Source organism: Papio anubis, chromosome 11, assembly GCF_008728515.1.
Source record: "Papio anubis isolate 15944 chromosome 11, Panubis1.0, whole genome shotgun sequence".
Taxonomy (NCBI): Eukaryota; Metazoa; Chordata; class Mammalia; order Primates; family Cercopithecidae; genus Papio; species Papio anubis.
In genome coordinates, this window is record NC_044986.1 from 116,171,212 (window position 1) to 116,408,258 (window position 237,047).

General features: G+C 36.4%; 1 long non-coding RNA gene and 2 pseudogenes across 1 annotated transcript; all 3 read left to right on the forward strand.

Annotated features, from left to right (window-relative positions):
• Positions 1 to 95,858: 95,858 nt before the first annotated feature.
• On the forward strand, positions 95,859 to 236,794 carry LOC116269502. Its single transcript, XR_004177096.1, has 3 exons — positions 95,859 to 96,322; positions 100,678 to 100,771; positions 234,835 to 236,794. It is a non-coding gene; the product is annotated as an uncharacterized LOC116269502 (long non-coding RNA).
• On the forward strand, positions 163,566 to 165,705 carry LOC116268576 (annotated as a pseudogene).
• LOC101013966 lies at positions 165,790 to 169,673 on the forward strand (annotated as a pseudogene).
• Positions 236,795 to 237,047: the final 253 nt, after the last annotated feature.

The window sequence follows — 237,047 nt, forward strand, 5'->3', positions numbered from 1 at the left end:
ATGTGAGCCAATCATGGAATGAATATTTGAAAAGTTTTGGGAAAAATAATCTCACCAGTTTCCTCTTCCATGATTGAAACTTCTGCCCTCTGTAGCTGAGTATACTTAGACAAATATGCTACCGGCAAGATATATTCTCTGAAAGTCTATGGATCGAAGGGCTGCAAACAGCTAAAAAAAGTATTTGAAAAAATGGGACTGGGAACCCAGTAGCTTGGGCACAGTTTCAAAAATAATTGTTTCATGCTGTTAAACATCAGAATCACTCAAACACCCACAGTAACTTGGATAATTATCTCATGATGATCTGAGAGGTCATATCTGAGGGGTTAAGCAAACATATCTGTGAATCTCTGCCTCTGCTTCAGCACTAAAAGAAGCCTGGGGTCTTCTATCAAATGGTATTTTAATGATGTTAGGGATTGAATGTCTGTATTTCCTTCAAATATATATGTTGAAGTCCTGACCCCTAATATGGTATTTGGAAATGGGAATATTGAGATGATTAGGATTAAAGTCATGAGGATGGGGCACTCATGATAGGATTAGTGCCCTTAAAAGAAGCGACTTTAAAAGAAGAGCTTTTTATTCTTTCTCTCCATTCACACATACCAAGGAAAGACCATGTGAGGACAGAGCAAGAAGGCCACCATCCACAAGCCAGAAAGAGAGCCCTCCTTGGGAGCCCAAATGATTGATTGGCACTTTGATCCTGTGCTTCCCAGTCTCCAGAACTATGAGAAATAAATTTCTGCTTAAACCACTCAGTCTATGGTATTTTGTTATGGCAGCCCCAGCTAACTAACATAAACGCTTTTTTTCCCCTTTGGTTCACCAGTGTATTATTTTTATTATTTAAATTAAAAAAGAAAATTATATAAGCTCCATATTTATATTAACTTTTACTGAAGTAAAACCTAAAATAATAACCAATCTGATTTTAGGGGTTTGACAGAACTTTGATTAACGTAAGCCTTTTTCTAAGAAGGAGCAGAGAATAGAGGAAAGACCAGAAAGAGTGATCATGTATATTAGTGTACAAATAATCTAGATTAGTGTCAATGGCATGAAGGATATTTTAGCCAGCTCTCCCTCACAAGCAAGGGCTACTTCCTGGAAGGCCTCCTGACTCTAACAGTCAATAATATATGTGCTTGTCCACAAGCCTACTCCACTGGTTATGTCTCTGTTATTTGCTATTCACACGCTAATGTTCCTTTGACTTCTGTTCTTACCAGAGCCTATTGCTATTTGTAGCCCCACGTAAAATGCATAAAATGCTTAAGCAGGTCGGGGGGATGTGGAACATTCAGGGATAATATATGCTAGAGAAACCTGAAATAAGGGACTTCTACGCAAGGTGAAGGGACACTTTTCCCTATCATTATCAATCTGGAAAATATTTGTACTTTTATTTATTTATCTGTTCATATTTTTCTTGTCAAAGCCTAAGTTGAGTATTTTATTTAAGATTCTTCATATAAAAGAGAGTCAATATAATCAGAACTGGCTGAAGAAAGAGACGATTGATAGTTTCACGTGCTGAGTACATTTGGGGTTGGGTAGGTTCACACATAATTGAACTCATGGCTTAAATGAGGTATTCAGAACTCTGCTTCTTTCTTCCGTGGTAGCTTCAAACTCATGCTCCATGATCTAGCAAGATGGCAGCAGTAGTGCTTAGTTTCACTTGTGAGCTTCCCATTCATACAGAGATGCAATTTGCCACTGTTTCAGAGCATTCAGCAAAATTCTCATGATGACTTTTAATCTCTGAAACGATAATGTATGCAGCTGTGAACCAATCACTGTGTCCTGGGGGCTAGGGGGAATCTAATTCACCAAGCTTGAGTGACTTGCTTTCCTCAGGTTCACCGCAATCATATTGACTGAGGGTGGCGGGGGGGGCCTTCTAAATGAAAACCATCTATTAGCAAAGCCCAGTAAGTGGATTCCTGTTGATTCATACACAAACATCTCCCATAGCCCAATGATCCTGGCTCCCTTTTAACACATATATTTCTTCCTTCATATTCCATAGAAACAAATATTTTATCTTCTGAGATTCACCCATTTCCTCCAAAAATGAGATGAGGTGGTTTCCCAGTTCTAAGTTTAGAATCTTTGAGTAATATGCAATTCTTTCCATCAAGTATAGATGTAGCCCAAGACACTTCATGAAAGAGAGAAGGGAGAAAATGCACCATTTCCTATGTGAGATGGAGAGAAGGAGTTTTGGACCGTCTTGCCTCTTGAATCCTCTGGACACAGAGTGAGAACCCACTGGCAGTGGAGGGTGTTTGTTAGGTGAGCCCAAGACTTGGCCTAGGTGCTCTCTTTCAGGGGACAGCTTCCTGATTTATTATCTTTCCTTCTCATATCTAAGATAGAATGTGGTGATAAGGTATTTTGACATACAATAGAAAACCTAAAAATTACTTTGGTGGCATTAAAACATTCATTGATATGGTGGACAAACAAATCTGTGATGCAGGAAAACAAACTTGAGGATAGAATACTGAAGATGGTAAACAAATACTACAGAGCTATAACACTGTGAGAGAAAAAGGAGAGAGGAAACATTCAGTCTGGGAATTGTACAGTTTCTATGAAACTCTTGGAATGAAAAATATTAAAAACCAATTGATAAAATCAATTACCAATTAAATAATTAAAGAAAACTTTTTTAGGTTGAAAAAGATTAATATGTAAAGACAATCTTTTGTGAATTGGGCAAAAATGATGAAAAAATAAAAGATACATCTATCCATTCATACTGGTAAAATGTTGAATAACAGGGATTAAGAATTGTATACCTAGGAATTAAACAAATACATATGTTTTTATGTATATACAAATTAAACATTAAAAACAGATAATCTGTTCTTCCTAAAAAATTGAAAACTATACATTAAGCTGCCTCAAACATCATCTCTGAAATATAAAGTATGAAGCTATACTATGGAGCAGGTTCTCTTTCTTTCTTTCTTTCTTTCTTTCTTTCTTTCTTTCTTCTTTCTTCTTCTGTCTGTCTCTCTCTCTCTCTTTCTCTTTCTTTTTATGGAGGCTCATCCAGTCACCCAGGTTGGAGTGCAATGGCATGATCTTGGCTCACTGTAACCTCTGCCTCCCATGTTCAAGTGATTCTCCCACCTCAGCCTCCCGAGGGAGGACTACAGGTGCATGCCACCATGCCCGGCTAATTTTTGTATTTTTAGTAGAGACAGGGTTTCATTATGGCGGCCAGGCTGGTCTCAAAGGGCTGACCTTGTGATCCGCCCACCTCAGGCTACCAAAGTGTTGGGATTACAGGCGTGAGCCACCGCGCCCAACTGGTTCAGTTTCAATGGTGGAGAAATAGATCGTGATCAGAGGCTTTTACTCTATGCTAAAGGGTCATGCATGCTTAAAACTAACTAAAAGTAATAAAACAAGAGCTATAATCATCATAATGCAAAAACAAAAACCAATACTTAGAGCTCAGTATACATTAGTCTCTGTTCTAAAACGTTTACATGTATCATTGACTTGTTTAATACTACATGTAAGTATTATTTTTATACTAATTTAACCAATGAGTTCAATTCCAAGAAAAGCTAGAGAACCAAGGTCACACTGCTAATGTATGAAGGGACTGACACTTAATACAAGCTTTCTGGCTCCAGAATGCTATGTATGCTAAAATAAGGAGTTCAAATGTTGGTTTTGGAAAAAACACCTAAAGATGCACTCTACACGAATGGAAGTTGAATTGAATTTAGTAACTTAATACTGTAAATTTTGGAAATACTAAAGGACTTCTACATCTGGCCTAACCATTAACAATGGATTTTGTGGCCCAGGGGTAATATACGTACAGTGAAAAATAGAAAGAGTGAAAAATCTGGAAAGAATTACAACCAAGTATTAACATAGATTGCCATTGAGTATAGAAATGATTATCTTCCTCTCTTAATTTTCTGTATTTTTCTTTTTTTATTGGTTAGCCATGAGTGCCTTTATAACAGCAAGAAGAAACTATTTTATAACTTTCATAACATGATAGTTAAACTCTTTCGATGTGCTTCACTATTTGTGTGATTTGTCTTGTACAGTTGTCTTTTGCACTGTAATCATAGGATATGTTTGATGATTAGCTGTAAGCCTATGCCAGAGAACCACTGGTTGGTCCCATTGTACCATTGTCTTGGGTTATCTATGTTAAGGAAATGTAGCCATATTTCCTCTGCTGAACAGATATTAAGGGAATAAAAAGCCCAGCATAGGTGGATATGTGTGGAAGAACAAATATCTTGGTTTGTGTTTGCTTCTCTGATGTTTCATTTAATTGCTTATTTTATTTTGACTTGCCTTTGATATATCCAATGAAGAGCAAAGTCTCCCTGAAGGGCAAAATAGAGTTTTTGTTTTTGTTTTTTGTTTTTTTTCACAGAGGTAGATACATTGATCTTTTTGATATTGTCTCTCTCTTCAGAAAATTAATAGACGTTTCTAAAATAAGCCTACACTCATTTTCTTTACAAAAGTAATAATGTAAGATCACATATGAAAATATATGAAATCACAGCATGGTTTATAGTCTGGCCCATTCTAGTGAGAATCTTATCATTAGCCTCAAAAGATTTCTACAGAAATTAGGCCTTGTTTCTTGATACTTTCCTAAAACAAATTGCTATAGGGTCCCAACATGGTAAAATTCCATTCAAAGACCTATTCACGGGTGAAAAGGGGTTCCTGGGAAATCCACTGTTTCTAGAATTATTGACTGGTGGAGAAGGACAGCTTCTACGTAACACATTCTATCTTAACAGGATTGTGCTTTTAGTTAGAGATTCTGTTTAAAATAATAAATATCTAGAGTGCCAAATTTAGTAATTTTATGTGGATTAGTAAGAGAACAAGAAAATATATCAGGTGATGAAAGGTTAAAGCTTGCATTAGTACATCAGGTCTCAACTGAACCTTTCCAATATACGTAGAAGCAAGATAAAATGGAGATCTTGCATTTCTTTGTGCATGAATGATTCATTCCTGATCTTCAACTCTGCTTATTTTACTGCTTGAAGTGGCTTCCTTTGCTGTTTCCTTTTTGGAAATCCTAGTTCAGCTAGAATAGAACAATGAGGAACATCTTTTCTGATGAGATTGTTTTTCCCCAAATCTAAAATATGGTAATAGTGCATATGTGAATTGGATTGTCATTGCACTATAAGTAAATTTGCTTGCAACCTTTTGTCAAAGTCTAGAGAGGAATTTAAATATGTCTTTATATATTTCTATATATAACTCTATGGAGTATTGTGTCATTTTAAACAAAATTTCATGGAGGATATAAAAACTTTAGATAATGTACATAATAAAAAATTACATATACATTTCTATATATATATATGATTAATCTCCTCTGAACTATAATACTACATTACAGAAAAAAGACATATTCTGCAACAGCACAAAAAGAAGTCGCCCCACTAACAAGAAACTATCTTGGTACTTAAGAAGCTTACTAATGCCAAGGTGTATTGTGCTAATTAGAGACAGGAGCATATTATATAGACAGGATAAGAAAATTTCAGGTAGACACCTAATGACATCATATCTAAATAGAATGCATGTTTTTGCCTTATGCCTTGCACTGCATAGGTGGGGAATATAATCATGTGGTTTTAATACATGAAAACAAACATCAATGGTCAGGAAACTAACCATACATAACCTCAGTCTAAGAAGTTGGGAGATGGTGGACAGAAAGCATCCTCCCCAGAGAGGCACAAATAATATGAAAACAAAGCAAAACAAAACATTTTTGAAGAGCAGGTAGAAGACTGGTTGCAACTGGAGCCCAAATAAAACACACGCATTGTTGCACTGCAGAGCTGGGAGGAAGAAGTGGAGCTCTCTAAGGTTCTAAAATGCAAACAAAACAACAGCACAGGAAAGAAAAATAAAATAAAATTCATGAAATAAAACAAGAACAAAATCCAACAATATGTTATTTAAAAGAAAGAGAACTAAAATATAATATGTAAGGATTCAATTTAAAAGACCAAAACAAATAAAACAAAACTACAGTCATGCCAACCTAAAGCAAGCTGATATAATGATATTACTAGGAAACGAAAATTAAATTTAACTACAAAATCCATTATTAGGGACAAAAGCTCATGTTGACCATATGAACTACTGCAAGTTTCATGCATCTAAAACATTTTAAAAATAAATAAAGCAAAACTGATACAAATATAAGAAAAAAAGGACAAAACTATCATCGTGGTGGGATGTTTCAACATTCTTTGAATAATTATTTGTAAGTAAAGCAAACAAAAAGTTAGTGAAGCTGTAGAGGATTTATTTGAACACCATAACTAACATGAGTGATCATATGCACACACTTATAAGCCTGTATGAAATGATACATACTTGCATACATCAATTCGTTGCATGTCACTTTACTATGCTTTGCAGGTACTGCTTTTTTCACAAGTTGAAGGTTTGTGGCAATCCTGCACTGAGCAATTCTATCAGCACCATTTTTCCAACAGTATGTGCTCAGTTTGCGTAGAATTCTGGTGATTCTCACAATATTCAAACTCTTTCATTATTATTATATATGCTACGATGATCTGTGATCAGTGATCTTTGATGTTACTATTGTAATTATTTTGGGGCTCCAGGGACTGCACCCACATGAGCAGTAATCTTAATTAATAAATATTATGTGTGTTCTGACTGCCCCAATGACCTAAAATTCTTCCAACTCTTACCCTCTCCTTGGGCCTCCCTATTTCCTGAAGCATACTAATATTGAAATTAGGCCAATTCGGGGGGTGGGGGAGCTAGGGGAGGGGTGGCATTAGGAGAAATACCTAATGTAGATGATGGGTTGATGAGTGCAGCAAACCACCATGGCACGTGTATACCTATGTAACAAACCTGCCCATTCTGCACACGTACCCCAGAACTTAAAGTAAAATTTTAAAAAATAAATTTGATCCTTTTTCATATATAAAAAAAGAAATTAGGCCAATTCATAACCCTACAGTGGCCTCTAGGTGTTCAAGTGAAGCGGAGTTATATATTTCTCACTTTAAATAAAAAAGCTAGAAAGAAGTAAGTATACTGAGGAAAGTATGTTAAAAGCTGAGATAGGCTGAAAGTTACACCTCTTGCACCAAACATTTAGCCAAGTTATGATGCAAAGAAAAAGTTGCTGAAGAAAATTGAAAGTGCCGCTCTGCTGAACACATGAATGATACCAAAGTGAAATAGGCTTATTGCTGATACGGAGAAAGTTTAAGTGGTCTGGATAGAAGATCAAACCAGCCACAGCCATTTCCTTAGATCAAAGCCTCATCCAGAGCAATGCTCTAACTCTCTTCAATTCTATGAAGGCTGATGGAGGTGAGGAAGTTGCAGAACAGAAATGGGAAGTTAGAAGAGGTTGATTTATGAGGTTTTTTTTAAAGCCATCTCTATAACATAAAAGTGCAAGGTGAAGCAGTGAGTGCTGATGGAGAAGCTGCAGTTGGACAGAAGATCTAGCTAAGGTAATTGAAGGTGGTTACACCAAACGGCAGATTCTACTCAGTTTAGACAACAGAGCCTTCTATTGTTAGAAGATGTCACCTAGGACTTCTGTAGCTAGAGAGGGGAAGCCAAAGCCTGGCTTCAAAGTTTCAAAGAACAAGGTAACTTTTTATTAGGGGCTAATGCAGCTGGTGACTTTAAGTTGAAACCAATGCTCATTTACCATTCTGAAAATTTTATGGCCCTTAAGAATTATGCTAAATTTACTCTACCTGTGCTCTATAAATAGAAGACAGGACAACTGCTTAAATCATGATTTACTGAATATTTTAAGCTGACTGTTGACAACAATATTCCATTCAAAAATTACTATTTATTGACAATGCACCTGGTCATTCAAGAGCTCTGATGGAGATATGCGAAGAGATAAATATTGTTTTCATGTCTGCTAACAATGAAGTCCTTGGATCAAGGGGTCATTTTGACTTTTAAGTCTCATTATGTAAGAAATATATTTTATAAGGCCATGGCTGCCTTAGATAGCACTTCTTCTGATGTATTTGGACAAAATAAATTAAAAATCTTCTGAAAAGGATTCACCATTCTAGATGCCATTAAACACATTCATGATTCATGGGACTCCTCCCATGGTCAAACACCAACATTAACAGGAGTTTGAACAAAGTGGATGCCCATCCTCATGTATGATTTTGAGGGGCTCAATACTTCAATGGAGGAAGTAAATAGAGTTTCAGAAATAGCAGGAGAACTAGAATTTGAAGTGGAGCCTGAAGATGTGACTGAATTGCTATAATTCCAGAATAAAACTTAAGCAGCTGAGGAGTTACGTTTTATGGATGAGCAAAGAAAGCCGTTTCTTAAGATGGATCGTATGCTTGGTGAAGACGCTGGGCACATTGTTGAAATGACAGCAAAGGATTTTGAATATTCCATAAACTTAGTTGATAAAGCAGCCCCAGGGTTTGAGAGGATTAACTCTCAATTTTGAAAGAGGTTCTACTGTGCGTAAAATGCTATGAAGCACCATCTCATGCTACAGAGAAATTCTTCAAGAAAAAAAGTCAGTCAATGCAGCAAAATTCATTGCTGTCTTATTTTTAAAAATTGCCACAGCTACCTCAACCTTCAGTAATCACCACCCTGATCAGTCATAACTCCAGCAGCAAAAAGGTAATGACTCACCAAAGGCTCAGATTACTTTTCGCATTTTTCAGCCATAACACATTTTTAAATTCAGTTATGTATTTTGTTTTTTGGACATAATGCTATTGCACATTTCATGGACTAGAATACAGTGTAAACATAACTTTGATATGCACTAAGAAATGAAAAAACATTGTATATTTGCTTTACTGAGGTAGTCTGAAACTGAACCCACATCTCTGATGTATGCCTGTGTTCTTCTCAAGCACAGATGGATATTTTTTCAAATGACCGTTGACATAGAATAAGTCAATATATTTTTACAAATGTGTATACAATGACCATATTGCAATTTAAGTAAAAATTAGTACCAAATGTAACATTTAAAAAATCATAAGTTGATAATTTGGAATACACAAATAAATAACTTGTGGTAGGAAAAATTATATCAATTTTAAAATACTTTCATCTTTATTAACAAAAATAGTTTAGATTAAATTTGTGAAATAAAGACAGAAAAGGATTCCTATCACTATGTGTATAGTGAGTGTTAATGATAGCTCAAAATGAATTAGCTGTGAAATTAGTATTTTCTACAGAATAAATTCAAAGAAGTGGAAAGGCGGAGAAAATAAACATAAGCACGGGAATTAAAGAATAGAAAACAAACTCACAATAGAGAAACAGAGTAAACAGTTGGTATTTTATGAAGCCTAATATGATAGACAAGCCTCTGTTGAGATTGATAAAGAAAAAAGAAGAAAGGGATGAGTAAACAGTATTCAGCATGGAAAGAGAGGCTGTGACTAGTTATACACCAGGGTTTGGAAAGATATCCAAGGTATTTCCAGGTTCTTGATAAAGGATTATTAAGTAGTAGTACAAGTGACTCTCTTGCGACAAGCAACAACAACAAGAACCTGGAGGGAACAGAAAATAAAAACTACTCTATAGTGTTCATGGCCGAACAAAATATTGACAGATTCCTACGCAGGAATTTATAAAAGAGCCCGGACAGGTGATACTGAGAGGTTTCAGTCCTAGGAGTACATAGGCCAGGCAAAGCAGTTAAGTGTCACAGACCTTTCTTGTTAATGACTTGATGCAATGGGGCAGGTGTCAGAGTCCAGGGTTGTTAGGAGATAGGAACCTGTAAACCTGATATGGCTCTTCTCTGAATGGTATGCTTCATTCACCTTACATGCAACCAAGATTTGCAGTTTTTCACAACAGGACATATATTTATCACAGGAGACATCTAAAAGGTTAATCCACTTGGTGGATAACATGTGCTGAAAGAGTTGGGTTAGAGTTTTCCACCCTCTCAAAGCACAAACCCTAGAATACAATCCCCACTCCATGTCAGGACTTACATGGCTCTCCAGGCTGTACTCAGCATTATTTTGTCAACATAGAAAAAAATCCAGCCTTGGTCCTGGCAGAAGGAAACAAAAAAATTATTTCTGTAGGAGACTAATATTATCTGACATCTCAAATTATATATAAAAGTAATTTAAGATGTATTTTCTGTTAGCTGCTGTTTTACAGAAACTCTCTTATTTATATGTGTGTGTGTGTGTGTACTAATCTTACACCAACCATTTTCTAAGAACTGCCATTAATTCTAAAATTTTCTGTATATAATTTGGAGTTTTTCAAATATAAAATATTATATTCAAATAATAGTTGATATATTTGTTCTTTTCAAATTCTTACACATGTATTTATTTTTCTTGCCTTATTACATTTGCTGAAGCTTCAAGTAAAAGATTGAATAGAAGTAGTAGTCTCTTTTTTATATCAAATGAAACCCTTCGTGTACCTTTTAAAATACATAGTCTGTGGGTTTTTTTTGAGGGATATGCTTTACAAGATAAAGAAATGTCCCTTAACTCCTAACTTTTATTATTATTAGTTGCATCTATTGAGATGAACATACATACTTTACTCCTTTACTTTGAAAATGAGGTGAGTTATTTTACAAAGCCATGTTCTTATCCACCATGCTCCACTGCCTATACATCCTGAAAAGGACGTATAATACGTTTACAAGGTGGGGTTTGGCATAACTATTTTTTACTTAGATTCAATCAGGGAATTAACCCTTCTAGCAAAATATATGATATGTAAAATCTCCCCTCCCATTGTATCAGCAGAATCACAGCATACTCAGGCTTTACATGGAGATATTACAGACCACAAAAGGCAGAACACAAATCATTCAGAATAAAGTGCACAGAAAGAGAGTGGATCTATAGTGCCACTCACACATCCAGAGAAACTATTTATGTGTAATAGTAATTAGAGGAAAACTATTGACATCGCATAATCAGAGAGAGAGAGAGAGAGAGAGAGAGAGAGAGAGAGAGATCCTCCCCTAGCTATAAAATAAAGCAGGATATAGTGTTACATTTTAGAAATTCTTTACTCATTAACATAATATATGAACTTATTGCCTTACAGAGACTTTTGTAACAACACTAGTACATTCTAGTCTCCTCTCAGAGGTTATCAATGATGTTAGCTTTGTATATGTCCTTAGATAAATCTTATGTATAATGACAAACATATATGAATGTAAAAAGGTATTATATTTGTGGATTTCAAAAATATGGATATAATATTGTACTTGGTTTACATTTGAAACTTAAGAATATGTTTGGAGACCTCCAGGTATTTTTACAGCTGCATAGTAACCTACAATATGTGTATTCTGTAGTTTATTAAATTGTTCTTTCAGTGATGGTCTCATTGAGGTTGTTTTCAAGTTTCCACTATTGTAATGGTCAATGAATTTTTTTGGACATACCTCTGTGTTCATGAACAATTCTTTTAGGGTAGATACCTGAAAGTAGACTTGTTGGACTATGGAATTAGGACACTTAACATTTAATAGATAATCCCAAATTCACAGTAACATAAGATAATCCACTTATGTACATTCTCACCTACAGTTGATATTATTTGATTTTTAAAATTCGGTATAACTCTCATCTCATTGTTTTGATTTGTACTTTCTTGATTACTGTAAGGTTGAGCATATGGTGTTTATGGTTATTTTTCTTTTATTTTCTCTGAATTGTCTGAACATGTCAAATATTTGTTATGACTTTTACATTTTATATTATATCTTATGGGTTTTTCCTATCCCAAGTTTGTAAACATTGGTGGTGAGCATAGCTGCCTTCCAGGTTTGTAAACATAATTTTGTTAACACAATTTTAATTGTTTTAAAGACTTTTTTGAAGCACGTTTTTAAAAATATGCTTTAAAATATTAATATAATATTTTAGAGTATTTTAAAATAACAATTGAACTTTGTTTTATTTTTCCAACAGTCACTTCGGCTAATGCCATTAATTCAGTTATCCGTCCCATCACCAGGGACTTGAAAGTGCTATTTCTATCACACACTAAATTATCTCACATACACCAAACATACACATAAAACATGTTGGTCTATGTTGTAGACTCTACTCAGTTCCATTGGTCAATTACTATATTTGTGTCCTAATACCAAATTATTTTAGTTACAATTGTTTTATAATATGTTTTTCCCACAGAATGTTTATAAAATCTGGTGAATATCCATAATATCGTCAAGGAAATCAGATAGATGATAGCCAGATAGACAGATAGGTATGCAGACAGACAGACATGGACAGACAGATAGATAAATGGACAGACGGATAGAAAGGTAGAAAGACAGACAGATAGATACATAGATAAACAGACACATAGATAGGGGGATAGACAGACCAACAGACAGATACATAGATAGATACATACAGAGAGATGGAAAGATAGATACATACATACATGGATACATAGACAGACAGATGGATAGTTAGATAGACAGGCAGACACAGATACATAGACACACACAGTCAGATAGATAAATTGATAGGCAGACAGACAGACAGATAAACAGAAAGACAGGTAGATAGACTGATAGGCAGGCAGACAGATAAATAGATAGGTAGATAGCAAGCTAACAGACAGATAGACATATAGATAGACAGAAAGCTGTATAATTAGATAGATGGACAGATAGGTAGATAGATGGACAGACAGAGAGACATAATCAGACAGACTGATAGATAAAAAAAAAGAAAGGTAGATAACAGAAAGATGAATGTATAAATGGACAGATAGATGTATAATTAGGTCGATAGATGGACAGATAGGTAGATAGATGGATGAACGAATAGACAGATACATATACAGATAGATGAATAGTTACGTAGATATATGGACAGATAAATAGAGAGATGGATAGATAGATAGATAGATAGATAGATAGATAGATAGATAGAATGTTCCTCAATTTTAATGGCTTCATGGTTACAGTGTAGCAGGGAAAGTGGCTCATTTGTTATTCTTTTCAAAAATTGTTTTGGGCTGAGGTAGGAGAATTGCTTGAACCCGGGAGGCGGAGGTTACAGTGAGCAGAGATCGCACCACTGCACTCCAGCCTGGGCAACAGAGCGAAACACTGTCTCAAAAAAATATTGTTTTGGATATTTTTTACATTTATAATTCCACGTGGTTTTAAAATTTAAAGTTCTTGATATTTTCTATTTTTTATAAGATGGCCAGTCAGGTGTGGGTACAAGAAGAGACAGATGAGAGGCTCAGGAAAACAAATTTTATTATACTCACCGTTCCTAGGGACAGGAGGTATGTTGCATTCACATGGAAAAACTCCAGGATTGTCAGGAGGCACAAGACAGGAGCCCAGGGAAGGTTAAAGCCAAAACCTTTATTGGAGTTTCCACTGGAAAGGCAAGGCAGGGCAGTGTAAACCATTTAGGATTGGCCACTTTGATCAATTTCAGCAGGCTCTAATCAATAGGGGTGATCCCTAGTTGTCTGTTTCCTGACCCTGGGGTGATTAAGGCGAGGAACATTGCCTCCTGGGGTGTAGGGGCCAGAGAGAGGAGGTATAGATAGCTCTGGACTGCTTAGTTTGTAGACCAAAGGTGTATTCCTCCCTGAGACCTTCCTATCTCTAAATATTAAACAGCCCTGGGAGGGACATTGTCTCCCCAGCCAGAAAGGTCTTGTAAGATGTCAAAACATCAGTATAGACAAAAAATAAAAGTATATGTATACAGTGTATATAGAATGCACTTGAAAATTTCTGCAGCAAATGTATTGGACTTTCACTGAAATTACACAGTACTGTAGACTGAGAATCAACATGATTTTCATCTTCTTCAGTCAAAAATTACGCACTATTTTATTTAAACTAGTCTTATTTTAATGATGAAATTATATATTGCACATTTACGGTTTTGCTTATTCCTACTGGCTAATTGTATTGTGAAAGAAACCTACTTTCTCCTTAAAATTTGTGTTTAATTATACAGATGTGCTACTTAGCTACTGATGCTTTCCTCCCGCTTTAATGAGAAATGAATTACATACAATAAAACTCAGTTGTTTAGATTTGCCATTGTTTAGTCATGTGACAGATACAGCAGCGATTACAAAGATATTAAATACATATCTGTTTTTTAAAATGAAGTATTTTTGGACTAACTCATACCATGGCCAGCAAAAATAAATACATACATAAATAAAAATTTGAAAGAAATAAAAGCACTAAATGGTATTCGTTGTAGATTAATAAGATTTAAAAATACTAGGATTATTCTGGATAAGAACACTGTCAGTTACATGTGTTGCAAATACAGCAGGTCGTTGAATTAATGTTGTTTCATTCCATGTCATTTTGTTATAATGCTGCCGCGGCTGGGGCCACAATGTGGAGTTAGAACGTTCTCCCACGCCGCCACGGGTTTTCTCAGGCCCTCTGCTATGCCCCACATCCCAGAGATGTGCACATTAGGTGAACTGGCCAGGCTGAACAGTCCCAGTCTGAGTGAGTGTGGGTGTGTGGGCGGTGGCAGAGTTCTGAGTTACCCCATTACTGGTATGCATCCGTAGCAACTTCAGTCCTTGTCTCCTCAGAAGAAAGAATTGGGCGGAGGGGCATAAGTCACAGTGAAAGCGGCAAGTTTCAGAGTAGGAGTGGAAGTTTACTAAAAAGCCTTTAGAACAGGAAGGAAAGGAAAGACCGCTTGGAAGGGATCCAAGTGGGCGGTTGAAGGTGAAGGAGAGAAAAGAGAGGAAAGACGGGGTCTTTAACCTTGATCCTGAGACTTTATAAACTCGCCTCTTTCCCAAGACGGTACCCTTAAGATGGGCTTTCCGCATGCGCGGGGCCCACCTCGCCCCTGGGAACTGAGCATGCGCAGTGTTTTTAGGGCAATTACACGGACGCCCATCTGAGGCTTTTTCCCGCTATTCCGACGGAATGTGTCCCCGGAAGCTGATCCTTCGCCATTTTTTTGTGTGTGTGTGTCTTAACAGAAGGGCTGAGGAAGTTGCCTCTCCCTGGCGCCTGCATTCAATGAACGTTTGTAATGTTAGCAGGTGTGGACCATCAGGAGATTATCTCTCCCTGGCTGCCCAATTATCATTTTTAGAGAGGCAATGCGATAATTGCTGAACGATGTCACCTGACATTCCTAGCGGGCGGGAGAGAGTCCTCTCCTGCCCCACTCATTGCCTAACTACCTGTAACAGGTGTATGGGTGCGTGCTCCCTGTAATGGAACGGTGTCCTCTTCAGGACTGGGTCCCATCTGGCACTTTGAGCTACCAGGACCGGCTTTGGCTACTCGCGATCGTAAACTAGAATAAATGGGTAAATATCTTACTTGATTTTTAAAATCTTTCTTTAATATATGAATACCTCATATTTATTTCAGTGTTTAATATCAGAAGTGTTTTGGGTCTTTATTTAAAAGTTTGGTGATGTTTTTGCAACCAGAAATATGCTGTAGGAACTAACTCTTGTTGATAGCGATTAGCCTATGGGCAAATGGTTTGTTTTTATTTTTGGAGACGGAGTCTCGCTCTGTCGCCCAGGCTGGGGTGAGTGGCGCGATCTCGGCTCACTGCAAGCTCTGCCTCCCGGGTTCCCCCCATTCTCCTGCCTCAGCCTCCCGAGTAGCTGGGACTACGGGCGCCCGCCACCTCGCCCGGCTAGTTTTTTGCATTTTTAGTAGAGACGGGGTTTCACCGTGTTAGCCAGGAAGGTCTCGATCTCCTGAGCTCGTGATCTGCCCGCCTCGGCCTCCCAAAGTGCTGGGATTACAGGCGTGAGCCGCCGCGCCCGGCCAAATGGTTTCTTTATACCTAGTTTCACTTAAAATTCCAGTTACCAAGAACCTGGTACCTAAGTGAGGGCTTACTGTATCGTCTTCCATTCTGCAGCTTATTATTATTATTATTACTGAGACGAAGTCTCACTCTGTCGCCCGGGCTGGAGTGCAGTGGCGCGATCTCGGCTCACTGCAACTTCCACTTCCCGGGTTCCCGCCATTCTCCTGCCTCAGCCTCCTGAGTAGCTGGGACTACAGGCGCCGCCACCACACCCGGCTAATTTTTGTATTTTTAGTAGAGAGGGGGTTTAGCCATATTGGCCAGGCTGGTCTAGAACCCCTGACCACAGGTGATACACCCGCCTCGGCCTCCCAAAGTGCTGGGATTACAGGAGTGAGCCACTGCGCCCGGCCTTTGTTTACTTTTTTAGTGGTGTCATTTGATAAATGGACATTCTTGCTTTTTGTTGTTCAATTTATAAATGTTTTTATGACTATTGCATTTTGTACCTTATTTAGCAATTATTTTCTTACTGGATATAGAAATTTTCTGTATTCTAATTCTAGAAAATTTGTTATTTTGCCTCAGCTTTTGATTTAGAAATCACTTGTAATTAATTTCTGTATATGGTGTGATGTGAGAATTAAGGTCCATTTTTCCCCCTCACTGGACCAACCTCATTTATTAAAAGTTGTTCAACGGCGCCCTCTTGATCAAAAATTAAATGATTTATGTATGCTTGGAACTGGTGTTTTATCTTATAGGTGTATTTATGTATTTTTAAAAATACCATATGATTTTAATAAGTTTAACTTTAAAACAAATTTTGATATTTATGCTTTTCCCCCTACATTTTTGGCTTTTTCACCTTTTTTAGGATTATTTCATAGATTTACACACATACGTCAACATACACACTTGGATTTTGATTGAAATCACATTCAAAATGTATATTGATTTGGCAAAAATGGGCATGTCTTGCATTATTGAGTTCTCCAATATATAAATATGATACGTACTATTATTGATTTAGGTCTTCTTTGATAACCCTCAATAATGTTGTGTAAATTGTAATGTAAATTGCTGTGTCTAAGTCTTCTATATATTTTATTGTATTTTATCTTACATATTTGATTTTTTGGATGCAATGATAAATATCTTTAAAATTTTTCATAGCCTATATATTTCTGAAATATGAAATACAAATGATTTTTATACTACCTTTGTATTTAGCAAAACTGCTAAACTAACATTTTTAATGAGTAGTCGACTGATTATTTTTGATACAATCATATCAATCTGCAGATATGAATATTTTAATATCGTACTTTCAAATCTCTATAACTTTGATTTGTCGTCATTGACTTATTGCAGTGGCAACAGTGATAGCTAAATGTTGAAAAGAATGCTTATACAACCCCTCTAGGTTTTTTTCTAGATCCAAGTGAAGAAATTTAATCTTAATTGTAGTTTTTCTTTTAAATCGATAACTGATATTGAATTTTATCAAAGGCCTTTTCAGCAGTTGAGATAATAAAATTATTATTCCTCCTTAACCTGTAAATGTGGTGAATTATCTTGAGATTACAGTGAACTTGAAACTTCCCATTCTTTGATAAATCTGTTGATTATATATTACGTGTTGTTACTGCTTTAATTTGGTAATCTTTTAAAGGATATTTAAATCCATATTCAATATTAGGATTAAACTTTACCTTCCTTTTCTCATTTGTCCTTATATTTTTATACCACAGACTGATAGTGATGGTTGACTTGGGGTGTAAACTCGAGTGAATTAGGAGACACTCAGATAGCTAGTAAAGTACTATTTATTGGTGGGTTTCTCTTTCACTAAAAAGGAAACCCAGGTGGTTTGACATTTGATTAGAATAAGTGGGCTGCCCCAGGTGTGTGTGAGAGACTGTTTCCAGAGTAGATTGGCATTAAGTCCCGGGAGTGAATTAGGGAAGATCTGCTGTCAATGTGGGCAGACCCCAACCAATCTGTGCACAGAGTGAGTGAAAAATCCGCCCTCGGTACGGGCAGTCACCTTCCAATTGGCTGACAGAGTTAGGGAAAATCTGCCTTCAACGTAGGCAGGTGCCATCCAATCAGCTGTGGCTTAGATGGAAGGACAAGGCAGAGGAGGGTGAGTTCTCTCTCTCCTGGTGCCAGGCTATACTTCTTCTGCTCTTGAACCCCAGAGCTCCAGTTCCTTCTGCCTTTGATCTGAGGGAATGGGCACCGTGACCCTGGGCTCTAGGGCCTGAGGCCTGGAGATGAGAACCATACCATTGGCTTAGAGGTTGCCTGAGGCCTTGGACCTAGCCTGAACCCGCTCCCTTGAGTATTCAGTTAGCGGAATGGCTATGCCGAGCTTTCTTGGCTTATGCTGAGATTTGTCGGCATACAGAAGCCAGTGAGCCACTTCTTAACAATCCTGTCTCATCATTCTCTGTATCCTAGTGGTCCTGTCTCTCTGGAGAGCCATCACTGAAACGCTGAAGTTTTCTTTTATGAAATGTTGTAGTTAGAGGTATAATGCATTTAATATTAATACTTATAGCAGTGTTTAGGTTTTCTAATTACTTTTGCCAGTTTTAGTAAGTCGTGTTTCCTAGAAGTTTTATGATTTGAAATAATTTTCAAGTTTATTGGTATCGTGTGTTCTTATATCCATTGATAATTATTTAAATTTCTGTCTCCTAGTGACTGGCCTTTATTAATTTCCTTTTTTTGGTAACTTCTCACCATCTTAATCAACTTTTCAGATAATTAAAGATGTTATCAGGCATTTCTGTAAACCATTTTAAACTTTGTTCATCTTTATTGTGTGTGCTTTATAGTTTATTCATTTTCGATTTTTGTATTTTCCTCCACAATTTAATTTTAAATTTGTCATTCATCTGTACCTTCCTAATTTAAGAGTGTTGGATAAATAATAACAGCATTCTTTCCTTCTTAATACAGACATTTAAGGTTGTGTATTTCCCTCACAGCAAAGCTTTGTTGCACACAAAATCTTTTTATTAACGTCAATTATATTCATTTGAAAACCTTGTTTGATTTTTATTTCTTCCTGAACCATGAGTAATTCAGAAGTTTGATTTTTGTTTTTCTGTTTCTAAATATGGGGGGGGGCATTTTAAAGTGATCTTTTTGTGGTTAAATTCTATTTTAATTGTACAATACCTAGAAGATGTACTCTAAATATTTTTAATCATTTGAAATTTGCTGCCCTGAGCTTTGTGACCTAGCATATAGTCAGCTACTTTAAAAATGTTGTATGTACACTTGAATAGAACTTGTATTCTATGGATGATGGATGTAGCGCTCTACGTTTTCCAGTGAGTTAAACTTGTTCACTGTGTTGCTGAAGGATTCTACATCATGTCTGATTTATTTTGTCTGTCCTGTCTGTACAAAGAGGAGTGTATTAAAACCCTTCATTATCATATTGAATTAGTCTGAGTCTCCTAGGCATTAATCTTTACTTTATATTTTATGCCATATTGCTAGGTATATGAAAATCTAGACTTATAACTTGTTGACAAAACTTTAATGTTTGTGAAGTATCTCTTTCTCTAGAGTAATGATTTCTGCCTCAAATCTAGTTTGTCTGATATTAATATACTTCTACCAATATCTATCATTTTTTTCATGTTTTTGCTTGGTCTCTGTTGTTACTTGTAGCTGTTTTACTTCCAAAACATATATGATGGGTTTTGATTTTTTTTTTAATCCAGCCTGACAATCTTTATCTTTTCATTATTGCAGTCCTTCATTGAGAGATATGTAAGTCCTGATATATTTGGGCTTAAATCTGCAATAGCACTGTTTTATTTGTGTTTGCCCTACTTGTTTTCTCTTATCTTTTCTTCCTAATAATTAACTATGTATTTCTTTTAATATTCATTTTTCCCTCATATTAGGTTGGTAGACATATTTTACTATTTATTTAGTGATTACCCTAAAATAGTAACTATTCATCTTTTACTTGTCAAAGTTTAATGTAAACATCCTTTCACCTTTTGCCAGGTAATGCAAGAATATTAGAACACTTTACCTTCCATACTCTTACAAATTCCTATTTTTGTTTCACATTTAATTTGTATTTTTGATATTTGAAAACCTCATTACTATTATTGCTTGCTATGCTCAATATGCATTTAGGTTCACCTACGTATGCAATTTGTTGTTGCTCTTTATTGTTTCTTACATCTCTGAACATCTATCTGGGATCATTTCTTTCTCTCTGAAGAATCCTCTTCAGTAAAGGTTTACTGGTGGAAAATTCTCTCAGTTTTGGTTTGTCTAAATATTTCTTTATTTTACCCTGATTTACTTTTGGATATCTTTTTCATGGTATAGACTTCTTATTTGGCAGTAGTTTTATTTCAGGGTTATTGTTCTGCTGTCTTTTGACTTCCATCTTTTCATTTGAGAAATTAGTTATCAATGTTTGTGTTGTTCTTTGAAGGTGATGTGTAGCCATATTCCTGGTTGCTCTGAGATGCTCAGTTTGTCTAGTTCTCAGAAATTTAAATATGCATATATATAATTTTTAAAATTTTGCTAGCTATATACACACTTCCTGAATCTGTGGCTTGATACCTTTTGTCAGTTTTGGAAAAGTTAACAACATAATTTCTGAATACATTGTTTCTCCTCATTCTCTTTCTTTGGGAATTCGAATTATCAATTGTTAGATATTCTCTGTTGCTGTATCTCTGATACTTCTTTGTTTTCCCTCCATAAGTTTCTCTGTGCTCTATCTTTAGATATTTTATTTAACTTATCTTAACTAATTAATTCTTTAGTTATTTCTAAGTGTTACTAAATCTACGCTTAAACTCTTAATATTGGTTATTTTGTTCTTTAAATTCCCTTTTAGTTATTTTTTTTTCTTTTCCAGTTCTCTGCTAGAAGTGTTAATCCTATGCCTTATTTTCTTGAATATATGTTATATATAGTTCTTTCAAAGTATAATCTTTTCAGGGAACTGTTTTTAGTGCCCATGAGTTTTTTCTTGCTTTTCTGTCACAATGTCTTTTTTTCACGTGCACTCTTAGTTTTGGTTGGGTACTAGATATAGCGTATGAGTAACTGAAGAAACATTTTTGGTCCTAGAATGATATATTTCTCTGTAGATACAGATGTATATTTATGCTTCTGGCAGGCATTTGGGGACATTGGTTATCCTATATCAACTTAATTCTATGTTTGGGACTAAAATTACTCAAAGGTTTCAGTGCCTCTCCAGGGTTTATATATTTCTGGATTATTTTTATTTCTATTACATAGCCTTTTGCTATGCCACTCCAGGTCACTACAGGCCTACGCACAAATTCCTGTGCTCTTCTTTCAGTTTTGCTTGTGGCGTGTCTGTTCCAGTTACTGTAGTGGTGGGTTCTTCTTGGAACCCATGTTCATATGGTTTGGAAGCTGATCCTGGTTGCATATATACCTCCAAACCGATTCTCATGCCTTCCCTGAGATATGTACCACCTGATATCATTAATGAATTCTTTTTCCATTTATATTTGTCAGAGTTATGTTTCATGGCTTGTAACTACCTGTTTCTTAATGTCAAAACATCTTCCATTTCTAGAAAACTCTATTTGGTCATGATATGTTGATATATTTGGTAAATTCATTTGTTCAAATTTTATTTAGAAGTTTCATATTTATATTAATGAAATTATTTTTTGTATATATTTGATATGGCTAGAATTTAGGAACATGAACATTTTGAAAAAGGAGTTGGAATGCTGTCATATTTTTGTAGCCACACAACCAAAAATATATTGAAAAATAAATAGAATTATCTGACATTGTCATTCATTTTGTTCAAATTATTCTGTAAAATTCTCACTTACATTCTAATGTGTAAACTTTAAAATCATTCTGTTCAGTTAAATCACAATTTGAGTTTCTGACTGAAATTGTTAATTTGTGTAGGATTGGCATTTTTAATGAAAGTTGTTCTCCTTTTCAGCAAGATGTTTCTCTGTAATTACTCAGCCTTTTCTCATTCTTTATTAAAGTGTGATGATTATCTTCATATTAGATCTTATACCTTTCTTTTCTTTTATTTCTTTTTTATTTTTGGTTTTGATCTTACTGAGTTAAGTGCTTTTTTTTCCATTTACATTTCAAAGTGCTACTTGCTGCTACAGAAAGTGTATAGACTTTTACATATTTATTATGTATGTAGATACTTTTTCAAAATGTCTTAGAATTCTAAAAGGTGACTGTTAATTTTTAATTATGTATCTTGTAATTTCTAGGTCTTCTCTTTTTCATTACTAATTTGAACAGAAATAGTCAAGTATGTGCTATTTTATATGGTAATTTACACATTTTTAAAAAAGCCATTGTCATATAGAGAAATAGCCATTTCCGTCTTATTTTACTTGGAAAACCTAAGAGAATGGTAGCTAAGTTTTACATTTTTTGTAACATATTCTCTTTATTTTGATATAATAATTTAATAAACTATAACTGAAAACATAACTTAGAAACATCTTTCATTTCTAGAAAACTCTACTTGATCATGGTATATTGATTTATTAAACTTGATTTGTTAAAATCTTATGAGAAATATTTTATTTATAATTGCACTTATAAATATGTATATTTAAAATAGCTAGAATTTAGACATGTGAAAGTTTTTAAAAATGAGTTTGGAATCTACTATATTTTAATATCTTCCAGTAGTTTAAAAGACATAGATAGATTAATGTTATTTAAATTGAAATAGGAATAACCCGCACAACTTAATGCTGGACCTCTCTATTTTTGTTAGATATTTAAAGAAAATTTTCCAATTTCTGCCATCACTGCCTTATTAGATTTTCTGACATTTTTTGGGTCAAATTTGCAAATAAAATTTTTCAATAAAATTTAGCATTTCTTCTGGATTTTCAAACTTAATGCCATCAAATTGCATGGAATATTCTTCTCTGATACTTGGAACACTTTCTGGGTTTACATATCTATATTCCTAAAGCTGTTTATTTGGATTTTTCTTTTTGCTATATCAGGCTAGTCAGAGATTTTTTTTTCGCTAAAAAGCTAGGATTTGTTTTACTTATTTTTGGACGACATTTTTATTCTTTTCCATTTCATCTGAAAACACTTTCCTAATTTTCTGTTTCTTCTTTTGTTTATCTTTACATAATAATGTTCTCATGTTACATACATAATTCCTTATCAGTCTTTCTTTTTGAATAAAATAATGTCTGGCTTTAAAGTTCTTTTTTATACATCTTTCTTTGTATACCATATAATTTGATGTGGTTTAGGTTTTTAGTTAATTGTTGAATGATTTATAGTTGTGTTTTTATTTTCCCTGTGCTTCAAGAATTATTATGAAGCAAAGCTAATGTTGGTTTTTGGGACCAAGCCAAAGCCACCAAAATTAATATTACTTCAATCTTTTTCTAGTAACTCTACTGAAAAAAGGTTGTGAGAATTGAAATCTCCCTTCCAGTTTTGGCTCCCAGGTCCCAGGCCTCTCTGGTTAAAGGAGTGGGGGTGTGGGGTGGACCGTGAAGGGCGGACTTCTCTTGTGGAGACTGGCAGGGCACTCTTCCTCTGAGACCACAGGTGCCAGCAAGCCCAAGCTGCTCCCTTGTTCTCTAACAGGCGTCCAGAATCAGAAGGTTTTTCCTGTTCTCTCCTTTCAAGAATTTAAGGCCTCAGAAATGCTCTCACTTATTTCTGGGTCTAACATTAAGTTTCTGTTCTTCAAGCTGTTCTAGCATGGAGTTGGGAGGAAAAAAAGTGTCATGGAAAGCATTCAGCGAGCTGTCCTCAGTCATCCATATTTTTCTCTTAAAATATTTTTGGAAACTCAGCTAATTATCATCTCTTTCACTACCGTTGTCTTAACTGAAGCCCTTATTAGCCCTATCTTGTCCTACTGAAATTATTTCACCGCCGAAGTGTCTCCTGCTTGTGTCACCTTAAAACCCATCTGTCCCCCATACTGTCAGTGTTATTTTTTAAAACAAAAAAGTTATGTTAAAAACTTCCTTCACCACAACTTTCAGGAGTTTTTACTGCTTATGCAATCAGAATAAAGTCCAAATTCCTCAGGATGGCATGCAAGCCCCTTCAAGCTTGGGTGGCCTCTCATAAAAATATGATCTGATACTCCCCCATGTCACTTCCTCCTCTAGGGCGTGTGTCTGCACCGCTTTCTCTAGCTGGTGCACTCACTCCATCACAGCCCACATGTGAAAAACTCCAGATTAGTTACTCTTTTCTTGGGCTAACATTTCGGATTTTTATAACTGGTTTATTCTAACATGAGGTTCAGCTATGGCCATCAGGTATTTTTGGTAATAATGTGTTTCTACATTCTTTCTTTTTAAAACTAGCCTGGATGATCTTTCATGTAAAAGACAGTGTCTGTCCTTCACACCAAAAAGTATGGAAGTTTAGATGAGTACATTAATTTTGAAATAAATTAATAACAGATGTCCATTTCGTTACACATTTTCTCTACTTTGTATTTAATTCATTACTTCGAAAGCATGGCAAAAATTAAGGGGCACATATACAATAAAAAACTAGGGTATAAAATGGATAAAGCACTAGGATTATTCAACAAAATAAATCTTTCCAATTAAAATCAATCTGCAAGAAGCCCATCGTCAAAAATAATCAGAAGTGATAATCAGCCGTTTAGCACAAACGTAAGTTTGTGGCTGCGACAAAATACAGCAACTGTGGCTAGTGAGAAGCTTGACTTGTTTGTAGCCAAGAAATTAGGCGCTTGTTTCCATATTGCTCTTGTTGGAAAAAAAGATAAACGTGAGAGCCCAGCATCTGTGGTTCAGAGTTGCCAAGCACATCCACTGAGTGACCATTCTCTTGGCTTAAATAATTAAACATATTGAAAGGGGGTGCAGAAGTAGACCAACTCCTGCATTGCCAGCAGGAGGAGAGGTGTGGGCCAAGCATGTATCACACTGCAATATAACAGCCAATTAGTTGTGTAATTGCATTTTGCCAATAAAAAGGCAACATTGTGTTCGGAATTCTGCAAATTTCATGTGTCTCCAACAGCATTGATTACAGTATATAAAAAGGTGAGAATATCAACTTTTTGTTGTTTTGTTAATAAATAATTGATGACTTTAGAAGATAACAATTTAGACATAAAACAGAATGAACCACTATGATTAGCTTTAGTACAAGGAAATGAAATGGCAAAAAACTTTTTGCTGGTCGATAGGATGTTAGGAAGTTAGGAGAAGGGTGGTCTTGTGACTCTTGTAAGTAAAATATATTGCTTCATTTATGAGGAGGAGAGGAGTGATCTTTTCTGTAAAAGAATAATTACACCTGTACACCACATAAGTATCCAGGATAAAGTAAGGCAGCATATTTATTTTCAAGCAGAATTACCTCCACTTCTCTTGTCTCACTCGAGAATCATTAAGGCCAAAGAAGAATGTGGAAAAAAGGGAGAAAGGTGACAAGAAGTGTAACATGTGGAGACTCACACCAGAAGAGCAATCTCTCTAAATTTTGAGCTGTTTTGAGTTGTCTTTGTAATTGTAACTGAATTATTAGGCCAGAAATAAAATTGAACAGTAATTTACAGAAACATTTGCATATCATCTAGTGAGAAAATTTTGACACTAGACACGTTAAAAAATCTTAAGTTATTTTTCAGATGATCTGGATGGTGGCATATCTGATTTATAGCCCTTTATTCCCTTAGGCCATCATTTCTTAAGTGTAGCCTTCAGAACACTGGTTTACATGATGTTAATATACCCCAGGCATAAATAGTTCTTTGCACAAATAGATTTTTTAAATTTCAAGATGGACAAAGGTCGATAAAGTTATTAATGTAATACAGCTAACGTTATGCTCAATGGTGAAAAATGGAAGGCCTTCCCTCTGAGATCTAAAACAAGACAAGGATGCCCACTCCTGCCACATCTATCCAATATAGTACTAGAAGTCCTTGGCAGAGCAATTAGGTAAGAGAAAGAAAGAAAAGGCATTTATTTAGGAGAGGAGGAATTGCAACTGTCAGTTTGCTGATGGCAAGTTCTTATTTACAGAAAACCTTAAAGAGATCACAAAAAACTATTAGAATTAATAAATAAATACAGTAAAGTTGCAGGCTACAGAATGAACACACATGTTTGTAGTTTTTATACAGTATCAAAATATACAAAAGAAATAAAGACATTAATCCCATTTACAATAGCTACAAATACAACTTAGGAATAAATTTACCCAACGAGGTAAAATACCTGGACACTGAAATTGAAAACACAGCTAAGTAGAAAGATAATTCATGTTGATGGATTGAAAGAATTCACATTGTTAAAAATTCCATTCTACCCAAAGAGACCTACAGATTCAGTGCATCCTTATCAAAATTCCATGTCATGTAATAGAACTAGAAAGAAAACCCTAAAATGTAGCTAGAACTACAAAAGACCCCAAATAGCTAATGTAGTCATGAGAAAAAGAGCAAAGCTGGAGGCATTATATTCCCTGATTTCAAAATATACTACAAAGCTGTAGCAACTAAATGTGACAGCAGTGGCATAAAAATTGACCAATGGAATAGAAAATAGAGCTCAGAAGTGAGCCACACATGACAGTCAGTTGATTTTTTTTTTAGAAAAATGGCCAAGCACATAGAATAGGCAGACCGTCTCTTCAATTTTTTTTCCATCTTCACAGCCACCACTATATCCAAAGCTATAATCAGCTGTCACTAGATTACAGCAAAAGTTTCCTTACTGTTTTCTGTTCCGTTTGAAACACAAATGTGACTCCTGTTGTGCAATGGCTTGTCTTTGCCCTGAGGATAGAACAAAATTCTCATCTCAGTTACAAGTCGTGCGTGGCTTTGCTCCTCCCTTTCTTTCCTTAGTCTGTCTCTTTCCTCCCATGCTTCCTTGCATCCAGCTATGATGGCACCCTTTCAGGACTTTCTCAAATTCACTATGCTCTCTCCTTCCCTGGGCTTTTTATACTTGTGATTACCTCTATCTAGAATGTGCTCCCTGTTAGCTCTCTTTTCCTATTTAACAGTTACTCATACCTCCAAGCTCAGGTGGTAGCCTTTTGTTGGAGAAGCTTTGCTTGATCTCTAGACTAGTTTAGTGTCTTCTGTAATCTTAAAGAACCAGATTCCTTTCTATTATGATACATAGGTCACATATTACAAAAAAATCTCTGTTTTTTTTTTTTTTTTTTAAATATTCATCTCATGCAATAAATTGCAACCTCCATGAGAAGAGTCTCACTGGACATTGCATTCTAGGAACCTAGCCCTAGGGCTGAAAAATGATGGGTTTACAACAGATATATTTAGATAAAACAATATGTAAATATATGGATAACTTTAATGTGAAAGCAGAGATACCTGATAGATTGAAATCTTTATACAGTTGACATTAGAGCAACACAGGTCTGAGCTGTGGGGATCCACTTTCTTGGATACGAAAATCCACACGTGCTCAAGTTTCTTGTTTTAAGTGGCATAGTATTTATGTGTAGCCTGTGCTTATCTTGTATACATTAAATCCTCTCTAGATTACTAATAGTATTCAATATAATGTAAATGCTGTGTCCATAGTTGTTATACTGTATTGTTTAAGGGATAATGACAAGAAAAAGTTTGTACATGTTTAGTGCAGACACAGTTACCTATTTTTTCCAAGTATTTTTGATGCTCAGTTGGTGGAGTTGATGGATGTAGAACCCATGAATATGGAGGGCTGACTGTATTGTTGGTGGTGAAGTTATATTAGATGACCAGTTCCTTACAATTGCTATGCAGATATATATTGATATAAAAATCTGATACTTTTAAGTAGGATTCTGATCAATAAAAATATATTAAAATAGCTATCTCCATAGCTGACCATCTTGCAAACATTTGACTACAAATTATAATATTTTATCATTGCAAGTTTTCTTATTTTCATTATATAAACTGTCATGCCATTTATATATGTAGGCATACACATACATAATGCACATTGTCCTATTAGCCGGAAGTTTGAGTTCAAATTTAGTGAATAATTTAATTTATCTTATATTTTAGTGATAATCTGAAATGTTGGCAATATTCAATTCTTTCATGGTAGAAAAAACAAACACATTTTATATATAAAAACAGACAGTAAACAAAATTCTCAATTATGTTTATTACTCTTCATAAAGAAATACATGAAAAATTCATCAAATAATTTAAAAGATATTAGATCATTAGTTTTATATTAGATTCAAAATATGTCTCCCCTATGATCTCTTTTCCATCTTGAAGGAGAAAGAGAGAGAGAGAGAGAGAGAAAGAGAAAGAGACAAATATGTCTTTACACAGTAAAAAACTAAGAAACTTTTATAAATATGGTTTAAAATTACTTGAAAATATGGAATTAGTATGTATAAGAATTAAAGAATTTCAATAATATATAATAATTTTGAGGGAACATAACTTGGATATATAATACTTTCAGTCAATATTTTTAAGTTATTTTATAATTATATTGTTATGTGGAATATTAAACCAATTTTGGTAAGCTAAGAGAATGTATATTTTAATGGTTTCCCCATGCAATATGTAGTAAATCAGATTTTGTACTATTTTTTTTGCTCTTTTTGCAATGTTTTCTTTTTTGAAGGAAATCTTAGATTTTTCCCTCCTTTATTCGCACCTATTATCCTTATGGAATATTTCAGATATTATGGTGAGAGACAACTACACTGCTGAGACACTAGTATAGTTAACACAGACCAAAGAGGTTTTTTTTTTTTTTTTTTTTTTTTGAGACGGAGTCTCGCTCTGTTGCCCAGGCTGGAGTGCAGTGGCCGGATCTCAGCTCACTGCAAGCTCCGCCTCCCGGGTTCACGCCATTCTCCGGCCTCAGCCTCCCGAGTAGCTGGGACTACAGGCGCCGCCACCTCGCCCGGCTAGTTTTTTTTTTTTGTATTTCTTAATAGAGACGGGGTTTCACCGTGTTAGCCAGGATGGTCTCGATCTCCTGACCTCGTGATCCGCCCGCCTCGGCCTCCCAAAGTGCTGGGATTACAGGCTTGAGCCACCGCGCCCGGCCCAAAGAGGTTTTTGTAATTCCAAAATAAAGGGTAGAAATTATTCACACTTTTGGAGTGACCAGAATAGCTTTTGAATATCTTTGTGAAGAATGACTTGTTGAAAGATATCATAGCAGAAAAGGAGAAAAATTGAGCTGCTGAGGACACTTCAAGACCTTTGGTTGGATCTATACAAGGAAGAGACTTCTCTTTAAAGAGTTTCACAAAAGGTCTTGAGCATTAGTAATGTCAGTTTTGAAGGGGATGCCACGGGAGCTTTCCCTTTGCACTTGAAAAACCTGTCTCTAGGCCTATTGTCATATCCTATAACTGTATTTCATAATTTGTAAGGTTATGGGAATAAATGTTATAATTATTTAATGTTTATTAGACATCTAGATAGAATATACTAAACTTCACCCCTTTCCAAATCTCATACTGTAACTTGAATACAGTGGACCCACGTCAGAGAAAGAATGAGCTTTTGACTTGGAAAAAGATCTAGAGGAAGGCTTTCTAACAGTTTTCAAGTTGTCAAGTTTCTGCTTTTTTCCTGCCTGGAATGTGCTTTGCTAGCTACAGCTTCAACAGCTACCTTGAGATCTTGGGATGAAAAGTTCACCTTGAACATGAAAATCAATTAGTAGGGACAGTGAAAGCAGAAAAGATGAAAGAGCTTGGTCTCAAGCCACGAGGCTAGCCCCAAACTACTATACCAGCTTCTGGAATGCAAGTTATGTGAGTGGGAAATAATGTGTGTGGTGTGTTCCTTTGCTAGGACGGCCAACAAAGTACCACAGACTTGGTGGCTTAAACAACAGAAATTTATTGACTGACAGTTCTGGAGGCTGGGAGTTGAAGACCAGGGGGCCAGCAGGGTTGGGTTCATCTGAAGCCTCTCTCCTTGGCTTGCAGGCGGCCACCCTCCTGCTGCCTCTTCACATCGTCTTTCCTCTGTGCGTGCGCAGCTCTCGTGTCCCTCTCCACGTCTTAATCGCTTCTCAAAAGGACACCAGTCATACCTCACTTTACCTTAGTCACCTCACCTTATCTCCAAGTACAGTCACATTCTCAGGTCCTGGGAGTGAGGATTTCAGCATGTAAATTTTGTGGAGACACAAGTCAGCTCATAACGCTGAGTATAGATGCTACAGGTTTTTGGGGGTTTTGGAGGCTTTTTTTGAGACAGAGTCGTGTTCTGTTGTTGCCCAGTGGAGGCTGGAGTGCAGTGGTGCAATCTCAGCCCAATGCAACCTCTGCCTCCTGGGTCAAGCAATTCTCCTGCCTCAGCCTCCCAACAAGCAGGTGTGTGCTACCATGCCCGGCTGGTTTTTGAATTTTTAGTAAACATGGGGTTTCACCATGTTGGAAAGGCTAGTCTCGAATGCTTGACCTCCAGTCATCTGCCTGCCTTGGCCTCCCAAACTGCTGGGATTATAGGCATAAGCCATTGTGCCTGGCCCACATTTCTCAGTTGTTTAAGTTACTGTTGTTTTGGTGTTTGGTTCTTAGCAGTCACGTATAATTACCAACCCACACAAAGAATACATCTAGACATTTATTTATAGATGGGAAGGTAATCAACCCCAGAGAGTCTTCAAACAGATACAGCAGAGGTTTCTTCTGGGGATTAGGCTTTTTGCTTGCAGTACAAAACTTGGTATTTTATTTGTTTAAAACCAGATGTATGTATTATTTTGATTTAAAATCTAAAGCAAATTTAAAAATAACTGACTAAAACTTATCCATAAAATCAGTGAAACTGTTATGTTCTGTTTCAACAGCTTATTTTTAGGAAACACAGTTGAGTAGGCATGATGTCATGATAAGGGACGTGACAGTCATGATACTGTTGTCCTTGCTGATAAGACCAGCGTACCATTTTAGTATCCCGAAGAAAAAACAAACCCATGTCACTTATATCTGATTTTAATATAGTGCCAATGAGTAAATAAACAGCTTGTGAAGGACCAGATTATACAATTAAACCAAACTGTAAAAAGAGTGCAAATATCATAATTTATCAGGAGTAATGCTAAAAGCAAACATAAATATATAATAGTGTATAATTAATATAATATACCATTGGTAATTATATACTATTAATTATATACTATTAATTATAGACTAAAATGTTGGCAAATAGTATATTAATTTTTTTCCACTGACGTGATCAATCTATGAATTATCTAGTGATCAAGTTATATTATTTATAGCTTTTTTGTTTTTAATTTTTGCCTTGATTAAATTTGATATATCTTTTTTCCTTTACGAATCAAAAATTGAATCCATCCATATTATTTTTATATTTTCTTTTTTTTATTAAAAAAACTTGTTTCTTCTATTTTGCTGAATTAAAAAGTTAAAAGTCTACAAAAGTACTTAGGTTAGATAACGTGTCTTTGATGAAAGATATAGAAATGTTACTACACAGGGTACACCTAAACTTTTCCCTTCACTCTCTCTCCTGCCCCTACACATTCGACATTCATGGGTTAAAAAGCCCATTTGGAAATTACTTTTATTAAAACAAAGAGCCCTCATACTCTCTGTGATTGGTCATTTCCTCTTGTTTCCAAATTTTATCCTCATTTCTCTACCATTTCTACAGATAAGAAAACTGTGGTTCAGAGAGATTAAGAAGTTTTAGGTCATATAATTTGCAGATAATGGGAATCAAGATTCAGAATCTGAGGTTTTGGTTCCAAAACACAAAAAATAATAGAAACCCTCAAAGAATTTGCAATCTAATGAAGGAGACAGGAAAGTATAATCAATTGTGGTAAACATCAGTATGATAAAAGTAGTAGGAGTAGACAGAGAGCAGGTGATCTGAGTTGATTTGGTAGGTGAAAGAAATTGCAAGGAAAAAATTCCTGAGGGTGTAGGGGTGGGTGACAGGGAAGTGATTTGAGTTAAGGGCAGCCACATGAACAGATTAAAGGTAGGAAAGTAAATGCCATTTTGGACAAAAGCCAATAATTCGGCACAGCTGAGGCATCCTGTTGAGAGGGAAGAGGAAGAGAAGCTGCTGAGGTGAGAGCCATAGGTTGAAGTTCTATCATGAGGAATCATACATGCTGTACTAAGGAAATGGAACTTTCTTATTTAAACAAGAAACAGCATATGAGCATTCTTTTCTTAAAAAAAAATGTGACTTGATTAGATCTGAATTACAAAGAGATTCATATTATAGCATTATGGAATATAGATTCCAGAGGGGAGAAAATAATGCAGCCAAGGAGTCCAGGTAGTAGAATGTAGTAAGACTCAATATGAGATACTGAAGTCATAAACTGGGACACTGATTAGGAGAGATGGAGGAGACTGGAAACATTTTAGGGTTAAAATGGACAGGACTTTCTGATTAATGAAGAGAGAGGAAAAAGCTATATGTGATCTACAGTGAAGCCATCAGGTCTTTAATGGCAGCAGGTTTGGGCTATGTTGAATTTGGATGCCCTCATGATCCTTAGGCTGCAAAGTCCAGTACGAAGGAGAAAGTTGCAGAAGGTAACTGAGCTTTGGGACTAATCTTCTTATTTAAAAATTGCGAACTCACGAAAGTCCTTGACTGCATTTTTAATCCATTGTAATGTATTTCATTCATTTTAAGCTATACTTTTTCACATGTGAGCAGCTCTGAAATTGAGATGTGCCTTACAGTCTATAGAATATTGCAGTTTAATTGTTCATAAGATGCATAAAACTGTGATGTATCTAATAGCTAATGGGATCTTATCTTTGATGAAATGCCCCATATCCTCTCCTTTCCTTATTTATTTATTTTTAACTTCCTTCACTAGAATGTAACCTCCATGAGGGCAGCCTTTATGTTTTGCTTTCTTTTCTTTTCTTCTTCCATTTTGTTTTGTTCTCTATCTCCGGTGCCTAGAACAGCCCTGATACATAGTAGGTGTTCAAGAAATATCTGTGGAGTGAATGAATGTCTTGGGCTATTTTCCTTGGTTGAAAGTGGGTGATTTCATCAAGGGAGAGATTAAATACATGTAGGAAAATGGAGAGAACCAAATAGAAGTAACTTTTGACAAATTCAGGAATTAGAAGAACTTGTCTATGTCACGAAGATTTGCACAAGATGATTTGGGTTGGGGAGCATCCCCCCTCAGAAAGTTGATGAAGAGTCAGGTGCTTAGGTCAGGAGAGCGGCATATCACACGCCTCAGTCATTTTGAGTTTAAGAATCGCTAAGCAACAGTTTAAGGAGTTTCCTTTTTTATTGTTTGAGAGATTTGTGAGACAAATTTTAGCGTCGACTTAAGCAAGAAGTTATCCTAATCACAGTTTTAGATAAATTGTAACAGACTAGGTAGTAATTTCATTCAACACTGCTTTATATCCAACCTAAAGCTATGAAACACATTCAAAAGACACAGACACACACACATACACAGAGAAGTTAACACATGTGAGAAAGAAGTTCAACTCAAATAATCAAACCTTTCTTAAGAGAAAAGGATGGTGTATTTTGTGCTACTGCAGAGGATGTACTTAAAACCAACAGTCATGTGGGAAACATTTTGGCTCAAAAGAGCCCTGATAGCTAGAGTTGTTGATCATTGGCAAGGGCTCACGAAAATGGTTGTGAAATGTTTAAGCAGAGGCTGAAGAGTACTTGTAAGGGATGCTATAGGGCTCTCTATGTACCCTTATTGCCTATAATATGTTTAATACAAGTTAGGACAGTACATGCTCAATTCCCCCTTAATTTCAGGGAAATGGTGTCATTACGTATAAAAACTGAATGACTCACATGTGATTTTTCCAAGGATGTTAATTGGTGTTGCCTCCAAGCAGTGAAAAACACACCTGAGACAGTGAACCCATAGGCCACAGAAGAATGCAGCACTGTCCAGGTCAGCTGTTTCCCCGTGGCCTTTCCCTTATATCACTGGCTTCATGTTCTTCTGCTTTTGTCTTCCTGATCTTTGTAGATTTTTCCCTGTCTCCATTACTCAGCAGCCTCTGCCTTATTTGGGTTCGAGCAGTCTCTCTAGCCCCTTTTTACCCCAATACTATTTTAATGTGTGCTTTTGCAGAACAGAAGGTTTTGGGGAACGTGTCTGTCACATTTACAGCATTGGGTAGGAGGCTGGAGAGATGGACTCTAATGTTATCTCCAACTTGGAGCTTCCACGATTATAAAAGTGTCTGCCTAACCAGACTGAATGAACACCAATCATTAATTTGTGAAGAATAGAAATCAGGGCTGACTGATATTCATTTTTCATCCGTAAACATCTGAAAGTTAATAGTAAGTTAATAATAACTGGTTTGAAGTTTGCTACATTTTATCATTAAGACCATTTATAAATGAAATCTATCAGCATTCATTAATAATAAAGTTTGCCAAACAAGCTAGGGACATCTCTAGGATTTTGGGCTGTCAGACAGACATTGGTACATCTGGAAATGAGCTCAAGTATGTGGGTTTGTTCTGTAAGATATTGAGCATGGTTCTTTTAATTCTCTGAGAAAAACTGCCGTTTTACTGAGAACGTTGGGAAGAGAGCACATACACTTCACTGTAAGAATGTATTCATTTTAAGAACTTCAGTGTTCCACTATCGGTCCCTTTCATGTCCCTCTAGTAATGCAGGTATGTACATTGTCTTCACCTATAATATTATTACGAGAAAAGAAAAATGACTGGAACCTAACTGCAAATCAAATTCTCTAAATTAGCATTCAGGTACTACTTTATTAGTAGATTGTAACAGTTAATTTGTCCTGTGAGCCACAAGCCAGGATAATTACTCTTCTGGTGAGTCTGCAAATGCTGGCAGCCTTAGTACTCAATGACTTCTTTATAGACTCAAGAATTACTGTATTTCTTCAGCACGTGCTTGTTTTCCTATCTTAAAGCAACATGGGGAATTTCTGTCCTGCTCTTTCCATTTACTGATTTCTTCTAATACTGTTTATGGCAGAATATTTTCCTACTTGTGTTATTTTTGCCAGATGAGAAATAACTACAGTATCAAACAAGCAAACATCATGGAAAAGGCTGCATGTGTAGGTCCACTTCTGAGCTTTAGGGTCAGAGTCTCTAGGGTTGGGGCCTGGTCATATGTATTTTTGTTATGCTCCCTGGGTTCTGCTGATAGGCAATGCTTACTAAGAAACCTAATTATTTTCAGAGGGCTTTTCTAGCATTATCATTGTGTGATTCTATATATTGTACATTAACATTAGAATAAAGTATCAAATGAATTTAATAATTAACTTTTTAACAGGTGTAATAGGATTTTAAAATCCAATTGTGTCTGAGTAATATGATAGCACCAATGTGATAGATACCAGTTACTAAAAGGAGCAGATGAAGGTTGAATTCACTGTTTGCATGACTGCTTGAGCTGAGACTTACACCATCGATGGTTTCTGGTTCTCAGGCCTTCAGACTTGAACTGAATTACATCACTGACTTTCTGGGCTTCCATATGCAGATAGTAGACTATGGGACTTCCCAGCCTCCATAATCACATGAACAAATTCCTTGCAATAGATTTCATTACACACACACATACACACACACACAAATATATAATTATATATATACACACACATGCATGAACGCACACATATGTGTCTTCTTCATATAATACAATTACTTTTAAATGGCAAAAACCACAGTTACTATTGCACCAACCTACATGTGTGTAGACATATATATAATCTCCATATATATAATATATATACATACATATATGTACATACATTTATGTATGTATGTATATCTCCATATATTTACATATATATTTATGTATGCATATCTCCATATATATATATATAGAGAGACTATATAGAGACTATATATGGAGAACCTACATATATACTATGTGTATATCTATATATACTATATATACAGAGAACCTATATGTATCTATATACTATATATATGGAGAACCTACATATATATCTATATACTATATATATATATATATATATATATAGAGAGAGAGAGAGAGAGAATCTATCTATCTATCTATCTCTCCCTCCTATTGGTTCTATTTATCTGGAGAGCCCTGCCTAACACAGCAGGCAGCCACCCAGAGCTGCCTCAGCCTGGGGAGAGGACTACCCTTAACATTTGTGGAACCAAGGCAAGACAAGAAAGACCTACTTGTCATAGGCCAAAATATTTAAAAGTTATTATACGTCAAGTTAACTGTGAAATGAAATGTTTTCTTCTTCTACTTTGACGAATTCCACATGATGATTATACTTAACAAATGTGCTTAAATCTGTGATTTTATTTATCTAGAAGATGGCACAAGATCAAAGAAGATAGAATTAACTACTGTTATTCATGATTGGATGCTCAGAAGCTGGTCTAGCAATGTTAGGGTGAATAATTAAAAATAAAAACACTATCTGCATATTACTTATATTTTTATATAATATAATTTATTTCCTCTATTTTGGTAAAATTGTTAATTTTTTTTGCCATATTTAAGATTTATCACAGGCTGGGTACAATGACTCATGCCTGTAATCCTAGCACTTTGGGAGGTCGAGGTGGGTGAATAACTTGAGGTCAAGACCAGCCTGGCCAACATAGTGAAACCCCACCTTTACTAAAAATTCAAAAAAAAAAAAAATAGCAGGGCGTGGTGGGGGGCACCTGTAGTCCCAGCTACTCAGGAAGCTGAGGCAGGAGAATTGCTTGAACCCAGGAGGTGGAGGTTGCAGTGAACTGAGATTTGACTCTGCACTCCAGTCTAGGTGACAGTGAGACTCCATTCCAAAAAAAAAAAAAAAAAAAAAAAGTATTACATAAAACAGTGTATTCACAGTAATGTCAAATTAGACAACCTTTCTGGAATTATAATGGACAGATTTTTTGTGTATTCAAATTATTACTTCAATTCAGGGAAACTTCACTTGGCTGACTGTAGCAACTTTAAGGTAATAAAATTATTAAAACAATATTTAAATAGGAATGAAATTATGATAATATGTCATGTTAAATACTGTAATGGGCCTAATGTAATATATTGTCATTATAGTGGAAAATTTATAAAATATTTTTAGATTTTTTTTCTCAAATATCCAGAGGTATACAATATTGTGAAGGGTTGGCATTACATTTCACAAATGCTAGATCCATTTTTATCTGTTCATTTCTTTATCATCTATCCATCAGTCAAACATTTAAGACTATTCTGAACTGTTTATTACTACAAAACACTCCTCATTCACTATGCATAACTGGCTTTTGTAGATGCCATTTAAATTCATGAATACTTCAACCAGCATTGATTGGAACATGAAGGAAGGCAAGAAAATAGAAATTTGGCACTACTGGAAAACAATACCTCATTATGTTAAAAAAAAATCAATTATGTTAATAGTTTCTTGAGAGAAATATTTGACAAATTAATTGTATTTTCTCTTACTGGAAAAGAAGGGGTTAAGTGGTTGGCCTGAAATTTATTTCTTTCCCATTTTCAGATCTGAGGGTGGCTTTGGAGTAGAAAAGGTAAGTGACCCAAATATAATCTCCTGTAAATATGTAAATAACAGATGTATGGTCACCAAATGAATAGTATTTGCTAGTAGGAGAAACTTTGTCTATCCAATGCTTCCAGGAAGATGTTTCTCATCTATGGTATCTATGGTATTAGTTGACTCAGGCATTTCTTTTTTCTTTTTTTTCGAGACAGAGTCTTGCTCCGTTGCCCAGGCTGGAGTGCAGTGGTGCAATCTTGGCTCACTGCAACCTCCACCTCCCTGGTTCAAGTAATTCCCCTGCCTCAGCCTCCTGGGTAGCTGGGATTACAGGCGCACACCACCAAGCCTGGCTACTTTTTTTGTATTTTTAGTAGAGATGGGGTTTCACCATGTTGGCTAGACTGGTCTCGAATTTCTGACCTGAGATAATCCACCCGCCTCAGCCTCCCAAAGTGCTGGGTTTACAGGCATGAGCCACCATGACCAGCAACTCAAGCATTTCTATTGTGTAAACATTCCCTGCAATCCCAGGTAGTGTTCATCTCTGACATCAGTAATGGTATAACTCTTAAATTGTCCTGACGTTTGGATACAGTTTCTTTTGTTTGGAGAACATAAGAGAGTTGAAAAAATACTTCACTGGACCTGAATGGTATTAATCACAAGAGTGGATGTTTAGGGCTATGGATCAAACTTTACCAGCACTGAGTGACAGATTGCATGACAGAGGCACACATACATTCTTTAATAAATGCATGAGGTCGTATGGTTTGGGGTGTGTGAGGCCCAGTATCCAGGCAGGGGTCTCTCTTGTCTACATCTGAATGTAGCACCGGGACAGAGGAAGAAGTATGAACGTTGAATGAAGACTGAAATGTGTGTGAATGCACTAACTGGTCTCATTCTCATTAGTAGGTCATGCTACATTTTGTGATATTTTGTGATATAAAATTGCTATATGATATCTATTATTTAATAGTAAAAAGAAAAACTAAGGATTTTACCCAATTTAACATTCAGAGGCAAATAAATTGTTGACTTAATTTAAATTTTTTATAAACTAGTGAGAGTAATAAGCAATAAAATTGCATTTATCGTATTTCATGGATTATGTGTTCAACATACCAGTTATGAAAACGTAGGTTTTTCCTATCAAGACCTATTATCTAAGAGAAGAGGGTATTCATTGAGGAATGAGTGAACAATGCAAAGGCCAATCGCCTCTGAGAGTTCAATGCTTCACAGGACTTAGCTGCATTCCCACATCCAGGAAGTCCTTATGCTACTAGCAGAATAACTTTGAAGACTGTTTTACAATTTTGTGATATATATAAAATTAAAGGGAAACAGCTTCATGAGCCTGGCCACCATCTTGTGAAGGCCTACTTCCAATCAATCACTTTTGAGAAATAAATGGAAAAACAGAATCACATTTCTGTATGTATCGAGTGTTTACTATGTGCCCAGCGTTCTTCTAGGGATTGGGATAAGTCAGTGAACAAAAGAGATCCTATACTTGCATGGTGCTTTTACTGTTCAAAAAATAAATAAATAAATGCCAAAAAACTAAAAACTAAAGATGTTGGTAAAAGTAATGATTTTTTTTTTTTTTTTGCAGTAAAACTTTCCTATGTCTCATCATCTTTTGGATATAAAATAGGTTATATTGCCAGTAAAAACTAAAGTTTCTGAGATATGAAATCTGAAACTCAAGAGCTTTAACACTTCTTCTTTTGAGATGTCATATACATTATTTATTTCTGAAAATCCCTAGAGTTGCTTTTCCAAATTTCATAGACAGAGGATCTCAGGTTTTCTACAACAAAACAATAATCGTAAGAACTTACATCAACTAAAATTAATTACATCAACTTAAATTAATTGTATATATTTCAATTCTAATGTGCAAGCCACAAACTTCTTTTGCCTAAATAGAAGAAAGAAGATGCTGAGGAGAACAATCATGTAAATCTGGGGCCAAAAATAAGCTCATCCTATTGTGAAATCTGGACATACGAGCAAAAATTAAATGAGAATTCTATTTTCACCTTCTTACAAATTCATTGTGAAAAGATTCTTTCAAACCATCAGATGGAATTTATTTAAGAGTTGTTTTATGGATATTTTTTAACCTTTTCAGTGTTTTGAAATTAGATGCATTTAAATATTGCAAGGGAGATTAGGCAGGATATTTCCAACACCCCCTTTGCTGTTCTAGAAATGATTAAGGAGTGAGCCTGCTGAAATGGAAAATAGCCAGTGCATTTCTGGCCAGATCAGTGGGAAGCAGTAGCAGCTGGTGAACAGACTGCATTTGGGGACCCAGCTGGACTCCGGGAGATATGGAAAAGGTTTCTGAGGGGTGGCAGTGGCATGCCTTTCCTGGAGGCCTCTAAAAATCAGATGGACACCCTTCTGTGTGAGTTGGGACGTCTGTTCTACTGGCTGATAGATAGAAGATAGTAGGAAGGCATTCCTGCCAGTCATTGAAATTTGTTGAAAATCTGCTATGCACCAGCCGATGGAGACACCCAATGGAAAAAATAGACATGACTGTCTGAGTGCTTATAATTCTCTGAAATTGACACTCAGTAAATAAATGGGTCTTTGGTAACAAGGACATCCCTCGGTAAAACACTGCTCTTCATTTTAGTGAGTAGTGGAGTGCTGAGTGCAGCTTGTGGTCTACTGTTTGCTTCTGTGAGTATCCCAAATCAAATTTCTGAAGTAATGAAGCTTGTTAATGGTGAGGAACCCCTTAAGAAAACGATTTGATGTAGACTTGGTTCTCAGTTAAGGGTATTGGGAGAAAAGTTTTACTCCATTAAGTTGCAGATCCTAAACTGTTATAAATCATTCTGTTGAAGTTATATGCCTAGGGCTGGCATATCTTTCTCTGGACATAAAGAGATTTGCTACACAGTGTTAAATGAACCTCACAGAGAACCAGTGGAACAGCAAATACCTTTCCAGCAGGGAGAAGGCAATCTTGTACAGGCATCACACTCAACTCCCACAGCGAATGTGAATGTTTTGTGGGGTTTTTTAACATGTTTTTAAGAGAAACAGAAATTGGAACCAGTGCACAGAACCAAGATGTATAGTCATTAATCCCACTTCTGTTTGGGGATGAAGGTAAAATATTGGATAACCTCAGCCACTTACACTCTCATAGGGGTTTAAGAATATCTGGATTGCTGATTACAAGTTTCATTTAAAATGTAACACACTGAGGTCAGTGCAGGTTTGCTGCGACTCATTTTGTTCTCTAAATGATATCTGAAGTTACCTAAATTTTTTAAATTACCTGAAAGTAGCCAATGTATTTGCTTACTGGGATAAGATGAAAAAAATCATCCCAGTATTCAAGTTTTTGCTAAATACAGTTTTTAATATCTGACAGTTTATATACCATAACCTGGCACCCAAGAAGACCAACAGCAAGAACAAAAAATGGCAAAACTAACAGAAAATAGAAATACATCTTCCAGATTTCTAAGTATAGAGTAGAGACTCAGACTTTAAATGATTATTCTACTGTGGTCAAAATGATACTAAGATCTTTTTCTTTCCATAGGAAAGGTAAAAATTATTTTAAAAATGACAAAATTATAAATGAGTAATTAAATGAAGTATCAGTGGTTAGATAGTAACATTAGAAAATGTCAAAGAGAAAATAAGAAATTAAAAGATAGTTTAGAAAAACTAATCAGAATAGAACATAAAGAGATAAAATGGTAAAAAAAAAATGTAGAATTGGAGATAAAAAGAATATTGTGAGAAGCTCTAATATTTGTATAATTTGAGTTCTGTGGTTAAGGGAAAATTATAAAAGTAATATTTACCAAAATCAAGGCTATCAACTTTCCACAAATGATGAAATATACTATATTACGAATTAAAGATGTTCTATGAGTTAAAATATGTTTACAAAAGGAAGGAAAGATGGAAGTAAGAATATTAGGAAGGAAGAGAGGAAGAGAGAACAAAGTTTACAAGGAAGTATATCATAGAAATTGCCCAGAGGTATAGACAAAGAAACTATCTTAAAAGCAGCCTGAAAACGATAGATTACTTTCAAATGAGCAACAAGTTTGGTTAACAGCTGACTTCTCAACAGAAATAATGAAAGGCATAGACAATGGAAATAAAGCAAATAACTTCCAAAGAATAATTCTCAGTAATAATTTCTGCAAGAATAAAGATGAAATAGGAAACTTTAGACAAAAAGTAAAGAGCTCATAAGCAGCAGACATTCAGTAAACATAATACAAAAGGTGGGGGTTTAAAGTATAGAAAAAATAGTGTGACATTTCAGAGATACTAGAAGCAATAAAGAGCAACAAAAATGCTACGTATGTTCATACATCTAAGTGAATTTAACTAACGTATCATTATTTTTTGGTATTTAAAATACACAATTAAAACACAGGAATACAGTAGTATAAAATCAAAGTGGGGAACAGGATGGTAGTAAATGGAGTTAAAGTGTTCTAAATTTTTAGATTTTCCGGTGATAGGATAAATGGCAGATTAAATTTAGATTTTGATAAGTGACAAATGAATATTGTATGTTTTTAGGTAGCCACTAATATGGTTAAAATGTGTAATTTCCAAGTAAGTAGAGGAAAGAAAAGGGAAATAAAAATGCCTAATTATATAGAAGACCAGAAACAAGAGAAAAAATAATGTAGAACTTACGAGACAAATCAAGATCAAATCGGAAAAGAGAAAGTTTAAGCACTATATTCTGGTTACTATATGATAAGTAAAGGGGATAAATGGTACCTTTATTTATATCAGTATGTGATAAGATATGAAAGATATAGACCATCAGGATGATTGCTTTCAAAGCTAACTTTATGGTATTTGCAAGTTACACATCTAAACATGAAGAATACATAAATTCGAATATAAGAAGATAGAGGACATAACATGCAAACAAAAATTAAAAGTAAACCACAAATAAATGTATAAGGAAGAAATAATGCTGTTATTACACAAAGTATACATGCTTGTTGAGTTTTGATGGGGTTACTTCCTGTTAAACCGATTGTAACGTTGAAAAATCATATGTAGAACTAGTAGAAGTTGGAGACTGTATTTTAGATAGCAGAAAACCAGGAACATCCCCCAACTCATAAAGTAATACAAGTTTGTCTCTATCTCATATAAAAATCTGCACTCAAAAATTCTAAGCAAATATTATCAAATTATCTAGCAATATATAACTACTATAATGTGGTGGTTTGCAGAAATGACCACAGTACTTTTCAGCAGCTCCTGTCAAGAGGCGAAACCCATTTTCCATGTCACAAATCTATGTTGATCATGCAACTTGCAACAATAACAAATACAATGTAAGCAGAAACTTAGAAGCACTCTCAAATGTTGGAGCTCGCTACTCTTGGAAGTACTGCTGTTTTGTGAACAAACCTGTCTTTGCTACTGTATAATGAGCCACACATAGCCAAGTCACCTCTATTGCTGCAGTTGTCACCCTGCCAACTGCCAGATATGGAAGGTTATGCAAGGACCTTGAGACCCCAGCCAAACTGAAAATTGCCTGCAGATACACAAAATAGCCAAGCTCAGATCAGTCAAACCAATTCCAGATCAGAGCTACTCAGAAAATCATGGCCTAAGTAAATGACTTTTGTTTTAAGCCACTATTGCTATCTTTCTGAAATTATATCACAACCAAGTTGGTTTCATCTCAGAGATGCAAAGGAGTTTTAACTGAACCTCTATTAGACTTACTCTGTTGGCAAGAGTCAATTCAAACAAGCATCACAACCACTGATTAGATTAATAAAACACTGAGGACTCATTTCTTAAATTTGTAAAAATATCTTAGGAAAAAGAGATTAAAGAGGTGCCTACCAAATGGGAATCTGGGTGACTATCTAAAATAGAGTTGAGAGGTGTGTGTCTAAAATAGTCACCTGGGGATTAAAAAACCAAAACAAATGATGACAAATCTAAGAAATATGCCTAAAAAAGGACTACGTAGCTATTAACATATGGAGTTGACTGGAATCAAATATAGAGTATTATTGAGACAATCATATTGCTAAAGAAATTCCCAGCTTAAAGCATATGTAGTTATTTAAAACTTGAAGCAACTTTTGGGATTTCCCCAAGCTCTTATGAGCAGAAAGTTAGCTAAGAAAGCCACAGAGCAAACAAGGCATTTTCTACAAAGGTCTATTCAGATAAAGCCAAAGACCATGATAAAAAAAATTAAGGGCCTCCAGCAGGGAGGTTACAAGGCCCATGTAAGATTATAGAGAAGAAATCCAAAACCAGAGACCAGAATCAGAGTCTATTCAAAGGATATTACCCATTCTGAATACAGGGACAATTTCAGTGCCTGCCTAGAGAAATCTAATAATTGTTATGGACTAATGGCTGATATGTATGTTCTATTCTTCCCTTATACAAATGGAGAATTTATTACTAGTATCTTATTTATATTTATGTTCCACAGAACTTTTTAGTTCTCTGGATCTAAATTCTCAGGTTGGAATCTCATGTTCTAAATTCTCAGGTTAGAATCTCAGGATTCTCAGGTTAGAATCACATCCTAACCTGACACAGAGATTAACTCACATTAACTCACATTAGGTCTTTGAGTTCAAAATGGGAACCTTTTGGAACTTTTGAATTTTCTCCCTTAGTGTGAGGATGAATATGTTCTGGTTATGTGAGGCTGAACAAACCAAGTATTTGGAGAAATGAAGGACAATCTCTGCTAAACTGTATTACTTTTCTCCAATATCCAGTTGACCTCTTTTCAGGAAGATTTTACTTTCGTTGTTCTTTGAAGTCATGCAAGGCCACGTGGCAGTTTTTGGTCAGTGGAATGTGATTAGAAATGACATGTCTCTTCTATGTAGCAGCTTTAATAGCTAGCATATGCTTTGCCAGCTTCATCTCCATTCCTCCCTACCACTGGCCACATCAGTCAACATTCCAGACAGTAGCTGCTCTGCCCAAATCACCTTGGAGCAAGGATGACATCGCAAGGGTGAGTCACCAACCAACCTACAGTGGACAAGCATTTATTGGTTTAGACGACTGAGACTTGGGGAATTTTGTTACTTTGGTGTAACCCAACCAATCATGACTGATACAAATCCAAATGTTTATTATTGGTGAAAGAGTAAATAAGTTGTGCTTCTTGCGGAAGACCAGGAACATTCCCCAGCTCATAAAGTAATACAAGTCTATATCTCTACCTCCTATAAAAACTTATACTCAAAAATCCTAAGAAAACATTGTCAAAGTAGCAGTATATAAATACAATAATGTGGTGGTTTGCAAAAATGACCACAGTACTTTGCAGCAACTCTTATTAAAAGGTGAAGCCCATCTTCCATGTCATGAATCTATGTTGATCATGCAACTTGCTTTGGCCATTAAGATAGTAACAAATATGATGTAAGCAGAAGCTTAAAAGCACTCTGTAATAGAATACTACACCACTTGTAAAATGAACACATTTTCCAACAGCAAGAATACTTTTCATGAATACAATATTGAGACAAAAATCTGAATTGAATACATTCTATATAATTCAATTTCTGTGAAGTTTGAACAGGCAAAACTGGCGTATAGTGTTTTAACATGTAAGTTCACTTGGCCAGGCCATAAAGTCAAGTGAGACACATGGTAGTCATCTTTACCCAGGGAATGTTAGGTAATAAGGAAGGGTGTGAAGAACTTCCGAGATTCTATTCCTTGATGTGGGTGTTGGTTTCAAAACATATTTGTTTAGTGACATTTTGTTGAGCTGTGCATTTAGAAATAATTTGGAAAAGTAATTCCACAAACATAGAAGGTAAAGTCATTATATCAGTCACATTCTTATAATGTAAAATCTTATTGTTCTGGTAAATTCCATTGATACATGTAGGACCAAAGATGGATTAATCTCTGGTTTTAACTTATAGACACATAAAGAAAAGGAATGCCAGGTCCTTACCTGATTGTAAAATTACCATTGCTTTTCAAATATGTTTTGACCCTTTAATGATTGCTTTGAAGTTCTAAAACATATTATAAATAAGATTAATAGAAAACTCACATTTCCAGTCAGATTCTTTTAATATACAGCCAATTGTTTTGAGCTGTTAAATAGAAAAAAAGGTCACCATTTGTTTTACACTATTGACTAAGAGAAATCAATGGTATAATAACTGTTATTGTTACTATTTTGAAAACAACCAGTCATCCCTCAGGAAAACTCTCAGGACATTATTTAAGTCTTAATGCTATTTATATCTCTTAGTCAATGAAAAATTTTTTCATTGACAATTGTGACTGTTGACAGGTTTCTGTTAAACTAACCTTAAATAAATATTTTCTAGTGAACTAAAATCAAATAAATGAACTATGATAACACCTTGATCAGGTCTTGTTACACATTGAAAGTCAAATTATATTTCCAAAATGAGTCCTATCATTTTGACACATATTCAGAGCTACTACAATTCTGAATACAACATATACTCCTCTTTTTAGCTTCTGGCATGAACCTGAACATACTTTGTTTATCCAATAAGACTTATTTCACTATTAACTCATGAATGTACTCTAAATACTCGCCCTATATATTCCCATTTCTATGTCTTTGCTTATGTACATCATATAAAACTACTTATCCATCATTTCCTTGTTAAAAATGACAATAGAAGTAATTTTTTCTCATTCACATTAGAAAATTGGAGTATTTCAGTGCAAATTAAATGAATTTTTATAATGATGTTTATAAAAGCCATGAAATGGTTTATTAAAATAGAGTATGGAGTATAAAAGTAAATCCTATGACAAACATTAAAGAGCATCATCCATTCCTCATTCATCCCTGAGTGTCTACTGCATTTCAGGCATGTTTCTAGCTGCTAGCAATAGAGAAGGGTGCAAAGAACATAGAAAGTCCTGTCCTCATGACATTTACTTTTTAGTGAAAAATAAAATAAATAAATGAAGAAACACATGAACAAAATATAGTTAAATGTTGGGAAATTTATGAAATAAAGCAGAGAAAAGTTTAAGGAGTGTTGAAGGAAAGGTTTCAGATTTAACTTGTAAATTGGGGAAAGCCTCACTAAGAAGCTGATACCTGAGTCAAGTCCTAAAGCATCAGATAGATGACAGTGTGAGCCTTGTGGACAAGTCAGGGAAGAATTTTCTAGGAAGAGGTAGAAGGAACACCAGTGTGAAGGCCTTGAGGTGGGAGTGTGGCTGTGGTGTTTAGGACAGAGCTGGTGATACAGGAGCTAGAAAGAAATTATTTAGGCAGATAGTGAGGGTAAAAGAGTCCTTGCTAAGGCTTCCCTTCTACCAAAAAGCAGCCCTCCATATCATTTCTTTTCTAATAAAGAACAGCCTGAAAAATCAAGCTGCACAGATAAGCAAGCTGGAAGTTTGCACAGGTGAATACTGACAGCTGTGCCAATAGAAAAGAGCTACCTGGGGGCCAGGCATGTCCAACATGGAGGCTCCATCTTCCCTTTTGTTGTTGTCACATGCACAGTAAAAGAATGGGCAGTGTGACACCAGCCTGGCAAAGAACCCATCTGCATAAGAAAAAATTAGGGTAGGTGGGCGCAAGAAATTCACACTCTATGTGAATGGCCCATCTAGTCCTAACCAGTTGTTTGTGCCTTATGCAAATGGCATACCTGGTCCAACCAATCTTTTGCTCCCTATGTAAATCATATACCGCCTCCTCAAGCTCATCTGTAAAACCCCCTGCATTTCACTGTGGAACCAGAAGCCCATTCAGGACCCCTCTCTCTGCAGCAGAGAGAGGGCTATTCTCTTTCTTTTGCCTATTAAACTTCCACTGTCAACCTCACTTCTTGTGTGTCAGTATCCTAGTTTTCCATGGCCATGAGACAACAAATCTCGGGTATCACCCCAATGAGGTCACTGGGGAATAGACTAACTGAAAAAGAAAGTGCAATGTGGTGACTGATAGAGGAAGAAATCAGAGAGGTTAGTTAATCTGAAGTCTTGTACATTTTGGTTAGGACTTGGGCTTTTGCTCTGTGTGATATGAGATGGCTACTATGGACTGAATGTTCTTACACCTCCCAAATTCATGTTGAAACCCTAATCCTCAGTGTGGTATTCTTTGGAGGTGAAAACTTTGGAAGATATTTAGGTTTAGATGTGGTCATGAGGGTGGGACTTCATGATGAGCTTAGAGCTCTTAGAAGAAGAGCAAGAGACCAGAGACCTCTTCTCCCCACCATGTGAGGATACAGGGAGAAGGCAACCTCTGCAAGCCTGGAAGAGTCCTCCTCTATCACAGAATCTGCCGGCACCTTGATCTGAGACTTCCCAGACACAAACAAATTACTGTGGCATAAGCCACCCAATCTGTGATGTTTGGTTATGGCAGCCCAAACTTCTAAGACAGTGGAATTGGAGTGTTTTGAGCAGAAAAGTGACCTCACCTGACTGAGTTGTAATCGCATTGTTTTTGCTCTTTGTTGAGAATAGACCTGAGATGCCAAGTGCAGGGAGACCATGTGGGACATTATGGTGATTTGGAGCAGTTTAGCAAGAGTGGAGGTGGTGAACAGTGAGTGGTTGGATCTTGAACATAACTTTAGGATGTTGCTGGCAGGATTTGCTGGAGATGTGCTGTAGAATATAAGAGAAGGAAAGGAATATAAAATAACTCCAAGTTTGTTTGTTTGCCAGAGTCATTGGAAGGATAGAATTGAAGTGAGGACACACATGGATGTTTGGAGAGTAGAATTCCTGATTGTTAAAAAAAAAAAAAAAGCACATTTTTGCAATTACAAGGACAACATATAACCATGACAATGAGTGGCCTGGTTGAGATGGAAAACAAGATTATTGAAGGTCAGTAGGTTAAAGAGCTGACAAACAGAGTGATTGGAAGGATGATCTACATAACAATAGAAAGTTTGAAAAATTAGAAAGGAATTGCAGAAAAATGAGAGTATACAAGGAGGTAAAGTCTTTAAAGAAAAGGGAATTTTCCATGGGCTGGAAAAGCATTGTAACAAAGTGACATAGTAAGTAGTATAATACGATGACATAAATTTCAAACCTGGCATTATCAGGAGAAGGAAGGCAGGAAAGAGATAAAAAGGAAAGAGGAAGTCAACTCCTCTCCAGGTCTGACATAACAGGCATGTAGGAGAAAGAATACATTCACTACTAGAAAGTGCTGTAGCAAAGTACTGGAGAAAGTGAAGGGGACATTCAAAGAAGAAGTTAGGGCATCTTCAGTCTTTCTAATCACTGGCCATCAGTGACAGAAGGTACCATGGGAGGTATCATTACCTAAGAGGTGGATAATGAGCCAGAAAAGGGATGGAACATAGTTTTACAGAACTTAGAGTCTAAATGATTACGGTGATCTAGGATACTGCTAGAAACGTAAAATGCTTGTTCCCCAGTGCCACAAAGTAATAGCACTTGGACATAAATTTAATTCTCTCAACAAGGCAATTTTTACTTTCTGCAGAAAGGGTGCCCGTCACAGATGGAACAGTATCAAGAGCACACCTGGATGGGGAGGGGCAGGAAATCTTATTCCTGACACTGGTAGCCCCTACTGCTGTGTCATTCCCCTGTTGGCTAGGGTTGGACCACACAGTCTAAGCTAATTCCAATTGGCTATTTTAAAGAGGGCAGGGTATGAGCCAGAGTTGTGGGGGTGAGTAATTTGGCTGGAAGGACGGCTAGGAATAGGTAACTAAAGGTGACTTAGGTCACAGCAGATGACCAAAGGTGACTCAGGTCAAAGCAGGTGACCAAGATAAGCAGATGTGAACTACTGACTAGGTCCAGCAGGAAAGTTGCTTACTGAAACTAGAAGCAAGCGGGAGAAAGAACCAGGAAGTTAAACTTTAAAATGGAGAATCAAATAATAAGAGAGCTGAACATGATTCTTTGAAGAGAAACTTGGGGTTCACTATATTTAATAATACCCTGGTCTCATGGAATGACTGTTATGAGTGAGATTAATTTGAAAGTTCTCTAAACATATAACTGTCTGAGGGTGTACATTTTGATGCAGGGGAATGGGGGCATCCTACCAATTACAAAATTGTGGTTCTCCTATTTGACTTCTGCTGGGATTTATAAATTGACAAAGACTCTCATTTGCCAAATATGGGTTTTCTGTTGGTTTCTGAGAGTGTGTGTGTGTGTGTGTTCCAGGGGCTGAGAGTAGACTGGCAAGCAAAAAGAAAAAAAAAAAAATCCCCGCTATTAATGAAAGATGTTATATTCCAATTGGAGTGGTAGTAGTGATAGTGTTAACATAAATAATCATGCAGGCATTAGGGGAGCTCACCCCTGTGTGGTTGAATATCTGCATATAACTTTTGATTCCTCAAAACACAACTACTAATAGTCTACTGTTGATTGAAAGCCTTACCAATAAACAGTTAACACGTATTTTGTATGTTATATGCACTATAAACTATATTCTTACAATAAAGTAAGCTAAAGAAAAGAAAATGTTATTAAAAAAAATCATAAGGGACCAGTCATGGTGGCTCCTGCCTGTAATCCCAGCACTTTGGGAGGCTGAGGCAGGCAGATCACCTAATGTCAGGAGTTCAAGACCAGCCTGGTCAACATGTTGAAACCCCACCTCCACCTCCACTAAAAATACAAAAATTAGCCAGGCATGGTGGCCTGTGCCTGTAGTCTCAGCTACTTGGGAGGCTGAGGCAGGAGACTTGCTTGAACCTAGGTGGCAGAGGTTATAGTGAGTGGAGATCATGCCACTGCACTCACGACTGGGCAACAGAGCGAGACTCCATCTCAAAAAAAAAAAAAAAAAAAAAAGGAACCAAACAAACAAACAAACAAAAAAAGAGAATCATGAAAGAAAATATATTTCTACTTATTAAGTGGTAGGAAACCATCATAAAGGTCTTCATCCCAGTCATCCTCATGTAGAGTAGGTGAGGAGGAGGAGGAAGAGGAGGGGCTTGTCTTACTGTCTCAGGAATGGCAGAGATAGAAGAAAATCCATATATAAGTGGACCCATGCAGTTCAAACTTGTGTTTGTTCAAGGATCAACTGTCCTGAAAGGAAAATACTGGATAACAATGGATGAATCTAAAGCAGAATGAGTTATAGGCTGTCATGGATGTGCTATTTTAGATGGAGAAGTCAAGGAGGCCTTTTAGAAGAGGTGACTTTTAACAGAAATTGAATGAAATGAAGGATGACCTCTGTGAAATCTAAGAGTTACAGCAGCAGGGCCAGTAAGAGCAAGAGACCTGCAGCAGGTCTGTGTATGGCATGTTTGAGCAAGAGTGAATGAAAACATAGCTAGCAAGGAGTGAGCCCAGGAGAAAGTGAAGGCCTGTGAGTCAGAGAGGAGCCAGATCATGTAGCACAGGGTTTCCCAGCCTCAGAACTGTTGACATTTTGGACGTTTTTATGCTATGTAAGATGTTCATATTCTTGGCCTCTACTCACTAGATGCCCGCTGCTCCCCCATCTCATATTGTGACATCCAAAAGTATCTCCAGACGTTGTGAAATGTTTCTAGGGGGCTAGGGAAGAAGTGGGATAAAAAATACCCCCAGATGAAAATCACTGCTTCAGCGTATTACAAGCTTTGCTATACAGTTTAATGAAAAAACATTGATGGATTTTGTGCTGAAAAAGAAAAAAATGTCTTGAATTTTTAAAAGATAACTACAGTTGTTGTGTGGAAAATCAGTCACAGGGGCAAACGGTGGAAGATAGTATTCTGTCTGTTTTTTTAGTTGTCCAAGTGAAGGAAATGGCTTGTGGACTAGAGTGCTGTTGAGTTGTAGTGGCAGAGGCGATGGCAGTGGTGGAACTGTGAGAAGGGGTTGAGGTGAGAATAATTTTGGGAGTTACAGCCAGAAAAGCCTGTGGTTTTGGATATGAGCACTCAGGGCAAGCATGCCTCTGAGGGTTCTTACCTTAGCCTAACCTAGGTATTGTTTACTAAGACGCTAATAACCTGGGAGAAGCAGGATTGTGGTGGGGAGGGAGGAATCAGGAGATCAATTTTTAATGCTAATTAGGAATCTAAGTGGATGGTTACATATACTAGACTGCATTTCAGCGGTCAGACTGAAGCTGCCCAATTAAAGTACAGAAATGCCTCAAAGATACTGCAAATTTGGCTCTAGACCATCACGATAAAGAGAGTGACACGAATTTTTTGGTTTCCTAGTGCATATAAAAATTATGTTTATACCATACTGTAGTCTATTAAGTGTGCAATGGCATGTCTAAAATAAATGTATATACCTTAATTAAACATACTTTGTTGATTATAAAATGCTAATGTTTATCTGCACCCTCAACAAGTCCTAATCTTTTAGCCAGTGGAGAGTGTATGGCATAGATGTTGATGGCTGTTGATCAGGTTAGTTGTTGCTGAAGGTTAGGGTGGAAAAAGTACATTTATTGATTAATTTGTTGTCTAATATGAGATGAGTTTGTGGTGGCCCCGATTACAATAGTAACGGCAAAGATTGCTAATCATAGAACACCATTACAGATACAATAATAATGAAAAAGTTTGAAATATTATGAGAATTATCAAAATATGACACACAGACATGGTGTAAGCACATGCTGTTGGAAAAATGATGCCAGTAGACTTGCTTGATGCAGGATTTCCACAAACCTTTCATTTATAAAAATTTGTCTGTAAAATGCGATAAAGTGAAGCATAATAATATGGGGTATGCCAGTACCACAAACTAACTGGCCTAACCGACAGAAATGTATTGTCTCTCATAATTCTGGAGGCTAGAAGTCTGCAATCAAGGTGTGGGCAGGGTTGTTTGTTTCTGAGGGTTAAGAGGAGGACATGCTTTTTATCTTTCCCCTGAATTTTGATGGTTTTCTGGCCATCTTTGGGGTTCCATAGCTCAGAGAAGCATTGCCTCCATCTGTATGTGTCTTCACAAAGCGTTCTCTTGTGTTTGTGTCTTAATTTCAATTTTTTAAGGGCATTAGTCATATTGTATTAGAGGCCCATCCTACCCCAATCAAAATATAACTCATCAAAACGTAACTAGTTATATCTGCAATGACCCACACATTTTAACAAATACTTGTACAAACAGTGTGTGTCTTCATACAATTAGCAACTGTGAAGGGAAAAAAAAAAAAAGACAAAGTGGAGACAGGTTTGAGAATTGAGCCCTGAGGCCCACTAATATGTGTAGATCAGGAAGGTAGTGACTAGAAATAGGCAAATCATACAGAGTTCTTCAGGAGTCTGGAAAGAGTGAACAGTGTTTCAGAACAAAGGGAGTAGTCAATTGTGAGAAACACAATAAGAATAAAAGAAGGCTTGAGAGTTGCCTATTGCGTTTACCAGGATAGAGGACTTAGATGAGGTAGATAAAAGCTTTGAGATGGAAGTCTTATTGAAGAGTTTAGAAGAGAAAAATGACATGAGGTGTCCAACAAAGTAAATATAAAAAACTTTGGAGGAGATATTCTAAACAGGAGCACAGAGTTATAGGAATCAGTAGATTATCAAGTTCTCCTAGGTAATGTCTCTGTGGATATACCATCATGTGCCATGTAATGATGTTTTGGTCGAGGACAGATCACATATACAATGGTAGTCCCATAAGATTTAATATATTTTTATTGTACTTTTTTATGTCTATACATGGTTAGGTACACAAATACCTACCATTTTGTTATAATTGCCTAGAGTATAATAGAGTTAAATTCCATACGGGTTTGTAGACTAGGAGCAATAGGCTCTATCGTATAACCTACGTGGGCATTAGGCTCTAGTATCTAGGTTTATTCAAGTATACTCTGTAATGTTCATATAACAAAAAATTGCCGAATGATGCATTTCTGAGACTGTATCCCTGTGGTTAAGTGACTCATGATTATACTAATTATGTTCTAAAAATCAGATTATTGCACTTTTATTTTTGCTTCCAGGTCATTAAATATTTTATATTGGTCTGTATTTATACCAAATTCCTATTTTATCAGTAAGGCAAATATTAAGTTAGTAATATATTATCCATTGTGATAATTCAATGTAATACATTATAATATATGAAAATATTTATATAATTTTAAGAAATAGCTACAAGTCAAAGCTCTGAAATTTTATACTCAACATATTATTATTTTATTTTATTTTTTTTTGATACAGAGTTTTGCTCTGTCACCTAGGCTGGAGTGCAGTGGCACAATCAGAGCTCACTGCTGCTTTAATCTCCTGGGCTCAAACAATTCTCCTGCCTCAGCCTCCCAAGTACCTAGAAGTACAGGTGTGCATCACCATGCCTGGCTAATTTTTGAAATCTTTTGTAGAGGCAGGTTCTTGCCATGTTGTCCAGGCTAGTAAACTCCCAGCCTCAAGCAGTCTTCCCGCCTCAGCCTCCAAAGAGCTGGGATTATTATCCTAAGCTACCGAACTCAGCCCATATTCTTAATTATTCAGCTCTTATATTAATCACCTTGCATGAGGCAGCCAGGTTAAAAATGTTGAGAGTTTTATTCCCATATGTAAAATTTTAAGAGTACATAAAAATATGCAGTTATAAGTAATCACCTAACTATATAATCAAACATTTAAAAATTATTTTATAGTATATATATTTACATTTTACTTCAGAGATATATGGCAACCTCATTTCATAAAGAGTTGACATGTAATACAAAGAAGATAAACAATGAACATTTCCAGCATAATTGTAAAAGTGACACACTGAGTAAAGCCCAAGTACAAAGTCTCACAAATACATTTAAAAATAGCATGTGTCTGGCTCCAGAAAAATAGCATCTGGCTTAAGGGGTAGAAAGAATTAACCTACATATCCTATACTTATAAGCATAAGTAAAAGCTGGTTTATGTCTGTTAATTCCTAACATCTATTATCTCAAGGTATTTCTACAATCATTAGAGATTGTTTTGCTTCTCTAGCTCACACCTGTCTTCTTGAACATTAATGGAACTGAAAAAGTTATACTCTGTTATTTTCTTGTTTAATTGAAAAAAGACACACTTGGGACATCTTGATGCCAAGTTAATAAATCCTGAGGAAAATATTTAATATTGGAAACACAGATATAAGCTTGGAATGGCCTGAACTGGCTCTACTCTAATGAACTGTGACATTTGATTCATAATAGCAGAAACTGCAGCTTAAGTCCTCGTTAATCAGAATGGCGCTAAATCACAAATCACTAATCATGACTTTCTCATTCCCAAGAAAGATTTAAAAACAAAATACAAAGAAACTCACAGTAGGACACACTGTTTTGACATATCTCACATGCTTTTATTTAGCAGGGAAGGGAAGGAAAGAAGAGAAGAAAAATTAATCCCAAGCGAACTTTAAGTCCCTATTCTTACCTAAGTGGCACTTGACTTTTTATGTGTACTTGTGCATGTATGGGAGTGTGAGTAATCAATGCTTTTTAAAAAGACTCTATCAGAGAAAGCACTTCCTGGCATGAAGTACTGCTGAGGACAATGCACAAACTCCAGGAAACTATTGTTTCCCACCCTTCTTTCCTGGTCTCCACTTACTGACTCAGCATGAAGAGGTTTCTAAGGCTACTGACAGAAGAGAGGAGGATAGCATTTCAAACACACAGGCGTTTGTGTGAGCACCAACATCCCTGCAGTGTGCCCTGAACAGCAGCTGTCTGTCTGCAGCAATTAGTCACTATACACACAGGTAAAAAGGACACACTATGAAATCAAGTTCTCTGCCCCCACCCAGCATGAAGAACAGATAAAGTCATCCTGCTCCTAATTCAAGGCTCTTTCCAGCAGTTAGTGCCTTTCTTGCATGTTCTTGTAAGGGTTGTTAGTGATTTTAAATTTTCTAAATTAACTAAAGGACAGTTAGTAAAACAAGATAGAATTCCAAAGCAGTCCTAAAGTTCCATTTAGATGGACAGTTCTGAGAGGACAAATGTGTAGAGGCCAGAATCCGCGGTTATTTAATCTGGGGGAGGATGCTTGAACTGCCAGTGGGCTGGAAGAAAGTACTTGGGGTGATGGACATGTTTTAAAACTGAATTTTGAAGATGGTTTCACAAGTCTATAAATTTACTACAAAGCATTGCACTATACCCTTACAATGAGTGGGTTTTATGGTATATAAATATAACTCAATAAAGTGGAAAAAATATAGGTATTGTCATAGTTACAGATTTTTTTAGTTTGCTAAATTGTATATGTATTTAAATGCCTGTCTTTCCACATTAATTTATCTGTCTCTCTTTTTTTTTTTTTTTTTTTTTGAGATGGAGTACTTGATCTGTCACCCAGACTGGAGTGCAATGGCACCATCTCAGCTCACTGAAACCTCTGCCTCCCAGCTTCAAGCTATTCTCTTGCCTCAGCCTCCTGAGTAGCTGGGACCACAGGCGTGTACGACCACACCTGGCTAATTTTTGTATTTTCAGTAGCGACAAGGTTTTGCCATGTTGGCCAGGCTGGTCTCAAACTCCTGACCTCAAGTGATCCTCCTGCCTTGGCTTCCCAAAGTACCGGGATTACAGGCTTGAGCCACCGCACCCGGCCACACATTAATTTCTTTTAAAACATTTATTGTGTGTTTAATAAGAAGAAGATATTGTCTTACTGGTAGGAACAAGTAGCACTAATGCATAAACCTGAATTTAAAATTTTACCCAAATTAATGCTAACTGTGTTCTTCATCTTGGAAGTGCATATATGTATGTAGTTTTTCAGTGGTTGAGACTCATTGGAAAATGTGGTAATAATATGTTTTAGAACATGATATAGCCAGCTCAGGAGTAAAATGTAGGTACCTTATGCTTTCCTGAATATTCTAGTCATAAGCTTGCCTCACCTAATATAATACCACTTCTTATCAATTTTAGGCAAAATTAAAATTTTCATCTCTACATTCCAATAGCAATGAGCACGTGGTTTTGCTACAATATTTGTTACTCTGCCTTGTTTGTGTTCACTTCTTCACTAGCCTCTATGCTTCTTAGGACAGGATTTATGTCTAATATTTATGTGTGGTTCCAGAGATTCTTGCACAATATCTGACATCAAGTAGTTAAGGAATAAATGTCCATTCAGTATGTGATTTTATTAACAGTGGCTTTATTTTCTCAATGGTATAGAAAGAAATTACATTGCTACCTCTTTTCCTATTTTCTGTAGTTGAGTACCTAATAAAGCTCAATGGAAAACATCTCTTGGAATACTCATTGGTTTCATATGAGACACATTGAAATAAGGTTTAATCTAGATCTTTGCTGTCTTATGGGAAACCACATGTAACTAAATCTAAATTAATTGAAATTTTAAAATTCAGTCACACTAGCCATATTGAAAAATTATCAGTAGTCATATGTTGCTTGTGATGACTTCATTGGAGAATGTAAAGATATAAAATCTTTCTGCTATTACAAAGTATTCATCCTATTGGATAGAATTTGTCTGGATGCTTATCAATATTGTTAAACTAATCTGGATTAAAATTAATTGACTTTAAGCCAGATAGCACTATCATCCTTGGACATACTGGTGTATACTCCATGGTCCCAGATCAACAGGAGATATTAAAAGAATGACATGCCAAATCCCATCTTCTTTCATACTCCCTTCTGTCTTCACCATGTGTTATCAAAAATGATATATAAAAAGTACAGAACACTTTCAAAACTATTTTTAAAATTTCTATTTACTTATTAGTGAAGTTGTTATCTTAGTAAAGTAAAAGGAAAATCAGGTTAAATACTTTATATATCACTGTTTTTAAAGAAATATATCACTGTTTTTAAAGAAAATGTAAAGACATGGCCCATATAAATATTGTATGGATAGAATAAATATGATTGACACATTGTGAAAGACATCTTAAGAATGCATTTGGCAGGTTGGGCACGGTGGCTCATGCCTGTAATCCCAGCACTTTGGGAGGCTGAGGCTTGTGGATCACCTGAGGTCAGGAGTTCGAGACCAGCCTGACCAACATGGAGAAAGCCCATCTCTATTAAAAATATAAAATTAGCCAGGCATGGTGGGGCATGCCTGTAATCCCAGCTACTTGAGAGGCTGAGGTGGGAGAATCGCTTGAACTGGGAGGCAGAGATTGTGGTGAGCCAAGATCGCGCCATTGCACTCCAGCCTGGGCAACAAGAGCCAAACTCCATCTCAAAAAGAAAAAAAAAATAAAAATAAAAGAATGCATTTTGCCTCATGCTCTCAGATAAGGATAAGCATTATGAAAACAAGAAAGGGAAAACTGGCAAAAAAAAAAAAATTTTTTTTTTTTTTTCAAAACCTCAATGACTCGATGTCATTGAGGTTTTGAAAAGGTTTTTAAAAATAAAACTTGGTAATTATATGGCCACTTATTTTTTGTAGCTCTTCATGCTAAGGCTGTGAAAAAGAGTAATAAAATCCCAGCGGTACTGTGGCAAGCTGATACCTTCACAGGGGGAATGCGTGTTCTCGCTTTCTTTGTTCTCATTCTGTCTGACGAGTCATTACATGTATTTCTGTATCTGAACAGAAATATCAGGTCATGACCACCATTGGCTGCAGGGAACAAAATGTTAAGACACACAGGTAGATGTACTCTTTGCACACAAGGAGTGTATTTGGAGCACAAACTCTCTATTGCTGGAAAGAGTAAGATCTATGCAACATGTTCCAATTTAAAGTCAGTAAGGTTTTTATTCTAAGTACTGTAATCATTTATCTCTAATCTTTTTAATAACCTTGTAAATAAGGTTTTATCAGCTCCATTTTGTAGATAAGTAAAACTAAGGAACAGAGAGGATAAATAACTTGCTCACAGTTTTGCTAACAAGTAGTGGTATTAGGACTAGAATTTAGGTCTACCTGATTCAAAAAACCGAGATCTCTCTTTTCCCCTTTGAGAGACAGCCAAGATGTGTATATGTTTCCATTTAGAAATAAATATTTTATTCAAAGCAATTTGTAACAATTTACATATGATTGTTTGAAACCAGAGACATTCAAAGAGGACCGATTATAGCACTTAGTACATTATTTAGGATCAATGCCTCTGTCTCCTTGAAGTGTTTCACAGAGATCCCCAGAGATTTAGAGCCAACCATGAGGGATGTTGGGAAGGGTGACTAACGACCTCTAAATATTAGTCTCGCATACTACAACTGAAAGTAGCCATTACTCAATTCATCTGTTTATTTCTTTCCTCCTTTACAGAAATCTATTTAACGTGTACTTTGTGCCAGACACTATGCTAGGTACTGCGGATACAATCCTGAAAAACAAAACAACCACCACAAAAAAACATCTTTCCTCCCCTGAGACTGTGTTTAGGCACCAGCCCAGGTGAGGTACTTTGTCCAGCTGAAGAAAGTGGAAGGAAGTTTAAGCAGTGATCTGTATGGGGATTTGTTCCCTTGACAGGAAGACTGGCTTAGAATATTTGTTTTAACAAAAGACCTGCTCAGATTTTAGTATTAGCCTGGCCTCTCGTACATGTCAGAAGAGACCAGAAAAACAACATCCTCACTAAACTATGTTAATCGAACTGTGCCTGTTAGATTTGATTCTCAGAAATGTCAGGAAATTAAACACAGAGTTCCCATTGCAGCTCTCCAATAAAGCATTTTGCTTGTAAGCGGAGTCAAAGTGCGATTAAGAACCATGCCTTTCCATTACCTTCTTTTTTCTACCCCACCCCATTCCTTTCAGACTCTCCACACTCCTGTATGCTTCTTTGAGAGCAGGCTTCTGGCAGTATCTAAAACGGAATTAGGAAAAAGAAATTACAGAGAAAGTAAAAGAATAATACTTGTCATAAGAATCAAGTCCACCTGTACGTTTATTTGGCTATTACACTTTTTCAAGCCCATGGATGTATTAAATTTATATATTTTAAGAAAAGTTTATTATATAAACCTTTGTTCCTGAGCCTTAAAAATATCTGTCCTATGACATCGAAGATTTTCCATGTTTTCCATCACCTTCCATCAACTGCCTTTGAGTTTTAAACTTATCTGACAAAGAGTTGGGATATTGGACTATACAGCTCCAGTTAGGATGTTCTGTTACCTAAAATCTCTAACACACAAGAACATAAATCTTATCAAAGTGGTTTTTTGCCCTCCAATGACATTCAACCCCACCATATCTTTGTGAGAGTTAGAATTTAAAAAGTCCCTCTTGATTTTAATTTTTGTATGTTTATTGAGGTATTATTTATTGTTATTTATATTTATTGAGGTATTTATTATTTCATTATTATTGAGGTACAGCAAAATATATTCTTTTTAGTGTGTACAGTTATATAAATTTTACAAAAACAAAATAATGCGACCATGACCATCATAAAAATAGAAAAGAGTTGCATCACTCCCGAAAATCTATTTATGGCCCTTGGTAGGATTTTAATATATACCTTTAATTAATCACAGTTTGCCTTTAAATACTATTATACTGCCTCAGATACAGTTTAAAACCCTTAGAACCATTTAACCTCAGTTTTTCCTTTAAATCTTTTGTGACATTGTTGTCATTCTCACATGCTACTAATAAACAACACATTGGTGTATTGCCTCTGTTTTTGCTTTAGACAGCTCAATTATTTATTTTTTTGAAACAGAGTCTCATTCTGTTGCCCAGGTTGGAGTGCAGTGGTGTGATCTCAGCTCACTGCAACCTCTGCCTCCCAGGTTCAAGCAATTTTCCTGCCTCAGCCTCCCAAGTAGTGGGTGCACACCACCACACCCAGCTAATTTTTTATTGTGTAGTAGAGACGGGGTTTCACCATGTTGGCCAAGCTGGTCTTGAACTCCTGACCTCAGGTGATCCACCCACCTCAGCTTCCCAAAGTGCTAGGATTACAGGTGTGAGCCACCACGCCTGGCCAGGTCAATTATTTTTGAAAAGAATTACAATAAGTAAAAATGTGTCATATTTACCTTCATTTTAACAATTTTCATATTTAGTCATCTCTTAGTGTAGATGCAAATGTCTATTTCATCTACTCTTTCTTCCATAAAAATTTCTTTTAACATTACTCGTACTGTGGTTCTACTGTTAATGAATTCTGTCACTTTTCGTCTGCCTAAAACTGTCTCTATTTTTCCATTTTTTGAAAGATATTTTTACTAAATATAAAATTCTAGATTAACAGATGTTTTTCTTTCAGCGTTTAACTTTTGGCTCCCATGGTTCTGATAAATTTGCTATAATTATTTTTTGTTATTTATTTGTACGTTTCTTTCTTTTTTTTTTTTTTAACTGCTTTCAAGATTTCCTCTCTAATTTTGGTTTTCAGCAGTTTGAATATTATGTGTCCAGGGGCGTGTGTGTGTGTGTATTTATCCTGCTGTGGTTTTTTGAGCTTTTGGGCCTGGGATTTTATGTCATTATTAGTTTCTGAAAATTATTCATTGTAACCTCTTCACATATTTCTTTTGCTTCAATCTCTTTCTTCTTACTGGATCTCAGTTACCTGTGTGTTAGACCATTTGATAGTTTCTGCCATTCTTCTGTTCTCTGTGCCGTTTATTTTTTTGTGACTTTTTCAGTGATATTGTCATTCTCCCAACCATTGGAGACTTCTACTGGTCTAAGCAAATGAAGATTGTTTGCATCTCCTCCAGTGATAGTGTGTCTGTTTTCTTTTCCCTTCCTGAAGCCACAGTCAACCTTTACCTTTGCTCCATGGGTCAGAGGATTTTCTGCCATTTTTGGAGTGAATGAAGACTCTTGTTTCATAGGAGATACAGACATGGCTGTGGGTTTAAGCTTTTTCCACTGTGGTCTTTTCTCCCTTTCTTGAAGCCTGCAATACCAGGCAAAGGTTTCTTTTGTGTCCAATTTTATACAACCACTTTTTCTCAGCACCACTTGGTGAGTTCTGTGGAGGAAAATAACCTGTAAATGGTTATAAATTACCCTTATGTCTACAGCTTCCAGGTGTTCCATACTTTCATGCCAGACTTTAACAATTCACTCGCCACTTCACCTGAATTCTGCTTAGCAGTTTCTATGGCAGCTGCACACTTCTCTTCTGCTCTACAAAAGGTGATTTAGGGTCCAAATTCCATTTCTCCTTGCTAATACCTACTTTTCCTGACATTTCAGGATAGTTGGCTCCCATGTGACCTGGGGTCTTTGATTGTTTTCTGGAAAATGTATGATTTCTGTATTATCTTTGTTTTTTCTTGTTATATTGGAAGTAATAGTCTTTCTAACTTTCTACATCTTAAGTGAAAGCCAATAAATATTAATACCTCTTGACATTGTGTTTAAGTATTTACTTATCAGAGTTAGAGGATTTATGCAGAAATACAACCATAAAAGTTGTTAAGATCCAGACAGTTTTGGGATTTTTTTTCAGAATCCGTTAGATAGCACTTAATATCTGCAGTGTGATATTCTGTCAGACATAAAGAATATGGAAAACATACAGAATTTCACTAACTCTAAATATTAAACATGCAATTATTTTGAGAGCCACAGTGCTACAGTCTTGCCAATGCACCACCAAGTCGCAGTTTCTCATTGCCTGACGTAGTAATCCAGAGTTATTTGTCTCATGACCAAGAAAGTTAAGGAGTGTGAACACGAAGGGTGAGGTTGGAGTGAAAGTTTAATAAGTTAAAGAAGCAAGCTGTCCGCTGTGGAGAGGAGAACTGGGAGAGGGTTGCCATTTTTACAGTTGAATGCAAAGGCTTTTATGGGAAACCAATGAGGGCTGGGCATCTCATTTGCATAAGGCCCAAGTTTCTGGTAGCGCCACCTTGTCTTTCTAATGCACATGCGGACCCTTAGCTTGAGCTACTCCGTAATAGCTTTGTTCCCTTTACCACGCTTGTGTCAGGGGATGGAATTTCCCAGTGTGAGCTATCTGAGCAAGTTGCCTGTGTAGCCTTTCTTATCAGTGCAGCCGTGGGCATGTCTTAGGCAAGCCCCCTTGTGCGTGTTCCCTTATCTGTGCCTGCAGACTGTTCTTTGTTCTAAAGGTTTCAACCAAGGACCCACCCTAACTGCCTGCCTGATCAGTTTTTTCCTTTCTCCTCTCTCAAAGGTAGTTTCAATAAATGCAAGCGCTATTGTAGCCATGTAGTTTGCAACTTCCATGCCTAGACCGGGAACATGGGCTATGTGAGTTTCAGAATGCCCAAGAGTAACTTTTTGAGCTGTAAAGTTCCTGTTATAGAGAGTAATGATATAGGAGTTAAGAAGAAATCATTTAGGCCGATAGCAAGGGTACAAGAGTCCTCTGCAAGGTTTTCCTTTTAATAAAAAGCAGCCCCCAAATTATTTTCTTTTCTTATAAGGAGCAGCCTGTAAAATTGAGCTGCAAATATAGACAAGAAAGCTGGAAGCTTGCACAGGAGACTGTTGGCAGTTGTGCCAATAGGAAAAGGCTGCCTGGGACTAGGCATGTTTAAATGGTGACCCCATATTCCCTTCTCTTTGCCAGCCATGTGTGCAGTAAGGAGCAGACAAGAAAGGCGAGGGCCCAGTGGAAAGTCCATTTGCATAATAAGATTAGGGTGGGGTAGCCAGCCTTCCCTGTGCTATGTAAACGTCACACCTGTTCCAGCCAATCTGTGGGCCCTACATAACTCAGACACCGCTTCCTCAACTCAAGACTGCCTATAAAAGCTGGTGCTCTCCACCACAGGCCGTATTTTGCTTGTGGAAGCTCCTCTTTCTCACAAGGGAGAGAGCTATTCCACTTTCTCTTTCTTCTGCCAATTAAACTTTGACTCATTAACCCACCCACATGTGTCCGTGTCCTTAATCTTCTTGGTGCCAGACGACAAACCTCAGGTATTTCCCCAGACAACAAAACCGCTTCATTAATGGCAGTTTAACATGTTCCAGTAAGTTGGATGAAAGGAATCTAGTCACAGTCAGTATAAAAAAAATTGTTTAATAAGTAATCCCCATTAGGCAAGAGGAAATGTCTTCATAGAAATTAAACATCCATTAACCCCAAGAAGATTTAAAGTTCAGTCCACAAGTATTCAGGAGAATTAAACATTCTTTAATTCACACTTTAATATAAAACTAAGTGCTCATTTTGTATTTTGTTTACTTGTAAAGTTTAAGAGAGTTCAGCTTACTAGCATTATAGGGAGCCTTTGATTCCAATTTAAACTTGTTTAGAAAATAATTGATCTAGTTTTATGATTTTAAGTAAAAATCTTATTAAGTTGAAATACACTATTGAATATGTAATAGAACTAGGTTTCTATACTTGTATGTTTAATTTTACAGAGCTAAAAGAATTACTAAGTATTTGGGAAATTTTATCACTTAGACCATTGGAACACTTGTTTAAAATGAAAGTGACAATATTTAATTGGTAAATGAGATTTAATTTTTAATGGCATATAATTAATTAAGGTTTTTAATGGAACCGAATTTAATAAATGGCCTCTTAAAAGTGTTAAACTTTTCTAGTGAATAAACAGCAAGATTTGTAACCAGAATTAACATTTTTAAAGAAGAATAAGACTTCTGAATGTATGACTTAAATAAATTGTATATTAATTATTAAAACTGATCTTTTCTGCACAGGAATAGGTTACATTATTAAACACCAAAAGTCATACATTTCTCAGTTTTAGAAGGAAGGAGAATGTTAATACAATTCATCAAATATGTCATGAATTTGGGAGAACTATATATGAATGAATATGAGTAAGTACAAGTTTTGTAACTGATGATAAAAGGAAAAAAAGTAACACAACATTGCTATTTTGAATAAGTCTGATGTCATAGTATCTTTTTTTTCCCCCCTTAGTAAGTCAAGAAATACTAGCTCCTAAATATTTCACTGAGTAATCCAATGAATGCAGCTAAACTTATTTTAGGTACAGATGGTTAAAAATACATTCCTTCTATACTTACTGGCATTATTAAATTTGCTATAAAACCTGTTTTTCCACCAGCTACAGATCATGTAAAGGTAAGTGTTTATACAAAACTTAGCACAATATTGTGCAAAGTGCATGGGTTTTAGGGTTGAACCTGAGGTTTAAACTTTGACCTGCTCCTTATTTAGAGTTGAACCTGAAGTTTGAACTTTGACCTGCTCTTTATCACTTGAGTTAGTTCACTTCTCTAAATCTCAGTTGCTTCCCTACAAAGATGATTACCCCTACTTCAGATATGTGTTGGGAGGGGCAAATCATAGAATACACAAAACATCATGTTCAGCAGATGGCATAGAATTGGTATTTAACTAAATAGTAACATTTGTTCCTATTAATTTTATGGTATTGAAAATTTTTTTACATAGCTTGAGTTACACTTATGGGATGTTCCTCTGGTCAAATTTCTTAATATCTGTAAGTCTAAATTTTCTCAAGAACAAGACTGATATTATAATAATTGCTGTATGAATAAAATGATTTAACTACATAATAAAAGTTTTAGTGCTGTGCCTCAATATTGTAAGTATACAGATATTTATTATCATTAATTTTAATATAGAATCTTTTTAGTACTGTGCCTCAATATTGTAAGTATACAAATATTATTTATTATCATTATTAATTTTAATATAGAATATTACAGTTTCTTAAAGTCTTCTGTACTTTGGCGTGTCATGGTGGCTCACACCTGTAATCCCAGCACTTTGGGAGGCCGAGGCAGGTGGATCACTTGAGGTCAGGAGTTCGAGACCAGCCTGACCAACATGGAGAAGCCCCATCTCTACTAAAAATACAAAATTCACCAGGCGTAGTGGTGCATGCCTGTAATCCCAGCTACTGGGTACTCCAGAGGCTGAGGCAGGAGAATCTCTTGAACCGGGAGGCGGAGGTTGCAGTGAGCTGAGATGATGTCATTGCACTACAGCCTGGGCAACAAGAGCAAAACTAAACTCTGTCTCAAAAAAAAAAAAAAAAAAAGAAAGAAAGGAAAGAAAAAAAAAAAAGGCTCCCTTACTTTTAAACACCTTGTTTCACCCTTAGCATGTAAATCTCCAGCAGGAATCTAGTTACATAATGTATTTAAAAGTATGAGCTCTTGTAAATAATCAACCCTCAAATTTTTTAGTGGGTTCTGATAACACAGGTTTAATTTTTGCTCATGCTACATAACCAGTAAAAATCAACAGAAGCCTCTTTGCTCCATTAGGGACCCAGGCTGATAGAAATTGTACTATTTGAAATGTTGTCAGTTTCTCTGTCAAGGGAAAAAGAACCGCTGAATCTAAAAGTGGTTCCTTTCCTTCTACATCTTACAAGTTCTATTCTCTGGGCCAGAGAAAACTGCATGTCCATACCCAACTTTAAATAGGGGGGCTAGTACAAACCTTCCGTGGACCTAGGATATGTGTGAACACACTTAATGACTATGACACCTTGTTTCAGGTATAGCGAATATCTTTTATGCCATATTATAAATTAAAGAGATATATTTATAAAATTTCGTAGCTTCAATAAAGCTGTTCTGACAGTAAGCATGTCAGATTTTGTCATTTGAATCTTGGGCCCTTATGCAAAATATCAAAAATAAAGTTTAAAAAGATCATTATTAGTAGTTAAATTACAGATGAAAAAAGAGATAATTATGCTGTAGTTCAACCCATATAATAATAACCAATTTAATAATTTGTAGCTTATCTTTGCAGATTATGAATAAGTAAATAGAGTTGCATCTGTGTGCATATATGTTTATAGTTTTACAATAAATGGGATCATAATGTATACAAACTATTTTTATTATTCCACATTAGTAATATTGTAGAAAAGATTTTTTTTTCCTGTAAATAGACACACTTCTTATAAGTACCATGCACTAACCAATTGTACCACTACAGCCAAAAGTAAACACACTGCTATTAATCAATATCGTATATACCTTTTACATGGGCTGCGTATTTTAAATGTTTTTAACTCTTATACAGAACTTTACAATAAACATTTTGGTATCTGAATGTTTTTACATAATCAAAATTGTTCATTACATTTATAGACATATAACTTCTGGATAAAATGAAAATACATATTGAGAAACAGGAAAATTTTTTATCACTTTCTAACCTTGACTCAATTTTCTCTATTCAGTCTTAAGACTGAGCTAGTAAGTCCTAAACTAGAGATAAAAATGTGATTATTAAATTTTGATTTAAATAATTTATTCTGTTAAAACCAATTTCCTGATATCCTGCCTCATTATACCTAAACAAGGGCCATCAGGAAAGGGATTGTGAAAACAGGCAAGAATTGTTCTCAGAGATTAATTCAACATTAACACATTGAAAGAGAAAACATGATGATTGGCTTGTTCTTCCTTTACCCTGGCAGCTATTACAACCCCATAAGTCAGGTACAGTTGGGGCAGAGGGCAGCATATGAGGAAAGGCTAAGATTGTGAGAGTTGTTTATTTGAATTGAATGACTTACTACCCAGCTGCATGACTTACCTAGCTCAATGAAAGCTAGTGTGAAGAGATAAAGAATACACAATTCTATAAGTCCTATAATCTCTATATAAGACCATTGTACTTCTTCACATTTCTGTAAAGTCATGCCATGCCTGAAGAAGGATGCTAGGATTAGAGCCAAGATAGTTGACTAGATGTAGCCAGGAAGCTCATCTCCTGTCCGTCAGTTCCTGTATCATTTTATTGTGATTTTTAACTTCCTTGGATTGGATATCATCACACTCCTGAATCTCAGTCATCTTCATTCCTATCCACATTCCAAATCCGATTTCTGTGCGTGCAGCCATCTCAGCCTGGTTCGGAACCATTGCTGGAGAGGCAGGGGAGTCATTTGGAGGATACAAAGGCCCTCTGGCTTTTGGAGTTGTCAGAGTTTTTAAGCTGGTTCTTTCTCATCTTTGTGGGATAATGTTTCTTCAGTCTTTGAAGTTGCTGACCTTTAGATTTTTTTTTTCTTTTATCCTATTTGATGACCTTTAGAGTTTGATTGTATAAGGTGAATTCAACCAACTGGCTTTGTTTCTAGAAGATTTTCAGGGGCCAGTGCTCAGCTCCTAACTCCTGAACTGCCTGCTGTAACTCTTGGGGACTTGTATTGAGCCCTGACTTTGTTCTCTGGCACCTCAAGGGGTTTGGAATCCACTGCACTGAGGGGACTGAGGTGCTCCCAGATTGCCAGTCGCTACACTTCCATGGGTGGTTCCAGCCCAATCTTTCATAGTGAGGTGGCAGCGGGATCCATCCTGGTTTGCATGTGTCAGCAGTACCGTGATGGTGTCCATACTTATTGGCTGCAGCAGGGAACTGGTGAGTGCCACGGTGCCTGCCTCTGTGTGGGTGTTCACCACAGTGGCAGGGGCAGCACTGCTCAGGGTGTGAGGGCCCCAACTGGCAGCCATGCATGTGGTTGCACTGATGGTGTTGTTAGCATGGGGGCAGGGTGCTGGCGGGTACAAGTCTATGTATACTCTCTGCACTGCAGGCAGGGGTTGTCTCTCAGGGCAGAGGAAGGTCTGCCATTCTCTGTGCCTAACTTCATTCCCATGACAGAGTTGGCACAAGGGTGGGATGCTGATGGGAGTTGGGCTGCTTGGCTCTGTGCCCACCCAGGCTCTGACTGCATGGCAGTTTGGCAGAGGGAGGAGGGGCAAAGTGCATTCCCACTGCAGCAGTGTCAGGGCAAGGTGCACCCACACAAGTATGCTGACAGGGCAAGGAAGCAAAGCCTGCGCATACACAGAGATGCTGGTAACGTGGTGTGCCTAGGGGCAGTTTGTGGAGGGAGTGGGCAATTAGTGTATGGCCACGGGGGCTGCCCACTGGAGCTCTCCATCAGTCAGGCATGGTCCAACGGTGCAGGAGCTGTGATGCAGTCCCCTAGAGAAGGAGTCCCTAAACCCCAGGCCCCAGACTGGTGCCGGTCTGGGGTCACACAACAGGAGGTGAGCAGCAGGCAAGAGAGTATGACTGCCTGAGCTCTGCCTCCTTTCAGATCACTGGTAGCATTAGATTATCCCAGGAGAGTGAATCCTATTGTGAACTGTGCATGCAAGAGATCTAGGTCGCATGCCCCTTATGAGAATCTAATGCCTGATGATCCAAGGTGGAACAGTTCTATTGTAGTTCTATCCCAAAACCGTTCCCCACCATCCCCAGTTCACAGAAAAATTGTCTTCCATGAAACTGGTCCCTGGTGTCAAAAAGGTTGGGGTATACTGCCCTAGGGCACCTGAGGCTGCCCTGCAAGCAGGCACGACCAGGCTGGGGCTACAGAATTGGCCAGGAGACCAAGGGATGCTCAGGTTGGACTGTCCCCATCTGATGGGCAAGACCACCCTGAAGAGTTCAGGTCCACCAGTTCCCCTAGGGCTAAAGCCTCCTCTTGGAGTAAGTCAAGCCTAGGGAGATGGGTAACCCTGTCCATGTTCCACTACAGATGCTCCTGCAGCAAACCCTCTGGGCTCTGCATCAGCTGATGTGATGTCCCCTACCACTTCTCTAAGCAGCTCTCCTTGCCAAATCGAGTGTTCTTGGTGATTAAGGGGTCACCTCCTGCCAGGATTTCTGAGGTCCCTTGACAAGAGCAGGTTGCTCCATGCCGGTTCAACTCACCCATTACCCTGGAGTCATTGGGGATCAGGAATGAGTTCTAGTACATGGTGTCCTTGTGCAGGGTTCCAGGCTTTCTTCCCCCATTAGCCAGCTTCTGTGTCTTCACTCTGAAGATCTGTTAGGAAGCACGCCAGTCATTTTGGTTCCTCAATGGGAGCTGTTCCACTTGGCTGTATCTAGTTGGCTATCTTGCCCTCTCCCAGAAATAGCTACAATCCAATGAAATTGAGATACGAAAATCCATTAAAAACATCAATGAAACAAAAAATTGGTTATTTGAAAGAATAAATAAGACTAATAGATGGCTAGCTAGACTCACAGAAAAAAGAGGGAGAAGATACAAATACACACAATCAGAAATGGCAAAGGTGACATTGCCACTGACACCACAGAAATACAAAAACCCTTAGAGACTATTATAAATGCTTCTATGCACACAAACTAGAAACCCTAGAAGAAATGATAAATTCCTGGAAACATACGACCTAACGATGGAACCAGGAAGAAATTGAATACCCGAATGAACCAATAATGAGTTCCGAAGTTGAATTAGTAGTAAGAAACCCACCAACCAGAAAAAGGCCTGAATCAGACAGATTCACAAGTGAATTCTACCAGACATATAGAGAAGAGTTGGAACCAATTCTGCTGAAACTATTCTAAAGAATTTATGAAGAGGGACTCATCCCTAACTCATTCTATAAGTCCAGCCTCATTCTGATGCCAAATTCTAGCAGAGAAAGAACAAAAAAAGAAATCTTCAGGCCGGTATCCCTGATGAATCTATACACAAAAATCCTGAACAAAATACTAGGAAATAGAGTTCAGCAGCACATCTAAAATGTAATCCACCATGATCAAGTAGGCTTTATTCCTGGCATGCAAAGTTGGTTCAAAGCATATGCAAGCCAATAAATATGATAAACAGAACTAAAAACAGAACTAAAAAAAATCATATTATTTCAATAGACACTGAAGAAATTTTTGATAAATTTAATATCCCTTCATATTAAAAGTCCTCAACAAACTAGCCATCAAAGGAACATACCTCAAAATAATAAGAGTCACCTATGACAAACTCATAGCCAACATTATATTGAATGGGAAAAACTGAAAGCATTTCCCTTACGAACTGGAAAAAGACAAAGCTGCTCACTCTCACCACTCCTATTCAACATAGTACCGGAAGTCCTAGCCAGAGTAATCAGGCAAGAGAAAGACAAAAGCCTTCAAAATAGGAAGAGAGAAAGTCACATTATCTCTCAACACAGACATATGCCAAAAGCAATATACAGAGTCGATGCTATTCTTATCAAACTACCAATGCCATTTTTCAGAGAATTAAAAAACACTAATCTAAAATTCATATGGTTCCAGGAAAAAAAAAAAAAAAAGAGCGTGAATAGCCCGAATCACCAAAGCAATCCTAAGGAAAAAGAATAAAGCTGGAGGCATCATACTACCTGACTTCAAACTATGCTACAAGGCTAGAGTAACCAAAATAGCATAGTAGTGGTACAAAAACAGACACACAGAGCAATGGGACAGAGCAGGGAGCTCATAAATAAATCCCCACACCTACAACCTTCTTTCTGATCTTTGACAAATTGACAGTAGCAAGCAATGGGGAAAGGACTCCCTATTCAATAAATGGTGCTGGGATAACAGGCTAGCGATATGCAGGAGATTGAAAATAGACCCTTCCTTACCCCATATATAAAAATCAACTCAAGCTGGATTACAGACTTAAACATAAAACATAAAAATAGAAAAACTGTAGGAGAAAACTTATGAAATACCATTCTGGACGTAGATCTTGGCAAAGATTTCATGATGAAGATTCCAAAAGCAATTGCAACAAAACCAAAATTTGACAAATGGGACCTAATTAAATTAAGACCTTCTGCAAAGCGAAAGAAACTATTAACAGAGTAAACAGCCTACAAAATGGGAGAAAATATTTGCAAATTATGCATCTGACAAAGGTCTAACATCTAGAACCAATGAGAAACTTCAACAAGTCATCAAACAAATCTCAAAAAGCCTCATTAAGAAATGGGAAAAAGACATGAACAGACATTTCTCAAAAGAAGACATACATGTGGCCAACAAGCATATGAAAAAATGCTCAACATCACTAGTCATGAGTGAAATTCAAATCAAAATGACAATGATATACCATCTCACACTAGTCAGAATGACTCTTAAGTCAAAAAATAACAGTTGCTGGTGAGGTTGTGAAGAAAAAGGAACACTTTATACAGTGCTGGTGGGAATGTAAATCAGTTCATCCACTGTGGAAAGCAGTTTGGAGATTCTTCAAATAACTTCAAACAGAACTACCATCGATCCAGCAATTCCATTACTGGGTATATACCCAGAAGAATATTAATTGTTTTCCCGTAAAGACACATGCACGCATGTGATTATCACAACACTATTCACAATAGCAAAGACATGGAATCAACCTAAATGCCCATCAACAGGGGACTGAATAAAGAAAATGTACATATACACCATGGAATACTATGCAGCCATGAAAAGAATGAGATCATGTCCTTTGCAGTAACATGGATGTAGCTGGAGGCCATTATCCTAATCAAATTAATGCAGGAATAGAAAATCAAATACCTCATGTCCTCACAGGTGGAAGCTAATTTTCGAATACATATGGACACAAAGAAAGGAACAATAGATACCATGGCCTACTTGAAGTTGGAGGGTGGAAGAAGAATGAGGATTGACAAACTACCTTTTGGATAATATACTTACTACTTGGGTGATGAAATAACAGGTCCACCAAACCTCCACGACACACAATTTACACCTGTAACAAACCTACCCATGTAGTCCCTGAACCTAAAATAACAATTGGAAAGACAAAGAAAATAGAACGATACCTTCTGCTTTAATGCGAGAATGTAAATATTATACCAAGAAATAATGATGAAGAATTAAAATGACTCCAGGGGTGTGGTATGACGTTACCACAGAGTTACAGCTTAATGGAACTGTTTGAAATTTTTTGTTTATTCTCATGTTGGTGCTTAAAATAAATGTTCACTTGATCACAATTTGAGATGTAGAAACAGTGGGGAAGTTGGAGTGGATATATGGGAAGGGAATCTAGATGACACCAGCATAAAAATGACCAATTCTCTTTAAAACACTTAACTGAATAAACAGTCATTTTCACACAGATGATTGGATTTTTATGGTATTCAGTGTTTCTAAGCACACATAGCATAAGTGTGCTATAAGTCAAGAACATGGTTAATTCTTATCACTGAGTTCTTAGCCAGAACTAACATTTTCTTTTCTACCAACTCTAAAATTTTATATAATTTGTTATGCTCTGTCATACATCTACTGTTTCCCAAAGTTTTCTGAATGGATGGAAAGTATATGGGATAAATGGATATATTAAATTTCAGAAACTAGATGGTGTGGGTGTTGGTGACATTTTCTGCCAGGGCAAGTGGATTTTTTTACTATCAAGACTGAAATAAGCAGGGTCCTAGTAATTATACTCTCTCTCACACACACACGTACATATGTACATATGTTTATATGCAGGAGTATATATGTGTGTGTGTGTGTGTGTGTGTGATATATGTATTTTATACATCTGTAAGGGGAAATAATTCATTAATTTAATGCATAAGTCTGAAGGGGAGACTATCAGAAAAATTATGGAATTAAATTAATTGTGTGTGTGTGTGATGTATGTGTGTGTATATATATATTGCATACATCTGTAAGGGGAAATATTTCATTAATTTAATACATAAATCTGAAAGGGAGAATATCAGAAAAATTATGGAATAAAAATGTGTTTGAAAATGGTCAAAGTCTGTAAAACTGGGTTCTGGATTTCACATACTTCTATTATGTGCAAATAAACTTTTGGAATCTGTTGCTAGTAAATCTTTTAAGTGCATCAGTTCTTAACATTTCAACCTAATTCTAAATACATAATTTTCAAGTGGTATAGGAAGGCTCCAAACTGCTTTTGCTTCCATATTACGAAAAGGATATATACACATCTAGTTCAAGATGGTTGACAAGAACATGCTATTTTTGTCTGCCATAAACAAATTTAGTTATGACGATAGAAACAATGTATATAAAGAAAGTGCATTTAAAATATAGATAAGAATGAAAGAAAGTGCATCAACGAAACAGCTATTCTGGAAATTTTCTGGATAACAGACAATAAATGGAATTGTAGTGTTTAAATATATAAAGAAATAAAAACCTTAGAAATGAAGCCATGACTCAGAACAGACACAAGAAGAGGTCAGAGTTGAAGTGAAGACGTTTCTGTATGAGGTGGAGCTATGGACATGCTCTAAACTTGGAGTTCCCAGGCAAGATTATTTCCATCATCCATAATCTTGTAAAATGCCTTCTTCACCATCATAATACTGCACATAACATTGACTTTAAAAAATTTTTTTATTTTTAAAGAAAATTAAATCCTGCAGTGAGCTTATGCTTGTGGAATTTACTGGTCTCACTAGGATGCTCCATCATCCTGAAATAACTGCCCTGATAGGATGATGCAATGACCTTTTGAGGACACATCTGTGGTGCTGTCTTGGTGACAACATCTTACAGATCTGGAACAAGTTCGTATGTCTGGGAAATCAGGACATGGTAATAGAAGTGTCTCCTCTGTTCCTCCAGGTAATCATTTATACATTTTTTGTTGCTTCCTATCTCTACAAATATATGTTCATATGGCCTAAAAGTCTGAATTCCCAAGGAAGGAAGGACATTACCAAGGGCACATCATTCCATGTAACTGGAAGCAGTGGGATATGAAATGTGCAACCTGCCTGCATTGGAGTCCTCGTGCCAGTAAAACCACAAGGAAAAAGGAGGATTACTTTAATCACTGGGGGACTGATCCTGACTATAAGGAAGAAATTGAATTGCTAAGACACAACAGAGATGAGAAACAGTACATCTCAAATGCAAAAGATTCCCTGGGGCACAACTTGACACTTCCATGTGGTGTGATAAAAGTTAATGAAAAGTATAATAATCCAATGCAAGAAGGATTGTAACTATACAGAGTCTTCAGGAATGAAGTTTTTTTTTTTTTTTTTTTTGAGATGGAGTCTCACTCTGTTGCCCAGGCTGGAGTGCAATGGCGCAATCTCGGCTCACTACAAGCTCTGGCTCCCAGGTTCAAGTGATTCTTCTGCTTCAGCCTCCCAAGTAGCTGAAATTACAGGCGTGTGCCACCACGCCTGGCTAGTTTTTGTATTTATAGTAGAGACAGGGTTCCACCATGTTGGTCAGGCTGGTCTTGAACTCTTGACCTTGTGATCTGCCTGCCTTGGCCTCCCAAAGTGCTGGGATTACAGGCGTGAGCCACCATGCCCAGCCAGGAATGAATACTGTAAATACTTTACCAGGAAAGGCACCTCAGCCTCTTGTTTGCTTCCAAGAGGTAAAGAGAATATGAATGGACCGTGGAAGTATTAAATACCAGCTCTGACTTCATAATCAGTTCCAGAAATGAGGACCATAATAATTAGATTTATTACTTTTCTTATTTTGATATAAAACATACGAGTACATTTAATCAAAAATTTTTTTTAAATTTTTCAATATTCTATTTCCCTACCACCTAATAACCTTATGTCTCAGGATTTATGTTGCAAGGTACCAAAAGGAGAATGTGACTCTTGATAAAAGAGAAATCTCTCAAAGGTGGGTAAAGTTAGGCTTGGGAGTTTGTAGATCATTCTGGGAAGAGGTTAGTGTGTTTGCATTTGTATGAAGGCTTGTTGAATCATATGATACAAAATCATGGTTTTACTCCCGTATTATGAAGTTAGGGATTGTTAAATGAAGAGTGAAGAGATACTTGACATTTTGACAGGGATGTACTACTGTATCTTTGTACCGGGTCAGTTTAAGCTAAAGTTATATATTCCAGGTTTCTTTTTACTGTGTGGTTCTGATTTAGGATGGCCACAAGAAAAATCTGTGGAAGAATTACAAGCGTGAAGTGAAGCCGCAGCCATTCTGCTTTGAAGGCATTATGAAATCCACTTATGTTGGGATTTGTCTGTTGCACACCTTAGCCTGGGGCCACAGCCCGGTCTGCAGCTCCTCTAACACTTGCATTTCATCTCCCTTATACTCCTTGAGTCCTAGGACAGGCACACATGTAGCTTTGTGGCTAAGGAAACAGCTTCTTTTGCTGGGTACTTGCATCTCTTGGATTTGGAGGTAGTAGGAAACAGATGAGGGTTTCAGTTGTCCTCGGGGTTCCGACTAGGTTTCATGAGTTCCATGTACACTTTTGTTTGTTATTGTCCACAAATGCATCTCTACTCTTCCTCCCTAGCACCAGCGCTGCTGTATCAGAGCAACATTATGATTCCTACAGATGCTGAACAATCAGCTCTCTATTGATCCCAACCTGTTCCCAGGATTTTGTAAGCCTGATTCCCTAAGCTAGATGGAATATTCCCCATCATTCTTAGTGAATTTGCTTCTCTATCAAACTGTAATTGATATAAACAGTATGGATAAAAAACTGCCTAGTTTCCAAAGGGAGTGATAAAGATTTACAAACCTGGAATGCTGGGACCTAAACATTTAAAGAGGAAATATTGAAAGACATCAAGAGAAGAGTTTGAAAAGTTCTATGCAAAAAGTTTAAAAATCTATATGACATGGATAATTTTCTAGAAAAATACAATGTATTCACTCAAATAGCTTACTGAAAACAATTTCCATAAAATAAATGATAAAGTTCACAGAAAGTTACCTGGATCTTCTTGAAAAAGCACCAGAGTAAGATCGTTTTTCAGGAAAAATATATCAAACCTTTAAAAGGAAGATAATTTTAATGATATTTAGCTTTTGAGAGTGAGAGTTTGCAAGTTTTTCGTGGTGATAAGGGAGATAATAAATAACATAGGCACTGCAGCCCACATAGTGGTGTCTATCACAGATTTTTCTCTTATTTGTTTTTTTACTTCCAATTTTTTAACAATGTAAAAATAATTCTCATCCTGAGACTTACAAAAACAGCCCACACTCTGGACCCAGCCCAAGGGCCACAGTTTTCAACCCTTTGTTTTAGCGCATATAGAAAGAAAAACGACATATGCACAGACCACATTCTCTTTACTCCGTCGTTGACAGATGTTTGGATCGGTTCCCTGTTTTGGCTGTTGTGAATAACACTGCAGTGAACAAAAGAGTGCCAGTGAATCTTCCAAATCCTGATTTCAATTCTTTTGGACATTTTTCCGTATGTGGAATTGCAGATCATGTGGTAGTTCTATTTTTAATGTTTTGAGGAAACTTGAGACTGCTATCCACAGTGGCTACACTGTTTTACATCCCCACCGGTAGCATATAGGCTTCCAGTTTCTCTACATCCTCTCCAACGCTTGTTGTCATTAAAAAACAAAACAAAACAAAACAAAAAAACTGTATGTATATATGTGTGTGTATATATATATATACACACACATATACACATACACACACACACACACACATATATATAAAATAGCCATTCATCGAAGAAGAAGGAAATCCTACCATTTGCAATAATATGAATGAACTTGGAGGTCAGTATGCTAAGTGAAATAAGCAAGACACAGAAGGACTAGTACTAATACTGCATGATCCCACTCATAGGAGGAGTGTAGAATAGTCAAGCTCATAGATGGAAAGAAAATTCAATCAAACCTTTAAAAAGAAGATAATTTCAATGAAATTTATCTCCCCTATGAATAATAATTTAAAAATCCCAAATAGGAGATTAGAATCCTGAAACTTGAAGCACATTTAAAGATTAATATAACAATTTAACCAGACACAGTGACTCAAAGGCACAGCACTTTGGCAGGCTGAGGCAGGAGGATCACTGGAGGCCAGGAGTTGGAGGCCAGCTTAAGCAACATAACAAGATGTCATCTCTACAAAAAATTTAAAAAAATCAACCAGGTGTGGTGGGGCATGCCTGTAGTCCCAGCTATTCAGAAGGCTGAGGCAGGAGGACTACTTGAGCCAAGAGTTCAAGGCTACCGTGAGCTATAATCACCCCACTGCATTCCAGCCTGGGTGATAGAGGAAGACCCTGTCTCTTAAAACAAGCAAATAAAAAACAAAGATGAATGTAACATGAAATCAGAAGTATTTTCCTCCCAAGAATGTTGGGAGGGTTTGGTTTTAGAAAATATGTTGTATAATACAATTTGTTATAATTATTTACTGAAAAAGTGTTCATCTTCAAAAAAAGTTAAAATCATTTGATAAAATTGAACTCTCATTCTTGATTTAAAACAATATGACTATGCTGAAAATCCAAGAAAAATTACTGAAAGAAACCTTCAAACAATAGAAGTTTTCAGTAGATAATAAAATATAAAATTAATATAATGCTTTATAATGCAAAGATTAATAAATTTTGCTGCATAATTAAAAATAAAGTTATAAAATTAAAAAATCACCCTGAGCAGACTTAAAAATTAGTAAAATTATGCAATTTATATAGTCAAAAAAGGGCTAATTGCACTAATATGTAAAGAGGTTCTATAATTTGGTAGGTAAAAGACTAACCATCCAGTGGAAATAAGGACAAAAGACACAAAAAAGAGTTAATAGTAATAGTAAAACAGAAATAGTCCTTAAATATAGAAAACATAGTCAATTTCAGTCCTAATTGGAGAAATGCACAATAAAACTTCACTAAGTGGTATTTTTTACTTGTCTGATTGGGATAATTCTTAAAAGTTTGACCATATAATGGCAGTGGGGCTCTGAAAATACACATCCCTTATTACATAACTGCTAGGAATATAAAACTGTACAATACCTACAGAAATCAATTTGGCAGAATATAAGATTGTCTCATTGCCCTTTGACCCTGTGATCCCAGTTGTGGAAATTTATTCTATGTGTATACGTGCACCCAGATGAAATAACATATATTCAGGATATTATTTAGAGGTGACTCAACAAATGGTAGCCTCAATCTTAGCTATTGTGTTGAATTTTGAATCTTTGTTGGAACAGATCAGTGTAGCTCATGGAACCCTGTATGGGTTATTCTTTTCAATACCTTTCACGCAAAAGGATCAAGTCTTACTTTGAACAGACAGGAGCATGCATTCATACTAGTGCTTCAAGGTGATTGAATTTCAGAGAAATTACTGTGTTTCTTTCTGACACAATACAATGTGAAGGGAGCTTGATTATTTGGATGTTCTGCGAACGTTGCACTCACCTGCCATGTTGATGCTATGATGTTAATTATACCTATGAGAAGGAAGTAATGGATCCTTTAAGTAACCTGATTAAGTCCATTAGTGCCAAGGACCCAGTAAATGACCTAGTAAAATATCTGCCTTATTGATAAAGGTTTTAGGGGCCAGCTGTTCTGGGACATACTGAGATATTGCCTCCCAGGTAAGGAAAATTCTATTTCATCATTAAAATCCTACCACTACAAAAAGATACAGTACTTATTAGGCTCTTTCAGGATAGGAGAACATCACATACCCAGAAAGCTACTGGGGAGAAAATAGTTAAGGGAATTCAGTTCACAGTAGAAATGGCCTTGCTGTTTAGGATCTAGAAAGTGATATATCCAATATTGCTAGAGGAGATAAGGGAACTGTGTGGAATTTTTGAGAAACACCAATAGGACAGTGACAGAGCAGCTCTCTAAGACTCTAGAGCGAAGTTATGACTTCTGCATAAGATGGTTCTTCAGCTTTAGAAAGTCACTGTCAAATATGCTACTGTAGGGCCTTGCAGAGACAGCCTATAAAAGGCCATCAAATGACTAAGCAACCAGAGATGCCTATGATGAACTGGGTTTGTCAGTTCCACAAGTTGAGCATGCTCAGCAGTATTGCATCCTATGGTCACAATGCTACTTTTTAGATCATCTCAGAGGAGATTTGGAGGACATAAGAAAATTATGCATATGAGTGGCCCAGAAGAGATGGAGGATAGAAAAACCTGAACCTGATTCATGAATGAGTGAATCTTTGTCTCTTATATTAATACCTATCAGACAGATTCACTGCAGGGAAAGTATTGAGTGGTATCTGTTCCCAGCTGCCATAGTACTTGCACCCAGGTCTGGGAATAGAATATACCAGGGGTCAAAGATGGAGGATATGCAAACATTGAAACACATGAGTCCTCATTATGGCTGATCCAGCTATTGAATTTACTGAATATCTAACTTGTCTGCAGTACAGACTGAAACTATTCTTTTTCTTAATATAGTCCCTTTAGGAGAGCAGTCACCCACTCTGCCGAAAGGTACATTGGACTTTATCTCCCCTGAAGATGAAGGGATTATTGCTTAAAGTAAGACATATTCTGAGATTATATATAATGTATTAATATATTATGCTCTTTCTGAGAGCAGGGCAAGTTGAAATGTATCTCTGTACAGGTCTTTCCCTTGTTGGCTGAACTTTTAAAGTTCTTTAATTTTTTTATTATTGATTAAAGGAAGATATTTTGATGAAGATTGAATCCTAACAAATTTTACAATGAAAACTGTCTATCTTTCTGAGCCAAATTTTACTCTTGGAGCTTCTAGGGCAAAAGAAACAAATAATACCAAGTCTTCATAACTGGCATCCCCCTTTGTTTTATGGCCTTCTTCTGGATGTCCATAGCTGCCTCCCTTGCAGGGTCACTCCGAGGTTAACTGCAAAAATGTGCTTTAGAATTCCATGAACACCTTGGGCGAGGGCAAAGGAGATGATGGTGATTACTTCACTTCAAAGTATTACTGATATTAAAACCTATATATCTTGTGCCATACTAGAGGATAGTACCTACAAATACAATTGATAGCATCATCTTAGCAGCAATTAAACCCTAAAAAGCACAAAGTGAGCATTTCTATTTTAAACCCAAGTGTATTTTCTATCGTCTATCTCCCTCAATTCCACACATGAATGGCCTGTTCTCAGTTATTATACACCATAGGGATCCTCTGGTCCCAGAGTTCAGAGTCTGCTGGTGTACTGGAGAAAACAGATCAAGCATTAATGTGTGACTATGGCTCGGCTTTGCAGGAATATTGAGTTCCACAAATAGAAGAACATTTTTGAAAAGACATCTAAGAAATTATCAATGACTACATTGCTTCTCAGCCTTTTGGTTAAGATCAAGTGAAGAAATTATCAGTGACTTAAGCCAACAACCAATAATAAAGAAGTCAGTGTTTGCCTATACCTCATGTGTTTTTCTTTATGTATGTTAGTTTTTGTAAGATGTTATGTGACATATGATAATGTACATCATAGACATTTTTAATTTAGAGAGAGACGCCAAAGCTGCTCAAAATAAAGGAGGGTTAACATCTTTTATTTCAAGTTCCCTGTGCTGTAGCCAACTTCTGTGTAGAACAGAATTCTGGTTCCTCATGTGCTTGTTAACTTAGATATGGGATTATCTTTGGCACTTCAGCATTTGTTTAGCATGTGGAGGATCCCCTAATGTTTAGGACAGTCATTAATACTTCAGAAATTTGTATCTGCTTTAACAGGTTTCCATTTTTAAAAACTGGACCCAGGTTCATCAAAGAAAAACTCTGGCCAGAATTGCCCAGTTCTTGACCTTCTGATTTCTTTTAGTAAAATAATGTATTTTTGTACTAATACAAAAGAGTACAAAGTCTGTTATTTTTAGGTAAGGTTTTTAGGATAAAGTTTAGCTTACTCTACTTTTCATATCATCTTTTTTCCAAGTTATTAAAATTAGGGACATAAAGTAATATTTCTTAAAAGTGATGATATATTTCCCTTTCTGTCAAGTAAATAACAAAGCAATTATTATTAACCTTAATCATCATTTCCAGTGTTAGTTTTTACTTTTTGACAGGCTGTACCACAGAATTCTTTTAAATAGCAAATATTCATCATAAAGAATTTTGCAAGATGACTTACTTTACAGAAAGTCATCAGGAATTAAGTCACAATGTGCACTGGGTTTTTTTGTTTTTGTTTTTTTTCCTGAAACCATCTTCATCTGACCTAGCCACACTGATCTTATCTTTCTTGACCGACATCACTCATCTGTGTAGCATCCAATGAGAACTGGAGCTGCATTCATGCTAATAAAAAAATAAAAAGTAAGAAAATCCACCTCAGTCCAATCCATGCACATGGCCCCAGTCTTGATTCCTTAGGCAGTAGGCATAAGCTAGAATCGCAGGATGTTTTCCTTAATCTTCCTGTGGTCTTTATTCTGCTCTGAGTCGGTCAGATTTTCTTGTCATTTGAATAAAACCCTTATCTCCTTCCTTCTGATGGCTTTCCACAACAAATGCATTTTCTCATGTGACATTCATTTATTGTTACACTTTATAAAAATGTGGATATTAATGTTTTCTCAAAAATATTATAAGCTCTTCTATGATACAGGCTATTTTAAATTCTTCTATTGTATTTTTCAAAATTTTAATGGACAGAAGTATTCAGAACACACAATTGATACTTTTATATTTAATTGTATGAAGTGTATGTAAAGGAAAGAGTACACCTGTGTTGATTTGTAACATACTGCTCTTAGTGAGACAAGTTTATTTTGGCAAATGTAGTTTTTACTTAGAAACTTAGACTTTTGTCATAAAAATCTGTAGAAAAAAAGAAGTTAATGATACTAATTGCACATTTCTGGTCACAAATCTGTTGGCTGTGAGTGTTCTTTAGAGTTACTTTTACCATTTTTTAATGTGTTCACTATTTTTGTATTTATGTCCCTGAAAATTCTGTATTTTTTTCTATAAACTTTTCATGTGACTTCATTACTTTTAAATTTTAATTTATCATTGATTTTAGCCTTCATGACTCATGTTTTGTATTTGATTTAATGATTAGCAATATTCAAGTCGTTATCCTTTTTAGGTTTGAGACAAAATGAGAGGAGTAGTATTTGCTTGTATTTAACTCCCACTTAGAAGTCTTTAAGAGTTTTACATTTTTACATATGTGTAAGGTTTGAGGAAAGAAGTCTGTGTCTACCCAGGTGTCCTTTTTTAGTTGTAAAAATATTAGTTTAAAATTATTTTTCTATGTTTTTTATCCCTTAACTATAAAAATATAAAGAGCCCAAATATTTCATCCCATAATCAGTTTGCACGTCAGTCTTTTCTATTCCAATTGAGTCTCTCTTAAAACCATTTCTTGTTATCTATAAGCCACAAAATCAACAGCTTTTACTCTGTGAATTCCAGATAACCAACTTAACTCTGCAGCCTTGTGCAGCTGAGAGTTCCAGTCTGCATATTACTATGTGCTTGGGGAATTCTCCTTGACAGGTCAGTTTCTTGACAACATATGCTAAAACTTCAGATCTTTTTCTTCTACAACGTAGCGGTATCGCAAAGCCCTTACCTGTCTCTCCTGAGAATCTAATGCTACTTCTTAACTTGCCCTGTACATGCTGTCATATCAAACTGCTATAATACTATGTTTTTTTATTAATGCAATGTTTGGATAATCCTACATTCTCATTAAGAGGTGTGCTTTAGCAGACATCAGATCTCGAGTACCTACGTCCTCTTCATCAAATACTTTTCTACTTGCCATTTACAATATAACTAACATACAACCTTGTCTCTGGGCTCCTGTAACACCATTTGCTTACCTCTCTCATAAGAGAAAATATATTACACTGACATTATCTGCTTCTGTACCTATCTCAACTTTTTGAAAGTAGGTTCTTCAGTAATAGAGACTGGACTTATTAATTTCTATATTCCAAGCACTAAGCAAATAGTTGTTCAATATACATTTGCTGAATTGAATTATACATGTGAATCTTGGCTTCAAATGGAGTAAAACTTCAAATAAATCATCACTTAGATGGGTAGGAGACACTGCAGACTGTGCAGCAATTCAAGGTGATAATATGACACAATAGTTCTCAGGATTATTTGAAAGAAAATATACTTGAAACTCAATGCTTTTTGCGAAACCCTGTAAAAATGACTACACCTGCCTTCGAATTTATTGCTAAGTTCTACATTGTTTAAATGAAGCAATGAGGACATCAATACGTTCAAGAATACACATGTATGGATTTGGGGATAAAATGACTTGAACTTGTCACCAGAATATTTTTAGATCTTATGTGGGCAACATGTTTCAGGAAAGTTGTTGTTTGCCCAGATATATTCAGTGTACCATTACTGTAAGCATAATGCTTGGAAGTAGGCTGTAGATACTCCCTTTTTTTCTTTTTTCTTTTTTTTTTAGTTTTCCTTAAGATATTCTTTCATGATGCTCTGTGAATTAATGTGGTCTATAAGCTTTGTTTGAAATCCTTAAATGAAATTGTGATAGATATTGTGACATTGAGTATAGGGAAGGATAGATTATGTGACCAAGTAGACAAAGTTATTATACATTGAATATAAAAAAAAAATCAGTTCACTTCAGTAAAACCCAGACATAATATTGAGGAAAAGTCAAAGTAGAGAAAGTCTTATGTTCAGAGCATTACTACATAACACTTAGATATTTTATGCAAGAATTTCTATATTAATGAAGATAAATAAGTTAGATGCATTTTTAGTATTCATTCTTCTATTCCTAATTTGTACAACTTTAATATTTATATCAATGTAAGTCATAAAAAAGTATATAACCACATTTTCATACAAACCCTGATTTTAACTTGCTATTCTTAGAAATTTGATTTTGAAATGATGACTTTTAAGTAAGATCCCAGTTTGGGGGATCAAGCAATCATATAAAAAAAATCAAGATTTTTTAATCAATCAGAAATTGATAGGTTTGCATATGGTAATAGTAAAACTTAGAAATGGCAATAAAGATGACTTCCACTTCTGGCAAAGTTAGAGAAAGAGGGGTCTAGATGATTTATTATCTGACACGAAACAGCTAAAATACCAGACAAAAAATATTAAATGATGATTTTCAGACATTGGACATCAGAAGCTGCTGGGTGGTAATCTTTAAGAAAGGGAAACTAAATAAGGTGAGCTTAATGACTGCCCAAACTTACTACCCCCAAGAGAAGCTCTAGGCTCTATGCAGTGCATGGTAGATTTTCTTGGTTGTGTGGATGAATCAGGATATCTGGGGAGGTCAAGAGAGCTAGAGTTACAAGGAGGAACACCAGAAAGAAGAGAGATGCATATAGAGAGTGAGAGAGAGATTGGAAAAGAGTGCCTTTCTAGTCTTCCGCTCAGTACTGATCTGCTCATACATATAAGAAAACTATTGGGAGGCCAAGGTGGGCGGATCATTTGAGGTCAGGAGTTTGAGACCAGCCTGGCCAATACGGCGAAATGCCATCTCTACTAAAAGTACAAAAATTAGCTGGATGTGGTGGCACATGCCTGTAATCGCAGCTACTCAGGAGGCTGAGGCAGGGTAATGCCTTGAACCTGGGAGGCTGAGGCTACAGTGAGCCGAGATTGGGCCACTACACTCCAGCTTGGTCAACAGAGTGTGACTCTGTTTCAAAAAAAAAAAAGAAGAAAAAAGAAAACTGTTGGAAGCTAAGGCCACCAGAAAAAGAGAATACATAATCATTACTGGGACCTACAAAAGGACAGGAATAGTTCATGATTCTACAAGTTAGTGTGAAAACTATTGTAATTCAAGGGACATTGTTCAGAGTATTCAGAAAGGTACTGACTCAGTAGTAGAATAAAGTTAGACTAAACACATGTCATTGTTGTCCCTGAAATAGCGTAGAGAGGGGGTAAAATAAAACTTATGAAGAAATGATGACTGATAATTTTCCAAATTTGATGTAAACTATCAACTCACCTCTCCAAGAAATTCAGTTATCCTGAAGCATGAGGAAAATACAGGAATATGAACTGAAAAGTTTCATATTGAGCTACTTAAAACAAATAATACAGTTTCAAAAGCAGCCAGTGGGAACAGAACCATAACATACAGAGGACAAACATTAAAATGAGAGAAGACTTCTCATCATAAACAGTACTGTCCAGAGTACAGTAAAGCAATGTCTTTAAAGAACTGAAAGAAAAAAAATCTGTTGACTTAATATTCAATACCCAATGAATATATCTTTTTAAAGCAAAGGCAAAATACAGACTTTTTTAGACATACGAAAGTTGAATGAAGTGTGTGTGTGTGTGTGTGTGTGTGTGTGTGTGTGGTGGAGGTGGGGAGATATGAAACTGAAACATTGTGTATACAATGAAATTATTTTGTTTAAAATAGACTATTATACCTGGAAGGTGTTTTCTATAATCCTCATGATAACCACAAAACAAAACAAAAACAAAACGAAACAAAACTTCTACTAGATATACAAAAGGTAAAGGGAAAGGAATCAAAGAATACTGCTACAAAAGTAAAAATAATCAAATCACAAAGAAAGACATGAAGAGAGGAGGAACAGAAATAAAGACCAAAAACATCAGGAAACGATCAAGAAAATGGCTATAGTACATTTTACCTATTGACAATCTCTTTAAATGTAAGTGGATTGAATTCTCCTATCAAAAGACATAGAGTGGCCAAATGGGTAAACAAAACAAAACAAGATCCAACAATATGACACCTATCTATAGGAGATTCGCTTTGGTTTAAGGATATTCCTAGGCTGAAAGTGAAGGAATGGGTAAAGAGATTCCATGCCAATAGGATACAAAAGAGATCAGTAGTGACTCTACTTAGACAAAACAGACTTTAAGTTAAAAACTGTCGCAAGAGACAAGGAAGGTCATTATAGAATAATAAATGAGTCAATTCTTTAAGAGGATATAACAATTGTAAATATATGTGCACCCATCATCAGATCACCTAAATATAAAAAGCAAATATTAACAGATCTGCAGAAGGAAATTGACAGCAATTCAGTAACAGTTGGGGATTTCAATATCCCACTTTCAACAGTGGATACATCATCCAGACAGAAAATCAATAAGAAAACCACAGACTTGAATAACACTATATACCAAATAGATCTAACAGATGTATATGGGACATTCCATCAAACAGCAGCAGAATACAGATTCTTCTCAAATGCATAAGGAGCATTCTACGGGATAGATCATATGTTGGACCACAAAGCAAGTGTTCATTAACGTAAAATGATGGAAATGATATCCAGTATCTTTTCTGATCATAATTTTATGAAACTAGAAGTCAGTTACAGAAAGAAAATTGGAAAATTCACAAATAAGTGGAAATTAAACAACACATGATTGAACAACCAATCAAAGAAGAAATAAAAAAGATTTTAAAAACCCTCAAAACCAATGAAAATAGAGACACAACATGTAAAAACTTATGAGGTGTTGCAAAGAAGTTCTAAGGGGGAGTTTATAGTGGTGAATACATACATCAAAAAAGAAGACAGATCTCAAAAGAGAAACCTAATTTTAAACCACAAGAACAAGAAAAGAACAAACTAAACCCAAAGTTAGCACAAGGAAGGAAATAATAAAAATTAGAGCAGAAATAAATAGGGAATAAAAAAAAAATTAAGAAAACCTGAGAGTTGGTTTTTTGTAAAGATAACTACACTCAACAAACCTTTTTCTAGACCAAAATAAATAAATAAATAAATAAATAAGAAAAGAAATAAATAAAATGAAATGAAAGAGAAGATGCCTCAGAGATTTTTTTAGATAAAGGGTTAACAAGAGACCATTATGAACAATTCTATGCCAATGAATTGGATAGCTTAGAAGACATTGATAAATTCCTGGAAACATAGTAACCTACCAAGACTGAATCATGAAGAAATAGAAAATCTAAACAGACCAATAGCAAATGAGATTGAATCAGTAAACAAAAACCTCCCAACAAAGAAAAGCCGTAAGACAAGTTATTAGTATACCTAAAAACAGATTGATGTGACACTCACTAAAAAACCAAAAGAAAGTAGAAATGGTTTTACTAAATTCAAGTGCAGAGCATTAATGAATTCGAGGAGGTAATAGATATGTTACTCAAACAGACAAAGGGTAAAGTTAAGGAATAACAAATCCATTCACGCTTAATAACCTTTTCATCACTCCTAGAAAAAAGACCAAATTCATTCATGGACTCATAATGCCCTACTTGCTCTAACTCCTGCCTAACTTTTAAGCATCAGCTTTTCCCCTGATCTTTCCTATCTGGTCTCTAGCTTCACTGGCTTTGTTTCCTGAATGCAATATACTGCCTCTAAAGTTTGAGCCTTAGCAAAAATTTTCTTTTTACCCATAATGTTTTCTCCTCCTCATTTTCTAGTAAACTCTAAATGGTTAAATCTCAACTTAAAAGTTACTTGCGGCCAGGCACAGTGGCTCCGGCCTGTCTTCCCAGCACTTTGGGAGGCCTCGGCAGGCGGATCACTTGAGGTCAGGAGTTTGAGAGCAGCCTGGCCAATGTGGTGAGACCTCGTCTCTACTAAAAAGACAAAAATTAACTGGGTGTGGTAGCTCACACTTGTAATCCCAGCTACTCAGGTGGCTGAGGCATGAGAATCGCTTGAGCCCGGGAGGCAAAGGTTGCAGTGAGCTGAGACTGCGCCACTGCATTCCACCCTGGGTGACAAAGCAAGACTCTGTCTCAAAAAAAAAAAAAAAAAAAAAAAAGGAAAAAGTTACTTGCTTCACCTAGAATGACTTACTTCTGATATTTAATCTTGTCACTTTGTGACTTTTTGTGACTTTTCCTGATAGGACTTACAGTAGTTTGTAATTATAAAGTTTTACAAGTACAGTTGACCCTTGAACAATATAGGTTTGAACTGCATGGGTCCACTTATACATGGATATTTTCAATAAAAGTCATCCAAGTGTGCCTGATCCTTGTGCCTCTCTTCCACCTTCTCTACCTCTTCGGTCTCTGCCACCGCTGAGCTGAGATCATTACAGGCATGAGCCACCGGGCCTGGCCTCGTGTTTCCTTTAAGACTTTCAGGCTGGGCATGGTGGCTCACACCTGTAATCCCTGTATTTTGGGAGGCCGAGGCAGGCAGATCACTTGAGGTCAGGAGTTCAAGACCAGCCTGGCCAACATGGTGAAACCCCCCCGCCCACTCCCACCGTCTCTACTAGAAAGCTGGGCATGGTGGTGGGTGCCTGCAATCCCAGCTACTCGGGAGGCTGCGGCAGGAGAATCGCTTGAACCCGGGAGGCAGAGGTTGCAGTCAGCCGAGATCTCGCCACGGCATTCCAGCCTGGGCAACAGAGCAAGACTCCGTCTCAAAAAAAAAAAAAAAAGACTTTCAGCCATAGTTGGTCATTAGTAGTTACCTTCTGGAGGAGTCAAAATTTATATGCAGATTTTCAACTGCATTGGAGTCAGCACCCTGAATCCCTGCTTTATTCAAGAGGCAACTATATGTAATTCATACCTGCCTCCTCTATTAAACTGGAAACAACTTGTATGTGGGGACTGTCTTTCTGCATTGTGTCTCTACTATTGACACAAAGTAGGAACCAAAAAAATTTGTATCTCAATAATAAAGAGAAGGGGGAGACCAGCTCAAAATAGAACAATGAAACCAGAATGAATAAAATAAACACAAAAATGGAACGTTAAAGTCCAACATAGACTGAGACAGTAAGAAAACATCTATAATTCTTGTCCTCTTGCTTGAAAAACATCTTAAGATATTGAAGAAGTTGTCTGAGAGGCAATGTAGTGTGATGAAAAGATCTGCTCTTGCCTCCACATAACTTGTGCATCATGGCCTGGCTTGCTTTTGTCTGCTGTATGCTACTGTTATTATTCTTTACTTTTGCAATGTCCTTTTCCTTCACTTTGATTTAGCTAGGACATGGCTTGCAGACACTCAATGGAAAATAACATCACGAGGGAATAAATCAATGAATGACAATGGTAGAAGTTCTCATCATGGCCATGAATGCTCCTCAATCTAAGAAAGAGAGTTTTTAGTGAAATAATGATGCCGTCAAGGTACCCAGTGCTCCATGAATCTAAAGTGCAACTCAAGACTTTTGTTGACATCATTTACTTTCTTCAGTGGCATGGTGTGTGTCCTCCTGGCAATAGCGAAACTACTGGCTTAGGAAAAAACCACAGTCCCTGTAACCACAATCATTCTCCGAGTCACAGGGAACACGGATAATGCAAACCTTGCTGCTTCAGGAATCATTAGAGGCCTTTTTATAGTTTGTTTAGGTCCAAAACTTAAAGAAAAAATGAAATTCTTAGTCTTGTTTCATTAAGTCTCTGATTTAATTTTATTGGCTAAAAAGCCCTGTGACCCAAGCAGTCACATTTATAATAGTTTAAATAATTGACTATATATTTATATATAATTTAAAATGCTTTTCATCTTCCTTATATAAATTTGTTAGAAAAGAGGTGGATTTCATTTTCTATTTCTGTTTTAGAGTCAGTATTGCTTTGGGGAAGAAAAAAAAAACAACTGTAGGCTCACAGAAACAATAACATATTAAGAAATATGCATGTGTGTGTATATATGTTATATATATTTTATGTGTGTGACTGTGTGTGTATATGTATATATGTGTATATATGTTATATATTGTTTATATGTGTATGAATATGTGTGTGTATATATGTTATATATTCTTTATATGTGTGTGACTATGTGTGTATATGTGTATATGTTGTATATTCTTTATATGTGTATGAATATGTGTGTGTATACATGTATGTGTATATATGTTATATATATTTTATATGTATGTGAATATGTGTGTGTATGCCATATTGTGCTATTCCAGAAAGTGTATTGGCTTCTTTTACACATGTCCACTTTCATGTAACCATTTCTTCCTTTTTAGTAGAAAGCCCACATTTTCAGATGCTACTCTTTATTTTCCTCGACCAAATAATGGATCATCTTAAACACAAGAACAATAGATAGAAAGACTGCATGAGAGATTCGTATGTCATAGGTGAATAAAATTCCCTTCCTTCTGGCTTTCATTTTGGCTGGCAAAAGCACCTAGGATGATAGGTTCTGCGTAGAGATATGATAGTGCAGCACAGAGGTACTTTTTATTACCCGCTTATTCATCCTATGTAATAGGGATGCAAAGTCAACACTTCATGGAAACACCAACAACTCATGCTGACATATACCACAGTGACTCGCACAAAAGCAGCTCATGCCCAGATGAACTGCTCTTGAATACAGAAAACAGATTTCGGTTCTGGACAGTCAGGGTGGGAATTGTATCTGTGATAATAATGGCACAAGGCAGACAGAAGCTATTTTTAAAAGAACTGCCTGGAGGCCAGAGGGTTACTCCCAAGGGGAGAAAAAAAATCAGCATTTCTATCTTCACTTCTAAGTGTGGAGCTTTGACTTTCCCAGTCCTGCAAACGGTAAAAGTTAACCAAATGTGAATTAGTAAAATATGCCACAGAGAATAACAGGGAAAACATGGCCATACTATTCTGCATAGTGCATTCCCTGTAAATCTGTGATTAATATCTCTGCTGCTTCATGTGGCAAAAAGCAATCTCCATGGGTAGAAAGAGAAAATGTACTTAGTTACCTTCAATCTCTTATGTTGTTATCAGTTAGTGCCTTTGAATAATATATGCCCCTGACAACTATGGGAGTCATAAACGATGCATAATAGATTGGAAAATATATTCACAAACTAATGATATTAAGTCCTCAACTCAAAATACAAACCTTTGGCTCATTCATATCTCTGTACAGTTGACATTTGAATTCTAATTTTGTTCGTTTGAAAATATGGGCTTATCTTTTGGTTTATATTCTTTAAAAGTTTTGTCTCCCGGTAACTGGATTTAAACAAAAAAAAGAAAACAAAAAATTCAGCCCCAACTAGATTACTCTTCTTCCAAATAAGTTTAATTTTATGTAGTCTAATTATTTAATTACTTTTTCTTCTGAGTGCTCACATCAAATATCAAGAAACACCTGTGGGCAGGGAAGACCGTAATCAGGGATCTAGAGAGAATTTCATAAACACAATATACTTCTCAACATATTTATCTCAGAGGATTCCAGAACTGCTCATTTAATAGAGTAACATCTTTAATACTGGGCCATCCTTCCCACTCTTCATGGAGAAATCATTGCTGTTAAAATGTTTAATCTCAGAGAAAAGGAAGTTGAGATAGAGACATTTAAACTACTATAAGAATTAAAAGCGGCCAGGTGCGGTGGCTCATGCCTGTAATCCCAGCGCTTTGGGAGGCCGAGGTGGGCGGATCATGAGGTCAGGAGTTTGAGACCAGCCTGACCAAACATGGTGACACCCCGTCTCTACTAAAAATACAAAAATTAGCCAGGCATGATGGTGTGCCCCTGTAATCCCAGCTACTCAGGAGGTTGAGGCAGGAGAATCACTTGAACAGGGGAGGTGGAGGTTGCAATGTTGCAGTGAGCTGAAATCACACCACTGCACTCCAGCCTGGGCGACAGAGAGAGACTCCATTAAAAAAAAAAAAAAAATTAAAAGCAAAGGTTGATAATGCCTGTCAGAAAAACCTGAGCTATTTAAAATCAGGCGTTAAAGTTACTTTGTGTAGGAATCTGTTGTTCCTGAGAGCGGGATGCAGTGGAATGAGAAAGGAAGGACACCACCCCCTCATCTCACTTCTGCTATTTTCCAATGCTTGGTTTTCATTTGTTTTAATAAAAAAGAATTATTGCATTGTTTAAGTCACAGCGTGTAATAATAAGCATTTATTGAATACTTACATTTTCAGCTTAAAACCCAAGCTAAACAAACACACATCAAACTTATAATGATTTGCTTTAAAAAAGCAACGCTATCTACTAATTGCTGCCCTTGTTGGTCACTATTGCCTTTGCAGATCAACCTCTTGAGAGAGTGTCTCCATTCATTTTCTCCAATTAGTTGCTTCTGCGTTCTTCAAACTACCGCAAGTGAGCTTCTGAGTTCGAAACGAAAATCCAATGATCAGTTTGCCAAATATAATTGATGTTTTTATTTGCTGAGATGTAAAAAATTACGTAAATGCTGCATAATTCATCCCTTCATTTTCTTGCCATCTCCCAGTTAAAAGCTGCCAGTCACTGACTGCATCTTCTGATTCCTTTTGCTATGCGTTTATAGGTGTATATACGGGATATAGGTGGATTAAACTGCTTTTCATTCCTTGCTCTTTAATCACTTAAATCCCACAGGTCTCTCCCTGGTGGCACATCAGTGTGGGTGGGCCTCCTTCATTCTATTTAATGGCTATGCTGTGGATGCCCCTTGCTGTATATATGTAGCCTCTTTGCTGATGATGAACGTTTATGGTATTAACACTTTTGTTTTTGAACAATATTTCAATGAGTATTTTTAATAGGGTTGATGAGTCATAGGCAAGTGCACTCAAAAATTTATAAATATTTCCAAGTAATTACCAAAATCATTCATCTTTTCTCATCAACAGTAAATGAGAGGCTGGGTGTGGAGGCTCACGCCTGTAATCCCAGAACTTTGGGAGGCCGGGGCGGGCGGATCATGAGGTCAGGAGATTGAGACCATCCTGGCTAACATGGTGAAACCCTGTCTCTACTAAAAAAAATACAAAAAATTAGGTGGGCATGATGGTGGGCGCCTGTAGTCCCAGCTACTCGGAGGCTGAGGCAGGAGATTGGCGTGAGCCTGGGAGGTGGAGCTTGCAGTGAGCTGAGATCCTGCCACTGCACTCCAGCCTGGGTGACAGAGCGAGACACCATCTCAAAAAACAAACAAACAAACAAAAAAACAAACAAAAAACACTAACAGTAAATGAGAATTCACATCTAGTATCTTACATCTGGGCCACACTTATTTGGTGTTGACTATCTCGTTGTGAAAAATATCTTATTTCACCGATTATCAGTGAAGTCAATCCCCTTTCCATGTATTCACTGACCATATGATACTGTTGCTTTCTCCTTTATAATCTTTGTTAATATATTATAGCATGGTTTGCCTATATATATTGGTTTCTAGGAGATATTTGGCTTAAAGGAATTGAATCCTTTATGTGTTTCAAATCTCTCTGCCATTATGTTGATTTTAAATAATTTTAATGGTATATTGTGTTGAACATGTTTTTTAAAAATTTTATATAATCTGTCAATGCTTTTATGATATTAAGACTATGTGACTTGTTTCTGAAGGTCATAAAACGTTACTTTATAGTTTGTTCTGCTATTCTGCATCTTTAATCTATTAGGACATTACTTTTCATTATATAGAAATACATGCATATATATACATGAATATGTGTGTGTGCATGTGTGCATGTATTGCTAATCAGGGTTCTAATATTTTTCTCCTAATGGAAATACAATGTCCTAAGCCATTTATTGAGTTGTTTATAATTGCTTAATTATTTTAGTACTATCTGTGTTATAAAAATGAGCATATTTCATAGGTCTGTTTTTAGACTTTCCATTCTTTTGTTCTAACAACTTGTCTATGTCTGTAGTAATACTGCATTGATTTTATTCCTTAATTATCTTGATAATTTTGATAACTGGAGGGCATGTTTGTCTATATTACTATTATTTTCCAGTATTTCTTTGTTACTTTAATTTTTGTCTTCAGTTTAATCTTTGAATTAGCATATCAAAGTCTCATGAAAATCTCCAATTGGACATTGTGGTATAGGTGGGATGTGATTACTTTTAATCATTTATTAATATGATTCCACTTATTTATATCATCAAAAATTTCTCAAAACTTTGTGATGTGTGGTCACATTTTCCTTTTAATTATATACTTCCTATTGTTTTTTGGCAATTTGTTTTATGAAATGAGAGTTAAAGAGTATGACCAGCCCTCCTCTTTCATCTAATTCTCTTACTTCACTTTATGCATTAGATATAGCTGACCACATCTTCCAAGGACCCCAGAACCTCCCTGATTTCCTCTTACATCTCGGACACTGTTCTCCGTTTCTTCTCAGATATTCACTTAATTTAATCAAAATCCTACTCTGATATCTCTACTGAGAATAGGATTTTGTTTATCTACTGGAAACTGCTACTAAAGTATCATCTCCAGTTTAACACATCTGATGTTACAATCTTCTCAAGAGATACACCATCTTAAACCTGTCTTACCTCCTCTCTTCCTTAAGTATCTTAGTGAAAGATACCAGGAAATGTTCCCTTAATTCTTTCTCACATATGATTGTCCTTTCTGCTAAACTTACACAGTAACTTCTTTAGCTCATCAACTCCCCATTGTCCTCAAAATTGTCTTGTCCATCAAGATTCTTTCACCCACTGCCATAGCTTGAGTCACTTAAAATGCACATCTGTCAATATAATTTCACTGTTTTTATAAAAAATATCCTTAGTTCCCCATCACCAACACTAAACTATGAGTTTCTTGACCTTGAAGTCATTTGACCATCATCTGATCCTTGCCCATTTCTCCAGGGCAAGAAATGCTCTGGAGAAATTTCTTGAGCATTTCTTGCTGCTCCATCCATGCTTCCCATTCCATATAGTTTGATTATATAAATACACTTGCAGATTCCCAATATACAAAACTCTACACATGTCTCCACCTTTTTCTTGTTGATCTCTGTGATTGAAATGCTTAGATTCCTTCTTCTCAAGACTACTTCCTATGCATGCTCCAAGGCTTACTTGTGGCTAAGTCTTTCATTAATCCTACTCCTCAGTATGGGGTCGTTGTGCCTCTGTTAAGCACCCTGTAGTTACTCCACTATAGCACTTGTCATTTTCTAATCGTTAGGTTATTTTCCTTTCTCCTCTAGATTCTGAGGTTTCTGAAAACAGAACTGAACCTTTTATCTCAACTTCTCAGACACATATCACAGTTCCTATCCCTTTTGTGATATTTAGTAAATGTCTAGCCAATAGCTACATAAAACTGAATGGAAGTGACCAGCATAGTTGAATGTAAGTGAAATAAAATAACCACTCAAGGAGGCCTCTCAGTATTAAAACTGTAATAGGATATGGAAGTGTTTCTGAAAAATCAGTGCCGCTACCATCAGTATTGTGGGGTAGCTCTGCCCTGCTTAGATTTCTTGGGTTTTGCCTCTGATTATCGAAAGAGTGTCTCAAACATTTAAGACCACAGGGAATCATGGAAAAATGTTACTTCACTTCAGAGATAGTGAAGTCTGCATCTAAAGTGCTAAGGGTGGAAAACCAGGTTGCCCTTTCCCTGTTTAATGTCTGAGTGTTTTCAGAAGTTATTGTAACCAGTGTGGATTCAAAAGAGAGTATCTACTCTCATTGCTACCCTACCAACATTCAGAGCCATAAACCCAGTTTGCTATGTGTTTCTTTTTCCAACTTGGGGGAAGAATATTGACTAACAGGATTGAAGACCTTGCTTAAGATACAAACTGGTGCTGGGCATGTTGGCTCATGCCTGTAATCCCGGTACTTTGGGAGAATGAGGCGGGCAGATCACTTGAGGTCAGGAGTTTGAGACCAGCCTGGCCAGTATGACGAAATCCCATCTCTACTAAAAATACAAAAATCAACTGGGTGTGGTGGCACACGCCTGTAATTGCAGCTACTTGGGAAGCTGGGGCATGAAAATTGTTTGAACCTGGGAGGCAGAGAGGTTGCAGTGAGCCATGATTGTACCATTGCACTCCAGCCTGGATGACAGAGTGAGACCCTGTCTTGAAAAAAAAAAAAAGACAAAAGGTGGGCTTTTATTTTCCAACTACCTTTATCACCTCTGTGTGTCAGTAAGGAATATCAGTAGGATACTAAAAAGTGGCTGGGCCCAGAGAGGACATTTGTTCTATATAATAAACTGAAGAAAAAGTCAATGCAAGAAATAAAGATAAATGTAGTGCAGAATAAAAACATATGTTAGTTGTAGTTACATTTATTTATAAAGATAAATTTAGTGTAGAATAAAAATATGTTATAGTTAGTTACATGGAATATTCTCCTATACCATTTTTAAAGAATAGCAGTAATTTACCTCATTGTATTAGTCATTTGATTGATTGATTTTACTTAGTTAATCCACTGATTTGCCAAATAAATAGTACAGCTACCTACTTATTCAGAGAAGGCTCTGGAAAGTGGGAGCAGCTGTTCCTGTCTGTTTACTTTTTGTCCACAAATTCCCAACCTGCTTCTCCTGGTGATATGGTTTCTATACACAGTGACTTTAGTATGACTTTGACTTCCGTTTCAGCAGTGCGTGTGAGAGTTTCATTCAAAGAAATGGATATACTACTCTCTTCTTTATTTTTTGTAGAAATGTGCAGTGGTCTGGCTCACAGGGATATCCACAAGCCAGACCCAGAAAGCCTTTGCTACCACTGATGAAGATGCGAAGTCCACAGCCCTCCAGCCAGAAGGCCCTTGGTCTAGTAAGTGTCACACTGTAATTCTGTGATCTCAGAGCTCCCAGGAGATGAGACTGGTGAAGAAGCAAGGCTTCTATGGGTCCCTAGTATAATCTTGGCTGAGGGAGAAGGGTCCAATAATTCCTGAAATACATTTAAAGGAAGCTGTAAAATTTCCTGCCAGAAAAGTTGCTCTGTCAGCTTCCATTCCCATAATATTACTGGCTGCACGATTAGAGCTTAAACGCTTATACAGTCCTTCAATTTTGTCAGTTTTCCCTAAACACTTCTCAGCTTATGTCACATATCCACATGTGATGGGAATATACAGTTCCTCATCTACTACTTCAGTTTCCTGCATAATCTGCATCCACACCGAATAGGGAATGAGCAGAACTCACTAAATGGATACGGAAGACTTCTGGAAAGATTTTTCAAGGCACTAGGTGAAATTATTTAAAAGCCGACAGATTCTGCAGACAAGCATGTCAGCTCCTCTGACACCCCTGAGGATTCACACCCTGAAGAAATTTGTAAATGTGAAACAGAAGCCCAACAATTGTACCGTGCAGTGACAAAAACGTCGCTCTGTCCAAAAACCTGAGTAGGCGAAGGAAGTTTATTTTGCGTCCTCTGATACAAGTCGCCTTGCCAAGTAAAGAATGAGAGCAAAAAGTGCTATTTAGTTTCATTATCTTGTTTTGCCTTTGATTACAGGATTCCATGCACTGGATTTTTATAGACGAAGAATGGGGGTGTGTTGAGAAGGGATGGGATGGTGATGAAATTAGAAACTGAATGGTGGTTGTATTGGTTCCTGAACCTTGTTATTCCTCCTACCCCTAAGTTCCATTTCAGAAGGGGTCCCAGGAGGTGGGGACTCTGGCTGTCAGAAAACACAATTAGTCTTCTTACCTGTCACCACTGTGCTCTAATTCTGAAGAATTAGGTAGCAAAACAAGCTCTGCCCTGAGAGTCTATAGGCAAGCTGAACTGTTCAAGTTGAAGACCCGGCAGACAAGTCCCAAAAGAGATCATTTTACCTTTCATCAGCAGGATGGGAAAGATTTATTGCAATATTAAAATAAAATGTTGAAAATGTGTTTTTTAGGAAGTCTACAGTGATTTTTGTCAATCTGACTTCTATCTGTTCAAAGAATGCAAAATTTCCATAAGGAACTTACTATTAATAGAACAAACAAAACTTGTTTTTTAAATTCTCCTTTAGTTTAACCTTTGTTAAAGCACAATTGGGCTATTCGTCTCCGAGGACTGAGAAAATAAGCCACTGTCTTTCTTTCACACAAGTCTTAGAAAGGTTTTCAATAGTGCTTAACTTTCTAGTATGCCACTAATTAAAATTAACTCTTCAGGGAGACTTTAGAAAAAGTATTCTTAAATTATAGAGGTGCTACCACACGTTAGGTTTTGTTTGTTTATTTAGGTCTTAAATCTCTATGAAACATCACTCTTGGAAAATGTCAGTGTATTGATTATGTTCCAAAAATGATGCCATACCCTTTTATTAGACCATATCCAGGAGGCAATGAAAATTTATCTTATCTGATGTGACATTCAAAACAACAGTCTAGAAAACTAGGAGAAAAAAAATCCAAGAGCTATTTAAAGTAATGGTGTGTGACCTTCATAATCACTTACATCAGTTCTGTGGCTGTATGTTTTTTATTGGTCCTAAACTTTTGCTTTAGTTAGTAAAATCATTGATATCATATTTTTGTACTATTTGGTACAGCACGTTTTGAATACTGGACCATCAGTAAATGTTAGCTTACGTTAGTTGTGGAAGCTCAAATGGAAAGCAAAATAATAATAAAAATAATAATTACATTGCAAAATGAAAGAATGTTAAGGTTGTAAGCATAATATAAGTGATCCAAGTGACAAGGTCTTTGCCTTTGGGTGCCTAATTTAACAATGAGGACCTATTTGATGGCATTGACCATAACAATGGAGAGGGACACAATCATGAACAGGAGTGAAGTGCACCTGCTAAGCTGTGAGAAAGCAGAACTAAAACCAGCAAATTTAAGACAGAGCACAGCCCTCCTACCCATATCCTAATACTGATATGCCTACAGCTTGGAAGAGAGGCCAAGTACAATCGAGGAAATCCTTTTCTCCACAGTTCCCACTTCCTTAGCTTACCTACTTAGTTTTTTTTTTTTTTCCCTGTTTATTTCTTTTATTTTTATTAAACATCAAATTGGACAATAATTGTACATGATAGGCTCCTGAAATAGGCTGAATTGTGTCTCCCCAAAATTCATATGTTGAATCCTAGTCTACAACCCCTTAGAATGTAATCTCATTTGGGAACAGGGTGGCTGCAGATGTAATTACTTAAGACGAAAGTGTAGTTCATGGAACAGAGGGAGCCTCTAATACAGTATGATCGCTATCCTTATAAAAAGGGGAAATTTGGACCCAGACATACATGCAGAGCACCAGAGGCCAGGGAAAAGGCAAGGAAGCAACGCTTCCTCACAGCCCTCAAGGACAACCAACCATGCTAACACCTTGATCTTAGACTTCAGCCTTCAGAACTGTGAGGCACTAAATTTCTGTTGTTTCAGCCACCCAATTTATGACACTGTTTTATGGCAGCCTGAGCAGACTAATACTACTCCCTTTGTGTAGACTCCCTAAGTCACCTTTTCCAAAGTGATCTGATCATCAGAATTGTTTGTGCAGCTTTTAAAAATATAGATTTTAATGGAAGTTCTCACAACAGATTCTGATTTAGAAAGTTTGGGGTGGATCTGGGAATCTTTATTAAAACAAAACCATAACAACAAAACTAAACAAAAAGTCTGGTCTATGATTCTGATGCAGAGTTGGATTTAAGAACCGCTACTCAAGGGAAAAAATACAGAGGTAATTTTTCCAACGTCAAGTAAGCTGGTTCTTTGGTTGTAGTGTTTTTCTCTGATTTAGTTGGTGAGCTTAAAATGTGTCTTCCTCTTCTGGGTTTCATTTTCTCTTAGGCGAAATGAGGAGGTTGGACCTTATTGTAAAGCACCAAAATCTGTAGCGAAAGTTACTCTTGCCAATATTCCTTCCCTATTTATGTCAGTGATGAGAACATATAGAATGTTTCCTTCATTGTTGTGCACGTGGCAGTCAGTAACAATTCTACTTCCCTGTGTAGGTCAAGCTCCCCATCCCCAGGAAATGGAATCCAAATTAAAGACGTGTGTGCAGGTGGCTTATTGGAAGGCGAAGCAAGCAGGGTGAGCGGAGGGAGAACTTGTACTGCCATAGAGTCTCAACAGGGGCTCAAACAGTTCCCCCGCTGACATGTGAGCTGAACTAAACTTCAGATATTTCCCAAATTGAGGTTAGGGGGCTGGACTTTGGATACCACATTGATTAGCCACTCACTACATGCAGGTTACTTTCAGAGAAGGTGAGGAGCCTGTGGGAGAAAGCATCCTTCAGTTGAGGACAGCTCCTAAGGAGGAGTCAGGCTGAGAGAGGTGACAGGAGTGCCTCAGTTCTAAAGATGGCTGGTCTCCTGGAGGCCACCAAAGCACCTCCTGCAGCTCATCTCCTGCACATTGGATTCTACTTGTTTGGGATATTCACCCCATCTCAGAACAGCTTCCCCAAGATTATGGCTGACCTCTCTTCCTGGGCAACTTAAAGAGAGGAATGTTAGTTGGATAAACTATAGTTCTTATTGCTTGCTGCTTACAAGCCAACACTTATCTCCTCCCTTACTCTCCTGCCTATTTTAAATTCTCATCACCCTCAGCTGCCCCATCTGTTGGTCTATGTGACTTGCCTGGTGGAATGAGCCACTATCATCAACTGAGCTTTCTCTGAGCATGACTGCTGCTATAATCAATTTACCACCACAACTGGACAAAGGAGTATCAAGGAGTCTCCTCTGTGAATCACCTCAATTCCTGAGTGATTCACTGTAATTCTTGCTACTCATTGTTATAAGATTATATTCCTGGAAGAGGTGTGTACATTTAACCTATAATTTGTATACTCTTTACTGTTTTTTAATAATGGACATGGGAAAGACACTAACGTTACTTTATATGGAGCCTTCATAGCTGTGATGATTAATTTTATGTGTCAATATGACTAGATCATGGACTGCCCAGAGACTTGACTAAATATGATTTCAGGATATGCCTGTGAGGGTGTTTCTGGATGACATTGGCATTTGAATTGGTGCACTCAGTAACACCGATGGCATTATCCATCAGTTGAGGGCCTGAATAAAACAAGACGTGGAAGAAGGAGGAATTCACCCTTTTTGCTTCCTGTCTGACTACTTGAGCTGGGCGTTAGCCTTTTCTTATCTTTGGACTGAGACTCACACCATTGGCTTCTCTGCTTTTCAGGCCCTTGGATTCAGACTGAATTGACATCGCCAGGTTTCCTGTATTTTCAGCTTGCAGGCAGCTGACTGTGGGACTTCTCAGCCTCCTTAATCATGTGAGCAAATTTCACTTAATATTGTAAAGATTGCTTTAGTCAGCTGGCCAGGTTCTTAAATTCTTGAAAGTAAAAGTGATGGCAGGAGTTGACACTGAAGTGCTATATAACCTGTGACATGAGAGAAGGACTTTCTCTTTTTTCCATATAATCTTCATCCAGAATTACTTTTGGAATTGGCTAGAAGAATTTCAAGCACTATCTTTTATTGTGAGAAATACAATAATATTAATTTAAAAATCATATATTTTGTATGCTAGATTGTTGTCTAAAGATATCCCAGGACCCCAAAAAGACATAGTTACTGAACATCGTGTTCAAATACAGGTTATAATTATCAACATTAAGGTCCTTTAATTCCATATTCTGTGTATTTAGAATCCTTTATTAGGGAACCAGTATCACTCATGATAAGGGAAACAAAAGGCAGTTCAAAATGCATGTATTTATTTATGTTTTATATGCTTCAGATTTGAGAAGTGTATTCTGTCTTATAAACCCACAAAGCCTTAGACGATAGCTCCGTGATTGGTTCATCAGTCTATCATGTTAGGCAAAGCTTATTTCCAAATGTAACAACAAAACACATGATTAAATGTTACAATAAATAGGAAATATGGTTTCTAGTGAAAATGAAACATCCTTGTGTGTACTATCCTAATAATTTATCTCAAGGCTCTTTACAGCATCTTCCCAATCTCAAATTTCCAATCAATGATGAATCCAGATCTTGGGCCTTGCGTGTCATCATACAGTTTCCTTTTTATAAGGAAGAGCTGCTTTCTTGTGTTACATTACCTCATGCAAATTACACATCAGGTATGCACCAAACAAATTGGTAAAGTAAATTTTGTTGTGATCTAATTCCTGTAATAGTGTTTCCTAGGGAAAATATATTTGAGTTTCAAGTGTCATAGTCATAAAGGAAATACTTTCCCTGCCTTCCTTACCTCCCTTCCTTGATTTTCCCCACTCCTTTCATTGTACTTCTTCCTTCTCTTTCATCCTTTCTTAAATATTTATTGAACATAAATTATGTGCCAGGACCTGTGATGGGCTCCAGGGGTACAGAAATGAAATACACTACCATTCCTTTAAAGAGTTCATCGTGGGCAAGGCAGGAAAAGAAAAACATAAGCACATACGTACACACATAGATAAATGAGTAACTGCAATACAGTGCAATAAGTAAAATAGCAGAGAAATATGCAGAAAAAAAGAGGGAAATCTTAGTCCTGAGAAACTTTGCAAAAAAGATAATGTCCTAACCCAACGAGGATGAGGAATTTCTTCCATGTGAGGAAATAGGAACATAGTATTACAGACAGAAGAAAAGGCAGGTCAAAGATCATAATGTTAGTAAAGCATGACATATTTGGGAATTGCAAATTCCTCAATATCACTTGAACTTAGCCTACAGTAGGAGAGAGGTAAGAGATCAAGCTTCAGAGACAAATGAGGAAGATCAAACAGGTTGGAATGCAATACCAGGGTTCCCAGATTTGAATCTATTGGGAAAAAGCATCAGCAGACTCATTATGTGAGCATCAAGAATGGTGTGTGTTAAATCAAGTTTAGTCTAAAGCTGCCTCCTCGCGTATGTTAAGTTTGGTGTAAAGGTTTCTGTGTACATTGTGACTATAACCTAAATGGATCTGTATACAGACTGTAGCCTATTCTTTTGCCAGTCACTGAGTTTTTTGCCAATCAAAGGTTGCCAACTTTTCAAACAATGTTCAAATAAGGCAAACAGCCAATTTGGCTGTTTCTGTACCTGACTTCTGTTTTCTGTGTATCATTTTCCTTTTTCTGTCCGTAAATTTTCTTCTACCATGTGGTTGCACTGGAGTCTCTGAGCCTACCCTGGTTCTGGAGACTGTCTGATTCATGAATCGTTCTTTACTCAATTAACCTCTTTTAAATTTAGTTTGGCTAAAGTTTTTGTTTTAACAATGTGCAAGTGCACACATGTGTGGGCCAGTAGAATTCTGGTAATGGTTATTAGGCTGAGTTGTAGAGTTGGGGGGTATGATAGTTAATGGTGTGTCAATGGTGAGTGGGACACAGGGAACCCAGATTAAACCTTGCCTGTTGGTACATCTGTGAGAGTGTTTCTAGACAAGAATAACATTTATGTTGGTAAACTCCGTGAGATAGATGGCCCTCCCCTGCATGGTCAGGTATCATCTCTTCTGTTAAAAATCTAAAGAAAACAAAAGGTGGAATAAAGAAAAATGTGTGTGTGTTTTCTTTTTTTTTCCTGTATCACTGCTTGAGCTGGGACATCTCATCTTTTTATTTTAACTTTTATTTTAGGTTGAAGGGTACATGTGCAGTTTTGTCATATAGGTAAACTCAAGTCCATGGGTATTTGCTATACAGATTATTTCATCACCCACATCAAATCTACACATATCAATACTAACCTTTAATGTAAATGAGCTAAATGCCCCCATTTAAGAGGCTCAGAGTAGCGTGCTGGATAAAAAATTAAGGCTCAATAGTATGTTGTTTTCAAGAGACCTGCTACACATGCATTGACACCCATAGGACATCTTATCTTTTCTCCTCTGGTTCTTCAGCTGGGATTTACGTCATGGTCTGCCCTGCTTCTCAGGCTCTCACACTCAGACTGAATGGCACTTCTGGCTTTCTGGTCCTCCTGATAGCAGACTTGTCAGCCTCTATGACTACGTGAGCCAGCTCCTCATAATGTACCTTTTACGTGCATTTATATTCTATTAGATCTCTTTTCTCTGGAGAACCCTGACTAATACAGATGATTAAACAAGGTTAAAGGCAAAGATGCCAGTTAGAAAATAATTATGGAGTTGTTAGAAATTGTAAAAGAGTATAGCAATATCTCTTATGAAGACTTAGAGGGAAACATGTCAGGATTTAGTGGCTGATAGGTCAAAGCAAGAAAAAGGAGTCATGGCTTAGTCTTTCATTCTAATTTGGAAGACTGAATGGTTGAGTGCAGTCATTACTGAAGATATGAACCTTAGAGAACAAGCAAAAACTGCATTAGACCCATTAAATTTGCAGTACCTGTAGGAAACTTTAACTTGTGTTTTTCTTTGTTGCTTTTGTAATGGGAAGTTTATATTACCCTGCATATTTTTTTTCTCTCAGTTGTCTTAGCTAGATCAACATAGCAGCATAGCCTTGTGTATGTTCCTCCCTGAGACTGTTGCCATTTTGAAAGAGTGACTTAAAAGGTGTTTAGCGTGCTTTGTACAATACTCAACATGCTACTTTGTGCAAATAGATTCACATACCTTTGGGTGAAGATTTTACCATGAGCCACCCTGAAGTTATCCATAAATGGACAATGACAGATTTTTCAGCAAGTTGTCACCTATTTTCTTTGTACTTTCTCACTATCTTTAAGTATAGCACCTCTGACATTGAAGTGTTTTACAAATGGTAACTCACTTATCTTCACACCCTTGCTGTGAAATACAATTGTGATGAGAAAACCTGTGATATTTTGAGAGGCAGGTGAGGAGAAAGTCAAACACAGACTATTGATTATCTCTTTCCTGAATATCAGAGGGGGAAATTATTGCAGGAGTATTCATTTCATTTTTAAGTATTTCAGAAGCTTGTTTCTCCACAATTTTAATGCCTTGCAATGATCACTTTGCTGCTAATATCCCTAAATCTCATTAAATTACCAATTAAAAAATTAACCCAAATAATTCTTCACACCTGAAGATAGATGATTTCTAAATGTCATATCTGGTATTTCTTTCTATTCTACCTGAAACAAAGCCAAAGAAACTATACTTCTTCTAAATGCATCTCAAGTCCTATTCTAACAGAAGTTTATGAAATAGGGTTTTGAGGGAAACCATAGGAAAGATTTCTAAAATAATGTATTTGCAAATTATTTGTGACATATACATACCAGCATGAGCTTTTTCCATTTTTCTCATTTGTGAATAGTTGGAACTCTGATGGGCTTGTGTAACTTTGGATCTAAGACTGCATTGTTCTTAATGTTCTCATTCCAATAATTGTTGCTGCTTAATGTGTTTATCGACTCAGATACAATACGATTTTCTCAATTCATATACACCTGGAGAAACACACGTTAATTAAGCGGACTTCTGATTTTTAGATGCTCATAGAACTGATTGTGCTGATGAACACTGGTTATTATTTCACGAATGACTCTCAAAACAACACTGTGCTCCACGTTAGTGCTCTGAGCCTCAGAGATTCAGAGTGACTCACTTAGCAACAGGAGTGCAGCTGGGAAACTGCCAGAACTGAAGAAAATAAAAGATTTGAAAATTTGTGATCACAAGCAATAGTCCCTATCACTGCACATTTTGAGCCTAGTCTGGCTTGTATAGCCACTCACACGGCCTATATAGCCACTGCATAGCCAGTGTCTCAAAGAAACTGTCAATTCCAATCCCAGTTCTCTCTCGTTCTCACTGTAGCTTTAGGTATCAATGAAAATCTCTGATATTGTTTCCTCCTTTGCAAATATTGAGTTTTTAGTTCAGCAAATTCTTGTAACAAAATTATTCCTTTATCAGGGTGTCTCTTACCTGTGCACTTTCAGAGTTCTGAATGCTTGTAACAGCTTTATGTATGTTTACTAAAAATTGGAAACAATCGTGATAGCCTTCACCCAGTGAATGGATAGACAAACTATGCATGCATGCAATGGAATCCTACTGAGCAATCAAAAAGAGAACAAATTATTGATTTATGCAAAATATCATGAGTATTAAATGCATATTTCTAAGTGAAAAAAAGCCATAAACAAGGTCTACATTCTGTATGATTCAATTTATATGGCATTGTGGAAAAGGCAAAGCTATAGGATGGAAAACGGTAAGAAGCATCAGCGATATTCACAAATTGCAGTGCATGGGGGATTCAGCATAAAGGGACAGCACAAGAGAATTTACTGGGTTGATCCAGCTGTTCTGAATCATGACTGTGATAGTAGATACACCACGCTGTGCATTTGTTGAAACCAGTAGAATTATATATCACAAAGAGTGATTTTACTCTATTCAGAAAATGGAACACAAACCAAACCAAATGAACTAACTATATTAATGAGAATAATAAATGAAGAGGTATGTAGGGAAATAAAAGAACCTACTTAACACTGGAAAAAAGGATTTTGATTGGGTGATTTAAGACTAAGGTCAAAATGTACAATACATAGATTTTCTATTCAAGTTAGAAAATAGTTCACAGGTGTATGAGTTAGCAATTCTAAAACTAGCAGGCCCTGGGTAGAACAACTAAGTAAATATATTGTAGCAATTACAGCCAAAATTGTTGCTCTTGGAGAAAGCTCCAACATCCTTGAAAAGGCTAGAATTAACTCTTGATGTTTGATTTGAAGTGGAGGCATCAGAATTATCTTGATTTATTTTTAATAAGTAGATAGATAGATAGATAGATAGATAGATAGATAGATGATGGATGGATGGAAAATAGAAGACAGATGGGTAGATAAATAGATAGATAGGAAATACATATGGGTGTATATGTAAGCCTGAATTACTATACAGACATCTATTTCCTAAGCTTTATCAACTAAGAGAGCCTAGAAATAATGACACTCTGCAGCACTGAGCATAGCATATTCCAAGATCTCTGTTTCTAAGTCTCAAATACCAATAAAAGCAATCTTGAAGAAGTGGTATATTCCAGAGGTGGGGTAGAAAAAAATAGCAGGTGGGCCTGGAGCATCTTGTGGTACCGGAAAGTAAGGATATGCTCCAAAAAAAGATAGGTGGCATGTCAAAAGGTCAAGGAAGAAAACCTGACAGAGTTCTCAGTTTTAAAAACTGGAACATTTTGGACCACAAACTATAGTAGTAGTAGTAATGGGTTATAACCTCCAGAGAAAATAAATATCTAAAATTCTATACTGAAATAAATAAATTGAATGAATAAATAAGTGGTGAATAATACACAGCTCTTTCTTATGAAGAATTCCAACAAATAAATGAAGAAGGAAGAGAAAGAAAGAAAATCACCACTAGAATACTGGGGTAGTAATTATTTTGGGTAGGAGCCTCCAAGGGATTCAAATTAGTAAGCAAAAATTTGAAGAGAAACAGGATACTTGCATAGTCTCAAATTACTCATTACGAATGAAAAAGTAGTATATTTTCAATCAAGAAACTAAGGCAAAGTCACCTTCATTTGATCATCACAGTTCTCCAGTAATAAGACATATTGACATGTGCAGTCTAATGTGATGCACTGAGACAGGCATATTGCTTCTGTGGTACTCTTGTTAATAATGAATATTCAACTTTCATAATAAAACATCAAACAAACCTGAATTAAAGACGTATGTCAAATTAACTGGCCAGTACTCTTCAAAAGTGTTGAGTTCATAAAAGAAAACTAAAGACTGGATTTTTTTACAGATTGGAAGAGATTAAAGAGACTAGCAATGAAGGGCAATTCCAGATCTTGAATTGGAACCTGGAACAGCAGCAGTAAATCTATTAGTGGAAAAATATATGAAATATTAATAAAGTCCATGGTTTAGTTAATTGTATCATACCAATCAACATTAATTTATTTATGTTGCTATTTGTACTATGGGATACAAGAGTTTACAATTAGGGGACACTGGGTAAAGGGGTATATGGGAACCACCAGTGTATTTTTTCGATGTTTTTGTCAATCTAAAATTATTTCAAAAATAAAATTCAAAAAAGTAGACATTGTTATGATATAATTTGATGAGAAAGCAGGGTGTTAGCTAGTGTTGCTCATTATGTGTATAGCAATGCAATACTGTTTCTGTGAAATTAATGGATCTGTTACAAGAAGCTAAAAGACAGTTGTAGGCTACTTTCGTTCTCTTTTGGGTAGAGAACACTGCAGTGATTTGTGGGATGGTACAAGCTTGTGGATCCTCAAGGGTAGAGTATGACTAGCTCTTCTTGGCATTCTTAGGCTCCTTTAGATTCATCAGAGATGGTCATGCAGTTGACGGCCCAAACATAGAAAGGATACAAAGAATGGTATTTATGGACATGAGCTTGGGGTGAGACTGCTTGTGCCTGAATTCAGCTTCATCACTTGATTTGTGGTCTTGGGCAAATTAATCACCCCATGCCTCAGTTTCCTCATCTGTTAATCAGGAAGAGAAAATAATAGTACACATCTCTTAAGATTATTATAAAAATTAAGTGAGAAAACATTTGCCAAGTACTTAGAACAGTGTCTGGCATTAAGTAAGCCCAGTATAATTTTTAAACAAAATTAAATTGGATGAAAGTAAGAAAAATAGAAAATTGCGTCTTAGAAACTCCAAATTGTTTTGGGTGGATAGCATACATACAGGCACTGTTTTAAAACATTTTACCCAGCAATATAAAAACAAGCACAAATTAGCTTTGGTATAAAGAACGAGTACTTTACATGCCAAGTGAGGGAGTGAGCCCAGTCAAGTGATAGTAATCAGGGAATGCTAAAGATAAATCATTTTTTCATAAATATTATGTATCTGATGAAGCTATCCTCAAGGGTACTTCATCATTTTTAAGAGAGATGAATTATATTTTATTTTTGAATAGTTAACACATTTTACTACCAATAGCGAGAACAAGCATCTGCTTCACTTAACAATACATTTAAACCAGCAGCTTTTGTAAGTTCTGTAACTTTGACAGTTGTATACACCCATCATCATTGCAATTATCACCTCTTTTGGTAATTTAACCTCAATTCCTGATCTCTCTCCTAACATATACTGCACTATTTTTATCCAGTTAGCCTTCCAGTGCCTTGATTCTACAGATTTAAAATGAAGATTCCTCATATTTTCTTTAAAAATAAATACTTTTTTCCACACCATTTTTTTCAATTACATAAATGTGTAATGCAACTTCACTGTCATTTTGGAAACTTTTTTGTACTAAACTCAATAGGTAAACAATTCTTAAAATTCTTAATTTGTTAGTCAATGGGAATATACTGAATACTGGCTAATGCCAGACATTTCACTAAGTACTAGGGATACAACAGGGAATTAGACATTGTCCCTAGACACAAGGAAGTGAAGGGTAAGCAGAGGCTTACTGAACGTTTCATTTCTTTCTCACATTCTCTATCTTACTTGCTGTTAGTCAGAGCTGGTAGACTAGTCCTGTGGGCTCTAAGTAGAAATGACACACATCATCTTGAGCTGAGGCAGTGAAGTGCGCACCATTAATTCTTGATGCATGATGGCTGACAGCCATGTTTCCAACAGAGCCTGAGATATATTTGCATGTAGGAGATTTATTTGGGAAAATCCTCTAAGAAACAAAATAAGGATGGAAGAAAGGATTGGGCAGATGAAGAATAAGATGTATTCACAACCTAGGCTTCAGCTGCTCTTGTGGGAAGTCCTGGAGTTTAGGGGGCTGTCAGGGTTGTCCGAAGTTGAGGCAAAGGTGCTCACCCTTTGCCCTCTTTTATCAGCCAGTTTTTAAATGCAGGCTGATGCCAGGACTAGGCAGTTACCTTTAGCCTAAGCCTAGGGAAGTTACTGGGTGTGGATTCAGCTGTGAGGCTTCAGCAGGCCATAGCTTAGGGAACTGAAATGAGTGTCCTGATACTGCAGGGGGAATAGGGATGGCCCAACACACCAACTACTGTGTTACAGAAACTGTATTAGCCTGTTGTTGGGGCTGTCATTAGGACTTGAGGATTACAAATAAAGCTACTGTGAATATTCATGTACCAGTCTATATAAGGGAATATGCTTTTACTTCTTTTAGGTAAATGTCTAAAAGTAGCATGAATTACTATTGTAACTTTGACAAAAATCAAGGGAAATTATAAGTATATAGCTCTTTCTTCATTCCCTATTCTGTCCTATTGGTGCTTTTCTCTCTATATATGCCAATATCACATTTAAAAAAAGTTACTGTAGCTTTACAAATCGCTAGTTAGTGTGAGTCCTCAAACAGTTCATGTCTTTCAAAATTATTTTGACTCTTTGCTTTTTGAATTTCCATATCAATTTTAAGATCACTTTCTCAATTTCTACAAAGTACTCTATAGGAAGATGTAGAAATGAATTTCTGGAGAAATAATATCTTCACATTATCGAGCTATTCAGTCAATGAACGTGTTACACTTTTCATTTATTTATATATGCTATAGTTTATCTTGGAAATATTGTCTAGTTTTCAGTATAAAGGTACTGTGCATCAGAATTATTCGTAAGCATTTCACATTTTGATGCTATTGGAAATGTTATCTAAGTTTCAACTTCCAATTGTTCGTTGTCACTATACAGAAATACAGTGGATTCTTGTATGTTACTATTGTTTCTGTTTTGCACACTTGTGAAACAGTCTTTTTCGTTGTAGTAGGGTTATTGGTGAATTCTCTAGCATTTTCTATAGAAACAATTTTGTTGTCTGTGAATAAAAATAAAATAAAGTTCATTTTTGGATATTTATTTATATTGCCTTATTGCAGTAGCTAAAGCTTCCAGGACATTCTTTAATAGAAATGGTGAGCATGGACATCCTTACTTTATTCATTATTTTAGGGGCTTTTTAAAATTAAGTATGATGTTAGCTAAAGAGTTTTTCATTGTAGTCCTGTACCAACTTGAGGAAATTCTACCTGATCTTAGTTTACTAAGAGATGTTGTTTGTTTGTTTGTTTTAAATATTAGAAATAGATGTTAGATATTGTCAATTGCTTTTCTACATATATTGATATGATCTGGCTATTTCTTCTTTTTATTCTGCTCATATGATACACTATTTATTTTCTAACGTTAAACAAACCATGAATTCCTGGGATAAACACTACTTAGATGTTTAAATCGCCTTATTTATATATTTTTATTCAATTTCCCAAAATTTTGTTAAGACGTGTGTGTGTGTGTGTGTGTGTGTGTTTATGTTCATGAGGAGTATTGATCTGTACTTTTGTTTTTTTGTAATGTTCTCAATTGAGTTCAATATAATAATCATGATGATTTTTTTTTTGGGACAGGGTCTCACTCTGTCCCCCAGGCTGGAGTGCAGTGGCATGATTGTGGCTCACTGCAACCTCTGCCTCCTGGGTTCAGGCGATTCTCTCACCTCAGCATCCTGAGTAGCTGGAAGTACAGCCATGCACCACCGTGCTTGGCTAATTTTTTTTTATCTTTAATAGTGGCTGGGTTTCATCATGTTGCCTGGCTGATCTGAAACTTCTGGCCTCAAGTAATTTGCCTGCCTCATCCTTCCAAAGTGCGAGAATTACAGACATGATCCACTGTACCCATCTAATATGATAATTATTTAAATATTATTGAATGTGCTGGGAAATATTCCTTTGTCTTAAATTCTATGGAATAGTTTGAATATAACTGGTGTTAATCCTTCAAGGTTGGTTAAATTTATCTTGAAGATAATATTCTGGTGGTCCCAGAATATTGTTACCACCAGAAAATTATAAATTACATATCCAAATTTTTAATAGATATGAAGCTACTCAGGTTATATTTACACACACATGAATATATATGATCATATATTGCATAGATGTATACATACATGTATGTGTATTATATATACATATATATTTTATATATACATGCATTGCTAGTTGACATCTTTCAAGGACTTTGTTCATACCATCTAAATTGAAGAAACTTAATAGCATAAATCTGTTCAGTATATTTCTCCAGCGTTTGAGATCTGTAGGCTCTATCGTGATGTCACCTTTTCACTCAGTAAATTGAAAATTGTACCTATTTTTTTTTTTTTGCTGCATTAGTATGTCTAGAGATTTTTTAGTTTGTTTAATGTATACCACTTAACCAATTTTTGTTTCATTGATTATTCATAATTTTTGCTGTGCTCATCATTATTTCCTTTTTTCTGCTTTGCTGTTTTTAATGATTTATTTTTGTGTGTTTAGTTGTTTGTTTCTTATGGGAGAAGATTAGGCTATTTGAAATCTTCTTTACTATATAGCATTTCGTGATATAAATGTTCTAATTACTGTTTCATTGCATACAACAAGGTTTGGTATATTGTGTTTACAATTTTGTACTGATTTAAATAATTTATAATTTTCTTATTTATATCTTTTTTTGGCTCACAGATTATTTAGACATTTACTATTCATTTTCTGAATATTTAGGGACATTCCAGATATTTTTCTTATGTATTTCCACTGTGGTCAGAAAGTATTCTTTTATAAATTCAATCTTTTTAAACTGTTGAGACTTGTTTTCTTATTCAGAATAAGATTTATCTAGGTAAATGTCTTGTACATACCTGAAAAGTAATCAATTCTGCTGCTGAGTGGGGTATTTTGTAAACATCAGTTAGGTCATAGTATGGTTCCAGTCATTTATTTTCTTATTGATTTTCTGTATACTCAATCAATCAACTATTAAGAGGGTGATATCAAGGTATCATGTTATAATTGTGGATTTTAGTTATCTTTTCAGTTCTGTCACTGTTTGTTTCAAGTGATTTATGCCTCTTTCATTAGGTGTACAATTATTTAGAATTATTATATCATCTTAATGAATTATCATTTTGATATGGCCCTTTTGTTTCTGGTAATATTCTTTACTCTGAAATCTACCTTGTCCCATATTAGTGAAGTTATTCCCGCTTATTTTTTAAAAATTAATCTCAACATTATAATTCTCTTTTTAAATTCTTTTTGCTTTCATTGTATTCATGTCTTTACATTTAAGTTGGTTTTCTATAGGCAACATTTTATTGGGTCTTGCTGTTTTAGTCAATTTGACAATGACTGCCATTTAATTGAGGTATTCAGACAATTGTTGTTTAATATGATTATTGATATGACTAGATTTAAATCTGGAATTTTGCTATTTTTTATCTAAACAATCTGTTCTTGTTCAATTTTTCCTTTTTTCTTCTATATCTTGGATTAGCTAATTTTTTAAAATGATTTTCTTAGCATCTTTGTTGGTCAGTTAGCTACAGTTTTTTAAGTCCACACACACACCCCACTGTGGTTGCTGTAGGGCTTTAGTATACAACTTAAATTTGTCACAGTTAACATTTAAGTGCTTTTACTATTTTACATATGAGAATATTACAGCAAATGTATTAATACATCCAACTCTAACTTGCTGACCTTTGTACTACTTTTGTTAAGCATTTTATTTCTATGTATGTTATAAATCTTATAACACATTGTTATTATTTTTGCTTTATAGAGTCAGTTACCTGTTGATTTCTAGTTTTATACTATGGGTCAGAAAATATATTTGCTCCAAATCCAATTTTCCAATTTTTTTAAGACTTGTTTTGTAGCCTAACATATGATCTATGCTGGAGAATGTTCTGTGTGTGCTTCTGAAGAATTTGTAGTCCACTGCTGTTAGATGAAATGTTCAATCCATTTGGTCTGCAGCATTGTTCAAATCCACTGTTTTCTTAAGAATTTTCTATCTCACTCGTTAGTTGATGCAGTTTCTTCCTAGCCTCGATGGTCTTTACATTTTGGCATGTTTTTGCAATGGCTGGTACCGGTTGTTCCTTTCCATGTTTAGTGCTTACCCAGCCATCCCATTACTGGGTATATACCCAAAGGATTATAAATTATGCTGCTATAAAGACACATGCACACGTATGTTTATTGCAGCACTATTCACAATAGCAAAGACTTGGAATCAACCCAAATGTCCATCAGTGACAGATTGGATTAAGAAAATGTGGCACATATACACCATGGAATACTATGCAGCCATAAAAAAGGATGAGTTTGTGTCCTTTGTAGGGACATGGATGCAGCTGGAAACCATCATTCTTAGCAAACTATCACAAGAACAGAAAACCAAACACCGCATGTTCTCACTCATAGGTGGGAACTGAACAATGAGATCACTTGGACTCGGGAAGGGGAACATCACACACCGGGGCCTATCATGGGGAGGGGGGAGGGGGAAGGGATTGCATTGGGAGTTATACCTGATGTAAATGACGAGTTGATGGGTGCAGCAGACCAACATGGCACAAGTATACATATGTAACAAACCTGCACGTTATGCACATGTACCCTACAACTTAAAGTATAATAATAATAAATAAATTTAAAAAAAAAAAAAAGAATTTTCTATCTCAATGATTTATCTATTATCGAAACTAGAATATTAAAATTTCCTAATGTTATTATATTGCTCTCTATTTCTCCCTTCAGATCTGTTAATATTTGCTTTACATGTTTAGGTGTTACAATATTGGCTACATATATATTTATAATTGCTATATCATTTTGTTTAATTGACATTTTTATCAATATATAGTAACATTTTTGCCTTTTATGACAGTTTTTGCTTATCTAGTTTGTCTGATATAAGAATAGCCACTTTGGCTCTCTCTTCGTTACCATTTTCATGGAACACTGTTTTTCATCCCTTTGTTTTCAGTAGATGTGTTCTTAAAACTAAAGTGAGTCTTGTAGGCAGTATGTGGTTGGTTGTTTAGAATCCACTCAGCTACTCTCTATGCACTTTAATTAGGAAATTTAATTGATTTACATTTAAAGCCTATTTCATTTTGTTAGTTATTTTCTGACTATTGTAGTTCCGTTGTTGGTTTTATTCCTCTCTTGCTGTCTTGTTTTGTGAGTATATGATTATGTTTTGGAGGGATATACTTTGATTTCTCTTTCCTTCTATTTTTGTCTCTCTACTACAGGTTTTTTATTTGTATTTACCGAGGAGCTTACATAAAATATCATCTAGTTATAATAGTCTATTTTAAGCCAATAACAGCTTTAATCATATACAAAATCTCTACACTTTTATTTCTCCTCCCATACTTTGTTATTGTTGTTACCTTTTACATTGTGTGTCCATTTATAAATCATTATAGTTTTAAAAATATGTTTGTCTTTTAGCTTTTATGCTAGAATTGAAAATATTTTATGCACCATTACTACATTATTAAACTATTCTGGTTTTGAAATTGAACACTGTGACTCACACGAGCAATCCCAGCACTTTGAGAGGCCAAAGTGGAAAGATTGCTTGAGACCAGGAGTTGGAGAACAGCCTGGGCAACATGCAGAGACTCTATCACTAGAAAAGTAAAAATAATAGCTGAGCATGATGATGATGTTGCAGCCTATAGTTCCAGCTACTGAGAAGGCTGAAACAGGAGGGTTGCTTGAGCCCAGACGTTCAAGGCTGCAGTGAGCTATGATCACATCACTACATTATAGCCTGAGCAACAGAGTGAGACCCTGTGTCTATAAAAATAAAACAAAATAAATTAATTAAATAAAGTATTCTGTATTTAATCATATATAATACTTAGCTTTTGCCAGTGAGTTTTATCATTTCATAGGTTTTCATGTTGCTAATTAGTGTCCTTTTATTTCAAGTTGAAAAACTCCCTTTAGCTTTTCCTTTAACATAGGTCTAGTGGTGATGAACTTTTTAAATTATTGTTTGTCTGGGGAAGAGTGTTCATCCCACTCTGTCTTGGCCTGCAGGGTTTCTTCTGAGAAATCCACTGACAGTCTTATGCAGGGCTCATATGTGAGGAGTTGCTTTTATTTTTTTTCCGCTTTCCAACTTTCCTCTTTGTTTTTGACTTTTGACAATTTGACTATACTGTGTCCCTATGCAGATCTCTTTACGTTTAACTATTTGGAGACATTTGTGCTTCATGAAATTACATGTCAGTTGTCCTCTCTAGATTTGGGAAGTTTGGGGCCATTTTTTTTTTTTAAATGGGCTTTCTGTTCTTTTCTCTCTCTGTTCTCCTTTTGGGAACTTTATAACGCATATATTGGTTACCCTGATTGCGTCCTATAAGTCTCTTCCGTTTTCTTCACCATTTTCTTTTTCTTTTCTGTTTTTTGTTGACTGGATTATTTCTCATGATCTGCCTTCTAGCCTCTTGATTCTCTTTTCTTGATTAAATCTGCTTGTGAATCCCTCTAGTAATTTTTCATATTAGTTATGTATTCTCCAGTGCCATTTTTTTTTTTTTTTTTACTGTTTTTACCTCTTTGTTGAAGAGGTAACTTCTGATTTGTTGAACTTCTAATTTTGTTAATGTATTATTTTCCTGATTTTGTTTAGCTGTATGTCTGTTAACATTTCTTGTAGTGCAAGCAGGATAATATTAAAACTTTTAGCTTGGGCATGTCTGAAAACATCTTTATTTCACCCTTTTTTGAAAAATGTTTCATTTGGTATATACTACAATTCTAGGTTCACAATAATTTCCTTTAACAGCTTAAAGATTTTGCTTCACTCTCTTCTGTCATACATGGTTTCCAGTGGAAAATCTTTTGCTTTAAATATATCATTAATTTTTCTTTCATAGATGCTTTTTTCTTCTTTATTTCCAGTTTTAAGAAACTTGATTTGAAAGTGCCTTGATGTAATTTTCTTAATATTTCTTGTGGTTGGGATTTGCCAAACTTTGGATCTTTGGCTTATCAAGTAGTTTTCTACATCCCCATCTATCTTTTTGTTTTGAGATTTAGATTATGTTTATATTGTGGTGCTTGAAATTTCTGCACAGCTCTGAGATGCTCTGTTCATTTTCTTTTATTTCTTGCTGTGTTTCATTTGAATAGTTTTTATTGCTCTCACTTTAAATTCAGGAATTTTTTTCCCTGTGATGTCTAATTTGTCTTTAATCTCATCCAGTATATTTTTCATATTAGGCATTACAGTTTTCACATCTTTAGAAACTTTATTTTTTTATATCCCAATCTTTTCTCTAACATCTTTAACATAGAAATACATTTGTAGGCTGGGTGCGGTGGCTCACGCCTGTAATCCCAGCACTTTGGGAGGCCGAGGCGGGTGGATCATGAGGTCAGGAGATCGAGACCATCCTGGCTAACACAGTGAAACCCCGTCTCTACTAAAGAATACAAAAAATTAGCCGGGCATAGTGACGAGCGCCTATAGTCCTAGCTACTCGGGAGGCTGAGGCAGGAGAATGGCGTGAACCCAGGAGGTGGAGGTTGCAGTGAGCCGAGATTGTGCCACTGCACTCCAGCCTGAGCGACAGAGCAAGACTCCATCTCAAAAAAAAAAAAAAAAAGAAAGAAAGAAATACACTTATAACAATCCTTTATCAATACTTCATTATTTCAATGTTAAATTTTGATTCATTGATTTTTATCCTTATTATAGTCATATTTTTGCTTGCCTGAACATTTTGAATTTGATGACAGATAAAGACTTTTCTTATTGAGTATTGGATATTTTTGTATTTTTGTAAATATTCTTAAGATTTGTCCCAAACTGTGGTTATCTGGAAAATTTTCCCAACTTGCTAAGTACTCCACCTATGCCCCATTAATTAATGAGGATTTCTATCTCCGCTGGTGGGAAAAGAAACTACTTCTGGCCCTCTATGAGCTCTGTGATTATTCCTTAAATCGTTTCAGTTGCATCTTTTCCTGAACTCACGATTTCAGTACACAGCTGAAGACCTGAGGGTTAGCTCTGTGGCTATCCAGAGTTCTTTCCTGACAAGTCTTTCTTCCACAGAATCCTGCCCTTCAATCTTGTGCTACCCTGAGATCCCTGGACTCCCATCTTCGTCTGCTCCACTGTGAGAGGGCGTCATGTCTGACTGGGTTTCCCCTTCCAGAACTGAGGCCAAGAACCTGTCTCTATGCATAAATGAGGGGAAGCATGGGGCTTAAATCGCGTATTCCCATTATCTCAGGAATTACTATTGTCATTACCTGATGGCCAAAGTATTAAAAAGTGTCTGAGTTTTTTCTTTTTCTTTTCTTTTTTTTTTTTTTTTTGAGACAGAGTCTCACTCTGTCGCCAGGCTGGAGTGTAGTGGCATGATCTCAGCTCACTGCAACCTCGGCCTCCCGGGGGAAGGGATTCTCCTGCCTCAACCTCCTGAGTAGCTGGGATTACAGGCGCGGACCACCACGCCCAGCTAATTTTTGTATTTTTAGTAGAGACGGGGTTTCACCATGTTGGCCAGGATGGTCTTTACCTCTTGACCTTGTGATCCACCCACCTTAGCCTCCAAAAATGCTGGGATTACAGGCGTGAGCCACTGCGCCTGGCCGTGTCTGAGTTTTTAATTTTTTCAGGTGAAGATGTAAATTCAATTCCTTTTACTGCACCTTGGTGAGAAAATGAAGTTATTATGTTTTTGAGAGAGTTGTATTATTATATTTACATATATATATATCAGATATTATCAGGTATATATATATATCATTTATTAGTTTATATAGTACGCTTATATGTGTGTGCGTGTGTGTATATATATATGAGGATCTATATATATATATGAGGATCTATACACACAGAACAAATAGAACAAAACATACACCAAAACGCAATACTCAAGTTTAAAAGTATATTTGAGCTGCCAATGTTTCTCATGTTGTAATTAGGCACAGCCCAGAGGGAAGGAGATCCCTCATGAATATCTCAGTTGTTATCAAGGAGCCAGAGGCCAACAAAGACTCACCCTATTTATGCTGCAAGAGCCATGAAGAATAATGGAAAATGGGAAGTCCTTTCAGAAACCAGAATTGGAGCCTAATCAAGGAACATGCCCCATTTCCTTGAAGATAGCTTCAAAATATCTACCCAGCATTCTTTCAGAATTTGCTACAATTCAGTGACTTCTGTGCATCTCTTCTTTTTACATTGGAGTATTTATTGAGCTTTTACCCCTGTTGGACTATTACATGTTTGTGGTGGAGAGTGCAGATATTCCTTTTATTTTTCTTTTGTTTAAAAATTTAGTGATCCTCAGCAAAATAAGTGAAACTTAGACCTTACCCCAGAGATCCCAAACTTTCCTTTCGACATGAACGTATGACTTTGGCTTGTCATCCCTGGGAGAAGTTGAGGATCTCCAATGTGTTTTACTTAAAAGGGAGAGGAGCCAAAATTAATGATCACAAGGGTACCTTGAGGCAAAAACAGTGCTGTTCACCAAACATTCTACCTGCTTTGTAGAATTTCTTAGCCCCCTTACAATTCAGTGGGACAGTGTGACTGAATACTACTGCTTCATATTCAGAAGTAATATGTGTCACTTTAGGGCTGAAGTAGTTAACAGACCATTTGCTCTTCTACTCTGGCTTTCCTTGCTCCTGCCTTTGAGAAAGCCAAGTGCCCCAAGGGATATAGCCACAAGATGGAAGGACAATGTCACCATGGGTTTTTGAATGACTGCGCAGAGCAAAGTTCCTCATCTGACGGCCATTAGACATGTAGCACAGATAGAAAATTAACATGGTTGTGTAGAGCCATTGAGATTTAGGAATCTTATTAATTATAGCGAAGTATAACCTACTTTGTGTGTGTGTGTGTGTGTGTGTGTGATGATATGTGTGTGTTTTCTCATTTAACCTTTATAACAACCCATATAAAGTTGGTTTTGTCAAATAAATTTATTAATGGAGTCCTAATGGTCATGCTACAAGATTACATTATGAAGAAGTCAGCTGAGCTTTCAACCCAAGCCTGGCTGACTTCAAATCCTATCATTCCAAATAACGACACTGCTGTGATTGTCATGAGGAAGTCAAAGGGAGAGATGGTCAACACAGGAGTCTGAACCAAAATAAAGATTGAGAAGAGACCACTTATTGGGGTTATCAAAGGTTGTGGTTGATCTTAGCAAGGGTGATTTAAGACAAAAAAAAAAAATGTTTGGCTGTGATGGGCTGAAGAATAAATGGATTTGAAGTACTGGTAGAAATGACTGATCTTTTCAACCTGGATCAAATCCCTGACCTGATACAAGTTACTTGAATGCACACCTATATGTGCACAGGCACCTACATTTGCACGCACACACACACACACTTTATCTTTTATGGCCCCTCACTATGGGGGTAGATTTGAAAAGAAAAAAATACCTGCTCAGTTGATTGTGATTCTCCTCATTCTTTCCCCTTCCTTTTGGAGGAGACTGAGTGGTGCAGGCAATTCTTATAGAAATTGTGTTTGTAGACAGCAGAAAAGAAGCTACAGCTCCTTTTTAAAAATTATTGTTTTTTTAAATAACTTTTCAATTGAATAGAAGTGCAGTTGTTCACATGTAAAATAAAAAGAAGTGAAAGGAAAATATATGGTGTTTTTGTTTGTTTGTTTGTTTTTTGTTTTGACAGAGTCTTGCTCTGTTGCCCAGACTGGAGTGCAGTGGCACGATCTTGGCTCCCTGCAACCTCTGCCTCCTGGGTCAAGAGATTCTCCTGCCTCAGCCTCCCAGGTAGCTGGGATTACAGGCCCCCGCCACTGCACCCAGCTAATTTTTATATTTTTAGTAGAGACGGGGTTTCTTCATGTTGGCCAGGCTGAACTTGAACTCCTGACCTCGTGACCCACTGTCTTGGCCTCCCAATATATGGTGGTTTTTATGAAGTAATGAAGTACAATGAGGACTTTGGCAAGAGGTGAGGTGGCCTGGACTGTGGGGAAAGGTGTCCCTTATGTGAGGAGAAAAGCTTGAGTGCAGACATAGAGGCCCACTGCCTTCCCCTGGCTTACCTTCTGCTAGGGAATAGTAAACATTTGAACTTATTATTTCTTCTAAACTTTCGCCACTGTAGCCCCTTCCATCTCCCCCCAAGTATTCCTACCTCCATCAGGGCACATTACTCACCTTACTGCTGTTCGTGGCCTGAAATTCCCGCCTTGATAGGATGGAGCCCCTGCCAAGAGGCGAACCAAGAAGCAAATGTGAGACAAGCAGCCTTTGCACTGATTCTTCACATCTGCACCACAAAAGGCTGTATGAAAATACAACATTTGTTGGATCAATTACAGTATGGGAAAAGGAAAACAGATTCTTGAAGCTATCATTAGCATAATTTTTCCTGTTGTTCAGAAGCCATGCCTTGGAAATTCAGTGTCTTTACAGAGAGCCCTCTGGTGGGCACAGCCTAGTCCCTAACACATCCTCCATCTGCGTCTCTCCTCTCAGAAATACTTGTTCACTCATCATTACCAGGTGGGACACCATCTACGCAGTCACCTTTTAGCAGACTTCTCCTCATCATCATAGGGATTAATATCATCCTCAAGAAAGACCTTTCTCTGTGTCTCTGGTATTCAAGCTAAGTGACCTTACACGTGGGTCATTCACATGGTGAGTATAGGAGTTGCTACTTTTGACACTCCAAATCTGGAATAATCATTTATGGAAAAATAGGTGTGAAGGGAAGAGGGGTGGTGTGTGGACACTGTGCATCTCAATAGCAATTGTGTGTGGGTGTGAGCTTGATATGTGCCTTCTCATGGCATATGTTATAGAAGTTTCTCTCTTCCTTTCTGATTGTTGGGACCTGTGAATCACACACACACACACACGCACATGCCACAGAGTTGTCTTCATTGGGGATAAACTTTCTCAGTGATAATAATGCCCAAACTCATTAGAAGAGACATCTTTTTCTATCCGCTCAGTGTTTTAATATTTTACAAGGCAACTGCTTTCCAGTGGAGTACAGTGTTTTGCATCAAAGTGTTTGTTGTTTTCTCACTTCCTCTCTGCCCCTACAGCTTTTATAATTGGGCCACTTGGGTGCCCAGCAGAAGAATGACTCCCTGTACTGAGCCATATCTTTCTTAATAAAAAGTTTTGCCTGTACATTCTGGACCACATGAAAGAACTTACTCAAATCCTTAGCCAAAGGCGAGTCCTACTCGAAATATTTGCTTGGAAGGAGAAAAGAAAATTGTTTTATTTTTTAGTAATAAGAAGAAAGAGCCCACTGTGGTAAAAATTCATTTGTAGTCAGGATACAAAAATGAATGAAGCTTTGACAGATGGTAGCTACTTCCTCTATTAAGTAAATCTAGGGTCACTGGCTAATGGTAATGTGGGAGATAATGGGAATAATGGTATAGAAGAGAGTGGTTGCAGAAGAAACGGTCATTGTGGAGTTTGAGAAAGGGAGCTGAGGACACTAAACATAAGTTCTTCTATAAGTGGGTCCAGTTGAAGGTAAAGAGTGTACATTTGTTGTGACAGTGATCTACATGTCTATGGCTTGGTACAGAAATGAAAAATACAAATGGTCATACCAAGCTAATGTTAAGAGTTTGCAGAAGAGTGACTTGCAGATCAAAAATAGTAAGTGGATAGATTTGCTGCTCAGGGAGTGACTGAAATACTGGGCATAGCATAGGGGGGTCTTCCTCCGTAAAAGGGGCAGGGAAAGGAAAGGGAAAGCTGGATGCATAGCATCATGTGCTTCTCCCTGCCCCACTGTGACTAACCTAAATCCTGTTGGCAGTCTTTCCCAAGAGTATTCATATGGCTGTGCAACCCACTACCTCCTGATCCTCTGTGTTCCAAGGATAATTAAACTGTGGTGTCAGGTTAATCTTCCTATTGCAACGTTTTAATTAGGAATTCCCCTGACTCAAAACCTTTTCATGTCTTCCCATTGCCTTTCCCATGGTCTCCATTTCTCTTACTTGCAACTTACAACTCTCACATGGACTGCATTTCTCAACAGAGTATTCCAGCTTGAAATATGATCAACTCTATTAAATATGGCACTTCAGGTAAGGTAGGGTAGTCGATTCTAAGTCTTCAGGGAAATTAATCCAATTAATGTTAACCCCACACTTCTGATCTATTGAAAGAGAGAAGCAGCGAGAGACTGATTCAGTTCTTACAGACAAAAGGAGATGTGTATCTGGAGCATAATAAAAAGTCAGAGCCCTGACCCTAAATTAGGGCTTTGTGATTGCTGCAAATCTATCACACTATGATGAAAATCTGAGATGTAACCTAATTCTTTAGCCCCTTCCCTACACATGCTCAGATGGGAAAACAAGGGGTACGTGGAGCTAGCTGTGATGCACAAACTTGTTAAAAGTGTTTTAGATGTTAGATCACACCCGTCCTAGAGAGAAAGCATATGTTCTCTATATTTTTCTCCAGCGTTGGAAATGTTGCCTTGGGGGTTGTTGTCATTTCTGTCTTCCACATCCATAATAAATTGGAATTCTTTTCTTTGTTAAGATTGTTAATAAGCAGCAGTGTTAAAGAGCACTTATTTAGATGAAACATGCTGGAGGGCAAAGGGGAATTGAAATGTCCTATAAATTATTGAAATTAGCCAACGGGAAACATAACTAATTAATTTCCCTTGCTTTCTGGAAAGTCTGTATATGCTCTGTATCCATGCCTTTTGAAATCGTATCTACTCAAAACCCACCTCCAAGGTTACTTCATGCATAATTTTCCCCAGTCATATATGTTCCCTTCCTTCTTTCAACTCAGGTGACACGTTGTGTTTTGTAAAGCTAATATGTTTTATGTTATAAAATAATTATTTTCTACATATCTTATCTCTGCAATTGCAAAATTATTAAGAAGCTTATAGTGACATTCATAAATACTCATATAAAATAAATACTATTATTTTATTTTGAATAAAGTTTTATATGCATTTTCTATTTTAATCCTTGCTGTAACCCTCTGTGCAGACATTATTTTGAAGACTATTATTGTGCTCTGATTTATCTTGAAGCTTTAGAGTAAAACAGTCATGGGCTATATTCCTGGATTCAAAATATATTGGATTTGTGTCTCTAGGCAAGTTATTTAATTTATCTGAGCTTAATTTTCTTCATTTATAGAAGTAGAATGGTATTTGTATCTTATATAACTTATATACATTCATATATTTACATAATTTATCATTTCTGTAAGAAATGAATGTTTGTTTATATATAACATATAAAATGCCTACACGTAAGGCATTCATATAATTACTATTTGAAACATTTTTCACTATACATATTCTATATGTATTGGAAGCCCATCAATGTTCAAAGCAGTTCGAAAGTCGCAACTTTCAAGTACTTGCACTTGACTATTAGCGGTTAGGGAATAAGCCAAAATAAAGAATGGAATCCTGAAGTTATACCTTTCTCTTTGTGGGGAGGAGCAAATCCCACAGGCTTAGACATCATTAAACACATACCATAGGAAATGAAACAGATTAATGAGTGCATATGCATATGACAAACCCAAATATTATATTAACAGGCACAATTGTTATGAATCATGAAAAAAATCATCATAAAAGAAATTATCAATAAAAATATTCATTTAGTAAGTTCACTAGCATAACTAGTTGCTACTATTAGGCAAATGTAAAGACCGTGCAGACATAGTGATCTTTCCAGATTCTTCTGAGCTCCAAATAGAATGAGAAAAACTTGTAGAAGTTACACAAACAATACTGGCTGGTAAGGTGTAGTGTGTCTCTCAATGCACGTTTTAACTTCTTTAATCATGTCTGTTGCAAGAAGAACAGTATGTCAAGGTAGAGGGTCTGGAGATTCTAATTAAATACCATGAGCATGACTGGTGAGAAATGCTTTGGCATTGTTTGAATATCAGAGTCATTTAGACGATTTTACAGGAAGAATAAAATGTAGTTTCACTTAGAGTGATGAAAACAGCTGCTACTGGCAGTTCTACAGAGAGTGGTGAGTAAGAGAGATTTCACAGAAGTTGGCTTATTTTGGAAAGCAGCAGGCCATAGCTGATACTGATTGAGATGGACGTCCATATCTATATGACCTATATAATGTCTTGAGATAAAAATATTCTATTTGATGGCTTTGGTTTTCTTCTGGCCTGAAAAGACTGTAGTAACTTTAGCAAGAAGGGCAGAAGCTGATGCCATCATGATAATGAAATTATTGCAAAATGGGGCAATCTATGGGAAATTAAGTAATGCCCATAGCAGAGACCATAATACATAGTTAGAAACATTTAGTCATGTTGTTAAGCAAAATGATGTATTTGCCCACAAATGTCCTCATATTTATGAAGGCTTGGAATGGAAACAATAGGAGTGGATTATAAAAAAAGACAGGACTTTTGATCCAGATATAATTGGGCCCCTGGGTCTTTCACTTTCCAGCTGTATCACATTGGGAACAAGAGTAGGGAAAGACATTACTTATACTTCCAGTTTCTCTTTTATACAATAGGTGCCAGATTAATTATCTCATGGTATTGTTGAGAAAGAGATGCCACGTGTGGCCAACACAGTTCCTGCTACATAGTAGGCATACAGCCAATGGCAGGTTTCTGTTCATAATTTTATCATGGCTTTGGTTGAAAAATTCACTGTGAGTTCACATTAACTTTTACTTTTCAATGCTAAATAATAGTGCCCCAATGATACCACGAGAATCAAGGTCAGTTGGAATGATTTTCTAGGGTACTGGATAATAATCTCCATTTGGAATAAAGCGAGATGTGTTTCTCCACTAACTTATTTTACACACTTACTTAATGATTTGATTCCACTTTTAAATGGGCTAAGTATCCTTCTCTGTCCCCTTAGAAAACAGAATCAGTCCAAGCACTCACTTGTACAGTAATTAGATGATATGGTTTTATTATCAGAATTTAGGGGTAGCTTGAAGAGATCACTGGCACTTCTACATAATGACTGTTAGAAATAATTATTTAAAAAGAAGTATTCCAAGGTCAAAATAATTTTTTGGTAAGTGTCCTTCATTGTAGAGTTAACACCACAGAACAAATCAATCCATTCAATTACCTGGGAGTTCTTTTTATGACCTGTTTATTTTAAAGCGTTAAACCCGGACAGTGCATTATTGGAAGTTGCACGTTCTCTAGGTGCTTCATTCAAGTATGAGTTTAGTAGCACTGGAACACATTTCGAGTTAACATCATTGCAACCTTGCCCCAAGGGGAGAAAACATGGAGGCCTCAATTGCCCATTGGTCAGTTTGTTGGTGTGAAGTTCGCATTCCTTTCCGAGCGAGTTTTGGTTCTGCTTGCCCAAACTAATTCAACAACTTTTCCAAGTTTGGAGGGGTATCTCAGGCATGGTTTTGACCTTTACTTTGCTGTCGGTAAAGTCAGGCATATATTCTGTTAATTGACAGCATGGGCTACTGTACTTTAGCTGTAATGAAAACTACAAGAGGAGAATTGCTTGAACCCAGGAGGCAGAAGTTGCAGTGGGTAGAGATTGTGCTACTGCACTGCAGCCTGGGTGGCAGAGCGAGACTCTTTCTCAAAAAAAAAAAAAAAAAAAAAAAAAAGGCTGCACAGTATTTCTCAATAATGTTTGTGGAAGACAATTTGTAGGATAATTAGGATAATCCATTTCTTTAGATACTTTAAGTCCTATCATTTGCTGAAATCATACTATAAAAACTATGCTACCTGTATGCTACTATTCAATAGAAGTGCGACTTCCTGGTATCTGGCAAGTGTAACTTGTCACTCTACAGCCAGCTCTTTTGAAAATATGGTTATAGCACATGCTGTTCATTTTGGATAATAGCTCATCCCACAGTTTTAGGAAAATATTAATTCCTTTGAAGCACTTACATATATTTTTTGTTGGACAAACTAAATTATTTATAAATGATATTTTCTTCTTTTTATCAAATATTCAAGTCTCAAAGCAATGTTTTTGATCCACAAGATTTTATGACATATAATTGCCTACTAATCTTATGTTCAGTTTCATCTTATGATACTCACCCCAGTTTCCCTTCGTTCCAATTTGTTTAAATCTTTACTTTTTAAAATTTCTTGGGTCATATGAATCATCTGTAAGTGATATCATGGTAGCCGTGAAAATGCATGGTTCTAATCTCTTTCAAGAGACCAAGTTGGGGTGCATATGTCACTGACAGACCTAGAGATCCACCACCATTTAGAAGAGCATGTTTTCCCTGTGTAGGCTTCTCAGGGATGAGGGCTAAGTGTGGTGTATGTCCTGGTGCTGGCCCATTTCTACTGGATACAGGATGCCTTAAGTGGGCAGTTTTGGCTTGGGGATCCCTAGTCACCCTGACCCCAACTTGTCTCGAGCTCCGCTGCAGTGTGAGGCCCTTCCTGCTCAGTCTTCCACAGCATTACATGCTGGTGGTCCTTCCTGCTGACTCAGGCCCTGTCCCCTTTGCCTTCAAGTGAGTTTCTCCCATGAAATCCTCTGTACATCTAATGTTGATATGGTTTGGACGTTTCCTCTCCAAACGTCATGTTGAAATGTGATCCCCAGTATTGGAGATGGGGCCTAGTGGAAGGTGTTTGGTTTACGGGGGTGGATTTTTCATAAATGACTTGGTGCCCTCCTCATGGTAATGAGTGAGTTGTTGCTGTGAGTTCATGCAAGATCTGATTGTTTAAGAGTGTGGCACCCCTCTACCCCTTGCTCCCACTAATGCTATGTGAAATGCTGGGTCCCCCTCCATCTTACATCATGATTTGAAGTTTGCTGAGGCCCTCATCAGAAGCTAAGCAAATGTTGATGCCTTGATTGTACAGCTTGCAGAACTGTAGTCCCAATAAACCTCTTTTCTTTATAAATTACCCAACCTCAGATATTCTTTTATAAGAATGAAAATGTACTAACATTGGACAAATGTACTATAACAGATGTTCTTGGTGTATACTTCTTGAAGGACATGAATTAACAGAGGTGATCTAAAGAATATTCTAAACAAGGCAGACTTTGAGATGGTCCTTGGGAATTAGTTCACTTGCTGCTAAGGTATCAAAGATAACATCATTTTAAATATTCTATCTGCCACAGATAGTTTCTTAAATAAGATGGGAGTGTGAAATCTTTAGAAATGTGAAATCTTTAGAAATACTAAAGATTTCATGGCCGGCTGCAGTGGCTCATGCCAGTAATCCCAGCACTTTGGGAGGCTGAGGAGGGCGGATCATGAGGTCAGGAGTTCGAGACCAGCCTGGCCAATATAGTGAAACTTTGTCTCTACTAAAAACACAAAAATTAGCCGGGAGTGGTGGTACGTGCCTGTAATCCCAGCCAGTGGGGAGACTGAGGCAGGAGAATCACTTGAATCTGGAAGGCAGAGGTTGCAGTGGGCTGAGATCATGCCATTGCACTCCAGCCTAGATGACAGAGTGAGACTCCATCTCAAAGAAAAAGAAAAGAAAAAGCAAAGATTTCATGAATAATAAGCTGAGAAAACAGGTAAGTGCACTTGCAGGTGAAACGATTCAGGCTGAATGATGCAGGCACTTGGAAGATATGAGGGAAAGTCGTGTTCATAAGAAAAGCGAAACTGTGAGTTTATGGCCAAGTAATATTGGCCCTGCAGAGGAATAAAGAGAAACTGAAAAGCTTTTACCAAATGGAGACTAATGTGAAAGTCAAATGGGCTTATGAAGTTTAGAGTAAGGCCCGTAGGTCCTTATGTGGAAGCAGGCAGGGTATTAAAGAGGAGCAGCAGTAGCCCTCTTGAGTCATTAGGTAAGGTAGACCTGTTATGCTAAAGTCAGGCATTGACTTGAAAAACATGAAGCCCCGAGAATGAAACAGGCCCATCGAAATGGACGTTCCTGGGGATTTTGATTCTGTAGACGTGGCCCATGTCTTCATAATAGGAGCTAGCACTCTGCCCTGTGGATTGATAAAGCAAATGTCTTTCCCCAGAAGGCCATGGACACCTCCCTAGACTTGTTATGGACTGAATTGTTTCTCTCCAGAATTCAGTGTTGAAGCCTACCCCACAGTGTGGCTGTAATAGGATATAGGATGGGGTCGTAAGTTAGGGAGCCTAATCCAACAGGACCAGTGGCCTTGTGAGAAGAGAGAGCAACACCAGCAATGCACATGCAAAGAGGAAAGGCCCCATGAGGATGCTGAGAAAGAGGACGGCCATCCGGCCATCCACCCACCAAGGAGAGAGACATTAGGAGGAACAAACCGGCCAGCACCTTGTTCTTGGACTTCTAGCCTCCAGAACTGTGAGAAAATGATTTATTTATTTATTTTTTTTCTTTTTTTGGGGTAAGCCACCCAATCTTCAGTATTTTGTTACAGCAGCCCTAGTGCTAATACAATCCACCACTGTCCTGGCTTCCAGGCCCACAACTTGGGCTACCTTCCAGCATGAAGTCATTAAGGATGTGCCGGGCATGATGAAGGAGATGGTGGGGGGACTCGCTAGTACCTATTGGCAGGACGTGGGGGACTTTGGTGGGTGCTTGATGATGGGGACTGAAATAAAAACTGGCTAAGCAAAAATTTATGGACTTGGATTCACTTTCTCAGAACACAGTTTAACACCTTGGCAAGGATTACAGCATATGGGGCAAACTCCCTGCTACGGTGACCCTTAGAAGCCTGGAGAAAATGTAAAAGCCCTTTCTTGAGGAATTGCCATTTCCTAAATTGTCATGAAGAAGGCTAGAGAAAGGTAGAAAGAAGATGAGGAAAGTGGGTACTCTGGAATGGACACATTAGGTGAGGACAGAAGATCTGCCAGAGGTTAAGTATTATGACACACTATTCACCAAAACCATCAGACACACCATTCACCAGCTGGTGAAGAAGGCTACCAGAATCACTAAAATTGCAGTAGTGGCTGTTCTGTGCAGGCCAGGGCTGAAGATAGCAGAGGTCGTCACAGGCTGGATTCACTGACAACCATAGGCAAGTTCTCTCCTCCACACATCCATTGGGCTCACAGTCCTGTTTATCAGCCATTTCCCCATTGGCCAAGTGGATAACAAAGACTAATATACTAGACAGTTGAGTAACCCCCACATTGGGTCCTACCCTAGTAGGGAGGGCGAAGTCAAACTTCTGGGACTGACTCTCTTTTCCAGTCCAAGTTAGTAATTCTTTAATAATATTGCATCCCGGGAGCATGACTATTACTACCACCATTAAAGATCTAAATGCGCCAGGCAAGGTGGCTCACATCTATAATCCCAGCAGTTTGGGAGGCTGAGGCAGGTGGATCACTTGAGCCCAGGAGTTTGAGACCAGCCTGGGTAACATGGCAAAACCCTGTTTCTACTAAAATACAAAAAATTAGCGGGGAGTGATGGCGTGTGTCTGTAATCTCAGCTACTTCAAGGGCTGAAGCATGAGAACTGCTTGAACCCAGGAGGTGGAGTTTGCAGTAAGCCAAAATTGTACCACTGTGCTCCAACCTGGGCGACAGAGCAAGATTTTGTCAAAAAAAAAAAAAAAAAAGAAAAAGGAAAAAAAACCCTAAATGACACAGCACTGATGGTTCTGAACTTTTCTCCATTTAAATGCTCTGGTACGGCTCCTGAAGAAACTGGATGGATCTTAGGGAATGCCAGTAGACTACTGCAACCTTAATTGAGCAGTAGCTTTCGTTACAGTTTCTGTGTGTGTCTAGAGCAAATTAATAAGACCTTCAATAGCATGGCCATTGGTTTGGTGAATATATTCTTCTCTCTTCTATTTGAAAAGAGGAAAAGAAATTTTTTCATTCATATGGAATTGTCAACAATGTTTATTTACAGTTTTCCCTAGGGCTAAGTCAGCTCTCCTTTTCCTTGTCATAATATTGCACAAAGAAATCTTGACCAGCTGGCCATTCCACAAAACATTAATTCATTACATCTATGACATCATGCTGATCATGTTACTGACAAAGCTGGTCCCCCAAAAGGTGGGGCCCTTCCCCGTTTGGTGTCATGAAGCCAATATATTAAACCAAAAGTGAGTTTCAAGCAGTGCAGGTTTTATTTGATGGCCATGGAATTGAGAAGCAAGAGCATGACTCACAAATCAACTTTTTGATGGATGAGGGGAGATAGGGTTTCTCTAATGAATGGTTTGGACATGAAAAGTGAGGGGAGGGGCCGGGCGCGGTGGCTCAAGTCTGTAATCCCAGCACTTTGGGAGGCCGAGACAGGCGGATCATAAGGTCAGGAGACCGAGACCATCCTGGCTAACATGGTGAAACCCCATCTCTACTAAAAAACATACAAAAAACTAGCCGGGTGAGGTGGCGGGCGCCTGTAGTCCCAGCTACTCGGGAGGCTGAGGCAGGAGAATGGCGTGAACCTGGGAGGCGGAGTTTGCAGTGAGCTGAGATCTGGCCACTGCACTCCAGCCTGGGCGACTCCGTCCCTAAAAAAAAAGTGAGAGGAGGAATATTCATTTTTTTTCAGAAATATGTGGTGAACTTCCAAGAACCAGAGTGCCGCCTTCCTTTTTGCCCTTTTATGGCTTTTTCTGGCAATTGGCAACTGTCATGGCACTGGTGGGAGTGTCATGTAGTGTAGGAATGAGATGATAATGAAGCCTGAGGTCTTTTTGAAGTCCTTTGGTTGGCTGTCTTCATTCAAACAGGCCCTAGCTTGTCTGGTTATAAAGGGAACTTTTTATTGCAAGCACCCTGCTTCTTAAAGATAAGCAGAGTTAGGACAGGGTAGAAATTCAGCTATGTCAAGTAGGCATTACACCAGGTAACAATCAGGTGGAATAAGAAAGAGATGGCTACTACCTTTGAGACCTTGATAAGATACATGTCTATAGCAGGTGGAAAATAGATGTTGTAAAGATTCAGGGACCTGCCACTTCAGTAAAGTTTTTAGCAGTCCAGTGATCACGGGTTTGTCAGAATATATATACCCTCCAAATTAAAAGACAAACTGTAGTATTCTGTGTTTTCTATCACTAAAAAAAAAAAAAAAGTACAGTGCTTACCTAAAGAGGTAGTCCTTTTTAGTTTCTGAAGGCATCTTATTCTGTACCTAGGAGTATGGCTCTCATCCATATGCTCAGTAACCTGAAAGACAGCCAACTTTGTAGAGCTGGAAGCAGGGAATGGCCCTGCAGCAGACCCAGGTGGTAGTGGAACCAGACCTATCACCTGGACCATATAATCTTGCAGACAGTGTGTATTGGAGATGTCAGTAGGTTTGAAAGGTGATGTATAGAGTTTACGGAAAGCACTTTTGGGGGAATTATGATGGTGGCTCCCAATGTTCTGAAGTAAGGCTAAGTTACTACTAAGACTTAACCTAATTATAGTGGGAGATTATACACCATGTGAGAGACAGCTCTTAGTTTGTTACCTTGCCCTGGTAGAGACACTTTACCAAGAGGCAACAAATGAGTATGCATTCTTAATTGTACATGATGAATTGGATTCCTTGGACATATAAAGCTACCAAGTTAATTGGCTCCAGCAAATGTCCATTATGAGATGGAGAACATACACTGGATAGTAAATCTGATGAGGACTAGAGCACATGAGAAAGATGCATGAGCAGGGAGCACAGATGACCTTGGCATCCACCACAGTTGTACCAGTGCCCCTTCCCAGTGTTACACCTAGTGCTAGACAGAGCTGTCATACAGCCACCCTGAAGAAGGGGAGAAAGCTTGAGCTTCGCTTATGAATGCATGGATTGGGTCAGTACCTGAGTGAAAGTTGAAAGTGAAAGTACAAACATGAGCAGTGGCTGCACTGAAGCCACATTTAGGGTAATCTTGAAAAACAGTAAAGGGGGAAGAACTCACCAATCAGTAAGGCTTCTAGCAGTGTATAAGTCATCAGCTTTATTTGGAAGAAATGGCTTGAGGTTATACACAGATTCGTTGCCCCTTGCCAGCATCCTCACCAGCTGATTAGGGGGCCTAAGGAAGGGGAGTAGGATATTAAACAAGAAGGACTTGGATAAAGGCGTGTAAATGTATCTCATGCTAATGTCCACCCAGGAGGGTTTCACCATGAAAGAGGCACTGAACACCAAGTAGAGAAAATGCTTGACTGGTTAACATTACATAGTCCTCATCATTGGCCACCCTGGAACTGAAACTCTGGACACCTGAAGGTGTGGCCACAACGGCAGAGAAGAAAGCTATTCACAGGCTCATCAGCATGGATTCTCACTTACCAAAAGCTGTCTAACTACTGCTGCCCTTGAACATCCTGCCTGTTTTTGGGAGCAGACAGAAAAGCCGAGCCCTTGACATAGCACTGTTCCTTGAGAAAACCAACCAGCCATATGGAGGCAAGCCAACTCTATTGTGAGGTTCGTCCTCACAGTGATCGATAACTATTCTATCTATTCAGCTTTGGATTTGTATTTCCTGCCAGCAGAGCCTCAACCAGTTTTACTCTCTAGGGATGTGAGGAATGATTGACCCACAATGACGGGATCCCACACAACATAGAACAGACCGGGGGACCCACTTCACCCTGAAGCAGGGGCATGAAGGGGTATGACCATGGGGTTCCCTGGTCTCATTACATACCACATGAGCGACATCTTTTTCCATCCCTCCATACTCTCTGCCTGAAATGGCTGAGCAGCATTTCTCAGCTCTGGAGAAAGAAAAGCAGAGGGAGTGGGGCAATGTGTGCAGAAGTGTCCATCATAGGTGTGCCACAATCAAATGAGTTGGAGAAATGTGGCCTCATGCATACAGGTGACCAACCAGACAGGACATATTCATCTGCAGGTTCTAGGTGCGTGTCCGAAGAGAAATGGGTATACATTAATCATCCTTAGTCAGAAAGAAGGGCAAGCTTCATCTAACTCCTGAAGACAACACTCCCCCGGGTTGAGAAGGTTCCTTTGCCTCTCCACTGTTACTTCCACACTGAGTGCTTTGTACCTAATTATGTTACTCACGTTACCAGGCAAAAAGCATTCGGCAATGTAATCTAAATCTAGAGTTCTATGGAAAGAATAAAAGATTCATTTAAGTACATAATAGATTCTTATTTTTCTTAAACAGTGCTGTAATCTCTGGAGATCTGCCTTAGTCTGATAAATACATCGCATTAATAATGTAATGATGAGGCTATTAGTAGAGTTTCTATCACATTTCATTTCTACATTCTGTTTCCTCAAAGCTATTCTGGGGTTTGGCAATAGCATTCTCCATGGGGACTTGGTACTGGTATTGCCATGTTGATGAAAATGTCTCATAAAGGTATAATTTCTTTGTTATTCTTTGACTGAATAAGGGACAGGATACCCTTATGTTGTGAGGATCCATTCTAACTACATAATTGTTTGTCCACATCATTAACAGTAGTAGATAGATTAAAAGATATGAGTATTTATTATAGCACATAAGAAAATTACTGCCTGTTGTCTGAAAATGTAAATAAGTATTTACATTATGAAATAATGAAGGAAAGGCAACAAAATGTGTTGAATACTTGCCATATGCTAGGTGTTAAACAAGGTGCTATTATATTTTATCACGTTTAATTTTTACAACTGTTCTGTAAGAATGGCATTCTTGCATTCGGTCTAAATCTTAAACATACACACGTGCACACACACACACACACACACAAAATGAGAATGAGAATTTAAGAAATTTTCTTGCCCTTGACCTCCTAGCTTGATAGTAAGATAAGCTTTAACTCACATTTGAGTTCATTATTGTCTGACTTTGGCTGCTGTATTATTTTTTGTATCATGTTGATTAAAATATTTTTCAATATGATACAAATGAAAAAGTGAAACACAAAAGTGTATTTCATAGTCCTGCATCAGAATGAAGGCATTATAGTATCGTGGGAAACCCAGGATCCAACTTATTCTCACAAATGATACATGAAGAAGTTCGAAGATTAAATACACCTGTGGAGAGGCAGTCAATGGGATTACAATGTGTGATTTGGGGCCATGGCCTGCAAAAACCCAGAAAAGCATTTCATCTTGGTAGTTTATGGATGCTTTCATCAAACAAGGCAGTTTTAAATTATTTTTAATATTTTATTAATACAATTTCTAAAAATACTGACAAAAACGTGACAGTACATTAATATGAACACTCATATATATGACAGCTATATTATACCATTAACATTTTATTGTACACATTTTATCACATATCAAAACACGAATTCATTCTTTTATCCACACATCATTCTGTCTTGAATTTTTAAGTCATTTCAATGTAAATTTCAAACATCTGTATACATCTCCCTAAATATGGAAGCATGAATATCATTAACCTGAAGACATTTTAGAGCTCTTCTTTTAATATGCAACTTACATATAACGAAATACACAATCTTAGGTGTATATTCACTGCATTTTAAAAAATGCATATACCTGAATACACAAATCTTTATCAATAAGTAGAGAATTATTATAATCTCAGTTTCCTCATACCTCTTCCCAATCTGTCTCAGATATCAACCTCCAAAAGCAACCAGTGTTCTGATATTTTTATATTTGTTTTGCCAGTTTTAGAATTTCATATCAATTGAATCATACAGTATGTAGCTTTGAAGCTTGTTAATGTTCCTAGGTGTATCAACAGTTGGTTAATTTTTATGACCGAGTAAAGATCCATTGTATGATTATAATACAGTATAGATTCTACTACTGTTTACAAATGTTGGCAGTTATGAATAAAGCTGATATAAACATTATTTTAAAACTCCTTTTATGGACATGAGTTTTTACCATTCCTGGGTAAAGCCCTAGGATTGGAATTACAGGGTCACAGTGAAGGTTATATTTTAATTCACAAGAAACTGTCAGAACTAATTTCAAAGTGGTTGTATCATTTTACATTCCCCTCAACAATGTATTAAAATTATTCTTGCCTTATATCCCTCCCAATATTTGGCATTATACATCTTTTTTTCAAACAAAAATTGGCCATTTGGTAGATGCATATTGGAATCATTTTGTGGTTTTTAATTTGTATTTCCCTGAAAACTAACCATGTTGACTACTTCATATCCATGCTTATTTGTATTAATATATCTTTGTCGTATGAAGCACCCATTCAGTGTTTTTTTCTCTTTTATAATTGGTTTTTCATTTGTTATTGTTTGATTACAGGATAACTTTATATATCATCTATATGAGTTTCTTATCAAATGTATTTTTGCCAGTATTTTCTTTTAGCCCGTGATTTGCCAATTAATTTTAATAGTGTCCTTCGATGAGAAGTATTTTTAATTTGGTAGTGCATAACTTACTGTTTCCAAAGTTGTTGCTTTCTATGGCATACAAAATATGGGGTTTTTTGTCTAAAAATTTATGATTTTATCTTTTTTGTTTGGGTCGATAATTGCTTCCTTAATCTGTAGAGTATATAAATGTATGTCATTTAATTTCTCATTTAAAAGTTTGGTAATATTTTGTTATGATTCTGTTTGGTATGTTTTCTAATTTTCCTGTAATCATCTTTGAACAATAGATTATATAAAAATGTGTGGCTTAACTTATTAATAGGCGGTTTGTGTAGGTTCAGTATTTGTAAATGTATTGACTTGTTTTATAAACTGTCTTCCTGAAAGTAGCATGTAGGCTTGAGTAGATTGTATTCTGAAGTTATTGGGTATAGTGTTCTAAAAATGTCAGTTCAAGGTGGCTGACAGTATCGTTCAGAACATTCATGTTTATGCTGATGATTTTTGTTTTATTAGTTACTGAGAGAGTGGTGATACAATATCCATTACAATCATGAAATTATTTATGTTTATTCATTTTTTTTGTTAGTACGCTTACACATATTTATGATTGTTACATATTCTTGATAAATTGACCCTTTTATCAGTCAGAAATATTCCTCTGTATCCATGGTAATGTACTTTCTTTTAAAGTCTCTTTTATATAATATTAATATAACCACCCAAGTCTTATTACACTTCCTCTTTGCATGATGTTACTTCGTTCATTCGTTATCTTTCAATGTACATTGAATGCAACATTTAGAGATTATCTTTGAAAATAGTAGATTGTAGATTCTTGTTTATTCAATCTGACAATTTCTGAATTTTTATTGGAGTTCTTAATACATTAATGTTTAATGTAATTGCTTATATAGTTAATTGAGCTCTACCATCTTCTGCATCTCCCTCTGTTTTTTTCTCTCTTGCTGTTGCTTTTGTTCCACTTTTGTTCTATCCAAAACTTCTTTTAGATTATATAAACATTTTCTGAATTTTATTTTTAAATTTCTCTCTCTTGAGTTATTTAAAATATTTTAATAGTTGTTTTAGTGATTAACTATATATTCTTAACCTTTCGGGGTTTTTTAGAGCTACCAAATGACTTGAAAATATAAAAACCATTTATATAGTCCAATTGTGCTATCATTGTTATTTATATCTGGATATGTCTTGACACATATCTATATATATATAAAATGTAAAATTACATTATTTTAATTTTTGCTTGAAGCAGTAATTTGTGTATTATAGAATCTAATTGAAAAATATCCTTTTAGATATACTCAACTTTTACTATTTCTGAGTTTCTTCATTTCTTCCCAGATAACATTTTTAATCTGGAGGATGTTCCTTCAGACTGAAGAATTTCCTGTACTAATTATTTTAGTTCAAGTCTTCAGTTGAAGCATACACTTAGTGTTCCTTCATTGGAAAATAGATTTAGTTTTCCTTAATCCTTAAGTATTTTTGCTGAACACAGAATTTTAGGTTATTATCATTTTTCATTCATTCAGGACTTTTAAGGTGTTATTTCACTATCTTCTGGAATTAATGATTAAAGAGTCTACAGATATTCAAATCATTGTTTTCCTGTATATAAAGCATTTTTTTTCTGGTACTGGTTTTAGATTTCTGGCAGTTTGATTATGATGTGCTGAGGTTTTTCTTTATATTTATTCTACCTGGGATTTGCTGAACTTTCTGAATAAGAAAATTTAAATCTTTCCCTAGGTTGCAGACATTTCTGATCATTAGTCCTTCAAATATGTTTTCTACCCCATTTCTTTCTCTCTTTCTGAGGCTGCAATTATTTGTTACTGTATTTTTAGTTTTAACATTTATATTTTATTTTATACTTTTTTAATTAAAATAACTGTTTAATATTTACCTTTTAATTGCAATACCTGTGTCATTTCAGTGTCATTTTCTGTTGACTGCATTTTCCTTTTCAAATGGGTCACACTATCCTGTGTTTCCATGTATCAAGATACTTCAAATAGTATCCTAGACATGGGGTATATAATATTATAAAGACTCTAGATTTTGTTTATAAATCTCTGAAGAGTGTTGATTGATTTCTTTTAGTATGCAATTAAATAACGTCAAAAATGTATTTTTATAAATACTGAATCATTTCAGAGATTTGCAGTCCTGGGGTGAAGTTAAGCCCTCTTATTTGTTTCATTTCACATGCCCCCTCTTATTTGTTTCATTTCACATGCCCCGTCCCCTGCCCGCCCCCTACACCCACCGCAGCATTTCCTCTCCTGTGATAATTTAATCTTGACATATTACTGAAGCTTAAAGCAACTTTATTTATAGGTTATTATCATTTTCTATAGAGGGAGGATGATAGCATGAGTAACTTCATGAATACAGTGCTCCAACATTAAGCCTTTAGGAAATCATGCTGGCCTTAGCAAACTGTAAGCCAATAGTACTTGATACGTGAGAATCCTGAATTTTCCAATGAATGTTTTTCATAAAATTTGAAAAGTATTTAGCCATTATTTCTTCAAATTTATTTTCTTTGATGTTAAGTGGTAATTTGCAAAATCCAGTATCTGGGTTCATTCAAAGTCAATTTCTATTGACTATTGTTTAGCTGAATGTGGGCCATGCTCTCATTTCTTTGCATGTCTAGTAGTTTCTAGATAACTGAATATTTAAAATTATGTCTTGTAGGAACTCTGAATTTTGTGTTTTCCTTTCTCTGAGATTTTTTGGATTTTGTTTTTGTTTTGTTTAGTAACATGAGCTTTACTTTAAATTCTGTCTTCTTCATAATATGCATTTACTGATGTCTCTGATGAATTTTTCTGGACTTTTATTTCTAACTCTGTATACCTAGGTATCTTACCTCTGTCTGAATTTTTGTAGTCACCCAATAGTTTGGGCTGAAATAATGCTCAAATGTCTTAATCCTGTAATACTTTCAGTTTCTGCCACTCATTTAGACTGTTTGGGATGAGTAATGAATTCAAAGTTCAAGCCAGTTCTCAAGTCTTCTTCACTAGTGTCCCTGGCATCTTCTTGGCATGTGCATAATTCAGCCATTCTAGGATATTCCCATTAAATGTCTTACTGATTCTCTCTGCTCTCTTGAACCAGGACAACAACCTAAGTCTACCTAAGCTGTGGGTATTTTTTTTTTAACCCATTAAAATAAAACAGCTTTGAAAATAAAATAGAAGACTTAATAATTAAGTTTCAAACAACAAACAAAAACTAACACTGTATTGGGTAAAGAAGATAAATGAATACCTATCTAGAGGTGGTGTTTTATGGTAGAGGAGCACAGAACAAAGAAAATAACTCAGTTTTATTGGGATGCGTAAGTCAAACACAAGAAAGTTGATACTCTTGATTCTATATATTTTCAACTAAACTAAAATAAAACTTTTTTTATAGACCTTTCTGAGATCTATTTTTGAGCCTTCTTGTGTTAGAAATCTTTGTCTTTGCTCTTATCACCTTTTTTACCCCAGTATTTTTATGGTGTCACTGAGCAAAACTAATTTAAGTGAGTAAAACCTGCACTTGTTTGGAGTATATATCATTTGAGGACTCTTTCTCTACATACGTAATAAATCACTTCATAGATAATGCAAAATTTTCTTTTAGTATTTTTCATTTCTTACCACTTTTTTTTTTTTTTTTTTTTTTGAGATGGAGTCTCGCTGTGTCCCCCTGGCTGGAGTGCAGTGGCCGGATCTCAGCTCACTGCAAGCTCCGCCTCCCGGGTTCACGCCATTCTCCTGCCTCAGCCTCCGAGTAGCTGGGACTACAGGCGCCCGCCACCTCGCCCGGCTAGTTTTTTGTATTTTTAGTAGAGACGGGGTTTCACCGTGTTAGCCAGGATGGTCTCGATCTCCTGACCTCGTGATCCACCCGTCTCGGCCTCCCAAAGTGCTGGGATTACAGGCTTGAGCCACCGCGCCCGGCCATCACTTTAAGTTTAAGAATGTTGCCAGGCCGGGCACGGTGGCTCACGCCTGTAATCCCAGCACTTGGGAGGCCGAGACGGGCGGATCACGAGGTCAGGAGATCGAGAGCATCCTGGCTAACACGATGAAACCGCGTCGCTACTGAAAATACAAAAAATTAGCCGGGCGTGGTGGCTGGCGCCTGTAGTCCCAGCTCCTCGGGAGGCTGAGGCAGGAGAATGGCGTGAAGCCGGGAGGCGGAGCTTGCAGTGAGCCCTGTTGCTGACGGTCTCTAGTTCCATAGCTTCTTTTTTTTTTTTTTTTTGAGACGGAGTCTCGCTCTGTCACCCAGGCTGGAGTGCAGTGGCCAGATCTCGGCTCACTGCATCTTCCTCATTGTAATGACATGGGTTTGATAGAAGAATAATAGTTTACCAAAATTTACCATTCAGTTCAATGAACTGCTATGTTGATTCCTGAAATTGTTAAACTAATGTATATCTCTTACAGAGTATGATGGTAGTTTTAAAATTTTAGATTGCAAGAGTAACTTAGAAGTAAAAATACAAGTATGAAAGAAATACATGGTATTTCATATCAGTTCATCTATAATAAAAAAGATATGAAAATCTGTTTTCAATGTGAAACAACTTGCATTTAATTCTGATTTATACGTTTATGACCCATTGTATTCAAAAATCTGTAAACGCCACCCCCATACCATTACTATTCCATATCTTTTTTCCTTTTTTGTATTTTTTATTTTATTGTATTTAACCGACATATAATCACTTTACATGTTTATGGGGTGCATATTGATGTTTTGATAGGTATAATGATAGTGGTAAGATCAGGGTAATTAATATATTCATCATCTCAAATATTTATCCTTTCTTTGTGTTGGGAACATGCAACATCCTCCTTTTTTTAGCACACACTTAAACATGAACTCTGCTCTACTTTGCTATTTATATTCATACCATTTTTGTTAATTTGGATTCAAATTTTGCTTTCCATGCACTATCTGTAGATTTAAGGTTTGCCCTGTATTCATTTACCCTTAACACTGCAAGATAACCTGCAGAGGTTCGTTGAGTTAGTAAATCAGTATTCACATCCTAAATTTATTTTCCTGAATTAAGCAGTTACTCAGTTTTCACCTCAAAGGATCTCTACAGACGTCTCAAATGTCTCTGTATCTGGGAAAATTTTATTAAGATATCACATAACATTTCTTGATAATTTAATCAGTTATTTATAGTATTTCCTTTTTTTTTTCTTTGCAAATGTGTTTCTATCATCACATTTTGTTCTTTTTCTGTATCTTAACACACACAGAGGTATCTAACTCAGTCTTTGGACTTTCATTTTCTGAATTCAGGAGCTCTGGTCTGGAGGTAATGCTTCGTTTCTAAACAAGATTTCTACTTGTCCAATAATATTCCACTTTAAATCTGTAATATTGTGAGCTTCTTATTTATAAAAACATAAAACATATTTGTGGAAATTAAAGGCACTCTTATTTTATAATTAGTGGACAACAAAACTACTATTCTTACTTATTTTTTATTTTTATTTTTATTATTGTTGAGCCCGAGTCTTGCTCTGTTATCCATGCTGGAGTGTGGCGGCACGACCTTGGCTCACTGCAACCTCTGTCTCCCAGGCTCAGGGATTCTCATGCCCCAACTTCTCAAGTTGCTAGGATTAAAAACATATGCCACCATGCTGGGTAATTTTTGTGTTTTTAGTAGAGACAGGGTTTCACGCTGTTGGCCAGGCTGGTCTCAAACTCCTGGCCTCAAGTGATCCATCTGCGTTGGTCTCCCACTGTGCTGGAATTATAGGTGTGAGCCACCATGCCTGGCCTCCATTTACTTGTTTTGAGGTATTTTGATATAGTGAGATTTTATTTAAAGATACCTTCATTTTGGATAAACAGTTAAAAATCAAACAGTAATTTCTAGATAATACATAAAGTTTTATCAGAGAAAGAGTTACCATGAAATAGTTTATACTGGATAACCCTTCAAAAGATGTCACAGAATTAAGAACATTATACAAATGCATGTCACTAAGAAATAAATTGACTAGCAGGACTTAATTAAAATTAAAAACTTCTATATAAGAGACACTGTTAAGATAAGCCACAGACTGGAAGAAAATCTTTACAAAATAAATATGATATAGGATTTGTGTTCAAAGTTTATAAAGAACTATTAGAACTAAACAATTAAAAATGAACAATCTAATTAAAAAATGAGCAAAAGATATGAACAGATATCCCAATAAGATAGATCACTAATAACCACATGAAAGGATGCACCATATCCTATGTCATTAGTGAATTGCAAATTTAAAAACTAAAACATCACTACACACCTGTTAGAATGGCTAAGATCCAAAACATTGACAACACTAAATGGTGGGGAGTGATGAGAAAAAGGAAACCTTACTCATTGCTGGTGGAAATGCAAAGTGACACCGCCTCTGTGAAAGAGTTTAGCATTTTCTTCCAAAACAAACATAGCCTATAGCCTTACCATATGATATAGTTTTCCTCTGTGTCCTCACCCACAACTCACTTTGAATTGTAGTAATCCCCATGTGTCAAGGGTGGGACCAGATGGCGTTAATTGGATTATGGGGGCAGTTTCCCCAATGCTGTTCTTGTGATAATGAGTGTGTGTCACCAGATCTGATGGTTTTATTAGCATCTGGCATTTCCCCTGTTTGCACTCACTTTGTCCTGCCCCCCTATGAAGAAGGTGCCTGCTTCTGCTTTGTCTTCTGCCGTGATTGTAAGTTTCCTGAGGCCTCCCAGCCATGCAGAACTGTGAGCCAATGAAGCCTCTTTCCTTTATAAATTACCAAGTCTTGGGTATTTCTTCAGAGTGGTGTGAGAGCAGAGTAAAAAGTAAATTGGCACTGAGGTAGTGGGGTCCTTGTATAAGGATACCCAAAAATGTGGAAGTTACTTTGGAACTGGGTAACAGCAGAGGTTGGAACAGTAGATACTTGGAGGGCTCTGAAAGACAGGAAGATGTGGGAAAGCTTGGAACTTCCTAGAGACTTGTTGAATGTCTTTGACCAAAATGCTGACAGTGATATGGAAAATGATGCCCAGGGTGAGATGGTCTTAGATGGAGATGAAGAATTTGTTGGTGACTGGAGTAAAGGTCACTCTTGCTATGCTTTAGCAAAGAGACTGGTGGCATTTTCCCCATGCCCTTGAGAGCTGTTGAACTTTTAACTTGGGTAAGATTTAGGGTATCTGGTGGAAGAAATTTCTAAGCAGCAAAGCATTCAAGAGGAAGCAGAGCATAAACATTTGAAAAATTTGCAGCCTGATGATGTAACATAAAAGAAAAATCCATTTTCTGGAGAGAAATTCAAGCGTGCTGCATAAATTTGCATAAGTAACAAGGAGCCAAAAGTTAATCACCAAGACAATAGGGAAAATGTCTCCAGGGCATGTTAGAGACCTTCACAGAAGTCCCTCCCATCACAGGCCTAGAGACCTAGGAAGAATAAATGGTTTCATGGGCTGGGCCCAGGGCCTCCCTGCTCTGTGCAGCCCTGAGACATAATGCCCTGCATCCCAACTGCTTCAGCTCCTGCCGTGGTGAAAAGGGGCCAAGGTACAGCTCTGGCCACTGTTTCAGAGGATGCAAGCCTGAAGCCTTGGCAGCTTCTACATGGTGTTGAGCTTGTGGATGCACAGAAGTTAAGAATTGAGGCTAGTGAATCTTTGCCTAGATTTCAGAGGATGTATGGCAATACCTGAATGTCCAGGCAGAAGTTTGCTTCAGGAGTGGAGACCTCATGAAGATTATTTGCTATGGCAGTGCAGAAGGGAAATGTAGGATCAGACCCCTCACACTGAGTCCCCACTGAGGCACTGCCTAGTGGAGCTATGAGAAGAGGGCCACTGTCCTCCAGACTCCAGAATGGTAGATCCACTGACAGGTTGCACCATGCACCTGGAAAAGCCACAGACACTAAATGCTAGCCCATGAAAGCAGCCAGGAGGGTCTGTACCCTGCAAAGCCACAAGGGTGGAACTGCTCAAGGCCATGGGATCCCACCTCTTGCATTGGCATTACCTGGATGTGAGACCTAGAGGCAAAGGAGATCATTTTGGAATTTTAAGGCTTAATGACTTCCCTATCGGATTTTGGACTTGCATGGGGCCTGTACCTCTTTGTTTTGGCCAATTTCTTCCTTTTGGAATGAGTGTATTTACCCAATCCCTGTATCCCCATTGTATAGGGGAAGTAACTAACTCACTTTGATTTTACAGGCTCATAGGCAGAAGGAACTTGTCTTGTCTCAGATGAGATTTTGAACTTGGACATTTGAATTAATGCTGGAATGACTTAAGACTTTGGGGAACTGTTGGAAGGGCATGATTGTGTTTTGAAATGTGAGGACATGAGATTTGGGAGGGGCCAGGAATGGAATGATATGTTTTGACTCTGTGTCCATACCCAAATTTCACCTTGAATTGTAAATAATCCGCACGTGTCAAGGGTGGAACCAGGTGGAGGTAATTGGATCATGGGAGTGGTTTTCCCCGGTGCTCTACTCATGATAATGAATGAGTCTCATGTGATCTGATGGTTTCATGAGCACCTGGCATTTCCCCTGCTTGCGCTCACTCCATCCTGCCACCCTGTGAAGAAGGTGCCTGCTTCTCCTTTGCCTTCTGCCACGATTGTAAGTTTCCGAAGGCCTCCCTAGCCAGGTGTGACTGTGAGTCAATTAAGCCTCTTTCTTTTATAAATTACCCAGTCTCAGGTATTTCTTCATAGCAGCATAATAGACTAATATACCACATGATTCCATAATTGGACTCAACTGAGTTGATAAATTATGTCCACCCAAGAACCTCACCTGATGGTTTATTACCATAAATAATAGTTTTATTTATAATTACTAAAACCTACAAACAACGAGGATGTCTTTCAGAAGGTGAATAGGTAAACTGTGGTATATTTAAACAAGGGACTATTATTCCGTGATCAAAAGAAGTGAGCTATCATGCCGGGAAAAAAAGCCATGGCTGTAGCTTAAATGCAAATTACTTGGTTAAAGAAGACAGTGTTAAAAGTCTACATAGTGTAAGATTTCATTTGTATGACATCGTAAAACAGGCACAACTATACAGACAGTAAAAAGTTCAGCATCTTCCATGGGTTTTGGGGGATGAATGGGAGAGCGTTGTATAGGTGAATTATAGAAAACTTTTAGGAAAGTGACACTATTCCTTATGATATGACAATGGTGGATAAATGACACTGCAATTGTCTCAACCCATAGAATATTACAGAACAAATGTGTACATTATTGTATGTAAACCGTAAAATTAAAAAAAAATTAAAAGGTCAGGTATCCCTGAAAAGAGCACAGGCTCTGGTAAGAGAATCTAACTTTATTACTAATGTATGAAGCCATCTCACTGCAGGGGGTAGGGGAAAAAGTACTGACCTTATGTTACCAAGAAATTATTACACTTATTACCTAGATAACTTATTAATCTATACACCAAATCCCCATGACGAACGATTTACCTAGATAACAAACCTGTACTTGGACCCCTGAACCTAAAATAAAAGTTATAGTAAAAATAATTAATTGAGTTTGTAAAACTAATGGCTAAATAAATTGTATATAAAGACTGCATTCTAGTCAGTAAAGTTTTCCATGAGAATACAGGTTAATAGTTCTGATACTGCTCTACTGTTATATTTGAATTGAACCACTAAGTAACTGGAAGTGTTCACAACAAACAAATAAAAACCCCACATTGATAAGGCTATGTGAAAGAGACATGGGGACCAACTGAAGAACTCCCATTGGTCAAAGCCAAAATAGTTTCAGCAAAATATAAAATAGTGTTAGATTATAACACAAACTATAAAATGAATATCCCTTAGTCCATGCTGATATAAATAAGCTTAGAAACAAATGAAGAAGACACCAGTCTCACAACGTTAGAATACCAACTAATTTATGTAGGCATCTACACTCAAGGAGGGGCAGCATGCCTCCCCATTCCTTTAGTGGGAACTGTACTACCTACTGAATTCCTGGTAAAGAGAGCAGCTGGGAAGCAGGAAACCGAAACTTGATAAACAGGACCTCCGGCAGGTTGCTACAGTCAGTTTCAACAGTAATAAACTATGTTTAAAGAGTGCAACTCTATGATGTGTTCAAAAATGGCTCTTTACCTCTTCATTCCTCTCTCTCAAAACTGAGAAACATGTGAAAGAAAACACTAGACAAATTTCAACAGGGGGTATCCTACAACTGATCAATACTACTTAAAACTGTCTATCATTAAAAACAAAATTCTGAGAAAGTGACACAGCCAAGAAAATAATGTCTAAGGAGACATGGTAACTAAATATAATCTGGTATCCTTGATTGGCTCTTGGTAGGTAAATACTTTAAAAATCTGGGTAACATGTGGACTTCAGTAATATTGTATCAATATTGCATCATTAGTTGTATTATATGTACCATAGTATATTTTATGTGGACCATAATATATAAAATGTTAATAATAGGGACAACTAGGTGACAGTGTATATGGGAACTCTGTACTGTCTTATCTAATTTTTATTAAAATTATTCTAAAAAAATTTAAAAATTTTTAAAATAATTAAAACAAAATTTTAAATTATTTTAAAAATTATTTTAAAAATTTAATTACATTTCCACTTGTTAAAGGTGTCTTTTATTTATTTCCTGGATACATTTTTTGGGTAACAGTTGTATTTTTTTTTTTCAATACATTTGTGATTTTACCTGTTGTTGTCTGGCATCCAATGTTTGTGAGGAAAAGGAAGCTTTAATTCGTATCATTATTTCTCTATATATAAAATTTGCTTTTCCTGCCCTAACATTCTGGTTGCTTTAAAGGTTTTTCTTGAACTTTCTTTTAAGCTATATAAGTCTGTGTGATTTTAATGATATTACATGTGATTTTTATGATATTATCTTTTGTTGGTTTGCTGAACTTTTGAGATCTGCAGGTTGATGTTGCATGAATACATTAAGCCATTATTGCTTCAAATACTATTTTATGTTCCGTTGTTTCTTTATTCTTCTTCTGAGACTCAGATTAAATTGATGTTAGAACGTTGGATATCCTATTATTGTGTTAGAGTTTGTTGAGTTTCTGTTCCACTTCTGTTATTCAGATTGTAAAACTTCTGTTTATTTATCTTGTAGTTTAGTAACTTTTTCTTCTCCATCTGCTGTTAATACTGTCATATCAAATACAGTATTTTTCACATGTATAATTTTTATTTTTTAACTATTTGCATCTCTGCTGATAAATTTTTTTTTTTTTTTTTGAGACGGAGTCTCACTCTGTGGCCCAGGCTGGAGTGCAGTGGCCGGATCTCAGCTCACTGCAAGCTCCACCTCCTGGGTTCACGCCATTCTCCTGCCTCAGCCTCCCGAGTAGCTGAGACCACAGGCGCCCGCCACCTCGCCCGGCTAGTTTTTTTGTAGTTTTTAGTAGAGACGGGGTTTCATCGTGTTAGCCAGGATGGTCTGGATCTCCTGACCTCGTGATCCGCCCGTCTCGGCCTCCCAAAGTGCTGGGATTACAGGCTTGAGCCACCGCGCCCGGCCTCTGCTGAGAAATTTAACTCATTTTGATTATCTTTTCATGTTTCAGTTTTCATTTCTTATTTTTAACATTACTATCATCTTGTGTTCTGTTTCTATTGATTACTTTTTATCTTTATCTTGTGTTATATTTTCTATTGTTTGCATCTTTATTTAGCTATTTCTGATTGATATACTTGACCTTGTATATGACACGTTGTTAAATATTGCATTAGTCTGTCCTCACACTGCTAATAAAGACATACCCACGACTGGGTAACTTATAAAGGAAAGAGGTTTAATTTACTCACAGTTCAGCTTGGCTGGGGAGGCCTCAGGAAACTTACAATCATGGTGGAAGTGGAGGCAGGAAGAAGAAGATTGAGAGCTGAGTGAAGGGGGAAGCCCCTTTTAAAATCATCAGCCCTTGTGAGAACTTACTCACTGTTACGATTATAGTATGGGGGAAATCACCCCCATGATTCAATTACCTCCCACTAGGTTCCTCCCACTACATGTGGGGATTATGGGAACTACAATTCACGATGAGATTTGGGTGGGATTCCATTTTTATCTTCTCAAGGCTACCATTTTTCGTCTTGCAGACATTTAAATCACAGGTCGATCATTTCTCAAAGTTTGGATTTACATTCCATTATGTCAGATCACTTTTACCTTATTCCAAAAACATAGACTTACTCCTAAAACAAGGCCTTTTAGGAATTCTATCTGCAAGTTCAAGGTGTTTACTTACCCCTCTACCTAACTCAAATTTCTGCCTTTTGTGGTAAACAGTAGTTTTATAGGTGCTGAGCTTTATGGGTTTTTTGGTTATTGCTCTCCTACTTGGATTACCTCAATGCTTGTAAAGTTTAGGAAACACCCAAGGATTTGAGAGTGGTTTCTTTGCCAGTTTTAGAGGATTCCCTATGGGGATTCTTCTCAAGATTTTCTCCCTCAATTTCAGATGTCTCTAGTAATTCTGATCTCTGTTCTTTTGATATCTAAATTTAGAAAAAGGACTCCCAACTCTTTGCTGGAGGTAGCACCTTGAGAAGTGCAGACCAGAAGTGGTCTCAGTGGAAAAACTATAGAACAATGCCATTCTTGTTTAAGTGGCCAATTTTCCTTTCACTTTTGCATAGTTATGGTCACCTTTCAGGTTTCTTGTGTGTGTGTGTGCGTGTGTGTGTGTGTGTTGTGAAATCAAGTTCAATAAGAAAGTAAAGGAATAAAAGAATGGCTATCAATAGGCAGAGCAGCCTCAGATTATTTTTATAACTTTTTTTGTAATTTTCTATTTCTACTATATTTTATAATTGTTGTATATGGGATGTTTATTTTGATGCAAGCCTGTCATCTCTGAAATTATAACTAACTTTGATAGCCAAAATTTCCATCTTTTTCTACTTTTTTTCTCTCTCTCTTGCCTTCTCTCTAATTTCTCAGTCTTATATTTTAGCCCACCTATTACTTCTGCCAGTGAGGGTTCATCTGGTTAATTAATCCATTGATTTGTTTTTTAATTTCAGTAATAATATTTCAATTTCTAAAAGTTTTAGTTGTTTTTTTCAAATATGATTCCTAACTCTATATTATCTTCTTCTCTTGTAATACATGCATATTTTTATTTCTTTAAGGAAATATGCTAAGATATGCTTATTTTATATATTGTGTGTATTACTTCTAATAACTTTGGTTGTAGCACACCAGATACTATGTTATTTAGCTTCAGCTCATTCCTGTCTGTGACAAATTGTTTCCTTATTTCCTACATACAGATTTTTAAAAATCTGAACTTATACTCTTTGGAATTGTGTATTTGTGCTCTAGATTCAAATGATATTTCCTAGGAAATTTGTATTTGCCAATTCCATGGTCCATATATGTCAAGTTCATGGATTACTACAAATTCAGACAAAGTCAAATGAAATTTTTGTAATAGAGATTTTTAGAACATGTAGTAGTATAAATTTTAGCCATAGCCCTCATAGAAATCCAAATGTTTTTTCTTCCCTCTGAAGAAAAGTCAGTTAAACATTCCCCAAATGTCTGCATCCAGAGACAGCTTTTTCCTAGTCCTCCTATTAAAATTGTTGCTTTTTAGTTATTTTGGGTCTGTGTGTGATTCTCTGGTTTACTTCCCACCTTGTATGAGGTTCCAGGGATTTTATCCTATGTCATGCACATGTAAACATTATTTGTTGCCTCCTTGAAAACAAAACTTCAGTGCTTGTGTTCTTTCATGGATATATGCATTTTTATAATATCTGACCTCCAAGGATCTCCCTCATTTTCTTACCAGACTAATAATATATTCAGTTAATTTACACACACACACACACACACACACGCACAGAGAGATATGTTAACAAATACCTAATGTTCTCTCTACTGGAAAAATTCCTGCAATCATTTTCCTTTCTAATATTTGCCCAAAATGGAAAACCTAAAAAATGTAGATTTACAAAATATGTTTCAATTTCTTTGAAACATTGTCAGTATAGATATACTAACTTATTTTGAAAATGTTAAATTACATCTAAATTAATGTATTTTTTCAATAAATGCTTATTGAAACCCTCTTATTGCAAGGCACTATCTTGTGGCTGAGGTAAACATGCTTACTGTCTGATAGGTAAACAGGGCTTACTGCCTGATAGGTAAAAGCTATTAAAGCAATTACACAAAAAGCATTTTTGAATATAATTGTGACAAATATGCAAAAGATAAGGTATAGAGAAATAAAGGAACTGAACTGAGTTAAGAATGTAAAGGGCCATTTAAACTGAGATGCGAAAGTGATTAGGGGTTAGCCAGTCAAATAAGGAGGAAGTTATAATTTATATAGAAGAAACAATACTTGTGAAACCATTGAATTTGGTAGAAAGTGAACAAGTTTAAGTCGCTGAAATATAGGAAAGTTGGTGGGAGATGAGAATAAAATGATAGCTAAGAGTGAGATTATTGATTTGTTGATACTGTTGATTTTAATTGTGTTAAACTTTAACCTTCCTCCATTTAATCATTTATTTATTTATTCAGTCAGTCATTGATTTAGTAATTCATTATTTACTTGGCCTTACTAAGTGTTGGGTACCACTATAGGAAATGAAATTACAGTGCTTAACAAGACTGAGAGAGTCTCTGCCATAGGTAAAATGAGTACTGGGGGGAACATAGACTATCCACATTAACAAATAAGTATGATAGATTTCAATTGTAATTCTCCTTCTAGTCCCAATCATTTTGCCTATCAGAATAATAATTCTGAGAAAATGCTTACACCAAAAATTTTCTGTAACTATGGACTTACTCCATAAACACAAGATTATATAGAGGCTTGAATGATATCATCATAGCCAGTGTTGGTATATTCTAGTACAGTTTTACCAGTAATTTATGGCTGGCCTTATTTCTGATTGGTACATATCTATGCTATATTTTAAATATTCTGGATATGTTTAGTGTTCTTGCTGCAAGATGAATATTATATTTTAGTAGATTTATTAAAAGTCTATTGTAGTGGTCCGTAGGATAAATTATGGAGTTTGGATTTGGAGCTGGTCATATATGCATGGAAGGTGAGCAGATTAAGCCCTATTTAAGAGGGAGAATCAATAGAACTTGATGAGATTAAACAGAAATAGATGTGAACTATAGACCTCTTTTAAGATACCACCTGGTTTCTGGCTTATAAAACTTTATATATGTTTAAAATAAGGTAAAAATTAGGCCATAAGAAGAAGACAGTAAGAAGGTACTCCACATATGAATTTTTTTTCACAATACGTATTAAATAGGATTGTCTTTTACTAACCTAAAGGTAATACCACATAAGATTTTCCACTGCTCCATGCTGTGAGTGTTGTAGGTTAAAAGTTAAAAAAAAAAAAAAATGGAGGTTTGAATAGGTCTCCAAAATTTCATGTGTTAGAAACTTAATCCCAAAATTAATATGTTGATAGTATTTGGAGGTGGGGTCTTTGGGAGGTAATCATGATTAGATAAAGTCATCAGGGTGTGGCCTCATGATGGGTCTAGTGGCTTTATAAGAAAAAGGAGAGAGAGCCGAGCTGGCATGCTCTTTCCCTCTTACCATGTGAGGCCCTCCGCCATGTATGTTACATTGCAGCAAGAAGGCCCTCACCAGATGCAGGCCCTTGATGTTGGACTTCTCAGCCTCCAGAACTATAAGAAATAAATTTCTTTTCTTTGTACATTATTCAGTCGGTGGTACTCTGTTACAGTAACAGAAAGCAGACTAAAACAGTGATATTCAGGACACAGGAGTGCAGTTGTTTTGGTGAGGAAAGTGTATTGTTTTGAATGTGTTTGGTTGTTTGCTTTCAAAGCACTTGAGTATAGCCAATGAAGCTACTAAATGGTTAGATTAATAGAGTGGTCTGAATTTGGGATTATGAAGCAATATAGTCAAAAATTTCCTATGAGAGAGAATTTAATTTCCCAAGGAGAGAACATGAAGTAATAAAGAATATCTGGAAGAAGTCTTAAATCATATTTAAAAGCTGGGAAGGACAAAAGTGCTACCCAAGGCAAATGACGAAGAAATTAGAAAATTATGTTATCATTAAGCCAAGGAAATAGTTGTTTTTAAGAGTAGATGGTCAACTATCAAAGTTGAAGAGAGGTCAAATGAAAAAAAAATTGATTTTTAAATTTTTCTACAAAAATGTATTAGTATCTGAAACATTACCAGCCCTTCTCTAGGTTATGATAATATGTATGGTTTTTTTGTTTTTGTCCTCAATTTCCTAAGAGAGAATAAGTAAGCAAGCATTTTGTATATAGTGTAATAAATTACTCTTAATATACCAAAGAATGTCTAGTGTTAATGTCTCACTACATAGTGAAACCCCATCTTTACTAAAAATACAAAAATTAGTGTTAAGAAGAACTAAGGATATTTAGCATTGTTGTCCAGCATGAGCATATGATTTCATTTTACTTTTTGTGTGTGTATTAGATTATAAGGAGCAAAATAATTCGGAATTTTTTTATTTTATTATCATAATCTTATTTTGTGTAATTGTCTAACATAACATTTCATAGATTTTAGACACAAACTTAGCCATCAAATACTTGGATATGGTCCACAGGGGAAATGTATACTTAGAATCAGCTGATTTTAAAGAAAGGTAGAATTTAGTATTTTTATTATCGGTGCTTGACAAGAGAAGAAATATGGTTTTAACTGAGATCAGGAGTTTGTCAAAATATTCAGGATTACTTGCTGCTTGAAAGCTGGGACTGTGCCTTGTTCACAAATTGGCATTAATTGCTAGGCTTGATGCATGGTTGGAATGCGAATGAAATATTTAGTGAAGGAAGTATCTGTTGCTATACAAAGCAGGAGAAAATATAGCCATCTTCTAATACAGTTATTGTCTGTATCAATGATAAAACCACTACATTGATAAACAGCCATCAATCTCAAACTAAACTATCATATTATATACTAATTGTCATATTATTTTTACAGCATAAGAATTTAAATAAATAGACTGGGTGTGGTGGCTCACACCTGTAATCCCAGAACTTTGGGAGACTGAGGTGGGCAGATCACTTGAGGTCAGGAGTTTGAGACCAGCCTGGCCAGCATGGTGAAACCCCATCTCTACTGAAAAAAAAAGTACAAAAATTAGCCGGGTGTGGTGGCATGCACCTATAGTCCCAATTACTCAGGAGGCTGAGGCAGGAGAATCACCTGAACCTGGGAGGCGGAGGTAGCAGGAAGCTGAGGTCGCGCCACTGCACTCCAGCTTGGGTGACAGAGTGAGACTCCATCTCAGAAAAGAAAAAAATACATGAATAAATAAATAAATATATAAATAAAAACATAAATAAATAAATGTTATGTACTAATTGTTATGGTAAATGGCTTGTTACAGCCACGTCATATGTTACTTATTGTGATAATATTAAATATGTTTTTCTTAAGATGGTAATCTGTTGTAGGTACATTTGTTAAATGGTAGGCCTTTGATGTGAATGTATTTAACATCACAGTGAATATCATCAGTGATCCATGGAGAATCTATTGTTCAACAGTTTGGGTCTTTGGGGAAGCATACATGTGAATAGAATATGCTGTAGGATGGAGTAGGGAGCAAGTCACTTAGGTGGTAAGTGTCTTCCGTCACTTTTTGGAATAACTTAGCTATTTGCCCGCTATCAATGAATAGCAGATGAAATAAAGAGCTACACTGCTAGATTTTATAACCTTATAGAAATTATAACTTAAGAAGGCTTGCATGAATATGGGGTTTGTAAAGCTCTTCAGATGTGTCTTTCACACATGTCAAATATGAACAGTTATGGGAACTGTTATATTTAAGAGATGTGCAAGAGAAATAAAGTCAAAAATAAAAATAAAAATTGTACATTCAGAAGGGAATAAATAATATGATAACTGGATGTGTTCTCAGCTTCTGTTAATGAAGACACCTGTATTTTTAGGCCAGACTCTTGCTAGTAAAAATCATGAGCTTCTCTAAATCAATAGATGTGATAACACTGAGGTGTGTTATGACAAAAAATTAACACTTTTGTTTACAGCTTTTAACCTATAACACTCACAGCATGAAGCAGTGGAAAACCTTGTGTGGTGGTAACTCGTGGTTAGTAAGAAAAGACAATTCTGTTTAATATGTATTATGAAAAAAAATCTTGTATTTGGAGTACCTTCTTACTGCCTTCTTATTATGGCCTCATTTTTAGGTCATAAGCAGCATTCAATAATTATTAGTTTTAACACATATATTTTATTAAATCAATACATTTTGCAATAGTGGTGAACATCAAGAAATCTCAAATTTGGCTGGGCACAGTGGCTCATGCCTGTAATCCCAGTACTTTGGGAGGTGGAGGTGTGCGGATCACGAGGTCAAGAGATCAAGACCATCCTGGTCAACATAGTGAAATCCCATCTTTACTAAAAATACAAAAATTAACTGGGCATGGTGGCGTGCACCTGTAGTCCCAGCTACTCAGGAGGCTGAGGCAGGAGAATCGCTTGAACCCAGGAGGCGGAGGTTGCAGTGAGCCGAGATAGCGGCACTGCACTCCAGCCTGGCAAAAAAAAAAAAAAAAAAAAAAAGGACATCTCAATTTTATCTTTATTTCTGTCATTCATTTCTTTTCAAATCTCACGTATTTCTTCTTTTCCCTAAGTGCCTCAGTTTCCTTCAGCAGAATGAGAATGCTAATCGGCGCCCTAACCTAGAGCACTAGAATTACATAAGTGGAATGACATTTTTAGTCAAGTTATAACAAATAAACATAAGGCAGTTGTCTTTATAAAATTGGGTTATGTTAGATGCTCAGAGCAAAATTAACTGAAGAGATGCTTCAGCCAAAGCAGATGGCCTGAACAATAAGTAATGAATTATTGAGCATTCATTAATTATTTTCACTGTGAATAGATATTTACCAATGACTGACCATCGTTTAAAACCCCCTTTGGGTCAGACTGTCAGAATGGCTAGAATAAACTGTAACCCTAGTCCATAGCTGTGGAAGTGTGGAGAGTGTGATAGAAAGACTTACTACTGAATGTTATGTTACTAAGAAGAAATAAGGGAAGGGCATTCTACTCAGCATTATTTTTGTTCTGGATATTTTGTTGCTGAGTTTGCACACATAGTGTTGTGAATTCTTAGACTTTCATATTGTTACTAGTACAGTACTTGAAAAGAGAGAAGGAATGGGAAATTTCATCGTAAAGGGAATAATAGATGATTTAAATGCCAGTAGGTTCACCTGTAATCTCAGTAATTTGGGAGGCCAAGGCAGGAGGATCGCTTGAGCTGAAGTGTTTGAGACCAACCTGGGCAATATAGTGAGAGTCTGTTTCTACAAAAAAATTTTTTAAAAAGTAGTGAGGAGTGGCAGCGTGAACGTGTAGTCTCAGCTACTCGAGAAGCTGTGAGGTGAGAGGATCGCTTGAGGGTGAGGTTGCAGTGAGCTATCGTTACGTTACTGCACTCAAGACTGGGAAACAGGGAGACCTGTCAAAAAGAGAGAGAGAGAGAGAGAAAGAAATGGAACGAGCGTTTTGTAATGCCTCCGTTTGACTGATTTCAGTCTGACTGATTTCATCGCCAGATCCTAAGATAACGGATGGGTCACCTGAACAGAGCAAGAGGTGTTACTGCTGTTTCTTGCTTTTTCTCTGTTGGAGATTAGGATTTGGTTTCTGTTTGAGCTATTAGGATCACCCACACTTACAACATCCTCTTTGTAGCAGCCTTGGACCATAATATTCTAGATGAATGTGAGAAGTTCAGAGCAAGTCAGATAGGACCCAAGAAGAATTATCTCCAGTGCTTTACTTAATTTCTCTCTGCTGACGGGTGAGCAGCAGAGCAGAAGTTAACAAACCCAGAAGACATGATTAAGACTGTATCTTTATTGTTGACCTGCATAACAGCAATAACAATGTGAATGCCTGGCATTCTCTGCACAGCTCCAAAGTAGGCAAGGTAAGCAGGATCGTTAATGTACAGGTGAGAAACCTGTTTCAAGGAATTCAGGTGGCTTACCTGAGGTCATGCAGCTAGTAACAGTTAGGACAAAAACAAGGAGTCAGACCGACATAGTATCTAGAACACACTATTTGTCTGTTTGTTATGAACTCGATGGAGCAAATTTCATGTATTCTTAGGAAAAACCATTAAACATATATTTCTTAAAGAGAATAGATATGCTCTGACATGGTTATTGTATGCTAGATGGTTGACTTTATAAATCATTTTCTACTTTTGTACTGACCTAATATTACATAGTTTACTAGTATTTACAAGTAATATCTGTTAAAGTCTACATGTGTCAGCAACTGCACTAATTTTTTTACACACATCATTGCACTTAATCCTACAATCATCCTACAATGACACTGTGAGCTACATGGTATTACTACAACCACTTTATTGATGAGGAAACTGAATTTAGGTAAGTTATTTAATGTGCTAAGATCACATAGTATTATTTGAACTGGAATCTGGAGCCAGGTCTGTCTGACTTCATCATATGATACTAGAAAAGTACAGATGTCATAGATATTCAAGAATATTATGAACATGTTGTCTCATCTCTTGCTGAAGATCTAGTCCCCCCACTCTCTGATTTTTATTACAATCTTAGATTGGGTTAAAAAATAAATAGCTGCCTTTAAATATACAGAGAGTTTACTTAAAATCAGACAGATGGTCACTCTGCCACTCTTCTTCCTCTAAAGGGGAAAAGGCAAAAAATCTATTACACATTTTATATATATATTACCCATCACATATATTCATAATTCCTTCCTTTTCTCTCCATCCTCTCTTCTCTCCCCTACAAATAAATGCTGGTTTCCTGACTGTATCCAGCTGCCATCAAGTAACAAAATATTACATTTTAAAAGAAGTTTCAGAATCGGAAGTAATTCCGCAGCTCTTAACCATTCCTGACTGATCACATAAAGATTATCTTTAATGACTCTTCTTATTAATGGCAGAAATGTTGAGATTTCAAGAAGCAGTCAAAAGTATTTTATTCCAGCCACACTGTTCTGTGTAAATAGCAGATCCATCGCTATTGGCTAAAGAAAGGCAAAGGAAGACAGCAGAATGGTTCAGGGTGTCACATCAGTCTCGGGCCAGGCACTGCACAATCTGATGGTAATTTCTGAAACTGGAAAAGTTAGGTTTGCCACTGTCATCTTTGAAGAGCTTCTGGGCTCAGTTTTTTTGACAGATAAAGATTGTCAAGTGAGGCAGTTTATGCTTGCTTCTTCCTGGATCCTCTTTGCCCTGCTTCTGAATTTCTCAGAGTCACCCAAAATATTATATTTCAAGACTGCTACAAAGAGGATGCTGTAAGTGCTGGTGACCTCGACTACTGTCCCCTGCATGGTCAAGAGAGGTCAGAAACTGAAGTAGATAAGGAATGTTACTTTTATAATGAAACCCTCATTGCCAACAGAGAAAAAGCAAGGGACAGCACAGTGTCCTCTCGCTCTGCACCGTGACCTTTCTGGGCTCTAAGGATCTGACAATGGAATGAGAACACCACAGAAAGAGGCATCAAATATGGAAACACTTGTTTCTTCCAGTTTTACCTCTGTGATGAAACCCCCTGTTTTCTTTATTTTTCCAAATGCTAGTCATGATGTGAAATCCTAGTAATTCACAACATTCAGTTTGCACACTCATCAACAAAATATCCAACACAGAAATAGGGCAGGGGAGTTTGATTTTCTGTTAGTAATAGAACATTCAATAGGAAGTCTTCCAAAATGTATTTGAGCATTTTGAGATTTTTGTGAACCCTGTTCTCCAGCTGCCTGCTCCCCACACTCCCGGTTGGTTGGAAAGAACAGGAGAAGCATTGCTGTTAGCCAGCAGTGGGAGTGGGAACTTCCTACTTAGCCTCCAGGGACACCAACACCACACCCGTGAGGACAATGGAGTAGTGGTGACTGCGTGGGTTTCTTTCCCCCATGGTAATCTTTGACTAAAGCAGAACAAAGATTGTCAAAAGGTTTTGGTCCGCTTAGCCACCTGTTTTCCAGTTTGTTGGCTAGAGAAAACAAGCATCTCTTGAGAGTTTTTTCTCTATGACCATTGGTCTCTCCACACGAAGGGTCTCTTCCATTTCTACATAGAAAGACACAATGCAAAAGAAAAAGAAAGTCCAGAGAACTAGCCGTCATGTTGTTTCTTGTGTCCCGAGGCCCCTAACCAGTCTGCCTTCTTTTTTCCAGCCTTCAGAAACTGCCTGTGCTTGTTTTATGAATTATGTCTAGAGTTTCTCCCATACTTAGTGGGACAAATAGAGAGAAATGTGTCTACTTCTTTTTGTCCAGAACAGGAAGTCCAATAAATGCATTTTTAACAAGCTTACTAGTAACAAAATAAAAGGAATTTAAATAAGATACTGTTTTACTCCTCTGGTGTGTTAGAGATGGCATGAGAAATGGTAGCTCTTAAATATAACATGGAATGTATAGATTGTTTAATATATTAGCAAAATCAATTTAATGCTATATCTGAAAAGCTTTAATAATTTTCATAATTTTTGATTTAGGATTTTTTACTTCTTAAAATTTGTCCCAAATTGAGAGTCACAAAGATTGGTGTATAGTAATTTTCTCACGTGCATTACCTAATAACATTACTCACTTTAGAAAGGTTAAATAAAGTGTGCTGCATCTGCATGATATTAAAATACATTAATTTTCATAGTCTTTGTAATTGAAGATCATAGTATGTGTTTACATATGTTTTGTCCTATACCTTTGTGGAAGTTATCTAAAATAATATTTATAGGTAAATTTTTTTTACAAAATTCTTACACTTTTAAAATAAATTATTTTAAAAAAATGCATTGAACTTTATCAATATTACCACTATTGTGAGCTAGAAGTTTATCTTTTTAATAGTTTGTTTATTTTTTCTCATCATTATACCTTTGGATTCTTTTTGTTGTTTTTCTCTGCATTACAATATTATCTAAATTTCTTGAGAAAATATGTATGAATGGTAATCTTTCTACATCCCTTAATATTAGAGCAAAACTTTATTTTCCTTCAAATTTAAATTATAATTTTGTTGGGCATATAATTATTGTTACAGAAGAACTTGCCATGAAAAAAATCATTCCATATTGCAAAGTAAAAAAATCTGATTACGACATGATTCTCATTTCTTCTGTTGTAAACTTTATTTTTACATCTGAGCATTTGGAATTTATTCATTCTTGAAAGATAGATGATAGGTAGGTAGGTAGGTAGATACATAGATAGATAGATAGAAAAACTGTATATATAGTTTTATTCTATCTTGGAGAACTTGATCCACAGAATAAAAGCATCTGTATATGCCTTTTCATAAAGAGCATTGAGTAATCTGTCCTTAATGTCTTTTTTTCTGAAATTATCTTACTCAACACTTAATGTGTCTTAAAGTATCCTTTTATTCTAAAGACAAAAATTTTTAACTAGGCAAATGTTCTTATATTTCATGTTTTACTATTCTCTTCAGTATTTTCTGCCTTCTCAAATGTGTTTTTAGAACAATCTTTATTTTAACTTTGGCATATACATTTATTTAAATTTTTAGAGAAAAAATTTAAATTTTTACATAAGAAAACTGTAAATATTCAAGTTTTCATTATATACTTTCTCTCAGATTCAGCTGTTTTTTCTGTTTGTCTTTTCTTTCTTCCCATTACTTTTTCTCAACTTTAAAACAATTCTGTACATATTTGTCAATATTTATAATGTACGTGAATAAACTTTGTGTCAAGTTAGCATATGTAGGTCTCCTTCATCAGCCGATCTTTAAATGAGTTGAACATAGATTTTCTTTTAGTTTGTAAACAACAATTAAATACGAGGGTAGACAACACCCACAACTGGTTTAAAAAAATGCTTTTTTTCTGCTCATCAAGTTCTCCTCCAGGATGGAATAAAACACACTAATTTTATTTTATTTTCTGTGTTTTTTAGGAAGTCTGGAGTTATTTGGGAATCTGCTTTGCTTTTTTCCTGGCTCGTTAAATACTTTCCAATTGGAAAAATATTTATGCTTTAAGTAACACATGATGGTCTAGAGTAAAATAAGCTTTAATTGTATCAGAAACATTTACTAAAGTTACAAGTAATTTATTACCTTTTTGGCATAAAGTGTATCTGATTCTGATATTCTAGTCACTGATATCTACTCTTGTTCTATTTACTAGATTTTGTTCTGAGTTACACACATGCCCTTTTTCTATATTAAAACTGTCTTAAAGATGCATAGTTTCCAAAGAACAAAGTCAGCTCTATTACATTTTTTTCCAGGAATCAACTAGTCTATCAAAAAGTCTCTTAGTACTTGCTAAAAATATATGTTTCCATGCATTTTGGATGGCTATTATGTTTTGAGATAATAGAAATGGAAAGATAATTAACAAAGATATTTATTTTTGCCATTTTCAAAAATATTCTTACTTTTCAACATTTTAGAATTACGATACCAGATCTATTTCATTTACTATATTAAAGATTCAAGTCAGACCCATGCACAGTGATGTGTTTAATGACTAAGGACCTGCCAGATTGTCAAGACCAGTGTGTACATAAGCAGCAATAATAGTCATCTTTGAAAGATCTGAAAACTAGTTATTTGCTATAGTTCTTCTATTCCTTAAAAAAGAGAGTTAGGCCTGCAGTCTTGCTGCAGTGTCAGAATCTTGTCTTTTATTTCCCCTTATTGACCTTGTAATATGAAACCTGTGACTGGGATTATTTGCCATGGAACTTTTTTTTAAACTTCTATTCTAGGTTTGAGGGTACATATACAGGTTTGTTATATAGGTAAACTGCCTATTGCAGGGATTTGGTGTACAGATAACTTCATCCCCAGGTAATAAGCACAGTTCTCAATCGGTAGTTTTTTGATCCTTACCCTTCTCCTACCTTCTGCCCTCAGTAGGCCCTGGTTCCTCTGTGTACGTCTGTACTCAATGTTTAACTCCCACTTATAAGGCATTTTGTTTTCTGTTCATTTTGTTGCACATTTCTGTTCTGTTACACATTTCTGTTCACAAAACAAAATGTGGCGTTTTGTTTTCCGTTCCTGTGTTAGTTTGCTTAGGAAAATGGCCTCAAGCTCCATCAATGTTTCTGCAAAGGACATTATCTCTTTCTTTTTTATGGCTGCATAGTACTCCATGGTATACGTGTACACCATAGAGGAAGGGATGAATAGTCAGAGTGCGAGAATTTTTAGGGCAGTGAAAGAATTCTGTATGATACTATGGTAGATACCTGTCATTATATATTTGTGAAAAACCATGTAATTTATAATAAGCAACTGTAAACCCATATATAAACAATGGCATTTTGGAGATGATGTGCTAATGTAGGTCGTCTGTTATAACAAATGAACCACTTTGGTGGGGATATGAATAGAGGCGGAGGTGATGTGTGGGGGGAAGGCAGGGGGCATGTGGGAACTCTACTTTCTGTTCAGTTTTGCTCTGAACCTAAAACTTCTCCAAATAGTAAATTTTATTTAAAAAAAAGAATAAAGCAATATTATCCCTTTCTAAAATCTTTTAGAAAGGAATTATTAAATGGTCTTGAGACAGAATACAACTAATATAAATTTACTATGGTAGAAGTTGATTTAACTAAGTTTCCATTATATTTTAAACATAAATATTCACTGCACATCATGTTATGTGAAGTTTCTGTCTGTCTTTAAACAGTGGAGGGGAACTCTTAATAGACAATTGCTCATTAAAATCTGGTCATTGTAATCAGTATTTTGATTTACCTCTGTTGTTAACAATTAGAGAGCAACAAAAAACCATTGTGTACTCTTGCAATTGTCCAACTAAACCTTGATAATATTTATCGTAAGCGTTAAGAAGTAACATAAAATAGGAAGAAGCAATTACTTTACTATTTTTAGTATTTTAAAGCCATTATATTTTTAAAGAAAATGTTATTATTTAGAACAAAGTAATGTGTTCCTTGATGTTAAAGAGTGATTCTGAAGTTTATACTCAGACTGAGAATACTTCTGGGAATAATACAAACTTATCATGGGGTTAATGACCCAGAACTCCTGTCCAATCAACACTCTTTGTTAAGGAATAAAATCATTCATTTGATATTTTCCAGAATAATGTGGAATTAAACGCAACAATGAACATAACAATTTATTCATGATTTTCCTGTGAAATAATACCAAACCAGAAATATTTCAGAAATATTTTATGAAAGAATAAAGTGAGAGTAATTATATATATGTGTTTGTGTGTGTGTGTATATATATTTTATATATATATATAAAAAGAGAGATATCAACCAGAATTTGCACAACTCTATAGACTTGTATTTTGTTAAACACTGGTTCTTCTCAGTGGAAAAGTGATTTTGGTTATTTAAAACAGATAAGCCTCTTCAGATCTGAAAGAATCTGTGTCGTCAAATTTCAAAGACAAGTACCTGAATTTTCATCTAAATAGTTTGATTCAAATTGACCCACATGTATAGTGATGATGTCTTAAATCATAAGTAACTTTTTTTCTTTCATTTTATAATGGATGTCCCTAGGATACATGATATTCACAATGTCTTTTAACTAAGCAGAAAATGAAAACAATCAATCAATTCACACACAGACATAAATGCAAATTAGTGATAGGCATTTTTTACTGAAATCAAAATATTACTCAAAATATCAACTTGTTAGTTTTAAAGTTTCTTATAGATAAATAACAAAAGGCAAGAATATTGAGGAAAATACTGAAAACAAAGAGCAGTGTGTACATTGCACCACCAATTATAAAAATATAAACATATGATTGAAATATTGTGGTACTGATACACAAATAGCCAGATAATCCAATGTAACAGAATGAAAAATACAGTGATAAACCCAAGTGCATATGGAAATTTAGTGTATAATTATGGTGGCGTGTGAAATTAGTGGGAAAAAGATGAACTGTTTAATAAATGATGTCTTTATAGCTATTTAGAACAAAATGATGTCTTTATAGCTATTTAGAAAAAAAGATGAAATTAGAATGATATTTTATTGTATACTCTAATACAGATTCCACAATATGAGCATAAATATAGAAAATAATACTATAGAATTTCTGGAATTAAACATGGATGATTTCTTTTATAACACGAGAGTGGGGAAAACCTTACTACTATGATGGAAAATTCCCCAATTAAGTGTAATGTAGATTTTTCTGTAGATGTGCATTCTCAGATTAAGGAAGTTCATTTTTCTCCCTAATTGGCTGATAGCTTTATTTTTAATACAAATGGACATTGGATTTTATCAAATGCTTTTGGTTTTCTTTGCACCTGTCGAGATGATAATTTTTTTTTCCTTATTAGGTTGTTCATATTGCAAATACATTGGTCTTCAAATGATAAACCAGCTTTGCATATTTGGGGGAAAAAAACTTGGTCATGATTAATTACTCTTCAAAAAGATGTTTGTGTTTGCTCAAATTTTGGTTAAAATTATGGCATCTATTTTCATGAGAAGAATTTATCAGGTTTCTTTATTTGAATTTTTTGATTGCTCTGAAATCTATTTGTCAGATAAAGACACATCCATACCAGCTCTCTTTTCTTCAGGATTAGCATGGTATATTTTTCCATTTTGCCACCTTTTGGTCTATTTTTTAAATTTATGATATGTTTCTTCCAAGCAGCATGTAGTAGTATCTTACTTTTTTTTTTTTTTTTTTTTTTTTTTGAGACGGAGTCTCACTGTGTCTCCCAGGCTGGAGTGCAGTGGCGCGATCTCGGCTCACTGCAAGCTCCGCCCCCCGGGTTCACGCCATTCTCCCGCCTCAGCCTCCCAAGTAGCTGGGACTACAGGCGCCCGCTACCGCGCCCGGCTAGTTTTTTGTATTTTTAGTAGAGACGGGGTTTCACCATGTTAGCCAGGATAGTCTCGATCTCCTGACCTTGTGATCCACCCGCCTCGGCCTCCCAAAGTGCTGGGATTACAGGCTTGAGCCACCGCGCCCGGCCGTATCTTACTTTTTTTATCCAACTTGATTATCTCTGCCTTTTAATTGGGATGCTTAAACTGTAGCTAATGTAATTGCTGATAAGTCTAGCTTTCACATCTAGATTTTGTTTTCCATTTCTCCCATCTGTTTTTTTATTTGATTGTTTTCCCTTTTTCTCTTTTTATAAATGCTTTTGAAGTAATTCAATACTCTTCATTATTCCATTTTATCTTCTTTGTGACTTATTAGTGCTTGCTCTATCTTGTGGTTTTAGTGATGCTTTAGGATTGTTAGTATTCATGTTTGACTTATAGTATTCCTTCAAGAGATATTATACCACTTCTGGTATAGTATAGGAAATTACAATTGTATACTTCTTTTTCTTCTCTCCTGATCTTATGCTATTATTATATATTTACCTATACATATGTCATAAACCTCACATTCGATCATTATTGGCTTATTATCTTTCCAAGAGCCTTAAAATAAGAACATTATCTCATATGTTCTTCTTTCATCTTATATCGTTTCCTATCTGTCTAAAGGCATACTTTGAACATTTTTTCTCATGTGGGTCTGCTGGTGAATTCTTTCATGGTTGGCATCTAAAATAAATGTTCATTTTGCCTTTATTTTTTAAAGATATGTTCGCTGAGTTTAACATTCTAAGGTGCTGGGTTTTTTTCCTCTCAGTATTTTAAATATGTTGTTCCAGTAGTCATCCTCGTGCAGCCTTGGTGCTGCATGCGTCTTGGGCATGCAGTGCCCTTGCTCTCCAGTACTCATAATCCTTTTCCTTTTATGATGCCTGATGAAGAGGAGGAGGTAGAGATTTGCACTTTTCAGGCATGAATTGCCCAACTCATGTCTCTCATCATCAATGCCTTCTATTCCAACAAAGAGATTTTCCTTTGGAAAAGATTTCTAATGCATCTGATGCCTTGAACAAGATTTACTATGAGAGCCTTCCAAGTTCGACAGTGGTAAAGAGCTAAACATTGACATCATCCCCAACTCTCAGGAACACATCCTGACTTGCTGGGCACAGGCATTGGTACGTCCAAGGCTGATTTAATAAATAATTTGGGAACCATTGCCAAGTCTGGTACTAAAGCATTTATGGAGGCTCCTCAGGCTGGTGTATTCATATCCATGACTGGGCAATTTGGTGTTGGCTTTTATTCTGCCTACCTGGTGGCAGAGAAAGTGGTTGTGATCTCAAAGCACAGCAATGATGAACAGCCTGCCTTGGAGTCAGTCTTCTGCGGGGCATTCCTTCATTGTACGTGCTGATCATAGTGAGCCCATTGGCTGGAGTACCAAAGTGATCCTCCACCTTAAAAAAGACCAGACAGTACTTAGAACAGAGGCAGGTCAAATAAGTAGTGAAGAAGCAATCCCAGTTCATATGTTATCCCATCACCCTTTATTTGGAGAAGGAATGAATGAAAGAAGAAAATCAGTGACAATGAGACAGAGAAAGAGAAAGGAGAGAAAGAAGAGGAAGGTAAAGATGATGAGGAAAAGCTCAAGATTGAAGATATGGGTTCAGATGAGGAGGATGACAGCAGTAAGGATAAGAAAAAGAAAACCATGAAGATCAAGGAGAAATATATCCATCAGGAACAACTAAACGAGACCAAGCCTATCTGTACCAGAAACTCTGATGACATCAGCCAGGAAGAGTACGGAGAATTCTACAAAAGCCTCACTAATGACGAGGAAGTTCACTTGTCATTCAAGCACTTCTCTGTAGAAGGTCAATTGGAATCCAGGGCATTGCTGTTCATCCCTTATCAGGAGCTCCCTTTGACCTCTTTGATAAGAAGAAGAAAAAGAACAACGTCAAAGTCTGTGTCCATCGTGAGTTCACCATGGACAGCTGTGAGGAGTTCATACCAAAGTATCTCAACTTGATGTGTAATGTCATTGATTGTGAAGCTCTGCCCTGGAACATCTCCCAAGAAGTGCTCCAGCACAGAAAAATCTTGAAAGTCATTTGCAAAAACATTGTTAAGAAATTGTTAAGAAATGCCTTGAGGTGAGGCATGGTGGCTCACTCCTGTAAACTCAGGCCAAGGTGGGTGGATCACTTGAGGCCAGGAGATCGAGAACAGCCAGGTCAACATGGTGAAACCCCATCTCAACTAAAAACACAAAAATTAGCCAGGCATGGTGGTGCATGCCAGAAATCCCAGCTACTTGGGAGGCTGAGTCAGGAGAATCACTTGAACCCAGGAGGCGGAGGTTGCACTGAGCCAAGATCATGCCACTGCACTCCGCTTTCGGCAACAGTGACTCCACTTCAAAAACAAAACAAAACAAAACAAAAGAACAAAAGAAAAAAGTATCTTGAGCTCTTCTCTGTGCTGGCAGAAGACAAGGAGAATTAGAAGAAATTCTGTGAGTCATTCTCTAAAAACCTAAAGCTTAGAGCCCATGAGGACTCCACTAACCAGCTATGTCTGTTTGAGCTGCTGTATTTTTGTGCCTTCCAGTCTGGAGATTAGATGGAATTTCCATCAGAGTGTGTCTCTCGCATGAAGGAGACACAGAGGTCCACCTATGACATCACTGATGAGAGCAGAGAGCAGGCTGCCAACTCTGCTTTGTGGAGCGAGGATGGAAGCAGGGCTTTGAGGAGGTGCACATGACCAAGCCCACTGCATGCAGCAGCTCAAGGAGTTTAATAGGAAGAGCCTGGTCTCAGTTACCAAGGAGAGTCTGAAGCTACCTGAGGATGACGAGGAGAAAAACTGGAGGAGAGCAAAGCGAAGTTTGAGAACCTCTGCAAGCTCATGAAATAAATCTTTGATAGGAAGATTTACAAAGTGGCTATCTCCAATAGGCTTGTGTCTTCACACTGCTACTTTGTGACCAGCACCTACAGCTGGACAGCCAACATGGGGTGGATCATGAAAGCCCAGGCACTTCGGGACAGCTCTATGGTGGGCTACATGATGGACAAAAAGCTCCTGGAGATCAACCTCGAACACCCCATTGTGGAGACACTGCTTTAGAAGGCTGAGACAGACAAGCACAGCAAGGCTGTCAAGGACCTCGTGGTGCTGCTGTTTGAAACCACACTGCTCTTTTCTGGTTTCTCTCTCAAGGGTCCCCAGACCCACACCAGTGGCATCCACTGCAAGATCAGGCTGGGTCCAGGTTTCAATGAAGTCGAAGTGGCAGCAGAGGAATCCAGTGCTGCCATTCCTGATGAGGTTCCCACCTCTTGAGTGTGATGAGGATGTGTCTCACATAAAGGAAGTAGATTAGGAGTTTATACTTGGAAGCCTTGTGCCCTCTGTATAGCGTCCCCATGGCTTCCTTCACAGCCTTGAGTGGCCCATCCCACCTGGCTCCCTCTGCTGATGTCTGGTGGTTTTTCCCTCCTGTCCTTATGTCTAATGCAAGAAACAAGGGCCTCAAGCCCTAGTCCCTCTCTGCTTTGACAACAGCATTGGATGTTGTGTATTTTTGTTGTTCTAAAATAAAGGTATGAAAAATCAAGATGATGTTGCTTAATAAAGTAAATAATATTAATAGCATAACAACATAATTCTATTACCTTTTCACTTATTTTGTTTCTGGTAAGAAACATACTGTCATCCTTATGACAAAAAATAATAAGTGTTATCTTTCTGACTGCTCTTGAGATTTTATTATTGTTTTTGAGTAATTTGATTATGACGTACCTTGGTGTAGTTTTCTCCATGCTTCTAGTGCATGAAACTTTTTAAATGTTTTCGACCTTTACGTTTACTGTTCTCACCAAATTTGAAAATGCCCCAGCCATTATTTCCTCAATAAGATTTTTTTTTCTATTGTCTCTCTCCTCTTTTTCAGTAACTTAAATTACACTGATGTTAAAGCCCATTGTAACTACAGAGTGCTCACTGATGTGCTCTTCATTTTTCTTACCTTCTTTTCTTTTTGTTTTATTTCAGGTAGTTTATATTGCTAGGTATACAAGCTCACTAATGTTTTCTTCTTCAATATATAATCTACCATTAATACCATACAGTGTATTTTTTCATCTCTGAAATTGTAGCATTCAACTATAGACTTTTTGACTGTGGTCTTTCTCATATCTCCCATGTTCCTACTGAAATTTTGAACACAATGATATGGTTGTTAACTACTTAATGCCTGAATGTCTGCTAAGTGTAGCATCTATATTAGTTACGAGTTAGTTCTGATTGATTGATCTCTTTGTTATTGGTCACGTTTTCCAGCTTCTGCAAATGCCAGCAAATTTTAATTGTATAGTAGCCTAACAGTCATTATGAGTTTTACCTTGTTACTTTAAAATGTGGTTCTGGATATTATTGTATTTCTAGAATTACCCTTTGTCTTTGTTCTCATATGTAGTTAGGACACTTGGAAATGTTTGATTTTTTTCGTCTTTGCTTATACTGTTTTATAGATAGTATCACAGTCATGTTAATTGAAGGTCTAATTACACTCACCTACTGAAGCAAAAACCTTCAAACATTCTTTCCAGTGGCCTGTGAATCATAAAATTTTTGTCTGACTGGTGGGAACAGACACTATGTCTGGTTCTTTGTGAACTCTGGACATCTTTGTCTTTAATTCTGCCCTTGACTTGGGCCGTTGCTTTACATATATACGACGATCCATACTCAGCTGAATACTCTTCACAATTGTCTCTCTGGGAACTGTCTTCTGTTTTAGTAGCCTGCCCTGCAAACCCTAGCTATGCTGGTATCTCTATTAGTTTTCTACTGCTGACATAAAAAATAATGACAAGATTTATTATTTTACATGAGTTTAAACACCACAATGTATTATCTTACATTTCCATGGGTCAGACATGTAACATGGGTTTCACTGCTCTAAAATCACGATGCCAACAGAGCTACATTCCTTTCTGGAGACTCTGGGGGAATCTAATTTCCTTGCCTTTTTCAGCCCACATTCTCAGCTTCATGGCCCTCTTCTTCCATCTTCACAGTAATGGCAGATCATGACCTTCTCATGCTCCCATCTCTCCCATTCTCTTTCTTGATCCCCAGAAGAAAAAGATTCTTCATTTTTAAGGACTGATGGGATTAAATGGGGCTTACCCACCTAATCCAGGTAATCTCCACATCTCAAAGTTCTTGACTTTAATCAGATTTATAAAGTTCCTTTAGTCATGTACAGTAAAATATTCACAGGTTCCAAGGATTAGGACAGGAACTTCTTTGGCGGGACATTATTTTAATTATGGGAGTACACCTGGGTTTCCAGATTCATTTCCTCTCCTCATGGTGTCTGTTGGGTTCTGCCTAAATTGCTCTTCTTTGTACTATAGCCTGGAAACTCTCTCAAGGCATCAAGCTAGGGAAATTATAGATCTTATGTAATTTGTATCTTTCAGAGATTTCTGTTCTTCATTGTTTGATGTCTTGTGTCTTGAAAAACATTGTATTTTATATTTTTCATATGTTCAATGTTTCAAATGGAATGATAAACCTGGCCCAGATTACCCCCATTTATTTGGAAGAGAAGTTCTATGCTAACAATATTTTGAAAGTCTGTATTATGATGGTATTTCCTTGGTAGATTGATCCCTTATCAAAAAAACTATTACTTCTTTTTCTCAGGAAATTTTTCTCACCTTGAAATCAGCTATGCCTAATATTTTACCCCTACAGCAGCTTTTTATGTATTTATTTACTGCTTAGCTATTTTAGTTAGAATTTGCGAGTTATATCTTTGTTACTTTACTCCAATCTTTCTCTGATTTTATATCTCGTAAACATATAGTGATTATTGATGATATCATTGTTGCTGTTTTCAATCCAATCCAAAATTGTTAGCCCTTTAAGTGGACCATTTAGCTCATTTATACTTAATATGTGTACTGATGTATTTTGTTGTAATACTGTCTTTCTATTTGAGCCACATATTTACATTCCTTTTTCCATTTCCTCTTGACTTCTTTGGGAATAAGCAGTTTTTATAATCAATTCAGGTGTCTACATATTCCCCCATAGAGTGGCATGTTGTCAGTGTCTGGAAAGTTCAATATTATGCAAACTAAACTTTATTTGAATGCAATTAGGAAATTAATGTACTGTACTTCTAATAAAATTACAAGGTTTTCTTTTATTTTGAACAAAATGTAAATGCAGAAAACTATAAAAACAATATAATAAACAACCTTGTACTTGCTTTTCAGAATTGACAGTAGTTAAATTTAGTTATATAGGAATTATCTCATTTTTTACTTATGAAAGAGAAAATATAAGTAAAGTAGAAATTCAACTTTCATCTATTTTAAGCATGATGCCCTCCACATTACCTCAAAAACCTTATGTGCTTTTAAAATTTACATACTTTTAAAATTAATAATATAATAGTCTAGTCATAACTCTATAGCTTGATTTTTTTCATAGAGTATTTTGTTTTCCAAATCTGTCTTTGTTAAGATAGATTTAGATCTATATTTAGTTAGTGAACTCTATTTTTTATAATGCAAATAAATTTTATCTTCATATCAAATTTTATATTTTATTTATCCTTTCAAAGTTGAAACATAAACTGTTACTTAAATTTTGCCATTGTAAATATGTGAACTGTGAACTGAGCCTCCTTAAAAGTACCCTGTCTGCATATTTGGAAAAGTGCCATTACCATAACACCTAGAAGTGAAATTGCTGGCTTTTATTATGTACATATCTTTAACTTTACTGCATAAAGAAATTTTAATTTTGCTAACCAAATCGGTGTGAAATAGTATAATGTTTTATTTTATATTTTTTCTAATAGCCATAGTAATTAATTCTAAGTTGCATCCTGGTTAATAGCATTTCTTCTTCATAAAATATCTCTTCATGAAGTATTTGTCCTTTATTTTTCTACTAATTAATTTGTTTTGTTTTTTGCTCATTGATTTGTAGCAATCATTTCATTCTGGTGAATTTTTCTTTATCTGCTATATGTGTTACAAATACTTTCTTGTTCATTTATGAATGATATTAACTGATGTGCGTTCTCTTAACATTTTGTAGTTTCATCATTGTTATGATATATATCAGTAGTTCATTATTTTAATACCATATAGTTTTTAAAAAATTGTTTGAATATTCAAATTTTGTCTTTATTATATTGTCTATTACATACAAATTTGGGTAACTTCATTTTGTAGCAATTCTAAATAAAGATGTGTGTACATACATCTTAAAATGCATACACTCAGTTTTTTAGACATATATCTGAGATTCATATTGGTAGCTAATATATTGCTTGGTTAACGATATTAGAATCAGCTAAAGAGTTATCAAAGCTGGCTGTATCATTTACTCACATTCTAGTCATGTATGAAATTTCCATTAAACCTCATCTTTGCCAAAACTTGGCATTTTCTTTCTTTTTACTTTAAATTCTGATGAGTATGTAGTCATTTTTTATTCTCGTTTTAATGACAACAGCAATATTTTTATATATTAAATATGTGAATATCTAGTTTTGTGAAATGATGGTTTAATTCTTTAGTCCAGCCATACTGATGTATCTGTTCTTTCCAGTTGATTTGTTAATAGAGCTTTAAATAGTCTAGACACAAATCCTTTGCTGCACGTAGATGCATTAAAAATACCTTCCCCAATCTTTTGTTTGCCTTTTTACTTTCATCATACTGGCAATAGATAAGCAGAACATTTTAATTTTGATGAAATAGATTTTAATATTTTTCCTTTTATGCTTATTGTGTGTTCAGTCTTTCCCATAAAATATTTGCTCTTTGCACGGTCATAAAGAAATTATCCTGGATTTTCTTAAGAAACCCTCATAGTTTTAGCCTTCATATTTAGGTCTATGATTCATTTCTAATTAATATTTGTAGATAGTAAAATAAGATTCAAAGATTTTTTAAAACTACATATGTGTAGGCTTTCCAGCACTTTTTGTGGAAAAGTCCTTCCATTGACTTATTAAATTGTGGTACCTTTGGCAATAATCTAAGACCATATCCATGGTCTATACTTATCTATTAATATTTTTGTTCTGTTGCTCTATTTATCTACAATTTTAGCAATATCACACTGTGTTTCTTAGTGTAGCCTTGGAGTAAATCTTGAACTTAAATAGATCTGATCTTGAAAATTCCACCCCTTTTTATAAGTTGTTTTGTTTAGATTTCTTTATAACCACATTTCTACAGTGTCCTTACAAACATAATTTTTAGTTAATCTAGGTTATAATGGCATGAGCACACATCCTAACCAGAAATGGAATCTCAGGAGAAATCCTTGAACAAAACACAAAATTCAAACTACAAATACAAGTTTGTTAAAAATTCACCCACATGAAAGATTTTTTCATAAAAAGACCCTAAAAAGAGAGTGAAATGAGAAGCCCATCTAATGAGAAACTCTTGTATATGAGCAATAAGAGATATGGAATTGAAAGTTCGTGGTAGAATTATTTGAAATAGGAGAAACTGGAATACGTCTACATGTCATTGATAATAGAACTAATAAATCAATATTGGGGTGTGTGCGTATATGTGTGTGTATGTGTGTGTGAAAGAGAGAGTCTCTCTGTGTGTATATATAATTTATAATAGAAATGGGTGACACTCAACTAAATCAGTATAGAAAAATCTTAAAACATAAAGCTGTGTAAAATAGGGAGTTCACAGAAATACTGTATTTATATATTATTATGATTCCCCTTGGAAATGTTAAAACCAAGCAAACCTATGCAAAGAGTATGAACAGGGAACACATGAACATATATTTAACATTTATATAACATATTAAATAACATTATTAACAAAAAGGAATTTAACGTTTCAACCATAGATTGTCTTTGTTGATGAAAGTAGAAATGTTTAACAAGTCTATTTAATAGTCAGAATATTATTGGGGTGGAAGATATATAATGTACATACACTACTGGTTTGGGAATAATTTGATGAAGACTTTCCAAGAATAATTGGATAATATTTACCAATGTATTTTCAATAAAACATCCCTTTATCTTTTCATATAAATTCTGCATTTATGGATTTATCTTAAAATAATTCAGAACTATAGAAAAATATTTATGAACAAGAGACTGTATTGTAGCATTATTAAACATAGCAATAAAAGAACCATATTATAGCTCCATTAATTTGTTTGGTACGATTGTATGATAGATTGTGTTAAGACAAATTGGAAGTGCTACACTGTAACAAAGGTGATCAATATTACTTTGTAAAATCTCAAGTCAAGATTCAGGAGAATTCAGAAAGCTCTGAAATAAAATACAGCAAATTATTATTTTATAATACATTGTTTAATTTTGTTTTTTATTTTCTTTAAATTAGTTTTACTTTTATTTTGACTTTATGGGTACATTTGCAGGTTTGTTGCAGAGGTAAACATGTGTCATGGGGGTTTGTTGTATAGATTATTTCAAAGGTAAACATGTGTCATGGGGGTTTGTTGTATAGATTATTTCATCACCCAGGTATTAAGTCTAGTATCCAATTAATTATTTTTCCTGATCCTCTCCCACCTCCCACCTCCCACCCTCCACTCTCCAGTAGGCCCCAGTGTTGTTGTTCCCTTCTATGAGATACCATCACACAGCCATCAGAATGGCTATTATTAAAAAGTTATATTTAAAAAGTTAAAATATAACACATGCTGGCGAGGTTATCAAGAACAACAACAACAAAAAAAACCACTTATACTTTGTTGGTGTGAGTGTAAATTAATTCAACCATTGTGGAAAACAGTGTATCAATTCCTCAGAGGCCTAAAGACAGAAGTACCATTCAACCCACCAATCCCATTACTTGGGTAAATACCCAAAGGAATATAAATCATTCTGTTATAAAGACACATGCTTGTGTATGTTCATTGCAGCCCTATGCACAATAGTGAAGACATGGGATCAACCTAAATACCCATCAATGATAGACTGGATGAAGAAAATGTGGTACATAGACATCATAGAATATTATGCAGCCACAAAAAATAAATAAGATCATGTCCTTTGCAGGGACATGGATGGAGCTGGAGGCCATTATCCTTAGCAAACTAACGCAGGAACAGAAAACCAAATACTGCATGTTCTCACTTATAAGTGGGATCTAAATGAAAATTTTGTTTTTTAAAAATGGTAATTTCACCCAGGAATCAGTAATTAATTTTGATACAGTTATAAATGAAGCTGCTATCAACATCCGTATGTAGTTATTTTATGGACACATGTTTTAATTTCTCTTAAATTAATGTATTGAAGTGTAATTCATTGATCATGGAGTAGATATATGTTTAATTTTATCATAAACTGCTAAGCAACTGACTGTCAGCACATGAATATATATCCAAATCGTGGTGTAATCATTTAATAGAGCACCATTTAAAAAAGGAAAATGAAACTAGCTACTACCCATCTTGGATTCCTGGGGTCAATATTAAAATGAAAATTCATCCTATGTTATATACATATTATTTTTTCACATTGTTAAATTAATCTTAAATTTTTAAAATGTATTTTATGTATATATTCAAATGTCACTGTAACATAATTTCAAGTGAGAAAGGTGTGTATGTGTGTATATATATACACATATATATGCATACGTATGAGTTTATGTGTGTGTGTATGTGTATGTGTGTGTATAATTTGATTTAAATTACATCTAGACCAAAGATGATATTAACAGTGCATTTCTAGGTTTCAGTAACTTGGATGATTTCTGTTTCTTAGAGATTTTGTGTATTTTGCAAATTGACCTTAGAATAAACTCTTTATTTTGAAATTGTTGGAGGTAGTAAACTCATAATAAATATTTAATTCCATCATAAGGAGCGAGTTGTCCCCACTATTCAACATACAACTCTTACAGCATAAAAACTAAGAAGGTATGAGTGTATCTTTATTCTCTGCTGTGATATTTCATTAAAATATTTGACAAAATATTCCAGAGTGGTGAATGATATCTCTGCTGTCCTGTGACAGAATCTAAAATTCAAATCATTAGGGTGTCATTCTTCTAGTATAGAAATAGACATGAGATTATCTTAAATAAGTTTACTACTAGTCTTTAACAAATTTGAGATATTTTCATACACTGTGACACTAGAGGATGTTTGTTTACTGTACTATTTGCCTGGCACCCACTCGACCTGCCATAGCCATTTTGGGGGTAGTCTATCAACATATTGGATTGGGAAAAATTCCACTTTCTATTATTTTCTCTTGGCACACAGTTAAAAACCAGATTGGTTTTTAGTTTCTATCCCAAATTTTTAAATAGTGTCTGGCTTTACCCACAAAAAATGTGGGGAAGAGCAATAGGAAAGAACACTTTAACTTATGGTAAATGAAGAGCTAAGCATTTTCAAAATATACACACACACACACACATATATACACACATATTTATATACATACACACATATATATATACACACACACATATATATTCAGTAACACTGTGGGATCTATCTAGGATGTAATTTACATTGTGACATCTAACATTGACTATTAAACAAAAGTATGAAGAGTGATGTCAGCAAGATGGTGAATAAGAAGACCCCACTTATATCCCCCACAACAATTTGTCAGCCATCCGGAGAGAAAAGTGCCTTTGTGGGAAATTTGGGTTCTGGGCAGGGGGCAGTGAAACCCAGGTGGAGCCACGACCAAGGAGGGCTATTTTGAGAAGGCAGGCTCCCATGCAGGTGGCACACTCACTACATGTAGTCACAGCTACAGACCCAGAAACAGCCTATCTCCCTATGGATTTGGCTACAGTCTCCTTTGGCTTTTGTCCTTTCATTTCCACCATGCACTCAGGAACCTGGGAAAAGACATCCCTGCCTTTGCCTTGGGTGCCAGCCTCACCAACCTCATTCTGATTGCAGATCTTGATGCAGCCTTGTCATTGGTTCCCTCAACCCACGTCAGCAATGGTCCAGTGATAGTTCTGTCCTTCCAACGGTCTGCAGAGAGACCCGGCAGAAGCCCCCCCAGGACATGGTGGGAGCTATATTTGCCTTTACAGCTGGTAACAGTCCCACAGTTTGAGTATCCTGAAGTGGACCCTTGTCCCAGTGCCACTACTATTGACCAGAGTACTGGAGGCAGTCCCATCATGTTCAGATATGAGGCAGGATCCACACTTGCCCAAACCTCTGGTAACTGAAGACATATCGTGAACCCACAAGCAACCATGTGACCCAGCTCCAACATCACTTGACTGCAATTCCAGAGAAATTCCTGTTGTCTGGGGGGACTGAGTGTCTTTACCTGTTTATATATAGAGACTGGAAGAGATGTCTGCTCTTTCAAATACATAGATACAAATGGAAGGATATTCAAATCATGGGGAATCAAGCAAATATAACAACACTAAAGGAAACTAATAAAGCTCCAATAACCAACCCCAAAAGAATGGATATCTATGAGTTGCCTGATAAAAAATATAAAATACTCATCTTAAAGAAGCTCAATGAGATGTAGGAGAACATAGACAGCTAAGCAAAATCAGAAAAACAATTCATGAACAAAATGAGAAGTATAATTAAAAATAGAAACCATAAAAATGAACCAAACTAAAATCCTGGAACTGAAGAATGCCAGGATAGGACTAAAAATTCAATAGAGAGCTTCAACAGCAAACTCAATCATGCAGAAGAAAAAGTAAGCAAACTTGAAGATAGGTCATTTGAAATCAGCCAATTAAAGAAACTGAAAGAAAGTATAATGAAAAAGAGTGAAGAAAGAATTTGAGACCTCTGAGAAGCCATCAAACAAACAAGTATATGTTATGGAAGTCCCAAGAGAAGAGAGAAAAGAACAGAAAGAATTAGTGGCTATAAACTTTCCAAATATTGGAAGGAGTATGGATATCCAGCTTCATGAAGCTCAAAGAACCTAAACACAGCAACCCAAAGATTACATTGAAATATATTCTAATCAAATTGTCAAAAGTCAAAAACAAAGAGAGAATTTTGAATACAGCAAGGGAAAGGTGACTCATAACAGAAGGAATGTTCATAGGGCTATCAGCAAATTTCTTAGCATGCAAAAACATCACTTTGATTTATAAATTTCTATTTAGTCATTAGGTAATACATTTATGGCAGAATAAAAAGTAACAGCAGCAATCTCTTTTCACCTTCTCAAACAAATACTAGAGTTGTTTCTACTATGTCTCAGAGAAGAGTTCTGGAAATAATCAGAATGATCTGGAATGCAATAAATCTAGTATGTAGCATGTATCTAAATGAATAAGAACTGTGAGATAGTTATTTTTAATGTTTATTGGTGATAAGGGACATGTATTATGTATATTGTAGTCTACTTTTCAGTTTACAGCATGAACTGTAGTAATTAGAATTGGAATTAGTAAGATGCCATTGTTGGTTATAAAACCAGTTGCAGCAGGTTTTCATGGGAAGGATCCTATACTGAGGGAATAGACTAAGTTGTCTATAAGCTCAGTAAATGCTTTTAGTTCATTATGGTGCTATCAAGTAAGGTAGCCTTAAAATGTTAATGTAGCATCTAAAAGTGCCTAGCTCTCTCCTTAGACACTAGAAGTGAAACTAGCTCAGTAAAATTTAAGAGCAGCAATATCAGAAGCAGAGTTCAATGCCTCAGAGTTTTATAAAAATGTTGTTGTCATCATCATTGAGGCTTAAATTGAAATTAAATCCTAGTGGTTTATTTAGAAGGTCTTGTAACCTGGTATGAGAGTATTTGAAAAGTTCAGGAATAAGTATTGAAAAACGTAAGCTTGTAGTGATGATTACTGAAAGGAAATGTGATTCTTAAAGAAATGCTGATAAGTGGAATAAGAGTTTTAGAAATAAATGTGATTATGTTTTCACAAAGATATTTTTATTTGATAAAAAGATTCATTTTTAACAGGTTGCCCACATAGCAAATGTTCCACTTTTTTAAAAAAATACTATTATATTGCCTTTTAAATCCTCTCCCATCCCCCTTTTCCCTGTCCATGGGTATTTGGTAAAGTTTCTCTAATCCCCTTCATTATTTCCAAAAATGACTATTTGAGCAATATCTAAGCATAAATCACTAAAAGTAGTCTGAAGTCTATTAGAATAAGACTTCAAAACAATTGAAGTATGTATTCTAAGTCATGAACTATGTATCATCAGAATTCTAACAGTAAGAGATAATCTACTCCCATTTTATACCTGATTATGTTTAAAATTCTGGAGGACCAGTGTGCATGCCTGAGTGACTACAGCCTGTGATTTGCCATAGGAATTATAGGAAAAGTCATTGGAATAAAAACTTCACTCTGACTGCAAAATGACTGAAGTATTTGACATATTATTCTATGGGTAGTGGAGAACCATTACTAACAGTTTTTAAGCAGGGTAATATAACTTCCAAATTTATGTTATTTTTAGAAGAAAGACAACTTTGAACAGATACTATACATTTAGAAAGAGGAAAGAAGGGGGAAAAACCTCTATTGCAATAAGCCAGGAGTTAAATAGGAATTATCAGAAGTAGGAGTAGGAATAAGAGAATGAGACTATTTGCATTTTGTAAGTCATTATGGAAACAGACAAATTGAAGATTGCTATTCTATTCAATAGAGGGCTAAAAGAGGAGTGATGTTGTTCTCGTAATGTTTTGCTTGAGTGAATAGATAGATGATAGTAGCATTACCTTATATAGAGAATATGGGATGATAGGTTTTGAGGGAAAGATCACAATTTCATACACGGTCTTTGAAGTCATTTACAGTAATTTTAATATTTGTATTAAATATTGAATTATAAAATGTTTGTTATTAAGAACTATCCAATGTGCATTTCATTTGGTTTTATAAGTTATAAATACTAAAGATATAGATTTTGCTGTTATTTGAATAGAGATTACATTGACGATATCTGTGGATGGGATTGTAAAAGTAAGAACAGAAAGAATTACGAAGCAAGAGGGCTGAGTGTTGAACCCTGAGACTATCCACGTTGAAGGCATGAGTATATGAAAGAGACAAACAATTAAAAAGCCATCAGTGAGGAGGGAGGTAAAGTTAATAGTGCCCTGAAAGCAAAGCATGCAGTTTTTAAAAGAAAGTACAGGTCAGCAGTATAGAAGGCTTTCAAGAGATCATATAGGAGAAGGCTTGAGAATAGATCTATGGAATAGGAATTTCATAAATCACTTATAACACTGAAATGTAGGTTTCAGATTTGTAACACAGTAGAAATCAGCTTGTATTAGAAAAAGCTGAAAAGTGAAAGCAAAGCACAGAAACGGCTCTTCTTTTGAAACTGGTATAAAGAGAAAGCAAGAAAACTTGAAGTAGACTTGGGAGCAACAGGTTCTGAAGACTGATTTGACAGCTAAGGGAAAGCAATCAAAAAAGGTAATGGTTAGAGATGTAAGTGAGAGAGGCCATCAGTGATGAAGAAACAGAAGATGTGGTTGAAGCCACAGAGATGAATGTAGTGTTGGAAATAAAGTTATTAAGAATGTCAGGAGTTGAAGTCAGTTTACAATATGGTAGTTGGAAACAGAGGATTAGGCCTGGGGGTTAAAACAGTGTAATGTCACCTATGTGTTCCAATTGCACTCTGTAGAACCTAAACCTAGCTTGAGAGGTGACTCCTCTATTTTTTTTTTAATTCACATATTTAACCCATGTGAATGGCATTAAACTTGCAGACAGGATGGGAAATATTCACTCTTTTCTTCAGGGATTTGGTGATTCTGTCGAAGACTGAAAATTTTGAATGTTCACACATCTGCATATAGAGTTTGCTTTGGTCCTTCCTTTAGGTTCGCTGTGACAGTGGTTCTCAAGTTTTTGATATGTAGTGCTTAATGTACAAGTTTATTGATAGGACAACCATGCATATTCTATGTTATGACAGATTGAAGAGATTTTCCAGGGTAATCACTGGGTCTCATGTTTGCTGACTGTCGAATCTACTGCAGGGAGCATGCAGTTCCACTGTAAATATAACAAACAAACTAAGTCAGGTTGTCTGAGCCCAGAAAATTAAGGGAAACAACACAGATCATCTTCACAGACTAAGGACTAGTAGAAAAAAATCAACAGAAAGCTGTGCTATTTGTTGTTCCTCTACTGTTTCGTTCAACTCAACAACTAAATTCAGTTTTCCCGGCTTAACCACTTCCTAATATGGTTTCAACAAAATGGCTTTTAGTTTTTGGCTCTTGCCTATTCCTCTGTCCTCATTTCTTTTCGTCCTCTCCTTTATTTGCTAACTTCAGCCACTCTGCTCTTCTAGTATCTTGAACATGCCAAAATCATTCCTCCCTTTAGAATTTTAACACCAGCTGTTCCCTCAGATATGTTCGTAATTTGCATATTTAAATATTTATTTAAAATACAAACCTAAATATGAAATCCTTAAAACTAAGGTGATTCTACAGACTTCTTTATTATATTATCATGTTTTATATTTTTGATTGAATCATTACTGATTGGTATATTCTTTTAAGTTAATCCGCCTTTTTTTTTTGTCTGATTCTAGGGAAGGCAAAGGCTTGCATGTCCTCTTTCTCATGTCCTCAGTCTCTAAACCACTTAAACATAAGTAGGTTGATGTTTATCATAGTATATCGCATAGTATACTGTACATAAATACAAAATACATAATGCATATAATATGCCACCATACTAATAGTATGCAGTTTTAAATGGGTTCTGAGAAGAACATGAATAGAAAGCAGATGGATCCACTCATTGTCAGCAAATTCAGTGACTGAGGATGAAATAGGAAGTGATAGATGAAATAAGAGGCATAGAACCAATTAAGAACATCACCTCTTCTGGTCAGGTGCGGTGGCTCATGCCTGTACTCCTAGCACTTTGGGAGGCCAAGGCAGGCAGATCACCTGAGGTCAGGAGTTCGACACCAACCTGGCCAACATGGTGAAACCCCATCTCTACTGAAAATACAAAAATTAGCCAGGCATGGTGGCGTGCACCTGTAATCCCAGCTACTCCAGAGGCTGAGGCAGGAGAATCACTTGAACCCAGGAGGCGGAGGTTGTAGTGAATGGTAATGTGCCACTGTACTCCAGCCTAGGCGACAGAGCAAGACTGTCAAAAAAAGAAAAGAAAAGAAAAAAAGTAAAAGAAAAAGAAAACGAAAATGAACATCACTTCTAAATTGCGAGTGCTTAGAAAAAGTAAAAAAAATGAAATGTTAATGATTTATATGAGGAGGATTGAGATGATTTTAGTTATAGTTAACTGTCTTCAGTTTTGTTAGTGGGTCCCACCTGTCTCTATATAATATTGATGGACTCTTCTGAGTATAACACAGCCTTCTATCCACTCATTGTTTGCAAGCAGAAACATTAAACACACGTCCTGATAAAGCAATCAGAGACTGAGAAAATGTGAGTTTTATACACCCAGAACTTTCTGGTTTATCACCCTCCAGCACTTGTTTAATGTTCACACAGAATAATCATTTTGCTAAAAAGAGGAAATGGAATAGAGCTCATAGAGATGTTTGTTTTGTGTGTGTCTCACACAGCCCATCTTACTCTGTTATCTTTAGTCATAGGCTTCATGTCTGAAGGGATAGAAAAAGGGGTTAAGAAGAGAGCTCGGTCCGCTACTGCACTACTTTATCATCGCCGTGTCTGCGTTTCAACATCGTCGAGTGTTCAGAACAACACTTTGTAAAGCATAATGCAAAGGCCCCTCAGTTATCAAACTTGATGATATATATGTATGCCGTTAGCTACCTCACTTTGAGAGTTTTTCACTGTAATATATATCATATATTCAGACACGTATATATAGTTTAGATAAGATTTATTAAGCAGATACTCACATAACCACCAGTCAGAGCAAGAAGTGGAACAACCCAAAGCCCCAAATACCCTCTCCTGTGGCCCTCTTATTCTACATTTCTTGTCTCTCTACTAGAGGCAAATGCTATATTGATTTTGGGGACCCTTTCCTTTATTTTTTGTGAGTTTTTAAACCTCTGCATATATCCTTAAATAATATAATTCAATATTGCCTATTTTCGAACTCTATCTATATAAATGGATAAATTATTTTTGTGACTTACTTCTTTTGACTCAATAATATATTTTTAGAACTTATTTCTTTTGCCGCTTTTAGATATATGTAATTCATTTTCATAGATGAGCAGGATTCCATGTATACATACACTACGTTTAGCTACTTTATGGCTATCGTATATTAGGGTTGTTTCCAGCAATTGTTGCATCAAATGTATTGTACATGTGTTCACATGTCCAACTACTTTTTATGGTCCATACCCAAAAGTAAAATTGTTGGGTCATAGCAAATGTACATTTATAATTTTATTATTATTATTCTAAATGTATAAGGAGATATACCCTTTGCATTAGCATGCAAACATAAATTACTTAGGCACAAATCTAACAAAAGTTGTGTAAGACATTAAAAAGAAAATTTAACAACTTAACTGAGAAAAGCAAAAGAAGGTTAAAGTGAAGGAGATATACCATAGTCAGTACTGGATATTTCTAAGCATTTCAGGGTCTCCACAAAGCTTGGTATTGTGATGGTGTGTACATGTGTATTTGTGTTTAATTTAATTTACATCATTCTTTCATTTATTTGTCTCCTATTGTGGTTTTTATGTTTATTTATTTTTACACTCAGCCCACTCTTCTGCATAAGAGGTTTCTAAAATTAGCATTTTAGTGGTAACTAAAAACACTTTGCAATGTTAATGGTAATTTGAATTTTCTTTTTGTCACAGGCTTTTTCAAATGTTTTTTCATTTTGCAAATTATGTTTCCTGTTTCCCACGTAATGGTCTAGGACTTTTACATATTTTTTACACCAGTCATTTATTTATTAGTTATATGTATTACAAATATATTTACCTATTTTTATGTTTTCTTTCACTCTTACATATCTTTTAAAATATGATTATTTAATTTCAATGTAATTAAATTGAATGACATTTATTTTTCTTGTGCTTTTGTGACTTTTTAGAAAACCTTTCTCTAGATTGAGATTGTGAATGTCTTCTAAATTTTATTTTGAATGTTTAACTTATTTTGAGATATTTTAAATCTTTGACAGAGGATTCAATTTCTCTTCTTTTTTTTTTTTTTCCTGTATGGACACTTAATTGTCCCAGCATCAATTATTGAAAAATCCATCATTTCCTTACTAATCTGCTCTGTTATATGTCAAGTATTTATATAGGTCTGTTTCTGAGCTTCCCATTAATTTCTTTTTGTCTATCCCTGGAACAATACAAAGTTTTGTTTATGATGACAGCTTTAAAGAGTTTAGAAGAGCAAGTTCTCTTACCATATTCTTCATTTAAAAAAAAAAAAAAGGCCATTCTTAGGCCTTTGCAAATCTTTATAAAGTTTAAATCAATCTGCAGATACTACAAATAAAAGTAGGCATTTTTACTAAGATAACATTGCATCTATTGAACAATTTAGGAGGAATTACCACTTTTACAGTATCAACTTTTTAACCCATGAATACAATACATAACTTTTTATTTTGTTCTTATTTTTCTCAATTGTTACAATTTTAAAAAATTATTAGATTCTTTTGTTAGATTTATGCCTAAGTTCTTCATTTTTATATGCTAATGTGAATGGTATATTTCTTAAATTCAAAGTTTAAGAACTACCACATAAACTGTTTAGAGGTATTAATATATAATATTCTTTTCTCATTTCTGTTTTTTTGCCAGTTTTTATTATCTAGGTTATAAAACTTTCCTTCTCCTCCTGTCCTCTTCCTGTTCCCCTTCCTTCTCCTCTTCCTTCTTCTTCTATTTGATTTGGTAGAAATCAATTTGGGCTTGTAGTTTTCTTTATAAAAAAATTGTGACTGCTGATTGAATTATTAGTGATTATGTAACTATTAAGATATTCTGTATTTCTTAGTTTTGATAACCTATGATTTTCCTAACACTTTCCATTTTGTTTAAATTCTCAGATATATGGTCATAGAGCTTTTTATAATATTCTGTTACTATGTTTTTAGTGTCAGTAATTTCTAATGATTTATTTTTTCCTGATATTTACTAATTTGTGGCAGACCTTTTTTTTTAAGAACGTATTTGCCTTCAATGTTACATGATAATTTCACTGAGTTTAGAATATTAAATTAGCAATTATTATTCTTCAGCAAATGGATACAAGTGGTCTTGTATCATCCAGTGGTCTTCTACCACTGAGAAGTCAACTGTCTTTCTAGTTAATATCCTATTGAAGTAAGTAGTATTTTTATCTGACCACTTTTAAAATAATCACTACTTGTTTTCACAGATCCTTAGTATCACTAAAATATATCCACGTTCAAATTTTGTTTCATTCACGTTGTTGGCAATATTTTAAGATGAGTTCCAATCTTCTTTTTAGAGGACACAGGACTTCAAGAGCTATTGTTAAAATCTACCTCTTTAGCATTATGCATTGCTAGAACCTGACTCACTTTATATCTAATAATAACAAACAAATTTCTCAAAATATACTATGCATATCATATCTTCATAGATGTGATTATACCAATCTCTCTGCCTAGAAATGCTTTGCTTCTAAACACAATTCAAAATCAAATATGATCATACATAACTCATAATTCAGGTGCATCTTTCAGTGGTGCAATTTCAGTTTTTCTCCTCTCACTTGACACTAACCTTATAAATCACTCATCTGCCCATAGCACCTTGAGCAGTTTGTAACTGAACATTGTTATTTATTCTAAAATATTTATTCAGTCCCTATAATGTGCCAGAGTCTATTCTAGGCACTGATTATATGCTGTCGGAAGAAAAATATAAACGAACATCCCTATTCTAAGGAGATTTACATTCTAGTAAAGGCAGTTCAGGGTGAAGACAGTCAATAAGCAACAAAAATAAATATGCCATTTGAAATAGTAGAAGAAATAAGGGTTATAGAGAAAATTAAAATAGTGAAATGTATTGGCAAAAAACAAACTTGGGCCCAGCCATGGCACTGAAATTTTAAATGGCATGGTCAGTGGTGAGCCTCACTGAGAGGGAGATATTGGAGCAATATCTTGAAGGAAGGGAACCCATAGCAATGCAAATTATATTGCAGGCAAAGACAATAGCAAGAGCAAAATTCCTGAAGCAAAATCTTTCCTGGCATATTTAAGGAACATCAAGAAGGACAGAATTAAGTGAAAAAGAAGAAAAATAATTTTTGAGTTGATAAAGGAATATATGTCTTGAGTTGTTAGCTCTTTCATTGATTTTGGACTTTAGTGAATGAGATGGAGCCAGAAGACTAGAAAACATTGTAACTTAATTTATATGGAATGCTAGGAAACATTTTAAACTAAGTAATAACAAACTTATCAAAAGTCATATTATGCAGCCAAACAGTGCCTAGAAATAAATGTATGGCTTTAAATGTTTATATTATAAAAGAATAATGATTTTAAATCAAGGATATAAGTTTCCACTTTTAGGAGCTAGAAAAAGAAAAGCATGTTGAACTAAATAAATCATTAAAGAGAAACAAGGAAATACACTATAGAGAAAATTAAGAAAGCCACTGTTCCTAAAACAAGGTTAAAGAAAAGTGATAAATACCTAGCAAAACTGATGAAGACAATAAGTGGCAATCATAAATTATTAAAACTAGGAATGATAGAGGATGGACAAAACAGATTATAAAGAACTGAAAAGATAATAAATATTATTAGCAACTCTATACAAATAAATTTGAAAACTTTAATGAAATGGACCAGATACTTTGAAACAACTTTCCAAAACTGACACAAGAAAAAGTAGAAAATTAAAAACCCTGTATCTACTAAAATAATTAAATTTTAATAAAATGCGTTTTTGCATTTCTCTATAACCCTTATTTTACCTTAGGTCCAGGTAAGTTTGCTAACTGTATCCAATATTTAATAAATAAATAAACACAGCATCACTGTACTCTTAAACTATTTCAGAAAATAAAGGAAGAGGGAACACTTTTCAATACATTTTAAGAGGGCAATGTTATTCTGGTGACAAATCTGACACACATATTTTAAGAAATGAAAATTAAAGACAAATAACCTTCAAGAAATGACCTGCAAAAATTCGAAGTGAAATAACAACAATAAAATCCAGCAATATAAACAATAAATAATATATATGCTCATGTGTGATTTATTTTAGAAATAGAAGAAAGTTTAATATTCAAAATTTAATCACTATCATTTTAATAGAAAAAAGGAGAAAAAATATGCGATGGTCTTAATGGATGCAGATAATATATTTGATAAAATTTAACATCTATTTAACATGTATCATCATAAAAATATGAAGCAAACTAGTAATAGAAGGAACATTTTCCACTGACAAAGTGTATGTATGAAAAAATGTGCAGCTGACATCACACATGGTGAAATACTGAACACTTTACACTAAGACTGGGAACAAAATAATGAAGAATCAGCTCTAAACCCATCTGTTCAATATAGTCCCTTGCTAGTGTAATAAGCAAGGGGAAAAAAAAGGGCATAAACATTTTACAGGAAAAGTCAAACTGTTTTTATTCACACATGGCATGATTGATTCATGGAACATCTTAAGGAAGTAATGTACCAATTCCAAACTGGAACCAACTAAAACGTCCATCACCAGGTGTTAAGAGAGAGCTCTCCATGGAGTTTCTCTGTGTTTTGAATTGGCTTTTGTTCTGCATTGTCTTTTCGAGGATGTTTACATAGACAATATCCTCGGCAGAGAATAGTATTGGACCTGGCGGACAGAGGGCAGATTTATTACCTGACTGAAGTTTTGAAGATAACAGGTCTATAAGGCAAAAGTTGAGCAGGCTTGCTAGCAACCCCTATTAAAGATCAGGGATTCCTGGAGCCGGGCACGGTGGCTCACGCCTGTAATCCCAGCACTTTGGGAGGCCGAGGCGGGCGGATCACGAGGTCAGGTGTTCGAGACCATCCTGCTAACACGGTGAAACCCTGTCTCTACTAAAAATACAAAAAATTAGCCAGGCGTGGTGGCGGCGCCTGTAGTCCCAGCTACTCGGGAGGCTGAGGCAGGAGAATGGCGTGAACCCGGGAGGCGGAGCTTGCAGTGAGCCGAGATCGCGCCACTCACTCCAGCCTGGGCGACAGAGCGAGACTCCGTCTCAAAAAAAAAAAAAAAAGAGATCAGAGATTTCTAATCTTGGGGGCTCTTCATCTGAGACACAAAGACACAAATCCTTTGTGTGTGCAGAATACACCTGGGATCATGCCCATGGGACAAGAGCAACTCATGCAAATGTGATGCTCATGCTGCCTGTTCTGCCACGAGTAATAAAGGTCCTTTATGTGTCTTCTGTCAGCATTTTAAACACTGTGGCAGTTTAATTTGTCAGCTGACATGGAGAGTAAGTTCTCAGATCATTCCAATTCTTGACACCAAGGAAATAGATAAGCAATGGAATATTTGTATAATAGAATGTTATTTGGCAATAAAAAAGAAACAGAAACTGATACACCAACAACAAGGATGGCTCTAAAAAAAAAAAAAAGTACTCTGCAGAAGAAGTCAGACACAAACTCTACACACAGTAAAGGAAATTTATATTAATTATACAGCTGATAAAACTACGATGGTAGAAATCAGAACTTTCGTTGTTCAGGGTGTTGACACTTTTGTAACTGAAGCCACATGAAGAAAAACTTTTTGTAGTAATGGCACTTGTTTTCTATCTTGATTGATATGATAGCACATGTATATATTTGCTAAAACTCATTGAATTTTACATTTAGGATTTATGACTTTTATCTCAATGAAAATAAATATGAAAATATCTGGGGGCTATCTTCAGTGTGAGGTGGAGAGCACACCTCAGTTTCTTCACAGCTATGCCCCACTGTAGAGATGGGTTTTTGTTTTTACTTATCCTGTGACCTATGGAATGACAGAGCTTCACTTCATTTATTTAACTAACTTCATCAAACTTTTCTTTATTAGATCTTCAATTCCCCATTCCATGGAAATGTATTCCCAAAGTTCAAGCTCCCCAAAGCATTCGTCTGTTCTAGGTGATCGCTGGCTGAACACATACTGCTTTGTGCCCGAGAATAGTTTATCTCAGGTATTAATACTTGGGGTTTATAAGAGGGACTATGATGGTGTCATTTTATGAGGTCTACAAAGAAACGGTGATAGATTTGGATTCCCCAGGATTTGTTGTGTACTCAGGATACACTTTGAACTCAGGTGCTCAGGTACTTAATGTATCTCCTGTAACTTTCTAACATGCTCAGAATAAGAGGAAGAGCTGAGGTACTGATAATGGAGATGGTTTTTAGAGGTCAGTCTAAACTGAGCCCATTTATTAGAGTAGAAATAGGTATACCATACTGGATTATTATAACACAAAGTGGTTGTTAGCATATCTTGAAGCACATTAACACAAAACATATTAGATCCTACTTCATCCATGCTTTGATTTGAGACTACAGAGTAGAAGGGCCAAAAGGTACCTCACATGGTTTTTGCCTCTTTGAATTCACACAGAAAATAGCAATAACAGCAATTTTATTTCCCAAAATAGCTGCATTCAATCAGAGTGCTCAAGGATGTTGATTCTAAAAACCTATTTTAAAAGGCTTCAGAGAATTAAATTATGTTTAAATGGAATGAGTGTCATTTTCTGTGCCCTGGCCTTGCCCTTCTAACCCTGGTTAAGCAGCTTGCAAGAACCTGTGGGAGCTGTGGTCAAAAGTGGAGTGAGGCACTAACAATGTTGGGTCAGAACTTTCATTTTTATCCCAGATAAACTCAAGCCTCTGGTATTTTCTGGCTTCAAAAGCTCTTAGCACAACAGGAGTTCTTAACCTTACATGATGTAGGTTTTATTTTTAATCCTTGTCTCTCCTTGTTTGACAGGCAAAGGGACTGTGCCTGGGTCATTTTCTGTGACTTTCTTCTTCTTCTTTCCTAAATGCCCAGCAATTGCCAGGTAACATTTACCGGGTCACTCAGACCTCTGTGTGCAAAATAGTTTTTCTCTAGTGTAGGTGGGAGGATGGAGCCAAGGGTGCTTGCTAACTATTGCCATGTTTTAAGCCATGTAGGTGGAGGATATGTTTTAACGGTGAACTGAAGTTCAACTTCAAATTCTGTGGCTTAGGTACATTCAGATTTGACGTATCTTCTTGATGTAATATACTATGCCCCAGAGATGAAGAAAAATACTATTAGAGATATCCTTTTATGTTTTGCATTAAAATAAATTTTCATAATGCATTACCTTGGCACCAACTGTTGAAAATAATGGGAATATTAATAGACATAGCAAATGCAATTAGTGGTGTGTAGAAAATTGCCAGCCTGGGCCTGTAGCAGCTCTGTATATAAATAACTGGTATTTTTTACTTCATGTGTTTTCTCATCACTAGTCCTTTTTTTCTTTTTACAATGTATTCATATTAAGGGGAAACTTATCTACCATTTCAATTTCTGTTAACTTTTGAAAGAACTACTTGTGGTGAGGTCAGAGTATTCCCCACAGAGAGATTGCTGACTGACCCTCAAGTGGCTACCCCAAAATATGAATTTACCTGGATCTAGGAGCCATCCATCAGCATTTAAGCATCAAAATTCTCCTCTTGACAGCCCAAAGAGAAAATATTTATGTCCTATTACTGGCTCATATGAGCCATAATCACTGTATTAATGAATAGTATTAAGTGTAGTTAAGAAATACGAACAATGATGTATTTCTTTGCATGACAAGTCACTTTCTTGACATAGTTGTGCATTCATGGAAACATCAATAAAAAATATAAAGTTGATTGGAAATAAACCAGAACAATGAGAGCTATTTATATAACTAAAATGGGTAAAGTACTTACGTGTATAACATGGATAGACTTGATATACAATATATAACACTTGAAGGTTATGGGCCAATTCTCTGTTGTTTGTGTAGTGGTCAGATAGATATCTGGAGTGTTTACCTCCATCTTTCTCATTCTTTTCTAAATTCCCTTAACAATTATTTTCTTACAAGCACTTACCAATTATTTTTCTGTTTGATAATTATTTTTTCTAATATATATAATAATTATTGAAGGATTCAAATGAATAGTAAGGCTTAATAGTCGAAGAGGTTTTTGAGACTGTGTATCTATACTATGGGATATTAATTCATATAATAGTTTAATTTTTAGAAAACAGCTATATTTATCTTAAGGTATAATTTATGAGTCTATTTGGGGACTCATATCCATGAGTCCCTTTATTTTTCCATTTCCGACTTCCTTTCAGTTTCCATTCTACGTTTTTCTTGGATATCTGTTTGGATGTCTTATCATCTCTTCTTTTCCCAAGGATAATCTGCTTTCCATACCCGTGACTACTTGATCCAGAAATCTAGACTCCTCTCTTACACAAACTTCTTAACCCAGAATCTTGTTCATTATTTGCTGTATATTTCTTTCTCAACATGCCTGCCTCTTATAAGGTACCATCTCTTAGATTTCAAAAATGATTTACTTCATCTCTTCACTGCCAGTACCCTGGTATAGGACAATGTCCTCTCTTATCTAGAGCACTGAAACTAACTCTGCATTAAATATCCTCATTGAAATACTACCTGTGCTTTTGTTTCCTGACTTTATATATTCATTTCTATGAGATGAAGTCCTAGAAGACAGATTTTCAGACATAGGACTCTGGATTATTTTGATCTAATAATGACACTTTTGCTGGTGGGAAAAATGGGATAACTGTATTAGTGCTATGCATTAGTACCACAGATACATAAATTATCATATATGTTTTCTTGGGATGAAGGACAGGTAGAGTTTTGAAAAGCCAATTAGCCACTTGATTTGACCATCATGATAGAAGTAATGACTGCAAAAAGTCAGGAGTGGAATAGCTACGTCTTCCTGCACTTTAATTCCCAGATCTCCCTAAGCATCCCTTGCCAGCCAAAGTAACCTCTCCTTTTCTGGCTGAGGACAAAGGCTTCCATGAACATTTATAGTCATCTCTGTGAGTCAGCTGCATTTCAAGGGGAGGCCTCGTCACCTCAGGAACCACCTCCATCACTTCCACTGCCTCTAGATCCACTTCAAGTAAGATCCAAACATTCCCCAAGAGGATTAGTGCAACGTGCAACCCAGGAAGAGACGGCTTATTTGCCAAGATAATTGCAATATTTGCTCATTTATATTACCTTAAAACTGAGAAATACATATGATAATCGATTCAAGTATTAGGCAAAACTAGATGGATTTTAATACTGGATTATGCAAACGTTGTTAAGGCATTTACCAAGAATCTAATGTGTTGACTCAAGGAGCCAGGACTTACCTGAAGAGTTTCCATAGTTGATTGACTGAAACCTGGATTCAACTGCATTTAATTTAATTTTTAATATTTTAAATGTTTTATACTTAACGATGTTTAGAAGCAAGCATCTTCCTTGATGTAAAAGATAGAATCTGTAGTTTTAGGAGGGGGATACAAATCTTGGAGTGGACTAATCTTGTTTGCCCCACATCCCATGTTGAGGGTCTGGAGGACACTCTTGACTAAAGTACCAATACATTGATACATAACTTAGTGAAGAGATGACTAGCATCCTTGAGAAACTCTTTGGTGGTTTTCCGCTACATGCTGTGGATAATGTTAGAGTTGACAGAATTGACACAGGCTTCCTGTTTTCAGCAGGACTGGTAGCATCCTAGAGCGGCAAAGGCCAGATGGGATTCATCAGAAACAACATGGGTGTGATTCCTGTCATAAGCAGCAGGGTTCAAATGCCAGTCAACATGTTTTTGTCTCCAGAAAGCTGGTCTAATAATAAAATAGACAAGTAAACTAGTAAAGTGTTACTTTATCTATAAAAGCAGAAACATCTAGGTCTGATGGACAGCTTCCTGATTCATCTAAATGTAATTATTTTCATTTTAAGAAACAGCTTCTGGCTTAGAACCAGGCCCTGGTAGATGATGCCGCATCATAGAATAAGAAGTTTATTAGTTATCCATTTCTGCTGTAATGAATCACCAGAAAGTTGGTGGCTTAAAACAACACAGACTTATTATTCTACAGTTCTGTAGGTCAGACATCTGAGAAAGATCTCATGGACCTAAAATCAAGGTGTTAGCAGGGCTGCGTTCATTTCTGGAGGCTAGAGGGAAGAACCTCTTTCCTTCCTTTTCCATCATCTAGAGTTCCCTCAGCATTCCTTGGCTTGTGGTCTTGCATCTCTCTGAACATTTTTGCCTAATGACATCTCCCCTGTCTACTTCTAGGGACCCTTTTGATGACATTTAGTCCTCTTGAATAATCCAGGATAACCATCCTGTATCAAGGTTAGTTGATAACCTTAATTCCATCTACAAACTTAATTCCCGTTTGCTATAAACCACATATTCACAGGATCTTTGGATTAGGAAGTGGGTATATTGGAGGGGTAGGGTCCATTATTCTGCTACATCTAATGACTATGAGAACTGAGCTGCCCATCGTGAACTGTGTCTTCCCTAATCCTCCAAGCCATAAGGTTGGGTGTGTGCAGCAGCAAAACAGGATGGAGTTGAAGTGGCATCTGCCAGCCTGGGTCCCTGACCTAGTGGGTCCCTGACCAAAAATCATTTGCATGAGCGATTGGCTTAGATTTCACCTAGTCTTGTATCATTGCCTTTTCCCCTAAGCACACACCTGTGACCACACAAAATTCCCTATGAGTATGTGATGGAGGAAGGGAAATCTTGGTCATGGTTTATAAATGATATTAGCCCCATTGAGGATACTCTCTGATTGTTTTCTGAGTAGGTAGTACTTTAAGCAATGCATTTGGTTTTTTCCACTGTCTGGACAGAGAGATGGCCAGTGGTATGGATGCACGAGTACAACTGGTGAGCCAGGTGACGAGGGACTGGTAAGGAGGAGATTTAACAAGCAGGTCTGGGTAAGACTCACGTGGACAGACCTCATGGATTGGGCCTATAGTTTGAAGATATTTGTGTTCTATGAGAATGCTCATCAATGTGTCCTCATTAGAGTAAATTCGTATGTAGGATAAGTCTTATTTTTCTTGTTCACGATGCTCTGTCAGCACCTCCTGTATCTGGATATTTTGGATGCCTCATGCAACATCATTTTAGATTGAGTCACTTGTTTCACCGTATTAATGTATCAAAAGGTTCACACCCATGGAATTCATTCATATTATACCCATCACTCAGAAATAGCTGGCATGGTAGCATGTTTAGATGACATAATGAAGATCCAGTTACAAATACCATTTGGAAAACAATTCCCTTCAAGTTTGGTACATTAGTCTACAAGATGTAGATATGCTCTGAACTAAAGAGCAATAAGTGATGCTGATTCTGCCACCACCAGTATACTCAGACGCAGAAACCAACAGGTGAGTGTGAGAATAACTTCTCACAACAGCAATAGCTGAACCATAGAACTCTTCTTTTTATCTCTAAAATTTAGGCACAAGTTGCTTTAAGGTTGTTTTTGCTCAAGGGAGAAGTTCTCCCATCACAGGGACATAGGAATGTTTCCAGCGAATTAAAAGTTGAGAATGTGACTTGCTATTTGGGCTCCTCATGCAATGGAAATAACAAAGAAGGGGTTTACTGTGCTTGCAGACATGATTTGTCCCAGTATCCAAAGAGATATTGAGTTTCTTGTCTACCATGTACGCAACAAAGATTATGTTCAAAACTGAAGGATTCTTCTTTGTGTCTCTTAACTTTTCCATGTACAAAAGTAAAAATTAATGTGAAGAAAGCCCCAACAGAGTCACCCAATAAAGGTGGAACACCTAAGGACTCAGACCTTTCAGGAATACAGTTAGGTTCTCTCCAGGTAAAGAGCTGCTTCTGCCAGCTGATGTGTGACCAAGGGTCTAAGAGTAAAGTTAAAATGGAATGGGGACTGTAAGAAGTGAATTAAAATCGACTATACCCTTGTGACCAGTTACAGAAGAGCAGTGTCTGGCAGACATACACATTGCCTTCTTATATTTACACTAATATTTGTCTCCCTCTCTTTTTTTAACTCCTCCTTTCTCCTTTCAGTTTATATGAAATATTGATTGTAATAACTTTATCATTTGGTCATTAGTCTTCAGCTTATAGATGATTGAAGTGGAATTGTGACTTGTGGATTCCAGAGAGGTGTCAATAGGGGGTGTTAAAATGTTATTATATTATGTTTGTTTTATCTGAGAGTTGGAAGCAGAATGTTATTTTAATTGTCCAGAATTCAAATACAGGTAAAAGAATGTATGCAGATGCTGAGTAGCTAAAGATAGACTGTGCTTGTTTTTCTTATTCTAAGCTTCAAGTCTACTTTCCTACCCTCTGTTCTGTGATGTTTGTACTAAGAGTTTGAAAAGTGCATTTCTGAGACTATCATGTCAGCTGCTTTTTTATTAGGTTCTTCCTGATAAAAGATGGATTTTTAGAAGCAAGGGGGAAAGGATTGTTTTCTACTCGCAGTTTGTACCAGTGTGTTAGTTATCTATTGCTGCAAAACAAAATATCACAAACTTTGCCACCTAAAACATTGTACTCATTATCTCATAGTTTCTTCAAGATCATAAATCCAAGGAAATCTAACTGGTTTCTCTTTAAGGCTGCAGTCAAGATGCCAGCTAGACCTGGGGGTCAATCAGGAAAAACTCTGTTTCCAAGCTTACTCCAGCTATTAGCAGAGTTCATTTCCTTATATAAGTAGGATTCAAGCTAGGTTGACTCTTCAAAGACAATAACGAGTAAAGAGACAGTAAAGTGAGCCTGCTAATAAGGTGGAGGCTTATATAACATAACTTAATCATGAGAGTGGTATCACATCATCTTTGCCATTTTGTTTTCTTTTTTTTTTTTTTTTTTTTTTTTTTGAGACCAAGTCTCGCTGTGTCACCTAGGCTGGAGTGCAGCGGTGCGATCTCGGCTCACTGCAACCTCTGCCTCCCGGGTTCAAGCGATTCTCCTGCCTCAGCCTCCTGAGTGGCTGGGATTACAGGTGCCTACCACCACACCCAGCTAATTTTTGTATTTTTAGTAGAGACAGGGTTTCACCTTGTTGCCCAGGCTGGTCTTGAACTCCTGACCTCAGGTGATCCGCCCACATCGGCCTCCCAAAGTACTGGAATTCCAGGCATGAGCCACCATACCTGGCTGCCATTTTCTATTGGCTAGAATGAATTAATAGTTTCCACCTGTATTCAAGAGAAGATGTTTTCATTTATACCTTTAACCTCCAGGCAAGGGTTTTATTTGCTGTGCCACTGAAACTAAACTGTGGTCATTGGAAAGTGGGGATTCGAGCTTACACTTTCAAATGCAGTTGAAAATAAGTTCTGTGTGATATGTTCCCAGGTCAGCTGTGAAGTCTCTTCTCAAAAGTCTGAGTGAAAGCCTTGTAGATGCTGTGCTTCCAAGTTGTGTCTGTATCTCTCCCAATCCTTATTCTGTGAAGACCAGGAGTGCACTTTCCATGTTGATTTCCCATCAATGCCTAGCACAGGTTTGGACACATATATTTTCAACAGATACTTTTGGATAACTGCTTGAACAAATTTAATTTACAATTATTAAAGAACCAAAGGGTGGAGGGGTCGGGGGACAAGTCTGTGAAAAACAAAACCTTAAAAAAATTCGATACTGGGACGGTAGTGGAAGATAGAGTTTATTAGGTTTTGGGTGGGCGGTCTACACTGAGTTCTGCAAAGATGTTGGGAAAATTGAAAAAGAAACGGTGAAACAGAGGGGAGTTTGAGGAGTAAAGAAGAAAAGGTAGTTGTTATGCCCAAGTTGGGAAGCTGCTGCTGTCCCTGGAACCCGTGAGCCTGTGATAGTACTGCCACTATTCACATTATGGTCCTGATGTTGGACTGACACTGGTAGCCCTATACTAGAAAATTAGACATCTGGGCCGGGTGCGGTGACTCACGCCTGTAATCTCAGCACTTTGGGAGGCCGAGGCAGGTGGATCACCCGAGGCCAGGAGTTCAAGACCAGCCTGACATGGTGAAACCCCATCTCTACTAAAAACAAAACTTAGCTGGGTGTGGCTTTGTGCTCCTATAGTCTCAGCTACTCGGGAGGCTGAGGCGGCAGAATTGCTTGAACCTGGGAGGTGGAGGTTGCAGTGAGCCGAGATCACACCACTGCACTCCAGCTGGGGTGACAAAGCGAGACTCTGTCTCAAAAAAAAAAAAAAAAAAAAAAAGAAGGAAGTTTATACTCACATTGTGCTGCTGTACCTGCCACCAGTGCTTCTGGGCTCTACACCACTTACAGGCATCCTCAGTTGCTACGACTGCTGCTACTTCCAGAAACTACTTTCAGGGAAAAGTTAGCCTTCCCCTTCCTTCCTTTGTATCTCGTTGAAAGTCAGAAAATTGGTGCTCACAATTGAATCCTAGTGATACTCTGAAGAATATAAACTGGTGTGTTTGGTGCTCAGGGATATTAGACACACTTGATTACAAGTTCTTGACTGATACTCATCCTGGGGTGCGTAGATATTGAGAACTAGTTCAATCTTAACCTGGATTGAGTAGGACCCTTGAAAGATTTAATTCATCCTCGCTCGGGCTTGTAGAAGTAATTGTTCTGTCAAGAAGAGAGAAAGCATTCACCGTATTTTGAGTATAAAAGAGTAAACATAGAATTAGAGACTGAAATGATTTGGGAAGTGTTGAAGGAGCAGAAGTCAAGGAAGCTGCCTCTGCAGGTTATGGAAGCCAGTGCTGCAAGGCAGGGGATCCACCAACCAAGAATTCAGCTGCAAACACTGAAACAGTTCCCCAAAGCATGCTGGGAAGTCATTACAATTCTCAAAAAACAACATCAACAACAACAACAAAACACAAACAAACCCTAGAAGCTCTCACTAACTGCCTCAGTCTGCAGCCGTTAGCAAGTGGCTTCCAGGAGGGCATGGTCACGCTGTCCAGAATCTCAGTTTCGCACATCTGTCTGCAACAGCCTCCTGAGAATGATAGTTTCTGCTTCTTTTCCATCTTCCTAATGTATACATTTTCATCTCAGTGACAAACTATCCCAGGAAAAGAATTCAAGAAAATGTAGCTGCTGGCTTCTCCTCTGCCACACAGAAGAGACTTTATAAGGGAGATGGCAGTGTTGCATTGCCAAAGACCCCTCCTGCACAGGGCTGGAGGAGGGTCATACCTACACATATGTATGTCTGTACTTAGGACTGGGCATATAAGAGGTTACTTGCTTTGTGAATTTTCACTCTGGCCCTGACTACAGTGATTTTTTTTTTTTTAATCTAAATCTGGTTCTTCCCATCGAAGAATTCCCAAGCTGCTTCCATTTCCCACCTGAAATGACTTGTTCTCAGGGATTAGGCATTATAATTACTATTGGGACTTTGAAGAGAAGATTAATCTGCCGAGAAATAACTGAAGAAACGTTTTCCAGCCAGTATTTTATTCTTTCTTAGAAAAGCCTGTGTAAATGGCAAAAGTTGTACACTAAGTATTTTATATACATACAGTCTTTTTTGAAAGTGAAAGTCCTGTAAAACTAAAGCCTAATTAAATCATAATCAGCAACACGCCACAACTTTTGACAGACGTGTTTAGTGTCATGCTATGAAAGTGGTACATTTTTGTACATCTAATTCATGTTTACTTGGCCAACTTGTAGTTGTCTTTATGTGGAAGTGATCTTTTTCAAGTTTTGTTCCCCTGCCCCCCCTCCCGGGAGACACACATTAGTGACTAAAGATTTTCAAACTAAGATACATTTCAAAAGGCAAACATGATTATGGAGGGGATACCTCTATCAAAACCCATGAACCTGTGATAGTAAGAAGAAGATAGTATCTTTCTTCACTGCTATTTTATTGTTTCCCTATAGCTATGAAATTTTTCTTCTCTTTTTCATCAGGTTAAATAATAAAGAAATAAGACTTGGAGATGTCTTCTTTTGAGTAGCCTTTTTTTAGCCCAGTTTTTATATCCGCAATACAGGACTCTGTCCTAGTTTACATGTAAACAGAAGAAATATCTTTATTATCCAAAGAGGATGGATTCTATTTTTTAACACAAACCCCATTGAAACCAATTAATACTGATATGTGACCTACATAATAGATTCTGAACTCATTTTCCCCTTTTTCTAAAGCAACACAGTTGTTCATATAACTTTCTATAGATTCCATGGGCACTTTTCTAACTGTGTATATATGACTTGAAATAGGTTTCCAAAAAGCTCTTTATCCCATATTTGCACACTACTAAATATGTTTAAGAAATAGCATCTCCCATGCTGCTAAACTCAATTTAGATATTTGGACTGGCCATGTTTAAATATCTGTAGCCATATATGTTGACCCTGTGATAAGATTGCTAAGCACATGTTCCCTTTAGAAAAACTGTAAAAGAAAAATGCCTTGATCTTTATCTGTTCCTCTGTCAGAAATCTGTGCCCTTTGGTTTTGTTCTGGTCTTTGTATTCTCGGTTTTTTCCTGTTGAAGAGTATTTCTCTGTGACCTTCCTCTTGAGTGCCTACCATTGTGACTGATGTGGATAAAGAATCGCCCCATCTAAGTGTTGTTCCACCTCTGCATCTTGAAAGAAAGACTTTTGAAAGTGAATTTCAGGAGTCGTACCCAACAGAAATAATCTGTGGAGGTGAAATTTCCAGCAACACGCTTAGTGCTGGAAAAGATATTTTTTGTCAGGGGAAACCTATTTACAAATCAGACAGACACACATGAATAACTAGCCATGTTATCTATATAAACACTTTTGAAGCAATGATCAGCCCTTTCTATTTCTTTGAACACTCATCAGAGCAGAGTTTTGCAGGGTCACCTTGATGATCACATGATATTATTGCCAACTACAGGCATTTTAAATCTCAGGATAACTTCCAGAAATTTGGTGATTTCTTTATAGGATCATATTGCCTGTAAAGAAGACTGATCCAAGGGCTTTAGTTGATGAACTACGCTGATGTCTGTGTCTGTATATGTCTCTCTGTTCTTCTATCTATGTTTACCTCGATATTTGCTATTGACATTTTTCTCTTCCTCCAATTGAATATCTGTATCTTTTGTTATGTGTGCAGGACATTCTTATGTAATCACCTCTCTAAGTGCTACACCTAGAATGCATCCTTGGCATTTGCCTTTCCATAATACCTCATAGCTAAATAAATTCAAATTCTTTTGGAGTTTATCTCCCACATGTAATAATGTACTATAATGAATGCCCGCGAAACCTATCTTAAGAAATGAAACATTTGCATATTATTATAGGTTTCTTGTATATTGCTTCGCAATTGCATATTTCTCCCTCCCACATTTCCAAAGATAATATCTTCTTTGATTTCTTGTTTATCATTTTTATTGCATTCCTGTTTTCCTTTAAATATATGTGGGCATGTTTAAATATATGCATACATATGTATATATGCTATATTTAAACCCTCTACATAAGTGGAATTATACTGTGCTGTAAATTACTTTTTCCACTCAAAATTGTTTTTGCGCCAATTAAGATGTTTGGCAGATTTTGTTTTCCTAAATGGCTGTGACAGTTTTTTCCATCTTATATGCTTTTCTTACCATGTGACTTTGATACTCCTCTTGAGAGATGTCTGGGGGTCCCCTCCTCCTGAATCTGGGTGGGGAACTTTGGATTGCTCTTACTAAAAGAATACAGCAGAAATGATGCTTTGTGATTTCTGAAGTAAGTCATTCTGCCCTCAATATTGGGATAATTGCTTAAGGGAAACCAGCCACTGCGAAATGAGGAAACCAAAGTAGGTGATGTGACAAGACTACATGAAGAGGCCTAATGGAGCGTAACCGAGGTATCAGCTGACAGCCAGCCTCGGTGGCCTTGTAAGTGAGCATGCCTGTGGATGATAATGGTCCCCAGCCCTCTAGTCTTCCAACTAAGGCATCAGACGAAGTAGAGAAGAGATCAACCATATCCCCCATGCGTTGTCTAAATTCTTACACATTAAAACCAAGAGCATGATAAATGATTGTTTTACATCACTAAGTATTATAGAAATATGTTATGAAACCATAGTAACTGGAAAAACATGTATCTTTCTAGTTTGTGATTGCTGTACATTATAATGATTGCTGTACATTATTAAGCTATTTCAATGCACCACAGTTTATTAATTTATTCCCCTAGTTGGTGAACACCTAGTTTGTTTCACTCTTTTGCTATTATAGTTGAAGCTACTAATAACATCCCTTAAACACATCTCTAGTATTGGTCTGCAGGAGTTTCTCTGGTAGCACAGATTCAGGGGAAAAATTGCTTGGGCCACAAAATATGCATATCTTTAAACCATATTTAACTAAAAGATTATTGAGTTTGTACTAATTAATACTTCCACTGTAAGTATATGGATTCTCATTTTTTCATAACTTAAATTTGTCAGTTTTCAGTCTTACTGACTCTTGCTTATGAAGGTATATCACTGGCTTAAAATTCTCTCATTACTTTTGAGGTTAAAGATTATTTTATGTGTTTATATGGTGGTGAATAACATGTAAATATTTTCCAGTGGAAACCAATTAATGAATCACTTTGATAGACTACATTTAATTAGACGTTTTCTCTATATTAACTGCTTTGGATTGGCTAATTTTTAGTTTTGCTACAACTGTTATTAATATTTAACCTCATAATTAAAATTGACTTAAAATTTTCCTTTCTGCTCATGGAATAAAACCTATATTAGTATCATAACATGTTTTATGGAAGAGTCCCTTTTTTATTTTTCATGAAATTGGCCTTATATTTTTTCTAATGTTGAGATGTTTAACGGAACTAACATTTAAAAATTCTAGACCATTTTTCATTGGAATATGTTCAATTATAGATGCAAATAGTTTAACAATTACAGATCTATTTTTTTGTATCAGTTCAGTACATTGTATTCAGTATGTTATATAAAATAATTCATTTTATTTCTATTTAGATTTGTTTAGATGTCATTGATTTCTTTCAGTGGTGTTTCATAGTTTTCGGAGTACAAGTTTCTGCTTCTTTTATTACATCTTTTCCTAAATATTTAAGTTTTTGATGTTATTGTAAATGAAATTATTTTCTTACTATCATTTTTAGATTATTCATTGCTAGTATATGGAAATACTATTGATTATTTTGTATATTGGCCTTATGCCCTGCAACCTTGCTAAATTAATTTATTATCATATATTATATAATATTAGTGTATAGTAGTGGATTGCTTAAGATTTTCTGTATAAAAGATCATATTCTCTGCAACTAGAGATACTTTTAATTTTAATTTTTCCGAGGTGGATGAATTTTATTTGTTTTTCTTTTCCAATAGTCCTGGCTAATACCTCCAATAAAATATTGAAAATAAATGACAACGGCATACATCCTTGTCTTATGCCTGATTTAGGGACAAAGCCTTAAGTCTTTCACCACCAAGTATGAAGTTCCATGTGGATTTGTTATAGATGGAGTTTAAAATTTAAAAAAAATCCATTTTATATTTAATTTGTTGAGATTATTTTTAATCAAGGATATTGAATTTTTCAAGTTGCTTTTTCTGCGTATATTAAGATGGATGATGATGTAGTTTTTGTCTCTAATTCTATTGATATGGTTTATTATGTTAACTGATTTTGGTTATTAAACCAACCTTGTGATCGTGGAAGAAATCTCAGTTGCTCGTGATGTGTAATTCATCTTCTACATATTTTTGCATTTAGTTTACTAGGATCTTGTTGAGGATTTTCCTACCTATATTCAAATGAAATACTGCTCTGCAGTTTCCTTTTCTTGTAAGGAGAAGGAAAAACAAGAGGGTACTGGTTTTGGTGCCAGGAAGTACTGGCCTCATGGAATAAATTGGGAAATATTTCCTCTTCTAGTTTTTAGAACAGTTTTTGAAGAATTGATATTAATTATTCCTTAAATATTTCAAAAAATTTCGACCATTCAGAGAAAAATAATAAACACTGGGGACTCCAAAAAAGGAGAGAGTAGAAGAGGGGTAAGTGTTGAAATATTACCTATTGGGTACAACGTGGGTATGATGTTCACTATTTGGGTTATGGGCATATTAGGAGCCCAAACCCCACCATTATGCAGTATGTCCATGTAAAAAACCTGCACAGTACCCCCAAATCTATTTTTTAAGAGTGTTTTGTTTGTTTAAATACAGTATCTTGCTCTGTTGCTCAGGCTGGAGTGCAGTGGTGCAGTGTCTGCTCGCTGCAACCTCCACCTTCTGGGTTCAAGCAATTCTCATGCCTCAGCCTCCCAAGTAGCTGGGATTACAGGCATGCACCATCACACCCAGCTAATTTTTGTATTTTCAGTAGAGATGGAGTTTCACCGTATTGGCCAAGCTGGTCTCGGACTCCTGACCTCAAGCGATCAGCCCTCCTCAACCTCCCATAGTGCAGGGATTACTGGTGTGAGCCACCACACCCAGTCACCTCCGAACCTATTTTTTAAATATGTTGTATAATTTGCCACTGAATGATCTGGGCCTGAATTTTTCATTGTGAAAGTTTTAAAAATTACTGTTCAATCTTTATTTGTGTTCAGATTTTCTATTTCATTTTGAGTTAGTGTTAGTAGTTTTTATTTCTGTAATTTTTATCTTTTATTTCATTTCATGTCCATTGTATTCTCTTATGATCATTTTTATTTTTGCATGGTCAGGAGTTATAGTTTCTCTGTTATTTTTGATTCTAGTAACGGGGCCTTTTATCCATCTTTATTGGACAATCTAGCTAAAGTTTTATGAATTTTGTTGACATTTTCACAGAATTATCTATTGTAAAGATAATTATAATCTAATCTACATAATCTAGAATCATATTTTAATCTAATATAGTGTTATTATTGATAGATTTGGATTTACATCTGTCGTTTTACTCTGTTTTCTTACATATCACATGTCTTTTTATGTTCCTCTGTCTGCATTACTGGGTTTTTTGCATTAAGTGTAAATAACATTTTAACTTGTAAATAATTTGTTCACCATATTTTAAAAATTTTCTTTTTCTAAGGTTCCTTCTCTTAGGACTTATTCTAGTTTCTTATCAAAATCTACTTCAGAGTTATACCAACTTAATTCCAGTGAGGCCTATGAGCGTTATTTCTATTTTCTTTTAAACTTTTCTGTGCTATTTTTTAATGCATACTACATCTGTATATTATAAACAAAGTACATTATTGTAATTTTACTTTAGATAATTTTAGATCTTTAAAGAGGTTGAGAGAAGAAAGGAGAGAAAGCATGTATTTATAGAATTTATATTAGAAAAAGGTTACCAGTTCTATGTATTTGTTCCTGTGAATTCTAGTTATGTCATTTCCTTACTCAAATACAACTTTGCTTGTACCCACCTCCTTTGTTCTGTTCTTGGCAAATGTATTAGATAGCTGTAGGTTTTAGGCCCAACAATACAATGATATACATATCATGTTATATAATTGCTTTTTAAATCAGCTAAGAGAAGAAAGGGTAAGAAATACATAGCTAACAGTGTTTTAAATTACCTACACAATTACTGTTGCCAGCACTCTGTGTATGTGTGTGTATGTCTGTGTCTGTGTGCATGTATGTGTATATAAGTATATATATATTTATTTAACATTCAAATATTTAACATATTTATAATAGCTGGTCAGAGGCAAATTACTTTCTAGGGTCACTTGTTCAGCCTGAAGAACTTCATTTAGTATTTATTGTAAAGTTAGTCTGTTAGCAATGAAATCTCTGTTTATTTTTTCACTTTTTAAAGAGAATTTGCTGCATATGAGATTCTGGGCTGAGGTGACAATTCTTCCCCACTCTCTACTCCTTCTTCCTAAAGCCCTTTGAAGATATCCCACTGCATTTTGTTCTTCATAGTTTCTTATGAGAAATTTACTAATCTTGCTGGGACTGACTTTTTCATGTCATTTTTCTCCTGCTCTTTTTCAGATTTTCTCATCATTGGCCTTCAACATTTTTATCAGGATGTATCTGTGTGTATCTTTGGATTTTTTCTGCTTACAGTTAATTAGTTGAGTTTCTTAACTCAATAAATAAATAATTATTGCATAATTAATATACAAATTTATTTTAATAAATAATTTTAAAATTAATGAATATTTTACAATTATTTTAATAAAAAGTTGTATATTAATTTTCTTATCCATTATGTATTTGAATAATTTTGTTCTACTTTCTCTCACTTCTCTACTGCTGGTATTCCCATGACATGTATATGTACTTAATGGTGTCTCATATTTCTCTGAGGTTCTATATATTTCCCCTTTTTTTTAAAAAAAAAACTGTCTCTTTATTAATATTCTTTATTTGAAGAGACATTGTCATTATATCTTCTTTACTTCTTTAAACCTGACTTCTTTAGTTCTTTTAACATACTTATAATAGCTGCTCAAAGGCAGTTCCTATTGCCTATCATTCTTTATTTCACTATGTAAGTTACACTTTGTCATTTCATTGCATGTTTCATAATTTTTGTTGAAAATTGGATATTTAAAAGATAATATCTTCTTTGAGAATGACATCTGTGCCATACAAGCAGGTTACTGGAGCCTCTGGGCTTCATGGCTCACCACTCATGGCATGGGGCCTCTATTCTTTAAGTAAGCTGAGGCAAGGGTAATTGTGGTCCAGCGTTCTCTGCCTTCTACTCCTGGGGTAGAGCTTCACCTTATGAGTGTAGGCTGAGAGAAGAAAGGGAGCCATTCTTTCCTGGAATACAGCTTCTGTAAGATGGAGCTGGAGTTAGTGTGAGGGGGTAAGAAATGCTGCCTCATAAAGGTTGCTGAGCTGCTCCCTATGCACTGCTTAAGAATCACCAAATGCCTTCAGGGAAGAATCAGCCTGGGATGTTGGGCATCCGTCAAAGAGTCTCCTTTCTTTTCAGAACCTTGGACACTCACAATGTGAATCCTTGGTAAATTTCTAAGGAATATATTTGTGTGTGTGTGTGTGTGTGTGTGTGTGAATGAGTGTGAGTGTGAGTGTGTATGTGTGTTTATTTTATATAACTTAACCATTTGATTTTAGCAGGAGGTTAGCTAAAAGATAAAAAATTTGAAGTTTAGAGCAATTTGATAAGGAGCATTTCATTATTTATTTACATATTTTCTAGTTACTTTTAAATTTCTTATTTGAATCATGCAAAGACATGATAATTAATTTCCTATCTCCCTCTCCCAATAAGTCATTAAAATTCAACCTATAGGTTACACATAACAGTAAATCTTTCTAAGAAGGTGTATCATCAGTGTGAGCTTGTTACACTGATTTTCAGTTTCCCTTGTCACTTTTTTAAAACCTGGAATTTGTATTTCTTTCTGTAAGTTTAGCTATGTTTTAATGTTATGCATACTTTAGAGGGTATTTACAATATCTAGTCCACAATGTTGCATATAGGGAAGTATTAACTCACTCTACAGGGAGTAGCCAATGTATCTTTCCAAAAAGGAAACCACAGGCTTAAAATCCCTTTAATGTCATTCTGGTGATTGTAGGATTAAGATAAAGTTTCTAAACAGGGACAGCCAGGCCCTGCATGCGTATTTCTGTTTGTGTTGTGGCTTTATTTAGTACTGTGTTTTGTGTGACAGTTTATTCTCCAGGAATTACAGCCTTCCATTGCAATTTTCAGTGATGTCAAAGGGCTTTTCTACATGCTACTGTCTTTGAATTCTCTTCCATCTTTCCTTCATGTATTAGGCTGTTCTCATGCTGCTGATAAAGGCATACCCAAGACTGTGCAATTTATAAAGGAAAGAGGTTTAGTGAACTCACAGTTCCACATGACTGGGGAGGCCTCACAATCATGGCAGAAGGCAAGGAGGAGCAAGTCATATCTTACATGGATGGTGGCAGGCAAAGAGAGAGAATTTGTGCAGGGGAACACCTCTTTATAAAACCATCAACTCTTGTGAGACCTATTCACTCTCACGAGAACAGCATGGGAGAGTCCCGCCTCCATGATTCAATTACCTCCCACTGGTTCTCTCCCTTGATATGTGGGAATTGTGGGAGCTACAATTCAAGATGAGATTTGGGTGGGGACACAGTCAAATCATATCATTCTTCCCCTGGTCCTTCCCAAATCTGATGTTATCACATTTCAAAACCAATCATGCCTTCCCAACAGTCCCCCAAAGTCTTAACTCATTTCAATATTAACTCAAAAGTCCACAGTCCAAAGTTTCATCTGAGACAAGGCAAGTCCTGTCCACCTATGAGCCTGTAAAATCAAAATCAAGCTAGTTACTACCTAGATCCAATGGAAGTACAGGCATTGGATAAATATACCCATTTCAAATAGGGGTAACTGGCCAAAATGAAGGGGCTGAAGGTCCTATGAAAGTATGAAATTCAGTGACAGTCAAATCTCAAAGCTCCAAAGTGATGTTCTTTGACTCCATGTTTCATATCCATGTCACACTGATGTGGGAGATGGGCTCCTATGGCCTTGGGCATCTCTACCCATGTGACTTTGTAGGGTATAGCCTCCCTCCCAGCTGCTTTCACAGGCGGCATTGAATGTCTGCACTTTTCCAGGTGCACAGTGGAAGCAGTTGGTGGATCTATCATTCTGGGGTCTGGAAGACAGAGGCCCTCTTCTCACAACTCCACTAGGTGGTGCCCCAGTAGGGACTCTTGGGCGGGGGGCTCCAACTCCACATTTCCTTTCAGTACTGCCCTAGCAGAAGTTCTCCATGAGGACCCCACCCCTACAGTAAACTTCTGCCTGTGCATCTAGGCGTTTCCATACATCCTCTGAAATCTAGGCAGAGATTCCCAAGCCTCAGTTCTTGACTTCTGTGCACCTGCAGTCTCAACACTATGTGGAAGTTACCGAGGCTTGGGGCTCACACCCTCTGAAGCAACAGCCTGAGCTATACCTTAGCTCCTTTTAGTCATGGCTGAAGTGGCTGAGATGCAGGGCACCAAGTCCCTAGGCTGTACAAAGCAGGGGGGCCCTGGGCCCAGCCCAAGAAACCATTTATTTCCCCTAGGCCTCCTAGCCTGTGATGGGAGGGGCTGCTGTGAAGCCCTGTGACATGCCCTGGATACATTTTTCCCTTTGTCTTGTTGATTAACATTTGACTCCTTCTTATGCAAATTTCTGCAGCCCCCTTTAATTCTCAGAAAATAGGTGTGTGTTTGTTTTTTTCTATCACATCATCAGGCTGCAAATTTTCTGAACTTTTATGTTCTGTTTCCCTTCTAAAACTGAATGCTTTTAACAGCACCCAAATCGTTTTTGAATACTTTGTTGCTTAGAAATTTCTTCTACCAGATACCCTAAATCATTTCCCTCAAGTTCAAAGTTCCACAAATTTCTAGGGCAGGGGAAAATGTCACCAGTCTCTTTGCTAAAACATAGCAAGAGTCACCTTTACTCCAGTTACCAACAAGTTCCTCATCTCTATCTGAGACCACCTCAGCCTGAATTTCATTGTCCATATCATTATCAGCATTTTGGTCAAAGCCATTCAATAAGTGTCTAGGAAATTCCAAAACTTTCCCACATTTTCTTATATTCTCCTGAGCTGTCCAAACCGTTCCAAGCTTTGCCTGTTACCCAGTTCCAAAGTCGCCTCCACATTTTTGGGTATCTTTACAGCAACCGTAAATTGGTACCCATTCTACCAGTACCAATTTACTATATTAGTCTGTTCTCATGCTGCTAATAAAGACATACCCAAGACCAGGTAATTTATAAAGGAAAGAGGTTTAATGGACTCACACTTCCACATGGCTGGACAGGCCTCACAATCATGATGGAAGGCAAGGAGGAGCAAGTCAGGTCTTACATAGATGGCGGCAGGCAAAGACAGAGAACTTGCTCAGGGGAACTCCTCTTTATAAAACCATCAGAGATCTTGAGACTTATTCACTATCACGAGACCAGCATGGGAAAGACCCATCCCCATGATTCAATTACCTCCCACCAGATCCCTTCCATTACATATGGGAATTGTGGGAGCTACAATTCAAGATGGGAATTGGGTGGTGACACCGCAAAACATACCACGTCCCTTAGTTCATTTTCATTTTCCTTCAGATCTTAGTTCCAACATCCTTTTCTCAATAATTATTTCCTCTCTTCCTGAGTTAATCATTATCTCTTCTCTCACCAAGCTACTGTTTATACACAGTCATAATTACATATTAAAATTTCATATGTGTGTGCAATGATTTGATTTATATCTCCTTATCTAGATTGTAAATTCACTGAAGTCAGATAATGTATCATTTTATACATGTTTGTTATCCCCAGCACTCTAAACACTTAATACATATGTATATATTGAATATACTGAAGTAAACATAAATATTAATATAATCACAATAAATACAAAAGGGGCCACTTTTTAATAGTAAATATTTGATTTTTAGCTTTTCTTGTTATGACGAATTTCCATTGTAAAAGAGGTCCAGCAATGAACTTTGGGCTAGCCTGGTCTCTGAAGTTAGGAATTTAAATTTCCCTGGTCAAAGAAACATGCTGACCTGTTCTTCCTTCTGCCTTTTTTATTCTTTATCTGTGGGATTATATTTCCACATGAGTGTGCCATTTTAGGAGAAACTCCATCCTCCCAAAACTCCAGGAGTGGATATGAATGTCTGGTGCCCTGCAGTCTTCAGTGATGGTTATCATGTATGGCAGCTCCTCAAAGGCAATGGTAGCTTATTCTTAGCAAGAGGACAGAAAAGCAAGGTGTTCCTGCAAATTCTAGTTTTGCCCATGGAGGAAGAATATGTGTTCAGGATCCACAACCTATCAAATAACCCAAGCCCCACCAGACAAGCCAGGCAAAGCCTTCACAAAAAGAAATTACTGAATTGTGTTCAAGCAATAAAATTATTCACCAGAAAATGCAGAAAACAGTTTAGTGAAGAAACCAGTAATCAGAGAAGAGTGATGGAATATCTGGAGTTGTATGACTGAAAATGAGAAAATATATAGAAGTAGGTACCAAGTTATATCTGCAGTTCTTCCTGCAAATAACAGAATCTATCCACAGGAAACTACCATTGAGATGAAGAAAATGGTTAAACCAAAAGGAATCAAGTTGAGATTACTGAAGACACTTTGATGGAACAGGACTTCATGATAGTAACACAAAGACAAGTGTAGTGTTACAACAGGGCTTTTCGAGGGCAGAAGAAAGAACCCTATCTGTATCAGAAATTGAGTATACGAAAGTGATGTTATAAGAAGAGAGACCCAGTACTCATGAATGGAAGGCTGAAAGTCAGCAGCCTCAGCCACAGGTTAGCATGGAGGCACCATGACCCGGTCCATTCTACTATGATGAATGGCTCTACTTTAAACCCTATGAGGTTATCAGTAGGATTTTGGGGTCTTAATTTAAAATCTTTTGATTTTTCCCCATTTTCCTTCACCCAGTTAATTCCTACTTTCTTTCATATCTTAGTTCAAGCTTCACCCTCTCAAGAATGTCTTTCCCGACTTCCTGAATTAATCTCATTTCCTCCTTTTCCATGTCTTCATTCACTCATTCAATACATTATTAGTTTTGGGTTTTGTTTTCTTCTGTTGAGTATGCATGTGTTGGGGGATGGGAAGGATACCTACCACAACACAGATCCTAATCTAGAAGCTAGTGACATAGAATTGAATGGCATATCTTTTTCTTGGAGACTTCTGAGTCTAGAGCATCTGTCTGCTACTAATTGCACAGACAGAAGAGTTCTGTGCGTTATGATGTGTGTGCGGCAATTGGGGCCCAGTTTGGGCGGATAAAAGGCAGCAAAAATGAGATTGAGAAATGTTACTAGAAACAGCATTTGCACAATTTTGGAACTCGGAGAAATAACCTACAGCCTTCGAGGTTTTGTCACACGGGAAAAGCAAAGGGTAATAGGATACCCACTGGGTCTGCAGATATGTTGAGTTGCACTCACTATTGAATTGCGTTTAACCTATAACCAGGCACTAAAAAGCAGAACTCTGCTTTAAAAAGTGAAAAACTGTCTACATGTCAGTAACAGCTTCAGTTGGAACATTTTTAACTCATAATATCTGAAGAAATGAATAAATTAGAAGCAACACGAATCTATATGAGTAGTGCTTTTTCAAAAGCACAATTGGAGAGATTGTTCCAATATAAATGTAGAATTCGTGCTAATTCTTGGGCTGCCCTGGTGAATTTGCATTAGGCAGAACACTCTCCATCACGTAGCAGCAAGAGGGGAAAGCCCTGATTCAAATACAAAGAGCCTTTCCTGTTCCGGAGCACGTCCTTCATCAGGACGAACCAGGTTGGATCCTAACAGAGGCTTCTTTGCCAGAGCCTGGGTTTTCATCATGTCAGTGATTCTTTCTCCTTGTAATTACTGATAATGTTGCTGGGTAAACTGAAGACACATTGAATAGGGAATTAGATGTTACATCTCTCTGCTGCAGAACATGTAAAGACAGCAGCCTTGCTATTTACATCACACAGACTTCAAATGCAATTTTTGGATCAGTGCTCCCTGTTCTCATTTTCACTTTCATCCATTCTCTCCTCATTTGCCCTGTGCAATATACTTTGCACATTTGCATGTCATCTGCACTCTTTGGAATTCTTATTCAAAATCAATACTATATATACTATGACTCCAACTAAACTTTCCTTTGAAGTATTCATCATTTGCCAATTGTGAATAATGAAATAACTACTTTTTTTAATGCATTGCTTACCATAACCTCAGGAATTACTTAATTCATCAAAAATGCACAGTTGCTTGACATTTAACCTAAGTGTATTGATGCTAGGATAGAAAAACATCACTGCTTTGCCATAGATCTGTCCACAAGTTCAGAGTTTTGTGGCTACAGGAACTGGCAGGTCAATCATGGAGACCATTTCAGTGACACATATACCCTGGTAACTATTATTATTCCTTGTGGCAGGCCATTTGTGAGTTTTCAAATATTTTTTTTTCAAAACCTTTCCTTGGAATCAGAAATAAATTTGATATATACTTTTAAAATTATTTAAAATATTTTTAATAGCTTTTATTTTGTGAAGTTCTAAGTATGCCTTATAAAGGTAGCCATTTCACATCTTCTGTAGTGAACTTTTTTCTTACTTTGTCATCAGTTGTCTACTCCTTGAGACCAGTAGACTCTTTTCTTGACTTCTTTTGATCTATTATTTCTATACTTAAGGACCTGGCCCAGTTGTTGCAGCCTAGCTAAACTGGGGAGTTCTAGAGTTACTTTGGATTAACCATTTGAGTTTTAAAAGCTTACCTGACCCTTGATTTTAAAGTATCTTGAAGATTTCTTTTAGTGAATTGGAAAAGTGAATTGCTGTTCTCTCATTACCCAGACCTTTCTACTGAACAGAATTGTACTTAATTCTAACCTTGGATTCCCTGAAGTTTGAGTGGGTTCAAATCTCAGTATATATTCCCTTTCAAACCAAATTGCTACCAAGAACACTGACACCTCCAGATGCTGTTAGGTTTTCTAAAATCACCCAAAACTCTTTAGCATGTACACTGTAGAAAGAAAAGCAACAGCATGTCCTACTGAGCTGAGATTGAGGTAAGGAAGGGGAACAGCTGTTAGAGCCTCTTTTCTGTTTCCTTAGAATTAATGTAGGGATGTGTCCTGTAGTAAAATATCAAGAGCTCTGTTCAAAATAGTTTTAATAAATTTCAACAGGAAAGTGAAGGGAGAATAATCCTTGCACAAAGGGGCCACTTTAAAAAATCTGTTTGAAAAGTAAGGAGAATGATGTTTTACTTTCTCTGATTGGTTTGTGCAGAAGAAATCTAGAAGTCCTCATATCTCTGACTGAGTTTTAATTCCCGTTTCTTAGATTTGAATGAAAATAATATCAAACAAAAAATTAGGCTGTAAGGCTATAAAAAAATCCTGAAAATTGCTCTCTTGAAGAGATACATGAGTTACATAATCATTTTTTTTTATTTAAACAAAACACAACAAAAACTCCTTTGCAAGGGCAACTATAATGCAATGAAATGAGACATCAAAATTACCACAAGAGAAAAATAATGCAAAAAGTTATTTCCTTTGCTTACTGTTATATAAAAAAGTCAGCCTTAGCTATAATCCTATTTAAATATTTCATATAAAATATCAGGTTGCCTTGAAGAGTAGGCTGAGAAATTTTACTGGGTTTATGCAATATAAGGTTTCATTTTTTGAGGTGCATTTCAAACAACGATAAAGAGAGATGTTCAGGTTAAAATGGCTGATTCAAGCTGTATCATAGAACCTCTTTTCCACAATGGCGAATGAAAAACTTGATAAATCCCAACAACAACAATAACAAACAAGAAAAAAACAAAAAGCAAACTAAATCAACTAACCAATTAAGAAACAAAACAAGGAAAGAAATGGAATATTCTGGTAAGAATTGGTTGTTAACCATTTTTGTATTTCCTGGGAAGAATTTTAATGAAATAAAAATATTTCCAAATTTGGAACAACTTAAACCATCTCGGCACTATTTCTCTTCCTTTTTTCAACTGAGTAGTAAGGGAATGAGTATTGGGAGTAAGGTTGGGATAAATTAAGAAAAGAAAAATAAAGCAGTAATTCTGTCACACAGCGGATTTCATGGCTGCCCAATACATTGTTGAATGAAATGGAAACTTGGAAGATATTCCTCCATGGAATCATATACGTCCTCCAATTATATAAAGTGAATCTTGGTACAGAATATTTAACTATTTCCCAAGGAAGAACAGAAGCAAATATTCCAACAACAGCAACAAAAATTGTACCACATTAACAATTATATGGGCCTTCTCCTAACACAGAAGAGCTGTGTAGATAGAACATAAATAATCACTGTTAATCTGTCATTCAGGGAGGAAAACCAGCAAGTCTCAGATAGAGTTGTAAATATTACACATGTAAATTGTCACAGTATTGTATCAGAGCAAATAGAAGTTTTGGAAAGAAATCCCCAAGCGTGAGCAAGATGAAAATAAATGATGAAGTTTTTGTATAAATAAAGTACAGGCAAGAATTCAGTAAGAAATAAAAATGGAAAGAGAAGGAGAAAAGGAAGGAAGAAAAGGAAGAAAGAAAAGGGGAGGGAGGGAAGGAGGAGGTATACAACAGGCAAAGGGCTCTACCTAAAGGAAAACAGAACTCAACGAACAGGAAGACATTTTCTGTATTTGTTTTATTCCCTACTTTAGCATCTTACTAAAAATTAATTCAATAACAAAATTTCAAAAAATAAAATAGATATATGATACAAAAAGAGAAATTACTGATCTAATGGCATAAAGGACCAAAATAATTTCTCTGGAGAGCAACGTTAAACTGTTCTCATTAGTAGTTTTTGTTTAAAATGATAGGAAAAAATTCTGAGAAAATGTAAAGGGAAAGGATAAATATATTAATGGAATCTAAAGCTAGTAGATATTGAAAATAATTAGGGATTATTGGTACTTTGAGGTAGAGAAGCCAATACATGACAATAAATGCTGTTCGAAGTAGAAAGTGAGAACATATTTTTTCTGAAGTAAAGATTCTACATTTGCTGTTTAAAATGAAATATTACAGAAAAGAATCAGGCATTAAGCTATTTACAAGAAGGCAAATGTCCCTCAGACCTCAGACCTCTTCACAGCAGTTTTTGTAGCTAGAAGACAATATAGCAAGATTTTCAGGGATCCAGAAGTATTTTTAAATGTATATTCAAAGTATATTATACCAATGCACACCAGTCACAATATTGTATCAGAGCAAATAGAAGTTTTGGAAATAAATTTCATTTATAAAGGAGCCCATTTTGAGCTTCTCAAGTTATTCTGTTTTGATTTCACAATCTATCATTTCATTATTTTCTTCACAATGTATTTTTTCTATATCAGACCTGCAACATTGAACTATGCGTGATATACTTGAGAGCACAAGGAGTTGCTCAAGTTTGGAAGACATTTGAGGATGGTAAGATTGCATTCAGTCAATCAACTAACAAGCAAACAAAGACAATTGTTTAGGCCGAATAAGAATGCCAGTGTGTGGACTTGCTTCCTATGCCTCCTTAGGCCCTTAAAGATTTGAATGGACTTGGTAATCACTGTAGCCTCCAAGGAGAGAGGATCCCACTGGGTTAGGGAACTAGAAGCTTGGTCTAGTTAGCTTACATACCATTAGGCTGGAGGTGAGTTGAGGTGGAAAAACTACATCACTACTTGACATACAGCCTGATAAGAACACTTCTATCCTACAGACTAAATTTTCTTCTTATTTTGTGCTGTCTCATCACACTTACATTTAAACGAACTATGGTTTGTTCCAATATGTATTAACTACATTACATGGTCAAATTGCTAAAATATCCTTTTCATTTTTGAGACACACTGTTAGTATATGGATGATAAATTAATTATCTTTTATATTTTCTTTTTATTGTCTTCTCTAGTTTGGGTAACAACTACAGAAAGAGATGCTGGCTGTTAGATTCCATAAATGATAGAATAAATTTGAATGTTATTTATTTATTCTTAATGTTCATCTGTGACTTAAGATTTACTTGTAAGTACATCTGACCTTACATCTGTCCTCACTCTAGAGAATTTTTGTAGCAAAACAAAATTAAAAGAGTCCATGAACTGAGCTTTTGATAAGGGAGATACTGATACTTACATCTCAGTAGTGCATACAAGTAGAGAAGTTGAGATGAAAAAATCCAGAATGGGATGAGTTCTTGTACCTTTGGTACATGTTAATGATATTTCAAAGTCAGATGCACCACACAAGGATTCTTAGCATCATTCAGTGAAGTACAATTTTAACTTATGATGCATTTTTCTGTTATTGAGGAGTACAGTAACATTTTCGTCCGGTCATCCACCCATCCACGTGCCTGTCCATCCATTTATTCAAGCAATATCATTCAAATTCTCCTACATGTCATGTGCAGGGTTTGATGAGTAACTATCAGAAAAGACAATAAGCAAAATCATTGGCATCATTTAGCAACATTTTGAATAGTTAGCTACACTCTGTGTAAGTATATTCCATGCTTCAGTAAAGTGTATCAGGTTTTAACCTAGATCTTGTGTCATACCATTCGCTGTAATCCCTCCATACTCTCAGATCCGCGTGTCTCACTCTGTGATTTTCTATGTTTCCAGCTCATTCTCTCTGATCCCAAAACTGTAAAATTTTCTTCACTGGGATCTTCATTCTATTGGTCCTTCCAGCTTTCACTGTCCTTCACTTTGTAAAGGGAAAGATGAGTTTTCTCTCGCTTTACAGCTTAGATTCCATAGTTAACCATTATAATTACTCTCTGCGTTTCATTGACTTCCGCACCCTTCTCTAACTTCATTGCACTAACCTACAAAAATCAGAGCCTTTGTTAAATCTCTAACTTTGCCTGTTCCACATCTGCTACCATTTAGCTGAAAATGACTGGAACAAAACACGCACACACAAACAAACAAACGAACAAAAACATGTGTATTTGAAATTCACAACACATACCTTGATGAGTTCTTAAGGCTACTTGGAAATAATTTTAAATTTCCTTAATAGTTTCACATCTTGCTCTATTCTAAACCTCTATTGCATCCTTCCGACAGCTGACTTTTAGATAGTAACTTCATTTCTTATTTCAAGGAGAAAATACAACAAATGGAAAAAAACTTCATAGACCCACAGACTTCCACCAGCACATATACTCACTTCCAGCATTCATTTTCTCTGCCTTTTAGCATTTCATCATAGATGAAATTTTCATCATCTCTGAAACTAGTCACTCAATTCATAGCTACATCCCATCCCTTCAATCATTCCCTGTAGTATAAAAACATGCTTTTATGTCTCTCAGTTTTTAAAAGCCTTCTCTTGAATCCACCAACTCTGTTCCACTTTTTATCCCCTTTGAAGAAAAGCTTGGAAATGTCTACACGATTGCTCTTCAATTTTTTTTTTTTTTCCTCTCATTGTCTGTTAAATTAATGACTACAGTCAGGATTTCAACCTCAGCAGTCACTGGGGCTGTTGACTTCTCTCTTGCTGATGTCAATGGACAATGCCCAGTCCTTTCAGCAGAACTGGACAGAGTGAACCACTCACCTTTTGAAGAACAGTCTTTACTTGGATTCCAAAAGCCTGCTATTCATTTTCGTTCTCCCATCTCCCTGGTTGTTCCTACTGCCTCTCCTTGGCTGGCCTCTTTGCTTATCTGTGACCACCTTAATATTGAAGGTTCCCATTCCGTGGTCGTCTTCTCATCTCTTCTCTAACAATCTCTTCCAATATTTTCTATGATTGCCATAATATTTTGAAAAATATTCCTAGAGCAATGGAAGTCAACACAAGAATGTATAAATGATTTTGATTCAATTTTGAATTATTGATATCCTTCTTTCAAGTCAAATTGAAAACTATTTTCTTGAGGAAGCTTTTGATAAATGGGACACTTTGCTAATAACGAGTTGCCCAAAGGTCATAACATCAAAGCATTTAGAAAGAAAATAAATAAGTCTTCAAGGCAGAATTAAATGTCATAGAATTTGAAGACTTTCAAGTAAATCGGTCAGTCATCTGTTGAAGAATATGGGCCCAAGTTAGATTACTTTATTAAGAAACAGTTATCTATCTACTCTTCTCTGACATAAGTGTAAATAACATATAGTAAATTATTGCATTTCATGAGATGTCACATAATGATGGGTATGACAACGAGAAAAGTTTGGATTATTTTGCATGTAATAGTACAATATTTCTGAATTTGTTTGTTGGTTCCCTTATAATTTTAAATGTATGCGTCTATTAAAATTCAATTTTTTCCCCTTGAGGAAGCAGATTAAAACTTTAGTGACTTTATCAGGGAGAATTTTGTTTGTGTGACAGTTGCTTTAACAATGGGCTTTCTTCTCAGGAGGGAAAATATCAATATCATGTGGTATGTCAGTTGCTATGGTAACTATAACTCATTCCTTTTTTAAATAACAGTTTGAACTGGCTCTTAAACCTGGGCAAAACCCTGCCCTGCTGAGGAGTAAATTGCTGCCTCACCAGAGCTCGGCTCTCAAACCCTACTCCCCCGCCCAGCCTCCCCCACCTCTGAATGCTTATTTGATGCTTATTCACGGATAACTCTTATTTACTCCACTTAGTTAGCTGTGGAATGCAATAAGAATTAGATTCATTCGAGATTACTAATTAAATATGAAGAAAAGGCCAAGTTTTCCAGTTTACCTCTGTTAATGCAGAAAATGGGTTGACTGTATTTCTCATTAACCTATCAGATCTCTTGACTTAATGTATTAACTCCACCTCTACTCTTCCTACAGAACTCTGGTTTGAAATGTTTGACCACAGTTCTCTACCTCAGTCTTTGTAATGGCCATCTGAATACAAATGAAGATGAAAATAGACTTGAGTGCATTTTAATTTCTTTGTAATTGAAATGAAGTTTGGACTACCAAATCTCTAATGTGAAAGCAAGTAAAGTACACTTTGACCCATGTCATAAAATAGCATAGAGAAATCTGATATCCTCTCCACTGTTCCTTTTATAACTGCTTGTGAAATAAATCATAAAGTACTTAACAGTTTATCCTACAATCATGATCTTTATTTTTTAAATTAATTATCATCATTATTATTTTTTGAGACCATGTTTCACTCTGTCACCCAGGCTAGAGTGCAGTGGCATGATCTCAGCTCACTGCAACTTCCACCTCCCAGGTTTCAAGGATTCTCCTGCTTCAGCCTCCTGAGTAGCTGGGATTACAGGTGTGCACCACCACACCCATCTAATTTTTGTATTTTTAGTAGAGATGGAGTTTTACAATGTTGTCCAGGCTAGTCTTGAACTCCTGACCTCAAGTGATCTGCCCACTTTGGCCTCCCAAAATGCTGGAATTACAGGCGTGAGCCACCACACCCAGCCTTTAATCATGATCTTTAATTAATAAAGTTTATTTTATTGTGATGAATGAACTTGTCAGTATTATAATAGTTTTTATTTTAAAATTCCTGTCAGCCAGGTGTGGTGGCTCATACCTGTAATCCCAGCACTCTGGGAGGCCAAGGCAGGTGGATCACCTGAGGTCAGGAGTTCAAGACCAGCCTGTGCAATATGGTGAAACCTGGTCACGACTAAAAATAGAAAAATTAGCCGGGCACGGTGGCACGTGCCTGTAATCCCAGCTACTCAGGAAGCTGAAGCAGGAGAATCTCCTGAGCCTGGGAGGCGGAGGTGGTAGTGAGCCAAGAGTGCGCCATTGCACTCCAATCTGGGTGACAGAGCAAGACTCCGTCTAAAAAAAAAAAAAAAATTACTGCCAAGGACACAGAAAGATCTAAATGCAACATAGCTTATTAATATAAAGATCTGGATTTGTGTTCATATGTCCTTCAAAACATAGACCTCAAAATATATGCAAAATTAAATTTTTAATCAATCATAAGTGTTAAGTACTATTTTTATAACAGGACAAAATAGATGATATTGATATTCTTACATATATACTATCATTTTACTTGTGTTATATTAAACACTGTTATTGTATTCTCACATAAGTCTTGTAAATATTATCTTCAAATATGCGTGGGGAATCAGTAAAATATAGCCTTCCAAAATCTTCATTACATGTATATATTTTACATATTTTTATATGTAATACGTATAAATATTTAAGTATGTGTGTGTTTTATAAGGTATATTATATTTGTGTGTATATATTATGCACAGTATGAAACATGCTCAGAAATGTAGAATCCAAATATTGTGATTAATGTTTATAACGGCAAACCAAGATCTATTTTATTGAGAATAAAGTCCTCATCACATTCTCCTGTCCCCAGAATGAATCAGAGAATACGAACTAACACAATGACTAGAGTCCTGACAGGCAGCCTGAAGATTTAGGATGCAGTTGAGGGCTTAGTTTGCTAAAGAAAGACCCTGCATTTTCTTTCGGGCCAATCGTAGAGGTAAAATGAATCTTATTCCCCATAGCACACTACCTCGCCTCTTCCCATTCCTGCTGTAGGACCCCTAGAGCACATGGCCTACAGGACTTGTGGATTCTTGAGTACATACACAGTGTGACTCTTCTCACATAGCCAATACTAAATTTTAAAGAGTAACCCAGGGTAGAAAAGGAGACATAGCCCCTTCTGTAATGTAATACCTAGTATATTAGTCAAGGATAGTCAGAGAAACAGCAGCAATAGGATAATATAAAGAGATTTATTCTAAGAGATTGGCTTGTGTGATTCTGGAAGTTGATGAGACCTAAGATCTTCAGGGTGAGTCAGCAAGCTGGAGACCGGGAGGAGCCAGCGTTGTGGTTCCAGTCCAAAGCCTGCAGGCTCGAGACCCAGGAAGATCCAACATCATTCTGAAGGCCATCAGAGAAGAAGAATCCCCTCTTTCTCTGGGGAGGTCAGCCTTTATGTTTTACTCAGACGTTCTGCTTAATGGGTGAGGCTCAGCCACATTAGAGGGAGCAATCTGCTTTACTCAGCCTGCCAGTTTAAACATTGCTGTCATCCAGACACCCTCATAAAAGCACCCAGAATAATGTGTGCCCAAATATCTGGGCAACTCTTGGCCTAGTCATGTTGACTCATAAAATTAATCATCACACCTAGGTTATTTTCTGGTTCTGCCGCTACCTAGCAATTAAACCTTGCCAATCACTTAACCTTTATGGACCTAATTTTATTACCTAAAAATGAAGAGATTGAGTAACATAAATTTTAAGATCCTTATTCATTCTAAAATATATTCTTATGCAGGTACAGCCAATTTAGCATATTCATTTAACGTCCCATGGTCAAATACACAAGAGAATCCATAGTAGAAAATCTGCCAAAAATATTTATTATCATTAGGTCGGAAACACCAATACCTTGTTCTTCTATTAATCTTTAACTTCATTTCAATTGTGCAATCTGAAGAAGACTTTAAATAAATTATCACAAATAGGACCAATGACACCTTTGGGAAATTAGCAGGAAAATGAAGAAAAAAGTTCAGTAAAAATGAAACAATGCATTTATACTCAAATAAATCCATACAGTTTTTGAGCTGTTACTTACCTCTTTCCCCTATCTTGCATACAATCTTATTATCACTCCAGTGAAACTCTTAGGAATTGACACCTTTCTAAAATATTGAGACACAGAAGAACTTGAAAATAAGACGTATCAATGTGGTGAGAATAACCACGAAAAAAAGTCCTTGAGGTAGTATGTGAGATAATGGACAGGATGCACTCAATTCACATCTAAACAAGTACTGTGTCTGTAGATGTATGTATTTAAATGAGAGAGCAATCACATGAGTCCCTGGGGATGTGTTGATAATTACACATTCAGATGCTATTTGCTCTTAGCAGTAACTTAAGAATCATTTATAGTGGTTTTCAAATTCTTCGCTTTGCATTTCTCACCAATAAATATTTCTAAGTATGCCCCCACGTACATATAAAGAATATAAAGAAAATGAAATTGAAATAAATCAGAATTGAAATTTTAACATTTTTTCCTCCCTCAAATGGAATATCTCTCATTCATCTCTCAACTCTACATGTATCTATAATACACTGATATCACATTGTGCCATTTTGAATAAAATTTATTCCTAAAGATTGGTGGGGAAGATAAAGGAGGAGCTGGTACAGCAGCCATTTAGAAATGAGAGAGGATTGATCACATGACATTAGGAATTTACTAAAGTTAGGATTTGGAATGTTATGTATCTAATCAGCATTCAAGTTTTCTCATTCTTAAAATGAGATTGTTATAGTCTATTGTTCTCCTTTAGCTCTAAAACTTCAGTTCTCAACCACCAGTTCCTGGTGCAGCATATAAAGAGCATTGAATCATCAATCACATTCTCACAGCACCAGAAAGACCAATCAAACCCTGAAAATCAACAACTCCTCTTAGATCCAGCAGGAAATTAAGATCCTGTGGCAAACTACGGCCACTAAAAGTGGCAAGACTGGGAAATTCAAGAACCATGGCATAAAAGGAGCAGAAGCCAGCAGCCAGCAGCTGAACTGACAGGAGCACTGTGACTATAATTGACAAATTACCAGAGGCTCAGACTCGAAGGGTTTGAGTTAAAACCTCCAAAGAAGAGGACAATCTTAGGAGTGTCTTTATGCTTTCCTGAGTTTTACCACCAAGAACCCCACCAGATTCCCAGGGTGAAGACCAAAGAAAAATCCTCATTTATTTCAGGCAGTGAAAGGAGAAAAGAACCATTTTGAAATATGCCTGGAACATATTGTTCTCCTTAAGAAAGGACTGCCATCAAAAGAAGCAATTATGCCAGAGCCTAGCCCATTTGGGTTTTATCAGAACCTGGCTTCTCTGAGGGAAGAAAAATGCTGTAGTTCCCCTTATTCACTGGGAATCGCTTCCAAGACCCCTACTACATGCCTAAAACCAGGGATAGTACCAAACACTATATATACTATGTGCTCTCCTATACATACATACCTATGATAAAGTGTAATTTGTAAATCAAGGACAATAAGATGTTAGTATTAATAACAAAAGATAATTATAATAGTATAGCATAAATTATGGAAATACGGTCTTTCTCTCTGGGTCTCAAAATATCTAATTGTACTCTACACAGCTGTTTTCTGACCTCAGTTGACTGTGGGCAACTGAAACTGCAGAAAGAGAAACTGTAGATAAGGGGGAAACTGAGGTACCCGACTTCTGCTCACACTAGACTTCGTGCTTCACCTAAGGGAAGAAGGACCTAAGAAGCACTTGTGAAGGTCACAGTCAGAAGGGCACAGCCTCCCTGAACGACAGAGCTCTAACCATAGGATTACAGAGCACTTTTCACTGCCCACACCTTCCCACCACATCAGTGGGGCTCCTAAATAACAACAAGGCTTACAGAACTGCAAACCTCAGACACTACTTAAGAAGGAGCCTCTAAGAAAGCCCAGAGATAACAGAGGAGACAAAACCAAGGATATTAGAAGAAATTTTAGTCTTTGCCACTCAACTACAGCAAACAATAAGCAGCATATCAACCCTAGCCAGACAAACATAAAACCTCAAATGAAAGGCCTATTCTTCTCCGATTCTTTTACCTGATACATCACGTCTGGCTTTCAACAAGAAATTTAAAAACATGCAAAGAGGCAAAAACATAGTTTGAAAAATCAAAGTAATATCAGAACCACACTCAGATATGGCAGTGGTTTCAGAATTACCAGAACGGTAATTTAGAATAGCTATAATTAATATGCTAAGGAGTCTAATGGAAAAACATTCAGGAACAGATGGGCAATTAAGCCAGGGGACAGAAACTCTAAGAATCAAAAGGAAATGCTAAACATCAAAAACACTATAACAAAAATAAAACGTGCCTTTAATGGGCTCATCAGTAGATTCAGCATGACCAAGGAAAGACTTAATGAGCTTAAAGTTATGTCAACAGAAACTTCCCAAACTGAAATGCAAAGCTATAGAAGAATAAAAAGTATGGAACACAATATCCAAGAACTGAGGTGCATTATAAAAGATGGAGCCTGCCTCTACTGGGAACACCAGAAGGAGAAACAAAGAATATTTAAAATAATAATGGCTGATAATTTGCTAAAATTAATGAGACGCCAAACAACAGATCCAGGAAACTCAGACACTAAGCAGAAAAAATACCAAAAAATCTGCACCTAGATTTTTAAATCCAGAAATTAAAATTGCTAATATCAGAATGTAAAAGAGACCATAACTACTGATTCCATATACATATTAAACTGCAAACTGCAGAAAATCAAAGGCAGAAAAATCTTGAAAGACATCAGAGGGAATAAAAACACAAAGGATAAGAATTGCAACAGACTTCTCTTAAGAAACCCTACAGACCCTTCCAAGAAGAAAATGTTATGAAATACTTAAAACACTCAAAGGAAAAAATCACCCACCTAACATTCTATATACAGCAAAATTATCCTTCTAAAGCAAAGAAGAGAAAAATGTTTTCTCAAACAAAGATTGAGTACACCTGCCTTGCAAGAAATGTTAGATGTTCTTCAGAAAGAAGGGAAATTATATAGGTCAAAAATTTGGATCTATGTAAAGAAAGAGCATTAGAGAAGGAATAAAGGTAAAATAAAATATCTACTTTTCTATTCTTAATTGATCTAACAGATACAATTTTTTTCAAAATAATAACAATGTATTGGGTCATTATAGTTTGTGGATCAGTGAAATGAATGACCATAATACAGTGAGGTGCAGGAGAGAAGAATTGGGAATACTCTGTTGGGATGCACTTACACTACTCATGAAACAGTATAGTGCTATTTGAAAGTGGATTTAGAGTAGTTGTAAATGTACATTGAAAACTTTAGGCCAACCTCTAAAAAGTTTTTTTTTAAAGAAATATAACAGATATGCTAAAAGAAGAGAAAAAATTGAATAATGTGAAATTCTTATTTATAGCCAGAGAAGACAAAAAAAGACTGGAAGACAAAAAAGGGGACACAGAACAGTGAGGGCAGTGAGTAGAAAACGGTAGCATATATGGTAAATATTAGTCTAACTATATCAATAATAACTTTAAGTGCAAGTGGATTAGATGCATCAAATTAAAAGACAAAGACTGAGTGGATTAACAAAGAAGAAAAAAGATTCAATTCTATGTTGTCTACAAAAAACCTACTTCAAATATGAAGATACAGGTAAATTAAGATATAGAAAGATATACCAGGCTGACACTTCTCCAAACAAAGCTAAAGTAGCTGTATTAATTTTAAACTAAACAAATTCAGAGTGAGAAAAATTATCAGGAACAAACAGGTGCATTACATAATGATAAAGGTCCGTTCCCCAAGAATAAATAGCAAGCATTAACTTGTGTATGCCTAACAACAGAATGCCAGAAGATGTAAGGCAAAAACTGATGCAATTACAAGATGAAGTCGACAATTCCACAGCTACAGTTGGAAAGCTCAATACCTCTCTATTAATAAACAAAATACCCAGCAGGCAGAAAACCAGTAAGGACATGGTTGAACTGAACGGTACCATCAATCATTTGTATCTAATTGACATGTATAGAACACTTCTTCCAACAACAGCAGAAACCATTTTCTTCCCAATATCACATGGATTATTCACCAAGTTAGTCCACATTCTGAACCATAAAGCATTTCTTAACAAATTTCAAAAGAATTGAAATCATAACCAACTATGCTCAGAGACCACATTGTATTAAAGTATTAACCAATAACAGAGAGATAGCTGGTAAACTTTAAAATATATGGATATTAAACAACATACTTCTAATAAGACATTAATCAAAAAAATTAATCAAAATTAAACATATTTTGATGAAATAAATACAGAAATGCAAGTTGTTAAAATCTGTATGATGCAGCAAAAACAGAGATTAGAGGGAAATTTGTAGCATTGAATGAATATTTTAGAAAATAAAAAAGACCTAAAATCAATAAAAGAAGCTTCTAATTTAGGAAACTAGAAGAAGAAGAACAACAAATTTAATCCAAAGTAAGCAGAACAAAATGAATAAAAATTAGAGTAGAAATCAATAGCAGTGAAAACAGAAGATTAATAGAGAAATCGACAAAGCCAAAAGCTAATTATTTGAAAAGACCAAAAAATTAATAAACTTCTAGTCAACCTAACAAGAACAAAGGAGAAAATACAACTTGCTAATGTCACAAACAAAAAGAGGTGGTAAATATTGACTTCATAGATATTAAAAGGATAGTAAGGGAATATTATGAATAACTCTGTACTCATAAATTTGATACCTTAGAATAAATTGACTAATTTCCTGAAAGGAAATACCTACTAAAACTCTCACAAGTAGAAGTAGATAATTTGAATCGGCCTCTATCTATTGAGGAAAATGATGAATAATTAATAGTCTTCCAAAAAAGAAAACACCAGGGCCACATGGCTTCCCTCCTGAATTCTCCCAAATATGTAAGAAAGAAAGAATACCAATGCTGAATAATCTCTTCCAAAAAAGAGAAGCTGAAGAAAACTTTCTAACTCATTTGATCATGATAGCATTACCTTAATAGCAAAATCAGAAAAAATAATTACAAAGAAAAGAAGTAAAAGACCAGTATCTCTCACAGATATACATGCAAAAATCTTCAACAAAATATTAGTGATTTTATGTAACAGTTTATAAAATGAATTACCACAACAAAGTGTGATTTATCCAAGGTATGCAAGGCTGGTTCAACATTCAAAATACAGTTAAGTAATCCATCACATCAACAGGCTAAAAAAAAAAAAAAAAGAAGAAGAAAAATGAAGTGATCATATTGATAGATACAAAAAAAATGACAAAATGCAATGCCGATTTATAATAAAACCTTTCAGCAAACTTGGAATACAGAGGAACTTGCTCAACCTGATAAAGAACATCTACATAAACCTACAGCAATCAGCATACTGAATCGTGAGAAAGTAGATTTCCCCTTAAGATCAGGAGCAAGGAAAGGATGTCTCCTGTCACCACGGTAATGTAACTTCTTACTAGGAGTCCTAGCTAATGCAATAAGACAAGAAAGAGAAATAAAGTGTATGCAGATTGGGAAAGAAAGAATAAAACTTTATTCTCCAGTGGCATGCCATGATTTTCTATGTAGAATGTCTCAAAGACTCAACAAATAAAACTCCTATAACTAATAAGTAATTATAGTGAGGTTGCAGGATACAAGGTTAACACACAAAAGTCAATTATTTTCTATGTACTAGAGATGAATAGTTTGAATTTTAAATTAAAATATAATCCACTTACATTATCTCTGGAAAAATATCAAAATAGGTATGTATATATAACAAAATACATACTAGTTGATGTGAAAAAAACTATAAAATTCTGATAAAAGAAATTTTTAAAGATACACAGATAGCAAATATGCTATGAAAAGATGTTCAAGATCATATGTACTTATGGAATTGCACATTAAAACAATGAGATACCACTACACACCCACAGGAAAGGCTAAAATCTGATATACTTACAACACAAAATGCTGGCACCCATATGAAGCAACAGGAACTGTCATTCATTGCTGGTAGGAATGCCAAACGGAACAGTCACTTTGGAAGCCAGTAGGGCAGCTTCATACAAAGCTCAGTATCATGTGACCATACAGGGCTGTAGTCATACTCCCTTGTATTTACCCAAAATAATTAAAAACTTATATCCAAAAAAAAAAAAAAACCACCTTATGAGTTTCTTCATTATTACAAATTTGGAAGCAACCAAGATGTTTTTCAATAGGTGAATGAATAAATCAATTGTAGTGCATACATAGAATGAAATATTTTTCAGTGATAAAAGGAAATGAACTACCAAGTCACAACGAAAGACATAAAGGAAACTCCAATGCTTATCACTAAATGAAAGAAGCCAATCTGAAAAGACTGTATATGATTCCAACCACAAGACATTCCAGAAAAGGCAAAATTCTACTCGATTAGACAGTAGAAAGATTAGAGGCTGTCAGGGCTTCCGGCGAGGGCAGGGAGGATGAAGAAGTGGAACCCAGGAGATTTTTAAGGTTAGAAAGTGTTCTGTATGGTACTGTAATGGTGAATACATGACACTGGGCACTTGCCAAAGCCCGTAGAAGGCGACAACATGAAGAGGTAATGCTAATTAGAGCTATGAACTTCAGTTAATAAGAATATATCAGTATTGGCTTGTCAGTTGTAACAAATGTACTGCACCAATGCAAGATATTAATAAAGAGGAGATACTAGGTGTGTAGGAACAGGATGAGAGTGTATATGGGAAACTCTACTTTCGGTTCAGTTTTCCGGTAATCTAAAACTTCTCTTAAAAATAAGGTCTGTTCACATGTTTAAACAAGATAAATTTGATTCTGTAAATGCATGATTGTCAAAGCCTCATTTGTCTCTGCATAGTGCGTAGACCAGGTTGTACAGAGGCATGGAGCTAAATGAAGTGTTTACAGGGAGATTTTACACACACACACACACACACACACACACCCCTGTGTATATATGTATGTGTATATGTATATTAATGTATATATGTAGTTATGCATGGTATAGTGACACTCTGGTCAACAATCAACCACATACATGAGTCTTCCAGGGCCACTTCTAGTCTGACACACTCCATTCATGGTAAGTGCCCTATACAGGTATAAAATTGTTATCTTTTATATCATATTTTTACTCTTCCTTTTTATGTTTAGATACAAAATATCATTGTGTTACAGTTGCCTACAGCATTCAGCAGTCACATGCTGTACACATTTCTAGTCTAGATACACAAGGCTCTACCATATAATCTAGGAATGTATTAGGCTCTACCATCTATGTTCGTGTGAGTACACTCTATGATGTTTGCCCAATGACAGAATTGTCTCGCAAGGCATTTCTCAGAACAAAAACTCATCATTAAATGACACATGACTAAATGTGTGTGTGTGTGTGTGTGAGAGAGAGAGATATCTCATAACTATTTTATTTTATTTTATTTTTTGAGACGGATTTTCGCTCTTGTTGCCCAGGCTGGAGTGCAATGGCGCGATCTCGGCTCACTGCAACCTCTGCCTCCTGGTAACCTCTGCCTCCCGGTTCAACTGATTCTCCTGCCTCAGCTTCCCAAGTAGCTGGGATTACAGGCATGCGCCACCGTGACCAGCTAATTTTCTATTTTTAATAGAGACCGAGTTTCTCCATGTTGATCAGTCTGATCTTCAACTCTAGACCTAAAGTGATCCACCCAACTTGGCCTCTCAAAGTGCTAAGATTACAGGTGTGAGCCACTGCACCGGGCAAATTTTTTTTTTTTTTTTTTTTTTTTTTGAGATAGAGTCTCGCTCTGTTACCCAGGCTGGGTGCAGTGGTATGATCACAGCTCACTGCAGCTTAGCCCTCCCAGGCTCAAACGATCCTTCAACCTCAGTCTCCCAAATAGCTGGGACTACAATAAGTGCACGCCACCCTGCCTGGCTAATTTTTGTATTTTTTATCGAGACGGGGTTTCTCCAGATTGCTCAGGATGGTCTGGAAATCTCCCTACCTCGGCCTCCCAAAGTGCTGAGATTACAGGCGTGATCCACTGTGCCCTGGCCTTCTCATAAGATTTACGAAGAAACTGTTCCCATGTTAGGGATGAGGAAATGGAAGTTCAAGAAGGAAAGAATGTTGTCCAGGGTTCAACAGCTGCTAAAAAGCTAACCCCGTAAGTTCATGTTCTTTCTTTGATGAAACATTTTGGGATTCAGATTAAAGTCGTTAATGAGAGAGTGCCTGGGCTTGCTCTGGAGATTTGTGTCCAAATTGGCCCACAAGCATGTGGAGTTAAGTATAGAAACAAAATACCTGAGAACCAGTGAAAATGCAAAGGAGAAGCGGCATTATTGGTTTCCAGCCTCCCAATTTCACTTCAACATTATCCACGAATCCTGGCATGTTTATGGAACTCGTTGTTTCCACTGGGTTAAAAAGACCGTATTCTTTCGAACCACTGTGTTCACCTTACTCTTAGCACGTGACGTTGACTGACTGTATAGAGTTTGATAAAACCAGCCCCTGAAATTTATAACAATATGTCCGTGATAATACCTGTCAAAATGACTATTTTTTTTTTTCCGGCTTGTTTTGCTATGTTGAAGACTTTTTTAATTCCTCAAATTAAGGCTCATGAATATTTGTCTAAAATGAAACCACTCTCTTTAACATTGTAAAGTGAGTTAGAAAGGGTTCCTTCCTCCTATGTACTTGGAGTTTGTATAGAATTGGGATTAATTCTTATTTATATATTTGGTAGAATTTGTCAATGAAGCCATCTGGACCTGAATATGTCAGAGGGTTTTTACAAGGAATTCAGTTTCATTAAAAGATATAAGACTATCCAGATTCTACTTCTTTTCCTGTGAGATTTTGTGTCTTTCAAAGAATTTGTTCATTTCATTTAGATTGTTGAAAATAGTTCCCTCATTGGAACATTTCTTAGTTTCCATCTCTCTACTGATATCCCTCCCCTTTTTGTACATATTTTCCATATTTTAAAATGGAGCCTTCAATATTTTAATCTATTTACATTCCCTATATAATAGTTTCAACATACGGTGATCTGTGAATCTGTTCTCTATATTGCCATGTGTCATGATGAATTTCTTTTATTATTATACTTTAAGTTCTAGAGTACATGTGCACAACATGCAGGTTTGTTACATACGTATACATGTGCCATGTTGGTGTGCTGCACCCATTAACTCGTCATATGCATTAGGCATATCTCCTAATGCTATTCCTCCCCCCTCCCCCACCCCACAACAGGCCCCAGTGTGTGAGGTTCCCCTTCCTGTGTCCAAGTGATCTCATTGTTCAATTCCCACCTATGAGTGAGTGTCTGGTTTCTGTTCTTGCAATAGTTTGCTGAGAATGATGGTTTCCAGCTGCATCCATGTCCCGACAAAGGACATGAACTCGTCCTTTCTTATGGCTGCATAGTATTCCATGGAGTATATGCTACCAATGTCTTTATTCACAGAATTGGAAAAAAAACTACTTTAAAGTTCATATGGAAAGAAAAAAGAGCCCGCATTGCCAAGACAGTCCTAAGTCAAAAAGAACAAAATTGGAGGCATCACGCTACCTGACTTCAAACTATACTACAAGGCTACAGTAACCAAAACAGCGTGGTACTGGTACCAAAACAGAGATATAGACCAATGGAACAAAACAGAGCCCTCCGAAATAATACCACACATCTACCACCATCTGATCTTTGACAAACCTGAGAAAAAGAAGAAATGGGGAAAGGATTCCCTATTTAATAAATGGTGCCAGGAAAACTGGCTAGCCATAAGTTGAAGCTGAAACTGGATCCCTTCTTTACTCCTTATACAAAAATTAATTCAAGATGGATTAGAGACTTACATGTTAGACCTAAAACCATAAAAACCCTAGAAGAAAACCTAAGTAATACCATTCAGGACATAGGCATGGGCAAGGACTTCATGTCTAAAATACTAAAAGCAATGGCAACAAAAGTCATGATGAATTTCTTTTTCTTTTTTTTTTTTTTAATTTTGTATCTATGCTGCTGAGTGTCTCATAGTGCTTTACTCAAGCCAAATATCTTATGTAGAGCAAAGGACACGGAGGTAAAAAGTACTTCCAACTACAATTGGCATTTAGTGTTGGGGATCGAATCCACCTAATCTAGAATTGATCTATGGCCACATTCTTTGCACTGCTGGTTTCAAATTACTCCAAGAATGATTGAGTCTGTGTGAGGGACTGCAGTGCTGAGGGTGTGTCCAGTGTGCTCTGCTCTAAGGTTTGAGCCACCCCTTACATTGTGCCACAGAAGGGTGCAAGCTCTTGCTCTTCTCCCCACAGTACAGCACGGTTGCTTATTACTCAGTGTTCCAAGGTTGATATTGCATGACACAGGGTGGGCTCTCCACATCCCTGGTCCAGACGTAGTCTCAGGTCAGCTGTGTGTGCCAAAGACTTTGGGGTGAATTTTTCTCATCATTTCTCCTCTTCCTCTGTGTGCCAAGTTTCTTTCTGCTTCTCATCCAGAGGTAGGAGACCTCTGAGAGTGTTCATAGAAGATACTGGTACCCACACTTTTTTTCTGCCCTTTTGAACCTTTCCCAGTTTCAGAAGATTCTGTTGCTCCATCTTAACCCCTTCAGAAAGGGCTAGGACCTCAAGGCTCTGTTTGCTGCTCTTCTCTCAGAGCCTTACGTTTTTTGAGAGAATAATCCCTGCAGGTGGGTAGATGTGTATGCCTTTCTCCTGTTCCACATTTATACCAACGGGAAAGCCTCTCACCAGTCTTTGTTCCACCAATCTTTCTCATGGAAATCTTGAGTGGTGGGGGTTCATGGAAATCTTCCTGCAAATGGGTACATGTTCCCCTTGTGCCTGAGACTTCCAGGGGTTCTGTTTTCCCATATCAACAGATACTCATCATTTTGCAATGAGTTGATATGTTATGTTCTGGCCCTCATGCCTATGGCATGGTCTTCCCATGTTTTTCAACAGCTAAGACATTCTACACGTGTTATTTATCCATGGGGAATGGGGAGCTCCTCTTCCTTGGGCTTCGAGCTACGTAGTTGCCCTGTGACCTCAGCTGTCTGAAAGTCGTGATTTTATAGTTTATCCTACTTTTTATTTTCGTTAGGATGGGGGCAATATTTTTCATTTTTCTGCATGTGAGCCAGAAATGGAAAACTCCAATTCTCTTTTATATTTTTAATATTTTCTTCTAAATTGATTCTTCTCCAACAAGATTTAAAGATTTTTTTTCTTAACACACACACACATGCCCCCCGCCCCCCGCCCCCGACACACACACACACTCCTACTTACTCCATATCTATTTCCAAACTATTTTTAACTGCTTCCACTTGCTCAGCTTCACTCACCCCTTTGGGCAGTGCAGTACGGCTGGCTTCTGACTCCAGCACAATAGGAGCAATTGCTTTCCTACAACCTTGTTATGGCTAAATACAATAGTCTTAGGTCAGCTGTGGACTTAAATTTAGTTTTGGAACAGAGTCGATAAGTCATCAGAGTAAGAGAGTTCTCAGACCAAATAAGGTTCTAGAATTTATAGAATGTTAGCAGAAAGTATTTCTTATAGGAAACAGTTTACACAGGATAATACTTGTGTAAGATTTATTGTTCATGGAGGAAATGAAAAAAACAGAAAAAGGGTAGACAGTGGAAAAAGTAATAGAGAAATGAATAGTTGAGTGTGAGCAACTATTGGTCACTTTGAACAAGGACTAAGTGGCTAAAAAGAATAGAGAGAAAAAAAAAGAAACTGAGAATCATTCTGTGAATTATAGTATAGAATGTTCCAATGAGAAGGACTCAAGAATAGGAGTACTAATAAAATAGAAAAGCAATATATATGCTTAAGCAACTAGGAGTCTACATAGGAAATAACATGAATAATACTGAAAAAGTGTTTTTGCGATGACACACATGCACACATAACATTATATGAGATAACAATGCAGATTTCCACAAACACTGACAGATCCTTTTAGAAGCAAGGCAGGAGTGGGTCAGGAAGTGGTTGATATCTTGAATAAGATAAATGAAAATGAGGAAGAGATATTTGAACACTGTATTTTAAAATAATACCTTAAATTATGTGAGAGAATGTTTATACCTGGAGAGCAAAGAAAGCAATCAGTAAGGATTTTCTCTGCAGAAAGAGATTTCACCATAGGAGGAGTATCTATATATATATATATTCCATAAAGGGAAGGGTAAGATTTCACTTTGACAAATTCACACATTAATGGGAAAGGGGGGTAGTGGCAGGAGGAAAAAACAATGTCTTGCCAAAATTTCCTGTGAAAAGATCTTTGCAAAACCCGGTAGCTTTGCACAGCTCTGTCACTTGTTCACAATCAGACTCTTGAAATCACCTTTAGGGCCTTAGGCTATTCCTCCCCTTGCTATGAGTCCCACCTCTAAAAATTACACAGAAAACGAGAAATGCTTGCTCACAGGAGTCTAATCATCAGATAAGTATTACCTTTCTTAACTCCAGCACATCCCCTCTCAGGAGAGCCCATCAGTCATATCACTGCATGAACACCCCAGACATGGTGGGTGACCCTAAAGAGCAATGAGGAAAAGGAGAAAGTTTGGTTTCTATACCTTTCTCTTTGCTCCAGACCCATTGAGTTGGCTGTGGGATCATTGTTTAACGAGATTTAATGAAACATTTTTATTGTTTTAACTTTCCCCCAAAAGGTATAACAAGTCCAAATTTTGTAATTCATGTCGTAAGTGATCTAATGCACATTATATTATTCGAAAGCATCCAAACGGTACCCCAGAGAAGAAAGAGACCAGTGCTACTGCCTACCAGGTCTCTAGAATGAAAAAAAAAATGAGCTGAATTTATTAAATTTCAAACTTCTATGACAACTTAATATGAATATGATCCTTTGGTTTATATGTATTGCATACAAATGTATCTGAAAGTTTGCTCTAAAGTAGTAAAAGAGGAAAGATGACTTCTTTTAGAAGAAGAACTAAGCATCAAACAAGAACACCTGCGTGCCACGTTAAGCACATTTCTCTGGGAGAAACTTTATGGCACAGGTTGTCAGTGACTAAATATTATAGCTCAATATTCTCCTGTAATACTCTCCTATAACTTCCCGATGGTCCTAGTGTAGGGGATAAAGAAAGGCCAAGGATACTGGTGAAAGTCATGAATCCTTTCTAGCCCAGTTTTCTGTTAACTCTTCAATGAGAAAATGTCCAATGGGAAGCCCACACATACTTATTATTTTTCTTTATTTTCAGTCCAATAAAACTGCATCATTTTATCATTGAAAATATTCTGTTACTTCCCAGGAGCCTTGGTTTGGTTTAATTCTACAATTCCTTCAATTTTATGATGATAAAATGGCCTACCGACCTTTAAGTCCATTGCAAATTCTAGAATATGAACTGATATTTTTCTAGTGGTTTTGCAATTTGGTGTACCTGGCAATTATTATAGGCTCTGAAAATGTTTAGCTGTAGTGAAACCTGGTAAAAATAGCATTTCTTATTTACATTACTTTTAATCTTCTAGTTCAATATACTGAAATGTATGTTTTTTTTTTTTAATACCACATTATTGGTTTGTGGTGAGACAAATAATTGAAAAGGAGTTAGCTTTCTGAAGTAGTACATTTTGCATGATAGTGTTTTTCTTAGTATAATATTGTGAGTATTTTCATATCATTAAATGGTCTTTAACAGGCTTTTTTTTTTTTTTTTTTTTTTTTGAGACGGAGTTTCACTCTTGTTGCCCAAGCTGGAGTGCAATGGTGCAATCTCGGCTCACTGCAACCTCCACCTTCCAGGTTCAACAAATTCTCCTGCTTCAGCCTCCTGGGTAGCACCCAACCACACCCAGCTAATTCTTATAGTTTTAGTAGAGATGGGGTTTCACCATGTTGGCCAGGCTAGTCTCAAAACTCCTGACGCTAGGTGATCCACCCGCCTCACCCTCCCAAAGTGCTGGGCTTATAGGTGTGAGCCACAGTGCCCGACCTTAACGTGCCATTTTTATTGAGTAGTACTATTTGATATTGCAAATATGCTTTTTTTGCCTCTTCTATTTTGTACATATGAAACGCATTTGAATCCTTGCTTTGTAAGTAATCTTGGAATTTGCACCTTTGTACATAACAACATTGCTTTTCGGCCTTTTGAATAATCATTTTTGCCTGACACATTTCTGAAGAAAAACTTATTTACAATTATGGCAAATACTGGCCATGGTGATGGGGGTACTGTGACCATCCATTGCACTTCTCACCTCTGATAATTCCCACGATCTAAAGAGATTGAATTTGTTTTTGTTTTAAGACAGTGTCTCTCTCTTGTCACCCCGGCTGGAGTGCTGTGGCGTGATCTAGGCTCACTGCAACCTCCACCTCCCTGGTTCAAGCAATACTCCTGCCTTAGTCTCCTGAGTAACTGGGATTACAGGCATCTGCCACCATGCCCGGCTAATTTTTGTATTTTTAGTAGAGATGGGGTTTCACCATGTTGGCCAGGCTGGTCTCGAACTCCTGACCTCAGGTGATCCGCCTGCCTCCACCTCCCAAGTGCTAGGATTACAGGCTACAGGAATGAGCCACCACACCTGGCCCTAAAGAGATTAAATTTGATATTGCACCCACACTGGGGTCAGGCTCACACTGTGCTTTTCTTATTACCTACCCAGGAAAAGGTTGAAGGCTATGAGGTGAAAGAATCTCAACATGAGTTCCAGAAAGTTTTCTGTGAAAAACAGTTAATCAGGGCTGTATCTCGAGAATTCCCAAAAGAGAAAGCAATCAGAACCTGAACATAAGGGGCACAGGGTTATTTTTACAATCCTTCTTCTTAAACTTACTTTTTTTTTTTTTAAATCAGTCCATTAGATTTAGAAGAGAACACTTGATGAGCTGCCACCATTTAATGCACATGAATAAATGCATGTACATATGTTGAATCTAGAATGCTTTTTAAACATGCTAACTCTGATAGTTCAGGAAGAACACACTGGTTGTTAGTTGACCTTCATTAGCTTTTGTCATTGGGAAAAAGTGTTTGTGTGAGCATTTTTGCAAGAATTGTGTGAGCTTATGAACATGTGACTGTTTGTGTCTCTTTTTTTTCCGTCAAGAATCTTCTGTTTGTTATTTACTTGGCAGGTTTATTCTATACTGAGGAGGACGAAACTCCAAAAGTTCAGGATCACAAGCTCTTCAGCAGGAACTCACCCCTGTTTTCTTCAACAGCCTTCCGTACTGATCTTTGGTCCTCCTTAAAACTGATTTTATCGGAGATGCATAGAATGGTGGATCTATGAGGTTAGTTCAATTCTTTCACTTACTCGTGAAGAATTAAGTCAAGAGAAATCACATGCAAAAGATCATGCCTTAAGTGAATAATTGAATTAAGAATGAAATGTGAAGTATTTGGTTCCTGAAACTCTAGTTTGGTCAATAAACTAGCTTAAGGAATATTCTGTCCCACTGGTGACGAGATAAAGCAAACCAAGAAACACATCTTGGAACTAGAGCAGGACTTCCCAAACCTTAACCTAGAAATGAATCACCTGGTGGGCTTTGAGATTCTGCTTTACTAACAAACAACCAGGTTATTGCTGGTTTGGGACCAAAGTTTGAGTAACAAGAATTAGAAAAAAAATGGCCGGTCCTTTTGCCCGTAATATAACAGTTGCTCATACTAGAACCCTTTTTGTGAATGTGGAAATGTGCATGGAAATATAAGTGGTATCTCAGAATAAGTAAGCTTGAAGAAAGTATGTATAACCTGTTATATTTTAAAGATGGCTAAATTCAGACCTTCACATCTTACAATCAGAAGTACTGTCTGATTTAATTATTGAGTAAGTAGGAACATTGTGAAATATACCATGATGCCCTATGAAAATATAACACTAGTTTCTAATATATACTTGAAGAAGCACTAATATATTCTTCAAACCATAAAAGGAAGTATGACATTAAAAATGATTTCTGTGTTATCTGACACAGATTCAAAGGCAAAAAAACCACAGCTTGCAAAGAAAAATGGCTTTGCTTTAAAATGAAAAGTCTGACTGCTTATGTTCTTTGTAATCTGGAGCAACTTACGAACAGTAGAGGCCTGAGCAACTTTGAAATAATATCCTTTGCAATGGTCTGAATGTTGCACTTCTCCAAAATCCAAACATTGAAATCCTAACCTCTCAAGGTGATGGTAGGAGGTGGGGTTTTGGGAGGTGATTAGGTCCTGAGGGTGGAGCCCTCATGAATGAGAGCAGTGTCCTTATAAAAAAGCCGTAGAGAGCTCCCTTGCCACTTCCACTCTGTGAGCACACGGTGAGAGGGCTGTCATCTGACAACCAGAAAGTGAGTCTTCACAAGCTGTGAAATCTGCTGGTGCCTTGATTTTGGCCTTTACAGCCTCCAGAACTCTGACAAATAAATGTTGGTTGTTTATAAGCTGTCAAGTCTATGGTATTTTATTATAGCAGCCAGAATAGACTAAGATATCCTCTAATCTCCTACATTCTCTTGTCCTATCCTGTGCTGTTTTTCTAGCAGGCTTTGGCCCCCATTCTTCTCATGAAACTCATGAAACAACCTGATAAGCTCCTTCTTACTGAGATCACTTACGGTCTCCATGTTACTTCCTTCCCAGGGAGAGTTGCATCTGGCCACAGGTTAGAATCTGTGTGTTCCTTTTAAAAATAGCTCATACTTAGACTCCCCCACCCACCTTCCCCAGTTGAATTAAATCAGAATTGAATTTCTGAGGTAAGTCCTAGACACTGGTATTTTCAGAAGTTCTCTAGGTGATCTTCATGTTCAGTTAAGCTTTATAACCAGTGTTTAAATAAAGACACATAGAAAGAACACAAATTTGGACTCAGAAGTTAACTAGAAGACTTTCAGGGGCAGAAGTGCTGATGGTGTACGAATAGGTGATGTGGTGGCGTATGCATTGTGTATTTATCATTTTTGACCCATAAAAGAACATCAAAATATGAAAGACATTTTGGGCAAGGAGATTGTGATGGTTGATACTGAGTGTCAGCTTGATTGGATTGAAGTATACAAAGTACTGATCCTGGGTGTGTCTGAGGGTGTTGCCAAAGGAGATTAACATTTCAGTCAGAGGGCTGGGAAAGGCAGACCCACCCTTAATCTGGGTGAGCACCATCTAATCAGCTGCCAGCATAGTCACGATATAAAGCAGGCAGAAAAACATGAAAAGACTAGACTGGCTTAGCCTCCCAGCCTACATATTTCTCCCATTCTGGATGCTTCCTGCCCTTGAACATTGGACTCCATGTTCTTCAGCTTTGGGACTCGGGCTCGCTTCCTTGCTCCTCAGCTAGCAGACAGCCTACTGT